This window comes from Lepisosteus platostomus, chromosome 10, assembly GCF_059453375.1.
Source record: "Lepisosteus platostomus isolate fLepPlt1 chromosome 10, fLepPlt1.hap1, whole genome shotgun sequence".
Taxonomy (NCBI): Eukaryota; Metazoa; Chordata; class Actinopteri; order Semionotiformes; family Lepisosteidae; genus Lepisosteus; species Lepisosteus platostomus.
Window position 1 is genome coordinate 22268081 of NC_142620.1, and position 259963 is coordinate 22528043.

At 40.2% G+C, this 259963-nt stretch overlaps 3 protein-coding genes and 1 long non-coding RNA gene across 5 annotated transcripts; 1 reads left to right on the plus strand and 3 right to left on the minus strand.

The window, feature by feature from the left end:
• Positions 1-6411: 6411 nt before the first annotated feature.
• Positions 6412-50008, minus strand: map3k9 (mitogen-activated protein kinase kinase kinase 9). The gene is made up of 11 exons (XM_088648818.1): positions 49337-50008; positions 38341-38754; positions 22594-22774; positions 16790-16938; positions 15848-16023; positions 13411-13651; positions 12417-12539; positions 10262-10412; positions 9487-9599; positions 7978-8706; positions 6412-7860 (listed from the first exon to the last, which is right to left on the minus strand). Exons 1-11 carry the CDS (start codon positions 49749-49751, stop codon positions 7406-7408), a joined length of 3147 nt encoding a protein of 1048 aa, XP_088504944.1. The 5' UTR covers positions 49752-50008; the 3' UTR covers positions 6412-7405.
• An 8573-nt stretch (positions 50009-58581) lies between these two features.
• Positions 58582-204634, minus strand: slc8a3 (solute carrier family 8 member 3). 2 transcript variants are annotated; one of them, XM_088648819.1, is made up of 8 exons: positions 203916-204634; positions 176731-178595; positions 106816-106922; positions 81528-81545; positions 72281-72405; positions 70097-70196; positions 66872-67144; positions 58582-66392 (listed from the first exon to the last, which is right to left on the minus strand). In XM_088648819.1, exons 2-8 carry the CDS (start codon positions 178509-178511, stop codon positions 66016-66018), a joined length of 2781 nt encoding a protein of 926 aa, XP_088504945.1. In that variant the 5' UTR covers positions 178512-178595; positions 203916-204634; the 3' UTR covers positions 58582-66015. The 2 variants fall into 2 exon arrangements, with proteins under 2 accessions (XP_088504945.1, XP_088504946.1); XM_088648820.1 differs by lacking the exon at positions 81528-81545.
• A 209-nt stretch (positions 204635-204843) lies between these two features.
• Positions 204844-230149, plus strand: LOC148653603 (uncharacterized). The gene is made up of 3 exons (XR_015941545.1): positions 204844-205359; positions 226745-226853; positions 229954-230149. It is a non-coding gene; the product is annotated as an uncharacterized LOC148653603 (long non-coding RNA).
• A 7357-nt stretch (positions 230150-237506) lies between these two features.
• Positions 237507-257399, minus strand: cox16 (cytochrome c oxidase assembly factor COX16). The gene is made up of 4 exons (XM_088648827.1): positions 256701-257399; positions 255943-256020; positions 240543-240611; positions 237507-237911 (listed from the first exon to the last, which is right to left on the minus strand). Exons 1-4 carry the CDS (start codon positions 257013-257015, stop codon positions 237786-237788), a joined length of 588 nt encoding a protein of 195 aa, XP_088504953.1. The 5' UTR covers positions 257016-257399; the 3' UTR covers positions 237507-237785.
• Between the last annotated feature and the right edge of the window lie 2564 nt (positions 257400-259963).

The following is a 259963-nucleotide window of genomic DNA, read 5'->3' on the forward strand; positions in this document are numbered from 1 at the left end:
CATTTGTTAACTTGTTCATAAAGAAATAACTTGACAGTAACCAAGAAAAACCTCAAATACCTTCTGCATGAAGCTACACTTCTTAAGCAGCTGACATCCCTGTTTTCTAATGTTCTTCCAGTTCCATGTTTTCTCAGTATGAAAGGATACCAGGCCGTGTCTGACTTGCTCTGGAAGTCTACATACAGTACACACCCCCTAGGTCATACACCGCAGGGAGATGACAAACTTTGTGTTCCCTCAGCAGATGTCCTTGTTAATAATTTAAGACCTCCACATCATGCTTAATTCTAACCTTGCAGAGGTGAGAAAACAACAGGGTCGGAGACAGTTCTGACTTAGAGTTCCTAGCTCATGACTAAGGTACATAACGCACTGCAGAAGGAAGGGAATCCTAAAACAAACACCAAGAGGAATAATGTAGTCCAGTACAAGAAAGCCGTATGCACTTGAGACAGCGACTGAAAATCCCGTATCTCTGAGGTACCATTTTCAGTGGTGCATGACAGTGAGTACTGGATATTAATGCAGTTAAGGCAAGCCAAACAATACAGTATAAAGTATAACCAGATCATGCTAAGGAAATGGAGAAAAATAAAACAGGTAGAAGATATTTCTGTGCAAATCATCATCCGCTGTGATGAGGCTTCTTAGTGCCAACTTGGTGTTCTGTAAATACCGGAGGCATTATAGCTCAGCACAGCAGGCTTCTTCTTAGAGGCTGGACATGGTGGAATGCCTTTCTGCACAAATTTCTGGTGACAGCAGGCTCCCACAATCCAGACTGTGCGAGCCTGTGGCTTTACACATAGAGCTGTGCTTATTAATTTCAAATTAAACATAGCGGTATTTGTCACCAAAGAAGTCACGCATCCATGACTTGTTAAAGGAGAAGAAATCATTTAACAAAAGCACGAAATAACCAGAGAATGTATTTCACTGTATTTACGATATGAAAGAATTATCTGTGGATTTAAATCTCAAATACTTAAACACACTATTGGATGTTGGCAGAACAAAGATGGCAAAAGAGAGGAGATAACATGCTGCTCGGCTGGATTCCAGCAATTAATATATTTCATCTTGTCCACCTGTTCTTGAGAGATCCTAAGAAACTAATTTATCTGAATGGTGTCATCCCAGACACCCAAAACTTTCTATATAATGGGTTGTCACCTATTTAAATCTCTAAATTTCCACTTATTGCCTTAGGTCCTAGTACAGAACAGTGTTGGTAGATGAGTATAACACTTATTAGACACCCAACAATGTCAGCTGTCAGCTGTAAACCTTCATTACCGAAATAGAAGTGTCCAGGATGAGAATGCTGACAATCCTGCAATAGGAACATCTCAACTCCTTCTCCAAGGAAGACTAGAACACTGAGATTCTTCTTACAATTAACTTTGGTGCAACAGCACAAACATGTATCGGCAATCAGCGAAAGGATGCAAAAATGAGGACGAGGAGACTGTGACCCCCTCTGCAGAATGAGACATGAACCAAGGGGCAGCTGCAGAGGTGGAGAGGGCAGAGGGATACGCGAGACGAAACTGGAAAATGGGAAGGAAATGTCCGGAATAATTATGATTTTGAACAGCAGGGAGGAAAGTGACAGGGTTGCCATCGTCCCTTCTGAACTGCAGTCAAGAACGCCATTTACAACAGCTCCAGACAGGCATGCCGTGAGGCTAAGACCCCAAGACTGGACAGATTGCCACAATCAGGCAGGAGCGCGAGAGGAATAAGACTGAGGTGCTGCAGGATGCACATGACACCCTAACATCGACTGCTGCGAGAAACATTCGGCCCACTAGCCCATTTGGTAGTTAGCAATCAATGGACCCAAGGATCTCTTCCAGCCCTTTCTTAAAAACGTTAAAAATGTTGGCTTCAACACCATGGCCGGGTAGATTGTTCCCCACTCCTACAACCCTTGGCGCAATGAACTGTTCTCGGTTTTAAAATGAATTGCCATGTATTTTCCACTGGAAGTGCATTTAAAACCAAGAACCGGGGGGCACAACACAAGAAAAAGCAGGATCCCAACACAGTTACACAGTTTCTTTTTTTACTATGATTTTATTGGTCTATGTGCTCCAGTGCAGATACAAATCCTATAATAGTGTCATATACTGAATGCAATAATAATAATACTGTCACCATCATTATAATAATCATCTTTGTCATTATCATAATAGTACCTATAGCCATAGAACCAAGCCTGCTTGGCATCCTTGGTTTAAATATGAGGACAAACAGCTTATTTTTCAATATTCAAATATTCTACAACTTAACAACGTTATTAAAAAAAATGTTTACAGCACAGCTTGTGGTTTTTAAAACTTTCTGACATCAGAAAACAAACCAATGTTTCAACAATGACAGTGGTGCGTACTGTGGAACAAATACAGCTTGATGACAAAATTCTATGACACCTGACTTGGACAGAAGGTTTTGGATGATGAAAGATGGCCAATTTGTTTCAGGTAAATCCCTCTGTCTACACCAAGGCTCGGGAATCCCGCAGAGCTCACAAGGCTTTTCTCAATCCTTGATTTGGGAATCTTCTAAGTGCTGTTAGAGCAGGGCTGCTCAACATGCAGCCCATCCAATTTGCTCCATTACAGACATCTGATAAAACCAACGACTTCATTGCCATAGCGATCTGGCAGATTTATTGGTTAAAAGAATTAAGGAGTTGGTTGGAACACAATTCTGGAATGCAGGAGTTTGTAAGGGCCGCCGTTTGAGTAGCAGTGTGTGAAATGTTATGAATCTTAGGTGGCCAGTGTAGTGCTTCCTAATTGTAATTCTATAAAATAAAACTCTGATTATAAAAAGATATTTGAAATTCGATCCAGACACCACTTTGTATTTTTGAGCTCGATACAGCAGGGATCTACACTTCTGGTCCCGGAGAGCGCTAGTCCTGCAGACTTTATAGGTAGCCTATAAATCAGGATTTTTTAAAGACCTGGAACAATTTCACTGTAATCAATAAAACAGATGGTGTATCCAATTAAGTAATTTAGAGATCATTAGGATAAAACAGCAGAATACCAGACTAATGTTTCCTTCATTGACACATGACTTGCTGAATTGATCAATTGCCTAAGAATAACTGAATCAGAGCTCTCCTGGAACAGGGCTGGAGACCCTTGTGTGATACAATGTGTTATACCATATTATTAGCAAGCTATTTTGAGAGTTGCACATTTTAATTAGGAAAGAATACGAGTCAGAACTTGGATGGTGACATTCACATACAGTACAGTTTTGCGAGATCACAGCATGATTTCGTCAAAATGAGTTGAGTCATTTCAACACCTGGGTGATACCCCCGATAGATTCATCAACACTAGATTGTTTGCAGGAAAATAAATATGTTTAAAAACATAAAAGTGTTTTGCAAAAGAAGCTACAAATTTGTGTGGGAACCACTACTGTACTGCTGTCCAGGAAATCTCTAATTCATGTTGCTCACCTGCAGGCTTCATTTGTAAAACAGAAGGGTTTTCCTCATTGCTGTTTTCCTAATAGAAAAATGGAGATGGCTGATACAGAGAGCATAGATCCACTATGAAACAGTGTGTTTTACATCTATATTACCAATTGGATTACTACTCCAGGCTACATTCAAATGTGACTCAAACCTTTTCAAATATTATTTTTCAGAACTGCATTGGGTACAAGGACACTACATATGAAAATATATTTGTACCTTATGAGACACCCACTTTGAACTGGCCAGGAAGAAACTTTTTGGACATGAAAAGAACAAATGACTTCATACTGGAGGGTAACACCTCAACAGAAGCCTCTTAAGTCCTAAAGTTGTTTTTCAAATGGTTTCATTTTCCTTTGTCACTGCCATACTGCTACCCTTACAGGCTGCTGATTGTGTCACAATTATGGTCCTAGCTGAAGGGAAAAAAAACAATATTTTAATTCGATCACATCCTGAAAAAGCTTCATACAAGTGAACAAACATATAAAAAAACATATAAATAACAAATAAATAAACAAATAAAAAATGCCACCAGGGCTTCCAGGAGAAGGACTTCCAGCATTTTGGAAACAGAGCAAGACTTTATTGTATTAACTGTAAACTGAGCCACCAAAACATTATAGGTGCTATGGGATTAGAGCTGTGGTTTGTAGCCATTTGAAAACTTGTGCCATCTTGTTTGCAATTGAGGTGGAAGGTACATCTTCTGAAGACCAGTTTTCTTCTGCTGAGCAGGAAAGCCTAAATAAAATGTACTGTATTTACCTCACTTCACAAAGGTTTCCCAGCATTATCATCTAAGTGCTTGTGCCAGACCCTTTCAGCCTTAATGACCAAAGAAAACCTCAAAGTACGTTAAGGGAAATTCCATATCTTAATGTGTGGTGTGTTTTTTTAAATAGTTTGTAAGCGAAAAAAAAAGACAGCAGCACATAATTCCAAATTCCAAAGTAGTCTGCAAACACAGAGAAACCACACACACCATAAAAGAGGGAACCTCACATACAGTACCACACACCTTTAGAGAAAATGTAACTAGCCACTGATGTCAAGTACCACAGCACAGTTCAGTTTTGAAGTTAGCAAATCACAGTAATATTGAGAAACAGGAAAGAAAAATGTAAGCTGCTTCAACAACAAATTAATTTAGGTTCTCTGTCACTTTTTTTCCTACACACTACATTTACAGTTTAATTGTAGGTTCGCCATCAGTTGTAGTTGTAGGCCTACATTTGAAAATGAAATTTGACCCATCCTCCCAGCATAATTCCTAAACTTAGTACCTTCTGCTGGTGGCCTGGTTTTTAAACCATCGGAAATTTGCAATCAAGCCCTAGGCTTTGGAATTTGCACTGCAACAGCTTGCTTGACGGTTTTATTGAATCTGGACTTCAACAGCTACACTTCTATATTCAGTGAGCATGGAATGAAGTATTTATATTGAATGTGATGGTTTATGGACAAAACTGCTTTCAGTATTGCAGATGTTAATACCCATCCCAGCCACGAATATGGAACACTGGTTAGGGCTCAGGACAAATTAGAAGATTGTGGTTTCAAACCCCAGCTAGAGCATTGCTATTGTACTCTTGAGTACCATCATTTGCTCAGCATGCTTTAGGAAAATGTCCCCTAGTGTGAAAAGGTATGTTGCGTTGGATAAACCATTATTAATACTTATTTAAACGGCTGTAGTGAGATGGACTGAGAAATAAATACATTACCTTGGCAGTTTGCAAATAAAATTTAAATGCATGAAGCCAAACAGAGCAGACGAACGGTTTGCGTCACAATGCCTGATACAAGCCAGCCTAATAGGTGAAGTACTTTCAGTTCTCCAATGTTTTGCACTGTATTTGTAAGTGCATTGAGATTCTGACTGGATTACAGGTGTGGTGAAAAATTTCCAAACCAACTATTACAGGCTGACAGCTGTGACACAGTTACTTTACGATGACGCAAAAATTAGCAGCGGAAATTACAGAGTCAATAGGTGTACCTTGCATATGTTCCCCATCCAAATGGACATTAGCACACAGGAAACTGATACTGTGGCAACAGAAAGCACCTCAAGTGTATTCTAAGACACAGGGATGAACCTCAGTGGGTTCTGGGAGCAGCCAAAGGGACCCTAGACAAAGGCCCAAGACGGCAAACGTATGCTACATTCGTGTTTCTGAAGTAACGGAAAACAGCATGTTCACCACACATTCTGTGACACTGGCACACAGCTGACTTTCCCTTGACTACAAGATCATCATAAGGTTCCTTATGCGGATATGTTCTCAGAAGTTCTTTTTACTTAAAAACTGATTCTGACACTGTGATTCTTAATTTTGAAGCACAAAACAAAAAAGCACAGAAAGCCCTTTGGGGTGCGTGGATTTTTTTTTTTCCCCCAATACATTCATTTTGGGACCTCTGTGGTCTCTAACTCTTGTGCCTACAGGTGCTGGTTACAGGTAGGGGGACCTTTTGGGACACTTTGAGACAGACCAGATGGTTTAAATTTTCATAAAACATAATGCTCCGTTGCTCATCGAGTAGAACTACTTAATCGAGTGCAATAATAGCATAAATAAGTTCATAAAGCATATTTTATTGCAAGGATTCAATAGTATGTCAAGTGACAATTTCCTTAATAATAAACCACATAATAATGCTTCAAAATGACAATCATACAAATTTTTGCTGCAATTATTTTTTTTTACTGCAACTTTAAAATTGCAAATCTTCTCCAAGTCCCTCAGCCTAAATGCTTTATAAAAATCCTGTCATGTCTCAAAATGTCCCAGTGAACACAGAGACACTATACAGTATGTGATCACCCAGGTAACAGTTCAATTCACTTTGCAGGCTTCCAGAGAAGAGGTCCCTAACCTCTAGATATTAATACTGTATGTATGACACTTTGAAACAGAGCTTGAATAAAAACTCTGTCTTTCCCACCAATCCCAAATTATGTACCCAGTTCAGTTCAATCCAATGTAGATTTTACCACCGAGTGTAAGATTTGCAATTTTTAAAGGGAAGTGAGCAGAAATCTTGATTAATATGAGCCTAAATTACGCTACATTATGTCTGCTGTGTTTTAAAATATTAATTTAGGGGGGAAACAGGACCTACTTTTTACTGGTACTTAGAGACCACAGTACTGTAAGTACAGAACAACTGGGTAGATACAGAAACAGATTTAAATTAACCCAGAGATCACTGCTGTCCAAAACAGCTCGAAAAGATTATAGGTCTTTTGTACAATTTCACTATTTTCCACTTCACATGTTATGTTGACAACTGCTGTTTAGAAGTCCAGACTAAGCGAGAAGGATTAGAAAGAAACATTTCCTCGAAGAACTCTTTAAGTTCAAGGCCTGTTTCTCAAGGTACAATTGCTTTCAGGTCTGTTTCCATCAATACAATCAAGCCTTACATTCATGAAGCTGCTCTTCCTGTGTGCCATGAACAGCAGAAAGAGAATGAAAGACACTTTCATGAAAGTTTACAAAATATGTTAAAGCTCTATGAAGGGTTCAGTGCATCTGAGAAAAAAGCCAGCTGTTAACAAGAGTATTTTGCTACTGTTTTTGCTCTGTTTATCTGATCTATGTTTACTGCATACCCTTTGCCACATCTGAAACAAAAACTGAAATTTGTGTGCAGAACGTAACAAAATTACAGCCAGGAAAGTATCAAGGACAGCTGTCTCAACTTTAGCAGCAGCTCGTTAGCAATTGGTCTCCCATCTGTCTTCTTCAATGAAAGAGGATGCTTCTGGATGAGTTTGAATTATGGAAGGCTAAAAAAATGAAAGCAGAAATGGATAAAAAAAGACGACCGCCCCTGCACAGGAACCAGGACAGGTGCGTGCTTGTCAGGGGGGCAAGAATGGACAAGCTAAGACCAGAAACCTGGTCGGAGGCGAAAGGGGGAATGCTTGGGGATCTGCGATTCAGGTCTGCAGAGAGGGAGCGTCCCATCCCGGCACTGCCCCTCATCGTCCTGGTCGAGCAGGGTTCTGCGCTGCTGGGCGGAGGGGGTGGGCGGCTCGAGGGTACGGGGCCTCTCACTGCAGTGGACACTCCCTGCCCCGCCCAACTCCAAAGTGGGTGGGGTACCAGTGCTGGAGCTGTGAGCGGGGGACACCCCGCAGCCCCCTCGACCGCCTGGGGAGTCCCCCCAGGAGAGCTCCCGGCACACTCGGGGTGAGGGGCGAGGCCGGGCCAACACGTCCAGGGTTTTGGGGCGCTCGGGGGGGCAGCGGCGCCGAGGGGTCGGGGGGAACACCAGGTTGGGGTCTGGCAGACGGGGCACCTCTGAGACGTCGCTCTTGAGACCCTTCGGGCTGCATGCTAGAGGGCAGAGGAGAGAGAAAGAGAGAGACAGAGAGGATAAGAGCGACGGAAAGCAAACAAAGAAAACTAGCTTCACAGGCAAAGATGAAAAGGAAAGAACTCAACCAGACTGACCTGGGGGGTCGGCAGGTCCCTCTGCACTGCCAGATAATGGCTGAATGCTACTTTGGGGGCACCCTCTCTTGATGGCTCCATCGGAGGGCGTCCGTCGGAGGCTGTGATTGGTGCTGGGGGCAGCAGGGACATGTGTAGGTGTGAGGGACTGGCGGGGGTGGCGTTTGAAACTCTCCAGGTGAGTGTTGACCAGGGGGTTCGGGGCCGGAGGCGGCCTGTAAACCAGCAGCTCCTCGCTGTCGGAGCGCAGGAGGGAACGCGTGGAGTTGCAGTCCGAGATGGAGGAGAGAGACAGGAGGGTGAGGGAGGAGGGGAAGGGTCTCTCGGCAAGGGGGACAGGGCGAGGCATGGGGCTTTCCTTCCGGAACAGCTTCCTGGTGGGGGGGCTCGTGCTGCGTCGCTGGCCCCCCGTGCGGTGGAAGAAACCCTCCCTGCGGTGCTTGCTCTCCTCAGGCCGGCTGAGGCCCAACAGGTCAAAACCCAGCCCCACTGCAGCCAGCAGAGCCCCGCACCCCAGCAGCACCAGCTCTGACCTCCGACCCCCCGCTGGGCTGCGCTTCATGCTGCTGGGGGGCGTGTCCGGGGCAGAGACAGTGGAGGCGTGTTCCCCGTTGCCCTCGGCAACATGCCCCTCCCTGTGGAAGGGGATGCAGAGGTAGGAGTGGCTAGGTGATGCAGGTGGCGAAGAAGTGTCCCCTGCTTCTGTTGCATAGCAGCAGTCTTCATCGTCTGTAAGAAAGCAATTCCTTTTTTTTAACATGCTTTAATTTACCTCCTTCATTATGTATATAATGAAGGTTTTCAAGAGTGCAGGACAAACAGCATTTACAACAAAGTTATGGACTAACAAATGACAGTAAATCTCACTGTTCTTTGAGTCCATATTTACATTTCAGACATACAGTACATCCATTATGGTTTTATACCTGCTAATCTCCCACCTACAGTACATGTTCAATGGGTGCTTTGATCGGAAACTACAAGTTCATGTTAGGAATTCGAACTCTCACATCCTTGCCATTTTCCTTGCCAAGTCATATGGTTGCAATTCATGGAGTTTTAAAAGACAGTTCAGGAGAAGGTCAAACCCTAATCTCGCCTGCTTTGCTTCTGTTGCATCCAAATACTTCGCTTCACTTGTGCATCTACCCTCCCACACCTCCCTCCTCTCCCCCACCATCTCCCTTGCAACAGCTTCGTGGCTCATTCCTCGCAACACAAGGGAGTCTCCTGTCGGCCCCATCCATAGTCAGGCTGCCATTGCCTTGGCAAGGAAGTCATGCCAATTAAACACCTACTCCAAATCACACCTCTTCTTTGCATTAATTAGGATTTAGTCAAACTACTGTATATGCAGTCACATCATATTCTAGAAAGCCTTGCTATTCATGTGCTTTTGACCTTAATAATATTCCAGCATTGAGCCGTCCTCATGCTCACTTTATTTGAGCTTCCAGTACTGGCAACAGAAAGACAGAACTCAGACGTTAAAGACCAGGCAGCTCTCACCCATCTCTGTCACGCTGGGCACGCCTGGCACCGCGGGGCTGCTCCGAGGTGATCTGCGCAGGTTGGGCGTGCTGGACGACCACTGCTTGTTCCCCTCTAACAGCACCTTCACACTGCAGCGACACACAGGATGCAGGGCTCACTAACGCAACGCTAGCAAAGATCACCTCTTCTAAGAGTCAGAGGACAGTCAAGTTTAATATAGGTACAGTCAGAACCAAGACTTGTTTGGCATCCTTGACACTCTTACAAATCCCGAATCCCTTGACAAGTCTCAAATCAGATGAGCTGAAATCCCAGTCTGGTGACTGAAAGGGTCTGGAATGCCTTTCAAGCTTCAGGTTGGCAACATGTTCACACATTGAGACTGAGTCAAGTTGTGCCTTCTCCCATCAGTGGCCAACAAGCCTCAGAAATCTGAGTCACAATTGCTGGGATCTTATATCTTCCCAGGCCTGATTTGCATAGCCCAAACTAGCTTCACAAGAGTGAGAAGGCAGATGCATCTCTCACTGGATACAGTAATCCCTTTAGATGGGCATGAAGATACCCAGGTCAACAGAAAACTAAGTCATCTCAGTGGTGCTTGGCCATTTGTGCACTATTTGGTGAAACCTAGCCACTGGAACCTAATGTAAGAATGGAACTTTCAAGGTGGCTACTATGTACTACTATGGCTACAAGTCTGTAGCTAATTGCTCACTCTGAATGTGGTAATCCATGATCAATCCAATTGCATCCAGTCCTAGACAACAGTCTCCCTGTTCCCTCTCACCTCTCGTCCCCAGTCTGTAGCTCTCTGTGACACAGCGGCCCCGGCCCCCAGGTCCTGCCCTTCCTGCGGGGGCCTCTCCTCTCTTCGTCCTCTCCGTCAGGCTGGAATGCAGCATTCCGCCCCCATGTCTTGCTGCCTTCTCCCGGGGTCACTGCAAACCAACGGGAGGAATACAGGGATGAATACAGGGCCGCAGAACAGATGGGAATCATGCTGATCACAAAAGCACTAGGAATAAAAGACCTGTGTAGAAACAAGCCATTTTGTATAGCCACCCTATTTAGAAATGTGTTTTGAAGACCTGACATTGCAACAACTGCTCCTGTACCTCTCGAGAAAAAACAAGACACTTCCTGACACCTGCTCAACCCCCCAAGCCATTCGTCATTTCATGCACCGCAAGCTCAACGGTGCCTCGCAGTCGAGTTAGTGCTGATTGGAGGACAGGCATGTCCCTCACTGACATCACTGCAAACTACAGGAGTCACTGTTTGTCAGAAAGCTGGCAATGGCGGACTAAGATCCACCTCCAGTGGTACTCGGACAGTTGTGCGCAGCTACTTGGAAAACCCGGTCACAACTGGTGCCAGACAGACCCAGGATTGAACAAACAGCATGGGGCCATGAAGCTCGTATTAAATTAAATGACAGATATATTTACCATGGCAATGCTGATATATTTTTCCTAACAAAAATAATCCACTTTAACAAGTTAAGCTATTATGTACTCTGAAAATATTTAATGCATAATGACAACTCATTCTCAGCCTATGTTTTTCTTTTTTCATTGATAATGAGAAAGCATCCACTGAGCAATTTGCAATTTGTTTTTTGAGGTGAAACCTTAGGTATTGGTTAACACAGGGGCAGGGATAAGAAAATAAGATCATAAGAATGGTTACAAGTGAGAGGAGTCCATTATTTGAATTAAGTAGTAACAGGGGAACTGCAGTCCCAATTTCTCAGACCTGTTATGAAATCTCAGTAACAAAATAAATTAATTGACGGTATCGAAAGAATTTACACATTTTGACTTAAACACATAATCGTGAGCTTTGTGAAAGTACCGTAAGCTGCCATGTTGTTGCAAACCCCTGGTCCAGCCATGGGCGAGACTGAGAGTTCTCATGAATTGCAACATGATGCGGCCCTTCCTGCTCACTAGTCACAATAATAACGAATGTACTGCGATGTACGAGCGAATAAGTACAGGCTGTGCAGCCAACATTCTACTGCAGAAACGCAATCTGTATACAGAGTAAACAAATAGTATTTGTCGGCAAAAACGTCTCAAAGTAGAGTAAAATTTCTATTGGATTAAAAAAAAGATGTATTCACAAGCCTGTATGTTTAAATTTTAAAAAGGCCGGTTCATGTCACTGGAAGTTTTGTTGCTTCATTCTGAATCGCAGAACATGGGGCTTCACATACCTGGAGATTTTATCTATTTTGTGATGTAAACTGGAGGTTTTGCAAGATACTGTGTGCATTTGACTTTTATTATGGTTTGAAAAGCACTCATCAATGCTGATTCTTTCTAACCCTGAAATATAAAAATAGCCTTGCAGTTCCCTTTTAATTGATTCAAGAATCTCATCCAGCCGTTTCTTGAAAGAAATCAAGGTATCAGGTTGTGAAAAAGGTGGACAGAAACCAAAGCAAAGCCAGGGACTGCTGCTGTGGAATTATCAGATTTTCCACAGCAGTGTTCCCATTCTTAGTGCAAAATTTCATCACATAATCATGCTTTGTCAATAAACAAATTATTACCAATAAGTTTTTCATGAACCCAATAGATTTAATATTCTATGTTCTTTTTTATGTTAATTTATAATGTGCACATAAAACTGACTGACACGATGCCAAACACCTTTCAAGGAATGTCTTTACCCAAAGAGTGGTGGGAGTGTGGAACAATCTCAAATGTCATGTTCTTGAAGATGGTGGCCTGGTTCCTTACCAGACATGGTTGGATGAGACCCTTGCATTAATTAGCTACCACCAGCCAAACAGATTAGATGGGCCAAAAAGCCTCCACTCAGTTCTAATCTTCCCAGAACTATAAAACACAGCCCTGACATTCACTCTCGCGCCCTGCTAACAGCCAGCTCCACTGGCAGCCGAGCTGATCAGAGTGTGTCTGAGACAGACTCACGCTGGATGGCGCGGAGGCGTGGGATGATGGTGGGGCTGGCAGGGGGGCTGGAGCTGCTGCTCATCAGGCTTTTCCTGCGGTCCAGCGTTGGCGAGGCCTGCACTGTGATCTTGTGCTGAAAATCTGCAACAACACAGTCCTGAATGCATTCTTCCATTGGATTTCATTGGCATATTTCAGATATATGTCTCCGAGGCAGGGTTAGGCAATACCTTGCATATGATAAGATCACAAAATATTAAAGTAAAAAACAGTTTGGTTGCACTACTCTCTTATAAGAGAGTGACCAATCCTGGTCCTGGAACATCGGTGTGTGTATGCAGCTTTCAGACACATCGGACCTCCAGGCTTTCCTTAGGTTTAGTATCGTGACATAAGGGCTTTTTAATTACTTCTGGAAATGGAAAGAAAAAAATAGCTTTCTGGTATAAGTTAAATGTCAACTACAGTAAGTACGAATGTAGTATCACAAGTTAACAGATGTGGACAGCCGTGGTTGCTATATCTGAAGCACTGCGGGTCTCTAATCCAGACAGCCTTTAACTGATTAACATTGCTGCTGAAAATCAGTAATTAAAGACAAGTCAGTAATGGTATAATTTAACAAAAGTCTGAGAGGAGATCAAATTTTAATGGGATACTTCTGCTCTCCTGCATACAAGTACTCCCTGGTTGCCCACAGTTCTTCACACATCTTTTCTAGCTCCCCTCCCTCCATGCTAACTTCACTCTTGCAGCTGCCTCCCTGGCTCATTCTATGTAAGTGAGGAGGTTGACACAGCATTGATCTTCAGCTAGCGCTGTCATTTACTGTGCCAAGTGAGTTAACGCCAAAGTACTAAGTCCGCTGCCTTGTTCCGTCGTTAGCACATATTGGCCGAACCACTGAATTAAGTGTTGCAGGGTAACTTTTTTGCTTCACTTTTGCTAGGTCATAGCAAGCCTGAATGAGTACCAGGTCGTGCACACAGGAAATGGCTCTGCAGCCAGATACCTGAAGGCAGGCTGATGCGGTTGCCGTCGCGCAGTTTGAGGCGGTTTCTGCGGAATTTGCCCTGGCGGCTCTCCACGCGAGGCTTCTCCTGGTACAGCTGGTGGATGATGATGTTCAGCTCACGCTCCAAGATGTCGATCTCGCGCTCCGCCAGCTCCTGCTCTCGGCGCCGCAGCGCCTCCTCCTGGTTCTTCTGCTGCAGCGCTGCCCGGCTCAGTTCCTCTTCCCATGAGCGTAGCTCCTGATAGCCCCCCGCAGGACGGAAAGGGAAAATACAAGTCAATAAAAGGTATTTTTTTTTAAACACAATTCATTGCCATCTCATCTTTATTAGATCTAATCTTTAAATCACTATTTTCTAAGTACGCTACATATACAAGGAATTCAATTGTACAATAAATGCTAATACAAAAGTATTTTATCTTCAATAACATCACATTTAATACCCATTTTATCTTTTACAATGTGATAAAATGTATTATTCATCCCAAGTTTTCCCATATAAATGTGACAGAAACAGGGAAGATGCATTAAAACTTAGATTTGCATTTGAAATAAGGCTCATAATTTATCTTCCTGTTAATGTTAATATCATTCCCAGACCTCTCAAAAACTTTCAAAACCCCCACATCTGGGTAACAGCAGGGTTCGACTCAACTGAGCTAGACAGTTCAGATCTTCAACCTCAGATTAGTCAATGGGGCTCTTTCCTTGCCTAGCTAGGAAGCTTCCTAGCAGGAAGTTTAATAATTCCATAATTCCTCACTGTCAAGCAACCTGATAGTAATTTTGGCTATTTGGATTTGTGCAAGCACTATTATTATTGGTGTGATTCTTATTAAATTTCTTTCTAAAATAACTTATCTAGGCTCTTGAGAGGATCACATTTGACATAAGTTTACACTTAGAATAGATGGATGTTTTCCACAACTTATGAGCACAAATTAACCTCAACACACCTCAGGGAAAGCAAAACTGTACGACAATTATTAAAGTTATTCAGTTATTTTTCATTCAGTTAAATTAATTTATTCCAGTTAAGAGAAATTATGTATTTGTCTTGTTTGACATGGCAGTTAAATTTGTCGGATGAAGTGGACTGAATTCTCACACAGCAGTAAAACAGCAGCGTCTTCCCTATTAATAATTTGTTATAGCAAAATTACAAAAATTACAGCTTTAGGCTATTTATCAGCAAGAAGGATGTTGGACTGTTACACTTTAGTGCCAGTCAGAAATACCACATAAACAGTTATTTAGACTGACTTCCTGTTTTTTCGACTTGTGCTGGCATGAAATACATCTCTCTTTCTCTGGGTCAGCAGGTGCACACTGCAATTAACTCCTCAATGCACTAGACAGATTTAAAAATAACCCTAGTTTAAACCTTGGCATTTGTGTCCTATTCATGGCAATAAAAAAAGGACGAGTGACATTTTTCTGGAGGCTGCAACCTTTTGCATTGCTCTACTATGTAAGAAACCACAAGGTAGGTTTATATTTATAATAAAGGTATACTGTAATAAAGGGAGTAGCACAGTTGAGGTGCATTGGTTAACATTGCTTCCTCACAGTGCTGGAGACCTGGGTTCAATTCCTGGGGTGCTATCTGCATGGAGTTTGTATGTTCGCATGGGTTGCTCCGAATGCTGCAGAGCATTGGCCCTGGTGTGAGCGTATTTGTGTGTCTGTGTGTCCTGCAATGGACTGGTGTCCCATCCAGGGTTTATCCTGCCTTGTGCCTGCTGCTTGCTGGGATAGGCTATGGTGCCCCCACAATCCTGAATTGGATAAAGCAGTTAGAAAATAGATGGGTGTATAGGACAGTGTGAGTTCAGAGTTAGTTCTTGATATGGTCAAATTCTGGACAGTTTAAGTCAGTATAAATACAATTAGACCCTTCCATAAATTATACAGTGTAAATGAGATATAGCATTAGGACAAAACCTTAGAGATTTAGCATTGAAATTATTGTCCTCATCTGTGAAGCTGTGGAATATGGGGATTTCTAAAGTTATCTACAAGATATAATTTTTTTTTCTAGTTTTTGTCTAGTTAACGCACCCCTGCAAAAAAGCAAATTGATTACTATGCCAGTGTGTATCTTGTTCTTAAAATACCTTCCTCCATAATCAGCAACATGGCATTTTTACAAAGACCAAAGAATTGGCAGGCCAGAAAAGAACTTTACTTGGCCAAAATCTCTTGAAATCTGCTAGCTACTCATGCATACCGATGACAAGGCTGAAAATGGAGTGGCTTCTGTTTTGTTAAAATCTTAAGAGCAAATGGCAATTTAAGATTTATTACAATTGCTCTTTGCTAGTAATCCTAAAAGACTATCTGGGCCATAATCTTGATACCCATGATCCACAGCATTTTCGAAAAACGTCATGTCAGAGATGGTAGATCAGGAAGAAGACAGTGATTGAGCCACCTTCTCTTTCGCCCGCAGCTGGTCGAACATCTCCTGCACCTCCAGTTTCCAGTCATCCTGTAGCGAGTGGAAGGACTCGGCCGGCATCTCGAAGAAGCCCGACTCCTCGATGGCAGTCAGCTGGTCCAGGATGCTGGTAAAGGTGGGGCGGGAATGTGGGTCTGGGTTCCAGCAGTCTGCACCAGGGTGGAGGGGGGACAGCACATATGCCAGGATCAGATGGATAAGCAACAACGCTGGAGTGCACTTAGGGGATGAGGGCAGCTCCCCACTCCCTAATGAGCTTCAATCCCTGTTGCTTACAAGCTCTGAGAATGTACAGCTGCACTACCTAAACAGAGGATTTCATCACCACTCCAAAATACCAGCTTTCAGAGGACAGACAGTGTAAAACTCCGCAGCGATAGAGGACCTGTCACTTCTGTAACTGGCTCAGCGTACCGAGGCCTGTTACCTTTACACATGCTGAATATCTTTCAAAGTCACGAGACAATTCCATACAGGCCTCTACACTCCTGTAGCTGCCAGTTTGCTTTCATTTCAGTCTGTCAAAGACTGAATTACCTAGTTAGAAAATTCAGATCGAGAAAACAGTTATACCTTGTCCATCTTCTTGTGCTGTCTCAAAAATAAAAAAATAAAACATTTACAATACATTTATGTAAAGCTGCTTTCTAAGAAAACAGCTTCAGATTGTGGATAATGAGAAAATGGAGATGACATTTTTATACAGCAATAATTTGAATTTAGGAAATCAGGAAATACCATCAGCTGTATCAATCGAAGAAACATTGTGGATATCAGTAATGCATTTAACTACATTTTCCTGTGACCCTTTTCTTTATCAGTATCTGTGACACAGTTTTTTTACAATACATACACATTTTGTGTGTAAATTTAGGGAATGCAGCTTTAGGGAACCTGGTGACAAGCCGCTCTTACCCTCCATCAGCTTGGCGAACGGTTCCGGACAGGTGGTGGGGATGGGTAGTGCCAGCTTGTTCATTGCCACTCCATAGGCCACTGCAAGCCCGTCGATGCCCCGGAATGGCACCTCTCCTGTCAGCAGCTCCCAGAGCAGCACTCCGTAGCTGCCAACACAATGGGAAGAAGAGTTGCTCTTTACCTACTACTAATTTGTTTGGCTAACACTTCTACCCAAATTAACTTATACTGGCACCCATTTGTACCCATTTATACTGGAACAATCCAAGTACATTTCTCAAGGGTACAACATTAGTGCCTAATCTGGAATTTGAACCCACAAGTGGAGTGCATACATAATGTGACAGGAGCATTGTCTGAAGGGCAAATCTAATGTTGTCAGAAAGTATTACAGACGTGGGCAGAAAACATTACAGGAGTTAGTCACTATGACAAGACCTTCTAATTGCTCCCCCAGCAAATAGCTTCCATTTAACTCTGTCAAACCAGCTCCCTCAATAGGTCAAGAACCTTATAGACACGCGAGTGTGACTGAGCTGAATGGATGATTTTTATTATTTCTAAAAATACAAATGGAATATGACAGTATTACAATTTGAAAAACTTGGCAAATATGTGATATACCCACTCTGAAAGCAGAACTTCAGGTGTGAGAATGGTAACAACTGACTTCTGCTCACATGAGACACGACCTTTGGTGGACTTCAAGCTGGTGTCGGAGTCAGTGGCAAGGGTCGATATTAGCACACAGCCCCAAATGACAAGTCACCCAGAGAGCCCACTGAGGGGTTCACGTGCATTTAATCAGAAGAAAAAGGTATCCAGAATGATTCAATAAAACTCTCCATCTGCAGTTTTACAATATGAATTTACTTTGTAATTATGCAGTTTTCCCATGCTTAAAGCTAGTTACAGATATTCGCTGGCTCATCAAAACCCCCAGTGTTTTTCTCAGTGAACTGCCAGTATCCTTTCTTTCATGCGACATATTTGACTCCCTCCTCTAGTGATACTGGCAACTAATAGTGCTGTCTGCTTAATGGACTAAAGCCAAACAGGCCTTGCAGTAATTCGAAAGATCCCAAAGGCGTTCAGCTAGGACTGGCTGTGATTGGCTGGGTAAGACATGCTGCTATCTGTGTGCATTGAGATCAGTGTGCACGCACAAAGACGAGCTGCATGGGCAGAACTTCTCCCAGTCTTGCATTGTACAGGGTAAAATCGTGCTCTACAAGAAGCATTTTGTAAAAAGTCAGCATATAGTCTTCTCAGCAGCATGAATACTAAAATTTTAATTATAATCAGGCCTCCAACAAACCTGATTGCTGTGAAAATGCATGGACACATGGGATTTGCCATCTCAAAGAGATTTACAGCATACACAGTAAGGACTGATGCATCACTGCTGGTGTTGTCGAAGGGCTTTCAGACAGAGACTCTAACTTGTGTTATTTGTGAATGTGCTAGAAGAGTATCATTTCAGAGGATATTCTTGGAGAAAAGATAGACGACCACGTGTGGAAACTAGGCAAAATCACAAAGCATTGGTCCACAAAATAAAAATGTTTGAGGTGAAAGATGGGGGACAACCAGTAGAATTCAAAAGACCTGTCATAACAGAGTGTGCTGCACTATAATTTACTGGACTAAATATGGTCTTTATTAATTGTGGTGTTGAACATTTTTACTGATATTCTATGTGATTAATACTGGGTTAGTACTTCTGCCCTTATTTCTTGTGCAATTAAGTGCTTATGGGACACTGTTTTGCTGACAGAGGTTTTCTTGGAGGAATGCGGTCCATACTAACGAGTAATGAGCTGCTCATTGCCAACTCACTGAACGAAACACAGGGAGACCGAAGCTCACGGGTCCATTTGCAACATGAAGACAGTGAGCTGTCACACCTGCAATGGAATCTGAAAGTTCAAGGTACATAATCCTTTTAGTATTTTATTCTTCTAAAGACATAAAACTATTTTCATGTAGGGGAAGGCAAAGGTATATTTGTTTACTTCTCACATAAAAACATAAAAAGCTTACAGCACACAGAACTCAGCAGAAATCATAGGCGAATTTCAAACTCAATACCCCACCACCACTGAAGGTGTGAGATGAAAGCTGAATGTGGTTCCACGTCCACACAATCCACTCAGCTGTCAGTCTTGAAACCCTTTTATACAGTAGTGCTACTCAGTCGCTTTTCAGATTGTACAGATTACTAATATGCTAAAAGCAAATGTTTTACCTCTCAAGAACTCCAAAATTCTAGTAGCTGCTGCCAATGTCATGCCACAGCAGTCTTCAGGCTGCATCATGGTATTTCAGAGCTACATATCTTCTCATACAAAAGTGATCTTCTGATCTTCTCCTCCTGGTCCTTCCAGATATATGGTTTTCATTGCACCCAAACTATTAATGACTTACCTGAATTATTAATAACTTAATGGGTCTTAATTCTAATTGCTTATTCTTAAGGAATTTGAGTTTCATTTAAACTGACACAGCTATAGCTTTTCAGGACCAGGAATAAAGATTGATGGCCTATTGAGTTTTGTGCATAAATAATTGCAATATAGTCTACAATATGGACTTGCAATATAGGGCTACAGTTTTCTCTGGGGTTTTGTAAGAAAGTAACTACCTGTGCTCTGTATATTGGTGAGCATAGCCCTAAAAGCAAAGCGACAGTTCAAATGGAAAACTTATCACTTGTGTCTTTATAAGTCATAAGCTAACAGGTGTAAATGTCAAATTGTGCTTCATCACCTGTGATATCATGTAGATGTGATTGCATTGACATCTTACCATTGTACTCCATCAGCATCAACTGATGAATGTTTCATAATTGTTAAATATTTAAAATTCATACTTGCATCTACATATAGCGGCTGTTCACTAAAAACTATAACATCCTGCAAATACCTGTTGGGAATTTTTGCTATGATCATGATTTAAACATGCAGTACTAAGTAAGAGCACTGGAGGACAAACACATTTCCAGTGCCCATGTTCATAGCTCTGACAGACCACAGAAACTGTTGGGTCTCGGGTCTGTTTCTCAATTAACACACTAAATAAGAATGCTAAGCGTGCTTGGCAAAGAGATGGTTCAGTTGCACGGCAACTAATATAGTTAAAAACCCTAGTGTGGAGACTAAGGACTTTTTAAATGTCTTAAAACTGTCTTTCATAAACTCAGTTTTTATGATGTGCAGTTCTTGAATTGAAAGTGAAAGAATTCATTGTTTATTTCATTATGTACTTGAATACAGTATTAGTTGTATTTTATTATAACTTCTCTTGTTTTTAATTGTGGAGTGCTTCAGTTGTTTGTATGCAAGTTTTTTATCATTTACCTTCAGTGGAAAATGCCAACTCAGATTAAATGATGAAATTGCTGTCCCAGTGAAATAGCAGTGGACCTACTTAAGAGATTTAAATAAAGTAATTCTTCTAAACTGTGTAGAACAAACACAACACACAGTGTCTAGAAAACCAGTTGGCTATAAAAAAACGTAGGCATACCCTACATAATTCTTATCACATAGAACAACAAAAGAACCAGGATTGCTACCATGTTACTACGAGACCAATCAAACAGGTGCACGCTTTATTTATTATCATTCATAATTAAAGCCTCAACCGAATAAATGGCACAACTAACAATATAGGGGCTTTCCAAGGAACACAAAGCACTTCACATAAAGCAGGGGATGCACTTCCATCACCAATGAAGTGCAGCCCCAGCTATGTGATGAGTGGCAGCCATTACGTGCCAACAGTCTAGCATAACAGGTGAAGAAAGGAGAAATGGCTTCACTAAATGAATTAGGTAGGTAGGTTAGGTCCACTTTTCAGGCCATAAAGGCCCATGGGGGAATGGGGGGCAAGGGCCACCATTTTTCTCAACCATCCGACACTGGAGATGGAGGTGACGTGGTCAGCATCACTCTCCAGCCAGCTTATTACTACCCCCAGAAGGATTAACCCCCAGTCCTCATTTGGAAAGCAGGCTGAGTGGACCTGGAAGCCGTCTGGAAGGAATTAGAGCAAGCTACATCGCTTGCCCCTACCTGGGATTGAACCCAGGATATTCTAGTCAGAAACTAGATGCCCTTGCCATCTGAGCTACCATGGCTCCCTAAATGAATTAAGGGGGGAAATTTAAGGAGATTGTACAAGTCCACTGTAGTGTTTAGCCTGGACACCAGAGTTAACGCATCTACTCTTTGATTAGTGTCATGGGATCTTTAATGACCAAGAAGTAAGGACCTTGGATGAACATCTCATTCAACAAACTGCACAGAGTTCCCACTATACTGGGGCATTAAACTGGAAATTCTAGCTGAGGCAAGAACCCCCAACTGGTCTATCAACACGTCCCAGACATCAGCCAACATCAGTCACATACTTGTATTACTTTTAAAATCTATTACGTTTTATTCATGATGTGCTCAATAAGCAATCCAAAACCCTGTAAAAAGATATAAAAAGCAAAGTGGAACATACTACTGTCCTATACCTATATATCTATTTACATTTTTTTCTCTTTTTCCAGCTGATCTTTGGAATAAAGGATTATGCTGTTACTTTTTAGCTGAATACTGATAGAATGATCAGCTTGCTTGTATAAAATCTTCAGCATTTCAGCAAAAAAAACCTACAAGATGTTTGCATAAAATGAAGCCAAATCCCTCACTGATTCCTGCAAACACCCTGCAGCACTCTTTTATAGATGGATCAATAAACTGCTAGCAGATGGATGTGAAAGATGTGCCAAACAGAAAAGACCAAGCAAAAAAATCTCAGATTAGCTCTCAAAGTATATTAATTGCACAATTCCGAGCAATAAGGAATCTGATTTTTTTTTTTACCAAAGCTGCTGTGGAACCTGAGCTTTGTCCTCCAGTGTCTAAACTTGCCTCTGCCTTTCCTGTTACATAATCCAGTATTCAACTCGTTCATCTTGACCATCTCTGGCCAGCGTCTGTGTATTCTTCCAAACCTGCCTATTCAGCCTGCATCTTCAGATACAACAATCTCTGTCTCTGCCTTACAGGCCTTAGAGCCTGCTTTCACCAGCACTGCATTGCTGAACTCTCCACTAGAGGGCATTAGATCACAAGCACCTGCAATCATTCATTGGCTGCAACCCAATTCCAGCGAATTGTAAAATAGCTCTACATAACACTACACATGTTTACCATGAGCCTTTATACATAATCGTTTTATTACCTGCAAAAAGTTTTTCTTAAATTTATAACATATAAAAACTGAATTATGTCATATTATGTAAAAAGGTGTCCGCCTAATACGATATATAATATAAGTAATCTACCCAAGCTTAAAATAATAATTTACTGTATATATAAAACATCTCAAATTAAATGAATAGACTTGCTTTCTTAGCTTTAAAAAATCTGTCTTTTAAAATACTGTTCATGTCTCAAACCATGTTTTCACAAAGCGGCTATTCAGAATGTGAAATTCTTACAGAATGTTCACGTGCTTGGGTTATATCCATCTAGACACATGGTTTTGTGCATATGTATTTGCCTTACGTGCTCTGCGTTTTTTCTGTATTTATCTTCACCCAACATTTCCAATTAAAGACAGGAAGAAAGCCTGCTGTAAACACTAGACCGTCAGCAGGGAGAGCAAGCAGAGCTGTCACACAACCTCAACGTTTCTCAAGGCCACACGTTCAGACGAGAAGCCAAGGTGTCGAAGGACTGGGTTGTGTCGTGCACTCGGCTGGTCTCCCGAACCCCCCCCGGCCCCATTTCTGTGCAGCCCACCTCCACACATCGCTGCCCTTGGAGAAGGTGGACGACCGGATGACCTCCGGTGCCATCCAGGCGTAGGTGCCCGCCGCGCTCATCTTGGTGGTGCGGTGCCACTCCCGCGCCAGGCCGAAGTCGGTGATCTTGAGGGTCTTGTTGCCCAGGTCTGCGTTCTCCACCTTCTCCAGGATCAGAACTGCAGGCCGGTGGGGTGGGGTGGGGTGGTCATATATGGGGAGAGGGTTAATGGAGAGGGGGGATCCAGATGGCATCAGTAGGAGGGATTGGAAGAGAATGAGAAGAGGTGAAGGGTGAGGAGGGTGATGGTGGTGGGCAGGGTGTCATGGATTTGACATTTGTAAGGGTTCCCGGGGGAGGGAGATTTTGAGGGAGTGTTGGTTAAAATGGGAATTCAAGACGCAGTTGTGGGGAACAAAAATTAAAAGAGTCAGGGGATATGGAGGGGCACAGGTAGAAAATAACAGCGTGATTATAAAACACCGAAAGGCGATATGGTTCACATAAAAAGCAACAGGAGAGTGACATGGAATAAACAACAAAAAAAGATGTGCAGAGAGGATGGAAGGGCAATGAAATGAAAAAATCAAGGTTGGGTGAAATAGCAGAGACAAAACGATACATTTTGGGTAACAACGTTGAGCGAGGTTTGGAACAAAGATTGACAATGGGGAGAAAGGTGTTGAGTGTCGAGAGGAAGGACACCAGATAATTCACAACAGAGGGAAGACGGACAAAGAGAATTAGGAGAGGCAGGTAGGCATCATAGAAAGAAAGAGAGGGAGAAACAGAGAGAGAGACCCATGTTAATGAAGCTGGTCTGTTGCGTACTTTTTCATTTGTCGTTCCCCATTGAAATCCATGCGGCTGGAATATTTTGGCTTAAATATAATAGCATAAGCTCTATTCACTGTTACGTTCATGACTGCTTACTTTGATTTCTTCACCTAGTAAAAATATTTCCTCCATATCATCCATTCATCCATCTTCTACCCAATTCATCCAGTTTAGGGTTGGTTGGGAGCCAGAACCTATCCCATCAAGCAATGGGGTACACCCTGGATGAGACACCAGTCCATCACGGGACACACAGAGACAGGCACACGCACACACTCACATCCAGGCCAAGTATCCCAGAAGCCAAATAACCCACCAGTATACTGTTGGGTTGTGGGAAAAAACCAGAGGAAATCCGTATGAGCATGGGGAGAACATACAAACTCCACACACACAGCACCCCAAGTCCAGAATTGGGCCCAGGGCCCCAGCACTGCGAGGCAGTAACTCTAACCACTGTGCCACCCTTCCCCATAACAGACTATAAAAAGATTCTGCTCCTGTCTTGCAAATGATATTTTAAAAAATTGCTGAGCTTTTTGTTTCTTTAAATATTTTGAAAAGCACTGCACGGAAGCTGCACTACCATTGCACAGAAAAGACTGAAAAGCTGCATGGCTTCACTCATTTAAATAACTGGCAGGTATCTTGCAGAGACAGCTTTTGATCAATCAGTTTCTAAGACTCAGGTGAGTTAATAGTAGCAGCGAACTCTGACACTTCAGTTAAACTTCAGTTTAACTTGCAGAGAAACAAATCTGACATACTGTATAGTCACAGGGTGTGATGCAAGAATTTGTGACGATCCTGCAGGAAATCACTGTCTACACTATGATGTGGGGGATGCAAAATTGAAAATAAAAATTATTTAGTTGCTGTAATATCAAAAAGTTCTTACTTTTTCATAAATGTAAAATGTAATCTTATTCTTTGAAATACATGCTATGGAATTTATTAAACAGCAAATATTAATAGGAGACTTGTCTTCATCGTAGAAGAACTAGAACAGATTGGAACAGAGTTATCACTAGGACAATGTTCACTTTTTCGACTGGATTTATTGACAGGAAGGTTAAATGACACCAGAAAACTTTCACTTGTTAATCAATCACCAGAGGGAAGACATGATCAAAATCGACTCACCTGCTGAAAGAGGAAAGGGATGCTTCACATAACAGTGACGTTATATACTGGTCCTAATCATGTATAAATCTGTTTTTGTTCTGTTTTGACTTAATTGCTTCCTTTTAATTAACTTCAAAAAAGAAGAAAGTAGAAAAATCTTCCCTATTTAATCAGATCCTTCTAGTTACAGAAATTGCTACAGGCAGCTCTGACAGAGAGACAAAGTTACTCGAACACCACAAGGAAAAGAATTAACAGGTTTTTCCATCTTGACAAAGATGTTTACAAAGGCTGCAGACATTGTGTGTAAAAGTCGGCTTGATCATGAATAACCCTCCATGACATAATGCAGATTTCACATGGTGCTAATTCATTTCAGTCTATAAGGAATCTTAGTTATAAATGTGGATTGCCACAAATAACTGAACAGATTCTCCCCAAATTATATTAACAGGGGAGGAGACACATCTTGCTTGTTTGTTAAATAAAGTGTACTGGGAGAAACCACCCAGCCATTATCGAACTAATTTTCTAACTAATTTCTAATCTAATTTTCTAACTGCTTTATCCGATGTAGGGTGTTGGGGGAGCTCGAGCCTATCTTGGCAAGCAAAGCAGGGTACACCCTTGAAGCAATGCAAGTTCATCACAGCCACATTCAATTCAATTTACTTTTATATAGCGCCTTTCACAACAAGGTTGCACCAAGGCGCTTAACAATGCAAGTGACCATACATTTTGTAAACACAGAACAGAAAAGACCGGAAGACAATGAAGGAAAGGAAGGAGAAATAAAACCTCTAGGGATCCACATACACACACTCTCAACAGGGCCAATTTTCCCAGAAGCCATTTAAACTACCATTATATCTTTGGACTGGGGGAGGAAACTGAAGGACCTGGAGAAAACCCATGTGAAAACAGCGAGAACACCCACACAGATAGCACCCCTGGTCCAGAACTGAACAGGGCCACAAAACAGGGAGCTAACTAACGAAAACTGACCACTGTGCAACCCACCCAGAGAAGCCAACATATTTAATATAAATGTGAGTTATCTTGACTTACATTATATGCAACAAGCACAGTCTTCCCTAGTCTGCCAATACTTATGAAAGATGATTCTAATAAAATAACAGGGTTTCAAAAAGGAGACAATTACTGTACCTATTCATGGAAATAGAAATGTTAAAATGTTGAACAAAAAAAATGTGCTCACTCGCAACACTTCTGTACTCAAGTCATTCCAACGGTTCCCACCTCTAACATAATTCTGTTGATTCAATATTAATAATACTTGCAGATTTTTCTTTATATATATTTTGTTAAACCGAATTACAGCAGTCATATATACATTGCATGGTATATAAGGAATTTCATGATATCTAAGGAATTTCTGAACTCTCTTAGGTCTCCTCAGCCATTCTATTTTCATGTGGCTAGTTCAGTGAAATGAGGCATAGCATATAATTAAAAGCCATTCAGTAAGGACCCAGAGTGAACTACATTAAATTGCAAGATGTCTAAGGCAACGATTACAATTGTGGAAAAGGAAGAAGCCAATTAATTATGTGAAAACTAGAAAAGAGCAAAGAGAACAAAAATCAACCAAGAATCAAGAAGACAAGACAATTACAGGTATGCTGATCTTACTATCACATCTAAATGTTTCTGGGCAGATAAAGTCAAGCAATGGTATTGGGTTATATAGTGTCTCTGGCTGTGGTCTATCTCAGATAATGTTATTATTGTTAAGAGGGTATAGTCCCATTAAAAAAACATGAATCTTGCATCCATGTTCAGTTCAGTAAACTACGTTTTGCATACTGGCTTTATACTGCCTTCATATGTTACTACTAAGTGACACCTGAGGGCTCTTGATGATATCATTCTGTGGTACTATATGGGTGTGGCTGGTGCTTTAGTCAGTCATGTGAGAGGGAGAGACTCCAGGTCACCTGACTTCTGTCTAATACAACTTAAAACATTTGGATGTCCATTTTCATACTCAGACTTGCAGAGTTCCCTCTCTTAAGATTGACCAGGACCAAAATGGAGGAAAAACTAGAATATCAAAACTTAAAATTGAGGTACCGCATTTTCTTTTTATTTGTGTGTTTGCATATTCTCTTCTAGGTCACAATGTTGACAGTGATATAAAAACATCTGTTTAGTTAACGAAAACTATAAAGAGGCCACAATAATCCTCTTGTTTACAAAATAAATGTATAAAAATGGGAACTAAACCAAAAAAAAAAGATTTTACAAAAATATTTTGTACTGTCATTTTTTATGATTTAAAATAACTACGTAACACATCTTGACTTTCTGTTCAGAGGCTAATTCTGCTCAAATCTGTGCATCGTTTTACAATGTCTATCAAAGTTTAAATCCACTGCAATACCCCCCAAAAATCCACAGTGAACATATTATGACATTGGAACAAGTAATAGGTTTATTCCATGCTGAAAAAAAGAAGAAAGAGAACACAACGTTTCGGCCGTGGAGCCTTCTTCAGATATTATGACATTTACTTGTAAGTGTTAGGGGCTTATTATTATTATAAAATAAGGAAGCATCACCTCAATATAATAATCAGTTCCTGACACCAGGATGCTATGCAAGGAAATTCTAAAATTAACAATAATTATACCCCCTGTAGTCTTGGGAATACCAAGTGTTTCTCAGAATATATATTCTTGGTTTCTCTGGCACACTTAAATAAACATTTCTTACAATAAATTGCACATGAAGTTTACACTACTGTATAGATAGATCTCACAAATCCTTGAGTCCAGAGTCCTGCCTTCAACAGACACACAAAAAAAAAACAGAATTCTCCTTGCAATCGAGACACAAAACACCTTAAAAGGGCTCTGAGGGAACTATCAAACAAGGATCTTGCCCAAAACTAAAGCACTTTCTTACACAGGTCCTAAATTAATGCTAAATTAATGGATATTTGTTCCCTACTCCAAAATAGTGCAATCTTAAACAACGTGATGTCCTTTAGCCTGTGGATTTCACAATTAGGAAATTAGTGTTTCCCCTCATATAAGACATCAAGTCTCTTTCTTAAGAGCATGATAATCTGAGCACTGGAAGAGTATCTGGACAAATTTTGGTTTCTTAGTTGTAGGAGGTGTTCCATCACGGTCTAATCACTTCCCCACTAATCTTCTATCCTCTTGCTTCCAGGAAAATTCCCTCTCCTCCAGGTTGTTGTGGGTCCTAACTATCCCAACTTGAAGCATGCTTGATGTCGACTTGAAGTTCCATCCTTGCGAAAACTGGCTTAAGAACCTCACTTATGTGTTGAATACTGATGTTCTATGATGACTGATTTGATGATTCAACCATAAATCAGTATAGCCTAATAGAGTTAACAATTAGTACCATTCGTTTGCTCACCTGGATCTTTAGTCATTGTCTTTTGCTTCAAGTGAGCTGATCAAATAAAGTCTAATCTGCACCAAAGTTCACCGAGTGTCGGTGCTAAAAGTGTTACTTTGTTGTTGACCCTACTTTTCTGGCCTTCTGGTGGAAGCCTGGGAAGACCATATGACAAGTACTGTATATAGCTGCGTCAGCATGCGTAGGCTGCAAAGGAACATGTAAGGGGTTTATTCCATGCTGAAAAGAGAAGAAAGGAAACACAACGTTTCGGCTGTGGAGCCTTCTTCACACCTGAAGAAGGTGTGTCTTTTCTTTCTTTTCTTTTCAGCATGGAATAAGACCATATGACTGTCACTTACTGTGCTATTTCAAAGTGGCAGTAGACTCAAAGCATTCAGCATAAAAGTAGCTGTGGATGAACTCGACATGAGAATTCCCTGTAGAAAGCAGCAAAGCTTTGGTGGGATTAAGTTATTTGTACTTTCCATCTTGATAACCTTACTTTGAAAGTCTAGAACAATTTATATTTTTTTCCTAAATTCCTAAATTTAAACAGCAGTCAACTGGGCCTGGAGACAAGAAAACAGGGAAAAGGAGCAGGTGATTAAACAAGACCTTGTAATTGTAAGTTCCTTAACTGTTAAATCACGAAGACTGCCATATTAAAGAATACATATGCAACAGTGATTAGGCTATTCCTAGTGTGGTCATTAAATCAGAACTCTCAGGTCTGTAAGAGAATGTTTTGATTCCAGTGCCCTGTTGCATCATGCTTTCAGATTCAATGTTATCTCCATTGGATGGTCTAGTTTTGATGTTCTGAAAGTAAAACCCCAAACTAGATGAGGAATAGTAGTAAAGATACCTGCATGTTACATATGTTTAAAACATATGTGTGGGGGGCTGTTTAACGAATTAGTTGATTTAAAATGTATTGAGGATTTGTGTAATAAAAACTATCGTCATGTTTGAAAAAGAAGCATAAATATAATTGAATATGATCATTATATAGCACTGAAACTAACTGCAAATTCCTTTAGGTAACTTACTTTAGGTCACCTGTTTATTTATAGCGAGAATCATTCCCTTAAAAAAATAATAATATTAATATTATTATTATTATTATTATTATTATTATTATTAATAATAATAATAATAATAATAATAATAATAATAATAATAATAATAATAATAATAATAATAAATACTACTATATTAATACAAAATGGAATAAGGAATGTTTACAAATAAATGCAGAAAAGATACTATTGAAACACTTTCCATAAAGCTCCAGATACATTTTACCTAAAAGTTAGACATTTTAACAAACTGATTTTCACACATTAAAATTGAGCAGAAACGTGTGGGGGGGAAAATATCCTCTTGAGACTCAATGGCTCTACAGGCAAAGGCCTATCCTGATTTCAACAGCTTTAAGCGAAACAGAGTAGATTAACAGCTTTACTATTTTGCATCATGAGTGCTGCTGGATATCACAATCAATAATACTAACATTCCACACAACCATACATAAAGGGAAATGTACGCAAGTCAGAATGCACTTTTAAATGTTATGTTCACTGTTACGTTCACACTTACAACTGTTATTATTCCAGTAATGTAATAATATACAATTACACCATCACAATATTATCATGACAGTCTGATGTAGAATACTTTAATAATAAAACTCAATTCAACCAAAGAACCTTGCAAAATATAATGTAACACAGAACTTTGCTTACCTTAATTCTATTATTGGCTTGTTTTTCACATCATTAGAACGCTTTTCAGTCGTGACTATAAGGGTAACACTGCAAACACTAGCTGAGACGACTCCAGACAACTTTCACATCAGAGAAGATGAGGCAATGATGAACAACACTGCATATAGAATGGCCAATGGTGTAAATATTTCTAGATCAAATTGGGCAAAGATGGTACAGAATGTCTGTGCTGTGGCAGACGATTACAAGTAACAGAGAAAGATGGCAGAGACAGATGAGGCAAGCCAGATAGAGCCATAAATCTTCCCAGCTAGTAAAGGATGATTTTGTAATGGTTAATAGAGACAATGCAATTCAGAAGCTAGTATCTTCCAGATAGGAAAAAGTTTTAAAAATAAACTTTACTACACATCACTCTTCATGGATGGGGTGCTTGTCTATTAAAGACAGAACCCACTAACACCCAGAGGATATGGAAGTGAGCTGGCTGAAGCAAAAGGCTACAACAGCAATGTCCACACTGGGGATCTAGGCACACGACTCTTTGGTTATAGGTCCAAAGCTCTAAACACTGTTCTAAGATAAGATCACATTATTGGCCATATACAATTGCTTGTATTAGGAATTTGTCTTTTCGCATTTGTCTTTCTGCTGTGATGTACTCCTGTACTATTCCAAAATAGCAACATTGTCACCAACGTCAGTTTCTTTCGAAAGCTGCTGTTCCAATGTAATAACTGAAAATGTTAAAAACAGCAGAGTTAAATGAGCAAAAACAAGACTGAATCAACCACTCAAAGTGCACTTGATTTAATGAAGAATTAATTAGTAGAATTAAATAGTAAAAAAGATTAAACAGTATTAAGAACACAATTTAACTCCTACAGTTACTGACATCTTACTGACATTATAGTGTAGCGAAATATTTTTTGTCTAGACGACCATGAATTCAAATGAAGATGAGTGGTATGATCTGTTTTGTAGTGTGCACATTACATCTAATTGAAGCAATTTTGTGTTTAGATTTGTGCTCGTACATTACTTTGCTAAGTGTTATTTCAGATAAACCATTATAACAGCTGGATAAGAGGTAACTACAATAATGAGATGTGATCAATGATCCTGAACATTCAGTAAATTTTTTATTTAATTTTTAATGGACTTGGAAGCAAGACAGAAAATACCTCAAGGGCTGGATGAAGAATAGTCACAACAGAGAGACTCTGTTGACTCAAATCATGGCTTTCAATTCAGATGTTAATTACTGAATTACAGGTTCAGATCAGGATCTGGGTAGGGAACCACTGACCTAGGACAATGTGGAAAGCCTGCAAAAAAGCAGTTCAGCCACAACCATACACATATCTGATGTTAATGAGCTGTTATCCATGTTGTGTCACAGTACAGTGCAGAGCGACCCTAATAAACGTATAAACACAGCTTGATGCTGAACTGCATATAGCTAGACATAAATTAACAACCTGTAGCTAATTTAAATGGGTCTTATATAACACGTAACCATTCATACACCCTCAAACATGAGGGTTGCTTTCCTACACCATTCTGAGCTGGAGGAAACTAATAACTTACCAGGAAAATTGGGGATAGGGGAATGAAGTTGTGCAAAATCCCCTCTTAGGACTAAAAAACATACAGTATATATATAATGCTATTTTAATAATTCAATAAAAAACTGATATGTCCAAAAACATGTATCTCTGTACATTATATAAGATATACAGCATATATACCATGTATATATTTTCCATAACATACAGTATACTGTATACAGGGTTGCGAGGCAGACTATCCCAGCAAGCAACAGGCATAAGTCAGAGTACACCCTGGACACAGACAGTACTGTATATAACATAATATACATAACATGTACACAGTGTAAGATTTCACAATATACCAAAATGAAGCAACCCCAATGTTTTATTTAATTGACTTACTGACTGGGAAAAAATGAATAAAGTATTCACAATACAATAGAATACAGTAAAAATAAAAATAAAACACAAAGCATGCTTTAATTTTTTACATAATCATTAAGATAAGTCAATAATAAATACATTCACTCACTTAATCATTCACTGTATAAAACTGGCCCTGGTATGAGGGTGTGCATGTTTGAGTCTGGGTGTGCCCTGTGTTGGACTAGTGTCCTGTCCAGGGTGTATCCCGCCTTGCACCCATTGCTTGTCAGGATAGGCTCTGGCTTCCCCATGAGCCTGTAGTTCCAAGAAGCTAACTAACCTACAAGCTTGCCTTTGGATTTTGGAAGGAAACTGGGGCAGCAGGATGAAACCCACAGGGAGACCATACACTCCACGCAGATAGTACCACAGGAACTGAGCCCAGGACTCCAGCTTTGCAAGGAAGCAATGCTACCCATTGTGCCAGCATGTTGCCCAATTCAAGAAAAGCCTTACTATATTTTGTAATACCTTATGAGAAAACCATTCCTGTTCAGGGTGCCACTGACATGATTTATATCCTTATGGTCCCTAACCTCTATTCATTACTTATGTCCTAATAATCCCTACCCTGATGCTAAATGGGGGCTACCTGTAAGTTCTCTTACAAGGAAAACAATCCTAGTTACGACTTTACCCATTATTTCGCCAGAATCTAAAGAGTAAGATATTTGCCCCCCAGATATAGGCACGATACATTCATTACTACCCACCTGAGCACAAAACACTGTTTACTCCCACCTCCCCAATGTCTGTCAGATTTCCAACACTCCTCCCTTTCTTGCAGCCGCACTGCCTGCCTATTAAAACCACATTGTTTGCGCCATCTGTCCCAGTACATCTGCAAGGAGGAGCCAGCGTCCGGGACACGGGCATTTTCTATGGGTTTTACTGCTGAAAACTTGACCCAAACAAGCCGGAACGTTCCAGTAGGCCCGACGCTGTGCACAGTGGTGTTGCAGTAATTCATCTTGATGCAGCAGTGCCCCACCACTTTTATGCAAAACATTTGAACTCTTGGAAACCATTAATTTCAGTGTATGCGAACTAAGGTGGTGCAGAACTTTCCAAAACACTCGCAAGAATAAGCGCTCAAGTTAACTTGAGGTCCATGCCCAATCAATTTTTGGTCAGACTTAACTAGGTTAAGTGTGCCACAAGTGATCACACTCCTTTTAAAATTGGTAATTTTTTTGCTTTTCAACCTAATAAAAAATGTCTATTCAAAAACTGTATACTGCACTGTGTAGCTGGTCCAAAAATGCTGCTCAATATTTGCCTCTTTTAAAGTTTATTACCACATCAGGAAACCGTTTTCCAATAAACGGCAACAAAAAATAGCAGTAGAGCACTGGCTCTTTAAGGTGTTGCTACCCACCCCCACAAATTCCCCATGGTGAAACTACTATTTCTTCCACACAGCAGTAATGTGTTAGACCCACAATGAAAGACAGTGAAAGGGGGGAACTCTCTTCACCTACAATGCATTGCATGTAAGTAGGAGAAAATGCTCAGGGTCCATCCAACCACTGTCCAATTCAGGGTTGCGAGGGAGCCGAAGCCTATCCCAGCAAGCAACATGCACAGGGCAGATTACAACCTGGAGAGGACACCAGTCCATCATAGGGCAGACACAACCCCACACACTCACACCAGGGCCAATGTTCCCAGAAGCCCATTAACCTACCAGCATGCCTTTGGACTGTGGGAGAAAACTAGAGCATCTGGAGAACACCCATGTGAACCTGGGGAGAACATGCAAACTCCACACAGATAGTACTCCAGGTCTGAAATTGAACCCAGGGCCCCAGCGTTGTGAGACAGCAATGCTACCCACTGTGCCACGGTTTTGGTTGCTAATGTACTCAAATCATTCAAACCTAAAAAAGAACCATCACAAGCCAGGAGAAGACAATGTGACTAAAAATCAGTTGACTTCAGACTCTACAATGTTATCTCTGAGTCTCCACTATTTTTCACAATGATGCTGATCACTCAAGCAAATTTTATTTCACCATAGAGCATATCGAGACAAAATAACCTTCACCAAGCGCTTTACATTAAAACCAATCATACACACCGAACAGTCATGGTAATTTAATTAAAAAAAATGAGGAACAGAAATTCGAAAGTACTTCTTACAAAAGACCCAGAACTGATGCCACAGAGGCTCAGGAGTTTATGCAGTATTTCATATCCTGAGACAAAATTGCGTGCAAAGAGTACGTTTAAAAAGTGATATTTCCCAAGGTGAGCATCGTCTTAAAAGAAGGAAGCTCACTGACCCTTTCTATAATATTGTCATATTAAACATGCACAGCAACAAATGCTGTTATTCTGAACCCTGATACTGATTTTCCACTTATGTCAATTCTTCCCATGTTTCAATAAATGTCTTGGGATTAAAATATTTGCATATTTGGCCCTTAAAAGTGGTGACAAACTTCACTCGACCTAATCCGATGAGCACGTGCCCGCCATGTAAATTTGTGTATCAAGTCTACTGAATATGTGAGTCTCTGAATTATCACCAGCATTCATTTACCATACATTCGCACACAAAACCAAAAACAGAACGTGAAAGGAGATACCATTTACTTATTCAGCAAACTGACCGCTGACTAAATCAATGGCAACACAAACAGATAACAACCTCATAAAAATAAGCCATAAAAAGCAGAAATATTCCCAGTAATTCCAGATATAGGTTGCGGCGCGGTGTCACTGTGGCTAAGGTTGCCGGTTCAAATCCCGCGGACGGCAGAGGAATCCTATTCTGTTGGGCCCCTGAGCAAGGCCCTTAACCCCAACTGCTCCTGGGACACCATATAAATGGCTGACCCTGCGCTCTGACCCCAAGCTTCTCTTTCCTCATCTGTGCGTCTCATAGAGGGCAAGCTGGGGTATGCGAAAAGACAAACTCCTAATGCAAGAAATTGTATATGGCTAATAAAGTGATCTTATATACTGTTCAGTGGATTGTAGTGATGAAAGGCTCTTACAGCCCCTTCACGCTTGGCTGTCATACATTAAATGGCAGCTGCTTCAGACCACTCTGCAACCGTTCTCTGTGCTTATTTCCATTGGAGCTCAAAAAAGACAGAAAATTGGACTGCATTGCCAAACGGTCTTTCCTGAGGTGACAGAGAACCCCAGGACAGAAAGAGGGCTACCTCTTTCGTTTTGCAGTTTCTTCTTGATTCATACCAGCATTCTGGTTATGCAGAAGCTTCCGTTCTGCCTCAGTTCAAGGAGCAATCCTGGAATGAAGGGAAATGGATAGATGGCAGGATCTGAATAAGGCAAAACGTCTAGGATACAGTAAGTGAACCTCTACTAATAAGTGACCGCTAGCTTGATTCAGTGGGAAGAGCACTGAGGGCTTATTGCAGGCAGGAGAGACTTAGGAGCAGCTAGTTAAAGTGAGCAGTGTCACCTACAGTATGCAAGAATGAAACCTATTGCTGACACTGCCGGGAAGCAGGACAAGTGGATTAACACTTCAGTAAGAGTACAAGGGTGCCTGGGGGGAGGGGTGTCAAGGGATAGTAAAGGCTGAGCGTTGCTAGAGTGCAAGTGCTTGCGAGACACAATCACTGCCAAGTCCCGTTGGACGACCGCACAAGTCAAGGGCTAGCGAGCACAGAGCACTGAGCAAGTAGAAACTGCAGTTCTAGGCTTGGAAAGGACATTGATTAAAATAGATTAAATGAAGGTACAGTACATGATGGTACCTGCCCCCCCCCCCCCCCAAAAAAAAAACACCAAAAAAAAATGGAATGTCATGATAGAGATACCTCTCTTTTGAACTACAGTATGTTAGAATTCTAAGCGGCAGCTCTACTGAATTGTATACCATTTTTCCACAGGACTGGCAAATCCGTCCTATACACAAGCAGAGAGAAGGAGAAAGAGCTGTAGTTGCCTTGTTTTGTGGCATGTTGCCCACAGGATGGGGTCCCACACACACTTCAAGGACAGGAGCACAGGGGAGCGTGACTGGGCCCTGCTGCCTGCAGAGCAGGTGATGTAAGCAGGGACAACGTGCTAAGCACTAAGCCAGGGCCAATGCCTGCTGGCTTCTTCAGCAGGGGCTAAAATCCTTCTAATAGGCTTGGGGTTTAGGGTGCAGCAGGGCAAATGCAATGAAAGACAGGATTACCAGCCCCCCTCACACACAGGCCGCTTGGCAATTTGGCTGAGCACTGAGCCAAACAGCACAGCCCATAACCTGGGGCTGACACAGCTAGCTCACAGGAAGTGGAATCCTGGGAAATTACTTCAAATGAACATGTGGCTGCTTAATCAGGATTACTATCTCTAGGACAGCAGGCAGCAGCTCACTTTAAAAATTGTATTCATATCATCTCAAAATATTTACATTGATTGGGTTCAAAATAGTTTTTGTTTCTGCCGTGACTTCCACTGTTGTATCCGCTAAATGAAAGAGAACATAACTAAAAACATCTCCAGTTCACATTTTTTTGTTTTCTTTTTGCTTTCTCCAGCACCACTTGGGCTTTATTTTTCCATGATTTAAAGTAAATGCAGATAACTACCGAAATACAGAGTTGAAATGCCCGACTTTCCCTTGATTCTACTACCATGAGTCAGCTTAAATAAAAAACGCACTGCTCTCACTGCTCACAAGCAGGTGCTCTCACTGGGTTCCTGGATTCTGCTGGAGACAAAGGTCATATAGAGTCTCAATAGGTTTTACTGGAGCTTTCATGCACGGAAACAAGTGCTACTTAATGTTGTAGAGATCACTTTTCTGAAAAAACCAACACACCCGTATAAAAGAATATTTAATATTATTCAAGAACATTTGTTGATCAGGCCTACATAACCATCACAAACTGATTCCAGTGCCATTGGCCAAAGCATGTTAATGTCCTTTTTCAATACTTTAGCATGGGTTTAATTGAATATAAACCAGACATTTAATACTGTAAAAGAATAATTTAATCTCTGCATTCATCTCACCCAGCAGTACCTAAATAAGGAACTCTCCAGGAGTTTCCCTGTGCTTCTGTTGAAGATTGCAGTCTAATATCACACACCATATGCCTGTTCAACTACCAGAAGACCTTATTTACCGTCTGATGTCTCTGCCTCTGAAGCCTGAGAACAAATGAGGAGGACTACAACACAGGCCAGGTGTCCTGAATGACCTTCTTTCTTTCTAATGGGGAGTGTACATCAGTGCAGGTGTCTATGTGCCAGAGAGTTTCTCTGTGTCTCATTAGCAGCTCCAGACGCCCATGACCAAACTCAGTCACAGTGCACTCACAGTCCAATTATGAAGACAACACTCAGAATGATCAGAATCTATCACTTAGCAATGTCTCACATCTCATTATTCCTGCCACTCTATATTAGAGATCAAGGTAAAATACGTGCAACACATTTTGCACTCTGGAGCTCATCTAGAAATAATACATTTTTAAATTCTGTTGATGACACATCTCTACAGAATAATGTAAAGCACTGCTTATACTTCAGTTTACCCTTCCAATGGCCAAACTTTAACTTGAGACAAACAGATTTGAAAACAAGTACTGTAGGTGGAGGTTCCCAAAAAACAGATTTCAGTTTAGCTGTATTACTTAATGAACTTTGGTGTTTTGCTATAGCTGTTTAATAACAAAGTGTGAATCATATTGTTTTTTCGTTTGCATTAAACAGTTGAAGTGCATTTCACTCTTGTTTCATGATTTCCGATTTGATTTTGGTGTGTCCTTCATGAAAACTATTGATTTATTTTCTTAATAATCATTCATGTGGGAAAAGCACTCAAAGGCATGCTGCTTGTAAAACTAAGCCAGTGAGCACCTATTATTATTAAATAATAATAATAATCAGCACACATTTTCTAAATACTGTTATCATAAATGGTCTTGCTTCTATAGAACAAATGAAATTACAATCACTTCTCTGTCTCATCACAGTTTCTTCCTTGCACTGTTTTAAAGGTGTTATTTTGCTTTGTTTTTTTTTCCCGGCCCTTTCCTGCTGCAACTCCCTGAAGAAAGACAGGATGAGTTTCAAGTGTCACTTGGCGGAGAATTTCTGACTTCTCCAGTCTTTTTTAAAGGTGCCAAGTTCCAATCCTCCCTCTGTATCAGGGACGCCCCCAAAGATCCACTTCAAGGATCACTGTCCCACTGAATTCATGAGCATCTTTATGTTACTGACTTCAAAGCTTAGACAAAACATTCCATTTGCACAGCAAGGAACAAAAAATGTGTATCCTCTGCTTTTTAACCCCGTTTGTCTCAGCTCAATTTATTCTTCACACCGTGTTAAGACTTACCTTGTCCCAGAGTTGCACTAATCTAGTATTTGATTATTAAGATATCCTTCAACTAGAGAAATAATAGACATTGCAGTTCCTGTGAGTGAAAGAGCAGGCTGCTCTTGGATTTGCAACTTACAGTAAGTGACTAATTGCTAATGAGATCAACACAACTGGAACGTAAGTGCTCTTTGGTGCCTGGAGAAGATTTGTTTCATTCCTATACTTAAAATGTGCCGACTCATCAATTATCAATGTCGGCAGCCAGTCTCAATTTAAAATTCAAACACCTCGGTCAACGAAGAGACAAAAACATCCATTTTGCACAGCACCTGCTTTATACCCGGTCAGACCACGAGAAGGGAAAGGAAGCAGAGCTTACTGTTGCTGGACTTGAGGTCGCGGTGGATGATGGGCACGATCGCCTGGCAGTGGAGGTAATGCATGCCACTGGCGATCTGCACTGCCCAGTCCACCAGCATGTGAGGGGGGATCCTCTTTCCAGACAGCACCCGATTGAGCGATCCGCCACGGGCGAACTCCATCACCAAGCACAGGTTGGGCTCCAGCAGGCAGACGCCCACCAGGCCCATGATGTTGGGGTGGCGCAGCATGGCGAACAGCTTGGCCTCCTGCCGCACGCTCTCCAGCGTCTGGCCCACTTCCTCGTCAGGGTCCCGCCTTGCCGCCTTCACTGCAACCTCCAAGCCACGCCACAGAGCCCGGTACACCTTCCCGAATCCCCCCACACCGATGATCTCCTCCAGGGCCAGCTCAGAGAAGTCAATCTCCAGCACTGCAGAGACAAACGCAAGGGGAAGGCTGTTAGACTGCTCTTGTTCCCTTACACACCATTCTAATGACACACTCACCGATGGCAGAACACCGACACCCTTCCCCAGTGCAAAGCAAACACACAACGCCGATGAAGGACCTGACCTGGCTTGGGTTCATTCCTGAACTGACCTGAGTGCGATCTAAATTGCAGGAATAACCATTGTGGCAGGCCATTGTGTTATGTGTGGAAATATTTTGTATAGTTCTAATGCATGTTGTGATGATCAACTCTATACAGTAAAATACCCATTCATGGTAGCGAAAGAAAGTAACCAGAGCTGTACTCTATAGACTGCAGATTACACAGTACATAGACTATAAAACCTTCCTGAAAAACCACTTTGATTCAGAGCACCATGAGGGATACATCTTGTATGTGTCTTCATGGGTGCTTTCCAGATAAAATGGTCTTTTTCAGAACAAATCAAAAATCATTACAAACCTTCATCAAACTGTGCTCTTAGAAAGATATAAGCATATTTACAGTTTTCCCACTTGTTTTTCTGTAGAATCATGTTCAACACTTCCTGTTGGAATAACTCTATTTTGCAATGCACGATATAGTATCTTCAATTAAAGACCACATACACAACTGAACATAATACCAAACTATCTTTAAAAAAAATGTTATACATGTTCAGCCACTGAAAACACTGTTCATACTTCCCCAGAAGGTAATGAAGAAAAGATACAGTACATTATCACTACACCTCAAGCCAGGTGCTTCTGCCTGTTCCACTGGACACTGGAAAGGCAACAGACAAGATCAGAATACCCTCTGGTGGGAAGGTTGCATCAGCACAAGATATTCAGTCATCAGCTTGGGCAGTTAATAAAAAAAAAGCCACTCTGCTTTCGAAAAACATGTTCCTATATTTCCAAGAAGCCCATCCCACAAGCATGAGGGTAACACCACTGGTGTTCAAGAGCACTGTGAGCTTCCAGTATGGGAAGTAAAATCAACAAACCCTTAGACTTATTTCTTGGAGAACTACACAGGCTCTCAGAAACCATGTGTATGCCCCCTTTTTATTCTAAATCAAGAGCAACTGCATTACAGTGACACCTGACCCATACGTTTTCGCTCATTGGTAGACACTCATTCTTTATTATTTCTCTAGCTGCCTCTAAATTTGGCTAATAATAACTATACTTATTAGCACTTTTTATCCCAAAGGGCTTCACAGACAGGGGACTGCCGACTTTATCCACCACTGAAATGCGGCCCCACCTGGATGACATATGGCTATCATTCTGCACCAGCAGCCCCACTGCACAGCAGATCAGGTGAAGTGAGAAATTGCTTCACCAATTGAATTAAGGGCCAAATCGTGCAATCCCAGAGTGGAATTCTGCCAGGACACCAGGTTTAACATCTCTCACAAAAAAGTGCTAGAGGATCTTTATTGACCAAGAAGACAGGACCTCAGTTTATGATGTTATTTTAAGGAAGGAACCTCCTACAGCTATATAATCATACATATGACATTGGGGTTTGGGTCCCAATAGGAAGAGCACCACCTACTGGTCTACAAACCCTGGGTCTTCTGTTCCACTTCTACCCAGGCCTGGGTTTTCTTAATATTCTGAGATCCAAAAAGACCAGGCCACAAAGGTGATAATGCATTATGCATTCTGCCTAACTCATCAGTCATGTCTTGTATCTGGACTTGTGCAGAAGAATCTGATTCAATTAATCTAAATTTACTAAATTTACTGAAGCAAGAATTTACTTGCAAGCACTATTCAAAATCAACATGACATAGTGCATCAACATGATATAACTTCAGATTTGAAGTTATGCTTGACGCTGCCAACACTGTAAACTGAAGAAGAACAACTACATTGACCCAGCAAAATCAGAAACGAGAAACGGAATCATTTGGGAAATAGAAAAACAGAATGTTTCCAGCCAATCCTCATGAATGAAGCTTTAATGAAGCAGGAAGATTTATACATGTGTTGCGGGGTACATGTGAACTGCAACCCCAACCCTAACCCTCACCCGCCTTGTGATGCAGCATCCAAGGCAGCAATTACTCTATTTCATACCCAGAACTGTGGAACTACAGTACAGTTATAAGGCTAAAATGCCAGATGCTGATGTTATTCATAGATCTTTAATGAAGATAGTTCAGTTCACACTGAGGATGAGAGCTGTACTTTCAGATTGGAGGGTTACGAATTTAAAAACAAATGGGCACAAAACTGAACCAACAACAGGCTAATTGGTCTTACCTCTGTTACTGGTAAAGGTGTGAAACTGACAGTTAAAGGTAAACTAGAATGTAACTTGCAAAATCATGACATTTTAAGAGATTTTTAAGCCAACTTGATTTTAGAAAGTTTTTGATGAGATCCTTCATAAAAGATTAATCTTCAAATTACAAACCATAGATATCCAAGGTAAAGCAGACAAGACATGGATTGAGAATTGGTTAGGAACAAGGAAAAAGTATGATATAATAAGGGGCTTAATATCTTTAAATACAGGGGTCTCCATCAATGGTCCTGGAGAGTTCTAGCTGAACTTATGGGTCACGTGTTTTTAACAACTGGCAACAAGTGTAAAATCAGACTAGGATCTGGTGTAGATTAGTACAATAGTCAAATCTGCAGATGATTTGAAATTATGCAAAAGAAATTCAAAAAGATTGAGATAAAATTAAAGTGTGCAAACACCTAGCAGATGGCAAAGTTGAGTCTTTTATGTGGGTAACAAAAATAAACTACTGTATGAATACAGTGAGAAACACCAAGATATAGCATTGTGAAAAGTTTATTATACATTTGTCGAATTCAAACCAGTCTTTACTTAAATATTCACAAATGTTTATATTTAAAACAGTTTTTTTATAAACAGTGGAGTATGAAGTAGAAAAAATGAATAATTAAGAATCAATGAATGTGAAATAATAAGTGAATCCCTAGTTTACATAAAACAATTAAGCAGCTAATTGGAATAAGGTGGATAAATATCTGTGTAACAAGTAAACAAAGTAAAGAGCTTAGGCCTACCTGTCTGTTATATGGGTAAGAGTTTGTTCTGACCATACAGATTAGTGGAACCACATAACAATCAAGAGATTTCATAGGACCTCAGAAAATGAGTAGTTGATACTTATAAGTCTGCAGAGGGTTACAAAACCATTTGTAAACATTTGTGGCTCCATCTCTCCACTGTCCAGTCAAGATCCCCCAAGAGCAACCTGGGAAATTAGCCAGGGAGTCACAAAGATCGAGAGGATCATCTAGAGGAACATCTCGAGATATGCAAGCCTCTTTCATTGCAACTAAGGTCTGTGTTCATGCCTCTACCATCAGTAAAATGCTGATTGGGAGTGGTTTTTATGGGAAGAACATCTCTACATTTCTAGAACATGTAGTGAATGTAGTGAATAAAAAATAAATATATGGACAAACAGTGTTTGGATATGTAAATATATACTGATGGAAAAAAGAAACACATTTTCTGGAATGAAAATACTAGAATTATAGCTTATGTACCTTCACAAAACGTTGTAAATTTGTTTTAAGCCCTCTGACCAGCAATACAGCTTGTGCAGTGAGGCATTGCAACTTGCCAATCACAAGAAAGCTCGTTAGGTGCACTTTTACCCAACGAGGTCCAGGTGGAACAATGCCTGATCAGGTCACCTTTGAAAAAGACTTAATTCAAAGCTTAGGTCACTGCAAGAAAAAGGCCACACTTAGTCAGTTTTCTGTGCATTCCATAATGCCTCGAATATCACAAGAAGCAAGGGAGAGGGCCGATGGCATGCTGCAGGCAGGCATGTCATGTGCCAGCATTGCCAGACACTATGGAGTAAGCCACTCTGCTGTGAGAAGGTTTCAGCAGACCGGCAGGACAGAAGACCGTCCAAGATCCGGACGCCCTTTAGTGACCACACCAGAGCAGGAGTGGCACATCAGACTAGTCCATCTGAGAGATTGTTTCAGATCTGCCACTCATACTGCTGGTAAAACTGCTGGCAGACATAATGCCCACATCAGTGACAGGACAATGAGGCTCCATGCTGATGGCCTTAGAGCAAGGCAACCTGTCAGAGGCCCTCTGCGCACACCTCCTAGACAACACACCTGACTGGCTTGGGCCAGACAGAGGCTGTGATGGCCTCGTCAGCAGTGGCATCAGGTCTTCTTCACGGATGAGTCACTCTTCAGCCTGTTCCACACAGACAGGAGGGCCAGAGTGTGGAGGAGGATAGGAGAGTATGCTGATGCCTCTGTCCAGGACCCCTGGGGTGGAACTAGAGTAATAATGTGGGCTGGCATTCACCGTACAGGCTGGACACAGCTCCACTTCATTGAGGGCAGGCTGAACAGGGTGCGTTATAGGGATGAGATTGTGCAGCAAATCATTATTCCCTATGTGAGGCAACATGACCTGGCCCTACTGCAGGACAATGCCAGGCCACACACAGCTGCTGTGTTCACAACTGCCCTAAGGAATGCTGGTGTGCAGGTGATGCCTGCCTTCTCTTCTGACCTTAACCCCATAGAGCACCTTCAGGATCTGGATCGCACCATCTGGAGATGTGACCCTTTGCCTGCAACTTCGCCAGGCCCTTCTGCAGGAATGGTACAGTATAACATCCCACAACTGCAGGTTCGGAGGCTCATTGGCTCTATGTGCCAGAGTTGTCAAGCAGTGGTGGCTACAAGAGGTGGTCACACAAGATAATGAAGCACTGCAAGACAACTGTTGTTAATGTTCACAGTTGTTATTGTTTTCCTATTATTCTCATTTGTTTATTGTTATTTCAGCATTGAAGGTTGAAATTTCAGTCCAGCAAAGAGTGTTGTGTTTCTTTTTTCCATCAATATATATTACACATATTAAATATATAAGTATAGAATCTAAATCAAGGATTGCTAAATTGTTAAATCCACTAGGAAGGTCTGATTTAGAATATGGTGTACCATTTAGATTACCACATTGTAAAAAAACATTTCAGCTCAAGAATCGGTTCTGAGAAGAGCGACTACATACATTCTGGAGCTTAAGGGAATGTCCTACACTGACAGGCTGAAGGAACTGAACCTTTTTAGTCTTGAACAGAGCGATTGCATGGGGATTTGATAAACGTATTCAAAATCCTTAGTCACTGAAAGTCAACCTTACAGACTTTGTCAGAATAAACAATGAATGATGATTCAAAAGTACTCAAGTGGGAATTACTTGGAAGTGCGTTAAAAACAGACACTTCTGTAACCAAACAGCTTTGAGGAGCATGGAACAAGCTACCAAGACATATGGTGAGGCCAATACTCTGGTTTCATTCAAGAAAGGGTTGGACCAATCTCTGATCCTTGGATCAATCAGCTACTAACTACCAAAGGGTTAGATGGGCCAAATAGCCTTTTCTCATTTGTATGTTTTTAAGTAAGCTATCGATGAATCATGCAAGCAATCCATTTAACTAAAGAACTCTGGTCCTGGAGGTTTGAAGAATACTCAGATCTAAGTTCTAAATGATCTGAGAATTACTTAATTTAATCGCCTTAATTAAAATTCAATTTAACTGATCAGATTGGAATCCCATATCTTTAGAAACTGGTGATTTAATAGTGACCTACAAAACCTGCTGGATTAGGGTTCTCCAGGAACAGGGCCTAAGATTCTTGCTTTAACAGGGTTGATGTTTAACAAATCCTACAGGGATCTGTTTTAGGTCCATTTTTCTTTTTGACCAATGATTTACTTTCTCAAACGTTGTATTGGTGTGAAGGGCACTAAAGCAAGTAAAGGACTGACATAGTTAACCATCCATCTATTTTCTAAATGTTTCAGAGTTGTGTCCAAGCAAGAAGGCAGGATACTCCCTGGATGGGACACCAGTCCATTATTATAGATGGCAACTAGCTAAATTTGTCAAAAACAGTGACAAAGGAATCACAAAAAGACTAGAGTGAAAATCACAGATTCAAAAGGCTGGCAAATGAAACTTAATGTTGGTGAGTGCAAAGAGTTCCATGCTGGAAAAGGAGCATATACAATTCTAGTGGGTAGCATATACAATTCTATACAATTTCTTGCATTAGGAATTCGTCTTTTCGCATACCCCAGCTTTTTTCTCCATGGAGACACAGACAGGGAGAGAAGCTTGGGGTCAGAGCGCAGGGTCTGCCATTGTACAGCGCCCCTGGAGCAGTTAAGACTAAGGGCCTTGCTCAGGGGCCCAACAGACTAGGATTCCTCTGCCGGCCGCGGGATTTGAACCGGCAACCTTCCAGTCACAGGCACAGATCCTTAGGCACAGAGCCACTGCTCCACCTCTGTTAGGGCCAGTAAGTTAACAACACAAATTTAACTGTGAAATGCCAGATGTCTCTCTTAATCAGAACTTCCACCAGTAATGAAATCTAATGCTAATCTCTTCATTGGCACATATTAGGAGATGTGATGTAAAATCCCAGTTAAATACATTGTTCCAACAAAACAGCATGAGTTTCTCCTTTATAGCCCACCATCTGACCTTACATTAAAGAGACTGAGGCTGCACTTACTACCTCAAATAAAGAGCAACTGTGGCAAGCTTATGGAAATTGCTCATAGGTCATCATAAATATTCACCATTAATATTTTAAAGACAGGGGAGGTGGGCAAAAAGCAGCCCAGCCTCAGTAATGCCTGTATACAAATCCTTCCATTAAATTTATCCATAAGCATTTTAACTGGCATAGATCTGAGGCCATGTAAATACAAAGGGAATGTGTAGACATTTTTGTTCGATGAAAACAACGAGCAGAGAAATTGATTCAGGCAACTCTGTGGTCTAGACAAAGGGGGGCTCTAGGGAGATTTTCTTTCTCACCGACTTAAAGACTACCCCATAGGTTAATGTATGCAGCCGAGCGTCTCTCCCAAGGTATTTCCTGCAGGCTGTGCTTGTTACAGATGAGAGGAGCCCCTTTAAGCCATCTTCTTCATTTGCTTGGTGGCAGGTAAGTGGAGGGTGGCATGATGACGCAGTGGTTAGCATTGCGGCCTCACAGTGTTGGGGCTCTGGGTACAATTCCTGGGGTGCTATCTGTGTGGGGTTTGTATGGGTTTCTTCTTGGTGCTTCAGTTTCCTTCCACAGTCCAAACACATACTGATAAAATACTGTAAAACAACTGACCCTGGTTTGACTGCATGTTTGTGACTGGTGCCCCATCCAGGGCATGAGCACACCTCGTGCCTGTTGCTCGTCAGGCTCCGGTGTGCCTAATGTCCCTCTACTCGACAGAGTAGTCAGAAAATGGACAAATGGATAGTTAAGTGGATCCCAGAATACTGTGTATGCTAACCAGGAAATGTATAGTGGAGACTGGAGCTCAGTTTATCTTGTCTGGAACAGGAAAAATGATTTCTACAGCAGTTCATTAAGAGAAAACTGAAACAGGAACTATAAGAAAGGTGCTTCTATTAGCATTGTTCATTGATTCCAAATGTTTACCATCTTGGGATAAACACAGAAAAGGTGTTTTGGAAATAAAGATTACAGCGCATAAAAAGTCCCCTTCCCACTGCATTTGTATGAAACACTTAGATTCGTTCAGCTCTGAAAAAGACACTATGTTTAGACAGAGTTTTATAGTTTAGGCCATTCAACAATACACACCAATTGCATAGCATTGTTACCCATTTCAGGTTTTAAAAGCTGTTAGCTACTGCCGAGTCTATACAAATGAAACAGGAAACAAAATACCAGTCAAATTACATCAAACAGCAGTACCTTGGCTGTTCATCTGTTCTTAAAAAACAGCCTTTGACACAGCTGGGAGTTATAAATACACACATGCATCTACTTGTACTGCTTCTCTAAAACATTGCACTGCATCACTCACCTGCTAATTTCAACAACCTGTACTACAAGTGCTTCTTATTCTGATAACCTGCCCCCCCTTCCCTCAGTGATAATTTTATCACATTACTTACACTTCTGCACACAGTACGATCTGTCACAATATTCTGCATGACTTCCATTTAACAGTAGAGTAAAACTAAGGGGAACAGTTTGGCATATCCTAACCGTTCCTTCAGTGCCAGCTGTTGTCTCTGAATATATACAGTATTTGCCTGCAGACCTTTATATCAGAGACATGGGTGGCTTGCCAGTCAAAAGTAGCTCAAGATCTGTCATGTCAGCAGATCAGTGCCATGGTGGAACTAATCTGTTGAGCACCTGAGTCCAAAGTATTTGCTTATTTATCAAGATGTGCCCTAGAGTATTAAATATGACAAAAGTTAATAAGAATGGAGGCCACTAGTATCTTTATTATTTTGCCTTTAGGTAACCTTAAGCCCCTTAAGAAATAATGCCAGCCCCTTATTTACAACATTTTATTTCCAAGTGGGTCCTTACATGCCACTAGTACATATTGCCAGTAAATTCTGCAATGCAAAGCATTTCATAGTCATTTACTACTTGCCTTCAGTGAGGTGAGACAGACCTGGAGCAAGATTTACCTTGGCTTTACATCTCCAATTTGCTAATGGCAGGGCTATAAATCTATCACATCTCAGTGAAATAAAGGAAATGCCATGACGCTCATTGCATAATATTGTTAAAAGCAGATCCTCCTCAACTTGCTCCTTTGGGGAATTTTGAATTAGTCTTTAGAATTCTTAAAAAAAACATATGCCTCCTGGGTATCTTATAAATGTAAAAGCATATTAATACAACTTGGTTATTATTTACTATTTTGTGAGCTTTCATGTGCACCCATTTACAGTATTGTTGCAGTGCATTCTACTAGAATAATTAGGTTGAAGTTCTTTGCTGAAGAGTACAACAGAAGTTGTACTTACTGTTTGTACTTAGTTTGCTTACTGGGCAGCTTTACAGATCTCAATAAACTTAAGCTTATTCTCAAGGAATTCCAGTGAATGAGTGAAACATACACAGCTCTTCATGCAAACAAGCACCTCATATTTTCCAACTGTCCATTTACAGTACATTGATGAACTTATATCAGATTTGGATGTGCTTATTAAAACCCAAAGTCTCATGAGAATTCTGAAGATATCAACCAAACCCCACAAGTTACCAGGCTAGTTGAGGCCTTGAGTTTTCTAAGCTTTCATTTTAAAGAATGTCTATGCATTAAATTCATAAATAATTTGAAGACCGTGATAAGAAACCACAACATTTTTTCATTCTACAAGATTTTAGCTACAGAGGTCTGCCCATTCCTAATGAAATTCAAAATAAAATTAGCAATTGCAAATACTGGAGTAAAAAATAATATATATAGATTGAAGTTCTCACAATTCTCACTTTCCTGTTAGATGGGTATTTTTCATTTCTCAAAAAGACACATTTTTGATAGAAGGAATGTTGTAGCAAACTACCACACAAATGTAGTTCCTCTTTAAGAATCAATTTCACTCTAAACTGCTATACTTTACTGTCTTCTTTCCATACACCAGGATCATTATTTGTACTGTTTTAATAATCTCTTGCTTGTTCTTAAAAGCCCTGGAAAACTGCTAGCACACATCTGCAACTACAAACTTCATTTCTTATCACTGACAACAAATTCCCACAAACTACTTTTCAACAGTCAAATACTTCAAAAAAAGACTAGGATGCCCCATTAAGACAAGGTGGTTAGGGCATCATTCACTAGTGAACTGAACCCATTTATTAGATGAATCTCAAGACCTTCTCTCCTTTCGCATTCATTAGAATACAAAAACTGAAACAGATTAATGCCTCAAAGGTACTGTAATATTAGTTTTGGGGTGACTGTAATATTGTTATTTCTATAAAATACACAAAAAACAGCGAACTTCACTTACACTGTACCTCAATGGTGGCAGAAAACTCACTGAGCCTTAATGAACCCCCCCCTAAGGTGCGTCTGAGCAACGACCCAGAAAGCCTACAATAATACACTGAGGACAAGTACAACCTCTAAAAGGAAAGGCAAGAATTCTATAGCCTCTGGACGGCGAGCAAGTGTTAGCTGAAGCTGTCGTTTCATTACGTCTCGGAAATCAACAGCTTTGCAGCTGGTCTGTTCAAGAAAAATCAAATTCTAAACCAAAGAGTTACGGATTTGGATACGTAGGTGCGAAGCAAGGCGGGGTTAGGGAGCAGAACAAGGGCATCAGCTTCACGGCCTGGAGAGCAAAACGAGAACAAAAAAAAGGCTGAGGGGGGTGGGGGAGACCGAGCCCACATGGGGTGGCTGGTGAAGACAGCGTCAAGAACGCACAAGCCGTGTCTTTCCGTACCTCGAGGACAGGGGGATCAGCTGTGAAAGCGGTAAGCAATTGGGCAGCGAGTCTTATCAATTCATCGTATTACTATTAGCATGTCGACATGAAACTGGGTGCGGTCAACTCACAGCTTGCACGAATGGGACTTGCCCTGCACAGCTGAATGCTTTAACCCCATACTTAGAAAAACAAAGGCGCAGAAACAGCAACCCACCATCCGCGTTTTACACGTACTGAAATTACGAGATATGATATGACACGTCATTTTTGTAATAATAATCACAAATACTTTGCAAAGGTACGTACGGTGTAAAGGGTGTGCGGGGCAGTTCGAATAGTCCTCCGCATCCTTGCCCTGCAGGTTTCTCGAAATGCAGTGTCCGCTCCTCACGTAGTTGCTGGGAAAAATGCCCACCCGGTCTTCTATCATCCCTGTCCACCAGCCCTCATCCCCCGAAACTAACGAGTCCTTCGACAGCACCTCGACCACGTCCCCCTTCCGTAAACTGAGCTCATCTTCGGCGTTAGCATCGTAGTCAAAGACGGCCGTCCAGTAGCCAGAGACAGCGGGGACTGAGGCTGGGGCGGCGGCAGTGCCATCCTGGGGGCTCTGCGGCCAGGCAACAGCTTCTGCCTCCGCCGCGATCTCGGTGTTGGATGGCTGGGCAGCAGACCCGATGACACTTGAGTTATTATTAAAAGGGGATTTGAAGGCATCCATTGAACCGATCCATAGGGGCAGCCTGGATTATCCTGGCGGCTCATACACCTGGCTTGGGACACAAGGGTCAGTACCCTTAACAAAGCCGCTGAAGCAGAGAGCTTGCAGAAGTCCGTAGCAGTGTTTCCAAAAAACGTGTCATTTAATCACGATTTCAGGTCTCGGTCCTCCCCGGGACATACAGAATAAAGAACGCAAGTCTCTGTATCGGAATTGCAGCTTTGCTATTGCCCAGTTCTGCTTGCATCCATCGTTGAAAGCCATCAGCAAATGACCCGCCCAGTTTTTTTCACCATTGGCTCTCTTTTTCAGCAAATCGCTCGACTCAGGTTTTCATTGGCGAATTCTTCCTTCAATCACAAGCACGCCCTACCTTGTTCCCAGGCTCAGGCCTGCCCCCTCCTTGTTGATCCACCACGCCTGGCCGCTGATTGGGCATCACCAGCTGTCAATCACAAACATAGCGTGCACCTGAGCCAAGCAACGGTGTTTCATCGCGGCGAGATTTGGCATGAAAAAAATATTTGAAGGTTAGCGATATATGACAGGGTGTTTTTTTATTCTCCTTCCCTCTAGCACACCACTTGTCATTCCACCATTCTTTAGAATTACAAATAAAAGTGTCATTTTTTTTCTATGTACATCCAAGACCTTCTTTCTTATTCGCTTGTCTGATCGTATTTAATATTATTTTATGTGTAATACACATTTACTAATTTTGACTCAACTTCCACAGTGTTTTTCACTAAAAGAATTAAATGTTTCTCAGCTACGCCTATTTTGTCTAACACTTTATGTTTGTTGTGTACTGATTAATCTTAGTGATAGCTATGAATTTTTAGTGAATTGAGAGCTGTAAAAGAAAAGGTGTCGTAGAGAGACTTTAACAGAATTGGACAATTAAGAATTCACATACCAATCAATTTAGAGAAAAGCAATCAAATAAATTTCCCAAGTGAAATGAATGTCCTACATCGAAAGGCTTAAAACCAAATATTGTAGTTATCCACTCAGCCTCTGGAGTGGTCTGCTCCTGTGATATTTCCTCTTTTTGCTCTGGCTTACCTTTTCTCACTTTTTCTTACTCTAACATAGCTGAGCTGTGAGACCCCTGCTATTTCTCTATTAGCCTGGGATTTTCTGAAGAACACCTCATGTCTCTCTGTTCTTCTCCCTTGCCTTTACTTCCTCCATGAGTAGCACGCCTCTCTGTAATTTTAACGTAAACAAACCTTCTCCATGAATGAGGAAAACAAAACCTTGATTTCACAAAGTGCCCCAAACATGTTGGTTGTCACAATATTTTAAACCATATCTGGTATGTAGGTTAATTGGCTCCTGAGATTGAGTGTGTGCATGTTTGTGGCTGTGTGTACACTGCAATGGACTGGCAATCCATCCAGGGTGAATCTTGCCTTGTGCCGCCCCCCTGCAACTCTGAATTGGATGGATGGATGAATGCAGTTTTTCTTCATCAGAGAAGAAATCTATACAGTGGCTTGATTGAGGTATTCAAAATCCTCAAAGCCATGGACAAAGTCAAGGTCTTCTTCAGAATCAACAGTCCAACCCAAACTAGATAACACAAGTGAAAACGGCTTGGTAGGCCATTTAAAACTGAAAACAGGAGGCACTGTGAGAGTATGGAACAAATTATCCAGCCATGTTGTTGAAGCTGATACTCTGGCTTCTTTCAAGAAACAGCAGGATGAGATCATACTAAATACCAAATATGATAAATTGGTATCCACTCTTTTTCAACATTTCTTATGTCCTTTTGTTAATAGAGCAGTCTCTGGACTTATTACCCAGAGTGCCCTTCTTCATTCATTCGGTGGATCTTGCAGGGTGTCAAATGACCAATGACCTTGGGGATAGCTGCATAGGAGAAGCATGTCTGCATACCTCAGTCTCTCTTGGGTAGATGTGGATGTCACTACTGGAGAGCCCAGGTTTTAAACAACTGGTGAAAACAAATGGGATTTATCTATCATGAATAAGAAACAGTCAATCTATATCTTTTAAAGCTAGAACTGTGAAAATCTAACAGTAAAATTTAGTCTTTCCCAAGCACACATAAGACATTTCTCTCAGAGAATCAACAAACAACTCAAAGTAAATGCTAATGAAAACTTCTGCAAGTAATACTATAAAACACAGCAAGCCCAATGCTGAAAAGAAATAGGTGCTTGAAACCCACTTGCTTCAAATACACTGCTTTAGGGATCTGACAGATTTCTAAACACAAGAAACAACTCCATATTGATCAATCAGGTGATTTGCTAAAATAAGTCATTTAGAGGCTCGTTTAGCATTAAAATAAAAATACTCTGCTTTATCCAATTCAGGATCAGAGAGCCAGAGCCTATCCCAGCAAACATCAGGAGCAAGGGAGTATACAATTCGCAGGGGACACAGAGATACACACGCTCACATCAGGGACAATTTTCCCGGAAGCCAATTAATCTACCAGTATTTTTTTGAGTGTGGAAGTAAACTGGAGCTCCAAGAGGAAACCCGGGAGACCAGACTCCATGCAGAAAGCATCCTTACATCTGGAATTGAGCCCCAGAGCCTCAGCGTTGCAAGACAGCAACTTCACCCACTGTGTCACCATGCTACCCGGCTCCAGGATCAGGGTTTTCTTAATTTAGCAGTTTACTTGCTTTATTCCCCAAAAGTTTGCAGGTGTTGCCAGTCTTTAAAAACCAGTGACGTCTTTGAAAACCAGTGACTTCTGAGCCTAACTGATCTAGGGCTCTTCAGAATCGAGGCTAGACAGCTCTGTCTTGTTTCCTGTGGGCATTTAAGTATCTACAGTAAGCGTATTCAATATAAAGCTTGATGTATTTATCAACTACACTCAAGCATTTTCTGGAAAACATGCTGGATATTTCATCACAGCTCTTTGCAGTAGTTTTCCTCAAAAGTATGAATTTGCCACTTGGTAAATAAATCGCATTAAGAAGTTACCACAAGTAAATATAAAAGGGTTCAACAAAACGTCAAGCCTTTTTTCCAGTTCTGAGAATCCTGGGGCTGACACAACAGACTCTCGATCATTGTTAGTAAGTGGTACAGTGTAAAGCGCTCTCCAGGGATCGCTGTGGATCCCATAAATTAATCTCTGTAAACAGGGCAGACGTACTGTGTCTACAAATTATTATAAATTTACACATGACTGGCTCAGCTGTGATTAGTGTCACAGACAAATCTAGTAAACTCTACACATCTTAAATATCAGATCAGACATTGTAGTTCTAATTCAGACCAATCATTTTTACTGTATCTGTTCCCTATTTTACAGGTTATTCAACCTGTGGATATTCCAGTTCTCTCCCTGGAAGAATTTTGCTTGAACTAGCTCAATGTGACCATTATGGCAGTTGAAGATCTGGTTGTATAACATACTACAATAAAGCAGATGGGGAGAGTCTCAGGGCAAGTAGCCATGCTAGAGTATACAGAGGGGATATCCTTTATTCAAAACAGGAACATTGGCTCCACCTAGCACCACTCCATATTCAGATGTTGCAGGATAGCTACTGTAGCAAGATGATTCTCTCCCTCTAGAAAGCAAGCCACACTTGTCTCTTAAATGTTCTTTTTAAGGTGCCTTTTCATGGCTTATGGTGCTGCCTTTTGTGAAAAAAGCAATTATAAGGATGGCTGACTTACTAGGAAATATAAATTGATGTGTTCTTTACTCTTATTGGATGTCTCACCCATTTATGCTACTACTGTAGACCCAGTATTGATTAAAAGAGAAGTGAACCTTTCCTGAAGCTATTTTAAGACGGCAGTAAAATAATAATTTTCACCACCCACTACTTACTAGCGAGTTTGTATGTAGGCTGACTCTTCTTCTAAGAGTCACTTTTTTGGTGGTACATTAGATTTTTGTGTTTTAGTGGTGGCACAGGATCTGTGCCTGTGGCTGGAAGGTTGCTGGTTCAAATCCTGCAGCTGGCAGAGGAATCCTACTCTGTTGGGCCCCCGAGCAAGGCCCTTAACCCCACCTGTGCCAGGGGTGCTGTATAAATAAATGGCTGACCCTGCGCTCTGACCTGAAGCCTCTTTCTCCCTGTCTGTGTGTCTCATGGAGAGTAAGCTGGGGTATGTGAAAATACAAATTCCTAATGCAAGAAATTGTATATGGCTAATAAAGTGATCTTAAAATCTCTCTTATCTTATTGAACTTCCCATGCAAGTAATCTCTTCCTTATTTCCCAATGCATTGAACAACTCTCAGAAACCAGGATAATCTCTGGCTTGATGAGTCTCACTGGTATTGACTTTAGCCATTCACTACTCTTGTGAAAATATGAGATTTAGCATAATGAAGCCTACTGTACATGTTCTTTGGGGCTTAACAATTTCATTTCCCCCCCCCATACTAAATCTTTCCCTGCATGAAGCAAATCAGAAGGTAGTATATTGAAAAACATACAGTGCCATTCAAAAATATTATTGCAGAAAAGTCAAAACTGTTATTTTTACTTTAAGGATAAGCAATGTGAATTTGTGATCATGAGATAAATATAAATGATAAACACAATATATTATACACTTTATTTCTGGGTACATAATACATATTTTTGATCATATTAGAAAAACATACTTTGTGTCAAATCATACAGTGATTTAAAATGACCATAAGTATGGGGACACATTGACTAAATAAAAAAGTAATTTGTAGAATGTAAAAGTCAGTATTTGGTTGCATCTTGCCTTGAGGCAATAACTGCATGAAGTCTGCAAGCCAGTGAGCTCCCCAACATCTCTGTATGATCATTTGAGATGCTTTTCCAAGCATCTGCTGCAGCCACTGTGAGTTCTTGCTTATTCATGCAATGTTCTGACTTCAGTTTTCAGCATGTAAAGTACCCATGTACGCTGGGGTTCAGGTCTGGAGATTGACTTGACCAGGGTAGGATTTTCCCTTTTTTCTGCTGTTGACCTCCATGGTTTCACTGGTCGTATGTTCTGGGTCACTCTCATGCAGTCTGGTGAATCACAACTTACAGTACATGTACAGTTGTCATATGAAATAACCAATTATTTTTTATATTTATGTGGGAAAAGCTGCCACAGTATCTTGTATATTTTGAGGAAATGTTCCTCTGCTTTTAGGTCAATCAGTCACCTTAATCAGCTTATGATTTTTCCAAGCCATCATTTTCTTTATTTTGGCTTCCAAAAGAAAAAAAATCCAAATAGACATGAAATGAAATAAAGATTTATATCATGCACAATTCCATGAAATAAAAATAAAATCTTCCATTTTGAACAGTAAAAAACAAAATAGACAAAGAATAAACAATCCAACCTTTTAAATCACATAAGTAGGCAGAAGGATATTGTACGTGTCTGTCATCAGCTAGTGGCTAGGTTGAGCTAGAGCACCAGTTATTAAGCATTTGTAGAAACCTAAAAATGTGATGTTATAACCATCATTTTCTTTCCCTTCTTGCTTTAAAGCATCAGAAAAATTGAAATTGCTACATTATTTCCTACTTAAATGAGTCTGATATTTGCCATGTAGTGTCCACTTTCTCTTATTGGATAATGGACAAGGGTTTGTCGAGTGTGTTCAAGTGTTAATGAGATGATGACTCTGTAGTAGAAAGAGCCACTTGTCAGGCGAGAATCACAAAGTTAGACTACAGATACCCTTTAGACCCCATATGGGAAACTGCAGTCCTGGTGGGTCTGAGACCCCTGTAGCTCTCTCCTCAGATTGTAATTTTGATTTTTTTTTAAAATAAGAATTTAATCAACTGTTTTTAGATTGAGAATTTAAAAATGCCTGTGAATCCTATAGGAATCTGGGCCTCCAAGGAACACGGTTGCCCATATCATCTCTAAACACTATCAAGGGAAATGTTTAGATGAGTCTTTGAGTGCAGTGCAACATTATTTTTTCAAGATCAAATGCACCTTTATGTTTTAATCAATTATTTCATCCAAAAATGAACAACAGAGTCTTGCAAAATGAAAGGCTGTATAATGTGTAAGTGTGGACTACAAGAAAATTATCAAATGCAGTGAGACAGCGTATTTACTTGACTGCTTATTATGACTTTTGGTGAAAAATGAGCGATTAGTTTGTTGAGCAACTTCATATAATACAGAAATTGAGAGTCATATGCAGTTCCTGGAAAACCAAAAGATTTCTCATGACATTTAAACCTTCACTTTCTTTATTGGTCTGATTATTCACACCTGGGAACATTTGCTTTAGTACAACAGGTCCTCTTATACTCAAAATTAATTGGACAAGAGTACAGGTGGAAGTGTGTAAACATACAGTAGGTGGTTGACTAGAGAGAAACCGCTTTCAGTTCTACATAGTTGTAACCATTTGAACTTGAGCAGTGTTCTAATATTGAGTTTCAAATTAACCTTGCCTGCAAAGCTGGTTTTAAGAAATGTGCATAAATGTCCAGCAGGGCTGAGAGAAGAATTACAAAGACAGCATTGTGTATTAAAATGGAGAAGGAAGAGACAAGAGTGTAATGCATGACTGAAATCCCCATCGAGGTGGATAATCGGGCTGCGTGGATACACGAAGACAGTATAAGCCATTGATTACTGCACTACTGCAAAGGTTTCTTGAATGAAGGGTTATCTGTCTTTCACATCATCATTTTCAAAAGCTGAGGCCTTATTTTCAGTTTGATTTCAGTTCTTTCTAGAGCAGAGATTTGTGATTGGTATGGCTTGTGTGCTAATTAGTGAGTTTCAGGACTTCCTCATTCAGATGTGTGAGCTCAACTATCAACAACTGGACTCGAACAGAAGGAAAAACAGTTATGTTCGCATATTAACAACTGTTCAGTCAGAGATAGAGGAGAAAATTCTTCATTAGCAAGTTGATTATAGACTGCGTAAGGTTCTGTGTTCTAAGGGTGTTGAAAATAATGTTGTGTAACTAGGATATTTTTTAAATAAAAAATTGCGTGGAGAAAAAGTCTAAACCAGTAAGCAGATCAGTAGATGCAACAATTAGCAACCTGTGATTAAGGGCTCAGGTGGAACAATAGTCAGCAGACACAGGGGTCCCCAAGGACCAATATTGCAACCCCTGATTGAGAATCTAGAAATGAAACAGTGTGTCAACAAGAGGGCAGACGCAGTTGCCACCAACACTCACTATTAATACAGCAGCCCACAGCCAGCCCTGTAGTTATCAGCATTCAGCTCAGGAGTGTTGAGTTAAGTTCCCCCTTGACTGCTTACCACCTGGTCATTGTCTTTTTTTTTCCAATTTAAAGGGAATATAACAAAGCTAAGACTATGGCAGAATGTGTCATCAATGTTTGTTGCAGACCAATCTGCATTGATTGCTTTGTAACAGACATACAGTACTATATGCAACACCGGACTGTGAATGAATGATGCCATGCTATCCAAAAGGTAGCATCAGTAATGCCAAGTGCAGCCTCACTGAAAAGTGCTGATTAATCAATTTTTCAAACCTCTGCAAGTCAAATCACTTTTATCTGACTCCTATTGGCAAAATAACATTACAAGGTATCTCCAGTTTTTACTGGGGTTTTTGAATGTACTATGCAAGTGCAGCTTTGTGGTTTTAAAATTAATGACATATAAAATAAACATACTCCATTCATGGTGTAATAGCTATGTTTTTTCAGGACAGAATTGAAGTGTTCACTTTCTTTAGCTAATTAAATGATCAGCCCCATGATGTTCAATGTGAATTTGGCTGGAATTAACACCATTAGTTCCCTATAGGTGTTCGAGAACTAATTTTGTGCTGCTGGCACACAGTACAACTCAGCTTGATGTCCCAGCTGCCACCTCTGGGCTGCAGATGCAGTGTCACAGCTGCCGTAGAAATGGATAGAGGCTTTTATTCAGTGACTTTCCAATCAACAAGCGTGAATTAAAAAAAACATTACAAAAAGCCTCCAGGGTGAAAGGTTTTCTGGTTTCTCTGGACAGTCTCTGATGATCCTACAGGAGTCCTGATTAAAACAAACCTCTGCTCTTAAACACACTGCTTCCTTCACTGGAAAATGCTTCTCAATTAAAATACCATAATCTTTATCAGGACAAGCTTTGTGACAGATATCTTAACTCTCTATTTTGTGCTGCATTTGTGGTTCTAATTGTGAATTTTGAAACATACCATTAGTGGAAGTGAGTATACTCTACTAAAACATAGCCTTTTCTAGTCCAGTCCCTAGTTCCTAGTCCCGAGTAGTTTGAAAAGCCTGTTCATATGCTTAGTTTTGGTTAACCTTTCCCATGTTGCAGAGATTACAATTATCTGGTTTAGTCACAGGTTGGCATTACTGTCGCACAGTGCTGGGCTCCTGGGTTCAATTCCTGGGGTGCTATCTGTGTGGAGTTTGTATGTTCTCCCTGTGTTCATGTGGGCTTCCTCCAAGAGCTCCAGTTTCCTCCCACAGTCCAAAGACATACTGGTAAGTTAATTGGCTTTAGGAACAATTAGTCCTAGGGGTGTGCATGTTTGTATCTGGGTTAATGCCCTGCAATGGACTGGTGTACCCTGCCTTGTGCTTGTTGCTTGCTGGGACAGGCTCTGGCTCCCTTGTGACCCTGAATGGGAAGAATCAGTTAGAAAATGGATGGATGGTTTAAACTGCTTAACTACTTTGTTGCATGCCTGCCTACAGCTCTACGATGAGAGACATGTAGGTTATCAAAATATTTTCGTGGAAAAACACAGAAATATATAATTTGCTGTTAACGGACAGGTTGTGCATGTATTTCCATGTATGTATCCTTTATATTGATGTTCTGCAACTTTTCATCTGTAACCAATTCCCCACAGCCACACTTCTGAAACTGTTCACTTTAATACTTCTTTGACAACATATGAAGTACAGTATGTGCTGTGTACTTTTTCCCAAAACATTGTGTGTGTTGTTGTTGTTAATTTGCCTGTTCTTAAAAACAAGATGACAGGTTAAAAATAATCAAGCCTGGTTACAGCCCAAAAGACCACGCATTGAGCTTGGAGATAGAAGATCAAGATTTTCATGGAATTAGAGATAGATCCCTGTGTTTGTTTCATAAAAAATTTCACACATTTGCAAAACAAAACAAATTTCTGTTCCCATGGGGTCTCAACTGATTAACGTTAGTAGCACGTTTGAGTTTGACTCCTTCAAAACCCACTTAAAGATGGTATGTTGCATCAGAACAGCTGTTTACAGTACCTTTTGCAATTCATGTGAGTGCGAGTTATCCTCCACAAAAGATGAGTCAATAAAGACAAACACTAATCTTCTGCTCAGTGTTACAAGGTACCTTTTACTCCAATAAACTTTTTTTTATACATCTGATCTGTTTTATGACCAATCTGTGACTGAAAGTAAATGGACCAATTCTCTGAATACCCTTGCTGAACATTGCGTGAGTAAAGAAATGGCTGGATCATATATACAGTACATTTTCCATATTCAAACTGTTTTTCAGCCTTTTCCACAAGGCCTTCTTTTTATTACTCGTTGCCTGTGTATACTTGCTGGAAGCCTAAGGAAAACATTCCTGGTGTTCAAGCCAACCTCCCAGCAAAACTCAATTGGGAAGTATATCCTGCAGGGAATTCTGGGAAGGGTCTGTGTTCACTTGGATGAAAAATGAGTGAAAGGTATATAAAAAAAAGAAATGCACTAGGTAAAGCTGACAAGGCATAGTGGACTGTGGGTGTTTAAGAGGAAAAAAAGTCTAAAAAAAATTCAAAATCTGCACCCAAAAGGGACACAGTGAGCTCCATTGTCATTGGTGCGTTATGCCAAGGGCTATCAACAAAATTCATAGCTTTGTGGTAGCAGCGTGCAAAGTTGAATCATTTCTTTACTTACACAGCAGTGTCACCCAGTACTCAAGAGTTTTGTAACCCCCTCCCACATCAAACACATTTTCTTTTACTAACAAAATAGAACATCAGCTTAGTATTAGATTTTTTTCATTTCTTTCTTTCATTTTTTTTTGTTTCAAGACGATAAACAAAATAGAAACATTACCAGCACTCTACAGTTTAAATAGTACCACTTAAAGTGAAAGCTGCGCGTACAGAAACAGGTGGGAAACTCTAAGGACACCGAGGCTGTTGAAGTGAGCACACTTGAGTGAGATACTGTGAGGGCATAGCAGGTCTCAGTACAACTTCCATTGGCTCTCACAGTAGAAACATTTGCTCGATCCATATCTGTTAGTATGTCAAAGTAAAAGAAACAGTCAAGGAAAAATAAATGATATATATACTGTATGTCAACCATAACAGATACTTATTTTTTAGCCTTTTCAGTATAAAGAAAATAATACTTTAAATGTGCCCCTTTTGTATTTCATAAGATACATAATTTTGTTCTTCTTTTTCTTTCCTGTCAGGAAAGGAATGAGAGATGGTATTTTGTTTTAAAATAACCCGCTTGGGTGGGTCGTATAAATGCAGTATATGTATATACTGTCCTGCCAGTGGTGTCAGGTGACCATTGACAAGGCATTCAGGACTTGCTATGTTACTGTACTTCTTGCACACCTTATTAAAACCAACAAATATCACTTAAAAAGAGGTAAGACTTTACAAATTGTCCTGCATTATAATGTTCTTGTTGGTTTCAGTAACAGACTAGCCACAGATATGAAGTTAATTTTTAAATAAAACTGAAGTATAGACCTCCTCTGTGAATTGTAAGTAGGCAAAATGCTAAAAAAAAACTAAATTTCACTTGCTTGATATGTGTGGCGTTGTAAAGCAAGTGCGTTGCTAGTAATACACACCATCTGAATCCTCTCTGTATTAAAACACAAGCAGCACTTTTTCCTGTTCCTTATAATTGGGTGTCTATTCATAATTACATCCACCTGTTGGCTTTATGCCTCCATTGCACTGTTATATAAATACATACGTGCAGTTCTTGCAATATAAGTGCATATAAATTGGTACAGCAACATAGGAAATCAGCATTTAAATTAATAAAAATGTGAAAATTTACCAGGCCCTGCAGCAGTACTGAAAACATCACACAGATTGAAGCAAAAGCAGACGCAGAATCTCCCCTAGAAATCAGCTTATCATTGTTAAGTTGGTGTTGCTTCCTTTCAGTGACATCTGTCAGTTTAAGCAAAGGTTCAGGGACTGACATGTGACAATACCTCAAAGCATGTCTAGTCAAAGGCCACAGAACAGAATTTCACTGTGTCCTACCTCTGCAAACCACCAAGTCTGGGACAGTCAGTAATGCTGCTCATAACCAGAAGTGGTGTTTTAAAGAAAGCAGTACAAAGAGAGCCAACTGTACACAGAAATTTGCTGAAGTAATCTTGTTGATATGTAAAAGTGGTGTTACAGAGACGGCAGTATATAATAAAGATGGACAATGTATAAACATTAAGGAGCCCCTTTATCATTCCCTAGCCCCATTTGTCCATTAATGGCAGTTTAAGACCATTTCAAAGCTTGTTAAGAGGAAAACATTGAGGCCCCACCTCCCGCCACAAACACAAATGAAAGCCACACCCCCATGCCCTTCCCTTCCACAAAGTGACTCATTTCAGCATTGGCCAGAAACGTATTTACAGAACCACTTATCAGGAGAAGAAAAAGAAAAAGAACAAGATTGGGGGACCAGGGACAGAACAGAAGGACAAGGAGGAACACAGAAGCTGGCTTTCTGGTAGAGAATCACTATGGGTCCTCAGATTTTCCAGTGAGAGTGACTGTGGCTTCTCCCCTTGAAAGCTCTCAGGGGGTTTCCCACCACACACCCTGCATCCAAGGTGACTGAGCCTTATTTCCAGTCCATGCACTGATGACTCTATACATCACACATCAATCCACAGGCTCTCTTCTGAACGCTCATCTGTGAAGTGAACATCACCTAAGACCTACTGTACAGGGTACTAGCTGAAGTGCATTTAAAACCAAGTACAGGACACACTTCTTTACCTAAAGGGTTGTGGGATTATGTAACAAGTTACCCAGCCATCTTTGTGAAGCTAATTTGTAACAGCTGAAGGAGAACATTAGATCAGTTAGCTACTAACTAAGGGGCAGGTTAGATGGACTGAAGGGCCTTCTATCATTTGCAACCAATCTTAATTAATGATGTTCTTATTTACTGAGTGAAAACTTATTGTAGTCTTCAGCATTTTTTTCCCTTGCTCATCTTAGACACAAAATAACTTGTTTTAATCAGATAGGCGGACGTTATGACTTGGTGTGCCATTCTGTAATTTGAGTTATCCAGATCTTTCTTGTAATTCTCAGTTAATGAGATGTGATATTTTATACTATTACAGCTATACAAATGTGTCGCATTCCAATGGCCTCATAGAAGCGCATCTGGTAATGCAGCAAGAATTGATGATTTTGAAGCCATCGCTCATCTTCATCATAACATGCTCTATAATAGTCTGTTGGTGCTTTTCACTTTAGTAAAAGTTTTGGTTTTTAATGAAAGAACAGGAATCACCCCCCCTTGGCAAAAGACCTGGTCTTTTGGCATGGTGGAATTATTCGCTGTCTTAGGGACATGCTCACAGCCTGCAAGCAAGTTCATGAAACACAAATAGATTTTTTGAAGAATTAAATCTGAAGACATGATCAAGTCAGGAATATGCCATAATAAACAGACACCTACATACACATGGAAAAAATGATGGCCTTTCATGACAATTAAGCACTGTATATACTGTAGCACTTTTCATTCTAAAAGGATTATAAAGTGCTTTGAATATAGAAAGCAATCAACTATATCCAATACTAAAATGCAGCACCCAACTGGGTGATGTGTGGCAGCCATTCAGCCCCAATACACAGATCAGATAGAAAAGTAAGAAATTGCTTTAAGAATGAAATTAAAGGGGAAATTAAGGATGGTGCAAGCCCAAAATGGAATTCAGTCAGTACATTGGAGTTAACACCCCTACTGTACATTTATGAACTGTGCCATGAGATTTAATTATGAAAGAGCACAGTATCCCCTGTCACCATACTGAGACATTGGTTTGGCAATTCTGGACCAGAACACTGGCACTTTTTTCTACATTATAATCCTTGTTAGCAAAAATAGCCTTTAGTAGAGAGCAGTGGTTCTCAGTCCTGGTCCTGAAGAGGCCCTGAATCTGTAGGGTTTTATTCTCAATGGGCACCAGTGCTAATTGGTGATTGGAACTGATCTATTTGCTGGTAATGACTTTTTCTGCACTCAGTCTTTGGTTTACAAAATATCATAGTAAGAGTGCATTATTCCCAACAACATCAGTACACAGAACTTGATGCAGACTCTCCCTAACTTGCTAATTCAGAAATTACTCCCTTGTTTCTAAATAAACAGGCAATCAATAGATAATGAATAGACACAGGCAGGAATGACACTGTATCACACATATTGTTTTTTCTTCTTCGAACTGTATGTCCATTTGTTTATGGTTATTGCATTGTTTTCAGTTACTGTAGCACACCTGGATGATGGCAGTCATGAACTCAATAATCAACATAAAGCAGGGTTCATTCCAATTACAAATCGCAATCAATCAAAGAGCTGAAAGCACAATTTAAAAATGGCCTCAGATAGAAAACGGTAGTAAATTAGCCAGTGATTAAGAAGTCAGCTGTGTGAACAACATTACACAGGCAGGCTACCCAGAACCAGAACTTAGTTTCACTAGTACAGAGTACAGTAAGGCAAAGGTAGAGTCCACACCAGAGCTACAACAGGTTATTGGGTCAGATCACATCCAGGTTTCTATAGCACTGAGAAGGTCAGAGAGCACAATACTCCTATCCTGGATGGAATGACAGTTAATGCATGGATTATACAGTATAGTATATTACTATAATGTGTAATACAGTATATAGTATATGTGTATTTCATAGATAATATATTAGTATTTCCAACAACAAGTCTAATGTCAAATTGCTAATTATCATCTCCATCATCGCTTTCCATAACAAATCAGGATCACAGTGGCCTAGAGCCTATCCCAATGAGCACTGGGCGCAAGGTGGAATTCTCCCTGGACAGGACGTCAATCTACGGTAGTGGGCTATTTGCTTCTTTATTTCTGATGAACAATTTCTTAAAAGGTGAGCAATTTGGGAAAATACAATAGATACAGGTGGGAATGAAACTGTATCTGACACTCACACAATGAGTGTTTGTTTTTACCTTTTGTTTTGGTCCAATAGGTGAGATGTTCAGATGACACACTTTGAATAAGGGCAGTCCTAAAACTTGGGAAGGGAGGTACCAAGCACAATGTGCATATAGTATGTTCAGAGCTTCAAAGAAAAATTAAAAACAAAGCTAAAATAATACACTGAAATTAGTTTGTTTTCAATAATACACTGAAATTAGTTTGTTTTCAATTAAGAATGTGGCCGGAGAAAAAACCTACAGAAGGCACAGGGATTCCCGAAGACCAGCAGTGAGAACCAGAGTGTTTGAAGTCTCTCAGTCTTGCTTACAGTAGCTTCTTATGTGATCAGTCTAGAAGAAGATAACACTTCTGCCAAAAAGGTGGTAACACTACTTTTGAAATCAGGCCCATTTGCCTAGTTTGAAAATATAACTTTTCAACACAGAGAACTTGACATAACCTAAACAGTTAACCTTCGAACTCGTGTGTTGTGTAACTACTTTAGTCCCAGAAGGAAAGAGCAGGCATTTTAAAGCATGTTTCCTCTTATCCTGGCAATTTTTCTCTTTGCAAATGTAGTCCCTTCTCCAAGTGTTGAATGCATGCATTCACATACTGTTTATAAAGGGATGGACTGAAATGAAATCAAATCAAGTTCTCCCATTAATCTGAAAATGTAGGAACTGGGCTCTGTCTTTTTTTTCTCAGATAAAATTCACAGAAAAATATACCATCAAACTCCCCCCATCTATAATAACCTTGCAGTTTACAAACCACAGCAGAGAAGACAAGCTAGCATAAGGGAGCCAGTTTCATTCTTTTTGATTTTCTAATAAACATAGGTTGGGGAAAAATTAAACGAATAAATCATTTAAAACCAGCAGCTGATGCAAAAGTCTGGGTCTTTTTGCATATTTCACATGGTACTTCAAGATTCATTCACCTCAATAAAATAAACTTCTTTGGACTACCTATCACTTACAGCCAACCTGAATCAAGTCCCTGTGCTGAGGTTAAGAACATTAGTCAATTCTGAATCACAGAAATTACATAGTAAAACACTCTGAATTTTCTGAACACAGGAATCAAAACATCAGACAGTCAATCTCTTTCGTTTCTGTACTAAACTGCTGTAAGTGAGCTTATGATAAATCCCAGATATCACAAGAGGGGGAAAAAAAAAACAAAAAGAAGATGCTGTTCCACACTTGGCTTAAAAGCTCATGATATCTGGAGCAAGATGCTTGTAACCGTGAACTGCAGTTTGTACCCCTACAGCCAGTCTCTACTGGTCACAGCAATAAGCCATGCAAGGAGCTCAGTGATAAAATCTCAAACCCATAGCGATCCTCCACCTTCTGAGTTGTATGTAAACACATTGAAACAAATATTCAAAATATACAGAAAGTATGGAAATATATATATAGGAAGTCTTATCCTAGGCAGTTTATTTTTTCCCGGTTGTTTTACTGACGAGTGGCATCATGCCCCAGATCTCTTCTGCTTTCTGAATTCGAGAATCCCAAGACCATCTTTTAAACGAAAAAGAGAGACAATGAACCAAATCCGTTCATCCGTCATCTGTCCAACACCCGATTAGCTCCATGTTTTTTTGTTATTCCTGAATTACTATTCTTAACCTTATACTCGCTTGCAGCTCAGAAAATAGTTGATTTTCATCTATTTTTTTGTTGTTTTTTTTGTCTTTTTTTTAAAATACTTCATTAGAAAAAACACCTCTTGTCAGCTGTTGAAGAAAAATAGACTTCTGGTTTCACAGATGCCTGTGTTAGGACTTTATTCTTCACCTGAAACCCGTTTTTTTAAATTGATTTATTTATTTTTCCCATTTCCTTTCTTTGACTTACAACTACTACTGTTATGCAAGTGGTCTCCCCCCTTCCCCTCCCCCATCCCTCCAAACTCCAGGGATGGAGTGGGGTTGCCTTATATTCTTCTCTGATCCCCTCTGAATGGTGACGAACTGCGATCTGCTACGTATCTCACCGTGCTTTCAAAGAGCGGGCTGTGCTAGAATTCAGGGTGTCCAAGTGAGGGGGCCTGAAGAGAGGCCTAGCGCCCCCTCTCCCTCGCCTCCTCCCGAAAAGCTGCCCTTCTTTTAAAAGCCCTGTATATGACAGTAGGCCTCCAGCCCCGAGAAGAGGATGTACAGGAGCCAGAGGCTGACAAAGAATCCGGAGGTGGCGAGTCTGTGGTTGCGTGGCCCCCCCAGCTCGCCCCCTATGTGTGGCCTGCGGCGGTACAGCAGCACGGTGATGCACAGGAAGGCGAAGATGGTGAAGAGCGTGACGGAGAAGGCCAGGGAGCCCGCCTGCACCTCAAACTCCTTCCCCTGCGTGTACCAGTAGATGGCCGCCACCGACCAGGCCAGCCCGATGCCCAGGAACACATTGACCGCGTTGCTGCCTGTCACGTTGCCGATGGAGGCGTCGGCGTACGTGTCCTGCACGGCGGCCACCTTGCTGGCGAAGGTATCTGCAAGAGAGAGGCACCAGAGGGCAGGGTTGGTTAAACACATCAGATTTGTCTTGGGGGTTCTTACAGAGGGCTCGGTTTTGTAGGCGTCTGGTACGAGGACACCCCCTGTTCTGTTTTAAAACTTGTAAAGCTCTCTGTGACCGCTTTGAAAAGAGGTATAAAAAATGAAAACAGATTGGACAGAATGAAAAACATACAGCAGTAAAGAAGACCCACATGTCACGAGCTTGATTGTGACATGCTGAGTGGCTATGAGTGGCTATGTGGCTATTGTGATATGATGAGCGGCCCTGGACTTGTGCAAGACAGTGTGCTGAGATGTTGATCTCCTAGAAGCTGTCTGGGTTTGGTTAGTCCAGATCTCTTTATTAAACAGCCCTGAAGCTGCACACCAACACGGGTTCTCTTTTTAGAAGACACTTGGAATACATATCATAAAAACCTTGCATGTTAAAAGTGAAGCAGTAGGAAATTACCGGGAACAGACGTGCCGAGAGCCACAAAGACTACAGCCGTGACGGAGTCCTTGAGCCCAATGGTGCAGCCAAAGTGCGAGGCCAGGTCTCCGATGACAGCGGTCAGCAGCCCGATGATGATGATGGACACAACGAAGCAGGCCCAGCCGTTCCAGTACTCGGTGGGCGGTACGCAGGCGAACAGGACCTTCCAGAACACCGTCAGGAAGTGCATGACGTAGTCGAAGCAGGAGGGCAGGCGCTCCTCTCCAGAGTCTTCCTCATCCTCATCGCCTAAAGAAAAAAAAATAACAGATGATCTCTCAACTGCATTGATCTTTTGTCACTCCAGCCGTGTTAATCACAGCAGCCTTTGTCCTGAGGTTAGGAAGTATAGGGTCCCAGGAAATATAGCATTGTACATCAATCACTGTGCGCTGCCAGTGACACTTGTCATTGCTCATGTGGGGAAGTTTTTAAACATGAGGTCTATAACTCTATAGGAATCATGATAGTGCTCAATACAGCCCCGCTGTGTCCCTGTGACTGCAGGCTGAAGTCCCTCTTAAGTGTTGGAGAAATGGATAAGCTCAGAGCACAAGGATTCAGAACAGCCAACCCTCTGCAATGCAAAATTGGCACTCCCCATGAAAGCCTATACTGTACATGAGGAGAACATGCAATCTTCACACAGACTGGTGCTAAGGGTGTATTAGAACCCATAACCTAGGAGGTATGTATATGAAACAGCAAGGAGAACCACTGTACCTGCCATGGTGATGTAAGTGTCACTGAAAAATCACAAAAAAGCTTGGAAGATGGGGGCCGATTCAGTGGAGACAGAGGCACCACTAGCTGTGCAGAAAGCTGGCTGCCTCACCTTGGTGGAAACTAAGTTTAGGTCCATTTAGAATGTAGGAGGGTCACACAGATTTACAAAGACAGTCATGGCGATCTGGAACAAACTGCACAGACATGATGCTGAACACGTCTGGTAGATTTATTAAGAAACAGCTTAATGGTATTCTTGGATTGCTCAACTACAGGCCAATAAAAACAGTCTCATATTTTTATGATTCTTACTTCACATAATAATCTAAGGGAATACAAATTTGGTATGAAATAAAGAAATACAGTGAAATGCCGTCATATAGAACGTAAAACAAGTGAAATACTGCTCGGGAGCTTTTTTTAAAAAAAAATGACAATAAATAAAATGTCTACCTAAAGATGAGGTGGTTGCATGTTGTGTCTAGTAGCCCTCTGACTTTCTGATTGTGAGACACAAAGACAGCCATGAGTCTGCTATTTCAGCGTGTTGCCATGGAAACCTTTGGCTGCTTCCTAATTGTATGCCAGAACACCTTTAGAACGTACTGAAAACACAGCAGAATGGCGGCTGCATTAACTGCAAATGGCTCAGTGTCACGCTCTGGTCTTTCAGAGGGCTGTGTGAAGTGTTTTCCTCTCTGTGCGTTTGAAAAAGAAACCAGCTGGCTGAGTGGCACTGTGGCACTGTGATTGTTGCTGCTTCCAGAAAATATACAGCATAATGAAATACAATAAATCAAGAATCATACTTCATTTCATCAAAATCAACAAAGCCTAGAATAAACTAGAATCCACCATCAATTGCAAATCCCAAACTCCATAGCTGAGGGTAACATTTCATGGGGTAGCTGTAAGAAGTTAAGGACAGTTATAAATGATAGGAATTAATTTGGCACATTTAGCTTGTTTGTCAGTAGCTATTTGATCAAAGGATCTCATCCAGATTTTAAAGTCCTTTCAGTAAAGACGTGCCTCCTGTTCTCAGTTTTAAATGCACTTCCATGTAGTTTCTACTTATGCCTTCTGGTTTATGAAGGCTCTGGCCATCAGAAAAACACAACAGCTGTAGAAAGTGGAACTGAACAAAGCTGAAATCTCAATCACTTGATTTGATCTGACTTGGAATGAAGTCTGTCTAGTGTATTTATTTTAGAAAAAGCTGCTAGGTTAACGGAGAGATATAATTTCCATTTCATTAAAGGCAATATGAGGATTGCTAAGATCTTGATAAAAGCTTTGGTGAAAAGAAGAATACCAGGCTACTTGGGAACTCTTTTTAGTATTTCAATCATTTTGAATTGTTGAGAATTCTTCAGATGATCTGTGATCTTAAAAATGTATTTTTTATAACACTGCTATTTCTTAGAAGCCCTGATGAGCCCTTTTTGACTTCTGAAATGGACAATGAAAAACAGAATTGCAAATGTCAGATAGAGTGATGAACATATACATTTTAATGATATAATAAACTACTTGATTTTATATTTTAACATTTACATGTCTCTGTCACTCTGTCTTTAAGGGGTTCTGCAAAGGTTTGAAAATGGTGAAAATGCATTTGAGCATTTGATAACTCAACTGGCTGAATGACTGGGTTGGGTAACTCCAGTTTTCTTAAGTAAAATATCACATTAGAGAGATAGATGGGAAGGTATGGAACATCAGTGAAGCTCTTTTTCCCAAAGTATTTTTGGCCGTTGCAGGGTTTGGAATACCCTGGAATCAGAAATCCCTTATACAATTAATTTAAAGGATATATGCTCCTCAGAACAACATTACCCTGTTTAAAAACTGAATTCACAGCACAAATTCCACTGACATTCTGCCTGTACATTTGCTCATCACAGTTGATAAAACCCTGGTGTACATATCTCCATTTAAAAGGGCATACAGTACAGTAGATGACCAAAAATACAGTATATTGCAGTGTGTTATAGTGGCATATGTCTTGCATCTGGAAGTCAGGCAATGCTTTTATAGCAAATATAAATTATAAACAAAAAGAACATTTTGGTATAGGTGCATTGAACAGAATGCCTAGAAAACAGCTTAAACCAGAACAAGAAAAAGTATTTAACCATTTGATGTTTAAGATTTTCAGTTCCACTGCTGTGCTGCTGTGCTGTGCTTTCAGCATGAGAACTAAAAGCCTTGCACTGAATTTAAGTTTGAGAGACATTTTGTGTTAGCAGAGCACAAAAACCAGATGCTCAGACTGTTTTCAGAGCATATGTGTACCTCTTTGACACAACTATTGCCTCTATATGTAACATTCTGAACCATTCTTGACAACACTTGCAATGGTCCACATCTACAACATTACTTTACTTTAGACTTGTCTGGAACATTCTCTAGAAAAGGATCCCAAAACTGCAGTTAAATCAAACATGCAGGGTGTCATTGCTGAGAGGATACCTGCACTGACTGTGATGGCCTCCATGAACTGGTCCCTCCAGGAGTGAGTGCCCACTACCAGTGCCAGGTTTGTCTTCTTAATCAGTTTGTCCACTGTGCTCTGGAAAGACAGTAATTGATCAGCTTGTCCACTGCACTCTCGAAAGACAATAATTAATCAGCTTCTCCACTGTACTCTAAATACCTAATAATCAATCAACTTGTCTACTATGTTCTGGATAGACAACAATTGATCAGCTTATCTACAGTGCTCTGGATAGACAATAATCAATTAGCTTGTCCACCATACTCTAGATATAGAACAATCAATAATCAGCTTGTTTACTGTGCTCTGGATAGGCAATCATCAATCGGCTTGTAAATGTTGCTCTGAACAGACAATAATAAATCAGCTTAGGTCATCAGCAGAGGAGCTATCACATGGCATGTCAAGAATACCCTGACTGAAATTCAAGACAAAATCCAGAATTGTTTTGTGAAGAGAGACAGAGAAAGACAATTACAATTTTACACTGGGACCTAGACACTATGGAATCAACAAGTTTATCTTGCAAGTGTAGAGGGACGGGAGGCACTTCAAGTAGAATCAGTGCATTCTTTTCCAGGCAGGGTATATTCTATGTGTGATATACTCTACACACCATCCAAGAACCTACACAGTGAGTGCTATATCTGCCCTGCAATTAATAAGGAAACCACTAGAGGGAAGAAACAGACCATTACATTTTTTTAAGTGATTTGAGTTAGAGCCGACTATCAGCAAGCATTTGTAACTAATTTTTGTCTGAAGATGATGATATTAATAAAAATAAAAACTGTGTCATGAAGTTATTGTCTGTTTTTCCTTAGGCTTCACAATAGCTGTCCATTTTTATGATAAATGGCTGAAAAGGAATAGAATATTACATTTAGATTGACAATAAGAAAACTAACTTCAATCTTTCCCCCAATAACTAGGTAGATTCATAGTAGTTCCCAGATAGTTCTAAGGTTTACATTAGAAGCGTAAGCCAGTAGCCATATCACCCTGTAACTCACCGCTGACAGCCCACTGAAGCTAAGCTGGTGTGAGCTGGGACAGTACCTGGATGTGAGAACTCCTGGAAAAAACTAAGATTGCTGCTAGGTGCTCACCCTGCAGTCTACGTGGGTCCTAATGCCCCAGTATGCTGATCTAGACACTATACTGTAAAAAGGGACGTCCTTTGGATAAGCCGTAAAACCAAAGTCCTGAGTCTCTGTGGTCTTTAAAAATCTCAGGGTGTTTCTCAAAAGAAGTAGGGGTGTTACCCCATTGTCCTGGCCAAATTTCCCATTGGCCTTTACCAGTCATGGCCTCCTGATAATCCCCATCTATGAATTGGCTTCATCACTCTGTTCTCCTCCACACTGATAACTGGTGTGTGGTGAGTGTACTGGTGCACTTTGGCTACTGTTGCATCATCCAGGTGGATGCTGCACATTGGTGGTGGAGGAGGGGAGTCCCCATTACCTGTAAAGTGCTTTGAGTGTCCAGAAAAGCGCTATATAAGTGTAAGCAATTATGATTAAGTGCATTTGGAGAATCAAATTATCGAATTATCTAATTGCTACTGATATAAAATCTTTTCTTGATTAAATCCAGTAATATTCATAACAAAGTGATAAAGCTGTTAATTTAATCCAGTAGTGTATCACTGCCAAATCAGGGGGCAGGGGTTAATGTTGTTGATGTTGTGTTTTGTACCAAATCTGTTATGATAGTGTGAGCAGCTGTTTCCAATGGAAAAAATAAATATTTAAATAACCAGTTTGACAGCAGAATGTCACATTGTCACCCTGGACAGATTTCACAGAACAGAGCTCAGAAGAACTCAAGGTGACTGCAGAAATGCCATACCCAGACTAGTTAAAGGAACTGAATCTCCGTGGTCTGGAATAAGGCACACTGAAAGTTTTGATTTAACTAGTCAACATTGTGGTAAAACATCAAACCAAGGGCAAGGGGTTCTGTTCAGGCTGAACAAAGAAACAGGAACTCAGGTCCTCCATGGACATTGACAGCACATGCACTCTGCCAACCGTGTATTGCCGCAAGCAGATCAGTTGATAAACTGATCAATAAACAAAACAGACAAAAGGCAGAACAGTGTTTCTGATGCTGCACCGACAGATTTCCAGCAGGACAAACAGAGAAACGCTCACCTTGAACTCGTACGACTCCTCAATGATGACCTCTAACTTGTGGTGCTCCCCTAGAACTGGCTTTCCCATCTCCGCAATCCTCTTCGCTTCTTCCTCTTCCACACTAAGCTTTCTGTCAGCTGCCTCTGAGAGAGGAAAACAGAGAGTAATGCCACTACTCATTCTAGTTCTAGTTATTTATAATGAAAAACCTACAGTACCCCTTCCTTTATTTAATCAAGATTAGACTACTGTAACGCCATATCTTTTAACTATCTTGTATCTCTTCTGAAGTACCAAACTAAGGCTTCAGTATATTCAGAATTCTACAACTTTTGTACTAACTAAATGTACCCAGCATCAGCATAACTCCCATCTTCTTTAAACTGCATTGCAACCCAGCGAAATGCAGAACTGACTTTAGGGTTCACCTGCTCATGTATCAAGAACCGAACAATCTAACGCTGGATTATCTAAAGGACTTTAAGATGAGCGTAGTCAGGCCTTCTCACCCTATTGGAGACCGTGCTTCACACAGCGGCAATAGAACTCCCTCAAGTGCAGGACAGTATCTGTGGAACTCTAAATCCGTTCGAAACTCAGTGACAGTCGATGTGCTCAAAACTGGCTTAAAGCCCTGTCTTCCCATTTAAAGATCATAATGCGCAAAGCAGTTTTTACTCTTGGTTTCACTGTTGACATTTATGGACTTGTTCTCCTCTCATTTCTAGTTCCAGGCAGCACGGTTGTGCAGTGGTTAGCATTGCTGCTTCACAGTGCTGGGGTCCTGAGTTCAATTCTGGACCAAGGCGGCTCTCTTATAAAATGGAGTTTGTAAGTTTTCCCTCTATTTGCTTGGGTTTGGACAGATGGATTTCTGGACCCTTTCTCTTGCTTCTACTGTGTGTTTCATGTGCACTATTGCACAGCTCTTTAAGTTTCTTGAAAAAGACAGAGAAATAAAAATTGTTTTGGTATTACTACTGACATAGCAACAACTGTTTTAAAAAAACTCACTGTCACCTACTCACTGACTGCACTTTTATACAGTATATTTAGTTCTATTAAAGTTGTCATGACTCCATTTACCAGTGGGTGAACACTGCGGTGGCAACAGAATAAGACGTTAGTTTTAAAGCTGTTATTTTTGGCACAAGTAAAACTCACGTCAAAGGATTTGATAGGTATGTTTATTTGGGCCACGGTATTGCTTTAGGATGAGTTTAGTGCTATTATGTGCTGTGTTCTATTCAAACATTACACCTCTAAGGAGGTCTGTAGAAATAAAACATCATTAATTTGATTAAATGTTCAGAGATGTCTGTTGACATTTAGTCAATGGCAGTTGAAATATCTCTGTATCACGTGGGTGTAGCTTCTGGTGGCTTGATTTGCAATACCTGTTAAGTGTGTTTTTGTATTGTCTGTACACCACCTGTAAACTCTTGTTTTCCTGAACTGACATTTTGCACCAGTCTTCTATCCTATATATACACTCCTTTCCTGTAGCACAGTGCACTAAGGAAAAGATCTGGTCTGCTACTACTTTACTAACCTTAGGTATTACAGTACATATCCACTATTCCTTTTACTGGGTGAATCATCCAATGGAACCATTCTCTGACATTTACTGTAGCAGTGCAATGTATATTAGAACCCTTAAATGTAGAATAATAAATGGTACACATGTAGTACATGCAGCCTTGTGACAAGATACTGTTTTATGCAACAAAGTATGAGTGACCATCTAGAACAAAATAGCTTCATCAACTGAACTGCAGGAAAGCAAGCGAATATCACATATCAGCCTACTGGGTTCAAGACACAGCATTGTTCATGGATTATTTGCTATTTTTGTATTTTGGACTCTTTGCAAAGAAACGACCCAGAGACGCAATTCATTTCAGCATACACTGAGCAGAATTCAGAGCAAACAAAAGGGAACCAGGCCCATTTATCCGTTAGTATACAGTTCCTTGGTATCTTGACAGTAGTGCTATTCTACTGTACTGTATATGTTGAAAAAAATAAATGCATTCTATATTAAAGTCAGTTAGTAATTATTTGATTAATTGCATTTATCGAGTGTTTTTCCCCCAAAAGAATTCCAAAGCACATTAGAAGCAGGGGGAGATTCACATGCACCACAGTGCCAAGGCAGGTTAAATGACCTTGACACTCATATTATAACATTGTTCCCATACACATGATCATTTCTACCATTTATTAACCCTGCTGCCTTCACACTTTTAATTGTCTAATTTATACTGAAATCCTTACTCACAAACAGCTTTCTAACCAAGCATAAGAAAGGTTTTGCACATATTTGTATATAATGTGCTTTAACCATACTTTGCATTTATCTCTTTCCTTGCTTTGATCATTTAGAACAGGGGTGCCCAACCAGTTGATAGATTGCAAGAATGTTTGGGTAAAAAATAAATGGGCTATCTGACTAGTTTCTTTTTTCAATAGCCTAAAAATTCATTCAGATCTGTGCATGTAATGTCATACATTTTACTGCCCTTGTGTGTGTTTAACCCTTGTCGAATGGGTTGTAAAGTCTCTTCCCTGCGTGCTGGATGACACTGAAAAAAAGGCCACAGGAGCTCCGTAAATAGTGTTGTGTGTGCTACCCAAGAACGTTCTCTTGCTTGTTGCCGCACGAACTCCACATTCGCTACAGTGCGTTGTGGAGCGAAACAGACTGGCCGTACAGACTTGTAGTGTAGCAAAAATGATTAAGCAAAGAGACCCAAAACTTACCATTACCACAAGGAAAGGGAGCATGATTATTTTTTTGTACTTTCGCATTCAAATCTGCAATGCTAGCGTCTACTCTAAAAAGGGAAATATAGAACATTTCAAAACTGCACAGAAAACCTATGATGTGGACTCTCCCGCTAAAAGTGAGTTAGGATGAAGAAAAGTAGAAAAATTAAAATCTCAACTAGCAGCAGTCGGTTTTCACGAGGCCTCATACAAGAGGGAAAGCGGCAATCATCGCATCATTCCGTGTGAGCCACGTCCTGGCTAAACACAAAAAGTCATGCAGGGATCGAGAAGTAATAAAAAAAGCGATTGCTGAGGCTGCTGACTTGCTCTTTGGAGATTTCAAAAACAAACATTTTTGGCAAGGTTCAGACAGCTGTTGCCTGAAATCAAAGAGTTTCTCAAGTCTTCTAAACATGGTGAATATGCCCAATTAGAGGATTCTGGATTTAGCATTGCTCACAGACTTAAATTAACTGCTGAATGTCGAGCTGCAGGGACAAAATAAAAATTTAACCGACATGATCAGAAGTGTCAACACGTTAAAAAAATACAAGTGTTCTCAAGTAAGCTTCTCAGTGCCAATGCTCACATTAAGATAGGATATTCTTTTTTCTAAAATGGGGAACATTACTTGTTCACTGTAGCATGAGTTTATTGGTATCATTATTGTACTGATGTGCCCACAGTCTGTTTTTCTTATATCGGAGCTTCAAATTCACATTGGTAGATCGCGCTGGACTGGCAAATGAAAAAGTAGATCTTGCATTAAAAAAGGTTGGGCACCCCTGCTTTAGAAGTATTTAAGTTTTGAATCCATAGTAAAATGTTTTACTGTAAATGTGAACATTAGTTTTCTTTTGAAACCACAAGGGGGCAGTGTCTAATGGAATTTGAGGCAGTCCCTTAATCATAATAGAAAGCTCATGAAAATCACAAACTCTCCTCTAAAAATGTCAAAGCAGAGTAAACATAATCATTTAAATCAGGGGTAGGGTTCCAGAGGCATGGTGGTGCAGTGAGAAGTTTTTATTTTCTCCCTGTGTTCACATGAGTTTTCGGTTCCCTCCCTTGGTACTGGAAGGTTAACTGGCTTTTGGGAAAATTGGCCCTGTGTGTGTCTGAGTTTGAGTGGGTCTGCCGTGTGATGGACTGAAGTCCCGTTCAGGGTGTATCTCGCCTTGTGTCCATTGCTTGCTGGGATAGGTTCCAGCTCCCTGCAAACGCTTGAAATCAAGAAGTGGTAAGAAAATGGATGGATTTTAGTTTTTATTTTTATTTTAATTTGAGTATTTTTGCATTATACCATGCTAGCTCTTAAAGTCTAATGGATAGGACTTGCAGCAAGATTTTGCAAGTAAAATAGGTATTACTGAGAAGGCATACACTAGCACCAGGCAATCTAGCATTTTTAAGTTCTTTCTTTCTACCCTAAAGAACTTTTACAAACCTTTGCACTGTTTGAATGAAGCCAGATAAGGAGCTGGTTTCTCCCTTGGGACAAACTGTCCTATCCTTTAGTAAATGAATCAGAAGATACATTTGTCACATAGATTGGGCACACACAGTACTAAGAGTGAGTGAAGACTGTTGCCTCTGCATCACATCAGTCATGGTACTTCACTTTCGCACTGTATTTAATACAGCCAATTATTTTATTCCATATTTCATCCTTGGCAGCAGAAAGAGGGAAAATATTTTAATAATTTGTATGTAAAGAGACACAAATATTAAGCACTGTACCTGATTAAAGTGCTAACTTCATTCACCTGCACCACTGCGTGCAGCTGCAGGGACTCTTGTCATCTACAACAGTGTGCTTATTCACAGACTCATTATGTGACCTTTTGTCTGTTTCACAGTGAAAGCCAAAAATCAGACAGACATAAAAGGTGCCTGCTGACTGGATGCCTCAATTTGGATTTCAAAAGAGATTCATTAAAGTTAGAAAAACAAAGCTTAAGACAATCCCAGGTGCCCACCCAGCTATGCCTCGTGATTTCTTTGCCCAGTCCTTAGACAATACATCATTTATTCATTAATTGCCTTTTTGCTGGTTCCCCAGAGGCCCGTCCCCACCAGAGAATGACTGTCATCTCTTCCATGAACTGGTTCTTACTGACTGCTAGGCTATGAGTACGTGATTTATCAAATATTTAGCGAGCCATTGCACTTCAGAACACACTCCATGGTTCAATGGACACTCCCTGGAACACAATTTTAAGATCTTTTTCATGAACTACAGATCTTCTGCCACCCTTTAATAACGGCAGGTGGACCTCTTCTCTTTCAGCTCTGACACTTCCCACTGACTTTGCTATTTTTTTCTTGCTTAATTTAGAGTCGCCAGCTGTTTTTGTCGGGCAGCAGGGTGGCACAGTGGTTTGCATTGCTGCCTCACAGCGCTGGGGCCCTGGGTTCAGTTCAGGGTCGCAGGGCAGCCAGGGCCTATTCTGATAAGCAATGGGTATGAGACGGGATGGGATGGGATACAACTTGGATGGGACGCCAGGCCATCTCAGAGCACACACAGGAACAAACACCTGACTAACACCAGGGTCAATTTTTTGTGAAGCCTATTAACCTACCAGTATGTCTTTGGACAGTGGGAAGACACCAGAGCACCTACAGTAGGAACATAGAAAGAACATACAGACTCCACATCAACAGAACCCCAGGTCCGGAATTGAACCCAGGGCCCCACTACTGCTATACCGCCATAATTCCCTTTACTTCCTCTTGTGTTTGCTAGTATGAAAGACACATCACTGAAATTTCACAGTGGGACAAACAAGCACATATTATAAATTAATTATATAAACCAAATGCAGAGACTCTGCTAGTAATAGACAATTTATGGTTGGTTTAAGGAGCATGAGACAGGCTTCTACTGCGTTGTCTGGCCAGAACAATCCCCAGATATTGATCTTAGTTACAACTGCTGGAACCAGTGAAATGTGCAATTCAATCCCACACACCATTACCCCCATCACAACTGCAACCAAAGGTGATTCAGCTCCAAGAATGGTGCAGCCTTGGCCTCCAAATACATCAGAACCTACTGGAATACACTGCTCCCCCAGTCTGAGCTCTTCTGACTCGGAGGACGCACTATTCTATAGGGGATTCCTAATATTTTAGCCAGCAAGGGTTTTTGCTTTTCCTTCTGATTTTAAGAGCACATTCAGTACTGTAACAGTCTTCGAATACAATAAAATATGATGAAGCATATTCAGATACAACTGTGACTTGTACAATTGTGAATTGTGGCTGAACTCTACTCAGAGACAAAACTACACAAAAGGAAAAGTCTAGTCTGCTTCAATTAACAGCTGAATTGAAAGATAGTTTTATTACGTTCTGCGGGGAATCCTTTTGGGTTAGACACAACATGCCTGATGAGACTCACATGGCAAAAAGCAACTGTCTGCCTTCTGCACCTCTTTGAGTGTTCTGCATCACCTGCACTCTAACAGTTGCAAATGTGGTACTCAATGAGCTAGGGTATCTTAGTAATGCACAGTCGGTTTGCCTCAATGCCGAATTATGCTAATTCTACTACTGGAGCTAGTTGTGATACAAAATTAATTAGTTAAGGAATAAAAACAAGTGAGAATTAATCCTCAAACAACTGGATCAAAGCCAACTAATGGAATTACAATGAAGGTGTAAGAGCAATTTGGGAGCAAGGATAAATCCTAATCTCACATACCTGTACATCTGCTCACCCGTCTGCATCTGGGACTTCCCACACTTTATCACTCTTGTACCCATTCCGCTACCCCATCTACACCCCTGTCCTCCCTGGCTCAATCCTTGCAATACAAACGGGTAGGGCAGGGGGTGTGTGGCCAGCCTGATCCTTTCTGTAAAGCTTCCAAGTTCCCTCAGCCAGGCGAGCTACGCCAACTATACTCTGCATATTTGTCTCTTTCTCTTATTAGGATCTAACTGAACAACTGAGTGTGTAGTTATATGCTGTTCTGTATGCTGTGTGGTGGCAAATTATTTATTAATACACCATAAGGTCGGCATTTCTTGAAAATTTAAAATGTGAAAGGCTTTTCAAAGAGTGCATCCATTATAAAACTCTGGATTCCTATTGTACATTTATTATGTTTTCATCCAAGTGATTTACTTTTGTACCAATTTTGTACCCATTTATTTAGCTGGACATGTTACTGAAACAATGTGAATGACGTGCCTTGCTCAAGGGTACAACAGCAGGGTCTCATTCATTGGAACTACAGCCTCCCAATTACATGTCCGGAATACTTAGCACTGTGCCACACTGCTTCCAGGACACTTCTGCTCCAGTCGGTTCTGGTGTTCACATCCTGGCACGTTTTTAAACTTCCAAAGTCAGTCGGCATGTTGCACAGGGCTTTTCCCTGGAGGAGAGGTCGCCAATGGGAAAATACAGTACCAATGGCAGGTGAGTCCATCAAGGAAAGGTCTGGAGAGAGGCGTTCTTCCAGCAGCTTTGATTAATGTCAGTCACACAACAGCCCCAGGGAATCGCATCCGCTTTACCGAATAAAAACCCAGAGGCATGAAAATGAATGCACTAGACTTAACTTTAAAAACCTGTCAGGATGTGATTCATGTCACCATCACGAGTGATATATGATGGTATTTTTTTCAAATCTTCCAATTTGCTCTTCAAAAGTTCTCGATTAAAAAAACCCCATCAGAATGGTGTAATCCCTCCTCCCTGTATGAATTATTTTAAAGTTTCTTGAATAAAGTTTTGTCTATTTAGATGGTTGTTTCTTTTTTGAAAGACTTATAATGCTTAGATAATTAAGAAGAGCCCTTCTTTATCATGAATGAAAATTTGTTATCTAGTACAATAGTAGCTAGTACAATAAACACATAAAAATAATAGTTCCTCTTTGAAATGCACTGTTTTAACCCTTGTGAAATTTTCATTTTTATCCATCTGGTCAGTAAAAGTATTGTCATAAATAACGGTAGGAGGAAAGATTTGTCAAGACACTGTTCAATGGTTCACATCTCTGAATCCATCTCAATGGCTGTGGAGGCACACTGCATCACTGCTCTTGTAGATAAAAGTATTGATTTTGAGAAATGATCAAATTATCAAAGTAGGAATTTTGTCATGATTGTGTGAAGATATTTTTGTGGAGAGGGGTAATGGGTATGAAGATGCTCAGACTGCTGTTGCTAAATCCATGAAAGAGTCTCTGTATCACTCTCACCCATAGTTAAGGACTGACTTCACCTCAACTGAATGCATATGATTTGTAGAAAAAAGGTTAGAGCCAAGCTGTGCTGTAGAGAAATTAGATGGCAGCTGAACAAGAGGTTTATTAAGTTTCTTTTGACAATTCAGAGTGTGCATTGTGGAATTTAACTGCGCACATATGGAACATGATTGAACACAGAGAAGGACATTGATCATGATTACTAGATTATGAATTTGGTATATTTAGGTATAATTTGCATGTTAATGTGCTGCTTGATACATAATAAAATATTAGGACAATGTAAAGTGGTTTGATGATCTCTATCACTGCATATGTGATAATTAAAACTGATCACTCAAATGGGGTGGAGCTGATCATTTCACTAGCAGCAGTTAGGCTGTTGACAGGAAATAGGCTTGGCTGTTGTGGTCAAGCTAGTGTGAACATCACCAAGAAAGGGTCATGATTCCAGCAGCCGATTGTAAATTTCCTGTGCTGTGATAATCGCTGAGTTAATGTACCTGAAAATTGAGTCCAGATTTTGAAGGAGGTGACCTGGAAAGTGGTAGCAGTACAGTTTTAGGATTTAAAACAATATTCCTAATTCTCTTCCTTTATCGGCCATGTTGTAGCCTTTAGTTACACAAGCTATTTCAGGACTGAGAAAAGACAGGCGCTGTTTGGTCAAAGGGTTATAGATTTTACTTCTCCACGTTCCAACTCCAATAAACTGATGGCATGAGTGCAGTAAATTGCTATGAGAAACTGTACAAGGCAAAGGCATTAATTCACCTGTAACCTTTTGAAGGCCTGTGCACTGTATCAGTCTGAATGATTCAGGTGGAATGAGGTGTGAAAAAATCTCTAGAATATCTGCTTTCACCTGCTGCAGGAACAGATCTCGAGATCAATGCTACCGCAAGCCCATAAAAGGCCAAAGAGTGCTACAATGATCTAAAGACGTTCAGTCAGATTTTCATTTGGTTTTTGTGTAAAGGGTCCATTCCTTTCTTCACTTGGTGGTAAATGTATACTCCTTGCTGGCCGATGCAAGTCACTGACCTTAAAAGCAAGTACAACTACACTACTGCACAACTATTTTCACACAGCCCCCTTTCCCCAGTTAGCACAATCAAGTCCAGCTGCATGCCATACCTGCAACCAGGGAAGATCAGCACTTAACCGCAACGACTGCAGAATTACACAGATCACTCTTTAGACACAAAAAAAGAAACTGGTGCAGACAGATGAGCGACAGTATAGTGAAATGACACCAGAGCGCTTACCTTGTGTCAGGAGGAGAGCTGCAGGGGTTGGAGGTCAACCATAAAAAAAAAAACAAGGAGAAAGAGAGAAAAGGAAAGATCAATCACAGCTGAAGGACCAGAAAGGATGATAGATGTTAAATTCCTAATAAGCTCAAATATGCAGAGGGAAATTTTCCATTGCTGGCAACCAAAAAACAGCTCTGTATTTAGGATGAGACTGATTCTCTGTGGGAAAAGCCAGTGGGCGTGGAAAGGGTCTGCAAGGCAGAGGAATCATTAAAAAGGATCCAGAGAGGGCCGAGAAAGGTTGTGTGGCACAGAGACTACGTGCACACTGCAGCACAGCTCAATCTCTGGGATTAGAAAAAAGGGCATGGTTGTCATTGGAAGTACAGTGGATTGGAGCCTTTCATTGTTGCCTTTACTGAAATTTAGACTTCAATACTATCACATATTTAGTACTTATTTAAAGTTGAGTGCATATTTGTAAGCTCCTGCCCACATTTGTCTTTATTCTCTGTGCCAGAAACTTTAATGGGACTGTGCCCTGATCAGTTATACAATATATATTTTAAGCAACTGGATAGCAGAAAATGGGGCACGAAATGTGTCCAAGAGAGGACATATTGACATTAGAAATGCTTCACCCACTTAAAGGTGAAATGAAAGCTAGGAGAGATGCTGGGAGAGTAAGGAGTGCTCTGCATTACCTGTTTCTTCCAGGTAAGCAAACTCCCACAAGACACTGAGAACAATGGTCACCCATTCCTGTTAGTCTACAATGGAGCCCTGCTTGTTTAAGCAGTTCACTTCGCTTGAACTCAAACAAAGCTTAAGGTATTTCTAAAAATATACTGTAACTATGCCAGGAAACCCTTTAACAAACATCTCTTGTCATGACACTCTCTGAAGTATCTGCTCTTTTTTTCAGCAGTAAAACAAAAGGACAGATGGGATGAATCACAGAAGACAGCTCTTTTCTAATGAACACTTTGCAAACATTTTTAAAATATATTATCAACCGCATTGACTTGAGAGAACGGTTATGAACTCCATTTTAACTGGTCTGTCTGTGACATGAGATTTTTCACAGAGCCTCTAAATGGAAGATAATGTTCTTTTAATCATCACTGTAAAATGTGCTAATTGCAGCAACTCACTGAGGTTTTTTTGAATTTTTTTAACTGAAATTTGTGCCACACTGCTTCAAAATGGATTCTAAAACCCAGAAGAGAGGAATGTGAATGTGGCCAAGTTTGCAATAATATATTGCAATAATATCATGCAGGATAGAAACAATAACTGAAACAATTAATGTTTTTTCTCATGAAATCTATTCTTCCAGGAGACTGATTTTTAAAATTATATCTAGTCGGAGTAATTAAGCAAAGAAATTTAATTGATGAGGGACCTGCATGCACTTTAAATGTTGATTATTAACAGCAGGTTTTGCGCTAGTGCTCCAGTTTCCTCTTAGAGTTCAAAAACATACTTGTAGGTTAATTGTCTTTTGGGAAAATTGGCCCTGCTGTGAGTGGTTGAATGTTTTTGTGTCTGTGTGCCCTGAGATGGACTGGCATCCTGTCCAGGGTGTACCCCACTTTTGATCCCTTGCTTGCTGGGATAGACTCTGGCTCCCCCCAGCAATCGTGAACTGGATGAAATGGCTTGAAAACAGATGGATATTAACAGCAGGTCTGTGGATTAAGGGCAAAAATCAAGCATTTACCCTGCCATAAAGTTCACAGATATAATTTTGCCATCCCTGCGCATGTTGCCTAAAATAAATGGACTAAAATACAATCTACAGTATTAAGGTGCTAGGTTCATGCTGGTTCTAAAGTAATGGAAGCAAACAAGAATCAGACCCAAGATGTCTCTTACTGATTCAGTTTCTGGAGTCAGTTTTGACTGAACACCTCAATACATTCCCTACCATTGAATCAGTCCACAGTAAAATTTGCCATTTCAGCTCCGTGCACTCACAGCTCTCAGATAGAATAACAATCTTCCACTCTAAGTCCCAAATCTAACTGTATCTAATTTTAGCTCATCATTGCCCTGACCTAGGCTAATCTGTACAAATGATTTAGACTTCTTAGACACAATCAGGAGTTACACAATATCTATGGCAGGAGTATCAACAATTTAATCAAAGCCTCTGCTAGTATTGTCTACCATTGTAACAACTTTGTTCTTAATACTGCTTTGTAAGAGATAAATGATCGCAAAATCACAAGGTAAACAATACATGAGCAGCCAATATGAAGTGTTGTAGCACCTGATCCATCACATTTACCAATCAAATCCAATTGACACAATATCAGGTGTTTCCTATCATTAACCTAATTTGTGACTCCCTACATATCCACAAACATAAAAGCTTTTGTAGACAATATAGATCTTGCAGGGGTAGCAGTGGCTAACATTTCAGTTTAAAAACATCATATAATTGATTCTGCATAAAAAGAAGGAAAAGAAAAGAGTGAAAATACTTTTGATAGCAGTAGAACAGGAGAGCAGAGATGTGCGTGAGGGGGTGTCTTCAATGAGAAACACAAAGCCTGATCACCGACACCCTAGGTTTCTCTAATTAAAATCACTAAATCAGATTCCCTTGAACACCATCTTTCTTCCTGAGTAATGGTGGAGTTCTGCACTCTCTGGAAAGCTACAAAACCCAGCTTCCTAATTAACATTTTGACACACATTATCTAGTAATGCTGTAGCCTCAGTGGAAATAACTGCTGTGTAGAGGCCAGAATAAACTCTTTCAGTGCAGACTGTGTTGTTAAAGTAAACACGTTCTTTGTTGTCATTATTATATACCAAATTGTGAATTTAGGACCAGTGGAAGGGAGGTCCTGAAAGGTGCCAGAATATACTTCAAAAAACAAGTCTGCAAACAAAACCACCATATGGTGGTGTGGCCCAAAAACCATCAATCTCTTCGAAAATGTTTGGGAGGTGAAGAGAATATGCACTAATTTAAGGAACAAATCGCTGAACCCTCACTGGAAAGTTGACTGGAAAGAAAATTCACCTGCCAGCGTTTGGCAAATCAATGCTCTCTGTCATCTTGCTCTGTGGTCGCTACTATTCTTGTGATTTCTCTAATAGGATGTCACCTTTTGCACACCTCCAAAGAGATATCTTTCTTTTGCTGCTCTGCAGATTTCACTTAGTAACAGATTCAATTCAACAGGATCTATTATGGAATTAAGGGGCTAATCACCTGGACTTCTTCATATCAAAAGGCATAAGCCATAAGATGATTAGACTGGAATCCCAGCAGCAAAAAAGTAGAGAAAAGTGTGTGTTTTTTGTTTCATCTTTAAATGAAGTCAGGGAAACTGAAAAAAATAGTTATTTGGGTTTTAAATTCCCATTACTATTTAAAAAGATAAAATACATTATTCTTTCTAACATGAGGTCTCTAAGAATGATACTGATTTTTGATCTGCCATTCTTAATCCATATAGGGTCACATTGTTCAAATAGACATAAAAGGCTTCTGAATTATATCTAATGAATATGTAAGCAGGAATATGCTGACAGAGGGTTCTGCAACTTCTATACCATTTGTACTTTTCATTTTACCCAGATGAAGAAGGACTACTTTTCAAAATGACCTACAGTATATGGGTTTGAACCCATATAAACACAGGGAACAACACAATACCTTTCTTTTCTTGTTTGGTCTTGTATGCTGTTTGTGTGTCGAGGCTGGGAAACTGGGAGCTTCTTCTATGTGTTCTGCTCCATCCTGCATTTTGAAAAGTCTCAGTGCAATCAATACTTTGTCTGACACGAGTGATTTGTCAGGGATGTATTATTTTTGCTCTCCTGTTCTCCAACGGCTTAGTGCGAGGAGCGCTTAGTGAAAATGCACGCTGAGCTTTCCGTGGCAATTACTGCTTTCAACGTTCATCATCCTACCAGCATGAGGCCATTTGAACCAAGACAGTCTTTATTTTGCTATCCTCTTGCTCTGAGATTCTCTCTTCTGGGCTTCTAAGCCTTGAAATTCAACAGGGTTCAATAAGGCCAATTAGATATAGGCTGGGCAGGAATCCATGGCAACAGTAACTACACAACCGACAATTCTCATATCCTAGACTGAAATACTGAGTGACTGTGGGAAGCATTGGTAATTCTGCCACACACTGCTTGTGCAGGAGCCCAAGAATAATCCAAATATTCTATATCAATGAGTGTGCTTTATAAAGGTCTTTTCTGTTACTGTTTGTAGGCTAATCCAGTTATTTAAAGGGAAGGCAACCTGAGCTATTCTAAAAGCAAAAAGCAAAAAAGCAAAAAAAGTTTAAAAAGCAAAAAATCATGATATTTAAATCAAGGGATGACACATTAATAATAATTATAATTGTTTACATTTATATAGCGCTTTTCTGGACACTCCACTTAAAGCGCTTTACAGGTAATGGGGACTCCCCTCCACTCCCAATGTGCAGCATCCACTTGGATTATGCGACATCAGCCATAGTGCACAAGAACACTCACCACACATCAGCCATCAGTGGGGAGGAGAGCAGAGTAATAAAGCCAATTCATAGATGGGGATTATTTGGAGGCCATGATTGCTAAGGGCCAATGGGAAATTTGGCCAGGACGCCGGGGTTACACCCCTAATCTTTTCGAGAAACACCCTGGGACTGTCCAAAGGATGGCGCCTGTTTACGGTATAGTGTCCCTGTCACTATACTGGGGCATTAGGACCCACATGGACCGCAGGGTGAGCGCCCCCTGCTGGCCCCACTAACACCTCTTCCAGCAGCAACCTTAGTTTTTTCCAGGAGGTCCCCCATCCAGGTACTGACCAGGCTCACACCTGCTTAGCTTCAGCGGGTTGCCAGTTGTGATTTGCAGAGTGATAAAGCTGCTGTCTTAAAATCGTGGCATGAAGGAGTATGGGCTTATTTAAATTATTGTGTCCAATTTTGGTCACCACATTTTAGAAAAGACGTTGCTGCTCTGGGTTCAGCCCAGGGAAGGGCTACCTGAAACATTCTGTGGCTTCACGTAATATTTAACACTAACAGGCTGAAGGAACTGAGCCTTTTCAGCCAAGAGCCCACTCAGATTTAGAGCGGAACTGACTCGAGTATTCAAAACCCTCAAAGAAACAAAGCCAACCCAGTGCATTTCTTCAGAATAAACAGTGAAACACGAACTATATTGAAGTGCGTATAAAACTAAGATCAGGAGGCCATTCTTTATGCAAAGTGTTGTGGGAGTGCAAATTAAGCAGCACAGTTATGTTGCTGATGTTGAAACCTTGTCTTCTTTTATGAAATACTGTATCTAGATGAGATCCTTGAATCAATTAGTTGCAAACTACCAAACAGACTAGATGGACTGCATGACCTCCTTTCATTTGTAACCCTTCTTATGCTCCTATGGCTAGGTGCCCAAGTAATTCACTAAAAAACACATTACTTAATGCCAAAGTGGTGGAAAAAAATGAATGAAAGCCATCTCGATTTGTTTTGCACTGAAGCATTAGTTGAACTGCTTTGTGGGTCTGGAAATATTCACTTTATCAATGTCATCACATCACTTTCAATAACCACAATTCAGGGTCACAGTGGCCCAGAGCTTATCCTGAGAAGCACTGGACCCAAGGCAGGATACACCCTGTAGAGGATGCCAGTCCATTACAGGGCTGAGAGACACACACATACAAGGGCCGATCTTACAGAAGCCAGTTAACCCGCCAGTACAGTATGTCTTTGGATTGTGGGAGGAAACCAGAGCACCCACAGGAAACCCACGCAACACAGGGTGAACATGAAATACCCCATGCAGATAGCAACCCTCTTGAACACAGGGAGAATGTACAGATAGCACCCCAGGTCCAGAACTGAACCCAGGGTCCCAGCACTGCGAGGCAGCAATGCTAACCACTGTGCCACTGTGCTGCCATGTTCATTTTAAATGACTACATACTCCCTTAAAGTTTAAGTGAACCTTTGTAGAAGTGGTTGCAGGAGTTGTAGTCCATGTAGAACTCCTCTGCTCGTGTAGAATGTGCGGAGATTGTTCTGCGAGGCCCAAAGCCCCAGGAATGTTGCACCATGGTCCCATTATCTTTTGTACTGTACTGATTGCACAATCTAGTCATTGTACTGATTCAGACTCTTGGATCACATTGTGCTGTGGGCTGTAGGAAGCTGTTGCATTACTAGATACTGCCCTGTGGAATGGACAGGAGCCCTGTGGTGACTGGTAGAAGATCTAGCGCATGGGGGAACAGCTCCATTACTGAAGAGGCCAGAAGATTTATGGTTTTCCCTCCACCTGAGTCCTTAATTACCTAATTGAACCCATTGTTTGCTTTAATGGACAAGTTGAAGCCTGTCTTTACTCTTAAGACTCTGTAGGTTTAAACCCTACAGGACTGGTTTTAAGACCCTTGAGGACCGAAGCTGAGCTCCACTGGTGTAGTTGGTGTGCTGGTGTAGCAATCAAGCCAGAATAGGAGGAGAGAATTAAAGGAGGGGTGTACGACAGAGACTCCACATATACTGTATAGGGTAAAAAATACTTTGCTGACACTCTTCTATTTCCCAAAACTTACAAGTGTCATCTGTCCACTTGTTAACCCCATGCCTGGGTATTAACAAGAAAACTGTGTAGCATGCTGCTTTCTATGGGGAACTCCCCTACATGGTATACTGGCACAAAAAGGGAACACGTCATTCATTGTGGGGATGTGCTGCAGCAGAGACAGGGACAGAGAAACTTTCTTATGGTCCAGATCTGGTACAGATACATTTAGCAGTGGGTTCTGCCTTGTGATCTGGGCCTTTCTACAACCCTGCATCAAGCCTGTGCGTAATGCTAAAGATGTGGGTTTGATCCCTGGTGCAGTCAGCTTTAATGCTACTATGTATACCTTTTCCAACCACAGTAATGTGACTGGTATTCAGTCACAAAGTTTCTCATTACCTTTGTTTCCTAGAACACAGAAATATATTGCACTCATCAACTCTGAGCATGCAACAACCAAATGAATGTCAAATGTAGCGGACATACCAAAATAATTCACCTGAGTTTTTGGCCTTGTTATCCACTCTTACTACAGTAACAGCTCAGGGGCATTTAGCTGTTTCTGACTTTTGACACAAATGCATCTTATTTTAAACCTCCTCCCACAAATGCCAGACATTCCAGTTTAAGTTATTTTTGAATTAAACTGCTCTCCCGATTGTTAATTCTAAAGCAGTTATGTGTCATGAAAAATGAGTCATCCATTGAGTTTTTGTTGTCGTCAGCTGTTCATTTCTATTCACTTGCAACATCAGAATTTTGCAAAGGCTTCTACTTGCTGGTTGAGATCAAAGTAATTGCATTTCTCTTACAGCACTCCAAAGCTCCATGAACTTCCACTGTGTTCCAGTGTCCTCCTCTGTAAGAGAGGCTGGCCTAATCCTTCAGTTTCTGCTCTTTTCCTCACACTGCTGTTCAACAGCACTTTTATTAAACAAACACTGTAGGACACTGCAGTTTCCAGTGAACAAACCTTCCCAGGTCAACTTTGGCTTCAGTTTTTTCACTAAGATAAACACTTTAATACACATGCAATGTGTGATTCATTTTTTTACTTTTACACCAGAGATGTGTCATCTAGTCTGCTTAATGCTCCAGAAACCAGGATGAGCTCTGGTCCAATGAGCTTCTGTGGTTCAGAAGCCTTACACATGGGAAGAGGTAAGAATACTTCGGTTACCTTTAATGTGTTACAGGTCCTCCCCAGCAAACAGGATTTTCACGATGTGACTGTCACACACTTTAACAGACCAGTGCATATTAACTGTTAATAGCTCAGGTGGAGTGTACTGGAATTTGTGTCACACAGTATACCACAGATATACCACTGCTATTAGGCTTTAGTGGTTAATTTGTTAATCCCAAAGAAGATTCACAGAGCAAAAATGCACATTTTTGCGCACTGTTTATGTAAGAAGGTGGTCCTTTGTCACAAACAACTGTAACAGGAATTTTTAAAAAGTAAAAAAAAAAGTTTTCTTCCCTTCACCTCAGGAGTCTATATAAATGACCTTAAAGTATTAAACTTTTTTTCCCCTTTTTATATTTATTTCAATGTGTGACATTTTCATTAAGAGATGTTTTATGAGTGAATATACCTCAAGAAATGTCTGTCACGTACAGTACCTGCAAGGTCTCTTACAAAAGCACCTGACTTCCTAACAATGTCAACCCAAAGGACTCCTTCAAGCTTGACAACGACATAGGAGAATGAGAAAGCAGAAGTTACACAGAAGTGCATTTAGGACTAAAAACAAGAAACTCTGTTACACAGTCACAGGTACTAAAGTTGACTCATTATGATTTTGATTATGCAAGATATATTTTAACAATAGGCTACAAATAACAAAATGCACAAAACAGACCACATACAGTAGTTCCATCTTGTTCATCACCTGTCTTATGTAGTTATCTTCTGTGTCCTGTACAGGCCACACTGTTGTGAAGCACATACTGTACTGTAGATGGTTTTGCACATAGATGTGAACAATGCCATAAGAAAACCTTTATTTTTTTTCTTTTTACCACCATTGTTTAGATTTGTAGCATTTAATGTTTTGTTCCAGGCAAGAACCATCACCATTCAATTTTACATGACGAATGGCAAAAAGATTATACTGACAGAAGAGAAAAATCATTTTAACGTATCCCCTCAGCATGTACAGTAGATGTGTATCAGTGTTCTGCCTGTTTATTAGAAAAAAAAGATTATTATAGCTGATCAGCAGATATGTTGCATACAGTAAGTAACACTGATGTTTTAAATCCTTAGCATCTGAACATAAGAAGGGTGACAATGGAAAAGAGCTCATTCTGCAGTAGTAGAACAGGACTTCTTTTTCTAATAGTGGACCTAATACAAAATGATCAGACATCATACTACTGTACATGTGCCCGCTGAGGCAGCTCTTTCAGCAATAGAGGTTAAGCATGTGCACTAAACTACACAAATCAAGTGACACAGTTTCACTGAGGTCTCTGATTAATGACACTGATACCTAGTTAACCAACAGGTCATCTGCTACTGGACAGTGAGATGCAGCTGAGGCAACAGCGACTCACTGATCGACCTCATGCTGCTTTTGACCCCCATTCAACGAAAAAGATCAGTTTGGTCAGTCTCTTTTTCTTGTAGCTGTTTATGTTCAGATAATTTAAGATCAAAGAATTGAACAGGGTGATTTGAAGGGTTAGATTTACAAAAAGTGGATTTATAGTTTTCATAATTTCATACATCCACTTTTAATAATTGCTTTATCCTTAGAGGACCAGATGGACCAGAAACTAATCTGGCAGGCAAAGTTCTGTACAGTGCTGATATTGGTTACAGTCTTGGGCCAATACTAGGCTGATGGACGTGATTATATTCAAATCTAATAAAGAAACAACTGATATTGGCCCAGTGCTGGCTGGTTATCTAAAGAGACGTTGTTGTTCAGATATATTTCCATCAACATCTTGCAATACTTGCAAAAGTGCAATACTTTTCAATAAACATGTGCAAGAGCGACATGACACTCTCTCAATTAAAAAAAAATAAAACCTAAGCCGATGGTTCTAAAAATCTTTAGTAAAAAATTGGTTTAGTTATTTTCACGTTCAAATCTGTAATCTTAATTTAAGCCTTATAGGAGCAATGTTCATGAGAGTTATGAATCATATGATTTGTGATTTCTGGCACATTCGAATAATTCCTCCTCAATTTTAAGATTAATTTCACAATGCCTTACCCCTTAAGCACCTTCAGGAAAAAAGAGAGAATTTTTAAAGTTGGAAAACTGAGGGCTTACGTTTTAGGTTTGTACTGAAATCTATTGATGTTTCAAACTAATACTTTATCTTAGAGAATTCAGCATTAAAGAGCTTCAAAATAACTGCTATTATTTATAAATCAAGAACATCCCTCAGCATCTTCTGAAATGCAAAATGAGCACTGTGCTGTCTTTTTGTCAACTTTTCTTAAAGTGGACTGGAAGCTTTGTCCCCAGCTGACATGTTTAATCCATTTTTTCTGTGCTAGCAAAGTTTTTCCATGCCTTTCCTTTCACTTTTTCTAAGGAAACAAGAATCTGCTGGAGAATGGCATTGCTTTAAAAAAAATCCCATAGAATGTGCAAATTCTATCAGAAGATGTTTATAGCATCTATTGGTCTCTGTGATAGCGCCGTCCAGAGCCCAGGTAAGAGGCTTGCAATTGGATCCTCAGATCTCCGGACTCATGAAATGTAAAATCCAAGTGTGGGTTCAAACAATTATTCAACTTAGAAATATCTAAGATTTAAACACATTTCAAATGTAAGCAAAGCTTACTAGGATCTATACTATATATATTGCTCATTAGGTGGCCAAAGAATGAAGTTGCTGGGCACCTTGTTTTTGTTAGTATTATTTTTTTCCACCTCAATCTGTAGCATTGTTTCTAAAATGCATACCAATTGGTTAAAAAATGTTATGCACTGATTTGACATAAGTCTCATATTTTTCTCTCAGCCACTGATCATTGCAGGATACAGACTCTGATTTAACCACAGAACCACTGGGGATAGTTTACATTAGACAGAACCAGGAGGTTAACAGTTTTCTTAATGTCTTGTAAGTGTTTTGAAATTGAAGGAGGACAGCTTAATTTTCAGTCACTGCCAGGAGTAATACTTATGCTTTCATTTATATGAACACTCACGGATTTCTCCTTCTTATTGCCTGGTTGGATTTTCTCTCTGCATTCATTCATATTCTAATGATCTTATATACCACAAAATCTTAACATTACTCGAAAACACTGGCGTTGGAGTAGACTATATTCTATTTTATTTTCATATCAATGGGATTTATTTCTTTTGACTTACTAATTTACCATGTTAATTAATTGATAATTACTAAATAATTGATTATTCCTGGAGGGACTCCACAGCAAACATTTGTAGCGGTGAGGCTTATTAATAAGGCAGAATTAAGTGTTTCTGAGCTTTCCCAAATTAGGCCTCATTTCTCTGTTCATCTCTGTGGTGCAGCCACAGAGAAATAATTCATGCAAGCTGATTTAAGATGTTTTCTTGTGATAAGAAACCAGCTCCCAAAGGGGGATGCACTTAGCTAAGCCTGGCTATCATGATCAATGGTCATCCATTGGCGCCTATCTGTCTAGGGAGTGCGAGTTGGACATCTGGATTGCATTCCTATGTGTCAGGAGTAAGTGACTCATATCTCACCTTGATCAACCAATCAGGGACTGGTAGGGCCGAGTAACCCACGTGGGACTCTGATGCCCATGGAACTTTCAGCCAATCAATGAGCTGAAGTTCCTCCAGGTAAAAACAGGCAACACAGAGATTCAACAAGATTCAGAAGGGATTCTGGAGAGGATTCTGTGGACTGTTCTAAAGGGAATTCAAAGGAGAATTCCAGGGCAGGACGGCCCAGGAGCAGAAGGCTCCCAAGGGCAGGACATCCTCGCAGCGCGCATCCTGACCATCCTGAGACTCAGCCCGGACAACCACGGAACGGCCAGTGTGTCCGAGTGCCAGAACTTTCCTTTGTTCTAAGAGTCTAGAGTGGAGGTTGCCAGAGAGTAACCAGCAGCAGGCCTCGTGAACAGGTCGGAACTGTGGACAGCTGAATCACTATTCAGAACTAGCTCTTCATTAGGAACGAACCGGTCCTCTTCCTGACTTGCTGGGACCCACAGTCATCTTTTCTCCTGTGCACAAACTTTGCTAGTTAAAGCCAACACTAACTAGCCGGTCAGTGAGCATCAGCAACGCACCGTCGCGAGCCGCACAGCACAGCCTGGCACCGAGCCAGAGAGCGCGGATTGGACAGCAACAGCCTGCAACTGTTTCTTTGTGCCCGCAGGAGATCTGAATCCCCAAAGATTGGATGAGTATTCAACTTCAATGCATTACAGCTCAAGAATTCAATTGTTATCCCAACCAGTTGATATCAATTTAATTCCTAAGAGTTATGTACTTGTTTCGAGTATCTAATGTAGAAGTTATAACCAAGTTCATTTATGAAACGGTCTTAATGAATGATATACTGAACGTATGTCCTCTTGATATATGTAACACTTCGTAACTGATTGAATATATATCTTTTGTATTCTGATAACCCTCTCGATAAGATCTGTTAGTTTAAGGCATATTCTATGTATTAATAAATGTATCCTCGTGTATTAGTACCTGTGTGTGTGCGTTGTTTGAGTTATGTCGCATGGTTGGACTCTAAAGCCATCAAAAGAATCAACTTTGTGATTTACTGCTACAATTAATAATTGTCTCAGTAAATGCCCAAACCCTACAGAACTGGTGCCTTCAGAGAGCCACTACATTACATTTTGGCTATGGCAACGTTACATATTTGGCGTCCCTGAACGGCTATGAATCACTACACATTTAAAAATGTTGCACACATTTTCTTCATGTTCTGCACACAAGATTCTCAAAAGTTTGTTTGTTTGTTGAAACAGCAACATAATCATGCTAGTTTCAATAATTCCATTCACCTATTTCAAATTACTTAGTTCAAGAAGCCAGTGATGAGATTCCTGTACAAAAATGACTGAGGAGAAGTGACACATTATTATGTAATTTGAAAATGTCATTAATATATCTGTTTGACATGACGAGGGCTTTACCAAATTCATTAACTTTTTTGTTTCGGAAATGTCACGGTCATAACATTTCAGAATGACTTAGTTCCACTTATTCTTAAATTTCATGGTGTTGGAAAAAATCATGAACATGGAATTAACAACAGCAAAGTTGTTTTAAATCTTGAAATATAACAATAGCAGATGTTTGTGAAGTACTTGTTTCATATGCAATGCAGAGGTTTGGGAATTGCTGGTTATCAATTCCAGTCTTTTCATGCTGAAAGTGGCTGAATGCAAACATGACATTTTTTGCATTGGAGTGCTTTCTTGGTAAATAAATGTGTCTCAGGCACGGCTCTGGATGTTAAACAGACTATTTGGCTAATTAAGGTTTAAGCAAAGTTAATGTCATTTGTACGCAGCTCCTGACAAAATCACAGCTTTGTGTATTATCAGAGAAACACTGGACCCAGTTTAAGGCAACACAAAAAAGGAGGATGCACATCTTCAGTAAGTGCTCTTGGTGAGTGTGCCACAAAATGCTGCCACTGACACTCACTGCTTTGCAAACCATAATGTGAGGTACATGAGGATTAGAAACCAATTGTTTCAGGTGAGACCATTTTATAAAGAATAGCAGTACAGCGAGAGAAATATTGATATTATTTTTATTTACTGCCCAGACATTCATCTTTGCTCCTTTATTTACCTAATTTTGTAAATATCAGAAGCATTGACACCTGAAAACTTTTAAATAATCTTGCTGGTTCCTTTAAAAAACATTTTTTGTGTGTTGAGAGTTTACAGAAGTTTGCAGCTTCTTCGAGCTTCATTAGTACCACAAGTATTGTGGTATTGAGCTGTCTGCTCGAAATGGTGTCATTTAACAGAACTTCTGAAGGAGGTCTAATCTTGCACTTCCACTTTCCTGCATATAAATACTCCCTGACTGCTGACAGCTCTTTGCCCCCCTTCCTCCACCACAACTTTACCCCTGCAACTGCCTCTCTGGCTCATTCCTGGTAATGAGGGAGATAAGACAGGGCTGATCTTTAGCCAGAGCTGTCATTTCCTCAGAGAGGCGCATTACTGCCAAAGTATTATGTAAGCTATGCCTTTATATTTGTCAGCGTATTTTGTCGTAATTACAATTTTACTGAACTGTAAAGTGAAGTGTAGGTTAGGCAAACTACAGGCATCTTTGATCAAGAGTCACCACACAATGGTGCACAATTTATTGAACTATTACTGAGTGAGGTGAATTTAAGTTGGCCAGAGAATCGTGCACAACATAACATCCTCTGGCTTCTTGGATGCCAATGAATTTCCAGTATTATCAATGAGAGCCACATAAATCTTTCATGATTCCAAAAAACAAGAGGTATAAAACAGAAGGCAATTGTGGACAATTTAAGAAATTTATAAAGATTTGTGTTTTGCTCACAGGGGAGCAAGTCTCATTATGAAAATAACATGCTACTCTGTGGAAATGGAAGCTTTTTTTGCTGCACACAAGAAACATCCAAACAAAATTATTTTAAAATCACTGAAGCCCTTGTGTATAAGATATATCCTTCTCTTTTTAATCATTCAAGCATGGCAGTTCAACCTACTCTGCACCTCTTCCCACTGTAAGTGTTCGTTAACATCAGTTCCAGAATTTTTCCCAAATTCGATTGCTGCCAAGCAATGGAAATATTCTAGCTGTGTGGAATATAAAAACAAACTGAAATGATCGTGGTTCAAGAGCAAGGGTTTAGCCAAGTGGACACAACTTCCCACATTAGATTCTAAGTGAAGCAAGGAAGCAAAGCCATTGACAGTGAGAAAGCCATGCAAGGGCAGGCCAGCAGCGGAGAGCGAAACGGGTACGTCAATGAAGATGAACGAACAGCATGGGGCACAGGCAATGGGACACAGAGACGGCACAGGACCACGCAAAGAACCGATGACCGAAACAGGGTGAGAGTAGGAATACAGGAGGAGAAGTGCAGAACCAAAAGGGGGGAAAAAAACAACAACTAGATCCTGGCAGGAACAAAAAAATACCCCCCAAATCAAAATGTAATTCCAAAAATGTTGGAAACAGGAATTTAGCTTCACCGAAAGATGAAGGTATGGTGTTTTATTGGGTATTCCTACATTGCACTCCAAATTCTAGCAGGAGTGTGTCTCTTTTCGCCCTTCCAGGCAGGGGTTCTCCGAATAGTAGCTGTTTTAGTGGTTGGGCACAAGTTCTGATAATGGAATGGGAGAAAATCTAAGCAGATTTGTTTTACTTTGTACATTGCCACCCTGTTTAATAACCCACAACTGACAGAAAATGTTGTTGCTCCAGGAATTCTTACCACATTCTAAGCTGAACAAATGACCCTTATTAGCAGAGCATGTGGTGAGAGGAATCAGTATTCAGCTCTGTGGTACGCCAAGTGCTGAGAAGGCCGACTGGCAACACAATCTAGCATCTATCTAAGCCTGCCTGCTGCACACTCCAGTAGGTACCTCTGGCAGCATGTTCTAACACTGATTCACTGTAGTTTCCTCCAGACTTTGATTCTCAACGTCCTGGATTGGTTTCTTTTAATTAAATTAAACTGATTTTCAATTATATTAGTAAAATGTCAAATTGAATAGAGAAAAGCTGAGAAACATCTTCTGGGCTACTGTGCCACTTCAGTCTGTACAGCAAATGTCCACTGGGTCACCTTTACATTGGACATCAGGGTTGAGCTTCAGCCCAAAATCACAAAAACGATGAAAGGCCGAGAGTAAAACATTTTGTAAATCTGGTGAGTTGTTTCTTGGGATACTAGCCTTTCTAATGCAGGCAGTGATTATTATTTGGTATGCTCACCAATAGACATTTACTGTACTGTATTGCAAATTGTGAGTGGAACAGATTTATTCATGATAATGAGGTACACAAATGGAACTTTAACCAAAATAAATCACTAGACTCAAAAGCATGGCAAATAGCTAATATATCTAAGCTACGCAGAAAACACTGCACTGCAATATTAAATATTCTGAAAGACCTCATCCTAGATAATATTGCTATGCTCATTCTGGGTGTATTCAGTTTATTCACGTTAATGACCCTTCCTGTGCATTTATCTACTTTGGTCTATTACTGTAAATAGGCTGATTTTTTATACATTACATGACGTGGTAAGAAATGCAGGTATGGCAGCTTATTTTTTTACAAAGAATCACTTCTGAGACTGGGTCTTTATGATTTACAGCTATTGGGTAAAGTAAAAGCTTTTTCGCTTTCCTCCCTGTTGCTTGCTTGAATGTCTATGTGCTTTAAGGCAACACTGCTGCTAAAAAGGGAAACCCGAAATCGCTCCAGTGTTTATAACAACAAGGCTGCACAAATGTAAAGGAGAATGGAAGACTGCAACTAGAGACAGTTTCATACTAAATAAAGAACTGCATGAATCAGATCCAGATGGGACAGAAAGAGAAATGTGTTTCTGGGTGGAAACAGCAAAGGGACATATTAATACCCTAACAGTGCAGAGGAAGCATACGCTGAACAAGTTGCTATACAACAGATAATTTATGAAATAAACAGGGAACACGTGGAGAGTGGAGGAGTGAAAGTTTGGAATATTCCAAGACCACGTTGCTGGTTGAAATTCCTTTACCGACCACAGTAGTAGGACTTAGTAGTAGGAGTAGTAGGAGCTGTGATCCCAGAGCACTGGATAGGAGGGCTGGCAATGTACACAGTAAAACCACCATCTCTGACAGCAAAGTATCAGATTTACGATAAAATCATTAATCACTGCACTAGTGATGGCCCCACACACAATCTGTTGCAAATTCCTTTTTTATAATGAATGGAATGCATAAATCATTACAGTTACCCTGAACAGAAACATACCTGACTATCTGTTTCTAATTAATCAGGTTTTCTTTCTGCACTGATCAGTCAAAATCTGCTACCTGCCAACACCCCAGAAGCAAATTTGTGAGACACTAAAGCGCTTAATGCAGTCACTGTATGAACGGCATGTGAATTTCTTTTTTTGTATCAGAATCTGCAGTTACACAGATTCCTCTTTCATTAAATTACAAGGCTGAATGCTTCCTGTATATAGACAATCCTTCCAAAAATCAACATTATTGTAGTTAAATATTAACTACAATACTTGGTTTCACAATCCTTCATCATGATTTGTAGACAATTATACCCTGCATTATTAGTGCATAGTCTGCTGAGATTATGCTGAATAGACCAGAGGAAATAATTTTAAACCGCAACTAAAATGTCCTCCAATGTACAGGAACCTGTAATCTTACTTTGAAGTGCTGAATGAAACAAAAATATATTATTCAGTCTTTACACTGATGTAGTGAAAGTAACTTTAAAAGTAAATTGCAACAGGTGGCAGACAGGACCTTTTTGTGCAACATTAAGGAAGACCCCTGTCCCCCAAGACTGCCATAATGACAGTGCTTAAGGATGAAAAATAAATATATAAAATCAATTTTCTGCAGATCTTTGGAGGTTAAAAAAATGAATTGGAAAACTTAAAAGAATCCCTGAACAAAGATCATAGGACTCTGCCTTTCCACTCCCCTTCAGACCTGATATTCCTCGTTTCAGCCATTTCGGTTCACCGACCACAATGAAGAAATTTTCTCGTTTTTCGTACTCTTCCGCGTCTACTATTTTGACCATTATAGTCTTCCTGCAGTGACACGAGAAAATAAAACAAGACAGAGAGAAAAGTGAATAAATGAGGAAAAAAAGGAAAGTGCAGGCTGTTGCGTCGCGGGCTTTTTTGAGAGACAGAGAGCCGCTGTCTCAAACCCCATGAGCACTTGCACAGTTGTTTCCCCATCAACAGCAGGCAGACGTCCAACCTTCAGCCCAGAAAGCCATTAGTGAGAGGCAGAGACAGCAACACTACCCCCCTCCCACTCCTCTGTCACATGGCTGGTCCTTTCAGGGGAAGACAACTGCCAAAGATCCGTGATTGCTGCACCATATCGGAAAAGAGAAGAGATAGGGTAGGAGCAGGGATCAGTGTTGAACCTTTCAACCTGGGCTGTACATTCTATACAGTACTGTAGGTTTCACATAGTGGTTTTACTGATTCCTTACCTAAACCACATCAGTGATCAGGGTTGTTTTTAGCAACATGTTTGTCTACAGATGCAGTGTCATGTGCTACAGTTGCAGAAGCAATGTGTTCAGCAATACTGAGGGACAGAAAGTTTGCGAGCATGAAACTACATTCTTTAACCTCTCGTACCGAGAATTGGAAAAGATGGATACCTCACTAATTCGACAGGGCCAAAACGAAACTTTTTCTGAGAAGCTGGAAGGGGTGCCAATTACTCATTGTCATTAAAGATCCTGATGGCACTTTTCAAGAGCTCGAGTTCCAGCCCTGATTACCTACCTAAACTGCAGGTCAGTATTTCTCAATCTTGTGCAGTAATTTTCTCATCGGATTTTTAACTGGCCAAGTAAAACCCTGCTTGACCACCATATCTGCTGAGTAGAAGAACTGCTGGGGCAGAATGCGAGCCTTCTCTATCTGCAAGGCACTTTGAGATTGTTTGGGATGTCCTAAATGTTACTGCTATAATTAATAACTATATCAAATTATTGGGGAAATTCTATTTTCAGATTCAAATCAAATTAAATTAAAGCGTATCTAAATAAACATTTTTTTGAAGAAATGTAAGCAAGATAAATAATTTATTCATTGATGCGCTTTAAAATACTGCTACCACAAAGGAGATTGTGATTAATATACTAGTATTTCACAGAACTTTGTTTCACTCATAGACAGGGCAAAAAAAATGTGTTTTCATTACATCATACCATTCTGGATTAACAGCGCAGACGAGATTTATGATTTAGAACCAATTTCATTTCATCCTCAGAGGCCTACAGGGTATCACACACTCCAATGACCATAGTTTATGTACTATGTATTCCTCAAGAACTTTCTCTGACTCCTGTGCAGGCTCGGCCTGTGTCCCAGTCATTGGCTTGGCTTATTTGTTAAAGATCAACCTCACACATTTACGAGTCTTTGCTCGTAATGTAAAATCTTTGACTTTTCTCTTCCATCCATCTGTTCTTGCAGGGGAGCATGAGCCTATCTTGGCAAGTAATGGCCACAAGGTGGAATGGGTTCACCAGTCCTTTGTAGGGCACACACAGACACAGACACAGGCATGCACCCACTCTCAGCAGGAATAACCTTCCCAGAAGCCAACGAACCTACAGTACCAGTATGTCTTTGAACTTTGGGAAGAAAAAGGAGCGCCTGGAGGAAGCCCAGGCAAAAAGGGGGGATACATACAAACTCCAAGCAGACAGAACTAGAGGTCCAGAATTGAACCCAGGTCTCCGGTGCAGTGATGTATAGTACAAATGTTAATCACTGAACTGCTGCGCCAATTTGACTTTCTCTTGTAGAGCTCAAATTCTCTTGACAACAAACTGTTGCAATGTTCTGGAAAAATGTCAGCTTTGTGGACGACCAGCTGTAGATGAATTTACAGATCTCCCTGACACTATGCCGATCAACCCAGGAGCTGGGTCTCTGTGACACCATCAGGCTCTTTTTAACCATTATTTAACTAAGATATCCTATTACGATCAAAGGAGGAAGCTGGAAAGGGGTTGTTGAGCAGCTTTGACGTTCTAGCCTATTTTTTTACTTACTCAGGGCACTGTGTTAGGATAGTAGGATGTTTGACATTAACTGTTAAGAGGACCTTCAACAGTCAGGGGTGATAAGGAAAATGTTTGTAGGGCTAAAAGGTAGTTATGCACTCTTCCTGGTGACTATATGTCTACTTTACTTTCACTAAAGTAAAAGGCCATAACTATTACTATGACTTTCAGGGTTAATTGTACAGTATATTAACCTCTATCCCTTAAAACTTTCAGTTAATAGTGCTTTCTTCCAGATTTGTCTTTTGTCTGATGATGATCTACTGGTTAGGCTTTTTTAAATCCAGGGTTCCTTATCACCAACAACATACCCTCTTTGACAATGTGAAATAAATCACATATCTATTTTAAAAAAATTGTACATTGCGTCATGTCTTAAAAGATATGTTTTATTAAAGTTGTTACATTTTGCATAACAGGTCTAACTGCATAACCAATTAAGTGTGAAAGAATTTAAGCAAGTTTTCTTGCCACTCATAGACATTATTCTAGCAATTTGGTCTACAAAATATTAAACAATGCCTAATTCTTTTTATTGAAGAGAAAATTTCACCATCTTCAGATCCAAATATCAGATACATTTGGCTAAATGTAATATGTACAGACTGTTAACAATGGGCACTTACAAAGACCACAGCAAATCGGAGATAACAATAAACCTAACCAGCACATGTATGGAAGGTGGGAGGAAACTGGAACACCTGTTGAAAACCTACACAGATATAGGGAGAACATGCAGACTCCACACAGAAGGTACTCAACCTGGAGTCAAACCCAGGACCCAAGAGTTGTAAGCCAGTTAGGAAAAAAGTTGGTGTCACTTAATTTTAAACATGAGATTGTGCATTACATACAAAAAATAATATAGTATTTTATCATGATAAAACTTTCTAACACAAATGTGTGTTTCTAACATTAAAAATAATAACCTACTTTTTATTTTAATACCTAGTGTAGTGGGCTATATATAAACCAATACAGTATATATTTTCCTGAAAAACAGGCAACATTATGAATCTGTCGTCTACCTAACTTACCTTGTGACAAATGCTCCATTTCAAATAATGCCAGGTTGCTGATATTTGATTTATTACACAAGCAGTGGATAATGGCTGCAGGAGTGCTGCAATTCTAATGATAAGTGGTCCCCTATGCAGAATCCATAAGAAGAGTTCCCTTGCCAGGTGATTAGAATGGTCCAAAGGAAGGTGAAGTTGCTGTCACACTTGTATTAAATCTTTGTCTGTAAACTGGTCTTGTAAGGCTATTTAAACAGATACACAAGCTACAGTATGTGACTTGTGTCTCAGGGGCAGATTTGAAAAGCAAAAGCGAAGCATGTGGATCTAGGAGGTGAAATTAATTAGCACCGCTGCTGGTGTTCTTCTTTACCACAAGGGAGGCATTAGTTTGGAATTTCTGTTGGTAGGGGGGAGATGTGAGAGTCCTGTGATGTCTCCTATCCAAGTTGTGACTAGGCCTAGTTCTCCTTAATTCCTCATCACTGACTGGATCTGACTGGTCACTTACAAAAGTCCAAGCACAGACGGGAGCATTTCTGGTCTCATAAACTCTACTAATCGGCCACGCTGAGGGTCATCCTGCAGAAACTGTTTCCATGTTAACAGATCTGAATTACCTGAAGGTTTTAAGCTTTCTCTCTGTCAATTCCATCTTTTCATAAACGCCCCTTCAGAACACACTGGATGTCCATATGGTCTGATTTTGTCATTACAGATTTCACACTGAGACTGTGAATGAGAGCACATTGACTGATTGAGTCTTTATGCATACTGTACATTTACAGTAAACAGAAGAAACGACCTCTTTATCTTTGCCCTAGGAAGTGTAGCTGTAATAATCAACTGTCAGCTTTTCTAAATTAACCTGATGGTAAATAATATCGCCATGCAGGATGAAAGTTTCAAGACGTTAAGATCTACTGTGCAGTGTACCACATTAAGAACTTCCAGCCACACTGCATTGCAGTTACAGCACTTCCTAGTTCCTAGTTTTTCCTGGGTTTGTGATCATTCAGTGTTGAACCTGCAGTATTTAAGACAGGATTTCTCTGTCATGGCCTAATGTTTTCCAGGTCTTCTCACAAAATGACATTTCAATGAAAAGCTACTACAGTATATAGAAAATCTGAGGGAAACAGAGAAATCTAAGACATACTTAGTAGTTTTGTCTTTAAAAGTCATTATTTGACTGACCTAAATTATCTTAAACAACAAAATACAGCTGGAGAGCATATATACTTGAATATTAATCACAATAGGTCTGAATGTACATCATATAGTCTTTTATAATACATGTAACTAATGTAATAATTGGTTTTTAGTGCAAACATGTAACAGTAAATTGGTGAGAATTCTTTGTATTTCTATAGGATTTTTCAAGAGTTCTCAAAGAGCTTTATACTGTATATAATATCCACTGCAGTGCAGCATCCATAATGTACCACTAGCCCCACTATATAGCACATCAGGTAAGAAGTGAGTAACTGAAACTAAAAGCCACTTTCCATGAGCCCGAAGTGGAGGTTTGCTAGGACACTGGGATAAACATCTTTGCCCTTTGGAAAAGCACCATGGGATGTTTCTTGATAAAGTATTAAGGATGGCAGTTTAATGTCTCATCTAAAGGATGACACTCCTACAGCAACCCCTACTGGTCCACCAACACTACTTACAACAACTACCTGGTTTTCCTTAGAGGTCTTTGATCCCAGTACTGACCAGCCCAGCCTTGCTTAGCTTCTAGATCTGATGAGATCAACGAGAATATGGTAATAGTACTGCTGGAAGTGACGCTAATTGGTTGAGATCCACTGCGGTATTTTTTAAGTTATCATGAAAAGGCTGACATAGCAAGACATCTAAGAAGAAGCAAGAAGCTTAGTTTGTCTTACTAGCAGCAATCCCAGGTCCAAGTGGGTCACATGTTGCCTCTCTTTTGTTGGAGCCAAGGCTGTAGATTGGGACAAATTCAAACATGCAGCTACAATGGCAGTAAAAATCAATTTACTGGATGTGTCTGATTATTAACTAATGAATTTAATTTAGACATGCACACACTATCTTTGACTTCCAGCGAGTGAGACATGTGAAACTAAGTTGAAAGTACTATCTTTCAAAATCCTACCATTATTTAAAATGTGTGTACTGTAGTTCATCAAGTAGAAATATTGCACACAACACAACACAGCTAAGGTTGTTTTCTTAAGAAAAGTGTGAACAACCCATTGTGATTTCCTGCATTTGCAAATGTTTCATCCATACCTCAATCAGCAATGGAAATAACGAATGGGATGTATCCAGATATGGACAACAATAATTCTAAACTTGAGGCTCTTAAATCAAAACCCTTGTCTCTTCACTGCTCACCTACTACCTCTTCCTCTTTTGTCTCCGATTCCAATCCCGCAACCTGCAGACATCAGTACAGTACTAACCTGATAACCTTTCAGAACCTACAGTTCCTTCTCACAACTCTGCTCGATTTGTTTACTACAAATGCTGTTATTTACCAGTTCAGAAGGAGGTCAGATTCTTATCTTGCAGTTCTGTTCTCCTTCATATGAATACTCATCAGCTGCTCAAAACTCTGTGCACATCTTTTCTATCACCCCTCCATCCACCCCAACTTCACTCTTTGCAGCTGCCTACTTAGTTAATTCCTCATAAGCAAGAAGGGTGTGACAGCTCTGACTTTCCTCAATCAGGCAATTTAACACCTGTGTGTTAAGTTAACACTATTCCTTTATTTGTTGGCCCATTTTGTTATTAGAATTTGGCCAAACTACTGAAAAACATCTTACTATGCATTTGTCCTTTTTTCAGGTGATGAATTTGATATTCATCCATATAATTATCTTGCTCTTTATCTACAGCATTGCTTATTATATCCCCTACACTTCTTATATCAGTAGGTCACAAAGTATCTCCTATCTTCATTTGATCGCTCTGGTTACTCTACTGTGTGATTTAGAAACAGTCACCTGTGAAATCCTTATTTTTCATTGCATAAACTGGGATTATGTTATGTAACGGAACTTGTTCTTGACTTTGTGGAAGTCTGGAACAAGATGTCAAGGACAGTATCCTGTCTTTTGTTTTCAAAAAATGACTGGAGGAGATCCTTGGATTAATGAGCTACTAGCAAACCTAATGAGCTAGAAAGACAGAATATCCTCCTCTTGTTTGAAAACATTCTTTAGTTGCTGCTCATAGTACAAAGTCCTCTGTTAAATAAAAAACAGTACATATATTGTACTTGTACTTGCATGAGATTAAATAACTCTTCCAATGTCTTCTCTACTTCTCTATAGTAAGGCTTTATTCTCATCTGTGCAGAGGATTAAAACTGCTTTAGACTCAATGCCAACTAAAGGCTTTACATATTCTCTCCTACCATTTCTGCAACATGTTACAGTATTTTTTAATAGTGGTTTCTGCATGTAATAGTAACTAACTGCGTTCTGTACCAAAATGGAGCAGAGCTCACAGAATACTAGTATTGCAACAATAAATAATATACTGCATGACATTTAATAATGGGCAATAATTTTAATACAGTATTACTTTGTTTAAGATGGATTGGTGTTGCCTCATCCTTGAAATAATGAAGACTAATAACAATCACTAAAAGTTTAACAACATAACTTAACAATTTAATTATTTCATTTAATGACAATCCATAAATCCTAGCCAATTAAAACAAACCTAAATCATCATTAAAACAAAATCTTTGATGGATGATGATTGTCATGGGCATGAAGCCATTTAAATAGAAACATATTTTTGAAAATCTAAAAAATAAAAATTGAAATAACACTGCTGACAAATGTTTTAAAATATGAACTATTTTAAAAAATAGTTTAAATATTAGCTTTGTCACAGACAGTGCATGTCCATATCAACTTGTAAATGCTTAACAGGAAATTATTTGATTTTATAATAAACTTTCTATTAGTATTTAATTCAGAAATGTCTGACATTTTTATTTTTACTACAATTAGGATATATTCTAGATAGTGAATGAAAGATATATCCTTTTTGTTAGGTATCATTCTTTAAAAATGCAAAGATATCTATTATTTCTAAAGACAGAGCAATTAAGCACTTAAGCCAATTGCTCACAAGCTTTTACAAATACATTTGATCCATCTTCAGGCTGTCGGACGGTTCCTGTATACAGCCAAACCAGATAACTAAATTACAAGATTGCTTACACTTTTTAAACAAATTGCATTTTCTATTTGAAACCTGTTTTGCTTAATACATGCAGTTGTGTATCATTCACTAAAAGACTTAAGGAGACATTTTATACATCGCTCCTAGTATATCTTGATGTGAAGCCTTCTGATCTGTAGACAGAAATGCTGAACATTTTAGTTTACACAATAGGAGAATGTAGTTTCAATTACTGCCAAATATAATTGGTCAAAACCGCATATACTTCTATCTTTGGACTCACATACAGAAAAGCCTTGCTGACACTTGTTAAAAGCATTTTAAGAGGGTTGAAGTCTGAATTACCTTCTACTGTATTTCAAAATACTTTTTTAGGAAATACATTCAACTAACTTTGCTATAACTAATATAGAACTAAGAGCAACAATTATACTTAAAATAATCTTATTTTTCCTAACATAAAAGGGCACTGGACGTCAAACACACTGACCCTACCCATGATCCCTGCTCATCCACCCTAGTTTATTCCTGTACTGGTACACTCTAGCAGATTGCCAGGCCTAACTGCTGGGTCACACAGTACCATATTACCATCTAGGGGAGGAACCCTCCAAGTGACAGAGTATGGCAGAAGAGTGTTGTTGGGTGTCAAGCAGCAAGAGACAGAAGGGGAAAGGTAGAAGACAGCAGAGAGAGGAAGAAGAGTGTTAGCCTTCTGGGGGCAGCCCCTTACTGCACCTTTTTGCAAACTCATGTCCACCATTCGGGGCTCGGCCAGCTCCAGATAGAAGTTCTTGTTTTTCTCATACTCCTCGTCGTCAATAATTTTCACCTGAATTGTTTTGCTGTGAAAGCAGAGAAAGAAAAGAAAAGGGGGGAAAAGAAAGAAAAAAACAAGAAGGTCACAAAGAGAAAACCAGGTAAAGTGCACACGTGTTTCTGGAGAGAGGAGAGGAGTGAAAGGGTCAAAGGTGAAAGGTTAAAGGCCAAAGGTCAGTACCCCTCCTGTGATTACTTTGGAGCACACAGCCCTGAAAATTGCTCTCCTCCAAGCACATGTGGATAGGTGTTTCCTTGCTGTGCAATTAGAAAAGACGGACATTCACCCCTCTCCCTGCCATAACACGGCTTTGGGTTCTCTTCAAGCTTGCTCCTCGACACAGGGAGGAAAGGCGCAGCTGACCGTTTGGTAAAAGGAAAAGAGAAGGAAGTCACACTGCTCACAAGATTCATCATGCCCTGTGACCAAAGTGCAATTTAACATTCTACTTTTTAAATATGAAAAATAAGGTTTCAGAAAATATACTGTATGCAGGCACACCAATGACCAAACCTGGAAAAGAAACTTTAATTACTTATTTAATCAAAACATCAAAATTGGACATCAATGAACCATATACTGTAACAGCATCATAAAATGAGGTGTTGATCTGGTGCAGAATTCCCCATATGCTTCGGCACTCAAGATCCCAACATCTCACATTTCCTGGACTTTGGAGGCACTTATTAGGCAGACACCTTAGAAGTTATTGACAAAAGCAATAGTCCAGCACATTAAAATCCATGCACACCGGATGGTATAATATGAGGAAATCCAAACTTCAGAAACTGCACAGGCACAAAGAAGACTAATATCACTGATCTGAGTCTGTGTCACGTCCATAGCCAGATTTGATAGAATCCCCCAGTGATGGTGCAGTGTCACAAGGGAAGCTCCAGCGTAAGGCCTGGATTAGATGGTCTCTTTCTTCTGAGAACTCAGAAGCGACTCGTGTGACTTTCTTGCTGCCTGCAGGCTTGCAGTGATGTCAGTGGAAGTCCTGCTGCTACTTCAATCAGAACCAACTCTCCTGTCAGGCAGCATGGAGCATCATATATGCCAAAAACAAATGACTCTGTAGCTGGATGTGTCATGGATGAGGACCATGTCTACCTGTTTCATTCTTTCCTGAGTGATCAAGGGTTTGTAGGGGTTTGAAAAGTTGAGCCATACTGTATACTGTATCATGGTTGTTTTCAAACAGGGTAGGAATAAAAATAAAAAGAATTGGTTAATTTCTCATTTAAAAAGCCAGATGCAAACATTCGGAGCTGCCTTTTTTAGAAAGAACTTAAAAAATAAAATAATGAAAATAAACATTTACAAATATCCTATTGGTGACTGTGTGCCTTCCTCCTCTCTGAAACTGCAGTAGTATGTCGGTGTAGTACAGTTACATCTTAAAATAAAGAATGATACAGTGCACCTTTTTCATCTCTTAAAAATAAATATAATAATATCAAACAGCTTTTAGATTCCATTCCGAAAAAGATGGCTGCACTTTTTAAAATATTCTTTTGGTATGAATATTCTGCATTCACTCTTCACACCAACAAGAGAGAAAAAGTGATCCATCTGCTGCAATTCTAGGCACAACCAAATTATAGAGAACTGCAGCCAGTAAAACCAGCTCCTTGACCAGTCTGTGATCTGTAAATGTAGGCTTTGGTTAACTACTAAATCAATGGACCAAATTGCTCTTTAAATGCTTTTGCTGGAATCAAAAAGCAGCACATGCCCCCAGCCCACCTGTCCTGTTGTTCTCTTGTCCTAGAAAAAGGGGGATGTACTGGGCTGAGGATAGCACCTTTTGATAAAATGATGGGATGTGTTTTTACTCCCTGAGGATACCAAGATGTTCAGTAGTCAAGGAGTCTGAAAAGGACCAACCAAGCAATGCAATGTGATGCTGCTTGTCAATCAGATACACACATCTTGCCAGGATTTACACAAACAGGGCTTTTCTTACTTGAAATAAATCATCTCTTGTGAAGACAGAAAAACTTGCTTGGCCAATTTCCCACACAAAACGCTAACCTTGCAATTTATATCCTACATCATCTGCTGTTGTTCAGGAAGAAATGTGTTGATATCTTTCAAGTTGTGGGGGAGGTTGTTTGAAATGCTGTTATGAAAAAGATATGAATCAAAACAATTAATTTTTTTACTCTACTACTACAAGGGCATTTTGAGATTATGCTGCAAGGTGTCTGAACACTGATTCTGAAAAGCAATCTCCTAAATGGATTAGAGAAACACTTTACACCATCTGAATAATTTTACACCAGTTCCTATGTTGTTCCATAAGACCAGTTATCTATATGCTGTGAGATTTGCTGTCATTATTTTGGCTTAGAGTGTTATTTTCCCAACTCAATACAATGTCTGAAAACTTCTCATGGCCTCTCTGTGTACTTCACCTTGCATGTAGCCCTGAAAACTGTATTCAGAAACATTTTACTGACATGTCACTACAAGGAAAAAAAGAAGAAACAAACTATCTCTTTTACACCAACTAAAAAAATGTGACCCCCATTCAACACAAATATGTAGACCTGAATATGGTGACAAAACCGTCAGAAGCGGACTAGTGGGAGACAATGGAGACATAGACCTGAAAGGCCCCAAGAATATTTTCTGCTGGTCAGTGGAAATGGATTCCATCAGGTGCTCCACAAATTCCCACAGTCAAACACACTGATAGAATCCTTGACCAGCTTAGGGCTGTCAGATCGACCTTTCAGTCCTATGTCTCCATTGTCTCGCTACCATCTCAAACATTTTTGAGTGAAGTGCTTTCCAAGTGGATCCTGAGACTTGAAAAAAGCCCCACAAGAAATGTAGCTGTATAATAACTAACCCTCATCGTATGTGACCACCATAAAATATCCTAGCAGTTTCAAGAGAAAAAAGAAACAGTAACTTATAGAAGGGTCACAATCCAAATTCAAACTGAATACTAGAGGAAGAAAACTTGTATGGTGTATCTCCTGTGGGTTCCGATGCCAATTACAAAAACATGCCCTTTCTGCTAACCCTGAACCTAGTCTTTCAATTCCTGCTCAACATCAGAACTCACAGGAAGTGGGTTAGAAAATCAGGTGTGTTTTCTGTTGCATTTAAGAGAACGTTATGATTTATCTGCAAACATTATGTGTAAGCAAGCTGTAGGCTCTTTATAAACCAACACCATGTGTGAGGAATTGTAATATTCTATTTTTAATAAATCTGCACAGACAGGTGCGTTTTCAACATCCTCTAAAGCTCAACACAGATAACCTGCATGTATTGAAGGGACATCGCATCCATCCCAATGATATAAAAGGGACTCCATGTCTTTGTATGATCTGTCCACCAAGGCTGAGTTTCTCAAAGGAAAATTCCTACTGCAAAGAATGATAACATGGAGGATGGGCATAGAACCATTTTTGGAAAAAATGGACTAGAACAAGTGTACATTACCATGTTACCAACTCCTAGAATGGGACTTGATGGGAGCAGCCAGATTTAAAATATAAGAACATATAAAAGGTTACAAAGTAGAGGCCATTCAGACAAGCTGGAAAGTTTTATAGTTGGAAGCTAATTGATCCAAGAGCAACAGTCATCTTGCAGTGTCCTGAAAGAAACCAGGATATCAGCTTCAGCAATGTGACTGGGAAGCTTGTTCCATAACCCCACAGTCCTTTGTGTAAAGATGTGCCTCCTGTTCTTGGTTAAATGCACATTGCACATTTCCACACTTTCTCTGTAGTGTGCGGGGAAGGTAGTGCATAGAAGCTACTTAAGTTTTTGTACCTGTGAAAGACACAAGAGGATTTCCACATGCCTTGCTGACCCCCCCCCCCCCTTTTTTTTTTAAAAGTCATATTTTCATACGGGGACAAAATAAGAGTGAATTTTTGTGCACAATTGCAGGACGTCAGAGCTCTTCACTCCCCAGATCTCCTTCTCCATCACTCTGGCGGAAACTCAAAAAGTTGCAGGTTTTTAATCAGTTGTAACGGCAATGTGGTAGTTTTGTGTTGCTGTCCCGCTGTTTCTGCCCACTGGCCACACAATGGTTCGACCTGCTGCCTCGCAGCACTGGGGCCCCAGGTTCAATTCTGGATCTGGCCATCTGCATGGAGTTTGTACTGTACAGTATGTCCTCCCCTTGTTCATGTGGGTTTACTCTGGCTGCTCTGGTTTCTCTTCAAAGTCCAAAAACACACTGGTAGGTTAACTGGCTTCTGCGAAACAAGCCCTGGTGTGAGTGTGTACATGTTTGTGCCTGTGTGTGCCCTGCGACAGACTGGTGTCTTGTTTAGGACATATCCCGCCTTACGCCCGTTGCTTGTCAGGTTGGGCTCTGGGTCTGAATTGAAAGAAATGGTTAGAAAATGAATGGATGGTTTTGGTAAAACTTAAAGTGGTGAATTCGACTGCGAATAGCTTGATCTGCATCAGAAGTAAAGGATGACTAAATGAAATGCACTACATTCATGTTGAGCCCAAGCAGTGCCAGATCAGCTTTTTGTTGAGTGTGTCCTTGATAAAAAAGTCACATAAAAAGTACATCAAATACTTGCAATGAAAGGGAAAATTGTTTGAATTTACACGAATCAAGTGACAAGTTTTGAAAAGGGCACAAATGAAAGAATATTGACAACCACCATGCAGAGAGCTTGTTTTTTCAAAGCTTAAAAGTCCTTTCATAAACTGCAAGTATTTAAAGACATTTGCAGAAAATCACCTTAAGTTTCTGAAGGTGAAAAATGACACTCTGTGCTTGAAGCCAACTCAGGCACCAACTGAAATAGTTACAAAAGGCAGAGTGTGAAGATTAATGGAATAAAGAGTTTTTTAATGTACACTTGTTCTAGTCCATCCTCTCTACCTATCCTTGTTTCTTTAATCTCTTACAGCTGCCCAGTTCTCCAATAAATTAATCTCCACAAACATAACACTTCTTTACACAAAATATTGTTGGAGTCTGGAATAAGCTGCTCAGTTACGTTGCTGAAGCAGCTGGTTGAGATCCTTGGATCCATTAGTTACAAACCTACTGTACAAACGGCATTCATGTGCCTAATGAAGTCTGCTCATTGTAACTGTTTTTATGGTCTTAAAATGAATTAATGGGACAGAAGCCTTATACTGTAGGAAAGTTTTCAGCTTACCTGGGTTTCTTAAAAACAAACCTCCAGATATCACAAAAACAAAAACAGATGACACTTCATTGTGATGGCATGCCTATTCGTCAGATAAGTACTGACAACTTGACAGTGGCAATCCACTTGATAAAGGATGATGGAAAAAAAAACTAAAGCCATATATTTATACCCTTATGAGCAGGTGATCTGCAGGAGATGGGGAATAGACATTATTCCACTGTCCTTTCATAATGAGATTCATCAAAAATGACCATGGTGATTTTGAGGGGACTGCTCAGCTACCCTGTATTAAACAAAAGGTTACGTCTCACTGATTTTGTAGCATTTGTATGTTTTAAGCATGGTAGCAGACTTTAAAAACAACATAGGAACTGCAACCTAAACGTGTTCAAATAATTTTGGAAGTGAGTCAAATATTTAGTTTTGTTTGCTGTTTTTTGTATTTTCCACAATTACAATTTGTTATTATTTTTTTCTCCGCCAATTTCCAAAGGCTGTGAAAAACTTTCCCAATGACAGCTTAAAAACCTTAATTCCCTTTTCAATGTAATGTATGTAGAGCTTTACACAGACCGATAAAATATAGTACACAAATGTACAGTATATGCATAATATAGTAATGAGTGACAAATGAAATATTTAATTTTGATCTTAAGGCAGGGGCAGAATGTCATCATTGGACTTTGCAGAAAGAAAGGTTTAGGAGGCTGTGAAAGAATGATATCTATGTTCCACAACCAGCTCATTAACTAGTGGACATCCATAAGCCAAGTGGCTTTTTAAAAACTCCCATCCTCATTTCCCCATCTCGTGCCCTTGTTGTTACGGAGTTTTATTAACAAAATCAATTTTGCCAGCTGGGAATGAGTTGTCAGAAGCATAAGAATATTTAATCAAAATTCACACAGTCAGCAAATTTGCATTGGTATGTCTTCAACAACAAACATAGTCCACATGATGGTGGTATTGTTGAATTTGTATTATTTTTGTCTTGCACTTGGGACCTGAAAACTGTCAGAGCGATCTCAATGGAAATTAATGCACATCTCTAATCTTAGCCTGCGCACCTCCTGGAAACAGAAACCATTGTGTGCATTCCTGTGCAGAGGAAACTGGTCTCATGGTATTATTACATTGTATGCATTTGCAACTCTCATTCCTTTTCTGTTTTTGTTTTGCTGGCTTGCACTGTGTATTCAAACTTTCTTAACAATGGTGAGCCAGGTTGGAGCAGTGCAAGGAAAAGGACAGACAGTCTGAATGATGATACTGGTGACCTACGACCACAGCTGCAGTGCAGCTGCATTTTGCATTCCTCCAGCAGGTTTTCCTTTAATGCCTTGAAGCCTATGATAGTTGTTGAGGGAAAAAAGTCATATTTCTTATTTCTAATCGGGTGGGGGCCTTATATCCTTGGCAGCTTTGATGATGAGTCTACTGTACTACTACTGTACTTGTACTATGCCTGGCTAGACTGCCTTGTACTGTGGCTACAGTAAGTGTTAATATTAAAATATTAGAAAGAGTACATTGACAAATGAACTGCAGTTTAACGATAAAATGCCTTGATTTCATTTTTCAATCTTTTTTGTCACCCTAGGTCTTCAAAGAGACGGGGATTACATTGTGCTAAAAAAAACAGCTTGCATCCAGCTGGGTTCAAATGCCTCGAGGAAATCTGCGACTCCCAATGTTGCAAAAATTTGCTTTCTCTCTCCTTTTCTCTCACTGTAATACACATCTTTAACAATGACATTTAAAGCACCCCTGTCCTGCTGTCTCCTCAACCCACTCCCCGGCATCTCATTTAGCTTTGATGGCAGCCACAGGAATGTGCCAGCTTCACAACCCCTGACCTCTTACTCCATGCAAGGCATGGTGGTGCTTTCATCAGTCCCTCCCCTGGGACAGGAGTCATTTGTACAAAGAGGATGTCAATGAAGAAGTGTGTCCTTCTCCCAGAATCCTCTCAGGGGTTGCCACATGCACACAATGCCCATGAGGCAACTGTCGGATTAGTACATGACAGCGGATTGGACTGCTATTATTACAAACTCCATTTAAGTGCCAACCTAAGTTTTCAGAGCTACTCCCATTTCCTGCACTGCTGCGCAGTTGCTGGAGTGTTTCACATGTGATTAAGGCAGCTCCATTATTTCGATTGTTTGCATTGTGCCTCCTTGCCTGTGTCCTTTACAATCTTCGGATGGGCTCCATCACCGAAAACAAACCTGCTCGGGGGTAGCTCTGGTCTCCTTCTCTTTGGCAATGTGCACGGAAAAGACCACTCATACACTTTAAACACAACCCCCACAACCTTTTATGTAAAGAAGTGCCTTCCATTCTCAGTCTTAAGTGCACTTCTACATAGATTCCACTTGTATTGTGTGGTTTGTGTTTTATGGACTATCTCAATCCCATTTTGAATTCTTGTATCAGGTCCCCCTGAAGTCCTCTCTGTTCCCAACTAAAAAGGTTCACTTTCATCTGCCTCTTAGTGTAAGACATCCATTTAAACATAACTATGTAAATTAGTGCTCTTTGTTGGACTGATACAAGAGCAGCACTATCTTTATTATAATGTATTGATCAAAACTGTACAAAATATTTTAAATGAGGCCTTATTAGCAACACTAAAAAGGAGATGATATCTTTGCCCTAAGGGTCATGCATCCTGCTTATCTTTTACAGGTGAATGTGCCTCAGTCTCTGAAGTTTCCATTTGTGGAATAAAGGAACAATAGGTTTATTCCATGCTGAAAAGAGAAGAAAGAAAACACAATGTTTCGGCTGTGTAAGGGTGTAAGGGTGTTTTGTGGAATAAGACTATCAAGAGGAGTGCAGGTCCCAGACATTGGTGAACCCTGGATGGCAGAGCAGAATGACATACTGTACATTACAACCCATCAGAACCTGGGAGATCTAAAAAGGATTAAATACTTTTTTGTCAATTTGAAAACAATAATAAGGAAGACAGTTGTGCTTTATTTCATCCTTTAGTTGCATCAAACAAACCAAGATAAGCAGACTTAGCTAGACCACTTCACACCTTCCAATTCTGAAACCAAGATAAGCTCACTTAACTGGACCACTTCACACCTTCCGATTCTAAATCCCCAAAATTAAGATGTGGAAATCTTTTTGACCGGCTTGCATTTACTGTACTTTTTTATTGGTTTATGGTTTGACTATTTCAAGTTGCATCAAGGAAAGGTCAAGGCACTCACACCTTTAACTTCAGGAGACAATGTGTAAACTGTTCCCTAAATATCAGCTTAATTTAAGAATTGAACTATTTCACCAAGAGGTCGACACTGGCCTACGCAGCCTTCTTAACAATGTTGGTAATGTGAGCTGTCTTACACTACAAGCTCTCCACAAGAACAACAGAACAAGGATGACCTTGGGTGTGGTGGCCAATATTATTCGCTCTAAGACATGCAGGTAAAGATGAAGGCTTGTCACTATTATGGTTCATTGGCCTTTGTGACCTCCTAGCAGTTTTATTGTGGAGGGCAGCCAAAATGTAGCCCTACTGTAGTTGACATTCGTGACTGAAACTCATTGTCTTTTTTTCTACATTTTTGCCTTTGTTCCTGAAACCTTTGGTGCAGTTTCTCTGTGAATAGGAGACAGATTTTCTGTGTTTTGGTGGAGAAGTAACAAAATATGTGGCCAGTGTTCAGCAAGCTGGTATTGAATTGCCTCTCTGACCTTTTTAAATTCAAGCTTAGCTATCGGGAGAGGAGCTCTGAGGCATGCTGGGGTTTAGCTCCAATCTCTGACTATCACAACCCAGCAAACTTTAACTAGGCTTTTTTTCAATTTTACACGGTACCTGAGGAAAAAGATTATATTACCCCAGTTGAGCCAACAATTAAATTAGGGATTGAATGGTCCAGGAGGAAAGAAAACCAAAGAACTCCTGAAAAACCTTAAAACCTATATTGACCACTTCCAGAAAGATTGAACCTATAACAGAAGCATGGTCTACTACCTGAGCATGAAATAATTTTCTTTTGTGTGCAATCCAAAATAGAGAGAGCTAAAGAAATTAGGACATTTGAAAAAAAAATCAAGGAACTTAAATAACAACTTAGCTGAACATAAGAATAATTACAAACGAGAGGTCACTGTTTCACTCTTTAGTCCAGAGGGTTGACTGTGTCAATACACCCAGAAGGTTAATTTTGTTAACTCTGAAATATAAAGCAAAATATTTATATTATTCCTTATTAAAAATAAATTACATTCTTGTACTATAACACAATAGTTAAATCACAGAACTGCTGGCCATGATATATTCTACTTCATTTTAAAGGTTTTAAGTGCTTTAAAAAAAGGTTCTGTACTCAGGTTTGTAACATACAGTAGCAACTGTTTTTTTAGTCTAATTATATATTATCAGCAAAGCATTTTTTTCTGTTCTTTAATGAGGGCTTTTCCAGCACTCAGACATTTTCGCACATTTGTTAAGCAGTTCCTAACAGCTGTCAGCTTCAACCAAATTTCTGAAAAATGCTTTTTTTTTTCCCCAGCCAAATTGACTGTGCAAGCAGATGGACCATTACCAGACTTTTCCCAACAGAAATGTGATCCAGTTGGGAACTGAAGGGTGGTTTATTGTGATGTGCAACTGTTATGTGTTTTTATATTGGTTACAGTACAGGCAGTTGGCCTGCATCCTAGACTTGGTCCCTGAGCAAACGTGACGTATCTTGACAAATGAAAGGGAAAGTGTGAGTCACGAGATTTTCTCGCTAGGCTAAAATTAAAAGTAGGACAGGAAATGTGTATTTTATATCCCCATGGAATATGAATATCCTCAATGGACCTATTACTATCTCATAAATTGACGCAATTAACTACACACTGTTTTTTCTTGTGGATGCTGAATACTGTAGGTACTTCTAAAGTGCACATACTGTACAGTATAGTACAGTGCCTTGTAGAAGTATCCAGACCCTTTTTTTGGTGCCCTAGTTTGTGAAATAACAAAATGAAACATCCACTTTTTTCCCAAATTAATGGTTTATTCAAAACCCGAATGCTCAGACTGAAGCAGGGGAAGATAAGTTACAGTAAAAGTCAGCAAAAGTTAATGAGAAAAAATGAAATATGTTGACTGCACAAGTATTCTGACCTGTGAAGTCAATATTTGGTGGAAGCGCTTTTGGCAGCACTGCCCGGGTGCAATTGTTGACCAATTTCGATTACTGGCATCAGTGTCAAGACTTTTCACAGATTCTCAATAGGATTCAAGCCAGAACTTTGACTTGGCCACTCGAGAACATTCACTTTCTTATTCTTAAACTTTCTAATTCTAACTCTTATTCTGTTTTACAATAAGCTTGTGATTTGGATCATTATCCAGCTGAAGGGTGATTTTTTTATTCCAGTTATAGGTCTGGAGCTGGTTTCCTCTAAGCTATGCTAGTACTTTGCTCCATCTATGATCCTATTAGTCTCGACAGGCTTTCCAGTCCCTATTGATGAGAAGCAGGACTATAACAAAATGCGAAATTCCACCATGCTAAACTGTAGAGATGGTGTTGACTGAGTGATGCACTACCGTAGAGAGTATTTATTCTGAAATCATGTAAAATTATGTGAATTATTATTGCACATAGACAGGAGCCGTTCAACTAATTGTGGGGCTCATTTAGGTAACTTTGTGCACCCAAATTAAAAGGGAATTGCAAGGCTATTTTTATATTTTGGGAGTTAGAAAGAATGAGCATTGATGAGTGCATTTCAAACCACAATAAAAATAAAATGTACACAGTAATTTGTAAAACCTCCAATTTACAGTATATAAGAAAACAGAGGAAATTACCAGGTATGCGCAGCGCCATGTTCTACGATTCAGAACAAGGCAACAAGACTTCCGGTGACGTGTTGCAGCCTTATTACTTTGTATAAAAACAGGCTTGTGAATACATCTCTTTTAATCTAATAGAAATATTGCTTTCGGTTTTGAGACGGTTTTGCCAACAAATACCACTTACTTGTTCACATTGGAACCTTTATTCAGTGAAATGTCTGCTGCACAACCTCTACTTATTCGCTCCTCACATTACATTAGTCATTACAGTGACTAGTGAGCAGGAAGGGCTGCCTCATGTTGTAATTCGTGGGAACGCGAATGTCAGTTTGTAACAACATGGAGACTTGCAATACTTTCACAAAGTTCATGATTTTAAGTCGAAATTAATGAAATGAAATTTTCCTTTAACATTAATTAATTTATTTTGTTACAGAGATGTAATAACCGGTCTGAGAAATTGGGACTGCAGTTCCCCTTTAATTTAGGTTTGCCAGAGCAAAGGGTTTGAATTTTCATCAATTTTGTTTTTTGCTTTGAATGTGTGGAATGAGTTATATAACTTAAATAACTTTTTGATTGCTACAGTACTTCAAAGAGTCACTATTGTTAGCTTTAAAGCAACAAAATGTGAAAACTGCACAAGGATCTGAACACTGTTGCAAAGTACTATATACTGTATATACACAGTTAATAAATTTAGATTATATTATACTATGTATACTTCTAATGGATAAAAGGTACTGTATGTAAGATCTTATTGCTTTGAAAAATAATTGTGTCCTCAAATTTCAGTAGTGAAATGTGAATTAAAGGATACCAAAGGCCAAGCAGTTGAAACTGAAAATTGAATTTGGGAAAACTGCATTTATAACTGAAGACAAGAGGCACATATTAATCCTTTAAAACACTATGTCTATTTAGTTTTATTAATGAGTACTTAAAGAACCATTTCAGCTCATCATAGGACTGCTATTGGTGTACAGTAAATCCTCCAAAACACACAAGATGGGAATGAACATTCTGTACATGGTTTTAAGGAAAGAATGGCAATGTTCATCCAATCCTGTTTGCATTTGGTTCGCCTACTCTGTTTTCTTGTGAATTTTCCACTCATTTTTGCATTTTTCTTCTGCAGTGTCACAGGTACAAATACCTGTGTCACAGGTAAAAATGCCCTTATGACATTTTGTATAGTACGGCTCATGGATTGAAGAGTGCATTACAAGTGTGGTGTATGCAATCAGACCCTGGAAGTGTGACATGCTTACATTAGCTCAGACAAACAAACCCCACACTGCTGAAAAGACAGCCCATTGGTCTGGGACCTTAGAGTCCCAGGAAGTGATGTCACAGCCTCTTCATTCTTACACTGTGAGATCTGTTTTGCAAGAATCAAGTATACTGGAAACATGTTTGGAAAGTACCAACACAGGAATTTGAGTGTCAAATCAAAACGGCAGATGTCAGGTCATAAGGTCGGTGAGTGACAGATACAATATGGTCCTTATTCGCTTAACCTCGCCTGTCCGGGCGTCCCTTTAAATAGATGCATCCATGCCCTAAAGAAAGCATGAAGCTTGCAGTCTGAATGGAATTCTAGCTCAGGCTCCTAAAGGTTTGACAGCTGGGTTTACTGAGTTATGAAGGGAGACACTGCAACTGAGGATGGTGTGACCTTCTAGAGAACACGTTGCCTGCGGTGATCTCTGCCAGATACCAGGGAGGGAACCTTTCATTCCCTCTGCAATCTTACTCTTGAACAATGCAAAATAATGCTCTTATCGCATGAATAAGAGATAATGTACTGTGTTCTTCATTGGTGATGTCTGTTTTTGTTCTGGAGACAATAAAGCTTGATCTGAGCTGCATTGAAGATGCAGTTCCACGGCTGCAGAGAGTGAGGCGCTAGGGGGTAAGCTTTCCCATGTAAGGTCAACCAAAGGGCTTGGGTAGTGATTGGTTCTGGTGGTACCTCAGGAAGGTAATTCTGGCCTGACACTGGGGGTGGCACTATGGCATGGAGCACGCACTGACTGGGAGATCACACTGGGGCTGACTGGCAGATCACAAGCAGGATAGAGAGGACAGTGGTGATGCACCTGGGTTTGACACCCCTTAAGAGACCCCAAACAACACCCAAAGGCAATTATTATTATCCCCTTGCCCCCTTTTTTATTTAGTTATCCAACCACGCCGAGGTTATTAGTCCAGTTCCCATACATTTTCAGTTTAACACTTTAATACTATACCTCCATTCTTTCTCCTACTGCAGAAGACGCCTCCAATTCATTTACTTGACATAAAGTAAAAAAAAAACATAACGAATGCCTTGTCCTACAACTGTTCTTTCTCTAAAACAAAAGGTAGCTTTAACAGCTAGCGAAAAAGATGGATGACATATTGTTTGCAACAAAGGGAGTAAAAATAAAGCTTGCTGCTACCTGCAGGGGAATCCAATTTTATCATAAGTGTACTTTATCTGGAAATGCAGTCATTGGCACAGATTAAACCTCCTTAATATAACCAAAAACCTGATCCTTAAAGAGGTTGCTCTGACATTTTCAGGTTCTTTTTTTAATTCCGTGTTGCTACTTACTATTAATTCCGTGTTGCTACCCCTTAGTTTTTATTCTGCAACGTTGATTGGCCAAGTGGAAATTCACCTGAGTAACTAACCCATCTCTAAGGAAACTGAAGAGTTTCCTGCCTCAATGTCTGGTCCCAATTCTCTTAAACCTCGGACAGGAATGTTCCAGAGCTCCTGGGCCCTAGAGCATGGCGCCTGTTAAAATAAGCCCAGTGCTGTTTGTCTGCATTGAAACACTCATGTTTCAGGTGAGCTGAAACAAGCTGCTGAGGACAGGGAATCACAATTTTAGAATTTGCTGCAATAAGAACAAAAACCTTGTATAACTAACATGTTATGGCACTACCCCTGTGGGAGAATTGGATTTAATTATAAAAGAATGTACTTTAGAGTGGTGACAGCAATGTCTTTTTGCTCATGGTTTTGCATAGGAACAAACAGAGGTTAATTCTAGGCTGAAAAGTAGAGAGAAAGAACACAACTTCCTCGTTTTTGTCACACAACTCAGGTGTCAACTTGAAGAGGGATTAACAGCTTAAAGACTGTTTTTTTTGCTGCCTGCTTTTCAGCCTTGAATTAACCTCAGCTTGTTCCTTTGCAGCCCAATATAGGCTGATGCAACACACTCTTTACAAGGACACAACTGCCATTCTTTAAATTAGGACAGGGACTGGTGTCCTGGTGGCACTGCAAAGACTTTAAATGAAAAAGACTTTTCTCGAGGAAGTTTTTTCTTACTTGACATCATGTGACCTTGTGCCTGCAAAAAATCGTCCCCCGATTTTGTACAATCCATAACAATACAGTGAATGGCATGTATCAGAAGGACCCGAATCACGATCACAAGCCAATATCAGTGGGAAACTGACTCCTGCTCTGACTCCCCCTGTGAGAGTGGATGAACTGTAGGGTGACCCTCACTGTGACACATGGCACTTCTTCAGTAGAAACACACACTGGGTTGCACATCTTACTACAGGTAATGTTTCCTAACTGTGGGTGGGATGGCATGCACTATTTTATAAAAGTGTATAAAAGCACACATGTACATGTTACGTATTACTACTTAAATGCTTTTTATATAGCCATCCATCCATCTTCTAACTGCTACTTCCAATTCAGGGTCATACAGTAGGGTAGCCAAACCCATCCCTGTAAGCAACAGGCGCAAGGCAGGATACACGCTGGATGGGATGCCAGTCCATCGCAGGGCAGACACATAGACATGCACCCACTCACAGGGCCAGTTTTGCCAGAATCCAATTAACCTGCCCGTATGTTTGTGGACAGAGCACCTTGGGGAAACCCATGTGAAGATGGGGGAAACATACTGTACTGTAGAAACTCCACACAGACAGGACTCCAAGTAAGAACCCAGGACCCCAGTGTATTGTGTATACCTCCCCAGGTATTGTTTACTGTGAACACAAATTGATCGGTTTATACTGTAAGCTTGCTTGATGAAGAATATTTCAAGACATGTAAAAGCAAAATAAGAGCAATTGATGTACTGTAGGGGCTGCATTGCTAATCTACAGTACACCCCAGCAACGTAGCCCGAGCTAACTCAATGTCTTGGCTTCCCAGAGAAGACATCCATCTAGTCTTTACAAACATACACAAACTGAAATGGATGAAATCGGCAATCCCTCAAGATTTAGAGCAGCAAAATGTCCCTGTGTTTGTATTTTAATAAAAGGTCTTACAGATGTGGTAAATTACCTGTGGATATTTATTAAAGTCACTCGTATAGCTTAATAGATTACACTGTCCTGTCTCCTGAGGCAAAAGATTCCAATGTGCAACTGTTTTCAATATCTCAGCAATGCCTGTAAATAGGATAATTAAGCATTACAAGGTAGTGCCTTTTCCTTTCCAGCTCAGCTCCAAAGGGTGTTCCCTGACAAAAAGATGCTGCCACAAGTGGCATAATACTGTCACGGCAATGTTTTCACCACAAATTATGTTTGACGGTAAACTAAAATGAAAACAAAGAGTAACAAGTTTATCGTAACAGTACACAGATGGAGACTCTTTAGATGACTTGAAAAAAACATATGTTTTCCTGTCTAGAGGAAATCTCATGTTCAACTCTCAGAAAAATACTTTAGAAAGCAATCTCCGAGGCCAGCCAATTGCAAGAAAGGGGGCCTCATCCATCATCAATGCAGTATCATTTTGTTAGTTACAGAAGCATTGGTGGGTGTTTTGTTTCAAGTGGAATGTAAAGTCTTTAAAGTTAAAAGTGCCACAGAAGGCAAACACCTGTTTAGCGCAAGATTCACGATGAACAGGTTTGACATTTTATCATAAGCGTGCTCTGCCAGTCACTGAGAGCTGAAGAAGATTCTGAAATGGTTGGAATCCGACCAAAAGATTATTCAGCACAATGATAGCATTTGGTTTGATGTTGCTAATAACAAACACAAAAGCAGCTGGTGACAACAAAACAACGAGGAAACAATTAAGAAAAGATCTGAAGTCTTTTTTTGGAGCCACGTTTCACAAGACAGCTGCAAGATTGAGCAATTGGGTGCCAGATTTACCTAGGTAACGTAAACAGAATTAAAATGAATGAATAAGAATTTTCAAAGATAATCCTGAGATACACAGTGCAACCAACATAACGGAAATGTAAAAAAAGCAATCTTTTATGTTTGTAAGGAATATACAGCACAGCACTGCAAAGCTAAAACGAATAACCACATAACTACAACATAGCACCAGGCACAAAACTGAGCAGTCACAAACACAGCCAGGTCTTGTGCATTGCACATTATGCATGATCTAATGCAGATTGTTAAGCAAAGAGTATGAATAGGGGTGAAATAGCTCAGGGAAAATTAGCCATTCCAACATTGTGGAGGGTGTTCTTATGTTCTAGATATTCAGTTAAACAATATGTGAATACTCTATGCTTTTAAAGTAAGAATAACACATTCAACATACTGTACCCATCATCTTTGTTTCCTCAAATGATACCAGCCGCTTGCACCTAACAAATCACAGAAAACTGAGGGCATTCTAAAACAACCACACTTATGCAAAGAATTGTGAACTCTTTCATGATTAAACAACCAGGAACCAGCCAAATAGTTATTATGTTAATGTAAAGTTGGGAAAATGACACTCTTTCAGGTGATATTAGGATACTCTTAGTTTCCCTACATATCCCTCAGACCCTTGGCGCTATTCCTGGATAACGTTTCCAAATGAGTTAGCCACTTGGGTTCTCAATCAAGCTGTAAATCCTTTGTCTTCACAATGCTGGTTGCAGAGCTCCAGAGGAGCTGCGAGGTACAAGGGCATCAGAGAGGATGCTGCCACGTTGCAAAGATTTGTTTTTATGCTCTGCAGCAAAAGACAGCGACAGGTGGGAAAATGGCTGGAAAGAAGTGTCAGGACCACTTTACACCTGGAAGAACGGCTGCCCGTGGCAACAGTGCTGCTGCTGCCGTGACAGTGCTGCTGCCTGACTTTAGGAGATGAGGCAGGAGCTGTGACGTGTGTGCTCCAGGAAAAGGGCAGAAGACAAACTTGCAAATCTCTGCTGCCTCATGTAAGAGCAGGAGCGTACTATCACCTTTCCTTCTGAAAAAATGATTTCATGAACCTAGTTTGAGTCCTTTGATCTAAGGAGAAGATTCTGCTTATTTGTAGAAGACAGTGTTCACACACAACCAAAGTTCAGAGTGTGGGCTATTGCTCTAGGACAGGAAACTGCTTTAAAAAACATGTCTTGAGCTTCATCTGGTTTGCATCCAGCATTAAAAATGTAAAACGCACAAAGAACAGAAGGTGAAACTGGGTTCAACACCTGAGTTAACAACATAGCGCAACTCAGACAAAAAGCAGTGCATGTATATTTCATTCCTTAGACAACTGAGCAAGAGTGGTTTAGCTCAGGAGCAGTGGTCCATTTGAGATAAATCAGGAGAAAAAAAAAGAATAGGAGCCGATACATTTTTCAAACTGATGGAAAATCAAATCCAAATAATAAAAAAGGCCTGTCCTCACCAAATCAAACCATCCACAAGAGTAAAAAGTTTTTTTTTTATGAATCTCTTCACTCACAAGGACCTTGATGCATTCCATATTTAAACAGAAGTCCAGAGACATGCATATTTAAACTGCGGAGCAACTTTAGTGGCAAGATGAAATTGACAGAGCAGGCCTTTTTTTCTGAACAATGTTTTTTTGATGATGGCTCCATCCCAATGAGATGTGTTATATGATTGTAAGGGGAGGCAGCATGCTGGGAACCTGGATCAATTCCAGACCTGGGGTGCTATCTGAGTGGAGTTTGTATGTTCTCCCTGTGTTCACTTGGGTTTCCTCCTGGTGCTCCCGTTTCCTCCCACAGTCTGAAGATATACTGGTATAGTAGGTTAATTAGCTTTTGGGAAAATTGGCTCTGGTGTGAGTGTGTGTGTATGTTTGAGTCTGTGTGTGCCCTGTGACTGACTGGCATTCATATCCCAGGTGTACCCTGCATTGTACTCCCTGCCTATTGGTATAGGCTCCAGAAGATATAGAACAACTATATCAGTGGCAGTGATAGTGTTTTCGTAGTGCACAAATACAATAATTATTTGAAATAAATGGACATAATGGATATCACAGTGTTAAGAGTTTTACCTCAGCTGCCTTTCACTCTGTTCTCCAGTCTTATCTAGAAGACTATTTCATGCCCATCAGAAAAAAGCCCCTTTCAGAGGGAGAAACCCATTCCATCATTCATTGTATTTTGAAAGAGCAGACCCTTTGTTTTGTTTTGATCCTCCTAACATTAATAGTAAAGGACAGCTTTTGCTGAAAAAGGAGGATCTGGTATCAGAAATATTTCACCCTTCACCTTTAATTCAAGCTCATGTGTGCCAGAATGGAGGGAAGGAGCTTTTAAACCTCCTCCATAAAGATACTAATACAGTATTTAACCCTAGGATGCAGTCCTGGAAACTCTGCAGTTTTTCATTATTACACTTCAGGGTACATTACGTTTGGGACTGCAACCTCCATCTGCCATTTCTTTTCCAGTCTTATTCTAAAAATAACAGTTATACTGTATATTGCTCAACCAAACAATTAAGTCCATCACGGAGTCTTATCCTGTTCAAAGTACCTGGAAAATCTGGAAAGTAGAATCAGACCAGATTATTCTGACACCTCCTTCAGGACGAATTTGTTTACACAAAAGGCTGTGGGAGTATGGAACAAAGCTGCCCGGGCATATTTTCAAAGTTTCTTTCAAGAAGCTGCCTCCTGACATCCGTGGATCAATTAGCCGCTGAAAACTAAAAGTACATCAGCAGAATGCCCCTCTCTCATTTGTAATCATTAATCATTATTATTATTTGCAATCATGATTCATGTACTCAAGTGAACTTCATTAGAGATGAAAAGCATGTGCCTTTATTGCTTCATTTAAGGCAACATCCGACCTGGCTAATGTGTCACACCACATCCAAAGGTTTACAGGAAGTGGCTGGCACATACTGTACTGTAAATCAAAGGGTAGCATGACTTTGGATACAAAGACCTACTAAATAAACTGGAATCAACGTCATATCTGTTGATCTGTAATATCTGTTATATCTGTAATCACTGCTGGAGGTGAAGCGACCTATCCAATTGTTTTCCCACTGATTCTGGGATAGCAGGTTGTACATAACATTCTCAGCTGACTTATTGTCCATTTAAAAATAATTAGATTAACTTGCCCTGTAAATCTACAAGGTGCGCATTCAGCTGAATTTGTGCTGCATTAGTGCCAATACAACCTGACATAATACTGCTGAATTGCAAACCATTTGGACTTCCTTCTGTACAGTATCCTGCAATGCAGAATCACCATATTTTAATCATCTTAGCTTTTTTTGTGACCCCCTCCCCAGCACCCAAAAAGAGGTGAAGGGGGCATCAAGGTCTTGCCAGAGCCTTGCAGTATGTGTGTCCCATACTGCTTGCTGAAATTAGTACTGTGTGAGCAGTGATGCCACCCAGCAAGTCACAGAGATTCCCTGGGAAGCTCACCCAACAATGGCAGCAATCCCGAAAAGTTGTTCACAACTGCTGCACGATTCCTGGTCACCGCTGACAAATGACAGTGCCCAGACTTGAACTGGAAAGATTTAATAAATGCACTGCAGTTCAGCTCCTCCAGAAAACCACTTTGCCAAACTTGGCAGAAAATAATTGGTACAAAATTTACATCTTCTCATTTGCTTTCTCTTAGAAGAAAATGTTTTCAAGATCTGTATAGTATGGCAGATTGCTTTTCAGGTCTTGTTACTTAGAGGCGATACAGCAAATGAAATTGGTGTACTGTAATTTCAAAAACAGAATCTCAAATTCCTATTTGTAAGACAACAAAAGATAGAGATATGGAAATTGTTCACAATATTACATTTTCAATATTTCATTTTATAGAATAGAAACAGGATAACAGTTTTTCAAAACGCCTGGAAACTGGAACTGATAATATTTGCAGGGACCTATGTAAAGAAGGTTTCAGCACCTTTAACGCAAAAAGAACTGAAAACACGTACTGTATGTATATACAGTATGTACTGTATATAGTGTTTGTATACATACTCAGATTTGTCAGAGTGTAATAGTTTTTGGATGCTACTGCATAGATGTATTACTCGCTGCCTGCAGTTATACAGCACATCTTGTATCTTTTGTGTTATGGGTAGTGTTTACACTAAAAATGAATACCTGAAAAGGCATAATGACTTCAATTGCAAGTATTAAGACTTGTCACAAAATAGAACTGAAATATGATCAAACTGACTTGCATGCATTGCTTGCCATTTGATTGACATCACAAAATAGAAAACAAAATCTATTCAATTACTGAGCTACAATGGGGGATTTGTGTTTTGGGAAATCTGAAAATATACTGTCTCCTTTGGCAGTATGTGCTATATAGTGTCTGATTTTCTTTTGTTTCACAACAATTGTGCACAATGCACAAGCAGATTGACTGCATACTTTAAAAAATCTACTGAGAGAAAAGAATATAATGAACGTTTTTTAGCTACTGAATCACTTGTTAGATGGCAAAAAAGACCCTTATTTCTGTTGCAGAGAGAAAACGTCTACATGGATCACTGCACTGCTAATTAAGCACATGAAAAAAAAATACGGCTAGCTGCGGAAAAAAAGAAAATACAGTGGCTTGGTGGAGAAAAAAAAATGAATTACTGATTGAGCAGTATATGCCAAACAGAAGACACCCATGCTAAAAATAGTTCATAACATGAATTCTCTCTGGCAGGAGCTTTTCCATGAATTCCCTCTAGCTTCCAAATAGCACTCAGTGACTACTACTGCACTAACGCAACACTTAAAAAAATTGTGTTTCGCACAAAGATTAAATACTGACTCCACCACATAAAACAGATATTTTGCTATGCCCTACATTTTCTTATAGGGAGAAACTGCAAATCTAAATTTGAAAATTTGAGTCTGTGAAAAGAACAAAAATACAAAACTAAACCCGTGTCACTTGAAATTATTTATGCTTTCACAAGTGTACACTCAACTGGCGCGACATAAAAATATCTTTTCAGAAACGTGTTTTTAAATGGAGATTTTTTTTTAAATGTAAGATGTCTGCATGTAAAACATGGTGTTGCAATAACAAGGCAGTCAGCTTTGAAGACGGCAACAAAACAAAATAACAGCATTGAGAAATCAATATGATCACACCAATATTTTTATTTTAGATTTTCCATTACTGCAAACGTATGACAAATTCAAAAATGTAATTTGGGGAAGGACAACAGACCATTGGCTCACACAGCAGTGCAGCAATGTGATACAGAGGGTGGAATTCAGAAAGTGCCTCTGAACTGTCCCTTGTGTGGTGTGTGAGTGGATGCACAGTGTCCCAGTGCCCAATGCGGGGGGGGGGGGGGATAGTGCGTATTTACCAGCTGGATAGGCTCCACCTCACTGAGACACACTAAGGTTAAAGAGGTAACTGAAAATGAATGGATGATTTCTAACACAGTTGAAAACTAAAAGACAAAACAAATTGCTATACAAAGCAAATAATGCTTCCATGATGCAGTTCAGGAGTTAAAAATGAGTCTTGAGTTACAGAAATGTGTTCAGAAAAACCTTTGGCTTTAACCTGCTTGGCCAAAGGGTTGACACCTGACTGTACAAATGAGCTGCCCCACCATCACCGTCCATGGGACCCCTGCAGTGGAGGTGGAACAGGAAAGGCAGAAGACTCTCAGTGGACAAAAGCCTGACTCGTATTTTTAGTTTTTGCGATCTCGTAACTGGCAATGAGCATAAAAAAACAAGTTCCTCTCGAACTTTTACAGTGAACTCCATTAATAATGGATTTAAATCTACATTATTTATATTACATGCAGAATGTTCTTGTTGCAAAGGGTTCAATTGACTGAAAATACTCTGAAATGCAGTTCTTCATTCAACGTATCAGTGGGACAAGAATGAAAAGAGAGCGATGTGATTTGACAATTAAAATGGAAATTCTAATGTCCGCCTCAGGTATGAGTGAAATAGTTACCATCTCTTTGAACACGATTTAACATCCTGCACTAAAAGTGCATGTTCAATATTCCGCTATACTAAGGAATTGTCTTAGGAAACACAGCCAGTAAGAATTTTTGAAACGTAACAAAGTAGTCTGTTCTGTTTCAATTCCACTTCTTTTTGTTATGTTTTCAATATCTAATACTGGGTCAATATCTTCACACTCACCCATCTTAACAAGTGTAGAGAGTATGAGCTGTAACAATGTCAACACTAGCCACACTAGAATAGGAAACTTGATTACTTTTCTGTAATTTCTTTAAGGTAAAGGAAAATATATGTACAGTATCCTAACTGGAACTGTGCTGTAAGTCAAAGGAGGTGCTCACAGACGTGAGATGCAAATAAGTGTTCATTTACTAAACTGCTCCAACCCAGCAAAATATTTGCAAAAGAAAAAGAAAACACACAGCAGAAAGAAGCTACAGTCTCAATCTATGCAGAGAATTCACCACTAAATGTATTTGAATCAGGCATTTAAGAAACCCAAACTGCCTGCTACACCATGAGTGCCAGTAACCAGCTCAACCTGGTGGACAGGTAAGAATCCATTTGAGCTGAGACAGGGTTTGTAACACTTTGTAACGCTTATATGTGTAACATTAACAGATGATTTAGGGTAACCTATAAGAATGACTGGCTCTCAAATATTAGGGTTGGAGATTGGTCAAAGGAGGTCAACCCTAGTTTTACAGATGGTAACTATTTGAGTTAAATGAAGTTATAATTTCATTTAAAATATTGTGTACAGTTTTGGTCACCATGATACAGAAAGGATGTTGCTACTGTGGAGTCCAGAGAAGAGCTGGATAATTTTTACTGCATACAGATTTTTAGAAGGCTTTAACTGCATTAAGATTTTCAGAAGGCTTTGGCTAAAGTTCCTCATAAAAGATTAATTATAATTTACAGGTGGTAGACATTCAGGGAAATGTGTGTGTGTGTATTGAGAACTGTTAAATAGAAAACTGAGCACAGATAAAGGGGTAATGTAATTAGTGTAGTACCACTTGGATCTGTACTAGAACCCCTGTCTCTTCCTAATTTAAATCAATGAGATTGTGGTATACTTCATAAACTAGTCAAGTTTGCAGAAGATACCAAATAAGAGAATGAGCAGCAAATGAAATCCTAAACTATTCACACAAAAAGTTAAGAGTGGGCAGACACCTGACAGATGGTATATAATGCAGAAAAGTGCAGGGTGTTGAATGCAGGTTGCAAAAGCAACTATTAAAATAAAATAAAATCCATTATTCAATTATTATAATTGAGTAATCCCTTATTCAATTCATTATGATTTTAAAATGATTTCTACAATGGTTTTAGAATGTTTAAATGAAGGGTACTAATATCACCTATAGTCCCGGGTGGATCAGCTCATTGAATGGCTTCCTTGCAACCCTGAAACTAATGCATGCTGGCAGATTCTGCTAGCCTTGACATGCTTGACAACCAGAGAGACAATAGCCTTTGTCACCCCAGTAGGGCTCTAACATTCCTCTAGACTTCATGAAGACCATGTAACCTCTCAATGCCAACCCCATGTCTAGCTGGACAGTGCAATCATTGTTTATGCACAGTATGGACTGGAGCTGTTACCTAGGACCAACCTGAAGCCCTCTGTAAGAGGACACGGGGAAGGGTCATCTCTAACAGGTATTTCCGAAACGAAACGCTGAAAATGCTAGAGATTGACCTTAGCAAGATGGCGGACAAAAAGAATCAGCTGACCAGTAGATGGAAAAGGTCTACTTTAAGAAACAACGAAACACAGCTGAGACGCATCAGGAACCGGAATATAAGTGGCCCGGAGGCAGTGAACAGGGCGGAAGCCGGTAAGGTGAATGCGTTTTGGAGGAAAAGAGTGGAAAGAGGTGCTTGTTAAGGATCGGGCTAAGGAACAACGAACGACTGCAAGGAGAAAGGTTTATGATTTTGGATTACGGACACTGGTTTAGGATACATCGCGGATTGTCTTTATTACGAACTTTTGGAACTCGGAACGAATCAGGACTAAGGGAACGGATTACGGACTGTATTTGGAAGACAGTTGTTGGAAGAAACGCCACGGATCTGAGGACAGTAAAGTGTGGTGTAAGTACTACCTTCGTTTACATAAACTATCCCCCGGAGACACCACAATTGGTGGAGGATGCGGGCAGCTCCCGCTCGGGTTTGAGAATCAAAGAGAAAGTTTTTTTTTTTGTGTGTGTGTGCGGGTTCCGCTTTGCGCGTGTGAAGAAACGCTATGGAAGAATTAATACAGCAGTTGTCCCAGGCCATCCTCGCCCAATTCCAGGCATTAAAAGGACAACGAGAAGCTAACAAAAGCGCAACTGGAGGCGAACCAAATTCAAAAAGAAACCAACGAACGAATTATAGAGGAGCAAAAATTAATAAGCGCAGAGTTGTGCAGGTTAAGGGAAGAAATCCGGCAGGCCCCGGTAGCGGGGAGAGGCACCGCTCAGGAAGAACAAATTACGCTAGAAAAGATGACTGAGCTTGATGATATGGAAGCGTATTTAACCACCTTTGAAAGAACTGCAGCTCGAAATGCATGGCCCAAAGAGCAATGGGCTGGGAGAGTAGCCCCTTTTTTAATTAGAGAAGCCCAAAAGGCATATTATGATTTAAAAGAAGAAGATGCAGAGAATTATGAGACTCTGAAAAACGAAATATTGGCAAGACTAGGGGTAACCATGGCGATACGAGCAGTCCGGTTCCACAATTGGAGCTACCAGATGAACAAGCCTACGAGGTCTCAGATGTTTGACCTGGTACATCTGGCAAAGAAATGGCTCCAGACAGAAGAATTAAACCCAGGACAGGTGGTAGAAAGGGTGGTGTTGGATCATTTCGTGAGGAGTCTGCCTGTGCACCTGAAAAGGAAAGTAAGTGAAGGGGATCCCCAGACCCTAGATCAAGCCGTGGACTGGGTGGACAGACACCATGCCACAGAGGCCCTGATTAGGGAGAGAAAAGGGGACTTTCGGAGGGAGGAGAGAAGAAGCCCCAAGAGTCTGGAAACCGAAATAAAGTATCGGCCAATAAAGTATAGTGATTATCGGGAACCTATACAGTTAAAACCCCTTCGGGGGAAGTCTGACTCAAGGCCCCGGCCATGGGAAGAAACCCAGCGATGTTTTAATTGTCAGGAAGAAGGGCATTTAGCCAGCTATTGCCCCGGCCTGCCCGAACCCATGCAGGTAGACCCCAGAGATGAAGCCCTATGCAACTACCTTACAGCGGGGGTCCCGACCCGGGAGGATCCCCATCTTACGAAAATCGAGATAGAAGGAGAACCCATCGAGGCCTTATTGGACTCTGGCAGTGCGGTGACCCTGGTGACCCCTACAATACTGTCGGGAGGACTAGAGATTCCAAGAACAAAGGGAATACCTATTACTTGCATTCACGGGGACACCAAAGACTATCCGACGGTCAAATTGAGCATCTCTACAGAACAGGGGACCTACCGCTCAACGGTAGGAGTGGTTGAGCAGTTGCCATACCCTGTCATACTGGGACGAGACTGTCCCCATTTCCTCCAGATTTGGAACACGATCCAATCAGCTAGGCCAAGACCAATCCCCTGGCCGGAAGACAGTGGTGACGCCCCTACCGACGACCCTGATGAGACGGACCCACAAGAAAGCGGAACTGAACTTGGAGTTGAGTTTGGAAATATGGAACTACCGAACTGGGAACCCCCAGAACGTCGGGGTAAGTTTGGGACGGCCCAACTAGAAGATGGGAACTTGAGACATGCGTGGGGACATGTCAGGAAAATTGATGGGGAGTGGTGTACTGATCCTAACACAGTGAGCTACCCATATTTTATGACAAAGAATAATCTCCTTTATCAAGTGCAGCAGAAGGGACAGGAAGAAGTGGAACAACTCCTTATTCCCCGGCCTTACCAGATGAAGCTCCTCAACTTGGCCCATAGCCACCTCCTGGGTGGGCACCTGGGGGTAAAGAAGACATCCGAGAGACTCCTCTCTAGGTTCTTTTGGCCAGGGATCTATAAGGCCATCGAGAAGTACTGTCGGGAATGCCCCGAGTGTCAGAAAAGTGCGCCACAACCTTATTATAGGAACCCTTTGATTCCCCTCCCAATTATTGAAACCCCCTTCGAACGGATTGGGATGGATTTGGTGGGGCCCCTGATCAGAACCACCAAGGGTCACCAATATATTCTAGTAATAGTAGACTATGCTACCAGGTACCCCGAAGCCATTCCGTTGAGAGCTGCCACCGCCAAAAACATAGCTAGGGAGCTAGTACAACTGTTCGCTCGAGTCGGAATTCCTAAAGAGATCCTAACTGATCAAGGAACACCTTTTATGTCGAAAGTCATGCGAGACTTATGTAAGCTGCTGGGTATACAGCAGATCCGAACCTCAGTTTATCACCCTCAAACCGATGGTCTAGTAGAACGTTTTAATAAGACCCTGAAAAGCATGCTTAGGAAGACGATGCAAAAGGATGGAAAAAATTGGGATCAGCTGCTCCCGTATCTAATGTTTGCGGTTCGAGAAGTACCGCAGGCTTCGACTGGATTTTCCCCCTTTGAATTATTATACTCTCGGAAACCACGGGGCCTATTGGACGTGGTCAAAGAATCGTGGGAACATCAACCTTCCCCTTTACAAACTATCATTGAGCATGTGGAACAGATGAGAGAAAGAATAAATGTTATTGTTCCCTTAGTGAAAGAAAACCTGGAGAAAGCCCAGGCTCAACCACAACAAATTTATAATAAGGGAGCAGTTGCGAGGGAATTTCAGATTGGGGACAGAGTACTGGTGCTAGTTCCAACCCCAGAGTGTAAATTCTTGGCATCCTGGCAGGGACCTTATGAAGTGGTGGAAAAGGTGGGGCCAGTCAACTATAAGGTCAAGCAACATGACAGAAGACGGCAGTATCAAATCTACCACGTCAATTTGCTGAAAAAATGGCATGGCTCCGAAGTTCTGCTCACCCACTTTTCCCCAGACCCTCTGGAAGAAGAAACGGGTGCGGTAGCCGTGGGAGACCTGGCTCCGGCACAAAAACAGGAACTACAAGAATTCCTGTCCCAAAACAAAGATGTTTTTTCCTGGACACCTGGTCGAACCCACCTTATACAACATAAGATCGTCACGGAACCGGGGAAAAAGGTAAGGCTACCCCCGTATCGAGTACCAGAAGCCAAAAGGAAACTGATTAAAGAAGAGGTGGGTAAAATGCTGGAGATGGGAATAATCGAGGAATCCCATAGTGAGTGGGCTAGCCCGATAGTTCTGATCCCCAAGCCGGATGGAACTATCCGATTTTGCAACAATTTCAAAAGGTTAAATGAGATCTCGCGGTTTGATGCATACCCCATGCCCCGTATAGATGAACTAATCGAGCGATTAGGTAACGCTCGATACATCAGCACCCTTGATCTTACGAAGGGATATTGGCAAGTGCCGCTGGCCAAAGAAGATAAAGCCAAAACCGCTTTTGCCACACCTGAAGGACTATATCAGTATAGGGTCCTACCCTTCGGTTTGCATGGCGCTCCCGCAACATTCCAAAGATTGATGGACCGAATTCTGAGACCGTATCGGGATTTTGCAGCCGCCTACTTGGATGACGTTGTAATCCACAGCATGACCTGGGAACAACATCTACAACACCTGGAAGCAGTAACTGGAGCGTTGCGAGCAGCAGGATTAACGGCCAACCCAAATAAATGTTGTCTGGGGGCTAGGGAAGCCAATTACCTGGGTTATACGATCGGGAGAGGATTGATCATGCCCCAAGATCAGAAAGTACAATTAATCAAGAACTGGCCCAAACCAGCTACCAAGAAGCAAATTCGAACATTTGTGGGACTGGCAAGTTACTATCGGCGTTTCATCCCAGGGTTTGCAGCCATGGCCGCCCCTCTACACGATCTGACGAAGATGAGCTGTCCGGAGAAAATAAAATGGACCGACTTGGAAGAGAGGGCTTTCCAAGACTTAAAAGCAGCTCTCACTTCTCAACCCGTCTTACAGGTACCAGACTTCAGTAAGCCTTTCATGGTACAAACTGATGCTTCAGACACTGGGATTGGAGCCATACTGTCGCAGGAGATTGAAGGACTGGAGCATCCTATTCTGTATATCAGCCGTAAGTTGAATCCGGCCGAAAAACACTATTCCACGATGGAGAAAGAATGTCTAGCAATCAAATGGGCCCTAGACTATTTGAAGTATTATTTATTGGGAAGACAATTTATATTATACACAGATCATGCACCATTAACATGGATGTTACAAAATATGGATAAAAACGATAGAATTACGCGGTGGGGTCTTAGTCTGCAAAGATTTTAATTTCAGACGGTCTATAGACCCGGAAGGAAACAAGGAAATGTAGTCGCCCTCTCCCGAATGCACTGTGTGTTTTTTTCTAGATCGCCCGAGGTCGGGGCTGATCTCAGGGGGAGGGAATGTAAGAGGACACGTGGAAGGGTCATCTCTAACAGGTATTTCCGAAATGAAACGCTGAAAATGCTAGAGATTGACCTTAGCAAGATGGCGGACAAAAAGAATCAGCTGACCAGTAGATGGAAAGGGTCTACCTTAAGAAACAACGAAACACAGCTGAGACGCATCAGGAACCGGAATATAAGTGGCCCTGGAGGCAGTGAACAGGGCGGAAGCTGGTAAGGTGAATGTGTTTTGGAGGAAAAGAGTGGAAAGAGGTGCTTGTTAAGGATCGGGCTAAGGAACAACGAACGACTGCAAGGAGAAAGGTTTATGATTTTGGATTACGGACACTGGTTTAGGATACATCGCGGATTGTCTTTATTACGAACTTTTGGAACTCGGAACGAATCAGGACTAAGGGAACGGATTACGGACTGTATTAGGAAGACAGTTGTTGGAAGAAACGCCACGGATCTGAGGACAGTAAAGTTTGGTGTAAGTACTACCTTCGTTTACATAAACTTTTCCCCGGAGACACCACACCTCATAAAAAATAAATCAGGGTTTCCTGAGTAAAGGGTCATGGGAAGCTAAGACACCATAGTTGACATAGTAGTTACTATTGCAAAATGGCCCAGACCCCACATGCAAAAACAAGTCAGGATCCTCCGGGGGCAAAGATGCTGCTCTAATAGATTTGACAGGGGCATCAATACAGTGCAGTGGACATTGGAGGCAGAATAAGCCTTTGAAAACCTATCAACACCCCATATTCATACTGGACTGGCCTGTTTATTAGCAAACCAATGCTTCAGATAGATTAGAATTAGTCTTGTCGCAAATACAGCAGGGAATAGAACATTCAGTTTCTATTCAGTACTTGAGCAGGAAGCTATTATTTAAGAAGGAAAAAATGCTGTAAAGGGATGTAAGAAGTTTGTAGTGAAATCTGCTGTAGAAGCCCTATGATAATACCCACTGTGTCAAGCGCTCACCTTAGTTACAGATCAAAGCCACTAGTATGGATGAGAATACAGTAAGTAACAAAAAAGCTCTATAACATCAAGTTGGTGTTAAATGAATTGGCTTCATCACTCTGCTCTCCTCCTCACTGATAGCTGGTGTGTGGTGAGCGTTCTGGCGCACTATGGCTATTGTCACATCATCCAGGTGGATGCTGCACATTGGTGGTGGTGAAAGGGAGTCCCCATTACCTGTGAAGCACTTTGAGTGGAGTGTCCAGAAAAGCGCTATATAAGTGTAAGCAATTATTATTATTAATTATTATTAAATGGGGATATATTGTTTAGGGTGCACTGCCCTGATAGAGCACTGCTAGAGGCCTCCAAAACCAACTTTACAAAACTGTTCTGTGGAAATGCTCACATTTGTAATTCACCACCTGTGTTGCAGAATTGTTCAATTGATTGTTCTAGAATTTTCATAAGGGGGTGTAATTTGCATGGTCTCTGTATTGAAGAATTGTTGTTTGTTTGCTGTTAGTCAATTGTCCAACAACCAAAGGTTGTCACCAAAAGGCCAGAAGCTTGGCCTTTTGTGCTACACTACCTGAGTTACAGATTTTCCACAGGAGTTATTGTGAATAAATCGCAATCTCTCTGTGAGCACAGCAATGTTTTTTGCTTCTTCTGTACTTAAAAAATCCCATTGCTTTTTCAAACTCTCCTTTTGCCTAATGAAAATACTTAGCCACATTCCTTCTCCAAAAAGGAAGAGCTTTTACTAATCTTCAATTAAGCACAGTGCTATTCTTAAATTAGGAGTTGCCAAATATTTCAATTGTATTTTTAAAAAATGGATTAGCTCTCACTGTTCTTTATCTGATCATCTTAATTGACCTAGTCACAATTTTTCAAAGAGCCAGGTGAAACAAACAGGTGGTACTAATCGTTTACTCAGGCTAGAGCACTTTTCAATTATACTCCCCCTCTATCACATCAACACATCACAGTGACCAGCGAGGTCATTAAGCCAGTCTTTTTAAAGAAAACATAGTCAAACTATGATTTAAAGCAGGACAAACAGAACACACGAAGAGGAGAGAGTAAGATAGCAGTCTGGAGAATAAGTAACGTGAGCGAGACACCTCCTTTAACAGACCAAGTAACCAGAATCTGTCCAGGGCATTTGTAAACTGAGAGAACCAGACTATGGGTCTTAAGGGAGAGACTTGTTGTCTTACAGTATATATTTGTGGAAATACAGATTTTCTCTTTGTTGAACCCACATATTGGAGACATCTCTCTGTTTGTTAGCCCAATATTTGGAATAAGTAAATAAACTCACATTCATTTAGCAAGAGAGTGACTTAATACTGGGCAGGATCTTTCTATTTGAGTGTCTTGACAGACTCTAGTGCTATCAGGGCCTGACTGATACAGCTACTAATGTAGATGGAAGCATGTGCTTCAAAAGCACTGTGCAAATGCACTGCCTACTGTACCAGTGGCTTTTTCTATGTTTGTTCTTCAGAAGCTTGTTTTGAAGCAAAAAATGCTTGGCAACTATTTTGAAAGAAATGAAAAGGTGCTTGGAGTTGGGGCCTGACTGGGTAGTGAGAAAAAAATGATTGGGGTAGGATCGTGGGGTTGGGGGCCATTAGTCCACTGGTATACGCTGCTTCGCTTCTCTCATCAACAGTGACATTCATGAAGGTTCTCCAGGGAGACAAACTACATGCCTATTCAATTAAGGCTCTACGCTGAACTCTTCTGTCATGTTCCTGCGCTCCAGCGTTTCCATTTCTCAGATGTGATAGACTGAAAAAGCACACTCTTTGGGCTAACTGCTTCATTCCGTATTGCTTTTATCTCCAGGTTCAGGATTAGTGCTGTCTGAAGGCTAAGGAATAATAGTTTTTTTCTTCATCGAGTGCCAGTTCTCTACTTCTCCGTAATTTTCTTAAGAAGCACACCTGCCATGCAGCAGCAAATAATATATTGTCAGACATCTTCATTTTCAGCCTTTTTTATTTGCATATGACACTGCATCTCCACATGCAAAACAGCTTAATGTTTGTAGTCGGCTGCCTAGGTAACAGGCACATTTGGGGAGCCATATTTTTAGCCATCTATTGTACCAAAAGGAGAGGAAATAGTCTGTAATAATGCTCATGGCTGTAGAGCTCAACAGACTACAGTCAAACCCAGCATGAGATACATCATAACAGCCAAATGTCCACAAAAAAAGAGCAGAATATTCTGCTACACCAAAAACCCTTTGTGGAAGGCCTGAAAACTGTTGGGAGTCCAGGGAAGTAAGGTCGCACCAGATAGTAACAGATAAGTCCACACGCCGTTTTTCGGGAGCTACCATAGTTAGAAGATTTCTGAGGGGTGAATAGAAATGAACAGATGGTGAACGTCTGTGAGTCCTATAATGATGCGATGAAGTAGCAGCCTCATGGCACAGCTGGTGCACCACAGATAGTAGCCTTATCCAAACTCTCTGTTGATGCCAAAGACAGAGACTGTTATTGAGACAGAGTGTAATAAAGCATAATAATGTATTTTCTAATGTGATCATTCAAACCTAGGCTCTCTAATTCTCAATAACTTATTTTGGGCTGTAGAAAATTGGTTCTTACAAACATTAAACTTGTAAACACTGAAATGTCTTCATAAGGCCATGGTGATCATAAAACTACACAAGGCCATGCTTTAGGACTTGCAGGTAATTTGACTTTTGAAAAGTTTTGGGGAGAGGTCATAAATGTCAAGAAGCTGGCTGGATACAGGTTTGTTTTCCAAAGCGTGTGGCTGAGTGCAAATCTAGTATCTGTTGGATTTTTAGTGATTCTATTGGAGGTCCTCTGATGCTTGTGCGCCTTTCCCTTCTCCTTGATGTCTTCAGCAGTGCCTTCAGATTGCCAACGCATACTCCTCCCCCTGGCTCAGAGCACATTATCATTGACAAAGCAAACGTCACTGTGATCACTGCCTGAGCAATAATTCAGAGTTCTGCTCCTTTGAGGTTCCATCCTTTTTTCAATATTCATAAATAATACAAGCAAAGATGAAACTGAGATGTGTGCAACACGTTGACAATGTGTAACATACTGCACAGCTAAATGCAAGACACAGCTTCAAATGAAAGTATTAAAAAATGTCTCTCTCTCATTCACCTTTGGATCCCCTACTGTTTCCTTATAAGCTCTCCGTGTGCACAGACTACATTGCTGAGGCATGGGGATTCACAATGAAGTGGCCTGCATTAATGAACACGCTGTGCTCCACACGTGCCTCCATTGAAATCAGAGGCTTGCAGACTGTTGACAATCTGCGTGCCAGTACTGTATATTCAACAGCTGCACAAATAGCTGATCTGGTGTGAGCAACTTCTAAATAAAACTGCTCTAAGGCTTTTGCACATTGAGGTCCTTTATCCAATCTGGGGCCAAATGGCAATGCTGAGCCCAGGAACAATAAAGTGGTGTTAATATGCAAAGCCTCCGATGACATTAAAGGAGCCCAGCAGAACCTTTCAGAACGCTATGCGCAACATTCAGTGCATGCTCTAAATCAAGGATTTCTGCTTGTGGCTACTGATGCATGGTGAAATATACAGTAGCTGCTCAGGCCCCAGTGTAGCTCAGAGCAGGCTGCATTCATCGCTAAGCAACATTTTGCTAAAGCCTCTATGTTAGTACTGTAAGCACAGCATATGACTGTATGGAAAAGTGGCCAGTCTGTTTGAGCAGGCACTGTTTTGTGTGAACAGAGCTTGTTGTGGCCAATGGTATTGTTACAGGCGTCTGCTACCTGGACAGTCTTGTGAGCCCAACAATCGTGCTCCTAAATCACCAGTATAGACTGTATTTCCGCTTCTGGGGGACAATGGGATAGCACGATGTGCACAGTAGTTAGCATTGCTGCCTCACAGAGCCGGGCCCTGGGTTCTATTCCTGGAGTGCCATCTGTGTGGAGTTGGTATGTTCTCCCCTAGTTTGCATAGGTTTCCTCCTGGATAGGCTCCAGCTCCCCTGTGTCTCTGTACTTGATTGAAAATGAAATGGATGGATGACAGTACACCTACTCTCTGTGTTCATGAGGTCACAGATCACGTTTAGAAGTCAGGGTTCCTCACACTGATCGGCCTGCCTGTCTCCCAACCTGATGGGATTAGTGCGTTTGCTGTATTATTGGTTAATCTTTTTTTAAACTTGAATGATTATTGACTCACTGTGATAAGCCTAGCTCTTTATAATAATTGTTCATGCACTGTCAAAGCTGAAAAACACTGAGGGAAACATATTTGCGGATTAGCTGTGGTTATTTTGAAAGGCAAGCTAGATACAGTACATTCCAAAGTAACAGTAGAATATAAACACATCGAGGGTAATTGATTTCTGAAACAGAATGGGCAAAGCCAAGGAAAGGCGATGCTGTGGTTTTAAGTAAGCACTGTGATGCCCTCAATGTGTATTTCCTGCAGCAGGAGCTTACTTTCTATTGCAACAATTAGAGGAGAACCAAGCCTGCTGTGAGGTGATGCCTGTGTTACGATCCCAGTTTTCAAATGCTCTTCACTATAGTAAAGAACATGTGAAGTGACTTTCATTTTTCCTCGCTTATGGTACAGTAATACATTATTCTAATGTGCTTTGAGATGACGTTGGGAAAGGTGCAATGTGAAATAACGTTTTGGGGTCCTGGTTTTGATTCTGGATCTTCTGTGGGTGTTCTGGTTTCCTCCCACATCCCAGTGACATATGGGGTACGTTAACTGGTGTGTATATATTGTCCCTGTGTGTGTCTGTGCATTAAGCTGGTGCCCTGAATAGGATGTTCAGCAGTTCCATTAGTGCTTCAGATCAGAGATAGGCTCCAGGTTTCAGTGCCCTTTGCCTGAAATAACTGGTTGTCTGATAAATGATGGATGGATGATCCAGTTTCCTCCCACAGTCAAAATACTGTACCTACTGGTAGATTGGCATATGGGAAACATTGCCTTGGTGTGAATGTGTGTGTGTCTGTGTGTGCCCTGCCTTGCACCCATTGCATTCCAGGACCCAGTATTGGATAAAGCAGTTTGAAAATGGATGGATGTTTAAAGCATTACTTCATAATATCGTATGACTGCATTTAAACCTTTAAAAGTGTGATTCAATGGATTATGGTTTGAAACAACTCTGCCTTTCTAATCACATGCGATGGTGGATTATTTGATGCTACTACCTTTAAAATGTGTGTTAAAATATGGTATTTAGTCACCTATTCAGTTAACACTGGAACTTCTAAAAATAAATTTCACTCTGATTAAGAGACTGTTTATTTGCCAAAGGCAAACCATCATAAAACTATAATCTTCATCCAAGCTTTGTAGCTAATTAAACCTTAATTATATAGTTTTGAAGGCAATTAAACCTTAATTACATATGTGTTTTTCTTCTGATGAGCTAGCATCCCTAACATTTTGATATGATGTGCATCCCTCTCTCAAGAGAGCATACATTTGAATTGAAGCACTTGGATTTCATACTACAGTGTTTCCGACAAAGAAACATATTTATATCTAGGCTGAGATCTGAGATTTAGAGAAGAAATCAGTGTTTGTGTGGCACAAGAGGAGGAGAAAAAAAACAACAGGGAGGACTTTAGTGAATCATCAGGAAATCAATACAGAGGAGATATTTCTGACACATTAGCAGAGGAAGCCAGGAAGAGGGCCCTATGTAGACCATGTTATCTCCATCTATGACACAACACAACGATAACCATGTGATGGAAAAGTGCTGGAAAGCTAAAGGGATGAGGGGATCAGTCACCACATTAAATGACAGGATTCTTTTTTTTTGCAAAAAAAAAACAGGCCAACAATTTCGAAAAGCCTAGACAAAAAAAAAGTAAAAATGTCACCATGCTGGGGATAGAGGTGCTGGTGTGAGTCAGTGAAGAGAAATGGGGCGATGGGCTCATGTGAAGACTCTTTATCCTAAGGAGCAGTAATATGATTTGACATTAGCTAAAAGGAATGATTAGCATAATACATGGAGTTGCCACGTTCAGCTTTTTCTTCTTGCAGAACTTGTCAAATGTGTTGCACACTTTTTTACTTGTCTCTTTTTGCATGTGTCGCGCTCTTCTTCTGCTCCCATTTAATTCTCGTGAGATCTTTCTCTTTGAATTGCCAGCATTTTCCAATGACAGCAGACCAGGCCTCTTGTGCCTTTTGTCCTTAAACAAACCAGTGCTTGCCACCTGCAAAATTCTAATTCCCACAATTCCAGATTGTCCAGCTTTATCACTCACAAAAGTGCTGAGCTCACATTAAATTCCACTCTGAAAAATTATAAGAAATATACAGGGGATTTTGCATACTGTTTCCTCCAAATACACAGCTGTGCTCCACAAGCTGTAAAAAACAAATTAAAGAAGGTACGAATCTAGAAAAGTACAGCTTAATTGAAGAAACGTACTTTTACCCATCCTGATAAAACCTGTAATTACCAAATACAGCTGTCCTACATAAAGATATTTGCCCTTCATTCCTTCATTCAGAAAGATAACAGGATTGGTTTTAGGAAAGACTTCCTCCAAAGATTTTCAACATATAAATTTTCTAAATGAAGCAGGCTCAGCTCAAGGATACTGATATTTCAGAAACACTTAAAATCAAAGCAAGTTTTTTAGCGTGTGAGAAGTGAGAATGGTGTGAATGCTTTGGAAATTCACCAGAATTTAGATCACCTCTTTAAATGATGTCCTAGAAAATGCAAGATTAATGCTGCTGTAAATGTCATGTGCACATAATCATATCCATTTCCTACGCTGCACATTAGCAGATCTGTACAGGGACATGTACAATATAAAGTTCATGTGCAGGGACATGCTCATGTGAACAGACGCTTTATCCTAAGGATAAAGGACTGCTATGAGAACTCACTACTTAGACCGTTTACTCATTTTTGAGATGACAAGACTACTTGCTCATGTTTGAAATGACAGGATATAAATTGAGGACAATCTGCCTAAAGGGATGAGCTTTAGGTCTCTTTTGCAATATATGCATGTCAATGTCTTATCAAGCCTTAATATTTCTGCTTTTTTAGTCTTTCTGTTTTCAGTGTAAGCTGAATTACTCCTCCAGTTGATGCTATCACTCTTGTAGGCACATATATTTCTTTCACATTTAACCTAACCTTTGTGAAAATGTTAGTAAACAATTGACATTTTTCTGCATCTGTAACAGTGGGAATACTTCTGCAGGGCTATTTGTAATTTAAATTCTTCAGCGTCTAGCTTGTTGTTTGTATTACATCTTGAAGGTACTTAGTATGTGTCAACATTTACTGAATAAAAAACTATTTTTTAATTTGATAAGATCTTTAAAATTCCTAATGCTGGTCTGGGCAAGCCTGCTTTTCATCTCTAACAGTTAGAGGTCTGCTAGGACTTGAACAGTTACATCATCCAACCCACCTTCAGACTAGATAAATCTCTTTAGCTGACAATCCCAAAATATCTGGTACAAAACCAACCATGTCTATTAGCAACCATTACCGCATTAGTCTGCCATTTTGGACCCACAAGATGGAACAATCAACTAAGCTGGCTGTCCGTTCTACCTCTTTTCTTATGTACTGTATGTTGACCGTTCTCATTAGTACTGCACCTGTATTTTTATGCCACAACAAGAGGGGTGATACACAGTCTTACATTACAGTTTTCAATTTTACACTGATGTTAATGCAGTAAATACAATAAAATGTATTTTAACTGGGGTGGCATAGTGGTTATTATTGCTTCCTTGCAGTGCTGGGGTCCTGATTTCAGTTCCTGGGGTGCCATCTGTGTGGAGTTTGTATGTTCTCCTAATGCTCGCGTGGGTTTCCTCCTGGTGGTCCTGTTTCCTTCCACAGTCCAGAGACATGCTGGTATATCAATTGCCTTCTAAGTAAGTTGGCTGTGGTGTGAGAGTGTCTATGTCTGTTTATGACCTGTGATGGGCTGGCATCCTGTCCAGGGTCTACCCTTCCTTTTGCACATTACATGTCGAGACAGGCTTCCAGCTCCCCTTGTATTGGATAAAGCTGTTAGAAAATGGATGGGTATGTTGTTTCAACCAGCAAATACAACTGTTCAAAGAGCAAATTGAGCTCTGTAGTCCAGACATCACTGGATTTGTATGATGACATTAGCTGACTGCGTCACAGATTCATCAAATTCGAGTGACCCAGCTGCGCTGGAGATGGGTTGGTGGCTTTAGGTCTACAGGGATATGCTTGACTTGTCTGCTACAAGGAAACTTCTTGGGCAGGTAGTCAGAGCTGCGTGAATCCTCAAAATAGTCCCCAGTCCCTGGCTGAGTCCCCAGCAGCCATATCACTCTGCAACTCACAACTGGCAACCCACTGAAGCTAAGTAGGTGTGAGCCTGGTCAGTAGCTGGATGGGAGACCTCCTGAGAAAAACTAAGGTTGCTGCTGGAAGAGGTGTTAGTTGGGCCAGCAGGGGGTGCTCACCCCATGGTCTATGTGGGTCCTAATGCCCCAGTATAGTGATGGGGATACTATACTGTAAATAGGCGCCGTCCTTCAGATGAGACGTAAAACCGAGGTCCTGACTCTCTGTGGTCATTAAAAATCCCAGGGCATTTCTCGAAAAGAGTAGGGGTGTAACCCCAGCGTCCTGGCCAAATTTCCCATTGGCCCTTACCAATCATGGCCTCCTAATAATCCCCATCTACAAATTGGCTTCATTTGGCTCCTTCACACTGATAGCTGATGTGTGGTGAGCGTTCTGGCGCACTGTGGCTGCCATTGCATCATCCAGGTGGATGCTGCATATTGGTGGTAGTGGAGAGGAGTCCCTATTACCTGTAAAGCGCTTTGAGTGGAGTGTCCAGAAAAGCGCTATATAAGTGTAAGCAATTATTATTATTATAAAATGGAGAGCTATTATCTTTGCATGTAGAAAGAGCAGCACTGATTTTCTAAATAATAAAGAAGCTCACATACTGAAATTTGTCACATCAAATGAAAATGTCAGCACACTGTCACCAATTGTCTGTAACACAGCATACTGTACAGCAGGACACTCTTCCCCAGTGTGATAAAGTACTGAAAGGAAATTCGGCCGGCACCTACAAATGCATTTTCCTCTTTCATAACTCTATGTGAACGGGTTAACAGCATTGAGATAATCATTGAATTGCAACAGATTTTGAGGAGTTTAAACAGGATTTGATATAATCTCTACCGCCTGCATCTGAAAGAAAATCTCCAATTACCTAAAAATGTCAAACAAGATGGTCCCTCTGTCCCTCTGTCCCCTGAAATCAGGAATTCAAAAACAGAAGGAATGGATAGAAAACTGTGGTTAAAATCCACCTGTATTGCAGCACCTGGGATGTGGCATAATGTGAAAATGCAATTTCTTTGTTTACTTCTCTTATAGAGCACTGTTGCTGTCTGTCTGTTTATGGTAGTAAAGCACAAACCAGAGAAATCTTTTTGAATTCCATTCTCCTTTTTTTCCCAGTGTCACCCTGATTATATAACTGCCACATGCTAAAAATAAAGCCTGCAGTAGATCTGGGAGGGAACTACAGATACACACCACACACACACATGCGTGTGTGCACACACACGCACAGTCACAGAATCATAAGACGCAAATTTAATGGGGTAACCATGGCAACGGCTGGCTCCGATTCCTCCCGGACAAGCCCCTGTCCCTCAGCACTGCCTCTCTCTCCGGCGCTGGCTTGGCAGTGGCAGGAAAATAGTGCCATTTTCAAAGGCTGTAGACTGGCACTTAGTATGTCTGTGTGCTAGTCTGTACCACTGTTACATGTATAAGAAATAATTCTGCAGTGGTCTGCCAAAATTAGGCATAAGTTTCACATGAACTCTCTAAAATACTCCACCACAGACAGAAGCCACTTTCTTATTTGCATGCCCAGTACTGTCATAATGAAAGGATAAGACAATATCAAACAATATTAAGAACAAACATGATATACACCCAGTAGGATATGGGGTACTAGCCTTGTGCATCCTGCAGAGCCTAACGTAGATGAATGTGGAGTTGACGTTATCTTGCTACATGAATTGGGAAAGTATAAAATTATTTTTATTAAAAAGGCTCAGATAGAGGTGAATGCCTAAAATAAACAGCTCATGTAAAACGTGAAGAACAGTTTTTAATATCTTTTGCTTGAAGAAAATCTCTTATCGGCTTTTGTGATTCTATGAAAGATAATAGAACTTTGTGTTATTTTCTGTTAATTTCAAAGATCTAGTATCTTGTCATGTACACAGGGCAGATCTCTTGATCTCTTCACATGAAAGACATATGTGAGAGAGAAACAAGTCACAGGTCAGATCAATGGACATGGCTGTGATTATCTTGCCAAAGACGTTCTTATAGTAACAGCAGAGAAACAGTTGATGCTTTAACACTCTTACAGTTGGTGGTGAGTCAGCTGTGGTCATACAGTGCTGTCAGTGAGAGCTACATCGCTCCTCCAGACAGTGTGCCTCTGCTGTGATCCTGCAGCACTGAAAGTAAGAGTTGCGTCACTCTTTCGGTCAACAAAGACCCTGCTGAGGTCCTCCGTCCATACTCTTCCAGTCAATCTTGCTCTGCTGTGATCCTACACTGCTGTTAGTGAGAGCTATCTACTCAACTCAACTACTGTACCTGCTCAACAGGTACAGACACTCGTCTGAGTGCAGACTGACCTCAAAGATCACAGGTTTGATCCTGAGTTGTGCCAGCAGCTGATATGGCCTGATGACCCCAGATAAGCAGGCATACAGTGCTGTGGACGAGGGCTGCGTGTCTCTGCAGCCATCACTGAACTCCAATTCTAGAATAATAGTGCCTGTGATGTGCTAAAGGACAGGTGGATTCAACCAATGAGTTTACTTCATGATTCTCCCCCTCTGTAAGGTTGCCTGGTTTGTAGCTAAGACTTAAAGCTAAAACATTACATATGAACAACTGCAAGCAAGAGGCCATTTGGCACCTCTAACCCATTTGGTAGTTAGTAGCTAATTGAGCTACTTGATCCAAGAATCTCATCTAGACGTTTCTTACAATTGACAGGATATCTGCTTCAACAATATGGCTGGGTAGTTTTTACTACATTCAAATAATCTTTGACTAAAGAAATGCCTGTTGTTCTTGATTTTAACTGCACTTCCTCATAGTTTCCACTTTGTTTAGTGTTTCACTATTCATTGTGAAAAAATCTATAGAGTTGCCTTTTTTTACAAGGGGATTTGTACAGTATCCCCTTGTAATCTCCTCTGTTCTATAAAGACTGAAAAGGTTCAGTTCCTTCAGCCTGTCAGTATAGGGCTTTCCCTTAAGCTACTGAATGTGTTAGGTTGCTGCTCTCTGGCTTGTTTCCAGAGCAGCAATACTGTATCTTTTGTATAACATGGTTACTAAACTTTTAGACAGTATTCTAAATAAGAACTAACTAGTGTTGTACACAGTTTTAACATAACATCCCTGATTTTAAATCAGTTTCCTAACTTGTCTAGAAGATGAAAATGATTTGGCAACATAAACATTTTTTTTCCCTAAAGAGTATTTCGAATATCAGTGTCTCTTACTCAGACATCTTGATATTATCAACCCTTTTAACTGCTATTACTTGTATTCTGGGGTATCTATTTAAAATTTCTGTTCAGCATAAGAATATATTTTCGAAACTTTGTACTGTCACTAAAAGAGCTATCATGCAAAAATGGGTGGATAATACAGGGTCACCTTACATGGAGTGAGTTAATGAAGCTGTTGCACAAATCCAACATGAAGACTGCTTATAGTCTGGAAGGTAAAATTAATCAATTTGAACATGTATTTGGCCCACTTGAAACACATCTGAAACGCACCAAAGACAGAAAGTTCTAAATATCAAGAGTTGTGCAAGATACGTGGAGTGGAAGGAAATTGAAAGGTTTAGTAAGTAAAGGAAGGAAAAGAGATGAATAAAGGAAATGAAAATATATTAAAAACAAAGATATCCTCCAAAGTTGGAGGGGGGTGTGGGAAGGTAAAAAACAGTATTTTCCATTTTTCAATAGTCTACAATAAACAACATCTGTCTGGACTTTGTTCAGTCTTGAATTTCAACCTTTTGAATTTCTACATCTGTAACAACGGCATACTTCTTTTTGCTTAATTTGCTTAATTTGTTCAATGTTTGCTATTATTCCTAATTTTGTATCTTCTGCAAATTTGACTTGTCCGCTAACTATACTAGAATCTAGATCACAGATAGAAATTAAGTAGAACAGTGGTCCTTGTAGAGATCCCTGTAGTAATCTTCTAATTACATCACCCTGGGTGATCTGATAACTAAAGGGTGAATGTCTTAGCTGATATAATAAAATCCCACATTTTAAACAACTCTTTTGAAAAAATACTCTAAGGAAAGAGTAAGTTTATTAAGGAAATAAAAACATATATACTCAGCACTGACCGCTGTTAGTGAACAGTAATTGGTGGATCTAAAAAAAAAACCCAATCTCTAGTGAGAATGAGTGAAACACAAGGGCTACCATCTGCATTGAGTTTGTATGTTATCCCCATGTTTGTGTGGCTTATTTGTTAATTCCCAGTGCTAGTTTCCACCCACTTCCCAAAAATAACTATATTCTGATCTTGAATGTGTCCGCTATAATGGGCTCTCATTCCATCCACGATATATTCCTCCTTTGTATGCTATGCTTCTGGGAGGTATTTCAGATTTCTCTTATCAGGAATAAGCTGCTTACTGATGAGGGATTGATGTTTGTCAGTGGTGAGTAAAAATTTTCTGGATTAATTGAAAACCTTGTGTATAAATCCAAGCACCCCTGACATGCATTAAAGAAAAAAGACAATCAAATCCTGGCTAGGGTGACCAGACCTACTGTATCACATACAGCCCAGATTATTCATTGCGCCATCACACTCAACTTTGATTAAAATGATCACACCCCATTAGCAAACACCACCACTCAAGATCGATGTCACTTTCATGACAATTACAGAACAGGTTTTGTTGTGTTTTTCAAGCAAATGCAAAACAAAATGGTTCAGAGAGACTCCAGAACCTTGGACACTTGCTAAACATTTGAGGCAATTCTTAAGTGGTCGCAAATCCCATTTTTTCATTTCTAACATAATATATTAACAAAGCAACAATAACCATGTGGATGGTGACTTCTAGTAATGAAGAACATACTTGTTAGTAAAAGTCTGATCGTATATATAAAAGCTTTCTTAAAACATTAGTGATCAAGTGTTGGTAATAGGCAGTCTGTGACAGGTGGTGATGAATGCTAGCTCGAGTTGAACTCTCCAGCAGCAGGAACGCTAGCTAGAGCTAAACTCTCCTTTTGGCATAAAGGAATTCACTGCTGTCTGAGGTGTGGAGATCTGGGTTCTGAATTCGGAGTCACCCTGGAGCAGTCCCGATTGAATCCCAGCAGGGACAGAGCATTACACAGATGCCATGACTCAAATTTCAGATACTGCAGCCTATCAATCACTGAGGTTGCTATGGAGAAGGAGGAGGTGTCTGGAGGGAGAGAATGTAACATGGCTTAATGGCATAGAGCATGGTGACAGGGAAATGAAAATGTGCATCAGAGCTCTGTGACCAGTGCATGAGTTTTGTCTTTTGGCATTTAAGACTCACAAAAAGCTGCTTAACCAGGGCATTCTTTCTAACCTATTTAAACTGAGACCCAAAAAAGAGTCAACAATAGAAATGTTTACTCATTCCAACTAAACGTGGCTCTCAGAAAAAAAACAAATATGCATGAATTCAATACAGTGTATGTTTATTTTAAGTCAATGTAACTGAACTGAAACATTTATTATATTACATAAGCACTAGTTTATATGTACTGCCATTCTCCTGCTTAATGGTAAATCTGCTTGGTTTAGAGGTGAAATAGCTCACCCATGGAAAAAACATATATATTTGCATACTTTTTATATTAAATGCATCCCTGAAATGAAATTCCTAAGCTCTTGTACTAAAGAAGGTAAGCCCCTCACCCTGGAAAAAACTTACTTCTAAATCCACCAGAACTTAATTAGTCAATTATTAATTGACTGTTTATTTTTAAATAATGTTAAAGACTTATCAAAAAAGAGGAGGAGTGACAGCTTTTAAACATTCTTCAGTCTTTTGCAAAGATAATCCATCCATCCATCCATCCATTTTCTAACCACTTCTTCCAATTCAGGGTCAAAGAGAAGCTGAAGCCAATCCCAGCAAGCAACGGGTGCAAGGCAGGGTACACTACAGACGTGCTCACACTCACAACCTAAGGCCAATTAACCCCTCAGTATGTGTTTGGACTGTGAAAAGAAACTGGAGCGCCTGGAATAAACTCACGCAAACATAGGGAGAATATCCAGTAAAAAATCTACACAGTTGAACCCGGGGCCTCAGCAGTTCTAACCACTGTCCCCCGTGCCATCCTTAGCAAAGACAGCAAAGATATTAAGGGAGTGAAAACTTATTTGCACCCTTACACCCCCGCATGCAACCCCAGAAACGACTGTGGAGCCTACATGCTTATATGCCATATTGATCCTTTGTGTAACTGCACCATGCTTTGTGATTTACTGTGGGGCATTAAAAGAAACTGTTCAGGAAATCTATTTATTGGTATATTTTATTCAAAGACCTTACCTACTCTCCAGTTATTTTCTCCCTGACCTGCAATCCTCTAAATCCAGCCCTTGGTCAGCTAGTAGCAGGGAATCACTAGACACATAAAGTACACGTAGCAACCTCTTTTCTACTCTGTTGGTGTAGACAAGCTAGTGACGCTCTCCAGGGTACTTGTGCCTTCTCACTTCAAACTGCACATTGTCTGTACATTAAATTCAAAACTCTGCTGTCCTGCTATTTAAGTCACAAGGCCCCCTTCCCCTCCAAAAAATCGAATGGCCAGAGGCTATGTCACAAACAGCAGGTGGTTTATTTAAATGAACCAGTGGATTCTCCTGGGATTAAATTGGAGGGTGTGTGTAGGGGTGGGGGGTGGCACTGGGGTCTAGAGCCACATTTTGGGAATATGAAGACCCCAGGAGCATGGCTTTGTAACCCTAGCCTCCTGCACAGGCTATGGCTCAGCCTTGGTCCCCATGCCTTTCCTAGTCACTTGTCACAGCAGCGGAATGTGCTGGCTGTGCTGGGGGTATTTATAACCTGCTTACTGCCACCCAGGACACCTACCTTCGTCCCTCCCCAGTCACGCAACCCCCACCCCTGAAAGTGTGCCCCCCCCTCCTGCCAGTGGCATACACACACTTACCCACAGCTCTCTCTCCCCGGCTCAATTCTGCCAGTCCTGCACTAATTCATTTCAAGAGGCTGGAAATCCCCGGAGTTAATGTAGAGGCGTCTTTTCAAAGCTTTCAGTTATAGTGTCGTTCAAAGAGGCCTGGTACCTTTAGAAAAAAATGCAAGATCTTTTTGAGGCCTTGGATGGAGATAAAGTGCCTCATCTTTGAGAAGGGGAGAGAGGATATATATTGCAGTTCAACTAAACCTCGCAGACCACACTGTGAGGAAAAGAAATGTCAAGGAGCCAAAGAAGCCTGACATTAAAGGCACTCTTGAACGAGAAATGCCTCTGTATTGGAAGTTACAGCCACGGCTTAATCTCGGAAGTGTGGGATGCTGTATTTGAGGAAAAATTACCCTTGTTCAGTTAGGGAGGGTTAAATCCCAAGCTAAGAGCCCAAATTCATCCCCTATAACACCGCTCCATAAATAATCCCATAGTGAGCAAACCCGGGCAATTATTTAGCTCAGAAGAAACAGCACCACTTGAGTTTCAGAATGCCACAGCAACTAGGACAGGGAGAAGAGTCACAAGTTTGAACAGATGTGAAATTCAGCTCCTCAAAAGAATTAAAAGTAGATCTCAATCGAATAGCCTCTCTGAAAATTAGCAGGTCCAAACAAGGTCTAGAATTCTGGACACGTCAGATTGCACAAAGATTGAAACGGCTTTCTCTCTCATTCATTTTCTTTCTCTCTGAGTAACCATGTCCCCTGTCTAGAGTTCTGTTTTCATTTTTGTTCAAAGGAGGCTAGGTTGAAGGTTGAAAGGCTTGGTATCGAGTTGTTCTGTTAGTCATCCAGTTTTGGGAGCTTGGTTTTTTAATTGAGATGCCAAACGTCTTCCTGGCAGTGATTCTGCTACAGCGGCTACTGATGCACAATTAGCCCCTCACTCTGGATGGACAATTCTCATCATACACAGCTCCTGAGGTGCTTCTACTTTGAAAAAACCTAGATAACCTGCAGACATACTGGATCTCCAGGGACTTCTCCCTCCCGCCCAAGTGTGTGTAAATCACTCTGGATTTGTGTATGCTTCATGACTTCCTGTTTTTTTATCAATGGTTATCAATGTATATGAGGACAAATGTAAACTCCCCATTAACAACTCTTGTTGACTACTCACTTCATATTTTGGAAAAACAAATCCTCTCAGCGCATAGGACCAAAAAACACCAATGCCTCAATCAAAAAACACCATTTCAAATAAAATGAAAGCTCTAATAAAAAAATGGTTATGATGATTATTCACTTTCATGGTGAGCTCTTAAACCTTCCAGTCTCTGCCATATAATTGTTCCTCAAAAAACAAGCAGGATTAGGGTTTTTCCAAATTAGTCTGATCAAGAATACACAAAAGCACACTTCTCTGAACACTATTAAAAATGTTTTCTAACATTAGTGATTTTATACGTATCAGCTTGTTTTTCTCTGTATCACATTTTTCTACCATATAAATTCATAGAAGGTTGGATACCATCTATTCTAAATATGTTGCAAACCAGGGATCATGGAAACAGCTGCAGTTTTTAATACCTGAACACAAAAGTGGGGAAGAAAATCTATGCAATTTTAGCTGAAATTACAAGCTTATGTCCCCTTTAAAAGTCCAATGAATATTCTCTTACAGTATAAACTGAGATCACACCTGACAATTCCATCAGGTTAGTCTCCAATATAATACCATCCAGAATTTAATTAAAACTTTACATTTACTGTATAATCAGCGTTTTGGTGCTACATTATTACTACTTCTAGTTAAACACTTTCTCGCTGTAAGTGTTTTCTCTTTGGAAAACAGAGATGAGGACAAATCTGTTTCCAATAATACTGCAGTAGGTTTGTGGGTAAGACAACTACAGTGAATGAAAAGGTTTAAAATAATTTGAGAAACATCCTGATTACATAATAAGGAGTATCTTAGTTCACTGATGAGATTACATCCCTTACAAAGAGTTGAATAGTTTGGCATATCTTCATAGATAAATATGATGGGCCAGGAGTATAACAGAATCTATTAGTTAAGGTTAATTCCACATTGAAAAGTAGCAAGAACAGACACAGAGTTCCAGCTGTATGTTGACATCCAATAAAAACAAAGATACACTAGGTTGTATCTACTTGGAATGCTGAAGTTGTAAAGTTGTGAATAACAGTAAGATGACTGCCTCTCCATTAATCATAATTGTACTCTACTGATGCCTCTTCTAGCATCTAACGTCTATCAATTCTTCTCAAGCGCTGCCTTGTCCAGGAGCTGAATATTAAAGTATTAGGATTTCCTTTTTTAAAAGCCAGATAACAAAATATGAATTGTGCTTTTCTCCCAAAACCATGTTATTTCAGAAGACCTAGTTTTTGTCTTCCTGTAGCTCTGTATATATAGCCTTCTACATCAGGATCCATGCACAAGAAATGTTTTGGCACAAATTAATCTGAAGTAGAAAGACCCTGGCTTTAGGAGGAACAATGCTGACAGTTACACAATTAATTAACTTAATTAACTTACAACCAGTTGTGTTTATTCCAGAGTGGGATAACAAGTGATTGTGCTCAAGTTCTAAATTCAGCTTCACAACTCGTTTCCTCTATGCTAAATTTGGGGTGTGCTGTGAAATACTTCTTTCTGCCACAGCATCTATTCTGTTTTCTTTATTCAATTCTTTGTTTCTTTGTTAAACTGTAAGCAAATGTGTGTTTTCTCTCTTAAGGGGGCTGCCCGGTATTTGAATCAGCAGCAATCACTGGCTGTCGATCATGGATTGCACCAAGTCAAAGACTGACTACTGTCATGCATACAACATTGGAACAAGGCAGCCTGGGTAAAAAGGCTCATGAGATGCTTTTCCAGGAGCCTGGCCCTCTGTCCTAAAAATGCCAAAGTATTCAAACATTCTATCTCTACTAATATAAACTCACAAGAAAGACACAGATAATGGGAGACACTAGATACTTTTGCAAAGGCATTTTAAATGAAGGAGCTAGTGTACATTTCCCAGCTTTTCCACTCTGAAAACGCTAAGTTGAAACAAGTACAGTAGTTCCTGCCAAATGACCTACAAATGAAGCGGAAACTGCAGTCCCAAATGATATTAGCCAACTTAATAAAAAACTTTCTCTTTTAGTTGAGCAATGCAGCTTTCATAATAATTGTTCCTAATACTGAGCTTTGTAATGTCTCATTGTGACTGTTTGATTTTTTAGTTGTTGATAAATCTAATTCAGTTTTATGGGAGAGCCAGTCTTTTAATGGATTTATTGAACTCTTCAATGATTGTGTTATATAGCTGTTGCTTTTAGAAACGATATTGCAGAAACCCGTTAATCTCAGCCTCAGCTCAATCAGCAGCCACTCCTGCCAAATGTACCTTGATGCTATTTTCTAACAATAAATCATATATTTTAAGAATAAAATGTATTATTTTGGGGTAAAAAGCTTCAATGTTTATCCACATTAAATGAGCTTCCACTATTAGAATCATTTTATTTGAAATTCCTGATTTCCCAGTAAAAACTCCAGCAATGGGTCAGCATCCAGTGATTCCTCCATCCAGCAATCCCTTCAAAAGAAGCTGTTGTAGCTGTGGTCTTGTAACAAATGAAGTATCTCTTGACTGTTTAAATACTTCATGAAAAACTACACAGAAGTCCCAGTTAGATACACATTAAACAAGAATAAATAGCTGGAGAAGAATTATTGACAATTCCATGGAGAATATGAGTTTATAAGGCTTAATTATTACCTCTTATGTTATATAAGCAATAATTAATGTCTGTTCTCATAAAAAAGTTTTTGTATGTATTTGTGATGTTGGGAACACAGAAAGGGTTTACATGCATAATGTTTTACTGTTGAAATCTAAACAAATGTTGAATGTAAAATACCTGAATATCAAGTTGCATATACCAATGGAATACAGAATAATTGTACACTCTTTATTACAGAAAGGGTAATGGGAGTAAGGAACAACCTACACAGCCAAGTTGTTGAAGCTGTTACTGTTATGACCATGCACGGCACCTAATTAACCTAATCACCTAATTAATCCCTCTTACCTGTTCCCTTCACTATTTAAACCCTCACTTCCCAGATCCTGACTCCTGTATTGGAGTCACTCACTGGGTAAACTCCCCCGGCTTCTCAACTTTCGGCTCTGACTCTTGGATTATTGTCTTTCGGACCTTCCCTTCGGATCTGTTCACTCCTGATTCCTGACCCGCACCGCATAAGGTTCTGCTTTGTTCAAGAAACAGCTGGATAAGGACCATGTTTTACTCGCTACCAAATTGGCCTAATAGGCAGAATGGCCTCCTCTCTTTTTGTAACCTCTCATAACCTTTCGAAGATCCTAAGTTCTTAATTATTGTTTCACTTATCTGGGGTGTGTATACTTCGTGGAAGTTACTTTGAGAAGAACGTCCTTTTTTAAAACCGATTCCAGTTTTTAACTTCTTTCTCTTTCTTAATTTAATTTCAAGTATCAACAGTGTGCACCAGAGATTTGTTCCAGAGCTCCACTATATTTCTTCATTCCAGATCATCAGTCCAATAATGGAAGTCCACAGTGATCATTTTCCTGTTCAAAGCTACCGTGGATTAGTTTGCACTATTCACATTAATATTTTAGATCTATGCCAATACCACTTTTTGTTTATTTCTTCATGCTATTTCAGCTTCACAAATGGTTACTTATAGTGTCCTCAGATCCTCCCCAGAAGATTGCTAGAGATTCCCAGAACACCTACTGTCAAAGCTTCTTACTGCACTCCAGATTATCTCCTTGTTTTTAGCCATGAAATGCATTAATATTTACATTATAAGTCAAATACTACTAGAAGAAGAAACAAATCATACAGTATCAGGAAAGATTGGTATCATAATGCTTTTCCCAATCAGAGCTGTTAGTTCCCTAAAAATGCTTCACTTTTTTAGATAACCACCTGATTCCACCATGTGAACTAATGGGAAGGCCACTACACTGTGCCTCTAGGACTTCAGTATAACTGGGAAGCAACTGGGATAATCTCCAGCAGGTACTTTTCTCAGTATTTAGAAGGACAGTACTTTGAAAGAAGGTTCCGTGTGTCCAATTTAGGATGTTCCTGATGCATGTAAAATGTACTAAGCAGGTTGCACTGAAGTTCTCTATCTGCTCACACAGCAGTGTCAAGGCATCGGTTGATGATTGCTAAGCTTTCTTTTGAAAGAAACTCAGACAGATTCCCCACAGTTAAAAATCTCCACATGCCCATAATCCAGAAATCATTAGATTGAACTGTACAGGACATACTTTTGGGAAAACAGAGGAAATAGAAGGAGTTAAATAAAGAGACTGCATTACAGATTATTATCTTTATATTAGTATTACCATTGTAGAGATTGAAATATAGGGTGAATGCTCCTGGGAAGAAGAACTGCTACTTTATGTGTTTTTGACTGAAGACAGGGATTTGTAGAACTGGTACTGCCGACTACAGAATAAGACTAAACAAGAAAGCTAAAAAAGTTATATTAAATTTCACAAACTCAACTCTCACGACTGGCAGCAATCCAGCAGAGATTCTACAAACAGCCTTGCTTGAGGTAAAGGAGTTTGATTCGACACAAACAGCGAGAGACATTATCACAACATGGTCTCAGTGGGAGTAGAGCGGTAGTGACTTAAAACCTGAGAAGAGTAAAGACCAAGAATGAAGCACAGGTTTTAGTTAAAAATAGCTATTAGAATGCATCATTGTTGGTATTACATGCCCACTTTTTATCTTTGTTTCATCAGTTATTTCCTGTTTTGCATGCCATAAGCCAGCAATGCATGATTCTGGCAGAGCAGTGAGGGCTCCAAGTTGGCATGACTTTCCTTTCCTTTTGCCAGGCAAAAGATGCCCCTTTCTGGCCAGCAACCTACTGCTCGTGCATGTTATTGATGAGAACTGCACCATTCCTCCATCTGATGCAGTTTAACTTTTCATCTGCTGCTCTGGATCAGCATTGTGGAATAGAAGCAGTGGTGAAAGTGCACATTCCAGAGGATACACCCACACACCCTACTTCTGGTCCTGTTGCGGGTTATTGATCACTCACCTTGCAGCTGACAATCCAAAAGTATCTGAGTTATAAAAATATACAGCTCTAGATTTAAGAGCCAGGGAAAGGGAACACAAAAGAGGCTACTCGCCCTTAATATAATACGCCACATGTGTGCAATGACTATTTAATCCAATCTTACTGGTCAGGATTTAGACAGAAAGAGGCACAGAGAAGAAAATAATATCATAAAGGGCAAAAAAAAAACAATCAGAAAGTACAGAAGACCTGAGATGAAAACAAACTTTGAGATTACGTTTTATCCTCTAGTACAATTCTTTTTTTTTGTATATATTATTTTGAATTGTTTTTGTTGTCGGTGCCTTGGTGGTAGAGAACAGTGAAGATTTATACTCTAATGAAAGAAACTACAGGATCCATAATTCTTTGCTGTCAGAAGAAAAAATGAGTCCCCACTGAGCTTACTCTCCTGGGCTGCAACAATCAGTACAAGTATGAAAAGACACCTGACAGAGGCTGAGAGGAGTCTTGCAGTCTTCCGAAAGAATACAGAGAAAGACAGCAGACCCTGCCATTGTTTTTATGGAAGAAAATGTGGACTTTGTTTTTTTTAAACCTGTCCTGGTTGGTTAATGCTCTATAGAGCTAAGTGTTTCCTGTTTTGTGCACCAAATTACTAAAGTACTAGAGACTCCACTTCTTCAACGAATAATTCGGGTCTTAGAGTTTTTGCATTGTGAACATCCAAGAGACACCTCAACACACATTCTTTCCCTCAGTGTGCTGCAGCAGCAAACCAAAAAATTAGCTGGACAAGGTATGTTTTTCTATTATATAACGTTTCATATCATAAAACCAAGCTTTTTTGCAAGCACCCAAACCAATTTCCTTTTAGCCTTGAATCCTAGGTAGAGAGCAATGCTGTAGTGTGTCATCCATAACTCTGACAAGAACAGCGATGTTTCAGTTGCCTGACCTGTGTAGATGTCAGGCATACAAGCAAGAGCATGCAGCTGTATGCTCAACTTCAGTATTGTGTTTTCTAACAACAACAAGTGCTGAAAACTCTCAGGAGACACCCGCAGGTCTTATTACAATACGGCTACCTGCATACTGGACATAACTGTGACCAGTGTTGTATGCTCCCAATATTTTTTAGTAGTTACTGTACATTCACAATAAAAATATACCTACTGATACTATTACTGGTACTAATGTAGTGCAGCATTAGTTATACTAAAATGGACACATTTTTTAAAGCAAACGTCAGTTACAAAAGTTGTGCACAGAATACATGTACTGCAGGGACAATTCAGGTCAGCTGGAAAATTTACTTTACTAATTTGTTTATACTGAAATTGACACAATGCCAGTCATTTGGGAATGGCCTTTCTAAGAATTCTGAAGCACAAAATCACTATGACATTTTTCAAGGTTTTTTAAGGTGAGCATAGTGCCTTTACTTTTAATCTAGACTTTCGCTAACACACTGCAGTTCCCTTGCCCTAAGTATGGTTTGCCTTTAAAGCTTTTTTGTTTTTAATGAAAAGGCTGCCTCTTCTCCTGTCAAAATCCAAACATTGAGTCTTTTTATTTTTTCCCCATTATAAATACATAATTATGCCTGGTTGATAGAAATAATACTACACTACACTTTTGTTTTAAATATGCACACAAAAAAACTGACCACAACAACAAACAATAAGGAGAATAAAGATCACTGGGATGTTTCATGACTGGAAATGCTAAGCTCTTACTGCTAGGTTCTTTTATATACTGAATTTCACTGTATGTAGATTGATTTTATACTGTACTGCATCAGAATGTAACTTTAATTTCTAAAATATACATCCTCTTTAAACCATTTAAAGCATTTGCATTTCCACACAAGTAACACTTGAAGCTGTCCATTCATCGGCTCAAATTATCTGTGCAATGACATCACAGCCAAAGCTGTCCTCAAAATATTTTTGAAAGCGGAAAATTCTAAACATTGCAGGATTAAAACCTTCTCTTCATATATGTACTGCAGTAGCTTTCGTTCTTGACAGTAATCTTACTTCTTGAAAGACGCTGGGACATTCCGTTTAATCCAATGCAAATGCATTTTTATTTGTGCCACAGTGTAAAGTAAAAAGTTTGAACAATTAATAACTTGATAAAATTTAAAAAACATATCACCTAATGCCTAACATCACCTATGGTGCCTAACATTGGTTAAAAGCCAATTAATTGACAAGGTAACAGCAACCATTACATAAATAAGAAATTGTTTTTGAGCCTAAAAAAGAAGGATGAGAAAACAAAATAAAATCTGGGATTACCAAAAAGGAGAGTTTCAGATTTTTATAGTCAATTTAACAGTCAATGGAAAAAAAGAACAGTTACTATTAATTCTCAAATGCTCCACAAACGTGGAAGTTGAATTTGGTATTCCTAGCAATGCAGCTAGATAAATTATTGAGAGGCAAAGCAAAGAGGTACAATCAGCTCGTTCTTTATCGGCGAGACCCAAGTCAAATATCTTCAAAATCAGAAAGAGAACAGTCCATCAGCTCACAGGAGAATGGCATAATGATACTTGAGCAAGCAAGACTTTACTGGGAGCAGGTCAAAGTACATGTCCCTGTTAAACAAAACACACAAGGCTGAGCCCATATATTATGTGACAACAGAGGTGAATCTCATTCCCAGTACACTGTACCCAGTGGCTCGCAGTTAAGTGCTCTCAGAGCTATAAGAGCAGCCTTGAAGGACGAGCACTGTTCTGCATTCCTCGTCAGGCAGCTCCAATCCCTCCCGAACTGAAAGAAAGACAAGTCACACTCTTTGCTGACAGACAGGACCTTGCTCGTACTTGAAATGAAATGTTTCAGCACCCTCTTTGCACATACACTACAGGTACTGTATGTACTCTTTAGACAAAATACATTTAATTTGAATAAAATGAAGGGGCTCCCACAAAAAGTAAAAGTCCAGCAGCATTATCAAACAGTACCTGAGTTACCTCTGTGTATCGATCTTTTTTGTTAAGTATTCTGGTTTTTGTCCCGTATTCTACTCTGTCTATTAATACATCTGCTATTTAAAATAATGGCACACTGTGGAAAACTGTTTTGGGCCAGGATGTTTGATCTGTAAAAAAAGCAGAGTTGAACAGAAAGCTAGCAAGAAGTGGCCACCTGGACTGCACAGAGAACTACTGAAAAGTATTCTCGGTTGAGGGATGCGTTAATTAAGACCTGTGACAGGAACGGTATGACTTGATTTTTTTCTTGGATACTAAGATTTGAATGAATTCAATATGAAAAGTTCTTATAAATTCCTATGGTTATTCCTTGAATTTGTATTGTATTTCTAATTTATTCAACCTTACCAATTTAACTTAGAAGAAGCTTCTTAGGCTTGAATATTGATAAGCAACAACCATATCCTTTGTTGAACTGCAACCACTGCAACTCCCTATTTCACACAGGAATGATCATGGGAACAAAACAGTGTGACAGAACTGTGGAGACAGGTCCCTCCTCGTGCCAGTTTAAACAACACAAGAAAGCGTGTTTGACACCTCTGGAAGAGAGACCCTGTTCTTGAGAAGACATTCTGTCGGTACAGATTTGAGTTAAAGGCAATAAGCTGGCTGGTTCCCAGTGGGAGGGTTTCTGTCCTCATAAGCCAGGTTCCACTCAAGTATTGTCTTAAAAAGCAGAGGTTGTCCATGCATCTTGTCACCTGGGATCAGGTCTCTAACCCTCTGTTAGGGACACAGGGCATTCTTCTCTGCTTCACTGCATTCAGACCCCAGGGGTTGATCTCGTCTCCTTCAACCTGTCTCACTCTCCACAGCCCCAACGAGAGTTATCTTCCTCTTGACAACTCACATTAACAGCATGCTAGGAGAACCCACAGCCAAGTGCAGTCTTCTTCGTCTATCAACACCTACTTTTCCTTCAGCAATATGGAGGTCTAGCTCTACAGTTAGAGAGAAACAAAACTACCACCTGGTGCAGCAAGCTTGATCCATTTCGGCTGTAATTTTGAGGAAATAATTTGCTTTGATAGACCAGAAGAATGAAAAGAAGGCTACTGTTTTTTTCAATGTCATTAAGATAAGAGCCCGTAGGTTGTTAAAATGAATCAAACTGTTTTGCAGCTGAAAGAGTCTTCATTTTTTCCAGAATTCTATAAGAAATATTTAACTTTCATAAGATTTTATGGGGCAATATATTACAAGTATTGCGTGGTGGAGCATAGCAGGCCTGCTTCTGGACTCAAAGGTAACAGGTAGTGGGTTAGAGTCCCTCTTGTAGACACTGCTGATGTACCTTGAGTGAGATATTTTACTTTAGTGTCCCATTCAAGGGTGAGTTACATGCTCTCTAATCCTCTTAAAGCCACAGAGACCAGGATGAGTTCTGGCCTGAGGAGCTACTATGGCTATACAGTACCAAAGGACTTTATCTTTATCTTTACTAGAAGCAGAAATACTGTTTAAAAGTGCAATGTCAACTTCAAAACCTATGAATTTTCATTTTATAAGGGCCTTCAAGGAGAGATAAATGTAGCCACGCAGCTGAAAACTTTGAAAGTCATGCTGTTTGTGACTGTTGTAGGTCCAAAACATCTGACTTTAGAGACAGGATTAAACTAATCACGGCCACACCCTTCTTTCAATAAATAAACCTTTAATTTTTTCAGTGAATCTTTGCCACAGATTTTTTGTTTACCTATAACGACAATGTTGGCTCACTCCATTTACATGGAATGCGAACCAGTACATACTCTCATCTGAAAAAATCAGAAATGCTAAACAGCACAACCCACTATTTCAACAAAATCTGTTCTAGAGCGTGTTGTACTACAGCATCATGGGAATGAAACTTAATTATCCACAAAGCCTCCCCCTCATCCTACCCCGTACCATTAGAAGTGGTAAGGTAGATCTGTCCAAGCAGTACTGCTGTATAAGCTGCATCAGCGTGGATACGAAAGCAGCCTTGGTTTATGTTGTGCAAGCAGCAAGAAGGTTTGAGTTGTGTTTTAGAGCTAAAAGGAATGAGGAAACATATGCTTGCAACCTGAGCTTCAGTTTCTCATCCTCCAAAATAGCCTGGCTCACTTAACCCCCTTCGGAAACGAGATATCTGACCAGCTTGAGAGGGGCTTGGAGCTGCATTCTTTGGAGTTACACAAGAATGACCAAAGTTACCTGTGGGCAACAAGACTTGTGTTCCTTGAATTCACTAAGCTTAGCTCCGATTTTCCAAACACAATTCACAAGGTGGAGAGAAAAGCCAGGTAGTCTTGAGGAACAGAGTATGACAATCCCACAGTCCAGGCAGCCAGGTAGCAGACTTTAAACATCATTTAATGCCAAGATATTGCTACAACACGTTCTTCATTGCATGATTAGTTTCTAACAAATCCAATTAAAGACAGAAAGACATTTTATCTGACCAGCCCTGTCTTAAGTGTTCCAATTGACAATGCAGACATAAAGCTTTCAGGCCCTTTAACTGCAATGGTCTTTGTCCAAACATTTGAGTCACTGCAAATAGCATGAAACAGTGTAATTTTGCAGAATATCTCATTTCAGAAGAAATAAAAAAGATTTCTAGTAGGGTCAGCAGGAACAGAAAGGTTGTACATGAAAGATAGCGATTTGGCCTCTGGTTAGGTTATCTTGACTTCCCATGTACAGAAAAAATATGCAATACATGTTTAGATAGACACAAGGATCACTTCTTTCACATGTTTTCTGTTGCTCTAAACACTGGCCCGTTTTATTGGAGCTTGATGTAAAAATAAATAGAATGCCTAACACAATATCCACAGACCACCATCCAGTATGACTACATTGAACCAGGACGGACCACTTCTGATATGCTCTAAAGCTGAAGCAGCGAACACAACTCAATGAACTTGCATACTTTTAGCCACTTGAGCAGGACAACTGATACAACACCTGTCCTGGACCAAATTACAGACTTATTTGACAGCTACTCCTGCAGTCTAAGGCCCACAACTACAGCGACAGGCACACAGGAGAACAGGCCACTTATAATATCAAGCTACCAGGCTGTTTTTATGGCTTAGTTTAATTTTAACCCCAAAATTCATTTTATTGTCAGTGATATAATTTCTACTGTTTTTGTGATCACTCTCTACAGTAGTTGTTAGGCTGTATGAGAGCATTCTTCAAAGTACAGAAACTTTCAAACACAGGAGAACACTGACAAAACTTGAGCACTACTGCATTATAGTGAGTGTATGTGTGGGGGGGAGGGGGGAGAGAAAAGGATTTCAGGGCATTTATTCCAGTCTGAATAGAGATTGCAAATAGCAACATGATTGTTTGAAGTTTCAAAGGATAGTGACAAAATGGGGAAGAAGAAATGGAATTGTTCTGTCAGCTGAGGTGCTGTTTTCGAAAGAAAATTACCTAGGCTGGATGTATTGACCTTTGACAACCATTCCAGCAGAAAGTTTTTTTTAAAGTCTAAATAATTTTCATTATTATGGATTTGCAGCTGAGCAGCTGTGACTTTCTACTAGTGCGTTTCATCTTGCCAGGATAGCAGGGAATCCAGTGTCATTTCTAAGTCGGCTTTGTACATGTTCACAGGGTTGTTACTGTACAACTTTATCGCGCTCAAAAGTGGAGGTCAATTATGATGACTGTTTGCTTCAAAAAACAAAGTTTGCTCCAGTCAAGATAACAAGGGGAATTGCAGGCACAGTTTGTGTTCTGTGCGTCTGTCAACGTGCTAAAAAAATCTGACTCATTGCTCTTGTCTAATTAGCTGGATTTGAGCAGGCAGTTCTAGTGGTGAAATGTTATATGACAAACTCCGCTGAAGTTAACATGAAATCTTTTATTAATATAATTCAGCCTTTATTGTAAATTTATTTTACAATTATTAGGCGTTCAGGGCTATGGAGGATTGTGGCTTCAAATCCCATGTGAGGATGTCATAGCTGTGCCAATGACTATGATATCATACCCAAATTGCTCCTAAGGTGGTACTCTGATTTGTAACGAAGCTGAACTTCAGCATTGCTGTTCGCATATATAACATATATAACAAGAACAGAGTAAATGTCACCAAATTCAAGGCCATCCTGTCTTCCACGTTTGTGAGTTGGAACGTTAAGTCAGACATCGAAATAAAAGGGGTATGTACTGTATTTCGTTTAATGAAAAATGACTTGAAGTAATAAGACCAAAATAATAAAGAACAGGTCCTACTAAGCGTTTCAGATACACAGTGAAAGAATCTAAAAGATAGCTACAGTATGTTCACTGGAATATTCCCACAGAGCTCAGAAATTGTGTCAGCGACAGTGCGGGGTCATTGTAGACATCCCACCAGCACCTTAGGCCTCCTGAATCACCCCAACAAACCCTGCTGCTCGAGTGACATGAGGTGGGCTGGCATTCACCCTAAGGGAACCAAGCAGAAGGCCACAACAACTATTGCAACCATTCGAGTTCAGGTCACTACTCATCCATCTCCCTAGCCCCTTACTGCTCAAACCTGAGAAAAAAATAGCATCACTTCGGTAACATCAGTCTAGAAAACACAAAATGGTCTAACCACAGGACAATAAGTGCCGCTCTTTTGTAGTTTCATGCTACATCGTTACATTTTTTTGACGAATTTTCTCTGATGTTACCGCTCTTAAAATCAACTACATTGAAAATCTCCCTGACACTTCAGTCAATTTTCTGTCTTTGCAGTACATTTGGTAAACATAATATTTTCTGAAACCACAAATATCTTTTCCCCAAAAGCCTCAGCTCACGAAGGCTGTGATGACACCGCTGTACAACATTACCAGAAACAGTCACTACTTCTTCCACACATTCACACCAGTGAAAACTATGTCCCAGAGTGCCACCACCAGTTTAAACCATCATTACTTATTTAATGAGCTTCACTACCAGCTGCTGCTCCAATACTACTCTTTACAAGCATTCAGCGGCGGGCAAGCTTGCAGTAACGTGGTAAAGGCACAAGTGCCACTGTTGCACAGGAAGCTAAAGAAACTGAGGCTATTTTTCGAACCATCACCCAACCTGAGAAGCTGTAAGATTGCATGCTGCCTCACAGGCTATAACAGGCCAAGCCAGCTGACGACAGTAAATGTGAAAGTTAAGACACTAAAGAAAGATTAGGGGAGGATTTTGCATGGATGTAAAAAAAAAGACAAATTCTAAACACTAAGAATACCCATTCTAAGCAATGTCATACAAAATTGAAAACACACAACAAAATATATATCCTTACTTTAGGGTTTATAGTATGTGTTTGTGTTATTCTGTTATACTGTATAACTCCTGTGAAGCTGATAACAAGGCCTGAATGCACCTACGTAGTTATCAGCTTCAGCAAATGACCTGGATGATCCTACAGTCCCTCAGCTAAGAATGAACTGGACAATTCTATGATCAATCACCTCTTAGCAAGCAAATGAGCTGGAAGGGCTACAAGGCCCTTCGTTTGCAAGCTTTCTTATGTCCTTTATGGAACCAAATGCACGTTCATCAGCATTTCAAATCGTGTCACTACTAAGAGGCATCAGCTATAACCTTTATGCCACAATGGTTACCTCTAAAAAATAGACATTCTCCAGACACAAAAGTGACAGTGATACCCAGAAAGGACATGGTAAACCTCCCAATTAGTGGTGATGTTGTTTAGCTGATTCGCCACTGATCCGAGGGGATGCTAATTAGTGGAACACACTGCTTGCCGCTGTACCTAATTATTCCATCTTCCAGTTCAGAACAGACCTCATTGTATACGCTGGGAAGTTGAATCAAACTTTACATCACCAAAAAAAGCAATCCCTCTGTGCTCTGTTTTTGAAGGGGGGAGATTCATCACTGTCGTGCAAAAGGCCAGCCTTCTCCATTGGCGTAGCTGAAGAGCTCACACCAAAAACGCCTTCCCATGGGAAAAGGTTTGTCAAGCCACAGATCATTCTTACACACTGCTCTTTGAACAGGGATGTTTTCCATCTCATTAGCTTGCTTCCCTGTCCCATGGGCACAGCCCTGGAAATGTAGTTTAGCACTGCATTGACTTATTGATTCTAACACATTTTGATAAATCCATGTTGGCAACAGTGCCCTTCTCATAAGCATTGCTGGTTTACAAAACTGTACATGCTGGGTTTCCTAGACATGTAACCGACACCATCAAGCTCAATTACAGCAGGTCTTGGGGGACATGTATCGATATGTTCTTACAAATTAAAAGGAATTTTTCACATGAATAATGCAGTTAGGAAAAATCCATCATGGACCCGAAAGGCAGAGAACATACAAGACTCCCTGTGGAAGGGACGCTAGTCTCTTTGTGAATGATACATAGCAGTTATTTAAAGAATACTCCAAGTGTCAAAAAATTGGAGTTATAAATTTTAAGATTACTGATCATTGCAAGTTATGTATTCTTTAATGAAAATGCTTATGGAATCATTTTATATTAAAAATAAAAAGACAATAGGTTAATATTTGAATCCTTAGTAACACTCTGAGCCAAGAAAAAATCTAAGTTTAAGTAACACATTGCAAGTCCTTAATGGTACCATCATAATATGTATTTCCAAAATGAGTTTGATAAGGTCCCACATGAAGCATTGATTCTTAAATTCAAGAACTAAGTTCTGTTAGACTCCAAGGGGATATATGATGTATATTTATGTACAAAAAAGAATAGTTTGATAATAGAATCCCTTAATATAACAAGCTGTGGCTTGGCCAATAACTCAGAAATCTTGGAAAAAGAAAATCAACATGAAACCTGGAAGAACATGTAAACTCCACCCAGACAGCCTGAAGCAGGAATCCAATACTGGTGTGGTGAGGCAAAACCATTACCTACACTTCACAATGTCTCTGGAGATTCAGTTAGAACTGTTGCAATACTAAAAGACAGAAGTGATTTTCTTTTGGAACAGTAGACATGGGCATAATCTGAGAGAGTGACTTCTAAAAGCCATGCCAATAATAACTATAGCACCCAAAAGGCAAGACGAGGAGAAGTGGATAGAAATAAGATTACAAATCAGTACCCTTTACCCAGACTGAAGACCTAGTAGTAGTAACACAGAGCTGTTGCCAAACCAAAATAACAATATACATTCACAAGGTTTCTTCCAACAAAAGTTCTGATGAGGTTCATGGATTATTGAGCTCTAGTGGGGTAACTCATCGGGCTGAGGATGGTTACAATGTGTCCATATGGACAGGGCCATTAGACCCCCCCCCCTTCGTAATAAAGGATTACCCTTGCAGCTGGTCCCTGGCTCAAGATGGGGTGGTGGGTGGGATGCAAAAAATGAAACTAGATGCGAAAAGAAGTGAGATGTTTATTCATAGGTAGTGGGTGAGATAAGGAGTTGATTTCCTCGCACACTTTTGTTTTAAACTCTATTTCTTATAGTCCCACACATTTCTGGCCACTAAAAACATCCATCCATTATCAGCAAGTCACTTACTCCATTAAAGGCCACCACTTTTGAACCATTCATTACAGAAGCTGCAATTTCTGTATAAGATTTTAAAGAACTTCCAAGCTGCTCGATGACACAGCTGAGTCTGTCTCTTGGAAGGGATGGCCTTGGTTCTCTTAACCTCACTGACAGGACATCTGCCACATAGCCACAATCCCCACTTACAACGGTCGATACAGAGACAAGGACACTGATTCATCGCTTCAATGTGAAGCAGCCTCACCATCACTTAGGGCAGAGCTAAGCTATGCTGTACACTTAAAGGAGACATCCGAGATGAAGCATCCCCTGGTTAAGTAAAATACGCTGGCATTGTTTTCCAGGCTTGGAGAAGTGAGTCCCTTATTACTAAGATCAGAGCTAGCTTCGTTTTATCTGCAACCCACCCTCTCTGATTCAACCAAAAATCTGGAAGCTTACTTAATTTTCCTGGTGCCTGGCTTCTCCCAGGTAACACTCTTCTGTGTTTAAGACCACGCATTCAATTTAAAGAGAAAGGGACACCTTCACAGCCAAATAATCTACTGGCAATTTAACTAAAACTGAACTAAAAGCAAAGGAAACATGGGCACCACAATCTTGCAATCTATGCACAAAATCCCTTGAAAACTGTCATGGGGCTAACTTCCAGGAGACGTAATTTTAGCTTTCCCAAGCAAAGCTGCTGTTGTTTGCCTTTCTTACACAACCATTAAATCTGCAACTTCAATGCTTTATTTGGTATTTGTTTGCATGTTGACCATCAAACTATCTATCATCACATGTCATAACAGTTAATGAGGATCAACTGAAATGCTGCCCAACATATTGTTCGCTAGAAGTGATATTTCTTCCTTCCGTGTGAATGCTGTGGATGCATTCCAGTTCTGAGAAATGATGAACTGATGTCAGTTCATTGATTCAATTCAACTGATTAGGATGGCTTTCCTGAGCGACTTTCAAATCCGGGTTTAACAGCAATTATCTCGTCATCACAGGAAGATTAAGCAACATTACCTGTAGACATTCTGCATACAGCACAGAATTATTTAGCAGGGGTCGAGACTTTTCTTTTGCTTATTTTTTTAAGTCCATATCCTTAATACCTCTCCTTCACTTCTCTGATCCCTTCACCTAGAAATGAAAGGTCTGCACCAAGACTGACCACCTTCACATCCTATTCAGTCAATACCAGACAATATATTTAACTTGTGACAGAGTGAACAACAAGAATAGCCTGAATTAGTGTAGCCTTGGTAAACAATTATTTAAATTATTTATGCTTTTTCATCATTACCTGCACAGTGTAAAAAGCACACTCTTTATTTTGCACAGTGAATACCTTTATCCCTAGCTGTTGGGGGTAAAAAGACATCTCTCCTAATGGCTTTTATGGTCCTCAGGAGTCTTTGCTTCCAAGTGTACAACACAGCAACAGGAAACAAGTTGGAAGAGGAAAACTGAAATGAGGCAGGAATCACACATCCTCGTATAGGCATAAAAGACATTTCTAAACCATTCGGGGATGATCTATTGATGGATCTAATGGATTGCAGACACTGGTAAGACATTAGTGGAAGGCATTGAAAAGCGATGGAAAGCAATGCATCACAGCTCTGTTTTTCCAGGTGTACAATATGGCATCATACCCCCCATCCCCGCCGTTTTTCTTGACGATTTCCACACCACTCTGAAAACGAGTCAAGGACCTGATGGCTGAGAAGACTGCCAGAAATGAATTCTTCCTAATTGCTTTCCTGCTGACTGTGCTGAATGCCACATTGTGTGTCTCAGTCATAGCTGGTAGTGAATAAAGGGTCCTATTTCGTAATGAAATATAGGAAACCTGAACAAGCAAAACACAAACATCTATCCTTAAAGCCAATTCTAAGCTCTCTTGGCACAGATGACTGCGTTTTCGCCAGCCACAGACAACTGATCACAGTTCATGTGGTTTGACTTACACAGTTTTGTCTAACACCAGCTAATAGAGATCATAAGCTTGAAGAGGATACTAACGAAAGGAAATAAAGAATCCAGAAATCATTGGTTGACACTCTGCTATCTGTACTATAGTAAGACAGAAGCAGGGAAAGCCCATGAATCTATTCCAGGGAAGAGCTGATAGCCTTGGTTCCCGAATAGCCAGCAGTCAGCAGTAATGGGATCAGCATGAACATATGTTACATCAGTAGCCATGCTTAAGGGTGACAACATTAAGGAAGGTGCAAGGGTAGAGTTTTGCATCTCAAAATTAAAGTCCACCACAAAAGACAATGGCAAAAACCTGCACAACATTTCTGCAAATGTACTGGAACCATCATGGAATGTGAAAATTATACTGCTACAGTCTTTAGGCTGGTACTGTACTTGCTGTTCGAAACCTCTGTTGGCCCATTTGCTGGTCATTTTCTTCCACGATACTACTGCAGTCCTTTTGCTACAGAATCAATAAAACATTTAAATGTCCTTTCCCTACAATGTTTTAAAGCTCAATTTAACCGTTTTCTAATTCAGTAAAAGCAGGTGTAAAAATTAGTATGGTGGTAAACTGCTTTAAAATATATGTTTTAGTGCTTGAAATCCTAAAGTTTTTAAGTGGCTGCTTAAACATGGTTTCTGTTTGCACTCATCTGTGGTAATTAATATTGACAACATTCAGTATACATACTGAAAATAATAAATCTATTTTCTGCTAAGCTTAACAGTCTTTAAAAGAAAAGAAAGACATTCAAAAGTACAGCCTGCACTAATAATAACACCTATTCTTTAATAATTATAACAACATCAAAAAGCACATTTTACTCAAAAGATGTGATAATGAACTGTCAAAAACTGAGAGATACAAGCTTTAGTGAATTTTTAATACTTTTACAATTTTAAAAGAGTAGACCGTCTGCCCATTGTTGCACTCATGCTCCATAGTAATTTAGAAAAAGTCATTTATAACTGCTTAAATAATTGAACAGCTGGTCAAAGCTAAATCTGCAGTGGAAGGTCTGGCTGTTGAAAACCTCTATCTCAGGGCTGTTTTACATTTGGATTTTACAGCACGCAATGAGCACAACTCTTTGTCAATAACAGCTAGATATTAATTGAATTCTTGAGTGATGAGGTCTTAAAATAACGGTTACAATAGTAATCAGCAATTACTCTTCCAGCTCCCCTAGCTAGAAGAAGTGCCAAGCAATTCTTAAGCTTTAACTCAATCTTTAAAAATTATTTTAACTGTACTTAGTCACCATAAAATACTAAGTATTGTGTGTTCTGATGTTAATATTAAATATGCTTAGCCACAGTTAAGGTCACCTGAAAGCTGTACTCCCACTGGCTTATGACTTTCACGAGGATTGTTTTTGGATCCACACAAGTGGGGGCTTTACTGTGAGCGAAGGAGCGACCAAAGAAATGAAACTTCTTGTTACCAGATACGTACCGTGATATTAAATTCAACGGTCTGTATCTAAAATCAATCTAATTGACAATCTGCACAACAGCACCACTGGGAAACAAACTTGGCTTTTATCATGATAAATTAAGAGCCAGGCGTGCAAGGTTGATTGGAAACATCTCCTATTTAGTCAATTTGATTTCCAAGTCAACCCCTTTTATTTCAATAATAATTTAACAAAAGTAGTTTAGCTGACAATGTCATCCTAAAGGATATAAAGAACCTAGCGGGTAACCTATTGTATGCATCCACAAATGCTATTGCGTTTTTACCAGGACTTCTTTTTTACACTTCATCAAAGCATCACATTCAAGGAAGAGAAGTAAACTAGCTTAGGGAACCACATTCAGTCAGTGAAAACCCTAGCTTGAACTGGGAATCTCCAGACCTTAAGCCCTTTTACGTTAACCTCTGGACCACCTACCCTTCTTGATATAAATATCACAGTAAATAAATAAACCTCCAGGGTGCCCAGCTAATTGAATAGTCGCTCTCAGCAGGTATCTGGTTTAAGAAGAGTTCCATCATTTTAAATGCCACTCAACTCAATCAATACATGAGTTCCCAATATTGGATTATGGGCAAATGCAAAAATGAAGGAGTAATATGCAATTAAAGGGGCTTAGGGTGATTGTGGGGGAGTAACTTTACAGATTCTGGTAAGCTGTGGGGATTCCTGTAGGAGTGGTGTGTAATGACTATGTAATGTCTATTTGTACTGTTTATTTGTTTTCTACGCCTCTGTACGTGTAAAACATAGCTGTTTCGACTGTAAAATACATTTCTGAGAAATTAGGGAATAAAGTATTACCGTATTGTATAAATATCTTATATGGCCAGAGCAATCCCCTGATCTCAACCCTTTTGAAAACTGGTGGAACCCTCATCACAGGCTTTTACTGAAGGCAATCCTGCAGGAGTAAAATGATTGGATTGGGCAGCAGATATTTCAAAACTTTGAGGAATACAGACCCTGTTCTGAATATAGTCGAAGTGTGACCAGTGGATTTACATTGTGTCTTTAACGGAAGCCTACATATGAGACACACATGTACAACTGATTCGAAATGCAGATGAGCAGACACTGAAAGTGACCCTTTTTCCAAAGATTGCTGCTTGCATTCAAAGAGTGATATAAATTGAAATGCAGTACCATTCTCACTTTTTAAAAAGAAGTGCTATAAGATTTCCTATTGATTTCATCACATTTGGTCTGCTTTTAAAGCCTCTGATATATTGGCTGAATTTAATCTAAGTAAAGTAGACTGATTTAATATTTTTTGTAGCAAATCACTGGCTAACATATAACAATTTTTGTCTTTTATCAATCCCCAAAATTCCCTAACTGACATTTTTTGAAAAGGCATTTGCAATCATATCTGAAAGTGTTCCTTTACTTTTGATGTCAGTACTTCAGTCCTTACACTGTTAAAAAAATCTTAATTCATCTAAACTTGTCACTAAAATAGTTACAACGTAGCCACTGCACAATTCTGAAGGGAACAATTAAATAGAAAAGAATATCTCTTAGTCTTCAGATATCTTTATTTTCCTATAAATGTCTGCCATCAGGCCCATGGGATGACAGAAGCTTTTCTACCTGAAACACAGTTTGACACTTTTTTGTGCATTTCATTAGATTTCCAGAGATATCTATCATTGAAATTATGTAAATGTTATATCTTCTAGGAAAAGAGACAAATTCTCTAGAATGCTTTCAAGGACACGTTCTTGTGTAAGATTCAGATATTCCAGGCTGCCTGCTCTGTGTGGGAAAGTAGCTCATTCATGAGGTGATACCCTGTGGTTTTGTTTCATTGAACCATATTGAGGAAAAGATCTACAGAACAAAGCACTTTGCAATAATACAGAGATCGATCAGTGCTGTTTATAATGTAGACAACATCACTGTTCCTTATAAGCATATTCTCACTCTAACAGAGGCCACACCATGTTTCACACAAGTTCATTGGTACCACGCTCAGAACTATCACCCAAGAAAGTGCATGTTAGCTGCTTAGGGATGCTCAAAAACATTTTTATCTAGCCCTGTCTCCTTCCTGTAGACTCTTTAATACACAAAAGTCTTGGATTTCTTTCACTTTTTTTCTGTGGGCACAGAAATATACAGTGCTGTGTGGAAGTGTACAAGAAAAATAATTTTTAAAACAACACAAAACAATTTAAGAACCTTTCAGTGTTTGAGACAGCATCCACTCATCTTTACCTCTTCCACACAAAGAGGTACCTTTTGTCCTAAATGAATGAGTAGAACATGAAGGAGTAGAGTTGAGTAGAACATATTAACTGTTGGGTAGCAAGATGGCACAGTTAGCTGCCTTGCAGTGCTGGGGCCCTGGGCTCAGTTCTGGATCTGGGTGCTAATCTGCGTTCACATGGGTTTCCTCTGGGTTTTTCTGTTTTTTTAATGTGCTCTGGGGAAAATTGGCCCTGGTGTGAGTATGAGCATCTATGTCTGCGTCTATAAACTGGCATCCTGTCCAGGTTGTATTCTGCTTTGCGCCTCTTGCTAGCCAGGATAGGCTCCGTCTCCCCTGAAACCATGCATTTGATAAAGAGGTTGGAAAATTGATGGATAGATATTAACTACCACTTTCCTTTCCTGAATGAATGCATTTTCTATATAAAACAATCACTGACAAACATGGAAACTATTTTTATCCTTGCTACTGTAAATGAGCAAATAACATCTTATTTTGAGGTGGGTACATTAGGACTACCCATCTTAAAAACTTCCTTTGCACAAAGTTCTTTAAAAAATGTATACAGAAAACTATAGCTTTTACCTAAATATTCTAATTCAGTGGTGTACAACTCCAACCCTCCATTCTCTATGCTGCCTACCATCTTAACTGCATCTTAACTGTACTGCCATTAGAAAATTACCTTCCAATCTGACCAATTACTAAGCCCTTTCAGTTGCTATTTTATTAAAAATGTAAAAAAGGTTACAAAACAAGAGAAGGCAGGCATTCAGCCCATCTTGTTTGGAAGTCGGTGGATAATTGATCTATGGATGTAATCCAGTCGTTTCTTGAAAGAAGCCAGGGTATTGGCTGGGTATCTTATTCCATATTCAAAATAGAACATCTGCAACTCCATTCTATATTCATAGCCTCCTGCATATACTGTACATACAGCACATACAGCCTAAAACCCCACTATACAGTACATAATATGGTCATAAGCACTGCATAGCCTAAAAACCAACTATACTGTACATATTACGGCCATAAGCACTTTTGCACATTCTTTGCAAATCATGAGAAAATATTCAGATCAAAAGTCTGTCATGAAATACAAACTGGTAAGAAAAGAAATTACTCATGTCAAGTACAAAATGTCATAACTACATTTTGTCAGAATGTTTCCCAAAACGTCCCCTGTTCTGTAATGAAGTGGAGAAAATCTTTTCTTCCTGCCTGAGTGAGTCCGTCGTATTAAATTGTGACCGCAACATCTGAAACATTCCACGACACCTGCCATTCTAATGTGTGGGGTATTGTTACAATGCCCTGTCAATTTCGCTTTTATTTCTCATAGGCGATATGAGCAGTGGTTTTGAGGCTGAAATGTGATTTCACACTTAAAGAGCACGTAGCAGTGTACACAAAAACGCAGGCTTATACTCTCCCACATGTTGTTGCAAGGCAACATCTCTATTACTGTATACTGTTTTCAGCATCGGAGCAACGCCAAAGCTTTCTCTTCTCTTTCCTGGTTTTCTGATCTGTTCAGACACAGAGGGCTGTTACAGCTGTGCTGCCTCCTTGCCTACATGAAAGGCAAACATCAACAAAAATGAGCAGTAGGTTTTTTGCATTAATCCTCTAAAGAGGGAAGAAGGGAACACTTATTGGGGACATGGCACCCACCACATAAAAACGTTTGGAAAATAATGTGAGACCCTAAAACATTCGACCCTGTTGTATTTTATTTATAAAACCGCTTCCATGTTGTTTAATATGTAAGAGACAGTACAGGTATGTTACTTCAGGGGATTATACAATGTGGGACTCCAAAAGAAGGATCTTTCAGAACTCTGCTTTTTGCTCATTTAAGGATTAAGCCTGTTTTAAAAGTGCAATAATCCACTTTTCATCATGCACCGCAACAAAAATGAAGTCAACTCGGGGTCACTATCGTTGTACAGGCAGCTGGACTGAAAAGCAAGTGCAAGGAGTGAATATGAAAAATTCTCCAGTGGTAAGGAGGCAAATCCTAGGCGGAATCAGATTGCTCACTTGAACAAAGAGAATGAATGAGAATCACATAAGCATCATTTGCTCCATTTCGCAAGGCACTCTAGTGTGCTCAGTGCATATGGGACAGGTGAATAAAAGCCCAAACCCAGACCAGACATGTGATGTCACACAGCTAAAATGAGGATCACACATTTCCTATTCAGAGACATCAAGGTAAGATTTCTTCAAACACAGAAACGAGCTACAAAAGGGGGGAAAGAATGCTTGGTAGTTGTGCATTTTCATGTTTTTCTAAAACACACTAACATAACTGTTAGGTAACTGTTTTAAAATTACAGCACTAGAGTATGGTAATTCTTTCTTCTGTTTTTTATTAGACTTTGGTCTCTGGGTCAATGAGGAAAGCCATAGGGAAACTCCAGGTTCTATGCATGTACAAGAGGAGTAGGTATGAAGCAAAAGTAAAGGATAAACAAAGAACTGTAAAGAAGGTTAGAGGGAAAAGTTCCTTAAAGAGGCCCACCTGGAAAAAAAACACAGTTGTCATCCATTCAAATGCTGCCAGGGAAGAGAATAACAAAGGCCAAGCTCATTACACAGGTTGACCCGGAAATGGCGAGTTTAAAACCCACCTCCCACACAGCCCCCTCCCACACCTCAGGAAAAGCATAACCTACCAGGTCTCGTCGTTTCTGAATTCCAGTTCTCCATACGCGTCTTCAAAATCCTCGCCTGCACCCTTGGCCAGGCCCTCCACCGTGCGATAAGGCACTATGACGGTGCCGCGGGCCCCTGAGGTCCTCAGCACCTTCACCTCCATCACTCCCACACTCTCGCTCACATGTATAACCTCACTTTCAAAGGTGAAGATGCCGGCATGGTCGTCATCCAGGATGGTCACGGTGGCAACCGCTGGCAGGCCCAGGATGGCCTTGGGGTAGGGAAGGCTGTTGGCAGAGAGAAGCTCTTCGGTCTCCAGGACCCGCACATTGCTGAGCCGCACGAAGAAGTGTTCATCTTCCTCAAAGATGTCATCATCGATGATGCCGATGCTGATCTCCTTCTGTGTCTCACCGGCCTTGAAGACCGCTGTCCCCTCAGTGAACTCGTAGTCAGCCCCAGCATTGGCAGAGCCATCTTCCGTCTTGTAATCCACATACAAAGTCTTGGTGATGTCCCCACCCTTACGCACAATGGTCAATATGACTGCCCCACAGTTCTCCAGACACTGATAGGCACATGGGTCAAAGTAGATTTTGGAGACAAACTCCTCAGTTTCCTCGATGCGTACCTCCTGCACACTGGCACTCTTCTTGGCCTGCTCAGCTGCATGTTTCTTCAGGATGTTGCCAGCTCCCGTCATCATGCGGGTGGCCTGGATGCGGTAGAAAGCTCTGCTCTTCTGCTGATGGGAGAGGGCGTAGTAGTTGGCCATCTCCACCAGCTGATCCAGCTCCTTGTCGGGGTGCTTCTGCTTCAGGTCTTTGAGGATGCGGATCATATCTCGCCGAGACTCATCCACTTCTTTCCCATCCATCAGGCCAATTAGATTGCATGCTCCTCCGTCCACAAAGTGGGAGTTCACCATCTTTCCATCCATCTCGATCCCCTTTGGCCGCTCAGCTTCAGTTTCAATGATGACACCCCGGTGCTTGTCCGAACGGTACTTCTTGCGCATTAATTTATAGAAGAGCAGGCGTCGGTCAGCCACCCATGCCAGTATCACGCAGACAGGGAAGAAGGCCAGTGTGAGAAGACCCTCCCAGATCTGTACTACGTTGGGCGAAAAGACTGCTAGGATCATATAAAGCCAGATGTAGGCAAAGATGCTCCAGGCAGCTGTCACAAAGAAGACTCGCAAGTGTTTGATCTTGCGTGTCTCGCCGTCGGGAATGACAGAGACGCAGATGGCGATGATGATGAACATGTTGAAGGCCGCACTCCCTACAATGGTGGAGGGCCCTAGCTCTCCCGCTTTGAAGCCATGGCCGCAAACCTCAATCACCGACAGCAAAATCTCCGGGGCTGAAGATCCCAGAGCCATAAGGGTGAGGTTGGAGACTGTCTCGTTCCAGATGCGGATAGTGGTGGTGGTAGTCTCTCCGTTGGGCCTCTTAATGAGAATCTCTCTCTCCTGAGACGTGATAACCTCGATGGCGGCCATGAAACGATCAGCAATGATGGACACGCCCAAGAACATGTAGATCAAGGCCACAAAGTACACAATAACCCGAGCTATCTTGTCCCCCAGGGAGGGGTCCTCTGGGTACCAAATGGGCAGGATTATGCCCTCTTTGCACTCGAAGACACCTCCGCACGTTGCATTTTGGACGGAAGTGCTCGGACTTTCCGTGGCCTTCGCCTCGACACATAGGAACGCTGTTGCTGCAGCTGTGAGGCCCAACCAGAGGAAGGAGGATGTCCCCGGCTTCACCAGGCTTGCGCGCGCCATGCACATCCCTTGGTCAAAAGAGTCCTTGTCTCTCTGCAGGGCTCTCGGGACTCCAGAACTGAACCCTCTTTGACACGCAGCTCTCCCCTCCTACAAAGTAAAAACACAAACACCTTCTTAGTGGCAGCATCTCCCATGCTTGTGACGCTATGTCATGAACATGTTTAAGGGTTAGACACCCTCAATATAGTATGAAAAAAGCATGATAGCACTGCTCAATGCACAATTTCCTCCTCATGGAAAATATGTTCTCATGTGATAAAAACATATTTATTATTAGGCATCACATTTACAAGTATTCAAGATGCACCTGATCGCAAAAGTAAAAAAAGTACATCTAAAAAGAAAAAATTATTTAATGACAGGATGTTCTTCTTAACTTATGAACTCATTTCACCGTATGAAGATCTAATTCCATATCAGCAGTTTCATAACAATCGGTTAAAACTATCCCCCCCTATTAAAGGCAAAGAAGCCTTTATCTGAACATACAGTCAAGCCTTGGCAAAGGTCTTAAAAATCACCTAATAATAATTAACTAGTGATATAACACCTAAGAAATAGACATTCCTATGATATCATATTCATTTACAAACTGAATAATCAAAAAGTGAATTTGACATAGACTGTAATGTTCACATGTGCATGAAATAACTGATACAAAGCACATAAACTATTACTTTAAAAACAAACATCATAGAAATTCTCAACACATACATTAAAAATAGAAACATTTTAAAACATAACACTTAATTATTACATTGATGGTCTTACTAAATTGTTTTTCAAAGGCATGTTTCTCAAAATACCTTAAAATGGATACTAACCATAAATGGGAAGGAAATTTTGAATTCAAATTCAGTCTATTGGGTATTAAAGTATTTAGATGGAAAATCAACAATGCTTCCCTTTTCATAAGAGCAATACTGACATTTCCACCTCCCCTAGAGACGAGAACCTTCTCAATGTCCACATATCCAAGAAAGGAATTTGCATGATCAAGAAAATAAGTAGCCACTGGAACGGTCGAACTGCAGCACCCTATTTTTTGTTCTAACGATCTCCTTAAATTTTTTAATTCATGATTATAAGGGTCAAAGTAACTTGTAATGTATTGGAAGTGTCACAAGCTGAATAGCTCCGCTTGGTGCAGTAGTTTGTGCAAGTGTACAGAGTGACATACTGAATATACCTTCTTCATGCATCACATCTGGAAACACAGACAGTGAGTTAAAGCAGAAGGAAAATGAGTAGAATTCCCCTTCAACTAAAGGTAATATAGAGCTATTTGATCATGAATTTATAAAAAGAGCACAGTGCACACTGCTCTTCGCTTAACACAATTTTCTAAGGTACAAGATGAGTAGGTCTCACATCTGTGCTGGTACCACAATTCCCATTCTGCACTATGGCTGGTTGTGTGGGTTGTTGTGACTGTGGAAATCTTTTTTTAACCGCACACAGTAAAACGTGCAATGTCTTAATTATAAAATACCACAAAGCCAAAATGAGCTGCCTAAGGAACAGAAGCACTTGCTTTCAGCAATCCCCATAGTGCTGGTTCTAATTTAAAGGTCCCTAAGCCAAGTGTGGGCTGTGACAGTCTTGTATAAGGTCCCCACGGCATCTAAGGCTCAATTAATATAATCTCTCTAATAATCCATTAGTTACATTATTCCTGAAGGTAGCCAACTGAGACACAGAACCCACGCTACAGTAGGAGCTGGCGTCTTTAACCTTGGTAGCAGCAGAAGTGAGGAAACATCACCAATTACAGCTAAATATTAAGCTGAATATAATCTTGAAGTGCTAAGTGCTTTTAGAAGAAAGCACCAGCACAAAAATGAAATCCCTGTATTTTTGGAAATTACACTTGAAAGGACCACTTACAACCAAGACTGTGCATAGCAGTAAACTGTGCTTAACCCTGTGAAGGGGAATTGGTTAATAGGAACTCCCATGCAAGAAAGCTGGGCAATGGGAGACGTACTAGACGGGACAACACAATTCTGTGCTGGGTTTCCATCAAATGTTTCCCAACAAAGTCCCAATTTTATTTGGATAAGTGGCACCAGCATAGTCAATCGACAATATTAACACTGAAATGTTGTAACCTCCTTCCATTTGTCATCAGAAACACTGAATTGGTTCAAGTAGGAAAATAAAAGGCAGACCTGGACCTGAAAGCTAATAAATGTCCACTACATCTTGTGCTGAGATCATTTCCTTTTGCTATTAAAGTAAATTCTTCATGATTGATGGCTAATGGCCTTGTACCCCATCCCCACCCGAGGTCATCTTGACCATAATCCTTATCCTGCTTGTGAATAATTCCATTTATACTTCAACTGCATCTTGATCTTCCTGCTTTTAGATAGCTTTCCTTTTATCTGTTCGTAACACCTTTTACATTCACTCTCATCCCTCCTCTGTCTGTCTCCATCCTTTTAAGGTGTTTTAACCAAATGTTTAGGAGGAGGTCAAACCCTAACCTCGCCCACCTTCCAACTACCTCCGCATACGATTCAGTCCCTCGCATGCTTCATTATTTATCCATTTATCCATCCAGTCTTCATTCCTGTAGCCGTTCCCTGGCTCACCCCTCAAAAACAGTGTAGCCTTGTCCTAACAGTCAGGTTGTCAATCACTCAGACAGACAAGTTAAGAACATAAATCAACCTAATTAAAACTATGACCATCCTCCCTCCTAGTTATTATTATTTGGGTAATGCTTTTATCCTACGTAACTGACATTGGTCCCCATTTATACAGTTATTTTGCTGGAGCAATCTCAGTGAAGTACCTCAGATCAAGGGCACAGCAGCACCCTCCAGGATTTCAACCCACAAAATCACAGGTGAGAGCCCAGATCCCTTCCACTTCAAATTAGAACTTAACAGCCAAAACAGACTGATTCTAATTCCTTCTTTCTGACTTTTAATAACAACTCAGCCTGCACATTAATCTGTTCCTTAGCCCACGATCTGGAAGATTTCAAAACCAAGGGAAGGGTAAGACCACATTTAATATCTGTTATTACTACAAAATCAACACACAGACCAGGAAGGAGAAAATAATCACTCACTCCAAACATTTAGTTATTATATGCACGGTGGCAAGAGATCACAATGTTAATTTCAAAGCTGCGACAATAATGGACTTTTGCAATGACCACTACTGTATGTGGATGCAATTACAATCCAGCAGAGTCAAGCAACTGATGTCGGAAAGCAGACTGAACACAAGCCTGGCTTTCCCATTGAGCAAAGCAATCAACTCTGGCCAAGTTTGTAAGAGCAGGTCTTTGTCAAGTTTTGCAGAGGCAAGCCGGTAATTTGTTCCAGAGTTCAATGAAGACTTCGAGATTAGCAGCCTAGAAACTAATGAACGATTAGGCAGAACTAATAAAATTCATAGGTAAACCAGACCTAAACAGAAAGGATTTACCTTAAACAAGGCCAGTGTGCAGCTCAAAACTAACCCCCATGCCATCTATGAAACCAGACAAAGTCATATGACCAGAAAACACTTTGGTCTTCATTAGCACAAGTTGGTTTTCAAAGAGAGGGAAAAAAAGACACAACGATGATAGGTTTATTGTTTACTGATGAGCACACTATGAGTTATTCTACACCTTTGTTCCACAGAGCAGTTAGGAAAAATCCATCATGGACCCGAAAGGCAGAGAACATACAAGACTCCATGTGGAAGGAATGCTAGTCTCTTTGTGAATGAACCAATGGTTCCCAAACACACATCCAGATTGACGACTGAATTTTCAGTGGATAGTTGGTCACTGGAGTGGCCACTGCCACCACCAGAACTAGATCCCGTCTGGATGTTTTGGGAGGAATGTACAAGAATCTGTTCTGGCAGAATGGACGGCAGGAGCTTCCAAATGGCTCCACCATTAAGGCACTCTCTCCAACCACTCCTTAGGATCTGTGGTCTAGATGTTGTAGGCCAGGCCTGAATCATGTCACCCACAGACTGGGACTGAGACATACAATGCACAACTGGCTTGGTAATACCACTGCATATTGGGTGCCTGTGATGTGTCAAAAAATGATTAGCTCAATGGGTGGGTGACACGGAGGAGTCGGTCTGTATTTCTTCCTTCTTCATGGGGGGCCCAGAAGTTGTTGTCATGAACCAAGATATAAAGACACAATTGGAGATTTCAAATTATGTAAATAAAAGCAAACTGGTATGATGGCATTGTATATACACCATTCACACAAGCAAAAAATATCATTCTCTACACTATTTTTAAGGACATGTGGATACATATTAAACCACTTTTCAGTTTAAATATAGTATTTACAGCATTTTAGACTCATTTTATTTTAAAAAAAAGAAAACACTCTTTTAACAATGGTAGGTTAAATAATTTTCAGAGCTACAATTTTTAAATAGAAATACAGTATGTCAGGGACATCTTTCAGGAACACGAAAAGTATATTCCATTCTGAAAAACAGAGATGTGAAACAACATTTTGGCTGCAGCACACATGCTGACAAAGCTCCCCACTCGAACACTGCATTTTAAAAGATTTTTGAATTCCTCTCCCTTTGCAAACTGTCTAAATGTAGGCTGTAATAGTATGATTTTTACAGGAGTCAGAATGCCACGTTTAAAGGGAGCCCCAGTTTCTCAGGCCGCTTACTGAATTTCGGTATAAAATAAAGAACTTTTTGAAAGTACTGTAAATCGCCATATTGTCGCAAATGCCTGGTCAAGCCATGGGTGACAGTGAGAGTTTCCATGAACTGTGACGTGAAGCAGCCCTTCCTGCTCACTAGTCATTGTAATGACTAATGTACTGTGATGAACGAGCGAATAAGTACAGGTTATGCAGCCAGCATTTCACCGCACAAATGTTCCAGCATGATCTACATGCAGAGTTAACAAGTAGTATTTGTCGGCAAAGCTGTCTCAAATTTTTTTCTTTTTTTTTTAGTTAAAGGAGATACATTCACAAGGCTGTTTCTTTACAATGTAATAAGGCTGTATCATGACACCGGAAGTTTTGTTGAATATGGCTCTCTGCATTCCTGGAAATTGTGATGCAAATTGGAGTTGTTACAAGTTACTACGTACATTTACTTTTATTGTGGTTTGAAAAGCACTCATCAATTCTGATTCTTTCTAATCCAGAAACATAAAAACAGAGTTGCAGTTCCCCTTTAATGACAAAAGCCCATTCAATTGTAATCAGTATTAACAAACTACAGTGTATTAGCAACCAAAACCTTTACAGTTTGCACTGCTAGTCTGTAAAGTTACATGTAAGAGAGCGCAAATCTGTCATTTGTCCTGTTAGATGGCATCCTGAACCTGATACTTAACACTAGGGTTGGCCAAATCCAGCCTGGCTGTGGTTCCTGCCTCCAGGTTGTGTTCCAGCTGAGGTTAATCCCCCTGTGTTTCGATTCCAAAAATGTTTTTCATATCAGTTTTGATAAATTAAGATAAAATCAAACATATGCCTGACACAAAAGCTTCGTACAAGTGCATCTTTTATATCTTAAAAGGTGTGACTTCAATTAGGACTTGCTGTGTCAGGGATCAAGTAACTATACTGACTTTTTAAAGAGGCAGAAACACAAAACTCACAGCAGAAGTGACATGATTGCACATCTCTGAGGAACCAAAAGCTCAACCACAGTCCAGGGGACAGATAAAAAGAACATAAGAAAGGTTACAAATGAGAGGCCATTTGGTGCTTATAGCTTGTTTGATTGCTAGTAGGTAATTAATCAAAGGATCTGATCCTGACATTTAAAAGAAAGACATCTTGAAAGAAATAAAAAACACAGTATCTGCAACAACAACTCCTTCAACCCTTCATGTGAAAAAGTGTCTCCTTCGTTTTTCTGTAAATAATCATATCCTTATTCTCTATGTGTGTCCTCTGGTCCATGTTTCATTGTTCACTGTGATGAAATCCACTGGGTAGACTTTATCAAAGCCTTTGGGCATTTTGAATGCTTGTATCAGGTCTCCTCATAGCATCCTACAGTTATTTAGCCTGTAAATATAAGACATTCCTTATACTGGAATGTAAGCACAAGCATAAATCTAGCTATACTTCTCTGTACCGATGCAAGAACAGCAATACCTTTTTTGCTAAATACTGACTAAAATTATACACAAAATTCTAAATGAAGCCTTATTAGTACATCATGCAAGTTAAAACAACTTCAATTGTAGACTTTAATTATATACCCTAGAAATCTGTATGCTTTATTTACAGCCTTCCCACATTCTCTAGAAGATGAAAACATCTTTTCATGTTCCATTTCTCTCTTAAATCTACAGTGCATGTTTTTACTGTATGTAACAATTTAAACTTATCTACATGAAATATTTAGTTGGTGTTTTTTAATCCTCTTGTTTTGGTATTGTGTATGAACTTGGTTAGTTTACAAACTATATAAGAATCAAGATCAATGATATAAATCAAGAACACTACTCCTTAGACAGACCGTTCCAATTTAAGCGTTTAGCCCTTGTCTGTACTCTTTGTTGTACCCATTCACTAATTCTTCATCCAGATACCTTTGTATTACTTTAAATCTCTACCACATACAATGAGAAAATTAATCAATATATGTTTGGATGTAAAAGCCCAAGAATTTCAAAGAAGAAAATATAATTTTGTAAAGGTTAACAGAGTAATTCAACTTAATACAAGCACAAATATTTTTATTCTGCTTTGCAGTGGTTTGAGTTTTAAAGACCTGCAGGACTCCGGCGTATAAGGAATGACTTTATATATTTAAACCTTACACCCTCTACCCGTGTTCCTTTTATATCCTTCTTCACTTATGAGATACACACGAGCGTGATCAGCAAACAGCTCAGGACTGACAGATGTCAAACCAGCTTATGAGAAAAATAATGCCTTCATTACCACTGGGGATAGCCCTGTTTTCATTCAGCTCGGCTTTTCTTGCTTGTGCTGACCCTGTTGAGACCCGTTGGGAGGTAACTGCTTCTTTGAAGCAGAGAAACAGAGTTAAAAGCTTTTACTTTTTGTGCGAGGGGAAACCTATGGGCACAAATGGAATACTAAAAGTGTCACGAGTGCTGCCTAAGGACTGCCAAGCTAGGGTGCAGGCTGACAAGTCACTTTCCATGCCAACACATGTTGAAGACTGAGAACAAGCTGGTAACTCACTCTTAAAGATATAGATACCAATCAGGCAAAGGGCAAGGGATCATTAGACTGACTCTTCTGTTTTCTTATAACAAATGACTCAACTGTAAAATGGCTTGGCTTTGCAAAGATCTATTCATTTCAGTGACGAGGCTAGATGGGCAATGAAAAGGATCTTCTGTTCTGTATCCTGCAGTGACAGCTTGATCGATTGGTTCAGATGGAGCCAGCCAGCTGACGAACTGAGCATGCTTGAGTGAGGACAGGAGTCGGCAGGCGCTCCAGAACAGAGCTTTAGGATGGAGCAGTACACCACTGCTGTCCTGGGTATCTCCACAAAGCCCTACGATATCTTCTGAGGTTGGCTCCTCCTCCTCCTTTCGTAAAGCAAAATAACAATCTAGTTCAATAAATGATCCAATCTACTAACAGACTAGGACCCAAGCTGTAGCCATAAATAGAAACTAAAAGTTATTCCAGCACTTGCTTAGTCATTGAAAAGGTTCACTTTATTTAGCTACATTAAAAATATGATAGGCAGGCAAGGTGCTGTAGTGGTTACCATTGCTGTCTCCCAGCTCTGGGGCCCAGGATGCCATCTGTATGGAGCTTGTACGTTCTCATGTTTTTGTGTAAGTTAGTTAGTGTTTTCTGCTTTCCCTCCACAGTCCAAAAACATACTGTAAGGTTAACTGTCTTCTAGAAAACTGGCACTGGCACAAACTGGCACAAACTGGCACAGTGTGAGTGTGTGCGTGCTTGTGCCTGCCTGTGCCCTGCGATGGACTGGCGTCTTGTCCAGGGTGTACCTTACCTTGCACTCCTTGCTTGCCAGGATAGGCTCCTGCTTCCCCCCCCCGACCCTGAACTGGAAGAAGCGATTCCAAAATGAATGGATGGAAAAACGCGATAAAGAGTAAGATGCTTTGGCTGGGGCATGTAGGAAAATTCCCTCCAAACTAATTTCTCCAAACTGTCTGACCTCACTTGCAGTTGAACATAAAAAGCAACCTTGGTTCCATGGACCAAGGTTTGGACGAGGACATTTTGTTGGCAGCTTTGCCTATCACCAGACCAAAAGCAGCCTTTAAGGAGAAGCCACTGGCAGCTGCCACTTTCAAAACCGAGTGCTATTCAGAAATACGTCAGTATGAAAACATGGAAAACAAGAATTACAGGTGTATTATACTGATGAAGTAACCTGGTGAAATGAAGTCCTGCACTTCTAGGAAGCCACATGCTATGTAAAGTTAAATTGGACTGTGCTGGTTGAGAGCTGCTTTGATTGCCATGAGCTTAATTTTATCCTCCTTTCATTTTTCAGATCAGGGGGCATTTTCTGAGCAACACTATGTATATGTTACCTGGTAGCCAGCGCTGCTGCCTTACAGCTCCTTGGTGCTGGGGTACTGTCTATGTGGAGTTTGCATGCTTCCCCAGGGCCATGTGGGTTTTCACTGGGTGTTCTAGTTTTCTCCCACCTTCAAAAATGCTGGTTAGGTTATTTGGATCTCTAGGTGGTTGCTGTGCACACTACTGTGCATAAGAGTGTGCATGGGCCTCCTATTCAGAGGCTTCCAGGACTGCCTCTGGGTGGTAACTTTCTGACAATGGATGGGTGATGTATATTACTTAAATCTACATACCTACTGAAAAAGGTTAGGCTTAATAAGCAATGTTGATGCAAAGCAATGCAATTATCCACATTCCAATACCCAAAAAACAAAAGAGTAAAGAAGGAGCATGATATAAATGCTGCAGATAAATAATGCTGGTGATTTTAGTTTACTTAAGACCATAGGTGTCTGACCCCAATTCTTAAGGGCTACATCCCCCCCAATTTCCATTCTTCCTCACTGCTTTGTAACACTGTTCAATTAAATATTTGCTAAGATGCACAAATTAAATGTTTCTCTAAGTGTAAAAATGCTGATGATTTAATGACACCCATAAAACCAGTAGTAGTCAGAAAATGCATTCAGACCTCATTTAGGATATTGTGTCCAATCCTGCTCAGCACATTTCCATAAGGATATTGCTTCTCTGGAATCAGTTCAAAGCAAGCTAATAAGGTCAAAGGAAGGTCATGCACATGCAAGGTAAGGGAACCTAATCTCTTTAGTCTTGAACCAAGGAAAATATGAGAGAAACTGATACAAATATTTTCAATCCTGAAAGTCAACCCAAAGGACTACTGCAGGACCATAAAAAACACAAGAACCCTGCAACATAGCAGGAACTTGGAAGGACTGCATTTACAAAGCCTTTGAAAAAGTTGTCGCCCTTTCCACTGATGTCCCATTTCGTTGAATGAGTGATGCACCCACCTTTTTGGTGACAATTGACTTCTTTCACCCATAAAGTGCCCAGTTTGAGCATTATAACTTCAATAAAATATCCACTTTAAAACAGATGTTTTCATCATTTGGAATTCAACAAAGTAGTACATCAGAGAAAGGGGGTGAATGACTACGACTGAGTCACAAAAGATTGGGAGGGCAAGAACCATTATAATAATACCGCTGAGTCTAAAGTATGTCTTTTAATACTTCCTCCATTAGTTAGGACTGGAGACGGTTTGGTGGAAGGTCAACTAACCAAGCTGTTCCCATTGAAAATAAAAACTTGTTCCCTGTTATATATGGATCTCCTCACCTTCATTAACACCCACGCTTATACTCCCAGCAACAAAATGAGCTGGTAAGGCTGAGTAGCCCTCCTCTCTCTTGTGTTCTAATCTTGGGGGACTAGAGTTAGAAATTGCTGGACTAGAAAAGCACAAGCCTGCACAGAAGGCCTGAAAGTATTTATTGTTGTTTACCTGCAGTAGGTAAAACAGTACCAGTGCACAGCCTGAGCTGACCAATTCTGAAATCCATCATCATTACACAGAATGGTCATTACATTTTAAGAAGCTAATTTTTTCAGAAAAAAAGCAGTTTTGCAGATGGCCTTCCATTGAGACTTGTTCCTGTATGACAAGATGCATCGAGGTGACAAGAAAAGACACGACATGCACTAGCAATTTCAATTTCGCTTCCACTAAGCACTGTTGTAAAGCAGAATTTTACTCTCCTGAAATCTCCCAGTAAAGATGAGCAATGAAACAGACACAATGGAAAAAAGATGGCAGAAAAACAGAAGGTTTATCTGAATGTGCATATTGCTGCATTTATACAGCACCACTCACCACACTAAACTGGCATTTGTTTCATTCCTTTGCGATAAATCACCACATTGCACTTTTCAGCATGTGAATTCAAGAGATCCTCAAAGGATTTCCAACATTACTTTTTTTGACATCAGAAATTGCTATATTGTATTTTGGCTGGTTTGAAAATGTGCGGGACGGTTAATAATGGTGGAAAATGCTCCTAATGCAGAGTGTGTCACTTATACAGTAGCTGTGTATGTCACTTATAATATTTTTGGCGACACTACTGTATGTTAAACACACATACCAAATCCTTATCCACCTAATTTTAAAAAAGGACCAAGATTCATTCCTTCTGCTGACTTTTGTTTGAAGCCACGTGTTTTCCTTTCTTTTTTCTTGTTTTTTTCCACGTGTTTTTCTTCATGTGGGTGAAGATTACATTTTGGATGAGTGATACAGTATGTGCTGCCTTGCCAAAGATCTGCCTCCTCACACATGCTGCCTCTTCCCAGTGTGTTCTGGCCTGCTTATGTAACGGCACATGTACAGCTGAGAGCAGCCATAGGTGTTCGGCTGCTGTCAGTGCGTCACAGTGTCCAAAAGGCATGAGATAGCAGGTCATGCAAACCGCTGTCAGAAGCATGACGACAGGTCTTCCGAGGTCAACAGTGCACGATGAAGTCCTTTGGAAATGCCAATTAGAAGGTGCCACTGAGCCAAAAACCATGTCCATGTTAACTGAAAACCGAACAGAGTGTGACAGATGTGCCCGCAGGAGAGTTTTGAAAACAAATTCCTCTCCGTGAGGCAGATAGCACCCTGAATTCAGCCCACACATTACAGCGCAGTGTGTATGAATGTTGCTACTGAAGAACCTGTTAAATGGGAGCGATTTGTGACATCTGTAAATGCAAGGTGTTAAAAGGCCAAAGGCAGGGGTCCAAAAAATATTTAGTTACACAGTAGTTCTCCCATTGTGTTGTTACAACTAATGAAGTAACATGTAGATTTTTATTTCTGCTGTTACACACTGACAGCTTTGTTTCTGGTCAAAGGTTCATTTCTGACCACAGTCCATTTTCAGGGTATCTTCTCTCACACCATTTCTCTTTGCCAGGGGGCTGGATGTACCTCTCTGATAAGAATAGTGAAATGATTATAAATGAGAGAAGGGCATTCAGGCAATTTGGTAAGTAGTCGTTAATTGATCCAAGGATCTTGAATGAAGCCAAAGTAAAAAAAAATCCTTATACTTATATAGCGTTTTTCTGGACACTCCACTCAAAGCGCTTTACAGGTAATGGGGACTCCCCTCCACCACCACCAATGTGCAGCATCAACCCAGATGATGCACCGACAGCCATAGTGCACCAAAACACTCACCACACACCAGCTCTCAGTGGGGAGATGAAAAGAGTATTGGCTTCAACACAATTGCAGTAGCTTCAGGGTACCACAACCCTTTGGGTAAAGAGGTGTCTCCTGTTCACAGTTTTAAACACACTTCCACATAGTCCCCGGTTGTGCTCTCTAGTTGGGAGTAAAAATTGTAGGTATATCACTTCAACCGCTGTAGTAAAAAGCAGGGAAATGTAATTTCAAAGTGCCTTTTGAGACATCTGGTTGTGCAAAATAATTTTAAAATTCTGATTTAGATTCTACCAAAGTGATGGCTGAGAATGTAGGTGTGCTCGAGTACAATTCTATATCTATATCAGATAAACATTTTTTTAGGCCATGGAAGCTGTTTAGAGACTTGATATGACCTTATTAAATAGATTATAGGACAATGTGTCATCAAACAACTGTGGAGTCAAATACAGGTAAAGCTGGCTTCAAACTGTCTCAACAGTCAGTCATACAGTATGTTAGTAATAGTGGGAATCATATTTGAACACAAAATCAGACTGGGTATGTGATTGCAGATATGAAGGCTGATAGCAGCTCTGGAGTGGAAGATTTCTTTTTAAGTGCGTTTCCACTAAACATTTATCAGGGGGACCGTAATGAGGTTTTTCACAACAAAGATTTCTTAGCACATGTACTGATGCTATTCTGGGTCTCCAACACAAATGCCTTTATGCAGAACAGCATTTAGAAAAAAAACAACACATTGACAAGTTGTATTCTATCCTTTTGTGACATTTATCTGGGGATGAAGTTCGCATCTGATAAAAAGGGAAAAAGGAGCCAATTTTTGCTGTGACCTGACTTCACATCTCAAAATACCAACAGTTCATTATATCTCACAATGAAAATCACTCGTGTTAATAAGTTTCCTCTGACAATCGCTTGAGTGGCACTACGATTGTGAAAGAGGAGATCAACTGCTCAGATGACGACAGTAACGCTTTATTTTTTTCGCTACTTCATTTTCTGAAGTTAAAAGTGTCAAAAAGGAACATTCATTGTGAGGTTCTTATACACACAGTCTCAGCCCAGGATTTTGACAAATACAATCATATAATCACTGTTCTTTTTCCGGGCTTTCCTCTGTAAAGACGCTGCTTGCAGTTGCTTTATCCAGAGTGTAACAGTTCTGCCGGGAGCCAGAAACACAGCTTAATCTCTTCGTGAGAAAAGTCCTTGGTTCTTCAAAACGTGTAACACTACACTCCACTACACTACATTTAAAGGACTCTGAACTGCTGCTTGCCAGAAAAGAGATCCTACAAATACTAACCAGTTCTGTCACCAATTATAAAAGTGCACTTTTAAAAGGACTTTTGTAAGCTGTTTTTTTTACACCTATTCCTAAGGCGCTTTACCGAAAATAAGTTCTAAGTCCTTTTTTACTCATGTAATTAGATAAAATACAATCTAGTACTGTTTGTGAAAGATATGTGAATAGTACAGTTCTGGTAAATGTACACCATTGTTTTTTGTAGTTTATAAATGTGATTCATCCATCCATTTTTCTAACTGCTTCTTCCAATTCAGTTTCACAGGAGAGCCGGAACCTATCCTGGCATGCAATGTGGGCAAACTCGATACATCCTGGACCCAGTCTTCCCAGAAGCCGATTAACCTTCCAACATATCTTTGGACTATGGGAAAACAGAGGACCCAGAGGAAACCCTAGTGATTGTGAGGAGAACGTGCAAACTCCACACAGATAAAACCCCAGGAATTGAATCCGGGGCTCCAGTGCTGTGAGGCAGCAAAACTAATAACTGTTTCAGAGTGCTGCCACACCTGATGTATGATAGCAACAATGTTTCTGAAGGTCTGAATAGTAAATATTGTAAATATCAACAACATACAATCAAGACTGACAGCAATACAAATATTATCTATCAAGCCAGGACTCAATACATGATCAGATAGCAATAGAATCCGGGAGATAACCTAGGACAGGGTTTCCCAGTTCTGATCCTGGACTACTCCATTGTCTTCTGGTTTTCATTCCAGAAGACAAAGGGGCTCACCTCTGAGCTCCTGAGTGGTTCAACCAGTTAAGGCGCTTGCTAAGGATTGAGTTTTACCATGCAGGCATCTCCAGGTTGAACCCGAATCACATCACCAGTTGACCATGACCAGGATTCCCGGAGCGTAGGGTTGAGATAAAGTTGGCCAAGGCTCTTCCAGCTGACCAAGGGGTAAGCAGCTGGTGCTCCCCTCCTCCAATCAGCGCAGACTGTCCTGTGTGGTGCCAAGTAGCCCATGGCACATGTCCAGAGATGACTGCCTCGAACGTGGGGGGGGGGGGGGGTTCTGAGGAATCTGCTTCTACAGTACGTCCCCATTCTGCCCATCTGGGGGTTGCAGAGCTCATAACTCATAACTGGGACAAGACTTGAAAACACACAAGCGGCGATTCCAATTTGTGTTGTTCACATAAAAAACATATTTACAAAACACTATCAGCTCTTAAACAGAAGGACGAGGTAAGAAATTAGAATGAAAATTGCTGTGTGTTGTCATACTAACGTTGGGTTTCAGAACCCCTCTCATGCAGGATTCTTGTTTACAAGAACAGGTGGCATTTCACAAATGAGTCGATACATCACAAAGAAGGCTCATTATGTTGACACAGTCTCATTCCCACCTGGGCAATTAGGGGTGGTTTAGAAAACTATGTGAGAGCAACAAATAAAAAGTTGAAATATATCGTTTTGATACATTTTGTTTTACAATTCTAGGAAAACTTACACATAAAAGAAATTATTTGTGCAACTAAGACCTGAATGCAGAACACTCTGGGTACTCCAGGATCAGGGCCGGTAAACACTTCTCTGGGCTTGGGAGGTACGGCTGATGGTTGCCATGGTTATGTGGGAGTAGGCCTGCTTATACGAGAGATTTAGTCAGTTTGTTCCAACTCAGAAGACGGCAACCTCATGTCATCTAGCTCTTACAAAAAGCTATACAACACAGATCTATCTCTAGAGCTTTCAGGTATTATGCCCTTGTGCTCTCATATTATCAGAAGTGTTAAAATGAAAGTTAAAAGGGGTATATTCTAACTTTTCAATTTGGTTTGTGTTTGCTTTACCACAGAGAGCCCTTCAAAAAGTATCCTGGTCCATTTAATCATTGCAACTACTTGCCGCCTATGTTAATGCAAATAGTATAAAAATAAGGCCTTGTGTTGTCACCAGATTTCAATTGTCATCAGTCTGAAAACGAACCACAGAAAATTACTGAAGACACAAGTGTTACCTAGCATAAACACATAAATGATGCTGAAGCGGTAAAGATTTTCAAATCAGCTCTATAGCCCAGATACTGCTGGTTCTAACCTGGATCACTTCACAAACCACTTATAACTGGGGCAGAGTGGGCGTTAGGTCTTCTCAGACATCGGCACCTGCAGGCTTGCAGTGCCATCAGTGAGAGATAACCAGCTACTGTATATGAGGCTCTAACTCTCCTGTCATCTGGCTGTGCGCCTTGCTGTATATCAAAAGATTAAAACCTTTTACCTAGGGTGGGGGGCAGGGGGTGTCGGGGGTGGTGTAAGAGCACAATCTGACGTGCTCACACTCCCTTCACAGTGCAGGAGCTGAGCTGTGAGCCAAAATATGTCTTCTCTTCTGGGCTCAGAACTTTTCAAATTCCTTTCATACTAAATGACTTTGCTGTGATATTCTAATGCAGGTCAAATGGCTAGCTAGGTCAAATGGAGAAAAAGTGCCATGAAAATCTCCCTGTGTTAATAATAATAATAACAATAATAATAATTATGTTATATATGTTGTATATATTGAGCACCCTGGCTACATCCTATGCTACTTTGACAGATTAATAAACATAGAATCTAATTCTGTATAGATATATAATTACAGAAATGTCTATGTCTAGAGAATTGTACTCAAGTGCATCACTACTGAAAAATACTGAGAAAAACCCCTTTCAAAATCAAAACTATGACTTTTCCTCTGGCCTATATTGTAACATCATAACATAACATAACATCACTTTATTAGCCCTATACAATTTCTTGCATTAGGAATTCGTCTTTTCGCATACCCCAGCTTGCTCCATGAGACACAGACACACAGACAGATGCCCCTGGAGCAGTTTGGGTTAAGGGCCTTTGCTCAGGGGCCAACGGAGTAGGATTCCTCTGCGGAAATCCTCTGTGGGATTTGAACCAGCAACCTTCCAGCCACGGGCGCAGATCCTTAGCCACAGAGCCACCGCTTCGCCCGGTAAGAATCTGTGAGCACCAGTGCTGAGAATTGACACCTCTCAGGGGTGTGTGGCTATATATCAAAGCAAACTAAACAGCTTATTTCTAAATCCTTAATTCTTCAAAACTGCAACCTAGAAGATAATATCTGGGAAAAATAAATTAATTTTTAATGTCCTTTCTCTGGATAGCTATTTGATCTTTAACAGACCTATAAGCTGTACAAAGCATTTGCGGTTTAAAGAAAATGGCATATAGCTGTATAGAGTCAGCATTATGCCATTACTGGGATGCTAGCGTCCTGCTGCTCACCAACTTGTAATATGTTTTGTGATTCTTATCTGCAATTATATTTCTGCTGTGAACATAATTGTCTATGATAAAGAATTATGATTCCAGTTAAGAGTAGCCTCAGAAAAAGGAGGTTAGGTCTTTTGTTGTAATGTTGAAAAGATTTCTCAGCAGAAAAAAGAATATCTACTAGAGACTGGCATTGGAGTACCACAGAAACTCTAAGGCAGTTATGGGCAGCTCAAGACCTTGACAAGTAAAGGGCCCACTTATTTGCATTCCACATCTGATCTTAATTGCTTAATTGACTGTGATTAGGAGTAATTTCCTTATTTTAAACTCCTTCAGGACATACTCCCCTTTTCAGCTCTGAGAGGACCTATTTGAAGTGTTTGCTCCGTTCAGATTTATGTACTGTAATAGTACTTGTGCCTTTAAAAAGGTGTTTAAAAAATGGTCAATTATCAAGGGAGATGCAGAGAAACATACATTAAGAGTCACACACGAAAACAGGAAAAACAAAAACGTAAGTAATAGGAAACTGCATTTGAGACAGCACTCCTTAAATGAGATTTTCTGTCTATTGTCCAAATGACAGCCTTTAGCCTTGCAGCAAATCGGACTGACAGGCTGCAAAACCAATACCATCAATCCATACATGCATACAATCCATAAAGGTCTGTGCTAAGCAACAGGACAGAAATCCTTAGGGTGAAATTTGCAGTAAAAATAAGATCTTGACAAAATATAAAATATAGCTTCTCTAGCTCCAACAGCACTGTGAGGCATCTCATCAAGACTGCAAATAGAATACGGAAAGTAACTCCTAAAACAAAATGAAGCACTTTGCATTTGTGGGAATTAAAAACCAAACACAAAACACAAATAACATTGTGAGACTATTTCTGTTTGCATTGAGAAAATAGAAACGTTTTAGCCCTGGAACGATCAAGGCGGAGGCTTAACACCACATTTCAGTACAAATAAAACTGGAGCATTTTTATGATCATACTGTCTATAACCTTTTCAGACATGTAATGCTGAAAAAGATCAGTTTTTAACTCTTGTAAATGGGCTGGAAATTCAGAGACATGCTTTTAGAGCCAGATATACACATGAAGTGTTAAAAAGTGCTGAGCCTAATTTAGAAGCAAAAACCAGAGAACATTGCTACTGTAGCTACTTATAGACCAGAGTGTTAGCAGATAAACTATAACGAATGCTGAATACAAAAAATTAAACATTAGACTGTCATCATATTTTGACACGGGGGAATACTGAACCAACAGAAACTTACAAAGGTGCGCTGAGCACAGCTTTCACAAGCTCAGTGGTTCTTAGCTAGGGCTTTAACAACCCTGAAGGTACTCAAATGCTGAATTGGGGATCCCCAGAAACAAATGCAAAATGTGTGGAAGAATTATTACCGACAACAAATCTTATTGATTTAGTATTTCACGATGGGCAGCAGTACAGAGTGGTGGGCAAGTCTCTGGACCAGAGTTCTGTGGGGTCAAGTCCCGGGTGGGAGTAACTGCTGTTACAGAAAAGGGATCTGCTGCCCAGAAAAAAAGACCATCTCTGCTTCAGCAATAAAAATGTGCTTTACAAGTTCCTTATTTTCCACTTCCATTTTTCCCTTTGGTCTCTCATATGCAATAATTTATTTATTTTCCTTTAAATTAAATTAGATCTTTCTTCCCTTGCACCGGTTTTCTCCAGAGAGCTATGGCCCAGTGCAGTTTAAGACTGAGTGGTTTTCCGATCCAAGTCTCTTGCTTTACCATTCATGGTTAATGAGCTACACTAGTTTCATCTGAGCACTAGGGTCAATCCAACTCCATGGAGAAGCAAGAAGAAAGGCATCTTCCATACCCCTGATATCCATGGAAAAATTAATCCTGAGGGCCTCATCAAAACATAAAAATAAGCTCTCTCAGGCCTGCTTCTGGAGTTAAAATTCACAAGCACTAAGCAAAAATCCATTGTGGTCCGCATTAACACAGCACATTGAGACTACTGCTCACGCAGAATTGACACGTCTTTTGTGCTCTATGGAGCAAATAAAAAAATGAGACAACACATTATATTTTCAACATTCAGTTTTCCACAGAGATCCAGAATGGATTTGCTGCTATGCTTTTTGGGAAGGGATTACTGTCAGTTTATATAAAGCCAACTTTTTCAACAAACAACCATATGCACTTCTCGCAGTTCAGTTTCGTCACTTTCTTTGGTGCTGTACACCCAACAAACGTAGATTACTCTATTCATCCGTTCATCTACTGTCTAACCACTTCTTCCAGTCCACGGTCGCAGGGTAGCCAAAGACTTTCCTGGAAAACAACAGGCACAAGGCAGGGTGCACCCTGGGTTGGGCACCAGTCCATCATCATGTTTAAACAGACACAAACAGAGATATGCATTTCCTCACACCAGGGTCAGCTTTCCTAGAAGCAAATTAACCTTCCAGTATGTTGTTGAATTAATAATAATAATAATAATAATAATAATAATAATAATAATTGCTTACACTTGCATAGCTCTTTTCTGGACACTCCACTCAAAGCACTTTACATGTAATGGGGACTCCCCTCCACCACCACCTATGTGCAGCCCCACCTGGATGATGCTACTGCAGCCATAGTGCGCCTGAACGCTCACCACACATCAGCTATCAGTGGGAAGATGAAAAGAGTATTGGCTTCAACACAATTGCAGTAGCTTCAGAGTACCACAACCCTTTGGGTAAAGAGGTGTCTCCTGTTCACAGTTTTAAACACACTTCCACATAGTCCCCAGTTGTGCTCTCTAGTTGGGAGTAAAAATTGTAGGTATATCACTTCAACTGCTGTAGTAAAAAGCAGGGAAATGTAACTGCAAAGTGCCTTTTGAGACATCTGGTTGTGCAAAATAATTTTAAAATTCTGATTTAGATTCTACCAAAGTGATGGCTGAGAATGTAGGTATGCTCGAGTACAATTCTATATCTATATCAGATAAACATTTTTTTTAGGCCATGAAAGCTGTTTAGAGACTTGATATGACCTTATTAAATAGATTATAGGACATTGTGTCATCAAACAACTGTGGAGTCAAATACAGGTAAAACTGGCTTCAAACTGTCTCAACAGTCAGTCATACAGTATGTTAGTAATAGTGGGAATCATATTTGAACACAAAATCAGACTGGGTATGTGATTGCAGATATGAAGGCTGATAGCAGCTCTGGAGTGGAAGATTTATTTTTAAGTGTGTTTCCACTAAACGTTTATCAGGGGGACCATAATGAGGTTTTTCACAACAGAGATTTATTTTATTAGGAGCCCATGATTGGTAAGGGACAATGGGAAATTTGGCCAGGACACCGGGGTTACATCCCTACTCTTTTCGAGAAACGCCATGGGATTTTTAATGACCACAGAGAGTCTTGATCTCGGTTTTATGTCTCATCCGAAGGACGGCGCCTGTTTACAGTATAGTGTCCCCGTCACTATACTGGGGCATTCGGACCCACACAGACCACAGGGTAAGCGCTCCCTGCTGGCCTCACTAACACCTCTTCTAGCAGCAACCTTAGTTTTTCCCAGGAGGTCTCCCATCCAGGTATTAACCAGGCTCACACCTGGTTAGCTTCAGTGGGTTGCCAGTTGTGAGTTTCAGAGTGATATGGCTGCTGGCATAATTGTAGGAGGAAACCCACATGAACACAGGGAAAACATACAAACATCATGCAAATAGAACCCAGGTCTGGAATTGAACCCAGGGTCCCAGCTCTGCGAGGCAGCAATGCTAACCACTGCACCCATGTGGATTAATACCACATGTGAAAGAAATTATAAAGTGTGAACTTTGCAATGGAAATAATTTCACATGCTGTGTCCCACGTCAGAGAGATGGGGTGTCCCGTCCTGACTGAGATCAGTTTTGAATTTTTTATGCTTGCACAGCTAAAAGCAATGCACACAGAACCACTCCATTTCACTATTAAAACTGAGCTGTCCTGGCAACCTGACCTAAGTGCAAACTAGTGAGAGAGTCTGGGATTCCCTATGGGACTCTGTGTGTGAATTTGAAAGGAGTGTAACCAAAACTATTTGGAGATCAAATAGCAAACACAACAAAAACGCAATACATAAGAACAGTTACAAATGAGAAAATGCCATTCAGCCCATTTATGAGTTAAAAACTAAGTGGTATTAATACAATATCTTATCTGGGTGTTTCTTAAAAGAAAACAGGATATTGGCTTTGGCAACTTGGCTGACAAGGTTCTTTCAAACTCCCACATCCCTTTGTGTAAAGAAGTGCTTCCAGTTCTCAGTTTTACCTGTACTTTCACACGGTTTTTAATAATGCCCTCTAAATTTAGTAGGAAGTTAAGCAGTGGTCTGAATATAAATTGCTTAACTGTGACCACACACCACATTTTCATTTCTGTTTTTTAGGAAACCATCATTTTACATTTTCCTATACCAGGTTTGAGCCAAGGATAAGTACACATTCTTCAGTTCTTTATTTTTGCACCACACATAGAGAAATGAAAAGGTATGGTCAGGGATGGACTCAACTCAATCCACCTTTTATCTCCCCTTGCCTCCAAAAGGCCTGGCAGAGAGAGCATGTCCTATTTTCCTAAATGCAGCAGCTAATACTCCAGGGAACTTATTTGTGTGCCTAGCTTCCTTTTTCAACTATCCTTGAATTATGCCTGTGAAAAGGTCTCTTTTCCAGGGCTATGCATTATTAAAGGAGTTATTTCCAAAAAGTACAGTAGTAAAAAACTTATTGGGCCACACATTAATTTCTGATATTCAAAGGCCAAAAAACACAGGTTAATAAAATAGCACACGGTGAGGATAAATTTGAAAGGCAACAGAACTGTGTAGAAAACACTTCTTGTTACTGCTAAAATGTCCATTAAAAAGTACAGGATGATACTAATCTGCTCTTTTACAGTAGTACATATGATGAATAGAGAGCTCTTATCAGAAGACAAGGTATCAAAGAACATATAAGAAGGATACCATACCATATTACATGCTCTGTTACTATAACCATAATTTGTTATTTAATAATTGGGCTAGAGACTCAGTAGTGTAAGAATGTCTAATCCTGGTCCTACAAAGCTTCAATGTCCCTTTAAAGTAGCAGTACCTGAAGAGCTGGAAGAAGCTCTAAAATTGGTCCAGCTACGTCAGTAACCAAATGGTTTGGCTAATTAAGAGTTGGGTAAGAATGAAAACCTGCAGATACACATGCACTGCAGGAACAGAACTGGACACCCCAGGTATAGTGAGAAACATTGTCAGTGGACACTGGGCCACAGTAGGGAGAACATCGTCAGTCTGCAGTCTGTCAGTACTTCTTTAGGAGATCTTAGTGACAGTTGTCATGTGACACACTCTGGATTCAAACCTGAGATAATCAGCATTATCCTGGAGACCTGGAGCAGGTCTTTCAGGCTTTCATTTGTCAAAATGTCTAGAAATGATTTGTTCATTTGCTGTTTTTTGGACCTAGAAACTGCTACTGTATATAAACATTGCTTAACCTGCATTTCTACAGGCATGAGTGAAACACAAACCTCAAACAATCAATAATGCAGGTGTTTCAAAAAATATATTATCTCTAGCTTTAAAAGGACATTCAGCCTGTAATTTTGTGATCCACAGCTGGCTTCCTTCTTGCACCATCATAAAACATTGTAACGCAACAGGGTTCCGGTGGGCGCCCTTGCCGCATCAGGTCGGCCCTGCACCGTCGGGGGCTCGAACCCAGGGCTACCCAGGTAGAGATCTCTCTACAGCCCAGGGGCTGTAGTCCTGCTATTACAGGGAAGGGCAGCAACGTCACTGCTCTGGTAAGCCGGCTCTTACACAGTGCCTGTCGGCCGTATGCGTTACAATATAAATTAAATCTTGACACTATTGCTATTTTATCTTAAAGTGGGTCACATGCTAGTCATAGATCCATTACCCACAAGGCAACAGGAGTTTTTAAACATTTACAGACTCCAAGTCTTACCAGGTACATAAGTGAGGGAAGATGTTTACATGAACCTGAAGAATTATGAAGGGGTTAGAAGAGTGACATATCAATCTGTCCACCAGGAAGCGAGAAAGACTCTTGAGCTGTCTCAATTGGTATGTAGCCCAGAGACATGAGACCCATCACAAGTGCAAAAAGCATTTAAAATTCCGCAGGGTTAACGCAGTGTCCTGTATTTCATTTAGCAATCCCCCACCTAAGTCTATACAGTTTGCATGAAATTCTCACGCTTGAGAGGATAAACTCCTGTCAAAACACATTTTGTGTAGAGAGAACCCTACGCTGTGCAAAGGCTCTGCACCAGCCTTCAGGCCATGTGCAGTCAGACCTTTCCTAAAGCCACCATCTCAGGCACTAGACTGGCGCTCAAGATGCACAGAACAAGTGACTAACTCACTCTGCCAGACCACCTTGCCACTGACAGAGCACCGAGCGACATCACTGGAATGGGTTCATTAAGCTCGATGAGGCCTGTCACAAGTGCCTCTAACTAAGATCTAGTGTTCATACACAGGGAAATATACTGAGAAGACTCATTACACTGCTGTTGGGTCCATGCTTCTCTGAGCTGCACTAGTAAAGCAGAAAAGTGAAATGCTTAATAATTAATAATTGTTTAACTTCACACATCTGTTATACTGGATGACCACCTGGCCCAATAAACTACTGGATGCTTTTCAGAAAGGACAAGAATCCCAAGATGCCTTCAACCTGAAATAAATGAACACATAAACTGAACATCATCTCTGCGCTTCACTCACCATGCACAGAAATTAAGCAGAGCTTGATTCACTCATCCTGTTCACAGTCAGATTGAGCAACCAGTTAATCACTTTTACAAATCTGATTTTGGAACAGATATAGCAGATTAGAGTAAAACATTATTAATTAACAGAATACAACGGCAAATGTAAAGATATGGATAACATAAAAAAGTCACACAGACTCAAAAATATATTTTAGATGCACCTATGTGCATCTTTAGTATATTCACGAATATACTAAAGCCAAGTTACACAGGGCAACTGAGAAAGACATTCCCGATCTCAAAGTGCACCCATTAGGAGCCCGGATGGTTACTTTACACGTCCACCAAGGCAAATACACTCAAATAACAATCAAAAGAAAGCAAAGCTTGAATAGTACTTTCCTAACGTACTATTGACTGACAGCGTTCAGAGTGACCGTGAAAACCAGTTCAATATCGCGAACAGCAAGTGTTAGTAATTTCTCACATAACTTCACTCGGATTTTTGGCTTAACATTACTTGCTTAACTTTCGACAAATTATTTGCAGCAGAAAGGAATTAATTAACCAAATAATATAAGCCACAGTCAGATAAGATACTGAGTGTTCAAGGAATGATTAAATTAACCCAGCGCCGTGTAGTTACATTACGCACCGCGGCTGAGAGCACATAGCTATTAGCTCTGTCATCTCCCACACCTCTGTATCATCTGACTGATCGGGGAGAGACGTTGGGGAACAGTTTTTTGGTTTAATCTTACGTTTGTAATCAGTAAAGCTGATGTATCTGGGACGCTGCGTGTGCGTTATATATAGTATATTCTAACAATAAAAAAGGCGAAACTGACGTGACAAATGTAGTGGGAAAATGACCTCCCCACTAAAAACATTAAGGTTTTATTAGTAATTAACGATAGACTTATTACGGACCCAGTTCCACCACACCATATAAACGATATGTCGAATCACCAGAGATGACGAGTGTCGGCGGAGCTAGAAACCAACATGAGCGACATTTCTCTTTCCCTATTTTGGAAAGAGACTTGCTGAGCAGTGGCTATATTTGAATCCCTAATAAACAAGATCTCAGCACATGTAGACAGAGCACGACAGCTGCTCTAAATTAATCATGATGCACCCCAGTTTGCTTACTCCTTTTCGCTACCTACTCTCTCACTGCTAGACCTCGCTGAATTGGATACTTCACTGGAAGGGGAAACCCTTCAGCAAACCAGCAGGTTTTTTTCCTCCTTTTCATGCAAATATTAAAACAAGCCTTTCTCTGTTATATTTGTCAGACCCAGCTATTGCACGACTAACTATTGGGAAAATGGGACGGCATTATTTCATCGTATCTTTGCAAATCAAATATACCCTTTTCGAAATCGACATAAATAAGCATTTTTTTACTACAACGCGATTCAACTGTGTGGCATTGGACTTCAGACCCCCATTCCATGTTTTGATAATCTGTTTTGGCACAACCATTTAGTATGGCTCGTCATTAATCCTTTGAGGTTTCCAGTGATCAGATTAAAGTACCCGATTTCTATGTAGCACAATAACATGCATTATGTAACCCATTATTTGTTAATGGAAAGAGATCACCGGATTCCACAACGTGAGGACATAACGAGAGGAAAGTCTAAATAAATGCACATTGCGTGTACTGAAAAGCTGAATAATTAATTCACAGAACACTTAAATGGGGGAATGCCCCTTCACAACAGAACCTTTCCGAGCCCTCCCGTTACACCTTTCCATGTAATCGCCTCCTCGCCGGCACGTTTCACAGAAAACCCACACACACGCAAGAAGAGTCGTTTGCTGATAATGTTGCTTACAGATATAGAGCGCACTAAGAATTAGTTTTTTACTACATTCAATGTAATTTTAGTTCGGTGTATTTCACTCCTGTCTAAAGTCGTTTATGAAGCTGCTATAACATTTCAAGTCTGGTACGATAAACATGTATGTGTAAACGAGACACGTTCAAGTTTAAAGCACCCGACCTTATTTTTATTCTAACGCTGCAGTAAGTATTTTAATGATCCTCATGATAATATTGCAGGTTAGGTATTATGAAGTCCCAAGAGTCCAAGGAGAAGAAATACAAATGTTTGAAATAGGAGACCCAACCACATGCCGGCGTCCTAAAACAAAAATCCAGCTCACTTATTCAGCCCCCCAACCCATCTCCCCGCAAACTGCCAAAAACCTATGAAGGAGCTTCGCCTCACACTGTAACGTCTGTAGCCGGGTTCAGGAACTACTGCCACCTGCGCCTACAGTGCAGTCCAATACTAGTTAACGGACAGCGATACTAGTAAATCCTGCCATACTGTGCGTTTGTGAAAGCGCTTACCTGGATACGTGCTTCCTGTCTTTTTGGAGGCTTTAAATTCCGCTTGCTTCCTTGTTTCTCTTTCTTTATAGCAAGAGTTTGGTTTTCTGTCACCCCACCTTTCAAATGTGTCGCCCCCTCCCCCCCCAGACAAGTACACCCCGGGGCGACCGCTTCACTCAGAGCCGATCTGTGCCCCTCTGACTCGGCGGCACATCGATGTGGCCGAATAGAGGATGACTCGCTCCTGGTGCTCGGCCTGTCGCTGGCGAGAGCAGCTCTCCTTTGCTTTCGCAGCTGTCAGGGGAAAGGAAGGCGCTCTGAGAAGGTTGCTTCAATTAACGCTTGAGGCTTCCAATCCATAAGGTTCCCCAGACCAGCAGCTCTTCCTTAATTTCGCGTTACCTTAAAAATATTTGGTTGTGGTGCGTTTGAAGCCGCTTCCCTAAAAATAGACACATGCAAAATGATAATACAAAAATATACGTATAAATATAAACCTAATTTGAATCCATTCATTTAAATTACACTCCCGTCATGTCTTTTTGCAGGAAACGAATGCGAAGATAATGATGCAACGCAAGATTCGCTCCCTTTCGCCTATTTCTTTACATTTGAGCTGTCCGGTTTATTTACAGTATTTATTTCGATCCGCTCCTTCAGAAGGGATGCCCATTCTCCGAAGCATCGCAGTAGTGAATTCAAATAGCAAGTCTCGCTACCTCACTCCCCCGCCGCAACCAAAACTCTCACACACATACACGCATACGTCACCCTATCAGCTGGGAAAGAAATCTGCAACACAAATCATGAATATTTATTATTTCAACTGTGAAAGGAATTAAAGTGGTGAGGAACTGGGGGGACAAAGTAAAAAAAAAAACTTTGACAGGATAGCGCCCATAAACGTGCTATCATAGAGAAAACGATTTGACGGCAATTAACTGCACAGCCGGTGTTTAAAGAATATTCTAGAATTGCTCGTGATAACTTGGTGCTGTGAATTGTAGGGGTCTACAGATACCGCATGTGCAGACTTGAGAGATCATTGCAACCTGGACATGGCGAGTTTGGCAGTCCGCCTATTATACATTTATTGAGTCCTGTATTCACTCATGGCTTTTTTAAGTGGATTTTCTTAAACTATAAAATTAACTGGGAGGAGGTTAGTATGTAAATTATTCAGTTTCGAGAGGAAACGGTTAATTTTAAGAGACTTCATTTATTACGTCGTCCAAGTATTCAATCAACCCGTGATTTCACATAGTAGGACACGTTCTTCGTTGCCTTACCTTTTCTGGTAAACCTGCTAATATAAAAGGCTCTGACTGGACTTGGAACTTGCTGGCACAAATGTCTTCTTCCTCCTGGCTCATCTGGTTCTAGGGCAACGGCAACGACAACGACAACAGTGCTGAGAAAATCTTCATCGAACCGGACAGCGATTGTTGTGGAGACTGATGATGTATGAATCAAAGCAGCTGAATTGCGGCATCAATTCACACTAATAATAATGTTCTGATTCAGGATTGTTATTTTGTATTTATTTAAGGTGTTCTAAGCACTTCACCAAATGTGTAATAAATGTTTTTTTAAGAGTTGGCATCCCAATTGCTACTGTTCTTCAAATAAAAATATATTTTAAATTGCACGCTTGGTTTCAGAATACATTACCTTCATATTCCCTACATAGCACTTGGATCCCCGAAAGCTTGTTGGACTCCTTTTTGAATGCTGGGTATACTCGATGGCATGGGAGGTATGAATCTAGTTCTTGCCTGTCCCTGCTGGCTGAGAAGCAGGAGACCAAAACAAAAGAGATCTGTTGAAGCTACTCTTTTCACCATCAAATATTTCACCCAGATTTTAGTGAGACAAACTTCAGTACCTGTTTTTAGACTGGGCTGGAATTTGGTGGTCTTATAAAATAAAGGTAGCACCTCTTCTGTTCAGTGTCTCCCATGACATTACAGAGGCTTTGGTTTGGCATTCTTCATCTTAAGGAAGCAGACCCCACATCAAATGACAAGCTATCGTTTCTCAAGTATGCTGTCTCCAAGTCCTGTTCATAACCGGTCTTACTTATCCAGCACACCAGGACTTTAAGATGCAAAGACAGCAGGGAAAAATTGTCTTGAAAGATTTCTCAGCTATTGGGATATTTCATCTTGCTATGCATAGCTCTGCTACATTAAAGTTCCCTTTCACCTCACCTTTGTTTTTAATATTCATTAATTTTTTCTCCTGCATCATTATTCCAATGGGATCACTCTTCTTGGGCTTACATACATTATGTATTGCTGACAGTAATGAAAAGTACTTCTGCCAAGTTGGGTATCCTCTGTGATATATTCTGCTATGTTGGGGGTGAAAACCACATCAACTAAGCTGAAGGTACTGGCTCTTCATTTTGCTTGATTCCCAACCGTCAAAATTTCAGTTTCTGGGATTTTATGGTGAAACAGGAAAAGTATGAGTTGGAATTGAGTGTTTAAAATTGGAATTAGCACCTTGAAAGGTTAGAATAACGGCTTTGGGGGTCCTGGCAACAGGTCCTTTATTGTTATATCTAATTGTTTTCTGGTTGTGTCAATATTAAATATTTCCTCCAATAGCTTAAAAGGGCATTTTGGTCAGACCAAGCATCCCTGTACCTTCCCAGCAGAAATTGCTTCTCATGATTACAGATGATGAGATGGACAATATGCAAAGCAGTGCCTCAGCTTCTAATTTTCACTGCTGGGATCCTAATTGGTATGACTGTCAAGATCCTGTGCTTGAACACAGGACAGGCTCTGTAATCTACAATAAAATGTCTGGTTTGGACTTAGGCTAAGCCCTTAGCCAACTGTAATATAGGAGCCCCATGCAGTATTGCAGAATTGGCTAAACATTTCCAGAGCTGATTGGGCTTGAAATCAAGCAAGGTTTCTTCTGTTTACTAACAGACTTACTGTAGGTTCAGATTTTCACCATTGAGCCTTTCTCAATAAAGAGTTAACATTTCCCTGCAACAGCCCAAAAAGATCATTTGTCATAAATTAATTTCTTTGTTACCAATGAAGTTAAGCTTTTCTCTGTGTTCCTCCACCAGCAGCATAACAAGCTTATTGTCCTTGAGTTCACAACTTAGAGGTCATCTGTTCACGGTAGTTTGATTTCTAAATGCTCTATCAGTGAAGACATCTATAAAATACTGTTACCAGACAGCACAGACCAGCGTAATGCATAACTGATTATAGTTTTTGATGTAACAAACATCAATAATTCCTTGCATTTCCAGCACAATTACATATTTAGACAAGGGCCTGAAATAATGAGACTCTCTGATGAAAATAATGGAATGAAATGGAACATTAAAATTCACACCCACACCCATTTTGTCTGAGAAAACCTTTTGTTATTTTCTTGTTTTTTTTACCAAACAAAATACAACAAGAAAATAACATTTCCCCCACTCCACACAACCCCCACCCCTCACCCATCCCACTCTGAAGGAAAAATAAAACCTGTTCTTGAAAGAGCCACAGAACACAGTCCATGTAATACTGTTTGAAAAGAGAGCAAATCATTTAATAAAACAAACAGTTTAACATATCTTCAATTTGCTTTCCAGACTTTAATCAAGCTCTACTGCTGTTTGCATTTTCAGGGACAAGCCAATAGCTGCTACTCCATCAAATAGCTTTGTCTTGTGTCAACAAAATGCAAAGACAATGATTTCTATAGGCCCCTAGTTCTCACTTCAAGGTGTGCTTCAGAATATATGAAAGTTTCAAAGAAGGGAAGACCCATCTAGTTTATTTACTTACTTGTACCTGATTGACCTCCTTGGACAATTGATGGTATCCTCTTTGTGGAGCTTGTTTCAGGCTCTGACAGTGCCTACAGTTCTTGGTTTCACACATCCCTGTGTGTCACCGCTGAATCCTAAAGAAATCTGCTGTGTCAGCTTCGTAAGTGTTAATGCATTTGGTTGAGATCCCCTCATAGCCTGTTCAAGACTAAAAAAGATTAACTGCCTTAGTTTGTCAGTATAGGACAACCCACCAGAGAAAAAAGAGGACTTTGAATACTTGAGCCAGGTTACCATATAAACTTTTCTAGTCAAGGTTGAAAATATGTAGTTTGTTTAGCCTGTTAGAGTTGGACATTCCTTCCTGCCCATGAAGTACCTTGTTGTTCTTCTCTGAACTGATTCCAGAGCTGCAATATGTTTTTTGTAAAGTGGTCTTAGTAATATTTATTCACTTCCACTTTCTAGTTTTAACTATATACAAGATCCTTACATTTTTTTAAATCTTTTGTTGCTCCCAGATTTCTATTTGATATTTGTAGTTTTTCTACTCACACATAATACTCTACTGTTATCAATAAATACCATCTGCCAGATGGTTGCAGTCTCATAAAACCTAAACCTTTTGTTATTCCTTTACAACTTCTACATTGTTTGTTCCTCCTAATTCATTTAGGCACTAAAACAGAATGAACAGTGATCTCCTCCATTTAGAATACCCCAATTTGAGTTTTCACTGCTTGAATATTCACCACTTTCAGAAACTTCCCTGTGGCGCTCATTTTTGTTTTCCTATTGATTCTGCAATTTCTGCAATATGTTTTTTTTAAACATAGCTCACTGTCATTCACTGGACAACAGAATATCAGTTTAACCACAACATTTCTCTTCGAGAAGGTGAATCACAAGGAGCCAGAAAGACTTTTTTTTCCACTACTAATTCACAGCCAAAGGGAAACTATGGCTCTATTCCAGTGTGAGAATGCAGAATATTCCAAATAAAAAAAGATTCTAAATCTTTACACCATTAGCAGAAAATATTTGTAAAAGTCAACTTAGAACTGAAGGCAAATAATGCAAACAAGATCAAGCAAAATAAAATTAGTAGTCGTGTGCTAATTTAAGATTGAGTTCTAGCGCAAAGATGTACCTCAGAAAATCAATATTCCAGCCAAGACTAATTAACAGCACCCAGGATATACAGAAGTGCCCTGTGCAGGCAAAGCCATGAGCCATGTGTTTGACTGAAGCAAATTGAGATTGGGGAGTGCTGATGAACAACGCTTTGCTCTATCAGTATTTTCATCTCCATGAAAGAAAACGTATTGAATTGCTACGGTTCACTTGTTGTGCTCTGCCAAGGGAGAAGAGAACATAAGAAGAGTTACAAATGAGAGGAGGCTTTTCGGCCTGTCTAGTCTGAGTGGTAGTTAGTAGCTTACTGATCAGAAGATCTCATCTTGCAGTTTCTTGAAAGAATCTAGGATTTCAGCTTCATAAACAGGGCTGGGGAGCTTGTGCCATACTCCCACAATCTTTTAAATGTAAAAGTATTTTAAATACACTTCAGCATAGGTTCCATGTGTTCTCTGGTTTGTGTTTAATTGTTTCAGACTTAGTCCAATGGGTTGACTTGTATCAGGTCCCCTCATAGACTTTTCTGTTCAAGACTAAAAAAGTTAAACTCCCCTAGACTGTTGGTATAGGACAGCCCACCAGAGGAAAAGTCTTCAAGTCGAGGCTATAGTATTAGTTCAGCTATTCTAGGTTTATGAGCAAGACAGGCCCCTCTTTGTCCTGAAAATACAAAAGTGGTCTTTGCATGGATCTGCATAATCACAGTTATCCCACCAGAAAATGCTTTTTTCAGGTACAATTAGTATTATAAATGTGCCGCCACTGCAGTCTTTTTAGTCACAAATGTGTTTTTCTGAGATATTATGGAATCTGTGATCTGCACACAGGTTATTAATCAAAAGACCATTTGTTTTTATTTCATCCTGCAGGGGAAAAAAACATGTTGTGGTGACACACCTTTTTGATTTGAAAATGAAGAAGCCTTTTCTTTTGGGGCACTTTAGGGCTGGGGGGAAGGTCATTTAATTTTAAATGCATGAATGAAATGTATGTTGTTGAAGTCACATTGAGTGTAACACAGAAATACAAGGCCTCCAGCTAAGTGGACACAGTAAAAGAAAGAAAAAGGACACTACAGTAGTATGCATCCATTTTCTAACTGCTTTTTCCAATTCAGGATCACAGGGAAGTCAGAGCCTCTCCCAGCTTGCAATGGGCACAAGGCATGATATACCTTTGAAAGGAAACCAGTCCATCACAGGGCAGACAGCCACAAACACATACTGTGCATGCACACACTCAGTCAGGAGCCAGTTTAACCAGAAGCTAATTAACCTATTAGTATGTTTTTGGACTATGAGAGGAAACTGGAACACCCAAAGAGAACTTACTTGAACACAGGGAAAACACACAAAATCCACAAAGATAACATCCAAGGGCCCCTGTGCTGAAAGACAGCAATACTAACCACTGCATCACCAAGCCGCACAGTTAACATTCAGCATGTGTTTAATTAAATAATATATGAAGACACAAACACTTGTACATAGTACACACGTAAATAATGCATTAAAACTGTTTGTATAGATGTCTAATTGTTACTGGCCATTGCGATCTATTGTCAATGATGTATTGTTTGTGTTAGTGGTCTGTGCTCTCCGTTTCTTCGTGTTGTTTGACCCCTCCATTAAGGTTCAAATTATTGTCTTGTCTGATGTCCGATGTTACTGGTCTTTGTTTAACTGAAGGGGAAGACAAGTAGGTTGACAAATACAGACCAGATGTGTTGAAAAGTCCATGACTGTCCATGTGGTGTTGAAAAAGGAGAACAAGAGTTGTATCAGACAAGCTACAGCCCAAAAGCTTGGTTTTGAGGATTGTTTTGTGAGCCTAGTGTTTTGTAATTTGAGGGAAGGTGTAAATTTTGTATGTATATTCCAAATGCTATATATATACACTGTATAACGTTTCCTAACATCATACCGCAAGTCAGCTCACTGCTGTGTCTGTTTATTTTTTTGTTGTAAAATATTTGCATTATATTGTTAATGTTTAGGCATCCTGTCACGGTATGTTCAGGTTGATGATTTGATACTGTGTTTCAGTAAAACAGAGAATGGGATTTGCCTTTAATGCCACAGTAATATTACACAGAGCCGGCACTTCACTGTGTGTGTAAAAGAGCCTGTGTATTGTAGATGTGATCGTTTGTGACAAGCTTGGCCTTTCTACTGGCTTATGGAAGCTCTGTGCTGAAGTCCCACCCACATCACTGACTCACTGTGCTCCACTAAGGCTTGAAAGCACTTCATTGCATTTGGTGAGCATGAAGCTGAAATGCAAAGGAGGAGGATTTGGACCCCAGTAGCCCATGGTGTTGATGGAGCTGACAAATTGCATCCTGTTTCAGTATGAGAATATTTGACAGCTCTACCACAAACACAAACAATTTATCAAGCATGAAGTCCTGACCCCCTTCCCCTCCCAATTGCCACTGTCACAGCACATTGCAGGCTCCACCCTATGGAGAGGACTGACGTGCTTCTTGGCTCCCTGGGCTTCCTTTCCACTCATTATATTGGAAAATCAACAGCCAGAGGGAGGGGGGTTATGTTCTTTGTGGACTTTCCTCCTGAGCTGCTAGTAGATCGCTATTAATAGAATGAACTACTGTATATTTAAAAAAAAAAGACAGAGAGCCACACCTGAAATGTATCCACCCCATCCCATCAAGACATCCTGTAAATCTTCAGCCTACAGCTAAATTACTCTTTGTACTTGCAGGACTGCAGGCAAAACCCCTGGAGGGTTTTTGTAGAGGAAGCACAAACCCACCAATTTAGCCTGGTCAGCTGTAAACTGCCGATACTTGATGAGTCTTTTGTCTCGTAGTCTAAAAGCAACCAGCTTCAGTGCTATAACTCAAACTGGGCTTCCAATCAAGGTAACACTCCAAACCACCTTTTCACTGTGACTAACTACCGAGCCTCACAACCCCCTGACTTTCATACAACAACCTGCAGATATTGTGTGTCAGCAAATGTCTGGTGTCTTGTTAAGACTGTAATTGCAAGTTTACACCAAATAACTTATACCAAAGAAGAGAATACAAATGTTTACCATCAACATAAACAGATAATTACAGTCATTCCAAATTCAGTCATTATCATTTTGATATGTTAATTAGTACACAGCAGTGTTGACTGAAATGAGTGGAAATGAAATACATAGGGGATTCAAACTGCATTTATAAACCTTATAGGCAGAAAGTCATGTAACGATTTAGCAGGAACCATTTAAGAATGGGGTGATACACCTGTAGAAAGCATGTAGGTTTTTATTGGCCTTGAAAGCAATGTGCCTTGTTTGAATAAACAATATAAGCTGTCTCAAGCACATTGCAGAGAATGTAAGAATACACAAGAGGAACTGTATGAAATCAGATGGGGTGGTGCAGGGGTTCAGGGGCTAAGGATCTGGAAGGTTGGCGGTTCGTATCCCGCGGCTGGCAGGAGAATCCTACTCCGTTGGGAGACCCTTAACCCCAACTGCTCCTGGTGCGCTGTATAAATGGCTGACCCTGCACTCTGACCCCAAGCTTCTCTCCCTGTCTGTGTGTCTCATGGAGAGCAAGCTGGGGTATGGGAAAAGACAAATTCCTAATACAAGAAATTGTATATGGCCAATAAACTGATCTTCTCTTATCTAAATCCTAAAATGAACTATTAATTCCTTGGAATATATTTCATGGATAGTAAAGACAATCCTCACCAAAGTACTGAAAGTTAATAAAGAAGAGCTAAAAAGATTAAGTAGCCGATTAGCTGGTAGTGTGAGAAGCGAGCAAGGGTTGGCATGCCACAGCTGTCCCTGTGATAGCATTGCTAATCTGAAACAGCTGTTCTAAAACCTCTGCAAGAAGGTCTCCATGGCTGAGGTGCAAGAAAAAGTGATTCGCCACTCCATAAAACGAGAAAAAAAAGGGTGGGTATAACAGTGTGTTAACAGGGCTGCCATTTAATGCCATAATAATACATTGTGCTCACTGTCTGAGTGAATGATGGTGATGTCTGTATGGAAGCAGAGCCTTCTAGCTCCTGTCTCACAGCTAAAGACAAGGCTGACTCTGTGGTTCACAGACAACTGCAACTGCTTGTGAAACAACCACATGAGCAGCTTTACCATGGCATCAAGTACAGCCCACAGGGACCTAGGCATAGAACCTAACTGACCGCTGACAGAGTTTTATGATGCAGTGACGAAAATTGAAAGCCACAGCCATTACAAGCCACAAGTGAACAACTCTTAAGGTGTAAAAGTTCCTACTGCACAGAGGTGCCCTAGCCTTTGTACGTGGAAATGGTAAAAAAAAACTGTTAATAAAAAACGTATTATGACATTGAAAAAAAGGAGAACGAGTGTTGTCAGAAGAAGTTTCAGAAGTTATTCAGAGTGATTTAGTGCTGTCAGAATTGATTCTATTATCATTGTCACACCATGTGAGCCATCCATAGTATTAGTAAGAGCAAGGAGACCTCTTAATACTTTAGATTAAGGTCTCCAAACAGAGATCTTTGGCGATTAATGTAAATGACAGGCACATCAATCATTTATTACTGGCTTTTTGATTATCTATAGCATATTGATTAATATTTCATCCATTATCTCTTAAGCATGCACATTGAATTAATAAAGCATTTATTAACTAAATCTGGGGAAAGAAGAGAGAAGGCAACGCCCAGCTCATGCTACTGGCATAACTTCCTGTCTCAGTATAAAGATCATTAAACTTCCTTCCCATCATTCATCTCTTTGCCTTCCTCTGCCATGCTCAACAATTTCTCTTTCCACTGTCTCTCTGCTGACCACCTCATCCTCACCCAGGTGGAACAGTACCAAAGGTTTCTTCAGTCTACAGTATATGCACTCATTCTCTGAAGCTGACATAAGATTTTCCCATTTTTACCATTACACTAAGTTCCTGGATGTTTTTCACTAAGAACATAAGGCAGTTGTACAGCATGACTTACATGACTGGATAAAAGCTGAGCTTCACTTTTCTACTAACCTATCAAATGTACAACCTTTCTTATGTTCTCATGTTGAACATGTCTTGCAGATTGCTAATTAAAAAGCCCCATAGGCTGTAACAGTGCCTTTTGATTTTTTGGAACTTAATGAGGTCATTTTCTATAAAATAAAAACCATGCAGGAAATTCAGCATTGCAGAAAAAATGTTTTATTAATAAAGCCCTTAGTCTGCTACTTACTCATTTCATTATTCAAAAGATTTTATAGCTGGCCAAGTCCTCAAGGGTTTCAAGATCTTCAGGTATTTGGTATACCATAGCCCTCTATTTAGCTGAACTAATTGCCTACTTAAATGTACAAATTAAGCAATTTCCAGATCTTAAGAGGTGGGTGATTGAATGTTACTATAAAACTTGAAGGGACTAAATTACTGGATTTTGACACCACCATTTTGTAAGAATATTCTGTGTAGTATGGCAGTATTTGTGCAGACATACAGTGTCTTTTGAGTAGAGCAATTTAACTTCCCAGTAGGCATGTTACATGATAATCGTTTTCTAATATAGCAAAATCAATGGTTTTCTCCTGTGCTGAGAATTCTTTAGGTGAGATGCACATGAAAAAACATTTATTTTCCAACATCTTCTGCATTGTAGTTATTATCCTGTTTGTTGTTGTGATTAAGAAGGAACATCTAGCAGTTTCAATGGAGATAAAGCAGTTTATCCCTGACCTCTCAGTTACCGTGGGGATGAAGCTGCAGCTTACTCCCTCTATCCATAATATTAGGCTGATTGAACTGCAAGATTTCCTCTATCTGGTCTTATGCCTGTCCTTCAAAGACTGAGGTTGGACATACAGTATCCTGACAGGTTTCCACAGGAAGAAAAATAACTCATATCAAAATTCGTATGGCGATATTTAATTCTAGAACAAAACTTAGCCGTCTAGTTTTCTTTTATCATTGTCAATGCCTTAATTTATTTATACATTTATTTTGTGGTTGTGTACCACAATAATAGGTCCTGTAGAAATCAGTATCTGTTGAAATATTCTATATGTTTTTCACAAGCCCTCTGACCCTTAAAACAATCACATCCCTGCCTGGGTTAGCCATCAGGGAGACTGGTTTTATCTTTGAAAGGATGGATGGCAAAATGTGGTGTCGCAAAACAAAGCTGAAACACTAATTCCAGTTTTTATAACCTCCTCTTACTTTGACAGCTGAAACTCACCATTTGCTGGGCCTTCTCTTACTGAAAGGATTACAGGAGATTCAGCTTTTACTGCTTCTTCTATAACAACTTCCCATCACCTTATCCCACTTCCTAATCCTCTCCACTGATTCATTCACAAGAAAGTTTCATACTGGCTATATATAGTCTTGTTCCTTAACATTCATATCGGTACACTGAACGTTTTACTTATCCAGTATTTTTTTTGAATGCTTTCAGCCTAGTTATGCAAGTTCAAGCAAAGTCTTTTTGAAAACCCGTCAAGACAATAATAATATTCTACATCACAGATGACCCCTCAGTACCTGTTCTCCACAGTTTTGAAATTCATTCCATGATAGGATGCAGAAATTAGAAAGTGCTATACTTAATACTCGTTTAAATTATTTTTATAAGAACTTTCTATTATTTCAAAACAATTAAGACAAAAACAGTCATATACAATTATAACATCACAAAATACACAAAAAACAGAATAATAATTTGTTACATAGTACAATAATCACATGAAAAGCTACAATTATTGACTTCATCTACTGTACCCCTTACTCTAACTTATACTCATTCAAAAATTTGAATTTAATCACCCCTTAGTCTTTGAAATGGTATAGTTATACATCTTTCCACTGCCAAACGTTTTGCAATTCTTAAATATTACCATAAATAAGATTTCCATTCTTGCAAACTTGGTCCTAAAGTCAATTTTCAATGTTTCAACAGAGTATGCAACAATCCAACCTAATGGATATCTCAAAGAATGGTCATGCTATGTATTTGTAATAGGCATAGTAATGGGGTTGAAAGAATATTACATTTGAGAGTGGAGGATAGCCAGCTCTGTAACTGTACCCACACTCTATGTACTTCCCACAATTGCCAAAAGGAATGAATGAATCACTTTTTATTTAATGCATATACAGTATTCAATGTTTTAACATCAAACTGATTAATTTAAGCTCTCGTATAATACACACGACACGATTTTATATTCAATGAACCGTAAAGTCTGATTAGGAGTTGTAATGCTGCAGTCACTGATGTTTTAGGGCTGTGGTGAATGACATACAGTATCACTCTGCAACTCTCAACTGACAGCCACAACCAACTGAAGCTCAGCAGGTGTGAGTCTGGTCAGTACCTGGATGGGAGACCCCCTGGGAAAGCTAAGGTTTCTGCTGGAAGAGGTGGTAGTAGGACCAGCAGGGAGCAAAGACATACTGATGGGTACACTAGACTGTAAAAAGGCGCCGTCCTATGGATAAGACATAAAACTGAGGTCCCGACTCTGTGGTTATTAAAAATCCCAGGAAACTTCTTGAAAAGAGGTAGGGTGTAATCCCGGTGTCCTGGCCAAATTTCCCATTCGCCTTTACCAACCTCCTAATAATCCCCATCCATGAATTGGCTTCATCACTCTTCTCCTCCCCACTAATAGCTGAGATGTGTGGTGAGTGTTCTGGTGCACTATGGCTGCCGTTGCATCATCCAGGTGGATGCTGCACATTGATGGTGGTGGAGGGGAGTCCCCATTATCTGTAAAGCGATTTGAGTGGAGTGTCCAGAAAAGTGCTATATAAGTGTAAGCAATTATTATGACTGAACAGGAAAAAGGCTGCCTTAACACAGTGGAGAGGCTTTCTGGAATGAAGCTGTCAAAATTTAGGTGAAAGCGAAGAGGGGAGAAGGCTGTGGAGCTTAGGAGGAGACTGTGAATTGAAAAAGAGAAAGGGTTGATAACATAGGAGTCAAGATAAAAGCAGTGAGGACTGAATGACCCTGCTGATTCAATGCTCAGGATTCAAGGAGAAAAAGGTGTTTGTCAGGTAAGCATCTCGGTGCTGAGAAGCCTAGTGCTGAAAGTCGGAGCACTGTATAGGCAGGGGAAAAGCCTTTAATAGCCTGCTGAGTTTCCTGATTGAGATTGGGAGGGTCCGCCTGATTGATAAATTGGTGGCTTTTGGGAGATGTGTCCCGAGTGAGTTCACAGAGGGTCAGAAGGAGGCTGAGAGCCCGTGCGAATGTACTGGTTGCCCTGGGCAACAATGGGACATGAGCCACTCCCAGCTCGAATGGAACATTAATAACATCATACTGTATGTTATATCCAAGCACTTCTTCCATGATTCTGCTACATTTCTCCTACTCAAATCTTCATCCCATTTAACCTATTGTTTTTCAGAAGAGAACCTTTACAATAAAATTCTTCCAGATCTTTATACATCTTGCCTGTAATTTAGACTTAGTTTGATAATCCAAAAGTATTTTATTTATTTGACTTAACTTGCCAAAATAAATGAAATCAAAGTTATGATATATAAAATGTCTAATTTGAAGATATTTAAAGGTTTCTGTATTAGTTAAATTAAATCTGGCAAAGTACAGTAAGTTGCATGCAATTCCTTAATATTTTTCTATTCTGTCTGGTTATTCCATAACACAGTATAACCAGGAATTGTTAAGGGTTTGCAAGAGGAAGGAGACAGTGGAGCTCCTTGTCTAGCTCTTCTTTCTAACCTAAATAGAAAATAAGACCATTCCAAATTATCAAAGCGTTTTCTGCTGCTGTTTTTAGCATACTGGCTCAGAGTTAGCAAGTTCACACATTTGTTCTCGAGTCTCTGATTTTTAATAAAGCCAGATTAATTGCAATGGATAAAATTTGGAAATACTTTTACAGTCCTATTACTGACTTTGATATTATTTTATTATCACAATTTATCAGCCTTATTGGTCTATAATCTTATGGTGATTCACCTGATCTGCCTGGTTTAAATTTAGTAATTTAGATTTTTTTATGCGTCTTCTCATTTCCATAAAGAAGTAATTAAATTCCCTCCCCAAAAGTAGAATAAAACTAGAATTTAATAATTGAATCATTCCCATTAAATGATCTTCAAAAGCATCCCAGATAATATTAGGTGGTGATTTCTCCTCATGTTCAACATCTACAGTACATTCATAGCAATAAAAGTCTTAATATGATCATTGACACATTTTATACCCTAAGGATCTTGGAAATGAGCATGATACATCCTCCCTATTTTTTTCAGAAAATGTATTTTCAGTTGGGCTAAAAGTACACAAGACTGAAGGATGGTCAGAAATAATTGTCTTTTATATTTTTGATAGTGTATTTTTACTGATTTTGTTATGAATATACAATCAATACTAAAATAACTTTTTTTTAGAATGCAAATAGAAAGAACATCTCTAGTAGTAGGATACAATAACTTCCAAACATCCTGTAGATTAATATAATTTTAAATTTTAGTAACATAGGGGTTCATTTTTAGATTAATTAGATTTTGTACTCTTACTGCCTAATTTATCAAATATATCATTTAAATCTCCTCTTATTGCTACTATTGCTACTACTGGTCTGCCTGCCACCCAATTAAGTTTGCAATTCACCCAGAAATCTTTTCTCCAAAAATAAACTATTCAAAATCAAATATTGTCCTTCGTTATCTGCATATTGATAGAACAGGTTGAAGCATATCCTTCCCCAACCCATTCCCTTTTATATTTCCTAAATATTAGATTTCCCCTTTTTAAGATGCAATACTTGTTGAAATTATTACAGCCATAAGGAATAGTGACACAATAAAAGAATACTCAGATTGGGGAAATTCTAATTTGTTTATATACAGATAACTGGAAGGCAAGTCTATGGTTCAGAGTAAGTGCATTTTGTTAGTACATCTGCTCCATTTTTGTTTCTCCTATGAACTGTATGGATCAATACTGGACTGTTCACACCGACTTCAGTCTCTCATACTTATTTCTCTTTTGAACTAGAACGATCCTAAACAGTCCTACTGTTGGGGATTGAGCCCTTACATCAGCAGTAACAAGTTCCTTTGATCAATGTGACACTTCCAGATACTGTTTTCTCAGGGCTTCCTTGAACTAAACAATTTGTACATTTGAGACTATAACTTACCAGAGCTGGACCCAGATCCAGTGGTTTAGCACAGACTTCTAATCCCCCCTAGGCTTTTAGACCCAGTGAGTTTACTCTATTTATCGCTCTCTTTATTTGTAGGAGCTGTCCTCTCTTTGTTTTATAGGGCTTCATAACCCTGGCACTATGACACAAATAACATAAACGAATCCCTGTTAAAAAAATTGCATTTCTAGTAGTGTTACATAACATATCAGTGTGAATAATGGAATTTTATTTCTGTAGGTAAAATGTGTACAACTGTATAAAGAATTTTATCCATCTATTTTCTAACCGCTTTATCCAATACAGGGTCGCAGGGGAGCCAGAGCCTATCCCAGTAAAAAAAAAAAGATGTCAGAAGACAAGATACAAACTGGACGGGACACCACTCCATCGCAGAACACACAAAGCATTCCTAAATAAGAAATTCAATTTATTCGTGTAGAAGAGTTACTTCACATGTAGAAAAATCTCCTTATTTTATGATGAACATTTATTTTATCTAGCGTTAATCTGATTCAGAGAGTATAAACAGATATGACAGAACGAGTAATGGTATGGGCAGTCCTGAGTGGCTCATGTACAGTATAGTAAAGCTGCAACGTTGTTCCTGCAGTGTAAAGTAGAAAAGTTTAAGGCATCTTTAATTTTGGTGCAATGGCGAACTCTGTGACTTGCAGGGTGCCTCAAGTGACATCTTCCAATTCTTCCTTTGATAAATCGTTGGCCAGAGCTAACTTTCCCTTGAAGCACTGTGGAGCTCACAGCATGATATAAGATGAAGATCTGCCAAGGGGTGAATGACTGATGAAGATCTGCTCCCATCAATCTCATCTGTACATTACTTTATGACAAGGAAAAGTTTAACTGAAAAACCCAAGCCAGCTGTAGAGAAACGTCACCACATGTATGTATTCAATTTCAGATAACTTAAATTTTTAATGTTCGCTTGTATATTTTTCCTGCTTATTGGTAACCACCTAAGATGACCCATGTCCATGTAGTGCAAGAGTAAGATTTGTTTGTTGGCATTTTCAGTGCTGTAGGATATGTTGGCAATACGCTTTTATACAAATATGATGACTACTGTATTTTAGCAATGTGAAATTCCAGGCATGCAAATTGAGGGAAATGAAAGATTTGCAAAGTATCAAAGTTTCTGGAAAGGTTTTGATAAACGTTTAAACTGAATTAAAATCTGAGGGCCTTATATACAAAACAATTAGCTGCTTAACTTTTGATTGTTTCAAATAGGGATTTAAATACCTAAGCTTTATGAATATTGACATGATTTCTGTCCTTCAAGGCCGTGGATCAGATTTGAAGATGGAGGGTACAAACAAAATCACAAGATCGTGAAATTTAGACTGACTATAAGAAACTGTATTTGTATAGCTTTGAAAAGAAAATCTTAGATGGTAATATCCAGTGTGCAAGTGACCCTAAAAAAAACAACAGAAGATCTGTTTTTAGAAATTAAAGACCACAGTCAATGACTCACTCATTTGTTACTAAGAAAACAAGCCTGAAAAAAGAAAACAAGAAAGAAAATTATTTTTGATTCCGTTTCATGTTAAGTACTGGGAAACAAAAGGCAGAAAGACACTCATAGACGTGAGTGGTTTTGTAAATTCTTTGTAAATTTAACTATCATCCATTGAGATCTTGTATTGCTTTCAAACACTTTCAATGAGCACCTACATGTGTGTGCTTGTTCTGTTTCAAAGGTACTTTTCCCTTAAGCTTTCTGTAAAGTCTTGGGGCCTATACAGTTTTGATAAGAAGAACTGCACTGTAAGTGAAGGTGAGCGATCTTGTCGCAGGCCTGCAAGAGACACTGTAGAAAAAGATCCACTTTTCCTGACTTGGTATCTAGGAACCCCAGTGACAACATGCCTCTAATAATTTCATCATAAGGCTCTGACAGGAGCCACAAGTATGTTATCCTGATACTGCAAGGGAAAAAAAAACTCAGACTTGATCCTTTGATTGAAGAATAGTGTTTGCATAGAGGTTTTGACCCTTATTTTCACAGAAAGCCAGCAACTGCAACACGTTTAAGACTTAATAAGCTCTAAGAGCTACAGCTTGCGGAAAATACGGAATATGATTTTCTTTTCTTAGTCAAGCCATGAATATATGAGGAAGGAGAGTAGGGGTGTTTACACAAACTCCACTTTTAGTAGTAGTACTATAATTACTACATGTGCCAGATACAGTATTTATTTAGCCTTTAAGTAACATTCAAATAAATTGTTAACTTACTGTATCTCCACTGTGTGTTAAGAAATCTTAGTCTCCGGTCTTAAAATGAATGTGAGCAGGGATGAGGAAAACAATATATTCTAATGAGGTGTGTATACTGTACATTGACCGTCGTCAATAGCCAAACTATAAGTTTGTGCTGAATTAACCTATTGCAATAACCTCCAAATCAGAGGAAATTAAGGTAACTTTTTTGTTTTCTCAAAACAGACCCAAAAGAGATAATTAGAGGTGGATTTGGCACCACAGCTCAGAATGCAGGCTGCAACAGCCTTCAGTAGACTGCAAGCATCCACCATTGTTTACTTCCTGTTCTGCGAATCACTGATGAGCCATGCTTAATATGGAAAGACATTTAGTTCTAAATGGAATTGTTTCCCATAACAGTACCTGTCACAACCACCAACCTGCCTAGACCAGCCCCCAAGAGAACTAATCAGTACCAGCAGCAGGGCGATAATTACAAGCGCCGCTGCACGTGTTAACTCAACATAAGGCGCCCTACCATGGGGCAGGCTGCAGTATTTAAGCCTCTCCAACCCACGTCTTGGTCTCGGTATTCAGTAAACTCCTTGAGAGCTCTACCTAGTGATTTCAATACCCCGTGACTACCTGGATTCGACTACCCTTTTCTCCTTCGGTCTTTGAATTTCCGCTACTCGGATTGTTTGCCACCTGTGTCTTTGCTGGATTTCTACCTACCTTCCTCCCTTCGACCACGATATCGCCTCACGACTTGGATTGTTTGCCACCTGTGTTTGACCTGGTTTTCGACCTTCCTTTCTCCCATTGACTACGAACTCGTTCCTTGTTTCGGATTGTTTGTTGCTGTGCCTCCCACCTACTCCTGTGTCTACACATGATCCATATCTCCTCTTCAGAGTATCCTTACAGAATACCGAGCCTGAATAATGGATCCCGCGGACACGCAAGCTCTTCGCACCCTTCTCCAGCAGCACTGCCAAGCTCTCTCCCAGTTACAGCTGCCCGTTCAGCATCTCACTAATCACGTCGCCTGGCTTTCGTCCCCTCCGGTGCCCCTGTGCCCCACACCGTCTCCTGCAGTGTCTTCCATACAAGCCTCTGCCCCGCCCCCCACTCCTCCAACCTTACCGTTTGTTCTCCCAGAGAAACATGACGGTAATCCTACTGGTTGCAGAGGCTTTATTGCTCAGTGCTTTCTCTCCTTTCTTTTGCATCCTGTGATCATTGTTTGGAGCCACGCCTGCCGTACCAGTTGTTGTCGCCTCCCAGTTAAGGTCCCTGCTGCTATACTCCCCATGGATGCTCGATCTTCCATCCCACCACAATATGTTCACCTGAAACAAGCCTTTGATAAACAGTAGGCTCTCTCGCTCCCCCCCTCACCGGAGTTGTGACTGCGCGATAGATTTATTGCCAGGAACATTCCCCCTCAAGGTCTCGCATTTACCCTCTAACCCAAACGGAGAATCAGGCTTTGCAGGACTACATTAAGGAAGCTCTGGCCTCAGGCTTTATTCTCCCCTCCTTTTCTCCAGCCTGTACCGGTTTCTTTTTCATTGGAAAGAAGGATGGCTCATTGCACCCATGAACTCCATCACGGTTAAACATCGCTACCCCCTGCCACTAATTCCAGCGGCTTTGGAGTCCTTACGGGGAGCCTCCATCTTTTCTAAATTAGATCTACGGGGAGCTTATAACCTAATCAGGACACGGGAAGGGGACGAGTGGAAGATGGCCTTTATGTCCACGCACGGCATTATGAATATCAAGTCATGCCCTTTGGCCTTGTTAATGCTTCAGCAGTCTTCCAGTCCTTTATGAATGACATTTTTAGGGACATTATTGGTAACTTTGTTTTGGTATATCTGGATGACATTCTGATTTTTTCCACTGACCCCCAGGATCATAACTGTCATGTTCAGGAGGTGTTGTCCAGATTGATTGACAATAGGCTCTACGCTAAGCTTGAGAAGTGTGTATTTCATGTCTCTAAGATACACTTCCTCAGCTACATTATTTCTCCCCTGGGGGTGGAGATGGACTCGTCTAAGGTAGCAGCTATTAACAACTTGCCAGTCCCGCGCAATCTAAAACAGATCCAACGTTTTCTGGGTTTTGCTAATTTTTACAGGCGTTTCATTAGGAACTTTAGCTACGTTGTTGCACCCATCACTGCTTTGACTCGTAACCGACCTGGCCGAGGTAAGTGGCCGAGACGGACAAGGCATTCCTACGCCTAAAGCACCTCTTCAGCACAGCTCCACTTCTTCATCACCCGGATCCATCCCAGCCTTCTGTGGTGGAAGTTGACGCCTCTGCATGGTGCAGTCCTCTCCCAGCGCCATGAAGAAGTACATGTTCTGCATCCATCTGCTTTCTTCACCAAGAAGCTCTCTCCTGCCGAAGTGAATTACAACATGGGTAATCGTGAACTCCTCGAGATCAAGCTGGCCCTCGGGGAATGGAGACATTGGCTGGAGGGGGCTCAACATCCCTTTGTTGTAATCACGGACCACAAGAACCTGGCCTACATCCAATCAGCTAAACGCCTCAACTCGCACCAGGCTCGCTGGTCCCTGTTCTTCTCATGCTTCAATTTCGTGATTACCTATATGTCTGGATCTAAGAACGGGAGGGCGGACGCACTCTCCCGACTCCACGACCCCCCGGATCTGGTCTACGCACCTGAACCGACAATTTCGACCAACCGTGTTGTGGCAGCGGTTCACTGCTCTACTGGAGATCAAGTCAGGCGGGCCTTGGACAAAACTGCCATCCCTCTCCATTGTCCTGTGGACAAATTATTTGTTGCGGATCATTTACGTTCGGCAGTGTTGCAGTGGGGTCATGACTCCCGTTTCGCAGGCCTTCCTGGCATCAGACGTACTCTGGACCTCCTGAACAGGGACTTCTGGTGGCCTACCATGAGAGCTGATGTCGCCTACTATATTCGAGCATGCCCCATCTGTGCCAGAACCAAGACCCCACAAGCCAGGAAAACAGGTCTCCTTCACCACCCTTGGTCTCACATAGCAGTGGATTTTATCACGGATCACCCCAACAGTCAAGGCAACACAGTAATCATGGTGGTCTCTGATCACTTTTCCAAATCGGCCCACTTTGTTCCCCTCCCAGCATTACCCACAGCCCAGGAGATGGCAATGCTGTTTGTCCAGCAGGTGTTTCGCCTACACGGTTTGCCCAGGGATGTGGTCTCTGACAGAGGCCCCGCAATTTGTCTCGGCCTTTTGGAAAGCCTTCTGTCAAGCTCAGGGCACTCATTTGTTGTTAACCTTGGGATATTGCCCTGAAGCCAACGGGCAGGTGCAAAGAACTAATCAAAGCCTCCTTTCATTTCTCAGAGCCTTCACCTCATCTTCACAAGATGACCGGTCGTTACTACTTCCCTGGGCTGAGTATGCACATAACTCTCTCACATCCTCCGCCACAGGACTCTCTTCCTTCCTTTGTTCCTTAGGTTACCAACCCTCCCTCATTCCCAACACCCCTCTGGTTACGACAATCCCTTCTCCGAGAAAATACATTTCTAAATTACGGAGGATCTGGAAAGTAGCTAGGAAATCTCTCATCGAGTCAACCCAGCGCCAGGCCGCTTTCGCCAACAGACGTCGAAGACCAGCCCCTCGTTTCCGAAAAGGTCAGTTTGTCTGGCTGGCCACCAAGAACCTACCTCTACGCCTGTCCTCCAAGAAGCTAGGCCCTAAATATATAGGTCCTTTCCGGATCCTCTCATGGATCACCCCGGTCACCTATTGACTAGCACTTCCCCCCACTTTCAAAATCCATCCATCCTTCCACATCTCTCTTTTGAAACCGTTTCACTGCTTGCCCCTTGTGGCCCCTCAAGCTCGCCCACCACCTCCGCGTACTATGCAGGGGCATCCGGCAGTCCACAAGATCCTTGATTCAAGATGGCACCATAATACCCTCCAGTATCTTGTGGATTGGGAGGGGTATGGCCCAGAAGAGAGATCCTGGGTCCTGGAGAGAGATATTCTGGATCCGGCACTCATCAACGCCTTTCACCATGACCTCCCCCAGCGACCGTCTTGGGAGATGGGAGCCGCCCGTGAAGGGGGGGGTACTGTCACGACCACCAACCTACCCAGACCAGCCCCCAAGAGAACTAATCAGTACCAGCAGCAGGGCGATAATTACAAGCGCACGTGTTAACTCAACATCAGATGCCCTACTGCAGTATTTAAGCCTCTCCATCCCGCGTCTTGCTGCTCGGTATTGAGTAAACTCCTTGAGAGCTCTACCTAGCGATTTCTATACCCTGTGACTACCTGGATTATCGACTATCCTTTTCGCCTTCGGTTTTCGGATTTCGCCTTGCTACTCAGATTGTTTGCCACCTGTGTCTTTGCCGGATTTCTACTTACCTTCCTCCCTTCGACCACGATATCGCCTCACGACTTGGATTGTTTGCCACCTGTGTTTGACCTGGTTTTCGACCTTCCTTTCTCTCTCTGACTACCAACTCGTCTTTGTTTCAGATTGTTTGTTGCCCTGCCTCCCACCTACTCCTGCGTCTGCACATGATACACATCTCCTCTTCAGAGTATCCTTACAGTACCGAGATAAGAACTTAGTATGACAAGAAGGATCCTGTCCAGGGTATCTAACAGAGGCAGAGTGGCATTTAGAATTACCTCAAGGCCTACATATTTCAGTGCTGCACTGAAGCCTTCATCATGACATCATGACGGATCCTCCTCCATATCTGGTATTTTCTATAACATCCTGCAGTAAGAAACACCCAGCAATTTATTTTCATACCCTACAGGAGCCTTTCAGCATAACCAATCTGGTTTCTTCAATAGAGAAGAGAGGACATCCTAGTATTGATTGTCTGTTGATATGGCCCTCGGCTTATTTCAAATGTTCCTAAAGGAGCTGTGGATGTTTAGGGCACATCTCAGTTACAGCTCTCCCAGACGTGCACACTTCATGGAGACATCAGTGCAGAAACCATAACCATGGTTACATTTTGAACTCTTTTCATTTTTGTCATGCCCTAGCTCAGACCTTGCTAACAGTGGCTGCTTTTGCAACAGAGTGCTCTTAATTGTAGGCCATGATTCTTTATAGCCTTCCCCATGATCCTGCCGGCACAGGTTTGGTATTAAGGCCAGACAGACAGGATGAATCTTTGCCTCATATTTGATCCCATTTGATTTGAAAATAATGAAAATTGCTCCAGTTTGCCAGCACCCTGAGGGTCTAGTTCATCCCTTACTTACTTAACAGGTTTCAAGTCTAACAGTGAGCCCTTAAAAACAATTTCATGTGTAATCAATAGGTAGGGTCAGTCAATCTTTACTCTTTCCCCAGAAAAGTGGGGTATTTCTGTGTGCCCTCCATGTTCAAAATGAACTCCAACAGGAGACACTAATGACTTATCTCATCCATACCAATTTATTTAATCCTGCAGTCAACAAGAACCACTCTCATTTGAACCATTTTTTTTAAAGTTTCCTCTCTGATTCAGATCGCCTGCCTAGCAGTGTGCATCACAGCAGGCTTCTAAGGCCTGTCCTCCATACCACATCAATTAGTGGAGCAGCAGCAAGGATCCATCCCAAGCTGGGCACCTAAAGGTCAGTCCTGTACCAGCTTTCCTGTTGTGCAGTATATGTTAACTCGACTTTTTTGTCAATATGATGAGACTAGAGGAAAACTACAATCTAGTCTGACCCAAAGATCTGGGCTGCACAGCTTTTGAACAAACTATAGTTTAGTCAATGTCCAAATGCAGGGCACAGCCTGTTGTGATTTCTAAGGGTGCCTCATTCTGTGACTAAGACCAAGAGCACTATGGGAGGTCTGCTGCGGAATTATGAACACGCATTTAACTAAGGCACAGAAAATGAACGGAAATCAACAAATTTTTAACATCTTCATTTTTGCTCTTGATAAATATCAGCAGAGGGTAATATCACAAATCCAGTGGTAGGATTCAGGAGAATTAAGATGGTGCTGGCTGAAGTAGCCTTATCTAACAGGTTGTGATGGATAAAAATTGAAATATCCTTTAAAAGATGACCAGAGGGAATCCTCTCAGGGATCCCAGACGTTCTGGGTGGCACGGTGCCCTAAGAGCAAAAAATGAAACCAGTGTAAACATAAAACTGCTGACACCATTCTTTTATGACCCAACTGCACATTTCATTTTCACTGACGAAAAGCATAGACTATTGATTTGTTTTATGGCATCAATATACAGATAGCAAGAGAATAAAATAAATACTTCTTGCATACAAACAAGACTGAATATCACAGCTCCAGGCATAAAAAAAAACAACAAAGCTTTTAGAAACTTACAGACTTTCAACCTCTATATGTCCCTTAGGGAGAGAGAGTTTTACCGTCTCAAATTCATATTCCATATTGCACAATTAACATCAGTTCAGTTCTCCATCCACCCATTTTATAGCCGCTTCAATGGGCGCAAGGTAGGATACACCTTGGATAGGACACCAGTCTGTCACAAGGTAAACACAGACACGCATACCAGGGGCAGTTTTCACAACAGCCAATCAGCCTACGAGTATATCTTTGGACTGTAGGAGAAAACCAGAGAACCTGGAGGAAACTCATGCAAACACAGGGAGAACATGAAAAACTGTACATAGATAGCACCCCAGTTCTGGGCTTGAACCCACAGCCCCCACATTATTGAGTCAGCAATGCTGAAGTTCTGTTCTACAAAAATCTGCTTTCACTGGGGTTCACTACATTAATCTGTAATGGTAAAACCTACTGAAGTTTTATTCAGTGATCTTAAACAGCAGGGAAGTCTTTAGAAAACACAAGAATCCTCAAATAATGCAACAGTATAAATGATCATCCGTTTAAGCACATACTCTATGAATTGCCTAGTATTTAATAAAATTGTGAATCCCTGAAAATGGAACAAATTCCTGATTCACCAATATTTTAGTGGATGAAGTGTTGGGTGTCTAAGGAGTATTTCTAATGGAAAAATAATAAATTGGTTACTTCTAGTCTTAGTGAGTTGCTCCTACAGTATGTGTTAAAATGAATTTCATTCAATGTGTTTCACCTTAAAAACATGCATTTAATAGCATCTGGAAAACTTTGAAAACTGTATTGTTTTCACGAGTAAGATTTTTCTATTAAAAAAGAAACAGTTCCAAAACAGTCTAAAGTAGGAAAAGTATACTACTTAAGCCCAAACTTTAAGAGTAGGCATCTCATCCTGCCCTGGGCACTCTCCGCACTTCCTTCCTCCCCACTCTAGCTCTCTTGATTTCTGCCCCCAGCACCTGCCTCCAGGTGTTTCATAAGTGTCCTGGTTTCATTTTCCCTTGCAGATTCTAAGGTCTATCAGGTGATGTTAGAGGGGGGCTTACAAAGGGCATAACTGATCCATCTCCACCTTCTCCTGCAGATCACTTCCATCTATAAAAAATTACTAGACAGTTCAGATTACGGCTGGGCGATATGACCTAAACTTTATATCACGGTGTAATTTTAATTTTGGACAATAACGATATATAGGTTTTTTTCTCATCATTTCAATAGGACATGCTTTAAAAGAGTACAAGACGTGGGTTTTTATTGCCTGGTGTTAACTATTAGGCTTTTTAAGAACATTTTTATTTTGCAGAACTGAAAGAATACAATAAACTTGTAAACTTGCAATAAACAAGTAAATATGTAGTTCTTCAAATATAATTCTTATAAACTTAAATATGCAATTCTTCTCAAAACAAAATAAAATTACAAAAATAAGTTTAAAAATATTCTAGGATTAAAGAAATAACTCCTGAAGTATTCAATTGGCTGCTTAGTGTAAAAAAATCGTCGCCCGACGTAATTGGCAGATAAGCGTTTTCTGATCGTGGTCTGACTTTTTAAATCCGAACCAAACAACCGATGAAACACCCTTCTTTTCAACAATTTCGTCGCTTGCTCTCGTCTAGCTAACGCTACCGTTCTCCATCTCTCCGTGTATTTGTGTTTGCAGGCACAATGAACACGTGAGCTTGTTTTCACAGAAAAGGGAAGAGGGTGCCCGCGTGTTTTTATTGGCCGCAATGACCCCAGATGCGTCATAAACCGGACGTCTGAACCACCGAGCCATTTTCAGAAGTATATAATTGGAGCTAAAATACGGCAGAATTTTAAACTGACGGGTAAATAGTAAAAATTTGTTAGCGGCGCAATCTATGCAAACATCAAAATCCGTTCTTTACCGGTATAAACGATATAGCCAAATCCACATCGCGTCACATATTTCTACCGGTATACCGTCTATACCGGTTATACCGCCCACCCCTAATTCAGATTCTTGTCTTTTTGAACATTTGTAATAGCAGGTTTACACCACAGAGTACAGTAAGAGCAACTAACCACTCTGGGTGGTTAGCTGCTCTAATCACAATCAATATACATCTCATCAAAAGTTAGCTAACTTCAAAGACCAGTATAGAGCAAAGTTCCCACCACAGCCTGAAGGCACAGAGTACATGGTGAAAATCAGGGTAGCACTCCAAAACGATTATGAGGTGTGAAGTATAATAAATAATAAAGTTGTAATGTGATGTGGTGATCTGGATTTTTACAAGCAAACTTCAGAATATACCAAGTATGTTTGCATGAAGTTTTGTACCTATCAAGGCAGAGATGAGGTAGCGGAGCTTCTGACAGTGAGTATCACCTCTGTACTTACAGGATGATGCAGTGATCGGAGACGGGGTGCCAGATTTAAATGCAGGTAAAGGTAAGCAGTTAGCCAGGTGAAAAGCAAACAGCAGCAGGGGAGCAGAAGCAGGGAGAGGACACATCCAGAGACAAAAATCCACATAATCCAAGCAATTTCAAGGCCAGGCAAACTCAGCAAGCAGTGCAAGGAAAATGCAAGAACACAGGTCAAGTACACACACTCAGAACATGGAAGGTACTGTAAGTATGAGAGAATGGCAAAACAAGCAATGAATCACTGTGACTGCTTCTAGCATTGCACAAGCAGATGTTAAATAGCTCTGAATTGAGTTCGAACAGGTGGGACAGATCTTCTACCACAGTGGGTGATAATTGGCTAAGTAGGTCCACCTGTTCTGATTGAGGTTCTGATTGAGCAGGTTTGACAGATTAATCACAGTTTGCAGAGGTAAATGTGCAAATACTGTATATATACATTGCATATTTCAAAGTCCAACACAGCGGAATGGAGAACTGGACCCTAAACTGGCAGACAATGACGGAATGACAAGAAAGGAACACAAACATGCCATAAAATTTAGAGACGCTGAATGATGCGGAGACCTGACTGACCCAATCAGCAGCAGTTACACTCTTTAAGAGCTACACCACCACATTAATGAGAGTGTTTTTTGAGCACAGGTGATGAGGTGATCTTAGCTGTCAGACCAAGTGAAAATCAAGAAAGAAAACCAGAAAAAGATCAATATGCCCCTCTTATCCAGGGAGCAAGACTCCTGTGCCAGTGAAAATAAGGATGACTTTGTTAGTGCCCATTTCCTCAATATCTGGCATACGCACAGTGAGCGAGTCTTAACCTGGCAAGATATTACACCTAACATGCCTCAGTTTGGAAGGCCTTCAGTCATGCCTCTTCCTTGGCTCTGAACACAAGGTTTTATAGTGCAGCTATTGTCCCTATCAATGGCAAACATCAGTGCAGTAAAGTCAATTGGATATAAGTAATTGGAATTAAAAAGTCCAATTGTACTTGTCATTTTAACTCACATTTCACAACAATCAAATTAAATATCAAGGTTCCAATTTCTCTCAGTCATAGACAGAGCAAGAATAGTTTGCTATAATTTGACTGGTAGTGTTAACAAATATAGCTTTGAAGATACTGTATGTGTAGCCTTTTATGTACATCTTAAATATGATTGAGAAAACCAACTGACCAACTGATCGATGGGGAGGTCCCAGTGTGATGCCCCGGACTGGAGAGTGCAGTTACTGTAGGACACCATTTCAGTGATTGATGGCAACCTGACTGCACAGCACTTCGTTTCTTTGGGCCCACCCTTTATACAGGCTCATTCCTGATGTGACAACATTCCAGCAGGGAAACATACGCCGCCATGGTTTTCTGGCGAGGTGAGAATGTGACAGTTTTAAGCCATGGCCCTGAGCTCCACTGCATGTTTCCAAGATGAGCTGAGATGATGTACGGTGTCTAGGGCTCAGAGACCAGTCAGCAGCCACATGCTTGTGTAGGACGTATGAGAGGAGTGGAACAGAAACCCACAAGACAGTATCTGCTTCCTGGTGCAAAGCAGGATTTACAGCCTGTATTGCTTCACACAGTACAGCACAGCCTGCGACATTCACAGCAGACCCCCTGTTACTCAGCCCTGCTGGCGACAAATGATAATGAGCACAATGAATTTACCCCTGTCCTGTCTGTTCAATAAAATGTCAGGATACATTCATCACAAAATATTAATAATTAATATCTGTTAATTTGTTGCTGTTATAAATTATGTTTCTTTTGATGCTCAGGATATTAAGCTGGATTTTCTATCAGGATAAAAAAATCAAACCCCAGCTGTGTGTGCTAGTTACTGTAGTACAGTAAGGATTTAGAAGTAGCAAGAGAGAGATGTGTTCTACTTCACAGACCTGCCCTCCAGTGGTCGCTACCCCACTGGGCACAGAAAACTGCAGAGTTCTTGATACTGGCCATGAAATGTCTATACATCCTTTTTTGTCATCTTAAAAAATAACTTTTATATGGTATGTTGGTATGCTATCTTTATAGATACTGTGTCACTTGTTAACATTTTCAGGTTAAGGAGCAAAATGTGTTAATATACAGAAAAATGTAAGTATGTCAGACTGCAAGAGTGTCTTCTTGTCGTGTCTAAATTAGAGCACACAAACATGGCTGTTACAGTGTCAGTGCTAATTTGTACTGAAGTGACATTGTCACCACATAAGAAAGCAGGCAGAAGAACAGAAACTCCATGCAGTTCCTCACGTGGAGAGGAAAGCTCTAACTCGGCTTCTGAAGAACAGAACCCCACACAGTAACAATACCTGCAGTGCACAACTGAGGGAAGAAGCATGGTGTTTCTAAAATGTTCTTGAACCCTTCTATAGGAGAGCATGGAGCTTCAGTGTGTTTCGCAGAAGAGAGAAAAAATCCACTGAAGCTGTCTGAATAATTTAGTAATTACAGTTAACTACTGCACCTGAGGAGCAGTCTTCTTTATGCAGCAGCTAATAGTTTGACAGAATGTGGAGGTTAAATGTATTCACCCAAGCATGTGAGATTTGTGAATTCAAGAAAACCACCATTTTGACCAGTTTCTAACAATGATTAATATTTATTCTATCCATCAGGAGGAGCTGAGGGTGGAGCCTAGCGTGTTTATTCTTGCATTTATTATGCAGTAATCAGTCTCTGTCTTTGACTAGGTAATGTTATAAAGTCTATGTTTTGTGCTATATCTCAAGGCCTGTGCCAATTAAAACTGTTAGTTCATTATTCTCTGGAATGCTACAGTGTTGCCATATTTTTGCCATATGTTTTGTCTTCTTCTCTTTTAAATGTTGTCTTGCACTAAGAGCACTTCAGTAATTGGATACCAGTTGTACACTTTTTTGTGTGTCCTGCACATTTGTTGACCTCTGGACCTACTGCCAGGTTACGGTGGGTATAAAAAATAACAGGAGAATCAAGAGAATCAAAATTCCTAAAACAAATTAGCCTACATCTATACATTATGCTTTAGGTTAGTATCCTATAGCTGCTTCAGATCTAAAGTATATAGTAGCTGCTAGTTGGGATTTAGGACTTATGTATTCAGCCTTTGCTGAAGCTGCCAAGATTTAAAAGACATGGAGAAGGGCTATAACATACGCGGTACATCAGTTATTTCTGAAACCGGCTTCACATTGTTGTTAGACACTGAGGACACAGCACTGTAATTCCAATCTTTGATAGTTAGCTTAGTAACCTAAGGCCTCATTGTATAATTTTTTTTACTTCTATAAAAGGACCTAGGGGAAAGATGGTATTTCTGGATGCATTCCTCTAAATTACAAACACAGTATATTTGCAATGAATCAGATGCACTTTCACAATGCACCTTCTCCTCTAGATTTCCTACCCAAATGTACCTCCTGCTATGCAATACCGATAATTAAATTTTTACATACATATTCAGTCTACAAACTACACATCACAATTATCTTTTGTTCTATTTAATTTGACTTAGCTGGTTTGGTTGTTAAACCCCCTTTTCAAAATAAAATCTATTCTTCAATCCTGGTTTGACAATAAAACTTGAACATAAAGAAAACGAAAGAGCTAATAGTGGACTTTCGGAGACACAGGCCATACACTCACAGCCCACTCATTATTGATGGAACGGAAGTGGAAACAGTCACCAGCTTTAGGTTTTTGGGAATTCACATCTCTAAAGATCTAACCTGGACTGTGAACACTGACTCTATCATGAAGAAGGCTCAGCAGCGCCTTTATTTCTTGAGGTGCCTCAAGCGATGGGGGATGCCAATACATGTGTTGGTGAACGTCTACCGCTGCACCATCGAGAGCGTCCTCACCAACGGGATCACCGTGTGGTATGGCAACACCTCTTCGCGAGAAAGAAAGGCACTGCAGAGAATGGTCAATATGGCCCAGAAGATCATCGGCTGCGGTCTCACCGAGATTAAACAGCTCTATGAGGACCGCTGCCGTGGTAGAATTCTGGCCATCACAGAGGACAGTCACCACCCCGGGCATGAGCTCTTCACCCCACTGCCCTCAGGCAAGAGATATAAGAGCATACGGACACTTACCACTAGATTCTTCAATAGCTTCTATCCACAAGCAGTGAGACTGGCGAACACATTTAGCCATCCCCCTCGGACCACACCTACACCATCACCATCTACCTCTTTATGATTTCTTATCTATTGCACATCTCCAGTCATTGTTTACACGCCTGAATTGTTTACATTCAAACTGTCCGTATGGTACCATAGCTTTCTGGGGCTTGACAGGAGTTATAAAACCATGTTTTGGCTGGAATTGCTTGCAGCTTTGGTGGGAGGTGCAAATCGTATTTAGGCATGAACCGTATGCAATACACAACCCCCAAAAAGTCCCCCCAAAAATGTGCAAGATTTAATACAACAGGATCCTTCACAAGTGTTGGAATGAATATGACCCTGGAACATCTGAGAGAAGATTTGATTAAGAGATTCAAAGTCCTGGAAGGCTGGTCATGTCGGCTGAAGTCAGACTTCAAGAGCTACAGCACAGATTTGGGGAGTGTGAGGTCACTTGAATCCTTGGGAAAACAATCTCAGACAATTTTTTAGACCAAGTAAAAACCAAAGAAGCAAGGAAGAGTGCAGAAATCACTGTCCTTTGTAACCCCTTCTAATGTACTACTGACATTTATTAATGAATATAATGGAATGAAATGGACATGGAATGGAGGCATACTAAGCTAAAAGCAATCCTTCACCTTTTCCTTTTGCAAAACGTTTTGCAAAAAAAAAAGACTGGAGCTTAATCAAAATGGTTTACGTTTTCAAATCAAATGCATAATTTAAACACCAGGTGTTTCTCATGGAGCTGAACTGACCTTTATACCTAGCAAATGATGGATAAGTTTTACAATGAGAGGTTAATCATTTTTTAACCTATGAAATGCATTAATTCTGCTTCTATTTTATGATCAGTAGAGAGAACAGGTCAAGAGGCTATAACTTGCAAGTGAATGGAGTGGTACCAGAACACAGTGGATATGCTGTGCTTTGGAGGTAAATCTGCTTTCACCATTATGTGTCATATTATACAAAATTCAACACTACTCTGTACTGTAAAGGAAAAAGAAGGTAAATATGGGATGTGTGAAATCCAGTTAACACAACAGTGCTATAACATGCAATAACTGTAATTCATTTTAGACATCATGTTGCATCTGCACACCTTCATAGATAAGTACAGTATGTTTTCTATGTGATGTAACAAATATTTGAGAAAGTTCTCCACAGGATTTAAGTACAAGCATTCACTCACAAATCTCTAGGGCCTAATGGTATCCTATCAACTCTCCTTAAGAATAAAGAAGTTATTCATAATCCACTGACATTACACTTTCAGCAGATGCTCAAAACAAGGGTAGTACCCAAGGACCAGAGAATTGCTAATACAGTGCTTATTGATTAAAAGGGTGACAAAACGGAATCAAATAACTAAAGACCAGTAAGTCAGACTTCTATTACATGATTATGGTTATCATACAGCAGGATGACCTACATGGAAAGAAGACCTATGGTTAGTCAACATGGATTTAGAAAAGGCAGGTCTTGCTTAAATAACTTGTCAGAGTTGTTTGAGCAAGCAACAACCCTAATGGATATGCACAGAACATATAATATGGTGTATGTAGATCTTCAAAAGGCTTTTGATATAGTTCCCCCTAAAATATTCATTCTCAAATTATAGGTGTTAAGCATTCAGAGTAAAGTGTTTGTTTGTTTTTGTACTGGGAACTGATCAACGGAGAGAAAACAGTACTGATACAGTATGACTCTTCAATTTGGGGTGATTTAATAAGTGGAGTACCACATGGATTTGTACTAGGATCACTGCTCTAATTGATATCAATGACCTAGATTCTGGTATACTTTGGAATCTAGTCAAACATGCAGACAATACCAAAACATTATTGACAAACAGGATTAGCAAACTGTACAAGTAGTAAATGAATTTCAAACAGATTTATATAAAATTCAAGAGTGATGGCAGGGCAAGATGTTAAGTGTAGACAGGTGCTGAGTATTACATGCAGGCATCAAACATAATCAAATAATGAGGAACTGAGCTTGATGGGGCTACTCATGATTCAGAGACGCAATTAAAAAGGCAAAATATTAGACTACTTAATAGTGTGCACTAGTAATACTGCATTTAGAATTGTGTACAAGTTTGGTCACCAGGTTTCTAGAAAAATTTTGCTGCTCTGGAATGAGTCCAGAAAAGAGCAACCAGATACATTTCTGATGTAAAGGAATTTCCTAAACCGACAAGCTAAAACAGCTAACTTTTTTGTCACTGTATCTTGGCTCACAGCAATAACTCCTGTAGCCATGGAAGCCCAGCCAGAAAGTAAAGGTAGGGTCCTCTAACTTGCACGCCAATTAATCTTTACCTTTTGAGTGGTGCATACCTCACTGATATCACCACTAGGCTGCAGGAGACACAAGAAGCTGATGGAGCCCTAGTAAATCATGCCATGCCTAGCAGCAGTCAACCAGTTGTGTGTCAACTGGGGCATATTTACTTGTACCTGAGACTACAAATGTGACTTAACTATATAAAACTAACAAAATCTACAAGATGGATCATAACATGTTATAGTCAGTGCATTTTAACCCTCTCACAACCAGCTAGTGATGTCAGCTAAGTCATATGTGCAACATTTGGATTGTAGATCTCAAACTGTAGTGTGGATCTCATCGTAGTGCTCAATAACTATTGTCTTTACTGGTCGAATTAATTTTTACACAAAATGCTATACAATAAACTGTTCTAGGCAGCACTGTCAATTGTACTTATTTATGAGATTTGCTGTGCGTTTTCTTCTCTGGAAGCTGAAAATGCTGTAGTTAGCAACACCTAAAGCTTAACTGTAGCGATGTGAAGGTTTTAATTTTCTATAACAATTATAAATTGGAACAGTACATTCTGAGAGCATTAGCACCAAGGCATATTATTAAACTTAGAATTAAGAGTTATCAAAGATTTATAATAACTGTTGTATTGTCTTGACAAGGCAGATGAATGTGGCTAAGACACCCTTTCTCTGTGTAAATGCAGATGAATGTGGCTAAGACACCCTTGTGATAAGAAATGTTATAAAGCTGTGCCTAATGCAGAATCATTCACACTGTTCTTATGGGAAAAAGTCCCCCTTATCATTTTGCTATACAGTATGTCAAGACTTTCTGGTCCCTAATTCCAATGCATGTCTGGGACTGCCTGTACTATACTCTGTGGAGGAAATAATTACACTAGGGGGAAATGGGGGGGCATTTAAGGTTTTACCTCAGCAGAGCACAGTGTATCTAAACTTTTATTTTTAACATTACTGGATGTAAATCAAGATATAACAAAAAATATGACTGACCAAGGGAAACACATGGAACGTAATCTACTAGGATCTAAAAACACAATGCAGTTTTTTTTGCCGTTTGAAAGAAAAGAACACTTCAGGCTTAGATTTTAAACTAACCCAAGAGCTTTTAATATTCTCTTAGTATAAGAAGAGGAACACCACAAGATGAGACGACCTCATCTCAGACAGCTGTACTGCACTGGTTAAAGTACCAGCCTCATGGATTCCTCTCTGTAAGCTGCCAGTCCTCACGCTGACCCCACTTTCTGCAGGGCCCTCACGTCAAAAGGAAGAACGCCAATCCCGATCCTGCCCTGAGGCAAAACCTGCTGCTCCAGCCGTCCCCAGCACACGAAAGCAACAACGCGGCAGCCCCTGTGTCCACTACGGGCCCTTCTTGTGCCTGGCGTCCTGCAGGGCGTGCTGCTGTTGCTGGTACTCCCGGGAATCCTCCCAAGGCCTCGGGCCCCTGATGTTCTGCCACTCATCCATGTTGACGCTCCTCAGCCTCTGTTTGCCACAAAACCCAACAAAAGCCCATTAGCCTTAAAGGTGAAATGGCTACCCTATGCACAAATGTTTAAAAATAAACAGTTACAAGTCATTTCCTGTGGGTTTTGTTATGTCAAGTCATACTTTTACAAACTACTGCAATTCTGAATGATGTATAAATCCCTCTGAATACCTCTGTCTCATGAAGAATTTAATTGCACCCGTTACTTCCATGTTCCATGGAACAATGAAGTTGTGATGTTGAGCATCTGTTACAAATGACGATCTTCATTGTAGATCTTGCTATAGATGTGTAATGATTAGAAAATATTAAAAATTAAATGAACAAGTAATAGGTTTATTCCATGCTGAAAAGAGAAGAAAGAAAACGCAACGTTTCGGCCGTGGAGCCTTCTTCAGGTGTGACACCTGAAGAAGGCTCGACAGCTGAAACGTTTTTTTTCTTTCTTCTCTTTTCAGCATGGAATAAACCTATTACTTGTTCCTTTGCAGCCTACTCATGCTGATGCAACTACCTACCTGAATTAATAATTAAATTAGTATTAGCTGCAAATCAGACCTTTAATTCCTGGTCATGTTACCAAAAACTAAAACCCTCTCACCACCAACGTCAATGGTGTATCCGCAATGGCTGTACATTGAGACAATTAAGAAAAGTGTGCAGTTTTTCCATTTCAATATGCTGCTTCTTTTTGTAAATCTGTGGTCTTTTAACTATGTGACATACCACAATCAGTTTTTGAAGTTGCTGCTGTTCTGGGAGACCTGTATCCTTCAGTCCAAGTGACTATAACAGCTGAAAGCATAAAAATGTTTTTTTTTGCCCTTGATCGTTGGACAGGGATTCATCAGTTCCACATCAGGTTATTTTTAGGGTAAAAGTAACTGTCCCATGAGTGCACAATTGCACCAAACCCATTACAATTGAAGAGTTGCATCAAAGGCTGCCTCATGTCATAATAGCAGCTTCCTCAAATGAAGACTGTGTATTCTACCAATTTCCCTTTTTTGCTTTCAACAATTTCAAGAAAAAAAAATGTGCAGACAGTGAGAGGAAGAGAGAAGGGGCTTTTAGACCATATCTAGGTACAATTAGAACCTCCCCTAACCTCCATTAGGGGATCTGCAATTTAATTTTGTGATAAAATAATCTTTCATTTGCCAGTAATTCTAGTTCTAAACACTCTAAAGGTCAAACTATGTAGTTGTAAATGTGTATTAAAATTTTACTACTCCCTTTGCACAAATGATAAACTTATTGTGGGTGTAACTAATGCTTTAAAAATAATTCTGTTCATAAAGAAATGAGGGTAGTTTACAGACGTAACATTTCAGCTCTAAATCCATGCCAGACAGGTGGTAAAAACAATCAGCCTACTTTAAACAATGGCAGAAAGAACAAATAAAACACAATGTACTGTGGCATTAAGAAAAAATGTAACTCTTTGGAGTTAATGATTGACTACCATGTGCTTCCAGTATTATTCTGTGACTCAGATGTTGTGTCCATGGATCAGACCCTAATTCACCATCTCTGCTGCTTTCGATTCCTGTATTTGCTAGAACATGAAGCCCTAGTTATTGATGCAAAGCTGCAACTCCAGTCCAGCGGGGCCCTTAACCTGGCCATTTTGTGCAATGCAGCCAATAACTGACATTTCCTGACATTTATATAACTCAGTCAATTTTTAAGATATGGAACATTTATTTGTTTATTTTGTAAAGGCCAGTTCCGTTTAAAGACTCTCGAGTATGAGATGTCCCTATAGACTCGGGCATTATTGTACAACAGACTGCCGCATACCGAGACTGACTGATTTCCTAGTTCTTGGTGACATGGACACCAGAGCCTTGCATTCCATGGACCTCTGTGCCCCTGGAATGGGGTAAACCAGTTGGGAATTGTGGTGTGTTGCTTCCTCGTCTCTGTTGACCTCAACCAAGCTAATTTGCCATTTCCATTCCTTGTTTTTTACCCTTGCGGTACAGCTTTCAGTGTAGTGTAGTCTTGTGTAGTGTAGTCTTCACCAGCTGCTCCACTGCTTTTTGGAATCTAAGTTCCTCCAGCTCCTATTCCAGCACAGCCACTTGCCATATCATTTACTAGAACACTCAAATTACAATACTGGATTCCATGACAAAGTTGGCTCCGGATTTTCTGAGGGTTGTGACCATAATCTTATTCCCAGCACTAAATAATTAACCAGTCACTTTTTGTAATCCTACTACCTAACCAGTCTCCTTCCCAGTCCAACAAGTCTCTTATACCCAACAAGTCTCTATGCCAGTGCAGGTCAGCTCTATAACAAAATCTGATCCAGATTCTCTGAATGCAGAAACAAAGGTTTCACTCACCTCGCCTTAAAAGAGAACAGGGTTATTTTTATAAGTTATTTTTTAGCAGGAGCTAAAATGAGTTCACTCTCTAAGCCCCATCCCAGAACCAGCCATCGACCTGAGATATGAGTGTAGGAAAGGCAAATGATGATAAAAGAAAGAAAAATGAATCAGACAAGAGCAGACATAACTCCATAATGGCATTCAGCAATAAAATCAGGTATTTAAATGGGTCTTGCACCTATAATATTGCTTTTAAGGATTCATTGCAAAACGGAAAAAAAAACATACCTCGTACTCATTCTCCAAAGTCACTGGATTCTTCTGTGCTTTGATTCTGGCTTCCAGTTCTGGGTCCAGCTATGGAAAGAGGGTAGAAAAAAAATACTTTGGTACCACATTACACAGAACAAAGGCAACAAATAACATCACTTTGCGAACCATAACACAGAGAATAAAGGCAATCACACCCTATATATCTGAAAAGGAATCTCCGATGTTTTGTGTCCAAGGTTTACTTTTGTCTGTCTCAATTCAGTCTATCCATGTCTTCACACAAAATGCCTGATGAGCTGCCATTTCCCAAGAAAGCCCAAAACCTAAGGACTAGCTGAAGCGAATAAAGGACCTGAAAGAAATAATATCACAATCATTTTGGTCTGATCCATTTCTTAAATTTGGAATTAGGAATTATTTTTTGTATACTGACCCAACTGTATATGGCTTTGCTTTAAGGGTGCAATTCCTGTACACTGAAAAGTTCTCTGACATAGCCACATACAAGGCTGAAATCACCAACTGGTCATATCGCAGCTCATGACTACAAACACTTTGAGGGGAATGAGGAAGTGCAGGCAGACTCTGACTTTCCTACATTTGAGCCACCTGTCTTTTAAAATGTCACAACACAGCCTTGTACTGGAGGTTCAACAACTGGAGGAGAAGACGCATCTCACTAACGGTACCACAAGCCAGCAAGCACCATAGGAGGCCATAGGAGTCAGTGCAGCCCTGAAAGCTGAGCAAAAGTACTGTCCGTCTAAACCCACTCTGCCCTTCATGGTTCTCAGCTAGTCGTTTGGGGAAGTGACACGGCTCGGGCTCGAACCAATCGCGGAACTCACCCTGCGCTTGAGTGAGTGTCTTTACCGCTTGATTCACGCTCTTTGGTGTCACTGAAAGCCAGCCAGCACCTGAGTAGCAACAGGAGTTGCTGTTTTCTGGAAATATGAGACAATCCTTGCAGTTGTGTACCACCATTTGGGCAATCCCAGTGACAACTGGTTGATACCATGGTCAGACTCCAATTGGAGAACTGGGTAACACAGGAGACCCATTGATTTTTTTGTTTTGGCGACACCAACCATTGCAAATATTTCCTGATATTTCTAGTGTTGAGGGAAGTAGCCTAGTATTAACTGTAATCTATGTTTAGGGTCAGTGCTGTAGCACCTGCAGTTGCTCATCAGTAAAACAGACAATTATTCTCAGACTGCTGCCTTTGTAAGCTAAAGCTAAGAAAGTTGCTGTTTTGCAGGCTAAGTACCGCATGCAAACAGCCATTAAGAAAAACACTGTCCTCTGTTTATTAATTGGGCTACATTGAAACGTCTGAATAGCAGCATCCTATAATTTTATTCAAATTTCAGGTGAATCATGCCATGGTGTGTGCCACAAAAGGAGCTCTAATTAACACTTGCTACAATTCCCCATTTCTACTTCTCACTCACTGCTTGTGTTATCTATAAAAAAAAAACTATTGCTTCAGAACGTTGGAATCGGAAAACACTGCGTTAGGTCAAAAGCATGATCAGCGCAATGGTATTATCCTACACGATTACCCACGTATCAGTTGAAAATAATATTTCATGCAGATTTCTTGTTGATGAGAAAGATATGTAACTGATGAGAAAAAAAAACGTCCTAACCCTAGGCGGTGACTGAACATTTACCCGTTGTAAATGCAGGGGAACAATTCTGTTTCTCCTTTTTAGAATAATTGGACTGCATTCTTTAAAAATAGAGGAGACCTTTTTCATCATTCTGGATATTTTAATGAGTATACCAGGTTCATCTGTAATGCACACAATTCAACTGCTAGCCCATATTATGGATACAACGATACAACCTCCAGAAAATTGAACTTTGAAAGAAAAACGACACAAAGCGTTAGCTTCATTGCAAGTTTAGAATGTCCTACAAAAGAACCTTACATTACACATGCTCTGCAAACAAGGCGGCATGGTGGGCCTTAGTTTCAATCCCTGGGGTGCTATCTGTGTGGAGTTCGTATGTTATCACATGGATTTCCTCCTGCTGCTGCTCCAGTTTCCTCCTACAATCCAAAGACATACTGGTAGATCAATTTGCCAATAGGAATATTGGCTTTGGGGTCTGTGTATGCAATGGACTGGCATCTCATACAGCAGTATGTATATATGGATATGTCTGACATGGCTCAACTTGTCATGTTCGTTCACATGGCTTTTATGGATGCCACTATTAAGGAGGACTTTCTCATTCTTCTGCCTTTGAAAGAGAAGACAAGAGGTGAGGACATATACTGTTAATTCAAAACATACACACTTGAGATAAATATCCCACTTCAGAAACTAGTGTCAATCACAACAGACGGGGCACCGGCAATGTACGGTCTGCGTGCTGGTTTCATTTGTAGGAAAGATCCCATTTTCCCCTCTTTTGTCAATTATCACTGTGTCATTCATCAGTGGTGCTAACCAGCAAAGTACTGGATTTCTCACGTGATGACTGTCGTAGTTAAAATGATAAAATTCGATTCGCGCAAAAGCTCTTCAGCACCGCCTCTTTAAGTCATTACTTGATGAGATTGACGCTGAATATGGAGATGTGATTATACATGCTGACATGTGCTGGTTAAGTCATGGGCAGGTGCTCCAGGGGTTCATTGATTTGTTGCCAGAGATGATGACTTTTCTGAAGTCAAGAAATCAAGAAATTAAGAATACAGGGAGTTGTCAGATAACACTGGCTGCTCGAGTGGGGATTTCTAACAGACTTAACTTCCAAACTGAATAAGCTGAATTGTGAATTGCAAGGAAAGGATAGAGACGTGTTACATATGATCAGTGCTGTGAATGCCTTCAAAGAGAAACTTGCACTGTGGACATCCCAGTTAAACAGCAGGAATGTATCTCACTTCCAGAAATCGGCCAACATGCTGAGCAACATCTCAAAGTCTCGTTCCATCCTAAAGAATGTCCACCTGGACAGACTGGCAGAGGAGTTTAATAGGTGGTTTCAGGAGCTAAACCAGATACAAGACATTGTCACGTTCATCTCAAACCCCTTTCATGCCACTGAGATTGAGGATCTATTAGCAAAATTTCAACAGTGCTTCATTTGTCAAGTGGAGTTGACATGGAAATAATTGATCTACAAAATGACCTTGAGATGAAAGCCAGGTCAAGAGACAAGGACTTTTGGGGGATTGTGAATAGTGAGAGTTATCCACTCCTTTCATCCTGTGCACTTAAGGTGAAGGCCTTCTTTGGATCCACATATCTTTGTGAGATGGCGTTTTCACAGATGAAAATCAAGTCCAAGTATCGCACTTGCCTAACAGATGATCACCTGACCGACTGTATTAGACTTGCCATCTCAAACTATACTCCAGACTACACAGCATTTGCAGATAGTGTGCAGCCACAGGCATCTCATTGACTTTTAGTGCCATGATGTTCAGCACTTTGCAGCACCTTAATGAAGTAAGTAAACAGTGATATTTCGTGTGATTGTAGCTTTAGGTGGGAATAAGCTAAATGCACATCTATTCTGCATAGCTTGGTCTGGCATATATGATGGCAGATCTTTGATTTGTTTTGATTTCAAAAAGTGATCTTATACCTAAAAAGGTTTGTGACCACAGTCATACAGGGTGCATCCTGCCTCGCACCCATTGCTTACCAGTATATGCTCTGGCTCTCCCACGACCCATACTGGATAAAGCAGTTCGAAAATGGATGGGCTCACGTCAGTTTCTCCTATGAGACTAATAGCCCTTTAGCCGTGTTTGGAATTCAGTGAGACAAGAATAGTACCTGAAAACGTGGGACAAGATAGAACTTTTAAAACTCAATACTTTTAAAAGGGAAGTATAATTAAACTTGCATTATGGAAATATCAAACACTTAACAGATAACTAACAACTACACAAAAAAGTATCCTTGGTTACGAGAAAAACAATCTAATTGCAAACAGGTGATTTCACAAATAGACTTTCTGTTTAGACACTGAGAAGCTGGTCACCACAGCTGCCTCATCTTAAAGCAACAGAAATATGCATATATTCCTGACAGGAAAGTGCATGTAACTGGGAGATTAAAAGGGTTGAAATGAGTCAGCTAGCAATATAATGTTAATATTTGGTGAGGATGGCTGACGAAAAAAGTCAGGAAAGCATCTGCTGCAGTTTATTTTGGAAATATGTTCTGATCAATGAATACTATAGTTTATTCTTATCCTTCCTTTCTCAATTGCACTTTAGTAAGATTTATGTTCAATTTTCTATGGCAAACACAGAATTTTGTAAAACATGGTAATACTATTCCATGTTCTGTACAGTACAGAGAGAAGAGCATTAAATCTGGAAAAAAATCAACTGCTACTTTTCTTCTCTCAGTTATAACTTACAGCAATGCTGTAAAAAAAAACGTAAATGCTTTCAGTAAAACATTTGAATTCCTGTTCACTAGAACTTAAGTGTCGAGATTGTATTTGAGAAAAAGGATAGGACGAGCAATATTTCTCATTTCAAAGTCTTTATGTAAATTACACAGATGTCAATAGACAATATCAGAAACAAGCACTGGAATTTTCCTCCAAATATAATACATTAATAAGCCCCTGTAAGGAAAGGGGGTCACTAACGTGACTTTTTCAAATGCATCAATATGCAAGGGCTTTACATTCTCCTTAAAAATCAATAGTTGTTTTCACCTAACCTTCGTAGCACAGGAATTTACAATGTTGCAGTGCTTGAACTGAGCAATTGCAGTGGGTCATCTGTAATTCACCAGTTCAAATTTTGAACGGCTGACAATGAAGGTCATCGCAATCAAAATCACCAACTTGGTACTGGTACCCAAATTTACATAAGATCAGAAATTTAAGAAAGGATATTATTGAGGCCTGAAAACAATGTATATATCTATATTTTCCTATATTAATATTCCTCAAGAATATGCCTTTCATGGAGAGCAAACTGGGGTATGCAAAAAAATTCCTAATGCAAGAAATTGTATATGACTAATAAAGTGATCTTATCTTTCCTTAATTTCTAGTAAAGCCTGCAATTTTTTAAATCTAAAAAAAATGGAAACAGTGGGATTTCCTTTTGGCATGTTTTGCCTCTGTGGGACACAACAGCAACAGAGACCAGCCAAATAGGAACAAGTTGTTTATGTTGTAGATCAAGGTCCACATTCACATATTGTGGTAAAGAAAGTAAAAGGACCACCCTTATGCTCAAAAAGACAGCAAAATATGGTAAATGGACATCTTTACCATGTAACTTGTGTTACTCTGAGAATTGGTCAACAATTAAAAAAAAGGATAGTGTTGTCCTTTAAAGAAAGCAAGGGATACAACCACATGAGAAAGACGGGCTTGTCTGGCCTTCCATGGTTTATTCCAATTCTTATTGGAATAATAAGAATTGGAGCAGCCATATCACCCTGCAACCCACAACTGGCAACCCACTGAAGCTAAGCAGGTGTGAGCCTGGTCAGTACCTGGAGGGGAGGCCTCCTGGGAAAAACTAAGGTTGCTGCTGGAAGAGGTGTTTGTGGGGTCAGCAGGGGACACTCACCCTGCGGTGCATGTGGGTCCTAATGCCCCAGTATAGTGACAGGGACACTATACTGTAAAAAGGCGCCATCCTTCGGATGAGACGTAAAACCGAGGTCCTGACTCTCTGTGGTCATTAAAAATCCCAGGGTGTTTCTCGAAAAGAGTAGGGGTGTAACCCTGGCGTCCTGACCAAATATCCCATTGGCCCTTACCAATCATAGCCTCCTAATAATCCTCCTCTATGAATTGGCTTCATTACTCTGCTCTCCTCCCCACTGATAGCTGATGTGTGGTGAGCATTCTGGTGCACTATGGCTGCCGTCTCATCATCCAGGTGGATGCTACACATCGGTGGTAGTGGAGGGGAGTCCCCATTACCTGTAAAGTGCTTTGAGTGTAGTGTCCAGAAAAGCACTATATAAGCGTAAGCAATTATTATTATTATTTTTAAATGCTCTCAAAAAGGTTTAGCCTTTTTTTGGGATGAGGGAGGAAGAGGGACCAGCAAGGAAGATACCAAGGAAAAGTGAGGTTGAAGTGAGACACAGGGACAGTATATACAGCAACCAGATTAAACCTGGGGACCTATCTAATATTTTACTAGGGACAAACATTATAACCTTGTAGACTCATGAGAAATCAGAAAGAGAGACCAGGCTGTGCCTGGTCAGTACAAGGATGAGAGATCTCTAGGAAAAAACAGGTTGCTGCTCTGTGGCTTATGTGGACTAGTAAGTGGTGCTCTGCCCCTAGAACAGGATTATCAACCCACTGTGCTGGCAAGATGACCAGAGACACTGGGCCGCAGGAGGTGATGTGCTCTTGATAGGATATTAAGTCTGCTGACTACTTGGTAACTAAAGATCCCATTACATAGCTGTCATTTTGGTTGTGTAATGAAACTTATTTCAAATCAAAAGACTGAAAGATTTCTGATTTTTTTGGGGGGATACATGGTCAATCAAGGAAGAACAAAATATAGGTGTTCAGTCCCCTTTAGCCTCAGGTCAGACTAAGTACAGGGACAAACTATTGTAAATTAAAGTAGTGTTAAGTTCAAGTTCTTCAAGTCTGTGACCCGTCAACATCAAACTCTTGATATCTTCCGTTGCTTGATATGATGTTCTTCTAAGCCTTAACTACAGCCATTTTCAGGTGTTGCTTGTTTGTGGGTTTTTCTGACATTAGTTTCTCTCAGCAGGTTCAAAATTATCCATTTCCTTCTTCCTGATAAACTCGTAAATGTGAGGTATATTTTGGGTCACTGTCTTGCTGCAGAACTGTCACCGAATGAGCTTGGAGGCATTTTTTGGACATGGGCAGAAAAGATGTTTCCATACACTTCAGGGCTCATTTGCTGCTGCCATCATGATTACATCATCAATAAGACCACAGAGCCAGTTTCATGAAGTCATGACACTATCTCCATCACTCTTCACAGATGAGGTGTATTTCTACTCTTTTGAACTTCCTCTTTCTCCACACATTGACCTTTCCATCTCTTTGTCACAGGTTTATCTTTGTACCTTTTTGTACGCAGGGAATCGAGATACTTTCACCCCTGCAATCTGGAGATAGTCTGCAATCTCTTTGGTTGTTATTTAGGGTTTTTCTTCAGAGCTCTAAAGTTTTTTTCTATCACCAATTGCTGTTATCTTTTTTTGGAAGACCTGATCTTTTCTGATTGCTTTCTCCTCTACTACTTTTCCTTTTTCAAGATCTTCCACAGCTCTGTAGTCTTCATCTTGGTTTATACCTAACTCAAGAGGCAGGCGAAACGTTAATCTCCAAAGGCTGGAACCAAGGCTTTACATTTTTCACAATATGAATGCTCACCTGAAATGGGGAGACTGAACACAGTAAATGACATTGTTCTAACTTGGCTAAACATGTATGCAAAATCATACATAGAAACAAAAGCTGGAATTCTGTACTTTTTCCTCTGAAATATACATTAAATTACATACACAAGTTTTGGGACAGTGAAGTATTAATGGAATTTGTATTCAAAGCATTTTAGGAGGCTAAGGAATGGAAAGTGCTACACAAAACTCAAGCAAATAAATTATCAATAGTTTATTTTCCAAAATAGCAGATTGACATTATGAAACAGTAAATATTAAACCAACAATTTATGTGGTGCTGTTTTTCCAGAATGTTTCTAATGACATTTCTAAAAAACATCAATATTTAGAGGCTGTGTGCAAAATCATTGAGTCAGACTGGAGGGATGCCAGGAAGCACTATGCTTCTTACAACATAAAAAAAAAACTTTACACAGTCAAAAGTGCATCAATTGTATTTTTTCCTATCACCAGTAATCAAAGGATACAATGCAGCAAGAGATAAAACTGAACTGAACAGATACAGCTGAACTTTGCAATGTCAAATGAGAGAAGAAGGGAGCAGTGAAGATATATTTATATCTGTAAATATCTGTAGTTTGAGTTGGAAAAAACTATTTTTGGCTGAGTCATCTTATTAAAATTCAAATATCTGCAGCAGACGTTTCACAGCAATTGTTCCTTTAATATAAGCTAAATACCTCGGAGCTGAAGACTTATGAAAACTAATACCTTTATGAAATAGTGGATACCAGAAATGGAAAACTTTTAAGGTTTAAGGTCAAACACTTTTAAAGATGTAACTACCCTTTTGGGAAATTGAAAAGAAATGACGAAGCGCACCACACGTCTGCAACATATTCTCTCCACCATGAACTCCTATAAGCCAGCAGCCATAATCACTCTGCAACTCACAACTAGCAATCCATTGAAGCTCAGAAGGTGTGAGCCTGGTCAGTACCTGGATGGGAGACCTCCTGGGAAAAACTAAGGTTGCTGCTGGAAGAGGTGTTAGTGGGGTCAGCAGGGGGCGCTCACCCTGCGGTCCATGTGGGCTCTAATGCCCCAGTAAAGTGACAGGGACACTATACTGTAAAAAGGCGCCATCCTTCGGATGAGACGTAAAACCGAGGTCCTGACTCTCTGTGGTAATTAAAAAACCCAGGGCGTTTCTCGAAAAGAGTAGGGGTATAACCCCAGCGTCCTGGCCAAATTTCCCATTGGCCTTTACCAATCATGGCCTCCAAATAATCCCCATCTATGAATTGGCTTCATTACTCTGCTCTCCTCCCCACTGATAGCTGATGCGTGGGGAGCGTTCTGGCGCACTATGGCTGCCGTCGCATCATCCAGGTGGATGCTGCATATTGGTGGTAGTGGAGAGGAGTCCCTATTACCTGTAAAGCGCTTTGAGTGGAGTGTCTAGAAAAACGCTATATAAGTGTAAGCAATTATAATTATTACTGGAGGTCTCACTTTTTATTTAGTGTTCTCCAAACCTGGTCCTGGAGATCTCTATACAGAAGTATCTATAGGTACTAAAAATATTCATTTCAAAAAGCATGGGAGAATTTAATGATGATCAGTCAAAGAGAGAAATCATTTGGAACAAATGATCTTTTGGAAATAAAATCACAATTTTCCTCAGCCCTCACATGCCAGTATTCCTTTCATTGCAACAATACTTGCTTAACTGAACAATATTATGACCGTGTGAGAAGTCAGATCTTGTAGACCTCAGTCGCCATAGAAACGGGACGCGTTCACACGGGGAGTCTAACTCCTCCAGGGGCCGTGAGGACCGCAGAGAGGCTGCTTGTCCCATGGGGCCAGCTGAGCCCACCTAACAGGTAGTCATCCCATTTCAACCAGGATATTTAAACTCTGATCTGCCCATCGTCTGGTGTTCCATCATTCAGCTTTCTTCTGCTAAGAAACTACTTCCAACACAACCAGCCTGCCTTTGAGAAGAATAAGCTGCATGAAATCTGGCGCAAATCTGTCCTATTTTTGATCCAGGCTGCCGGCTGCGTTCCTGTTTGTCATCCATTGCCACTTCAGCCCTGCTTTGCCCCAGACCAGCAGCGCTGTGCCAAACCCCTGCCATCCAGCCTTGCCTTCCTCGAAGCCCATATCCTGCTCGGCAGTCTCCATTCCGTCTTCACAGCACCCGTCTCTCCTCGTGCCTTCACTGGAATCAAGCAGTTTCCCGATCTTACTGTCACATTATAAACAAGGGCTTAAACAAGTAATCCTAATGTTTAATTAGCTGGTTATTTAGGGTGTCATGAGAATATCCACGACCAGGATTGGAGACCTGTGCTCCAGAATTAAGACTATGTAGAAATGCCTTCAATTGAAAAAAACACCAAGTGAAGCAAAACCATCTGACATGGGAGTTTTCACTGTCTCTCTTTTCAGCAACATTGTATTATGAAAACCACGATGTTACACTGATTAATATCAGGTTTAGACAGCAGTCAACAGCATCCAGAAGCATTACATACAGTATATAACAATGGTATTTCTATTCTCCTTTTACAAAATATGCACCCAGGGAATGTTGTCAAAACATTGTTTACAATGCTGTGGAAACTGAAATATAAAGTTAATATGGTGCTGCTGCAATGTTCACTTGTCAGCTTGGTAATATTCTGACATCTTAATAATGTGTGATAAAAGATCCACAAGTATCATCCTCTAGAGACTATAAACAAAGAAAACGTAATTGGTTTTTATGTATTTCCCAATAGCTGATGTAACCAAACTTCCTTCTTCCATTCATTTTAGAAATCATTTTGTTTACCCTGACCAAACAACCTTCTAGCAACATTTGGAAATGTAGTTCAATTGTTTTGTATTAGCTGGGAAGATACCTACAGTACATCATATAAATAAGAGGTATTTGCCTCAGCAGCAGTTCTAATAATAGCAAAACCAACATGTAGTCTATTTATAACCTGAGGGGTTTATTGCACTGCAGTTGAAGGAGCAATTATTTCACACTATCTGCAAAGATGCTCTGTTTTTAGGGTTTCTGGAATTTAAGCTGAAATGCACTCTGGCTGTTAAATTTAAGCAGTAAAAATTGCACTGTGCATAAAATCTCAGCACAGCAATCTCTGAACAGCTGCAAATGTTGACGTAGCTCCAGATCATTCCTTACACTTATATAGCGCTTGTCTGGACACTCTACTCAAAGTGCTTTACAGGTAGTATGCAGCATCCACCTGGATGATGCAATGGAATTCATAGTGCACCAGTATGCTCGCCACACATCAGCTATCAGTGGGGAGGAGAACAGAGTGATGAAAACAATTCATAGTGGGGATTATTAGGAGGCCATGATTGGTAAAGGCTAATGAGAAATTTTGGTAATGCTCCTACTCTTTTCGAGAAACACTCCGGGATTTTTAATGACTAGAGAGTTAGGACCCGGTTTCTCATCGCACCTTTTTAGAGTATAGTGTCCATGTCACTATACTGGGGCATTAAGACCCACAGAGAATGCGTGGTGAGCGCCCCCTACTGGCCCCACTAACACCTCTTCCAGCAGCAACCTTAGGTACTGACCAGGCTCACACCTGCTTAGCTTCAGTGGGTTGCCAGCTGTGTGTTGCAGGGTAATATGGCTGCTGGCTAAAAAAAACTAACCACCCACCAGTCCTGTACGCCTTTGTACAGAAGGATAAAAAACTATCCATAACAGGGGAAAATAATTAAGTTTAAGAACATGACGGTGAAGCAATGCCTAATTACGCAATTCTATTATGAAGTATAGTGTAATGAAAATAGGGCCTGTCAAAACAATGGAGGTAGACACTGAAAATCCAGGGACATCAAGGCCAAACATGAGGTCAAACCCAGGATGAGGTCAACCCAAGGTGATCAGACAATTATGCATTTGACCTCACGCATCAACAAGTTTTTAATTATTCTTTTAACTTACAACTGTGCACTTTTTTTCATTACACCTACCTGATAACATTAAGTGAATCACTTCATTACTGCTTCAGAACTTCAGGCAGCGTTTCTTGTTTGCTTTTTATGCACAGAATGACAAACACGACTGCCAGGGCAATGTGCCTTTCAAAGCTTTTACTGCAATTCCCATAGTTCTGTGAACACAGTCCGTTTTCTCTTCTTGACCATTTCTTAGTACTCAGCATGTCTAAGTAGAAAGAAAGCCAATGAATGAACATAATAAACTGATCTTGGAAGAAGGGAGAGTACTGGATCCCCTGGCAGAAAAGGGGAGAGGACCTGTGTGGAAGGATTGTACCTGGCTGACAGGCAACTTTCAAAGCAGAGCATATAAAATCTGCAGAGGTACAAAGGCAAGTGGTTGAAGCACTCCCTGCTGGTGCGTTTGGGTATTTGATGCCCAATTGTAGATTCACAAGAGGAAAGTCTGATTGTTTCAATAAAATTGTAAAACTGGCTTACTGTACAGAATCCATATGATCATGTGCCATGCAGATGGGTTTTTTTTCCCCAAACTGACTGCAAGCTGGGCACGTTACTTTCTGTGAAATCTGATTAAAAATCCTATGCTTTGACATCTGAAAGCGTTGAACATCTGTATCAGTCCCAAGTAGCTATGGGATCTTCAAAACCTGAGAAACTAGGATGATATAAAACCTGGCAGATTCTCCTGCAGAATAATGGAAGAGGTGAACTAGCAGGATACACACAGGGCACAGCTTGTAATTACTGAAATTTGCCTTGTTCTTTATCTACTCCTGCATTCGAAATTGTTCTTATTACTGCCACAGTTTGAAATGTCAGTTCTTAATAAGCTCCCCTTATATTTTCTCTGCAAAGCTGCAGTGTGCCACTTTAATTTTCCACTTCCCCACTTGCTAGTCATAGAACTTGACTCTCAAGAACAAAGGAAATTCTGTAATTTGATCAGAGAATACTACTGGCCTTTTTTTTTCCCCTCTTCTTCAATTTTTGTTTTTTACTTTTTCACTGAAAAAAATCTGAAGAGCTTGAAACAAAATGCAAAACTGGCTTCTCTCCAGGCAACTTCACCCAGCTTGCTTGTTCAGAAGATACCTTTCCAATGCAAGCACATCACATAGAACTGCTTCTGCTTCATCTTTCACTCAGCTAATGGAAAGTGATTCATCCGGTTGCTAATTATGCCGAATTACAAAGCTTTTCTCCAAGTGCGAAGGAATCTGGACTGATCTGTTTATTTTCTGTCTCCCCCTCCTACCTCATCCAGAGTTGCGACTGTAATCAATGCTGCCTGTCTCGTTTAGATGTGCAGCATTCATTGGCACATTTATTTAAGGGGGGAAACAATAGAAAGGGAAAATGTGCATCACCATTAATGACATGAAAGATTATTAGGACTGGCACCCGTTTCTGCAGCTCTGCTGTTTTCTGTCCCATCTCAGCCCAATCTAGCTCAGTAATCTAGCGTCTAGCTCAGTAAAAATGCTCACAAGTTATATGCGACATTCCTGTTACCCTTTCTCAAAAAAGTGGGAGAAAGAAGGGATTACAAGGATTTCAAATGTTTATGAGGCTTAATCATAGGGAGAAAAACAAACTGCTGAGTTTTCACTCCTGAAAATAACTATGCTTTTTTACCTGCTCTTAAGTAACCATTGTACTTTTTAAAATCAAATCAACAGAGTAACAGTTTCCAGCAAGACCTATGCAAGTTCTCCGTTATCTGGCAGGACCTTAGGAAGGGGCACGTCATGTGGACATGGAGTCATTAACCTCCATGAAAATGATCCCTCCACGATTCTCCATAAAAAAATTGGAGAATCCATTTTTTTTATTTTTTGCTCAGCTATAATAAACTAGGAAAACGGGTCATAGTCAGCTAATGCCAAATCCCAGGGAGGAACGGGCTTCACCTTGACTATAGTGCAAATCCTGCAAACAGGCAAATTGAGCTACCTGGGAACCTGAAATCAGCCCACGTCTTCAAGAACAACCTCCTCCTTCGGTGAATGCTGAGTTTTGCTAATACAATGCAACTGTAGCCAAGAGCAGTTATGATTCTTTTCAAATCACTATAACAGACGGCTCTACTTATAATCTCATTTCTGTACCCTGCTGTTTGAATTGCATGGGTTGTACTCATGAGCTCAAATAAAAAAAATCTTACCGATATGGTCTAGAGAAGAATTGCAAGGGTGACACCAAAACCTCTTGGGATGAACACAATTACCTCTAAGCAAAATGTAATCTGCAATTTATGCCTCCAGAGCTCTCCCCTAGAGAACCTCCAGAATTAAATTTTCGCAGATGCTATTGATGAGTAGATAAATTTCTACTACTTAAAAAACGTCAATTCAAATGTCGGTGAATCATTTTAAAATATTTCCATTTAAAGCTTAGATTCCAAAATTTGGATTTCAGAAAACTTTTGTTCACTATTTTAGTTAATTATTCAATTAAAGCTTTAATTAAACAAATTACTTCCTAACTACACAATGCATAGCTCTTCAGCTCACACCCGAAGAAGTCTTCACAGCCGAAACGTTGCATTTTCTCTCTTCTCTTTTCAGCATGGAATAAACCTATTGCTTGTTCCTTTGCTGACTACGCATGCTGATGCAGCTACCCACCTGAACTACACAATGTATAGATGTTTTCAGGATGTAAGCACCTCTGAAGCAGATTTCAAGCTAGCAAAAAAAGGTAGATGAAACTCAGAAACTTGCAAGGAAATGGAAACAGAATAGTTCTACCATGCAAAAGCAGTTTTTCAGCTAAATATTAACTGAAGCATCTGAGAATTACAGGCTCCCCGCAGCCCTGAATTGGATGAAGTGGTTACAAAATAGATGGACACAAGGACAAATCGAATAAAATATATAACAGCAATAGCTAGAAGATGTTTTTTTACTTACAAATCTGCATATTTAACACACACATTTCACATGTATATATAAATTCCCAACTTTATAAAGCAGCACAGATACCATAGGATCGGCATGCGGACATCATGCCTCATAGTATTATACATTCAAAGAGAGTAATTTCTCCTCATAGAGAAAAATAAATGAGCCAGTCTCATTTCACTATATGAATATATTATACAATAAAAATACACAATACTGAACATGTATTAAAGTCACATGTAAGAAGCAAGAAGATACTGTATAACAAGAGTTTATAACAAAAATTACGGATCACCTTCTCATCTGAAAGACTGCATGGTGGTACAGGGGTTAGCATTGCTGACTCTTAGTGCTGGTGCTCTGGGTTCAATTCCAGACCTGGGGGCGATCTGTGTGGAGTTTGTATGTTCTTTCCATGTTCACTTGAATGTCCTCAAAGTTTTCTGGTTTCCCCCCACAGACCAAAGACTGACAAAAGTCAGTTAACCTACTGGTATAATTTGCTCTGGTGTGTGCAGTGTTATGCACTGGTGTTCTGTCCAGGGCCTTGTACCCAGTACTTCCTGGGATAGGTTCCAGGCCACTGTGACACTGAACCAGATATGTGGTTTCTGAAAGAGACATGACTCTCAGCTGGTGCAAGTCTTAATGGACTGACTTCCCAATTTAGTTGCTATAATGCCCTTTGCAGCTGATAGCCATAGACCACTTCAAAGAATTACAGATAGTGGAAACACCTGATCAAATCAGGGACAGCAAGCATATTAAAAGCAAGGGCTTTCACACATGTGTGGGTCAAGCATTAATTAAAAAAAAAACATCCCAGCAAGATTAGGGTCTTGTATAAAAATTCTGGACATGCCCTGGGTTTCCTTCTGCATGATTGCAAGAGGAGACCTCAGTGACTTTTAAAGAAGGTTTAACTCTGCTATAGTTACCATCAGCCATGTGATTATAATGCAAGATATGAATACTATAATCCAATTCATATTACAGTTAGATGAATATAATAATTAATTTATATATCTGAGATTTCTAAATGTTTCACAAGATAATGTTATTATTGTTTTATACATTAAATGTTATCTACAGTCACACTTGTGTGAGGAGCCACTGTTTCACTAGTACTTCCACCTAGCTACCCACCTTTTTCTTCAGTTTCTGCGCGTCGTACCGAATCTGTGTGAACTCCCGAAGTCCAAAGGATCCTCCGACAACCAGCAACTGCAACACGACGTTAGAACACTTGAGTTCACTGAAACACGCGTTGTGAGAGCATATGCATGGGTTGAACAAGTAGGTATCGCCACTTCACATAAAAGCATCAGTCAATCTGTTCTGTGCTCGTCAAAAGGAATATGCCAAATAAATCAATACTGTTGCAAAGTATTACATAGTGTAGTTGTCCTTTATATTGGGACACGGTTCTGTGGGTAATATCTGGGACGCACTCCGCTCTTGTGAGACACTATGTAGAAGTCACAAATTAACCTGACACCAGCAACTTGGACATAATTTTAGATAGATAAAACTTCATTGATCCCGAACGGAAATTGATGACTGACTGACTTCCCAATTTAGTTGCTATAATGCCCTTTGCAGCTGATAGCCATAGACCACTTAGATGCCTTCACTCTGGACTTTTCTACGAATGTACCAATAAAATGGATGAGTATAAATGCTGCATACTTGCACATTCTTTAAAATTAACCTGTATCATAACACCCAAAGAAACAAATATATGAAATCGCTTTAGTTGTTGTATCGGCAAACAGGTGTAACTCACGGTCTGTCCAGTTTAATACCGTAGTATCCTTCCCACTATAAACAACGTTCAAGGAAACAGAGGAGAATTAAAAGCTGCAAGGTTCGAAAATGTTTTGAATAAAAAAAAACGAACTCACCAACATTGGAATGCCAAACCTTGCAGTTTTGCTCTTTTTCAGGGCTTCCCATGGACTCCACATTGTTATTATTTCCTGATGCTGAACCGGTTTCACACCGAACACATTTGTTCTTTCTGAGTAGCAACCGTACGATACCTTTCTTTCACCGATCCTGTCGTGGCTAAAAGTATGAAACTGAAGGCTGAAGGACTTTTTAACTTTGAATGAAATTTGTCTGTTTACAAAAACTTCCGGTTCATCCGCGTAACTCCCACAACATAGATATCCCACAATCCATTCCAAATAACCCAAATGAGTGACTTGCGGCGCCATCTTGCTGCGGTTAAAATGTTCCTCCCAGCATTTACAACTACAGAAAGACGGATAATTAGAATTTGAATTGCAGCTTTTCTTATAAATAAAGTAACTCTCTAAAACAGGGTACCCCGTTGTTGTGAGGTGAAAGTAATGAATTATTACGAATGGATTCCTGTTGTGAGACCTACGATCTTATTAGCAAAGGACTAAGGATATCGGACTAAGCTTTTCCTGTGTCAAAACAAAAGAAACGCGGAAATCTGTTTTTACATTATTTAAATGAGTCCACTAAGACGTGAAATGTTCTAGTGAGAATACTAGGAGGAATAAAATACTGGGTATCATCTACGATAAACGAAATATAATACAAGATTAAGTGACACAATATCACATCACTAATCTTTCACTGTTATTATATCACATAGCCTCACCAAATAGCTATGACTCATAGGCCAAACCGTCTGTGAGAATATCTATGTCCCGCACAGCTCAAACATCCGGTTCGCCTATTTTTAAATCACGGAAACTCAACGTTTTGAAAAAAAGTTCAGATAATTTAGAAATAATAGATAAGATGTATATACAGGTGAAAATAAAAAAAAGCTTTGAATAGTAAAAAATAAAAAAGTTGTCTGAGAATTTATAGGATGAAAACTAGTTTCAAATCAGAAATTTTAAACTAATTAATGAAACCAGATTTTTTGTATCCAAAATGTTCTTAATGGGTACTGCTCTCCAGTTGGTGACGCTATATGACGGTGAAGTGGTCTTTTAAAAGACGTTCAACAAAACTGCGCAATTCGAACACTTAACTGTGTAGTTTAGGCCAGTGGCTTCCACTCTTGGTCCTTGGTATTCCACCAAATCTTCATTACCTAAGTGGAGTATTAACAAGATGCTTGTTTGTTCCAAAGTTTGGAATTTTATTTTATGAAATGTGATAGTTGAAAGGGGAACTCTATTATGTTTAAAGAGATGAAAATAGTCACATAGTTCAAATTAATAAAACTATGCTGTCTATTAAGAGTTCATTTAACTGAGAGCTTAACTTAAACAAAACCCAGCAAGCGTGTGGGCCTCCAGGATAGTGTTGCTGTCTGATTATATAGAACACCAAGCAAATAACATGTCAAGAAACCTTTCAGGACTCTAGGGAAAAGTTAATTAGCATGACAATGAATTATTGTGATGACAAAAAATGTGGCTAAAGTAAACTATTTTTAACTGATTTTAGTGCTAAATGATCACCTTTCAGTGAGGGCATGGGATAGAATGCTTTGTAACGTTATCAAAATATAAATTTATGGTAATCCCTGTAATTTTACGGAGATGCTACAGTATGTGATTCATTAAGATGGCGATCTTGTGTGATATAAGACCAATAACTAGATGTTTGTTTGTTTTTTGACAGTTAGGTTAGTCATTTTCATCCATGGCACTCCTGCAAAAGAATGAAATACTGTACATAGGCCCACCCGGGACCTCACAGCACTTCCATATCCCAAGCTAACACTGAACCTTTAGATCCGGGATGTCTAATCCTAGTCCTAGAGGGCCCGCGTGTCTGCTGATTCTATAGGTCTCTTCATTTGAAGAGCTGAAAGGCTGAGAGGAGCTGTTCAATTGGCTCCATTAAGCCAGTCATGAAGTCGTTTAGGTTGTCATGTGCTGTGTTGGAATGAAAAACAAAAAACACACTGGCCCTCCAGGAGCAGGACTGGACACCCTTGCCATAGATCCTATTGTTTGTTCTTGTGTTTTTGGCAGTTGCAGTAATTTTTTTGAATCTATAACACCATGTATTAGGGCATCAGAATAATAAACTGATTTCAAGGTACAGCTGCTGCCGGAACTTTCCAGGCTTGCAGAGGAGTGGCAGATGTTAGGAAAGAATGGAAAGAAAGCCAAAGGACCCTGCAGTCCTTAAGAAAATGTGTTAGACGCTCCTAGATAGTCCTTCACAGGAGGGATGGACTAGCCAGTGAGAACAGTACTTTGCATTAGTGAGGGGGCCTCCCAGCTGGTGCCACTCTGACTGCTCATTCCATGACAGACTAGACACAGCATGGCCAGGAAGGCAAATGATCTTGCCTCTTTATTTAGTCAGGAATAAAATGTAAACTTATATTCCCAAAGGACAATGGTAAAATCACTTTCATTCATCTAATTGTCCACTTTATATGATATATAGTAATAAGTAAATCAACATGAGCAGCTAAAACACAGTCTTTATAGCCAGCAAAAGACACAAAAGACACAATGGTCAATTAACATCAAAACCCAGTACGAGAAATTCTGTGTACTCTTTTCTACTGTATGACTTATGTAGTAGCTTTTCCCCTTCTCAAGCACTGCATGCTGCATGGTTTTCATTTGATCATATTCTCCTGTCTACTCTTTCCTTAATATTCAAAGTAAAAAACTATCCACTTTTTAAACCTCAAATCTGAGATGTGGAACCAAGGTGTAGTAAGTGAATTATGATGTCATATATTAATGAACCCATATTTTCTGTTGATACAGTGGCAAGTTCAAGTACATTTTCCTAGTAGTGTACGAGAAGGATAATATGGTGGCAAGACCACATACATTTCCCTGTTCACAGATACAGGCTGACATTATGTACCAGTTATGTACCAGTATGTACCACATCTGAAGAAGGCTCCACGGCCGAAACGTTGTGTTTTCTTTTTTTCTTCTTTTTTTTCAGCATGAAATAAATCTATTACTTGTTCTTTTGCAGCCTACACATGCTGACTCAGCTACCCACCTGAATTATGTACCAGTGTTGACCATACAGTTAAGCATCAAGTTTTACCAGAACAGCATTCCAAAATATCAGGACAAAGTTATTTTACACTGGGACTCTCGGCCTGAAACAGAAATGGTGTGCGATAGCTCTGTAATATACTGTTGAAGTTAGTTGCCCATCAAATAAATTGTGAATGGGGCATACATACCTA

What these genes read in the sequence shown, in the direction of transcription:
- map3k9 (XM_088648818.1), bottom strand. Translation starts at nt 49,751, where the DNA reads ATGGATGCCTTCAAATCCCCTTTTAATAATAACTCAAGTGTCATCGGG. An exon ending in CGACCTCAAGTCCAGCAACA is followed by an intron (nt 22,775 to 38,340) that starts GTAAGCTCTGCT and finishes ACCGGCCTGCAG; the next exon opens with TTCTGATCCTGGAGAAGGTG. An exon ending in GTTCGCCAAGCTGATGGAGG is followed by an intron (nt 16,024 to 16,789) that starts GTAAGAGCGGCT and finishes ACCCTGGTGCAG; the next exon opens with ACTGCTGGAACCCAGACCCA.
- slc8a3 (XM_088648819.1), bottom strand. Translation starts at nt 178,511, where the DNA reads ATGTGCATGGCGCGCGCAAGCCTGGTGAAGCCGGGGACATCCTCCTTC. An exon ending in TTCAGAAACGACGAGACCTG is followed by an intron (nt 106,923 to 176,730) that starts GTAGGTTATGCT and finishes CTGCTTTCACAG; the next exon opens with CAAAACAATTCAGGTGAAAA. An exon ending in GGCCATCACAGTCAGTGCAG is followed by an intron (nt 67,145 to 70,096) that starts GTATCCTCTCAG and finishes TTTTTTCTTTAG; the next exon opens with GCGATGAGGATGAGGAAGAC.
- cox16 (XM_088648827.1), bottom strand. Translation starts at nt 257,015, where the DNA reads ATGGCGCCGCAAGTCACTCATTTGGGTTATTTGGAATGGATTGTGGGA. An exon ending in CGCAGAAACTGAAGAAAAAG is followed by an intron (nt 240,612 to 255,942) that starts GTGGGTAGCTAG and finishes CTCTTTCCATAG; the next exon opens with CTGGACCCAGAACTGGAAGC. An exon ending in CTTTGGAGAATGAGTACGAG is followed by an intron (nt 237,912 to 240,542) that starts GTATGTTTTTTT and finishes TGTGGCAAACAG; the next exon opens with AGGCTGAGGAGCGTCAACAT.